General features: G+C 37.1%; 1 protein-coding gene across 1 annotated transcript; it reads right to left on the minus strand.

Annotated features, from left to right (window-relative positions):
• Nucleotides 1–241,197: 241,197 nt before the first annotated feature.
• Nucleotides 241,198–245,367, minus strand: LOC149255435 (uncharacterized). Its single transcript, XM_089455040.1, has 2 exons — nt 243,807–245,367; nt 241,198–243,200 (listed from the first exon to the last, which is right to left on the minus strand). Exons 1-2 carry the CDS (start codon nt 245,365–245,367, stop codon nt 241,198–241,200), a joined length of 3,564 nt encoding a protein of 1,187 aa, XP_089311166.1.
• Between the last annotated feature and the right edge of the window lie 42,991 nt (nt 245,368–288,358).

The following is a 288,358-nucleotide window of genomic DNA, read 5'->3' on the forward strand; positions in this document are numbered from 1 at the left end:
ATTTTTGTAATTAATTTATATGTGATATGAATTACAAATCTCCATTAAAAAAAAGTATATATATATATATAATTGAATATTTAATTATTAGATATATATATATATATATATATATATATATATATATATATATATATATATATATATATATATATATAAAAGATTGAAATATTCTTTATGATTCACATTTCACATTTTACATATTAAATGTTAATACATACTTTAATTATATTTGAGTATAAAAATTTATAATTATAATTCTTTTATATATAATTATATTTTTATACACATTTTTTAAATTGTTAGATGTTTATATATATTGATATTAGGAATGGTGTCTATATATATATATAATTTTTAATATTTTCTAAATATTATATGTCAACTTTATATTAGAAATGTGAGAAATTATATAGAAAGTAAAGATAGGAGATTTTTCTAATTTAAATTATTTTGTTTATCTTTATATAAACATGATATAAAACAATAATTTTTTTTTGAAATCTTGGTAAGAATATATTTCATCATCTCCAATGTGAGACCTCAATTGGGATAGCCCAATATTTGAACCCAAGACTTCCAATTCAATGAGACTTCATTTCCATGGCCATTGCCAATTGAGCTACCCTAAGGGGACTAATATAAAACAATATTCTTTAATATTGGCATTGAAATATTTTATTTATAGTTGATAGTATGTTTTTTTTGTTATTGATAAATCTATATTTTAACTATTACATATCAACTAAAAATAAAAGGAATTACATATTATGCAATATCAATTATACTATTCTTACATAGTATCTTACAACTCTATATTAAGTAGTGAATGAATTAAATATTTTTTAATATTAAAAACAAAATAATTTTGCATTCTTTACTTTTAATTACTTTATCTCTATATAAAATGGATGTAAAATTAATGTGATAATTGAAGCATTTTATTTATGGCCAATATTGATTTCTTTTTATTATTAATAATTTGTCAATTTGTTATTGTAAACATTATTTTATAAAGTTTAAATGAAAATTTACATGACAACATCTCTCTCATATTGGCCTATCAAGCACCTCTATGGGCAACTGACATAGAACTAGCATTAAGTCTTGATTTACCAAGTGCCTAAATGGATAAAGGCTCTTAATACAAACATTGTGCACGAAAATATTGTATTCCTCATAGCAAATTAAGATAGATATAATAAAAGCCCCACGGGGGTAGGTGAGTTGGTAATCACAATGGGTTGAAGTTCTTTAGAAAGGCCAACTCCTTACTGAAGGTCACGAGTTCAAATCCCCTGGATTGGCCCGGAGTTGTGGAGAGGTGCGGGTAGAGTTCCTAGGGGTTATAGTGGTAGCGGTCAGAACCGACCCCGTACCCTGTGTTACGCGAGTTGCGAGGCTACTCTAGCTCCAGTTGCCGATTCCTTTGTAATAAAAAAAAATATAGATATAATAAAATGTTATATATATATATATATATATATATATATATATATATATATATATATATATATATATATATATAGATATGACAATGAAAATTTTTATTTGTGATTTAGATTATAAAAATTTGAATGCCAATACATGCTCTAATCATATTTCGAATTAGAAAAAATATGTCCACCAAAGTTTTTATATATATAATTATATATTAAAAAATGATTGAATTATAAATCTCACTAAAAAAAATTATTAATAAAATAATGATAATCTCTATTTATATTTTAAATTCATTTCTATATATATATATATATATATATATATTAGTTATTGGAATATTTTATTTATGATTCACATTTCACACATTTAAATGTTAATGCACGTTTTAATTATATTCAAAAATAAAAAATATATATGCATTTCACTTTCTCTATATACAATTAAATTTTCAAATATACAGGTTTATATATATATATATATATATATATATATTGGTAGGTAACATGTCAAATCTATATTAAGACTTTCACAAATATCCCTAAAAACAATTATTAATGGTATAAAAATTCTCTTTCCTTAAATATATATATATATATATATATATATATATATAATTTTCATTTTACATATTAAAATGTTAATACATGGCTCAATCATATTTGAGTGTAGAAAATGTATACCAATAAGACTTTCTCTAAATATATTTATTTTTGTTATAAATAATTTTTTTAATGGTTATATGCTTATATATATTTATATTATTTATGTTATTTCCAAGCAAAATCACTTTAAAAAACCAAGATGAGTAAGATATTGTCATGTAATGTTACATTTAAAAATAATAAAATAATAATTACAATAACAAATTAAAAAAATAGTAATAACAAAGAAAAATTAAATGTTGGTCATAAATAAAATATTTCAATTTCCACTTTAATTTTACATCCCCTTTATATAGAGATAAAATAATTAGATGTAAAGATAAAATATTACTTTTTAATATTAAAAAAATATGTAATTCCTTCATGACATAATATGGAAGACAAATACCATCTAAAAATAATATAATTGATTTTACATGATACATATTTCATTTTATGTTATCTTTATATGTAATAGTTAAAATAAAAATATAAAAAATAGTTAATGTATAATATTTAAAAAATATTAATAACAAAAAAGAGCTTAATATGGATACTTTAAAGTTATAGGAATATTTGTATTGATTTACGTTTTAATATAGATTTGAAATGTACCATTTTAAAAAATATTTATAAAAAATATTTATATGGAGAGAAAAAGTCATATGGATATATGTTCTCTACTTCCAAATATTGACGGTACTTTTATTAACATTATGGTATGTAGAATGTGAATCATAATATATATATATATATATATATATATATATATATATATATATATATATATATGAATTTTTATTTTATTAATAGGATTTTTTAAGGGATATGTGTAATTTATTCATTTTTCATATGCACTTGATACGAGACACTTTAAATGCTAATATAGAGTTATCTTAAGCATGGGCATTTTTAATATGCACTTGATACTAGACATTTTAAATGTTAATATAGAGCTATCTTAAGCAGGGTTCAAACATAAGCCGAGAGGAATTAAATTTCTTCACAACTTTTCTTTAGAGTGATTTTTCATTGTTTAAATTGTATTTTTGAATATACATGAATAGCATATTCATTTCTCTTTTTGATGCAGGACCATCTGGGTAACAGGGCAATGGTTTCCGAAAAGGACAGAGAACACAGTTCGTTGGATGGACAGTATATCTGTCTTTATTTTTATTTTACTTTTCCTTTTAAATTGCCTAAGAATAATGTAATGACATTTAGTTTTAATTAGGAGCAGTAGTGATTAGTTAGAATCTTTTGTTTCCCAAACAACTTTATTACGGTTGTAAATGCATGTAAAACAGAATGTGCTAACTAGCTATGGAAAGGCCCATATATGAAATAACTGATATAACCAACAACACAACTAACAGCAGTTACAAAACTATTTGTATACAGTGTTATAAAAGTGGTGAAACAAACCATCACAGGGGTTCGACTTTGTATGAAAAAGAACAGAGATATTAATAAAAACATTCTGTGCACATATATTCCTATCGTGTCCTCAAAGATTGTGTAATTTCACTAGTAGATTATTATACAAAGACTGCTGAATGTGTTGCTACAGGTTCCGAGCCCAGAGGGAAGGATAAACCAGTTGGACGACAAGCAACAGCACGAGTCCATATAACCAGACCATTAAAGAAAGACCTCGTAATAGGTATGTAGAAAATACAATACAAGTCTTAACTACTCGTCAATTAAATTCATATGAATACATAACACAGTCAGCCAAAATTTCCATATATGTTTTTACATACTGTTCGAAATAGAAGACTGGACTAAATCCACAGTCGTGAGACATTAACTCCTACAGCAAACAAGAAACCAACTTCCCGTATGACTCAGAATCACAACCCACGTCATGCCCAGTGACTAAAGAAGAGTTAAGTACAGACAGAGAGCAGCCTAAGGCCAGCAACCAAGTTCAGCAAATAAAGTCGAAACACCCCTATAAACAAGCTACCAAACATCATAGAAACTACCCGTGTTTGCCCGAATAGCCGAGAGCTCAAACACCGGAACCCTCGAACGGTCACACCTGCAAGAGCATGAACAGGAGTGGTTAGACCAAGCAACAACGTCAACCGAGTTAAAGAGAACTTGAAAGGGACGAGCAAACAAAAGGAAATGGCACCCTACCTGTTCGGTGAACCATAGCCTTCAGCCGACCCTGAGAAGACCCCTGCTCACGAAGGAGCCAAGACATCAGGTACAGGTAAAGGAGGATTGCAAAAATTCCGGCATAAAACCAAAAACTTACCGAATGAGTTTGCAGAGACCCCAACTGAGGACGCCGCCATCGGATTGCCAAAGACTGTGAAGAAAAGCTGAACCAGTGTTGGAATAAATAGCAAACATTACATAACTGTCGTATAGCTTAAACCCTCACTGGAAGCAAACAGCAACACACAGAGGTGGAAGCTATTAACAGAGAAATTGAAATCACTCACAGGATACAAATAGCATACACAGAGACGGGGACCCTCGAAAGAAAAACAAAACCCCAAATCACAATAGTAATCGACATGCAAGCCAAGGAATAGTGCCATGCAAAACTTACCAAAGCATTCATAAAATGCCGGGAGAGCAGAGGCATATCAGGCCGGAAACCAACGACCGAAGCCGAAAGGGAAACCAGGAGCCACAACCAGCAAATAGTGTAAACAAGTCGCAGGAGCCCACATCCAAAACAAACAAAGCACCAAAGTTGTAGAGCAAAAGACCAAGCGAAACAACGAGAATGAAATGAGCGCGAAGGAGTAAAAACCCCAAACCTAGGCGGATTCGTGGGATCCTGAGGAGGGACAGGTGTTCAATGGGAAAGTTATTAAGGTACAAACCTTCATAAAACAAAATCCATACGGCGCCGATTGCAAATCAACCAACATAAATATCCAACAAATCCAAAATATTATTATATTCACTATGGTCGTATAACACCTTAGCACATCAACGGTGGGACCACGTGGGCTGGCCCCATCAAGTGGTATCAGAGCATCATTTTAAGGAAACAGGGGAAGATGGAAGTACAAAGACGAGGATGAGGAAGAGGTGCACGCAGAGTAGCAGACGAGGTCTTGAGAGAACAGTTGAGAATCCTTACTGCTCGCTTGGAAGCAGTAGAGGCAGGTAGGCGAAGAGACCCGGAACTTGGAGATGATAGTGAAGACGAGGTAGCAACTGTTACAGATGGGTCAGAGGAAGAAGCCCCAGAGTTAAGACTGTTGAGATCAGTACTGTTAGCCAGCAGCAAACCCAAACCTGAGATCCCTAACTATGATGGCAGTCTGTCCGCCGATGTTTTACTGGATTGGGTGAGTGAGTTAGACAAGTATTTTGAAAATGAGGAGATCAGTGAGGACAAAAGAGTTAGATTTGCTGCGACTAAATTAAAAGGACACGCTGCCCTATGGTGGGATAGTGTCCAAGCGGACAGAAGACGGATGAACAAGTTGCCGATAAGAAAGTGGCCAAGGATGGTGGCAAAATTGAAGGGTAGGTTTTTGCCTAAAGACTACCAGGTTGAACTTTATCGACGAGTACAGAATTTAAGGCAGAAAGGTATGACTGTAAAGGAGTATACTGAGGAATTTTATCGAGTAAATTTACATGCTGGTTATACGGATGATACTCCAGAAAAAACAGCGAGGTACGTAAATGGCTTGAGGTTGGAAATATTGGACGAGATCAGTATTCTCTCTCCCCGAAATATTGAAGAAGCCTTTCAGAGTGCTGTAAAGGCTGAAGAGAAAATTAACAGGAAACAGAACAACAGGAGAGGGAGAGGAAATGGCAGAGGACGAGGACAGTCCTATGGTAGAGGGAGAACTGCCACTAACAACGAGGAAGGCAGCAGTTCCAGGGCTTCAGGGACAGCAGAGAAGGGAGATAGCACTAGAGGAGGTCGGCCATATCAGCGGGGAAGAGGAAATGGTCGCGGAAGAGGGACTAATGTCCAGTGCTACAGGTGCCATAAGTGGGGGCACAGATCCTTCGAATGCCCGGAAGCTGAGCACGCTGGTCAGAGGGAAGCATTTGTTGCGCAGCCTGAGGAAGCTGAAGCACAGCCCGGGGAGATAGAAAACATGGCAGAAACAGGGGAGGCTCTAATTTTGAACAAGGTACTATTGAAGCCAGCCAAGGAGATGGCTGAACAGACCCAGCGAAAGGTGCTGTTTCGAATAGTTTGCAAATCACATGGGAAGTGTTGTAAATTTATTATAGACAGCGGGAGTACAGACAATTTGGTTGCCACCAAAATGGTGGAAAAGCTGGGACTGAAGCGGCTTAAACACCCGACACCTTACAAGGTGTCGTGGCTACAGAAAGGCCACCAGCTACTAGTTGATGAACAGTGCGCGGTTGAATTTCACATTGGCAAATATCAAGACACGGTGGTCTGCGATATTATGCCAATCAATGTGTGCCATATACTACTAGGGAGACCATGGCAGTATGATCGGAAGGTGACGCATGATGGACGGATGAATTGTTATAAATTTGTGAAAGATGGTGTTAAACATACGCTTGTACCCATCAAAGAGGAGGATGCAGCAGAATCAAGTGGAACAAAGGCACTGTTAATTGGAGGAAAATATTTTGTGAAGCAGATTGAGGAAAATGAGGTCAATTACGTGATTGTAAGGAGGACAAAACCGATGTTGCTAAACATAGAAAAGTCAGAACTACCTGTAGAAATTCAGGAGATGTTAAAAGAATTTAAAGACATTGTAGTTGACGATCTACCAGATAAGTTGCCTCCCAAGAGGAGTATTAGCCATCATATTGATTTTATACCTGGAGCAAGCTTGCCAAACAAGGCAGCGTATAGGATGAGTCCGAAAGACAATGAAGAAATTCGTAAACAAGTGCAGGAGTTGCTGGATAAGGGACTGATCAGAGAAAGTTTGAGCCCTTGTGCAGTACCAACAGTACTTGCACCTAAGAAGGGTGGAGAATGGCGAATGTGTACAGATTCGCGAGCTATTAATAAAATCACTATTCGATATAGATTTCCCTTACCCAGGATGGATGACATGATGGATTGTCTTAGCGGAGCAGCTTATTTTACAAAGATTGATCTGAAGAGTGGTTATCATCAGATCAGGATTAGGGAAGGAGATGAGTGGAAAACAGCTTTCAAGACTAATGAAGGGTTGTACGAATGGCTGGTCATGCCATTTGGATTGAGCAACGCTCCTAGTACCTTTATGAGATTGATGAATGAGATGTTAAAGGAATTTATTGGCAAGTTCGTGATAGTTTATCTTGATGATATCTTAATTTTCAGCAGAACAAAAAGAGAGCATCTTCAACATGTTCGAAGGGTGTTAGAGAAGTTACAGCAGAACAAACTGCTGATAAACTTAAAGAAATGCACTTTCCTGTAGAAGGAGCTGGTCTATCTGGGGTTTGTAGTTGCGGAAAATGAATTGAAAATGGACCCCGAGAAGATTGCAGCAATTATAAATTGGCCGTCACCGAAGAGCTTATTTGAGGTACGTAGTTTCCACGGACTGGCAAGTTTTTATCGAAAATTTATTAGAAATTTCAGTGAAATCTGCGCACCAATGTTAGAGACCATCAAAAAGGCCAGTCAGCCTTTTTGTTGGACCAAGATGGCAGAAGACAGTTTTCAGCTTTTGAAGCGGAAGATCACGGAGAGGCCAATCTTGAGGCTGCCCGATTTCAATAAACTTTTTCAAGTTCGGTGTGACGCAAGTGGAACAGCTATTGGCGCTGTGCTCAGTCAGGAAGACAGACCAGTGGCATTTTTTAGTGAAAAACTAAATGAGAGCCGGCAGAAATATTCCTCGTATGACAAGGAATTTTATGCAGTGGTCCAAGCTTTAAAACATTGGAGGCACTACCTACTGGGCAATGAATTCGTCCTATTTTTTGATAATTCGGCATTACAATATGTAATGCAGCAACACAAGTTAAACCATAAGCACGCCAAATGGGTAGAATACTTGCAGAGTTTCACTTTCGTGTTAAAACACATAAGTGGGCAAGCCAACAAAGTGGCGGATGCCTTGAGCAGAAGAGCCTTGCTCTTACAGGAGAGTAGCATACAGGTATTGGGATTCGAACATTTGAAAGATTTGTACCAAACTGACACAGATTTCAAGGAAGCTTTTGAAGCCTGCCAAAATCCCGTATTAAGGAATGCAAGCCCATGGTTGGACTATAATTTACAGGAAGGATTATTGTTCAGAGGTGGGCAGTTATGTATCCCGGACTGTTCAATGAGGGAGAATATTGTACGGGAGAAGCATAGTGGTGGATTAGCGGGACATTTTGGCATCAACAAAACTTTGGAGCAACTCAGACATTTTTATTATTGGCCTAAAATGAGCAGGGATGTACAAAGATATGTAAACAGGTGTAAAGTCTGCCAACTGTCGAAAGGACACAGTCAGAATACTGGACTTTACACACCACTACCTGTTCCAAGCAGGCCATGGGACTCAGTCAGCATTGACTTTGTCCTAGGACTGCCTAGAACGCAGCGGGGATATGATTCAGTAATGGTGGTGGTAGACAGATTTTCGAAAATGGCTCATTTTATTCCTTTCTGGAAAACTAGTGACGCCACGTATGTGGCACACCTATTTTTCAAAGAGGTTGTTAGATTACATGGCCTACCCAGAACTATCATTTCAGACAGGGATGTAAAATTCACAAGACACTTTTGGCGCACCCTGTGGAAAAAGTTGGGCACGCAATTGAATTTTGACTCTCCGTATCATCCGCAGACTGATGGACAAACAGAAGTGGTGAACAGGAGCTTGGGGAATTTATTACGAATTTTGACTGGAGAAAATTCACGATTATGGGATCGAGCTCTTGCCCAGGCAGAATTCGCTTATAACGATTCGCCCAATCGTAGCACCGGACACAACCCATTTTAGATTTTGTATGGCATGCATCCTCGGGGAATACATGAACTGTGAGATTTGGGAAAGCTGGAATGGAGAAGCGCGGATGGGGAAGACTTTGCTGAAGCAATGAGCGAACTTCATGAAAAAGTTAAAGTAAGGTTGCAGGACAGCGTACAGAAATACAAGTAGCAAGCAGATTCAAGGTGACGAGAGGTGTATTTTAATGTTGGAGATGAGGTCCTTGCACACCTACGCTGGGAACAGTTTCCTAAGGGCACGTATAATAAGCTGAAATACAAGAAAATTGGTCCATGCAAGATCTTACGTAAATTTTCAGCCAACGCTTATGAGATTCAGCTGCCACCTAACATAGGCATATCACCTATTTTCAATGTGGCAGATTTGTTCCCCTATAATGCCCAGGCAGAGGATGATAGTGTGGTATGGCCAGAACGGGACACCCAATTTGGAGACAGTTCTTGGAAGAAACAATTGCCTTCGGCCCAGTCCCATGAGATTGAAGGGATCCTCAGAACCCAGGTAGCCAAGAAGAAACGTAGGAAAGAATATCTATGTTACCTCGTCAAGTGGAGAGACAGTCCAATGGAGGACAGCTCATGGCTCGACGCGGCGCAGATACAGAAGGCTGGCTATTCGGTGGAGGAACTCATGGAATGGAGCCATGAATTTCTTTTACCCCAGGAGCCTGATGCAGGAGCATCTGGCTAACAGGGCAATGGTTTCTGAAAAGGACAGAGGACACAGTTCGTTGGATGGACAGTATATCTGTCTTTATTTTTATTTTACTTTACTCTTTAAATTGCCTAAGAATAATGTAATGACTTTTAATTTTAATTAGGAGCAGTAGTGATTAGTTAGAATCTTTTGTTTCCCAAACAGCTGTATTACGGTTGTAAATGCATGTAAAACAGAATGTGCTAACTAGCTATGGAAAAGCCCGTATATGAAATAACTGATATAACCAACAACACAACTAACAACAGTTACAAAACTGTTTGTATACAGTGTTATAAAAGTGGTGAAACAAACCATCACAGGGGTTCGACTTTGTATGAAAAAGAACAGAGATATTAATAAAAAAATTCTGTGCACATATATTCCTCTCGTGTCCTCAAAGATTGTATAATTTTACTATTAGATTATTATACAAAGACTTTTGAATGTGTTTCTATAGGTTCCGAGCCCAGAGGGAAGGATAAACCAGTTGGACGACAAGCAACAGCACGAGTCCATATAACCAGACCATTAAAGAAAGACCTCGTAACAGGTATGTGGAAAATACAACACAAGTCTTAACTACTCATCAATTAAATTCATATGAATACATAACACAGTCGGCCAAAATTTCCATATATGTTTTTACATACTGTCCGAAATAGAAGACTGGACTAAATCCACAGTCGTGAGACATTAACTCCTACAGCAAACAAGAAACCAACTTCCCGTATGACTCAGAATCACAACCCACGTCGTGCCCAACGACTAAAGAAGAGTTAAGTACAGACAGAGAGCAGCCTAAGGCCAGCAACCAAGTTTAGCAAATAAAGTCGAAACACCCCTATAAACAAGCTACCAAACATCATAGAAACTACCCGTGTTTGCCTGAATAGCCGAGAGCTCAAACATCGGAACCCTTGAATGGTCACACCTGCAAGAGCATGAACATGAGTGGTTAGACCAAGCAACAACGTCAACCGAGTTAAAGAGAACTTGAAAGGGCCAAGCAAACAATAGGAAATGGCACCCTACCTGTTCGGTGAACCATAGCCTTCAGCTGACTCCGAGAGGACCCCTGCTCACGAAAGAGCCAAGACATCAGGTACAGGTAAAGGAGGATTGCAAAAATTTCGGCATAAAACCAAAAACTTATCGAATGATATTGCACAGACCCCAACTGAGGACGCCGCCATCGGATTGCCAAAGACTGTGAAGAAAAGCTGAACCAGTGTTGGAATAAATAGCAAACATTACATAACTGTCGTATAGCTTAAACCCTCACTGGAAGCAAACAACAACACACAGAGGCGGAAGCTATTAACAGAGAAATTGAAATCACTCACAGGATACAAATAGCATACACAGAGACGGGGACCCTCGAAAGAAAAACAAAACCCCAAATCACAATAGTAATCGACATGCAAGCCGAGGAATAGTGCCATGCAAAACTTACCAAAGTATTCATAAAACGCCGGGAGAGCAGAGGCATATCAGGCCGGAAACCAACGACCGAAGCCGAAAGGGAAACCAGGAGCCACAACCAGCAAACCGTGTAAACAAGTCGCAGGAACCCACATCCAAAACAAACAAACCACCGAAGTTGCAGAGCTCGCAGAGCAAAAGACCAGGCGAAACAACGAGAATGAAATGAGCGCGAAGGAGTAAAAACCCCAAACCTGGGTGGATTCGTGGGATCCCGAGGAGGGACAGGTGTTCAACGGGCAAGTTATTAAGGTACAGACCTTCATAAAACAAAATCCATACGGCGCCGATTGCAAATCAACCAACATAAATATCCAACAAATCCAAAATATTATTATATTCACTACGGTCGTATAACACCTCAGCACATCAACGGCGGGACCACGTGGGCTGGCCCCATCACTTTTTATTAGAGCTGATATTATTTTTCTATTTAGATCCTATTTTATTTTTATTTTAAGAGAGTCATGTGTCAACAAGCACAAGCAAAATTACACATTTCTTCATATTAGGTTGTAAAATGAGTATCTCTACTCAAATCATATATATATATATATATATATATATAGAAAACACTACAAAATTAAATGTTAGTACATACCCTAATCATTTTTTGAAATAGAAAATATATACCATAGAACTATCTATATAAAAATATTTTAGTTATAATTTATTTTTAAATGTTACTTGTCTATATATAATGTTTTAAAAATAAATATAAGAAAAATAATTATATATAAAGAGAGTTTTATGTACATATGTTTTATAAACCACTGTCATGTGAAGTGAGTTATGTTTTCTTGGGACGTGGTATTGCTAAGGCATGGTATTGTAACAAATCCTATACACAAAGTAAGAATCTGTTGGGTGTGGAGCCTGATTATCTTCTATATTCAAAGGTATCGCCACATAGGACCCCAGTTCGAAATGGGGGCGACAACGCTGCCCGTAAAATATTCGCTGCAGGGGGGGGTCCAGGGGGGGGGCGGCACCCCCGAAGCTAAAAACAGCTGTAAAATTGCCTTGTAAAAGTATAGTAATTTCTAGTCAATCTGGGCCGTTCATTAGGCGGATGATCTAACGGTAGAACTTATGTTTAGTTTAGGGTTTTTTGCCCTAGAAGGCAACCCCTCTCTTTGTATGAGGGTATTGTATTTGAGGCTGTGTGATAGATGTGTATTCTGTGAGCGAGAAATAGATAGGTGAGACTGTGAGAGAAAACAAAGGATATTACAGCTGATTTGTTGTAGGTTGTGTCTCTTCATTTTGCTGGATAATAGAAAGGAAGGACTGGCTGTTCAGGGTGGACGTAGCCCAAACTGGGTGAACCACGTATATCTGTGTCTCTCTTGTTTTGTGCGTTTTTCTGTGTTTATATTTCTACAATATTTTATGTGTTCCATTGCTTTGTAATATATAATTTTCTAACAGAATCTCCATAGTAAAATAGGGGTTAATCCTCATGGATAAGAATATTGCTACATGTTTTTTTTTTTTAAAGTAAATATGTTCAACTTATTTATTAATTCATTTTATCATTAATAATAGTAATAACATTATTTTAAATCAAGTTATAACTTAGTTAGTTCTTATGATTTTTTATTATTATTTTATTTTAGAAATTTGAGATATATGATAAAGTAAGTGTTTTGATGCTTATTATGAATTGATGCATATTTATATTTACTGGCCATTTAATTTATATATCTATGATAATTATAACACAATAAATAATATCATTTCTTCCATATTAAAGTATAAAACACATTAACTAATTTATTATCTTTATATAACTAATCTATTCATATTTATATAAATTAATATATTGTGTAAAAAAAGTGTTGTTGAAGTGGAAATCTACATCTGAATCCAAATATATATATAATATGAAACTTGAATGTTTTCTTTTTAAAATCTTTTATGGAAATTGTAAAATAAAGTAAAAACTAAATTTACAATTAAAAATTATAAAATACAGTAGGCATATCATCATATTTATTAATATTTAAATATAAAAAATAAATAATAATAATCATAACAATTTTTCTATTTTAACGTTAATATAATGCAACTTTAACAATAATAAAATGTGAATTTGATCTATATAATTTGGTCAAATACAACATATCAAACAATGAATTTGATACATATATGATAGCAATTTGACATAAAATGTTTCCAATAAAACATTAATATGAAGCCAAAAAAAATAATATTTATAGTAATATAAGTGATGTAATATGATCATCATAAAACATAAATATGATGTATAGTTTTATATTTTACTGCTATATGGTGTTACTATGGATTAATGGCATTGCACTTATGCATATTTTGAAACATAAATGCATTATAATGATAACACGATACATAAAAATGTTCTTTATTTTATCCTCGTGGGTCCTATGGCCATTTTAATTGAAATCCATCAATTCCAACTCATCCTTCTTTTGGAATGAGTTAAAAAAATGGTCGTTAGTTGCATGCCATAAATTTTGTTAGACAAAATTGAAAGGAGGGATGTGTCTCAAAGATTTGATTACCATGAAAACTGGCTTGGGTGTTAAAACATAGTGGATGTTACACCACTAGTTTGTCATTATTATCACTTTTTAACGTCTATTTCATCTATTTTTATTATTTTTTATCACATTATTCATCATAAGTTATCATATACTTCCATTCTATAATTATTAATGTTCGTATGAATAAATACTATTTTTTCTCCTTTATTTTTAATATATTGAAGATTATTATGCATTATTTTTCCAATGATGGTTTATTAATAAATTTGTTATAACATCACTCGCTATTTTAGTCTCCAGGACCTTTTCTAGATTGCAAATTTGATCTCCAACTCATAATTAAATATTCCAACTCATAAATTCATTGGAATAAGAAGCGATAGTTTTGCATTTGATATTTCTAACAAACGAAGGAGAATCTTGAAAATCTAAAACATGGGTTTCGTCGAGAACTAAACTGATTAAGATTCACACCCACATGTTGCATTTGTTCAAAGAGTTGCAAATCATAATGAAATTCCTTGTGTTGTCCATAACCTATAGTCATTGAGGTCCACGGGATAACATTTCACTTCGGCATTTTGTCGAACACATTACACGTGTCCTCTATGCTTCGGAATTTTGGATACATGTCAACATGAGCACTTCCAACAATGACATATGATCCTAATCCAACATTTTTTGCGTGGACATGCAGCCCTCTCCCCTGGTCTACAACTCCATGGCTAGAACAAGCACTGATAACACTTGTGAATGTAGATTGGTTTGGTGTCATACTTGCTTGTTGCATTAGACAAAACATCTTTAGGGCATATTTATTGAAACTGTTATGTACACTTCATACTATGATTGCATTCCAAGATACAATATTTCCTTTAGCCATTTTACCAAAAACCTGTTTTTTATCCTCTATGCTCCCACATTTGGCATACATATCAATAGGTGCACTCTTTGCAAAGACATCTAATTGATATCCAGTTTTAATGATGTGAACATGTAACTGTTTGCCCTCTTTCTGGTACCCTGTGCCAGCACAGACCTTGAGAACACTACTGAAAGTAAACTGGTCTGGCTCCATTTCCATTGATACCATTTGGAAAAAGATTTCCCAGGCTTCCACACAATAATCATTTTGTGAATACCCTGAAATCATTGCATTCCACAAAACCACATTTCATTCCCGCATTTTGTCAAACCCTCGGCATGCATCCATTACTTGGTCACATTTACAATACATATTGATGAGTGAGTTTCCAAGAACAAATCTATTTGGCACCCGTTTTTGATCATGTGGCCATGAACCTACTTGCCCTCTACTGGAATTTTTCGCTCTATACATTCCCGAAAAGATTTCATATATTCATTGAAATTTGGTTGCAAGATTTGTCCTTCATTATGGATTTCAGCCGAGATGAGTTTCGTAGCAGTAACAATGCCAAATTGATGATGCCCATCAAATAGCTGCTTCATAACCCATGATTGAATGTTACCAACCTTGCAAATATGCATGTAGGTATCCATTTTATAGGTGCTAGCGCCTTCTGAACAAATTTTGTCGAGAGGAATGATGTTGAACAAAAAATGTTCATCCTCAGTCATAAGCATTCAATAAATACCCCAAGAAACATTGACATGCTTGTTGGCAGTCATATGGTTTTTATTGCCTTGTTTAGTTAGTGTGTGACTGTTTCCCAGGGTTGTTCTGAATAGAGTGTTGGATCACTGATAAGGTCGACAGAGTGTTAAATAATTTACTAGGACTCGTTGCTGCGTTCAAACCCACTAGAAGTTTATCAAAACTTAGACTAGTTACAAATCCGTTGTGCATCGTTATTGACAATAACACTGGGTGCAAGTCCTTAGCGCTTTTGCAAAACAAACTATCTACAACTATGCCTAGTTTTGCGAAAAAGGAAAAACCTGAGAAAGCGCATATAACTCTCATAAACTTTTTTCATTCCAATATATTGGGAATCAATTTTTTTTCACAGAATTGAGAAATGTATTCAGCGCAGGACAAGCTTGTGACATCCATTTTCAAATCACTACCTTCAGCAAAATCCTCTTAACATAACTGACCTTTCAGACATTGTATATGATGTAGATTATTCAGGCCTCTGAATGTTATTAATCCAAGAATATCTGTTTCTTTCGGAATTATTTATAATCTCCTATTCTCTCCCAAAAAGGTATGTCTTTCCATTCTTTACTTCAATATCAAAGAGATCATGACCATTATTCTTCATCCTTGTCAAGTTATCGACAATATTAAGGCCAGACTCAAAGGTTTTACATCATGTAGATTGCCTATCTCCCCAAGTCACATCATTTGTATAAAAGTTATAGACATAAAAATTGCTTGACAATTACTTTGTAGCTACTGAAGCAGTGGAATTGTTTCCTAGCATGTTAGATAGCTTCAAAGTTGCAAAACATGCTTCTTCTACCAAGAAAGCTTCAATTCTACTTCTAGCTCAGCCATCCTTGAATGTCATGGTACAGATTCCTCAGTGAGAATTCCTCCATAGAGGGATCCTCAGACCATGTTTCTAAACAATCGCGGGGTTTCAAAACCCATTCTCCCATAATTTTCCTCTGTTTATTCAACTGTGCATTTCTGCATATGTGAAATGGCACTATTTACATTACCTATTGGCTGTAAGAGATCTATTTCCAAGGCCTTCTCTTGGCTTCCAGTTTCAAAACTCAACCTAAGTCATCAATCAACCAGTTGATATCTAAGCTTCTTAATTTTGTTCGCACTTGAGGTAATAAGAAGTCACTTGATGTAATAAGAAGTAGTGCACCATCCTCCTAATCCAAGCTTTGAAAGAAATTCTCTTGAGGAATTGATAGAATTTTTGGCCAAGGAGATAATAGAAGATTTGGCAAAAAAAAGGGAAAATCGTGAGGAATATCATTATGGATAATTTCAATCTTTGAAACAGATCTTCTCATATTTTTCACAATCTTCACTTATAACCATAAAATCAGTGGCTTCTCTGTTAACCACGATAGGTCCAATTTCCAAACATTGCAAGAATTTTTTTTCTTTTCTTGCCATTCTCAACTTCACTCCAAAATAAGAATAAATGGCCAATTACTCAGAACTAAATGTAGATGGAATTCTACTAACAAATAAAAAACATTCAAAAACCCTATGATGATGAATAATATGCATGAGTAGTTACATGCTTAGTGGGGCAATTTTCCTCATCCTTAAGTGAAGAACCCATACGTAGTGAAAAGCTCTGAAAATTCAAAAGTGCAGGTTGTCATACCATCAAGTTCTAAGCCTATCTACATTGACACTTTCTAAAATATCAAAAAGCTTATATGGATGTAAAGTACCTCAAAATAAATTTGTACCATTCAGCTATGCCTTAAATTTCATATCTTCTTCCTTTTCTTTAAATTATTGTGGTCTCCTAGAATGTGAGATTTGGATTGCGTTTCATCTTGGAAAGAATGAGTTGCAATCCATGTATCATATGACATTTTCCTTCTGGTTTCTAACCCTTTCCTAATTTGGCAGCTTTTCGATGGATCTTCACTTGATTTTCAATAGGTTTTTTTTTTAACATTGTAAGTCATTTACAAGACATTTCAGGTTTGCTAAAAGGTTCAACAAATCATTATTTGAAATTTGAAGCAGTGTAGCTTTAGATGCTCCAATTTTATTTTTGAAGGTTACAGTGGCAGTACTTTGTGGATTCACTGTAATCACTTATATAAGTCTTTTATCTGTTTTAAAGATCAAACATCCTCCTTAAATTCAACCCCTCCTTACTTAGTGATGATTTTGAATGGACTTTCAACAAACATGTTAGTTCACATATCAAAAGGTGGGACATAGAGAGACATGTTACTTGGGAAATTGAGCCCCACTGTGGGCAATAACAACAATGCGTTAACACCAATCCAAAAAAAAAAATATCTCCTTTGACATATTCAACTATCTATCACTTCTTGAATAAACCAATAATTTAAGGAAGCCTCAACTAATTCATTTGACAATGTGATCAATACTTTATTAGATGTAATATTGGATGGAGACCCTAGAATATCATGAATGCCTTGAGCACAACTACAAAATGATTGATTGGGTTAAATTCATGTTCCTTTTCTTTTCTTTTGTTTTCATTGTAAAAATCTTATAAACCAGATTACACAAGTTAGGACAAGTGGAATAAGGAATATTAATGTGGAATGAAACCCTAGCATAGTGAAATACTACTACAGTTGTTGATAAGATGGTAGTGCAGATTCACATAGATAACAACCAAAAGCCAAAGTGGGCTCACAAGTCAAGACATCAGAATGCCTATCATGAAAGAAAATGCCCTGTATTTGTTGAAAATGGTGCAAGCTTACTCTCTGCCATGGCTGATCTTATTCCTATATTTAGTTTTGGTTGAGGTTAACCTAGTCAATGTGGCCTCAAAATCTCAATTGTGGAATGCACCTGACCCATTGGGTTGCATATTTACACAACTCACAATTGCAATATTTCATATAATTTTATTATTATTTCATTAATTATACAAGTGATTTAGCTTATGAGCACCCTAAATTATAGTTCACTTGTTCTTAGGTTCTATCTCTTTAGCACTCTTGTATTTGGCTATTTTTTTTCTCTCTTAGGATTGTGTTATACATGGTTTCTCTAGTGCTGCCCTATCTTTGTTATTTATTTTCTCTTATTGTAGAACCTAAGTTCACTAATGGGTTCCATTTTGTTGTTGGGAAAAGTATCTATTCAGAACGCCCCTATCCCACTCTAAGGTGTGACAGTGCCTTAGCAACAAACAAGGAATACTACTTTCGTATTCTTCTTTATGAAATGTAAACAAAGAGGAAGGATGTAACTAACCTGTGTCTTTCACTAGTTTGTTGATCCAATCGCTCTCCTCTTTGTTTGCTTCGCGCTACCTGCTCCCTTTCTTACTCAGCTTCACCAAGTTCCTGCAAGATCACAGAAGAGGAAAACTACACAAAGACATAGATTTACATTCATAAATAGCTTAGGATCAGATTTAAGCTAAACATGCAAATATAACAAACATCATTGATACACAAACATGTAGGAGAAACTCAAATAGTTTTATTGATATGATAAGAAGATCCAAGAGGAGATACAACCAAGTGAGTCCCGATCCAGCATCTACCTCCCAGCAAAGGAATCCCTTCCTCACCTCCAACAAAGCATAAATCACCCAATGCACTAATCTCAATCTCAAAACCAACAACAATTCTCTGCAAAGTACAAAATTCCAGCCTCTGGATCTCTGGGATGAGGGATCCATATATAGATGTAAGCAGAGAAGATGAGTCAGCTTATGTTTTGACTTGTGGCTTCTCTCTGTCAGTTCTTGCTTCCACTTGGAGACTGAGAGCCTCTTACTCATCACTGGTCGAATTCAGTGAGGCAAGTGTCATTGGAGAAGATTCTGGAAGCTTCCATTGCCTTTCCACCTCGTTGAATGACTTTTCCATTTGTCATTTCCCGCTCAACGCACCCTGGTAGTGCATTCACCTACGTTGCAATGCACCTAGCCAGTGTATTTGGGTGCTTTGCAATGCAGGCAGCTAGTGGAGCATCTGAATTGATCCTTATTTGACTAGTTTTGAGCAGTTTCTGGTGGAGAACTTCTGGGAGAAGCTGTAATTTGTTGACCTTGTTTCTTTAGGAGCTGGAACAACATCTTTAGGGACTTAGGATCCCTTGGTTTATGGAAATTTCATGCTTATAGCTGTAAGGCAAAAAAATGTCTATAACAGTTGCCCCCTAAAGTATGAGGCCCTCTATCGGGTGAAATGCTTTATTAGGAGGATCCGAAGTTCTTTCAATGCTGGGAGGAGACCTGTAATAAGATACAATACAATACATTATTTTCATACTATTTTCATGATCTAGCTGAGGCGGGCATTCCCATGCTCAGCTTTATAAATTCATTTTCATGTACATAGGACAGACAATCGTCTGATGGTAGACTGATGATTCTGGTGAAGTCATCATCCTTTTGGTAGGATGATTATTTGTGCTGCAATGCTGTACATTTCAATGTCTTTATTTCTTCTGAATATATATCGCAGCCCGGATGGATGAAACTAGATCCGGGGTCTTCAATCTCGTACAATCTTCACTCTAAGTACAAGTCGATCCATGTGAGAAATGTTTTGAAGTCGAACATGGAAAGACATCGCTTGATTACCAGTCAATGATGCAAACTGTTAACAAGCGCGAGAGGAATCACCGATAATGATAATGACCCTCAAGGTACTGCAGTACAATTCACGTGGTGTGAATAAACGACTTGGCGTCGAACACCACGCAAAATCTTTCGGTCGAAGGTCATTGATGTATACCTGTCGCCGGAAGTGAGAAACTTGCCATTGAGGCATGCAAGCTTCAAAGTACTGAAGGGGTGTTCCTAGATCAACTTCTTGGATAATGACACGGAACGGAGCAAATGATTTTGATGGAGGTGAAAACGATCTGATGATATATGGTTCAGGGTGGAGGTCATGAAAGAATGAAGTATAATGTATGGTAGTGGATGGGACACGGGTGACTTCTCTGGATGACTTCTCTTGAACATGTCGGCGACACTTATATGATGGATTGGTAGCATTTACCCCAAAAGTGGATGGTATGGCGAGACCATGGTGATGTGACCGGTGAATGAAACAACCCAACCCGACTCAGGCATGGAGTGGAAGTGTCATGTTCAAGAGCGACTTGCTACCAATAAAGATTCTTTGAGTTTCTTCCCAATTTTTCCCCAGTCATTGCTGACTAGTACCTCTTTATTTTTGTCAAGCTTGAGGAGGATAACATATGCTTGTTCTATAATTTGCCCTTCGGGAAAACCCATCGCTATGTTTTAATGAGCCTAGTGATAGTGAAACTCGTTCTCGTCTAAAGACAAGTTTGTCGCTATTAAAGTTTTTAACGAGTTTAACGACAAAGATAACTCGGTCCTTTTCATTTTTAGAGAGTCTGAAAAGGGACGTAAAGGTAACTCCGGAATTCCTTTTTTGTCATCTAATCCCTTAACTCCGAAAAAGTATAAAACAATACAAAAGGGATGAATTTTCGATAGTTTTAACGAGCCGAACAAAGCAAGCACTCGGTCTTTTTGTGCAATAATCCCTCAGGTCCAAAAAGATTAAAATCTAGATGAGGGATAGCACTTCCAGTCATTTTAACGAGCTGGAAGGCCAAAACTCGGCAATCTTTTCATATTTTACGAGTCAGATGAAAAGAGCTTAAAGAAGACTCGTCTTTTGAGGAACGAGTGATAAAATGGGTAGCAGCTGATTCCAGGTAAGGTTTGGAATTCTCCAATCACGGCAGTGTCACAAGGATGGCTAGTGAAATCACTCTTCGCAGCTGTTCCTCAAAATGGGTAAACAATCAAATGGAGGTGAATGATCGGCCAATGGAAAAGTGGAGGTGACGGTGCAAACACGACCAATGCTTTAATGGCTGATAATGTTACATTCACGGTGGTTATTTACCAGAGGATAGTTCATTTTTTAACGAGCTTAAATGCGGATTGAAACACTTGCTCGGTCTTATGTTTATTTTTTAACGAGCATGAACTATGTGCTAAAACTGCTCGATAAATCCAGTCATATGATAAGAATGTCTCATATAAAACGGCAACTTTTAGATTTTCGCCCCACATCCTTTCTTTATACAAGTTAGGTGACGACTAATCCTACGAGTTTAAAGGGTTAGCCTACAGGTTTAAAGGGAGGACCTAAAAATTTTAAAAATAAATAGTTGCCCTTTGCTTGCACTCCAAAAGGTTTGCATGCCCCCAGGTATAAAATATGATTTCAAGAACACCTCTCAATTTGCGGACAAAACATTTGTTTTATCGGGAAAGGCCTACCTCTTACAGGTTACCCAAAGATTGTTCTATTCGCACAGCAAACAAAACACCTCCTCGGCGATGCCTACCGAAGCAGACAAAGGTGAGTGACAACGAGCGCCACACACATAACTTTGACAAGAGAATCTTATTCTAGAACAACCCCTTTTCCAATCACGGACGGGGTATGGACTAGTCATATTCTCCCGCGGAAACCTACCCTATACCCGAAGTTTTCCTGCCGAAGCAGACCAGGACGCATGCCCCCTGGTTTTCAGTCATATCCTCCCGGATTACTCGCGCTCATCGGGAGGACGGACTGGGACTTGAGACATTTCTTGTGTGAAGAGACCATTTAGGGACGGTATATGACTATTTGCGATGTGTGATCCGGGAAATGAAAGCTGGTCCATGAGCTTGACCACTCTTCCTTCGTGCGAAAAACACATTACTCTAAAGAGTGAGGAGACGATGGCTCCCATGCAATAAATATAGTCTCGTCCAAGGAGTAGGTTATAATCCAAGGGTCCTTGAACGACCATTACGTTCATTTGAACTATCTTCCCTTTCAATGTTATGGGCACATTGGGGAGGATCCCTAAAGGTCGACTGGTTCTTTTATCAAAGCCTATCATATTTCTCATTTCAGGCAAAAGAGATGGCGAACCAAGCGCTTTCCAAGCAATAGAGGAAAGGATACTCACAGAAGCCCCCTCATCAATGATGGTACCAGCGATGACCATTCTGTATATTTGGACGATAATTCTGAATGGTATGCTTGCTGGCAAACGGGGTCTGCCTAGTTGGTTCCAGTTGAAGGATACAACTAGGTTGCTTGGAGGTGGGACCGAGTAGACGGCCGGGTATGACTCTGATGAACTTCCTTCCTGCGATAAAGGAATGGGTGGATTGCCCCCGTGTTCGTCGGAGTCTATGTTGACGAAGAGAATTTGGACGGTGTCATCCTTATCCTCTTTAGTGACTGTGTCATTCGAAGATAAAGCCTCTGAAGACAAGACCAGGTCGACTGCCGCCTCGACCTTTTGACTTTCGTCGGGTATGGATTCAGCTAGTTCATCTTCAATGATAGGTGCTTCAGCCGACCATTTGAGCGGGCCAGCTGGATTCTCAACTAACGAAGGACTCGACAAGAGTTTTTTATATCCAGGAGGAAGTCGTAACGGTGAAACCGGACGATCATCCAAAACTCTTTTAGCTTCGTCTAAGAAGGGACAACGGTGGAGGGCATGGTCGCCTTCGCACAGTCTACAGGGAAATCTAGCTTTCCCTTTTTGTCCTGGGAATTCACTTTCGCTAGTTGACGGTGTGCTTTCAACATGGCCATCAGAGGTTGATGACACCAGTTTGTGCAAATGGGGAGACTAGTCCCTTAGTATCTGAGGGATGCAAGGACAATCTCTGTGAAAGTGGTCTCCCTTGCAAAGGACACATGGCAATTTAGGCCTGGTCGGTGCTGTGTGTGGATTTTTATTAGACGACACTTGTTTTCCCTTATTTGCCTTTGGCTCCTTCTTCTTTTTCTCTTTCTTCTTCTTTTCCTTCTTCTCCTTAGGAACTTGCTTTTTAGTTTTACCAGTCCCGTCAAGCGAAGAGGAAGGAAGAGAAGAAGAATTAGAGGAAGTAGAAGGTTGGTGGGAAACTCTGGACTCGTCTAACTGCTGATTCGACTGTTCAGGAATAGTGGTGTTCTGAACGACATTGGTTGAGAAGAGCCAAACTGGCAAGCCAATTGTCAGTGCTGGAAGCGACAATGTGGCCATATGGGGCGGACCAACATCTCCCCAAGAGGAGAAGGGACTAGGATTTCCACCAAGGGGAATTCGTTGGTTGGTAGGCTCCATTTTTCTCAACCAAAAGATCAACGCAGGAAAAAGGGGTATGTATATTCCGTTTGAAATAAATTTTAACACGCTTTGACACAACTTTGTTTTTTCTGTTTTAAAGAGTCGAGCAAAAACAAAAGATGACTCTAGTCTCCTTCGATTTTTAATGAGCCTGAAGTGACAAGTGCTCAGATGGACCTTTTCTGTTAAGGAGTCTGAAAAGGAATGAAAGGGACTGCTCTAGAGATCTAGGTAGAAGGTGTGCCAAACCAATCGCAAAACCGCAGAATACTTTTTAGGGTACGGGCGGTCAATCTTCCCGAATGCTATGTTTAGTGCATTGCGATCAGTAGGGCGGCCGACACAGCTTCCTATGGATAAAGGTTTTATGCTTATAGGGGTCTCCCAATATATACTCGACGGTACGTGGGAGCACAATCCGTATTGGCACTTATCGTCTCACAGTGGATGAATCACCCAACCAACAGTGAGGACAACAGTTACCAGGCTTTACGACGCCGGAACACGTCTCTAGCCTAGACCTCTATGTTGTGCGTTAAGTTACAAAGCATTGTTAAGTTCATTCAGTTTATTTTAAGTTGATCTTTCTTAGAAGTTTGCCTTTTTGGATCACCACGAGATGTAGATGTAATTCCTAAATGCAGTCTAAAGATGATAAGTAAGCTTTTATCTCTTTTCAACAATGAAAATCCTAGCTACAAGGGGAAAAGAAAGACACAATCTTTTCTCAAAGAGCAAAGAGCACACTGTAAATGCACTTTTCCTAAATCAAACCATACAAACTGTCAAAATGCAAATGCACTTGTGCATGTATTTGTTTTTTCACTTTCTTAATATTGATGCCTAAAAAGAAAGTTGTTGTACAAATTTGAATTCGATTTCAAGTGAAAAACACAAACAAGCTTCTTTTCGAAATCAAAAAAGTAGAGACGATTACGACACTTTATGATTTTGAAGTAAACACTTGTTTCGACACTAGAAATTCACAAAAGTAAAAGCGCAATCAACTGTCAACAGCAAATAAACTTTCTCCTAAGATCAAAACGACACTTACGACAGATCTAGATCTAAGGGCGACAGTATGATCAGTTTACTTTTGCAATGGGAAACTGTAAATGACGTAACAAATACAATTTATTTTATACAACTGAGGCGAAATTAAGGCAAAGAAAAGGGGTTTTCAGATAGGTACACACACTGATAACAGGTTGCAAAAATCAGAGGCAAAACTGGAAAAAATGAGCAAGGAACCTCAGCTAGGCAGGGCTAGGCTGATCAACGCACCTGCTACACAGAGAAACTAAATTGCAACGCAGGTAGCCCTCTCGGGAACTGCGTTGAAATGCAGAGTCTCTTCACAGAGCCTGCGCTGAAGCAGAAACGAGAATTTCTTCTGGGTTCTGGGTCACGGTTTGCAGTTTAATCTATGGTTTTTGGCCGGATAAAAGCAATCAGTAAGGTACAATCAGAGGGATGATTTAAAGGAGGACTAAGAGCTATCAAAAAGGGAAATTAGAGCATTTGTGGGTCAATTGTTCAGATCATAAACAGGCCCAGTGAATGGACTAGAGCAGCAGATCTCTACTTTGCATTTGTAAATGGCAAATGCAGTTCGATTTGCCACTCCTGAGTTTATGAGATGAACAACAATAGAAACACAAATAAACTAACTAGACACGTTCCCCAGCGGAGTCGCCATTTTGTTGTTGGGAAAAGTATCTATTCAGAACGCCCCTATCCCACTCTAAGGTGTGACAGTGCCTTAGCAACAAACAAGGAAAACTACTTTCGTATTCTTCTTTATGAAATGTAAACGAAGAGGAAGGATGTAACTAACCTGTGTCTTTCGCTAGTTTGTTGATCCAATCGCTCTCCTCTTTGTTCGCTTCCCGCTACCTGCTCCCTTTCTTACTCAGCTTCACCAAGTTCCTGCAAGATCACAGAAGAGGAAAACTACACAAAGACATAGATTTACATTCATAAATAGCTTAGGATCAGATTTAAGCTAAACATGCAAATATAACAAACATCATTGATACACAAACATGTGGGAGAAACTCAAATAGTTTTATTGATATGATAAGAAGATCCAAGAGGAGATACAACCAAGTGAGTCCTGATCCAGCATCTACCTCCCAGCAAAGGAATCCCTTCCTCACCTCCAACAAAGCATAAATCACCCAATGCACTAATCTCAATCTCAAAACCAACAACAATTCTCTGCAAAGTACAAAATTCCAGCCTTTGGATCTCTGGGATGAGGGATCCATATATAGATGTAAGCAGAGAAGATGAGTCAGCTTATGTTTTGATTTGTGGCTTCTCTCTGTCAGTTCTTGCTTCCACTTGGAGGCTGAGAGCCTCTTACTCATCACTGGTCGAATTCAGTGAGGCAAGTGTCATTGGAGAAGATTCTGGAAGCTTCCATTGCCTTTCCACCTCGTTGAATGACTTTGCCATTTGTCATTTCCGGCTCAACGCACCTTGGTAGTGCATTCACCTGTGTTGCAACGCACCTAGCCAGTGTATTTGGGTGCTTTGCAACGCAGGCAGCTAGTGGAGCATCTGAATTGATCCTGATTTTACTAGTTTTGAGCAATTTCTGGTGGAGAACTTCTGGGAGAAGCTGTCATTTGTTGACCTTGTTTCTTTAGGAGCTAGAACAACATATTTAGGGACTTAGGATCCCTTGGTTTATGGATATTTCATGCTTATAGCTGTAAGGCACAAAAATGTCTATAACACATTTGATTTTATATCCTTTTTGAATCTTAATATGTTCTTTGAGTGGGTGAACTTTGGTTAATAGAGCTTCTGGTTAGAGTCTTCCTTTTGGGATGATTATGTTGGTGCTTTTATGGCCAGCGTTTGCATGCAAAAGGGAGCCTAACTTGAGTATTTCCCTATCTTCGTGGTGTTGTTATTGACTAGAGAAGGGTGCTTTATTTGAAACTATTTGACCCTGGTCTATGCATTATTTGGAGATGATTTGCATGCCTTCTGTAGTATTAGAGCCTTCAACTTGAGGATTTCCTTGCTGGTTTATTCCAGGTGTCTATTCTTAAGACTTTTAATTTTGGAACATAGATTATTTTGCGTTGAAGGAAGAGCACTTTCTTTGGAGGTTTACCTTTTCAAGATTTGTTGATCTTTAGTTGGTTCCATTTATGACTATTAAGGCATTTTCCTTGAGTTGGCCTTAGGCTATCTGGTTGGTGGCATCGCCAGGCTTTGTCATTGCAGAATTGGGATTGTAGATCGCTTCTCAGTGCATTGATCCAAGACTATTCTGCCAGTTGCATCACTTTTGTAACTATGGAACCAATGTTTCAGATCATCCTTTTCACCCAATTTAGCAATGGATCCAAAAAAAAAAACTAAAACTTTTGCTAGTGGAATTCCACATGCAAGGGTTGGCTTAAGTTATTGATCCAGACATTTTGGTTAGTGGCATTGCACATGGCTTCTTAGCAGTGATGAAACTAAGATTTCTAGATTATCACTTTTCCTAGGGTTACCTAGGGCTTAAACACTCTTTCAAGGCCATTGCACTACATATTTTTTTTCTTCTTTGAAGCTAGTATTATCTTCGATATGTTATCACTTAGGTTCTCTCTAGAGGAAACATCCTAACCTTACCAAAGGGGAAAGCCTAAGGATATATCAGGCAAGCTACCCAATATCACCACGGTAGCTTTGCTTCACACTTTAGGATAACGGAAAGAACTACTTTAGCCTAGGGGGAATCCCTAAAGTAATCTTAAGAGTATAGAAGAAAGTGGCCTAGGATTAGTGTGCTTGATTCAACTAACTCAGGTGGTGTTGATCTTAAGTTTTACTGACAAGGAAACTCCTCAAACTGAGTGATGACTTTATTGCAGATTTCAAACGTGATTCTGTTACACAACAGGATGTTTGAATTGAAAAATAATCCCAAAATTCTTATGACAACCAAGAAATTATATTGTCCATATTCGATCAATTAGGTGCTTGTGAATGTTTTATTGCAGCGAGAGAAAATCAAATCTTCAACATATTCTCTTACATGATCATTCAACAGAACACCATGAAACCATGATACACCAAATAATTTGGCAAGTGAAAACTATTCCACAATTATAACTATGCTGCTAATACTTGATAAACAATATGCCATGGACAGTATCAAAATTAATGCATTCAAAGGAAATTATGTTCATTCAATGATCCCACTTGTGATATATATGTATATACACACACACACCAGCATTGATTATTAAACTATTTTGAGGCCTTGCATTATGATTGGTGCAGAAAATTTGGCACATGTCCATGTTGATTTTGTGTAGTTTCACGAGGTATTCCCATATGAAAAACATGCCCTCCCAAGTTGGCCAAGGAAGATTATGAAAATTAAAATTAAAATGATTAGTTCTTGGCTTCATGTAGGGCCCAAAGTGTCAAGCCATCCCCACCAATGAATGTGCGTGACACTTGGTCAAAGTCCACCCCATTCTACTAGTATAAATACACATGTGGCTCCTCCACCTTGAGAAATTCAGATCACACACATTCTCTCACTTCTATTCTTCTCGAGATGTGTGAATACAAGAAGTAAATATGAAGTTTGACTAAGTTATATAAGCTGCCATTGTTGGAAATTCATTTACAAGGATGAATTTTTTATTCATGATAATTACTTGTCATTGATATATATGTCTTCATATAACATTTACTTAATTAGGTTATGTCATCAAACAAGTATACATTCAAAAACGTAAATAAAATTAGATATCATAATGCACAATAACCAAGAGACACTAGAAGTTAGGCCAATGGCTAGGGCAAAACTTGTCGAAATATGTAACTAGGTTCGGTCATCATAATGCATATGTAATCATGATTTCATGTATTTAATGTAATAAGAAAAACAAATTTATTGTTTTTTTTCTTAAGCCATGTGTTTCATGCTCAAGGAAATGTATTCTTATGTTTAGCTACCATTGTGAGTTCCTAGGGCTTGTCGTTGAGTCTACAAGCCAAGAAAGTCATTTTCATGTATGAATGACCCATTTGGGCATGTTACATATTGTAAGAAGAATTTATTTGAGTCAAAGAACTCTCCAAGACCAAGTCATAATGTAATGAACAAGTCAATACACACAAGCAACAAATGGGCCTAAAGGTAGTTACAAGTTAGCCTACAATCATGGACAAAGAAGCCTATATAAGGAATGACTCAGCCTCATTGAAGCTCACACCTATCACTCACACAAGTTTGACTAAGCAAGAGGAAAAGTGTGAAGTGTGAAGAAGAGGAGGATAAGAAGATAAGGAAATTGAAGGTTAGAAGGATTGTTTTTTTCTCGGCTATATACTTCACACATGCAATATTTTGGGGTCACTCTTTATGCCAACAAAGATAAAATTTATGCTCATACTTAGAAGGCTGCATCAAGGTGTGAAGAGTTAGTTTTTCTATGTCGAAGTGACATGGAAGAAGAGTAATCCCAAGTGAAGAAGAAAAGACTTATTGATTTGTCCTGATTGTTCGCACGTGGATTAGGTATTGATGATTGAAATGTTTAATGTATGACCTAATGTATGACTTACTTGGTTATGATTTATCTAGTGCATCACTTATCAGAGTTATTGTTGTTTCATGTATGGCTTAAGTGGATATGATTTACCTAATGAATGACTTAGTGAAATTTTGATTTATCTAATGTAAGATTTATTTCTAGTATGAACTACAAAATTGACACGTGGATACTAGAGTTAATAATATGATGTTTAAGATCAATATCTATATCTATTTTTGAATGACAACTAACCTGCAGATTGGTAAGAACTATATGATAACCAAGATCTACTCTTCCATTTGGGAAGGTCAAGACATCCAATGAGGAATGGTATGATGTACATTGTTTTATTACATTTGGTATCTACTTGATATGAACTCCTATGACATGGGTAAAATGTAAATGGAAGGTGTCAAGACTACCTGATTGGATTACTCGATGACAAGTATCTAACTAGCACTGTAGTGTGGTAGATATTAGGGTGTTGACCCTAGTTATGAGGAGAGGTAGGGTTATTTCCCATTGTGTAACCTCGAAATTTGAAATCATGGGATGGCAATGATGGACACCCTCCCCTAGATGTGTGATGATGATTGCCAGTTACCTGTTAGGAAAGTTAGGTCAATATAATCAACGCTTTCGCTATATTGGTTTTATCAATGGTTAGATTGGTATAGCCGATTCCATTGTATATAGCAGCAAAGGATGGATAGGGTGGGAACATGAGTAGGTTAGGAAGTATAGGAGAATATAGATTAGTTGAAGACTCTTGATGGGAAGTGGTATCATTATCTGACTTACTAAATTTTACTACTATAAGTCTCTCTCTCTTTTGTTACGCCTTATTATCAAACTTCTTTCGAACTCCTTGTATATTTTTCACTCTAATTTCGGGACGGGTTTTTCTGAAGGCAGGGTGTATGTAATGCCCTACTTAATCTTATCATGCAAATTTTGTTAGTCTTTAAATTACTTGAAAATATTGTTTATAACTATCAAGAAATATTGGTACATACCTACATTTGGGAAAATGTAAATTTATTTACTGATGTAATTTTTTTTATTGTTATTACTCAATTCCCAACTTGTCTTCTCAAATTTAATTTTCGATAGGACATGGTCTCCTTCCATTTATTCCAATATAAATATTCATATCCCAAAATGTTTGCTCAAAATCTACTTGCGAGAAGATATGGTCTTCTCCAATTAATTTCTAGATTAAATATCAATATCTTATCCCCAAAATGTCTTCTCAAAATCTACTTGGGAGAAGATATGATATTGTCCAATTAATTTCCAAATTAAATATCCATATCTTATCCACAAAATGTCTTGTCAAATCTACTTTGGAGAAGATATGGTAACAAAAGTCAAGGATACTAAATGAAAGGATGTGGGGGTAGTCATGACATTAATGATAGGTGGTTTAGGTGGATGGGACGAAGAGGCATAAAGGGGAAGGATGATGAGAGGAGGGGGGGTTCCCTGGTCTTGGTTTTAGTTTTGGTGTTTTCTTTGGAGGATTTATTTTTGGAGGAGGGATGTGGAGAAAGAGGAGGGAGATCAAACTTGGATTTGGAGAGTTTTTGTTAAACTTGGACACACTAGATTTGGTTGGACTTGGGCTCGGAAGGCTATGGAACCTGTGGAGGTTCCTTGGGATAGGAATTACGTCCTAGTTGGATGGGAGGAAAATCTAGTCGGGTAGTCAAGAGGAGCATCCCAACAAAGTCAAGAGATCAGCAGCATCTCAACTAAGCTATTGGAATAGGTATTCCTCTGTTTATTGATTACTTATGTAAATGGTTGCAATGAAATTCTTACTTATTTAACTTGTGGTAAATAAATTTTAATGCTATATTATTAGCAAATAAATGTTTAAATATAAATAAGTTATTTCCCATATTATTGTGTTTAAAATTAAGTAAATTTAGTTTTTAGGTAGAGGACCCTAGGAGGGATCCTCATAAACAATGCCCCATGTTGTGACTAAGTATGAGATCTATCCACTGGCAAGATCAAACAATGCCATAAACTATTGTTCATTACAAGGGTGAATTTATGAATAACCATGCAACACGCCTTTGTTAGAATGATGCAATAAAAAATGGGAGTAAGGTATCTTTCCCTTATAATCTAGTTTCACGAAAAGAAACAAGATTAGGTCATGGTGTTCGCCACATCAGTTCCACTGTATAATGTTATTGAGGCTCTAATCTAGTGATGAATGCCATCAATCGATTATGAGAGAGACTGTTGCAATATGTAACACATCTACTTAGGGATGGAGTCCCAGATAGGGTTGTAATACTTGGGCGATATTCAAATCATATAACCTGAGGAGATGGAAAATGGGAGCAACTTCCTACACCTACCCTCCAATGTGATTGTTATACAAGAAGGGCTTAGGTTATTTTAAAATGAAAGGGCGGTCTGGTGGAAAACCTTATCCCAAAACATTTTTTGCTCAATTATAAAAGTGGGAATTTTCTTACAAAGACAAGAAATTAATAACAATTAAAGAAAAAAACAAAAAGTACAAGGCTTCAAAAACATTTAGTACCATGACATGGAAAAATGTGATGTGTTAAGGGATTTTGGTTTTATTTGAACAGGATAAGGTTTAAAACAATTGTGTCCTAGTGGGAGTGATTCCCATTTCTTGATTAGGGAGGTGACCTCTAGTGATTGTTAGCATGGTTTAATTGTGTGATGTCTAAGCCAATATCATGGGTTGCTTCATTGTCTTGTTGGGATTTCTCTTGTGTATCCTATCCCTCTTGTTTACTCTAATGGCCTCTTCTATTTTCTTAGATTGTGCTTATTATTTAATCTTATTTTATTAATCTTCCCTCTTATTTTTTTCTCCCTCTTATCTCCTAATTAGTTCATCTTCCTCCTTCCTCCTTTTTTCTTCTTTGGCGAGCTAAGCTACTTCCTGAGATAATATTGCAACTTCTTCCTTGGCCATTTTAGTAGCTTCTATAGGTTTAGATGCTTCTTGACCTTCTATAACTTTCTTTTCCTTAGCTAGCCTTCTCACTTCCGTTTGGCCAACTTTCTTCTTAGCCAAAGGCTCTTTTTTAGCTTTAGATCTTTCCCTTTCGTATTAGGTGGAATTTTATTCCATCACGAAGATCATGTTAGCATAGATTTTGGCATTTGTCAAATTTTCTTCTTCTATGTAGATATGAAATTGGCAGTCCCATATGCATTTTCCACACTACATTGATTCTTAACTACCAATTCACGATCATACCTATGGGATGGTAGGTCCCGAAAATGGAACAAGTTTAGAGTGTGAGATTCTACTCTAGCCTCAATCATATCATTGAATGTGTAAGATATCTAATGAAAATGAATATGTAGTCATGAAGCTTTCTTATATCTCATTTGTTATGCCCCCACACCTATGGATTCCTCATAAGTAATTTCCTATAATATCACAATATTAATTATAAACTTGGGATATAAGTGAGGTTGCTTCGTTTCCGTAAATTTTCTTGAAGTAGATTCCCTATTTCTTCATAAACCAATCTTCAATGGACTACACTATTTGCATTATTCTCTCTAACATGCATGGGGATGTAGAGTTAAATAGTGCCTCGTAGAGAGGGATCAAGACATTGTCACATATATGGGAATATGAGGAATAATATCTTGATTTCCAATGTATCTTACAATACAGATGAATAAGACCTTATTGAAATGTCCTTTTCCAGCACATCATAGGAAAAGCATGCTTTATGTAGGTCATGTCCATGAGATAATAAAACACAAAGTATTGGGGTTGTTTTCCTTCCTTTAAGTTTTCTAACATTTTTAAGTTGTCTTAAAAAGGAAGGAAAACAATGCATTCAATTGTTTTCCTTCCTTTGAGTTTTGGAACATATTTATGATATTAGCTTAGTAAGAAATATTTCCTATGACTATGATAAAATATATAATAGGCACCAAATCTTCCTTTAAGGTTTTTTCATTAGCCCCACTATATAATCAGCATAATATGGAAGCTACTAGTTGCTAAAAATTCCTAGTTGAGTTGGTCAGGTACCGTTTGTTTCAAATAGACTTGAAACCTCCCTTGTTGATCCACATGTTCTTAATTAGGTCCTTTGATGTGAAGTTGAATTGTGGGAGAAAATTTATGTCTACGAAAAACTCTTTAAGGGGAATTCAATAGTAAGGATTAACATATGAGGCCCTAAATGAGTCAAAGGAATTTCCATGAAAGTCTTAAAATCACGTAGTATTCAATTTATATTTCTTTCATAATCCACTCAACTTCTTCAAGACAAGGTAATATGGGTGAGTGTGCTGCTATATTTTCTAGCCATGACCTCTAAACACATCTATAAACTTTAGAGTATAGATAATTTTTGCAATGTTTTTCCTTTAGAATTGTCTTTATACCTATCAAGAGGTGTAGGTTATGTTTTGATCAATTAAAAACATGGTATCTTCAAACATAGGACCCTATGCACTAGTGGAGGGTTCATCCTCATGTATGTCAATAATTAGGGAATTACTATCCCTTACCCTAGATGTACACATAGTTCTCCCTATATAGAATCCATGAAAACAACATAACACATTAATTTGATCACTTAAACTGAAAAATAAGGAGTGATTATGGATTTTAAGGACAAGATTATTGAGGTACATGACGTGGAACTCAATTAGTGATCACCATGTTATGAAGTATTATGTAAACAATGAGATTCAAGACTCAAATCCCTCTCAGTCAAGCCAAAAAAAAAGGGCATTGATCTTTGTAAGCTTGAATTATCCAACTCTAGCTTTGTAGTGAATGGTTCCCTATGGTGCAAATGATAATGAGTTGTTGCTAGTTGTCTGCCGTCATGAACTTTTTTTCTCTACGAGACCAAAGTTGTAAAAAACCATGGGACTCAACTACAATGGAATGAGGAAAAAAACAATGGGATGCTTTTCCCTGTAATCCAGTGTTGCAGGGGGAGAAACATTGGGTTGCAGCCTTGGTTGTGCTTAGCACACTATAACATTGGAAAGAATCTAATCTTGTGATAAAATCCATGGATTGATACGGAGATAGACTCCCATGATGTGTAATGTGGCTACTTGAGGATGGATGTTTGGATAGCACTATAATCCCTATCCATACTCAATAGCATGCTACCTACTGGGTTGTGAAGAAGGGAACAAAGGAAGGGATTTCTACCCCTTCCCTCCAATGAAATTGGATGGAAGTGAAAGTTGCATCATTCTAAAAATGAAAGTGGGGTTGGGTGGTAACACTTATCCATCAACATGATATATATATATATATATATATATATATATATATATAATTTTTGTTACTATTATTTAAAAGCTTACATGTCCATTTCATGTTAAAAAATGAATACTTACACATTTGTCAGAAAAATATTTATTAATGGAATATGAATTTTCTCTCTTTATATAAAAGGTACATTTAACTAATAAAATGATATATACCAGCATAGATCTATCTTAAATACAGATCTAACATGAGCCGAGAGGGATCCAGTTTCTTCACGTGAAATTTTTTTTAATGAACCGACATTATTTAAATATTTTGTATAGTTATTTAATTTTTTAAATTTTTATTTGGGCCGCCATGATAAAAGTTCAACTTTGATGATGAACGAACATAGTTACACATCATACTGGTCTGTATAATGAGCCTATGAGCTCAATAAGTCAAGTCCCACTAGTGCAACGACTTGAGGATGGGCCTCCTTAACAATACGATTCGAGATCAAACCTCACGCGGGTGGTTGTGGCGTGTGCTAGGGGGAGGAAGCATGCTAAAAAATCTAGTCAGATTAGGGCTGGTCTGGCCCATACGGGGTGCAATCCCTAAGTGACTTTGATGAATTAAATGACCCTTGGTCACTACCACTCAAGCCGCATGTCAAGTCTAGAGGAACACAAACAACTTGACAAACAGAATAATAAAATGATATATATATATATATATATATATATATATATATATATATATATATATATATATATATATATATATTCACCAACATAGATCCATCTTAAATAAGGATCTAACATGAGCCAAGAGGGATCCACTTTCTTCAAGTTTAATTTTTTTATGAGTGGACATTATTTAGATGTTTTGTATAGTTATTTATTTATTTTTCTTTTTAGATTTTTTAAATTTTTTATTTTGGCCAATATGAACAAAATTTCAACTTTGATGAAGGACGGAGATATCACAGATCATACTGGACTACAAAAAAATATTAATATTTAAAATGTTACATGTCAAATCCATGTTAAAAAAAGAATAGTTATACAGTTCCCTAAAAAAAGTTCCCAATGCAATACAAAGTCTCTCTCCATATACAAAATTCATTAACTCATAAAATAATATATATATATATATATATATATATCTATATCTATCTATATATATATATATATATATATATATAATATTAGGAAATAAAAAAATCATATATCCATAAGACTCAATCTCTATAAAATTAATTTAATGATAATCGATTTTTAAATTGTTAGATTTCTCTGTATATAATTATAATTTTTGTAATTAATTTATATGTCAAATGAATTAGAAATCTCTATAAAAAAAAAGAAGAAGAAGGATATATATATATATATATATATATATATATATATATATATATATATTTGAATATTTTTATAATATATATAACATTGAAATATTCTTTATGCTTCACATTTTACATATTAAATGTTAATACATACTTTAATTATATTTGAATATAAAAAATTATAATTATAATTCTTTTATATATAATTATATTTTTATAAATATTTTTTAAATTGTTAGATGTTTATATATATTCATACTATTTTTGTTATTAATATTTAAAATTATATTTAGAAATTTATTAAAATATAAATTAATTATAAATCTAAAAAGAATTGGAATGGTCCCTTTCTCTTTATATATATATAATTATTAATATTTTCTAAATATTATATTTCAACTTTATATTAGAAATGTGATAAATGATACAGAAAGTAAAGATACAGAATTTTTTTAATTTAATTTATTTTGTTTTTCTTTATATAAACATTATATAAAACAATATTTTTTCTTTCAAAGCTTGGTAAGAATATATTTCATCATTTCCAGTGTGAGACCTCGATCGAGATAGCACAAGATTTGAACAGAAGACTTCCAATTCAATGAGACTTCAATTCCATGGTCATTGTCAATTGAGCAACCCTAAGGGGACTAATATAAAACTATATTATTTAATATTGACATTGAAATATTTTATTTATGGCTGACAATATGTTTTTTTTGTTATTGATATATTTGTATTTTAAATATTACATATCAACTAAAAATAAAAAGGAATTACATATTATGTAATATTGATTATACTATTCTTACATGGTATCTTCCAACTCTATATTAAGTAGTGAATGAATTACATATTTTTTTAATATTAAAAACAAAATAATTTTTTATTCTTTACTTTTAATTACTTTATCTCTATATAAAGTGGATGTAAAATAAATGTGATAATTGAAGCATTTTATTTATGGCCAAGATTGATTTCTTTTTATTATTAATAATTTTTCAATTTGTTATTGTAAACATTATTTATAAATTTTAAATGAAATTTAGCATGACAACATCTCTCTCGTATTGGCCTATCAAGTACCTCTATGGGCAACTGACATAGAACTAGCTTTAAGTCTTGATTTACCAAGTGCCTAAATGGATAAAGGTTCTTAATACAAAAACCAAGTTTTTTTCACATTTTTTTTTTTTCTGCAAAAACTTTGTGAATGAAAATATTGTATTCCTCTTAGCAAATTAAGATAGATATAATAAAATGTTATATATCTATATATATATATATATATATATATATATATATATATATATAGATGACAATGAAAAATTTTATTTTTGATTTACATTATAAAAATTTAGATGCCAATACATGCTTGAATCATATTTCGAATTAGAAAAAATGTGTCCACCAAAGTTTTTTTTATATATAATTATATATTAAAAAATGATTGAATTGTAAGTCTCACTAAAAAAATTATTAATAAAATAATAATAATCTCCCTTTATATTTTAAATTCATTTCAATAATTAATATATATATATATATATATATATATATATATATAGATATTTATTTATTTATTTATTTTATTGGAATATTTTATTTATGATTCACATTTTACACATTTAAATGTTAATGCATGTTTTAGTTATATTTAGAAATAAAAAGTATATATGCATTTCACTTTCTCTATATACAATTAAATTTTCAAATATATATAGATATATATATATATATATATTTTTTGGTAGGTAACATGTCAAGTCTATATTAAGACTTTTACAAATATCCCTAAAAAAAATTATTAATGGCATAAGAATTATCTTTCTTTATATATATAAATTGTTTATATATATATATATATAATTTTCATTCTACATATTAAAATGTTAATACATGCCTCGATCATATTTGGAAGTAGAAAATGTATACCAATAGGACTTTCTCCAAATATATTTATATTACTTATGTTATTTCCATGAAAAATCACTTTAAAGACTAAGATGAGCAAGATATTGTGATGCAGGACCATCTAGCTGACAAGGCAAAGACAAAAGTGAGGGAATATGGTTTCTGAAGAGGACAGAGAGGTTAATTCATTGAGTGGAAAACATACCTATTTTTTTTCTTTCTTTTTATCAAGTTACTTAAAATTTACTGTAATAAGTTGTAATTAGGAGTAGTAATAATTAGATTAGAGTCATTGTTTTCAAACAGTTCAGTTACTGTTGTAAAAATCATGAAAAGAAAATGTACTAGACAACCAGACAAAGTTTCGTATGGGAAATAACTGATGTAACTAATTGAACAAACTGAACAAACTAAACAAACTAACAGCAGTTAGAACGGTTTGTAAACAGTGCTATTAAACAGTGGAAAAAGCACAATACGGGGGTTCGAACTGAGAGAGAAATATAGAAAGAAAAAAATCCAATTTTATGTGCACATAGATCCTTATAGCATCCTATTCATTTCTGAAATATTTTTTGTATTGAATTACTGTGTGAATATTATCAATGCATGGTCACAGAACTTAAATCGAAAAAGGGAGATATTCAAATGCAGAGTTTGTTCAATTTGGAGAAGGAGTAACGGCGCCCATCTACAGGCGACTCCAACAGAATAACCAAACACACAACAAGAAATCGTCTATACAAGTTCCTATATACGAAATCAGAGTTTGCCAACCATAGTAAATCTAGGTATGCGAACTTAGAAGCATAACCAAAATTCAATTCCAGATAGTTCATATACAGTCATCAAAAAGTTATTGTCCATTTACGTTTTGTGCAAAAATCTTAAGAACGAACCAGTTCACGAACTTGGGAACCGTAACCATTACCAACATAAACCAAAACCCCATAAATCCCCAAACCCACTCCTACGACTCGACAGAGACATTACTCGACAACAGAACTAAGCACAGACAGTGGCTTGAGGCCAACAACCATACCAAACCACACGCCGAAAGACTCAGGGCAAGCAAAGCACAAGTAAACAGAACGATGCTACCTGGAATTCCTTCGGAATAGTCTAGTGTCCAAGCACCAAAACCCTCGGTTGCTCCACCTGCAAGGGAAACAAACAACTGAGAGTCAAATTACAGTGGAAACAAAATACAGAGGATTAAAACAATTTTATTTTTGAATGAGCAAATACTACACAGGGGTTCCGCTTACCTAACATACAAGTTGTGACCACCATAACCTCGAATTGTCTTCCTGCTCACAAGGAGCCGAAGATGATTAGAACCAGAAAGAAGAACAAGTACAAAGATATAGCATAGAAGGAAAGCTTACCAGTCAAGTTGGAAGAGGAATCGATGGAGAACGCCACCATTAGTTTGCCGAGATCGTGCATGAGCCAAATCAGTGCTGGAGAATAAGACTGAGAACCACATACTCATCAACCAACACACAGAGGTGAAAATAGTGAAAACCCAGGTGACAAATCGAGAAAAGGATGCATAGAGGCAGAGACCCATAAAGCCGACAACAGAAAACACAAGAACAGTCTAGACACAAGCAGAGAAACAAAGCTTACCGTGGTTCAACAGTTCAACAAACGAACGAGACACTTCCAAAACAATTTTCGAACCAATGGAGCCATGAAGACCGCTGAGAGCATGCAGCTCAAAGAAATCTGAGCAACAAAACCCCGGACCAGCTAAAAGAACCCACATTGAAAGTTGCAGACTACCTACTCGTAGCTCAAAGAACCAGGTGGACGAGTTTCGAACAAATACGAAAGCATCAGAGAAAAATCACAGTGAAATCGCAAGGGTCGCCGAGAGCTCACATACTGAAGGACCGGAGGAAGCACAAAACCAAATGAACACAAGGGTGGCGAAAACCCTATACCAAGGTGGGGTTTTAAGATTCCAAGAAGGGACAGGTGTCTGCTCAACACATAACCAACGTACCATTACCATGGAACCTCTTAATTAAACATAGATTGAAAATCAAGTTGCGTATATCTGAAATCCAGTGATTATAAACATCAATTGACAGTACAACATCAAGTGGGGAGTAACGACGGCAGGACCACATGGGCTGGCCCCATCAAGTGGTATCAGAGCAAGAAATTGAAAAAAATGGAAGTTCAAAGATGGGGACGTGGAAGAGGTGTGCACAGAGTAGCAGACGACGGCTTGAGAGAAGAGTTGAGAGTCCTTACTGCTCGCTTAGAAGCAGTGGAGGTAGGAAGGAGAAGAGCCCCAAAACTTGGGGATGATAGTGAGGAAGAAACAGCAACTGCTACAGAAGGATTAGAGGAAGAAGCCCCTGAGATAAAACTATTGAGATCAGTACTGTTAGCTAGCAGCAAACCCAAACCTGAGATCCCTAACTACGATGGTAGCCTATCCGTAGATGTTCTGCTAGATTGGGTAAGTGAGTTAGATAAGTATTTTGAAAGCGAAGAGATCAGTGAGGACAAAAGAATTAGATTTGCTGCAACCAAGTTAAAAGGACATGCTTCTTTATGGTGGGATAGTGTCCAAGCAGAAAGGAAGAGGATGAACAAGCTACCGATAAAGAAGTGGCCAAGAATGGTGGAAAAACTGAAGGGCAGATTTTTGCCTAAAGACTATCAGGTCGAACTTTATCGACGAGTGCAGAATATAAGGCAGAAAGGTATGACCGTAAAGGAATACATAGAGGAGTTTTATCGTGTAAATTTGCGGGCTGGTTAGACTGATGATACCCTAGAGAAGACAGCGAGATATGTGAATAGCTTGAGGATGGAAATACTGGATGAGATCAGTATTCTCTCTCCACGAAATATAGGAGAAGCCTTTCAGAGTGCTGTAAAGGCTGAAGAAAAAATTAATAGGAAACAGAACAATAGGAGAGGACGAGGAAATGGCAGAGGACGAGGACAGTCCTACGGCAGAGAGAGAACTGCTACTAACAGTGAGGAAGGTAGCAGCTCTAGAGCTTCAAGGACAGCAGAGAAGGGAGATAGCACTAGAGGAGGTCGGCCATATCAGCGGGGAAGAGGAAATGGTCATGGAAGAGGGACTAATGTCGAGTGCTACAGGTGCCATAAGTGGGGGCACAGATCCTTCGAATGCCCGGAAGCCGAGCATGCTGGCCAGAGGGGAGCATTTGTTGCGCAGCCTGAGGAAGTTGAAGCATAGCCCCGGGAAGTAGAAAATGTGGCAGAAACAGGAGAGGCATTAGTTTTAAACAAAGTGTTGTTGAAGCCAGCAAAGGAGATGGCTGAGCAGACCCAGTGGAAGGCACTGTTCCGAACAGTTTGCAAATCACATGGGAAGTGTTGTAAATTAGTCATAGATAACGGGAGTACAGATAACTCAGTTGCCACTGAGATGGTGGAAAAGCTAGGATTGAAGCGGCTTAAGCATCCCACACCTTACAAGGTGTCGTGGCTACAAAAAGGCCACCAATTATTAGTTTATGAATAATGTGAGGTTGAATTTCACATTGGAAAATACCAAGACAAAGTTGTCTGCGATATTATGCCAATGGACGTATGCCATATACTGCTAGGGAGACCGTGGCAGTATGACCGAAAGGTGACACATGATGGGAAGACGAATTGTTACAAATTTGTGAAAGATGGAGTCAAACATACACTTGTACCCATCAAGGAGGAGGATGCAGCAGAATCAAGTGGAACAAAAGCATTGTTAATAGGAGGAAAACAGTTTGTGAAGCAGATTAAGGAAAACAAGATCAATTATGCGATTGTAAGGAGGACAAAAATGATGTTGCTGAACACAGAAAAGTTGGAATTCCCTGCAGAGATTCAGGAGCTGTTGGAAGATTTTAAAGACCTTGTAGTTGACAACCTACCAGATAAGTTGCCTCCCAGGAGGAGCATTAGCCATCATATCGATTTTATACCTGCAGCAAGTCTACTGAACAAGGCAGCATATAGAATGAGCCTGAAAGATAATGAAGAAATTCGTAAACAGGTGCAAGAGTTGCTGGATAAGGCACTGATCAGAGAAAGTTTGAGCCCTTGTGCGATACCAATAGTACTCGCACCTAAGAAAGGTGAAGAATGGCGAATGTGTATAGATTCATGAGCTATCAATAAAATCACTATTCGGTACAGATTTCCCTTACCCAGAATGGATGACATGATGGATTGTCTTAGCGGAGCAACTTATTTCACTAAGATTGATCTGAAAAGTGGATATCATCAGATCAGGATCAGAGAGGGAGATGAATGGAAAACAATCTTCAAAACCAATGAAGGGCTATACGAATGGCTAGTCATGCCATTTGGATTAAGCAATGCTCCTAGTACTTTTATGAGGTTGATGAATGAGATGTTAAAAGAATTTATTGGCAAGTTTGTGATATTTTATCTTGATGATATTTTACTTTTCATAAAAACGAAGGGAGAACACCTTCAACATGTTCGAAGAGTGCTAGAGAAGTTACAACAGAACAAACTGCTGATAAACTTAAAAAAATGTACTTTCCTGCAGAAGGAACTGGTTTATTTGTTGTTTGTAGTTGCAGAAAATGAATTGAAAATGGACCGAGAAAAGATTGCAGCAATCATAAATTGGCCGTCACCGAAGAGCTTATTCGAGGTACGCAATTTTCATGGACTGGCAAGTTTTTATCGGAAATTTATTAGGAATTTCAGTGAAATCTAGGCGCCGATGCTAGACACCATCAAAAAGGCCAGTCAGCCTTTCTGTTGGACCAGGGCTGTAGAAGACAGTTTTCAGCTTTTGAAGCGGAAGATTACAGAGAGGCCAATCTTGAGGCTGCCTGACTTTAATAAACTCTTTCAGGTTCGGTGTGACGCAAGTGGGACAACTATTGGCACTGTGCTCAGTCAGGAAGACAGACCGGTGGCATTCTTTAGTGAGAAATTAAATGAAAGCAGGCAGAAATACTCCTCGTATGACAAAGAATTTTATGCCGTGGTCCAAGCTTTAAAGCATTGGAGACACTACCTGCTGGGCAACGAGTTTGTATTATTTTCCGATAATTCAGCATTACAATATGTAATGCAGCAGCACAAATTAAACCATAAGCACACCAAATGGGTAGAATACTTGCAGAGTTTCACCTTCATGCTAAAGCAAATTAGTGGGTAAGCCAATAAAATGACAGATGCCTTGAGCAGAAGAGCTTTGCTCTTACAGGAAAGCAGAATACAGGTGATGGTATTCGAACATATAAAGGATTTGTACCAGACTGACAGATTTCAAAGAAGCTTTTGAAGCCTCCCAAAATCCCGTGTTGAGGAATGCAAGTCCATGGTTAGACTACAATTTGCAGGAAGGATTATTGTTCAGAGGTGGACAGTTATGTATCCCGGACTGTTCGATGAGGGAAAATATTGTACGGGAGAAGCATAGTGGTGGACTAGCGGGACATTTTGGCATCAACAAAACTTTGGAGCAACTCGGACATTTTTATTATTGGCCCAAAATGAGTAGGGATGTACAAAGATATGTGAACAGGTGTAAAGTCTGCCAACTGGTGAAAGGACATAGTCAGAATACTGGACTTTACATGCCACTACCTGTTCCAAGCAGGCCATGGGACTCAGTCAGCATTGACTTTGTCTTAGGACTGCTTAGAATGCAACGGGGATATGATTCAGTGATGGTGGAGGTAGATAGATTTTCAAAAATGTCTCATTTTATTCCTTGCTGGAAAACTAGTGATGCCACATACGTAGCTCACCTGTTTTTCATGGAGGTTGTTAGATTACATGGCCTACCCAGATCTATCATTTCAGACAGGGATGTAAAATTCACGGGACAATTTTGGTGCACCCTGTGGAAAAAGTTGGGCACGCAATTGAATTTCAGCTCTGCGTATCATTCGCAGACTGATGGACAAACGGAAGTGGTGAACATGAGCTTGGGGAATTTATTACGGAGTTTGACTGGAGAAAATTCACAGTTATGGGATCGTGCTCTCGCTCAGGCAGAATTCGCTTATAATGATTCGCCCAACCGTAGCACCGAACAAAGCCTGTTCCAGATTTTGTATGGCATGCATCCTCGGGGAATACATGAACTACGAGATTTGGGAAAGTTGGAGCGGAGAAGCGTGAATGCGGAAGATTTTTCCGAAACAATGAGCGAGCTACATGAACAGGTCAAAGTAAAATTGCAGGACAACGTACAGAAGTATAAGCATCAAGCAGATTCAAAGCGAAGAGAAGTGAAATTTAATGTTGGAGATGAGGTTCTCGTGCACCTGCTCAAGTAATGATTTCCTAAGGGCACGTATAATAAACTAAAATATAAGAAAATTTGTCCCTGCAAGATCTTACATAAATTTTCAGCCAACGCCTATGAAATTCAGCTGCCACATGATATAGGCATATCACCTATTTTCAGTGTGGTCGATCTGTTCCCATATACTGCCCAAGGAGAGGAAGACAGTGTGGTACGGCCAGAATGGGACACCCAAGTTGGAGACAGTTCTTGGATGAGGCATATGCCTTCGGCTCAATCCCATGAGATTGAAGGAATTCTCAGTACACAGGTAGCCAAGAAGACACGTAGGAAGGAATATCTGCGATATCTCGTCAAGTGGAGAGACCGTCCAATGGAGGACAGCTCATGGCTCGACGCGACACAGATACAGAAGGCTGGCTATTCGGTGGAGGAGCTCATGGAATGGAGCCATGAATTTCTTTTACCCCGGGAGCCTAATGCAGGAGCATCTAGCTAACAGGGCAAAGACAAAAGTGAGGGAATATGGTTTCTGAAGAGGACAGAGAGGTTAATTCACTGAGTGGAAAACATACTTGTTTTTTTTCTTTTCTTTTATCAAGTTACTTAAAATTTACTGTAATAAGTTGTAATTAGGAGTAGTAATAATTAGATCAAAGTCATTGTTTTCAAACAGTTCATTTACTGTTGTAAAAAGCATGAAAAGAAAATGTACTAGACAACCAAACAAAGTTCCATATGGGAAATAACTGATGTTACTAATTGAACAAACTGAACAAACTAACAGTAGTTAGAACGGTTTGTAAACAGTGCTATTAAATAGTGGAAAAAGCACAATACGGGGCTTCAGATTGAGAGAGAAATATAGAAAGAAAAAAATACAAATTTCTGTGCACATAGATCCTTACAGCGTCCTATTCATTTCTAAAATATTTTTTGTATTGAATTGCTGTGTGAATATTATCAATGCATGGTCACAGAACTTAAATCGGAAAAGGGAGATATTCGAATGCAGAGGTCGTTCAATTTGGAGAAGGAGTAAGGGCGCCCATCTACAGGAGACTCCAACAGAATAACCAAACAAACAACAAGAAATCATCTGTACAAATTTCTATATACGAAATCCGAGTTTGCCATTACAGTGAAGAGAACAACCACAGTAAATCCAGGTATGCGAACTTAAAAGCATAACCAAAATTCAATTCCAGATAGTCCATATACAGTCATCAAAAAGTTATTGTCCATTTACATTTTGTGCAAAAACTTAAGAATGAACCAGTTCACGGACTTGGGAACCGTAACCATTACCAACATAAACCAAAACCCCATAAATCCCTAAACCCACTCCTACGACTTGACAGAGACATTACTCGACAACAGAACTAAGCATAGACAGTGGCTCGAGGCCAACAACCATACCAAACCACACGCCGAAAGACTCAGGGCAAGCAAACCACAAGTAAACAGAACGATGCTACCCAGAATTCCTTCGGAATAGTTGAGTGTCCAAGCACCGAAACCCTCGGTCTCTCCACCTGCAAGGGAAACCAACAACCGAGAGTCAAATTATAGTGGAAACAAAATACGGAGGATTAAAACAATTTTATTTTTGAATGAGCAAATACTACACAGGGTTTCCGCTTACCTAACAGACAAGCCGTGACAACCGCATCCTGCTCACAAGGAGCCGAAGATGATTAGAACTAGAAAGAAGAACAAGTACAAAGATATAGCATAGAAGGAAAGCTTACCAGTCAAGTTGGCAGAGGAATCGACGGAGAACGCCACCATTAGTTTTCCGAGATCGTGCATGAGCCGAATCAGTGCTGGAGAACGAGACTAAGAACCACATACTCATCAACCAACACACAGAGGTGACAATAGTGAAAACCCAGGTGACAAATCGAGAAAAGGATGCACAGAGGCAGACACCCGTAAAGCCGACAACAGAAAACAGAGGAACAGTCTAGACACAAGCAAAGAAACAGACCTTACCAAGGTTCAACAGTTCAACAGACGAAAGAGACACTTCCAAAACAAATTCCGAACCAATGGAGCCATGAAGACCGCTGAGAGCATGTAGCTCGAAGAACTCGGAGCAACAAAACCCTCGACCATCTAAAAGAACGCACACTGGAACATGCAGACTACTAGCTCATAGCTCAGAGAACCAGGTGGACGAGTTTCGAACAAATACGAAAGCATCACAGAAAAAATCATAGTGAAATCGCAAGGGTCGCCGAGAACTCGCAGACTGAAGGACCGGAGGAAGCACAAAACCAAATGAATGCAAGGGTGGCGAAAACCCTATAGCAATGCGGGGTTTTAGGATTCCAAGAAGGGATAGGTGTCCGCTCAACACATAACCAACGTACCATTATCGTAGAACCTCTTAATTAAACATAGATTGAAAATCAAGTTGCGTATATCCAAAATCCGGTGATTATAAACATCAATTGACAGTACAACATCAAGTGGGGAGTAATGATGGTGGGACCACGTGGGGATGTAAAATAATAATTACAATAAAAAATTAAAAAAATTGTAATAACAAAGAAAAATTAAATGTTTCCTATAAATAAAATATTTCAATTTGCACTTTAATTTTACATCCCCTTTATATAGAGATAAAATAATTAGAAAAAAGATAAAATATTACTTTTTAATATTAAAAAAATATGTAATTCCTTCATGACATAATATGGAATTGACAAATACCATCTAAAAATAATATAATTGATTTTACATGATACATATTTCATTTTATGTTAAGTTTATATGTAATAGTTAAAATAAAAATATAAAAAGTAGTTAATGTATAATATTTTAAAAATATTAATAACAAAAAAAAGAGCTTAATATGGATACTTTAAAGTTTTAGGAATATTTGCATTGGTTTACATTTTAATATAGAGTTGAAGTGTAACATTTTAAATAATAATAATAAAAATATATATAAACATGTAATATTTTAAAAAATATTTATAAAAAAAATATTTATATGGAGAGAAAATGTCATATGGATATATGTTCTCTACTTCCAAATATGGCTGAGACTTGTATTAACATTTTGTATGTAGAATGTGAATCGTAATATATATATATATATATATATATATATATATATATATATATATATATGAATTTTTATTTTATTAATAGGTTTCTTTTAGGGATATCTGTAATTTATTCATTTTTAATATGCACTTGATACTAGACATTTTAAATGCTAATATAGAGCTATTTTAAGCAGGGTTCTAACATGAACCAAGATGAATTAAATTTCTTCACAACTTCTTTTAGAGTGATTTTTCATTGTTTAAATTGTATTTTTGAATATACATGAATAGCATATTCATTTCTCTCTTTATTAGAGATGATATTGTTTTTCTATTTAGATCCTATTTTATTTTTATTTTAAGGGAGGCACATGTCAACAAGCACAAACAAAATTACACATTTCTTCATATTAGGTTGTAAAATGAGTATCTTGGCTCAAATAATATATATATATCTATATATATATATATATATATATATATATACTAACTACACAATTAAATGTTAGATTTTAAGATTCTGTGGTAGTTTTTTGCTGTGGTATGATCCGGATTATCCACAGTTTCATGTTCATTCCGTCGACGTTTCAAACCCCAAAGGGGGTCCATCATCAGGACTAAATCAGAAAGAATATGAATGAAAACTTATTTAGAGAAGAGCTATAATGACCTGGGTATAAATAAACCTAGAACCCTAATTTTTAAGAAGCCGACACTTACGTAAATAATTTTTTCATTTATTTTTATTTATTTATATTATTAATATTTCCAAATTAATTATTCCTCTTAATTTACCTAGAAACTAAAATATTTTAATTGATATATCTGATTCATGAATAAGTTTAATTTTTCATTTCCTTCCAACTGTTTTTATTAATTTAACAAATTTTAATTTTATTTAATTTTATTTGATTAATTAATTAATTAATATAATTCTTACTTATTGTTTTTATTTTCATTTCATTAATTAATTTGAATTTAATTGATTAATTAATTTAATTTATTGTTATTTACCATTCTAATTAATTAGTTAATTAATTACTTTAATTTAATTAGATTAATTTATAATCTTAATTATTTATTAATCCAATGTTAATCCTTGGTTATTATTAATTCTTTTAATTAGTTGACTAATTTTATTTAATTTTTATTTTAATTAGAATAGAATAACCTAATTAATTTTGATTTAATTGATCTATTTAGATTAATTAAATAATTGATTTATAATCCTTCTTATTATTTTTATTCGATTAGTTAATTAAATTAAATTTATTGATTAATTAATCTTATTGATTAATTAATTTTTATTTAGTGAATTAATTAAATTAAATTTATTGATTAATTAATCTTATTGATTAATTAATTTTTATTTAGTTAATTAATTAAATTAAATTTATTGATTAATTAATTTTATTTTTAATTCATTAATTAATTAAATTAAATTTATTGATTAATTAATTTTATTGATTAATTAACTTTATTTAATTTAATTATAACCATAATTCTTTTTAATTAATTATTGATATTTACCATTTTAACCTATTAAGCCTTCATTGCCAAATTAATTAATTGATTAATTAATTAATTAATTAATTAATTTTATTTTATTTTATTTTTCTTTTATTTTATTATTATTAATTATTTGAGAAATTCTATTTAATCCTTGGTTAACCTCTGTCTTCAAAAACCTTGGATACAAAGAATGGAGTATCAAGAAGGCTATAAGAAGAGCTCAGGATAAGGCCCTCTCCAAGCATCCTCCTGAAGACAAGAAAGAAGATTCTGGGAAGGTCTACCTTCCATTCATCTAGGGGATTACAGATAAGATTGCAAAAATTTGAAGGAAGAAGAACATAAACCAAAAAAATTTCTCAAATTTGTTGTTGCATCCATTTTTCAAACTCTCTAAATTGTAATACCAAGTTTGACTTGTTCCAACCGAATCATGATGGGAAGATATTTTAGATTTGATCTTATTTATTAAGATTATGTAATCAATCCAAAATTGTAATGGAAATCATTTTGTAATCAACTATGCTGTAACTTACCTTTGCTCTCCGTGTATTTAAATGAAAACAGAGATCAAAGAGAAGGAGCATAATTGATGGATAATTAGGAGATAGGAGATGGACAATTATTAGATAGGATGTAGAAGAAGACATAAAAAATGAGAGATGGGAAATGAACAATTGTTGAATTTGAGGAAAGCTAAGAACTTCATTATGCTGTAATTATTTCTCTCATATTTTAATAAAGGAAGTTATCCATTGAGTTCTACAGTTGTTATTTTTAATGTGATCTGAGTTATTTCTCAAGGCAGGACTGAGTCTTGGGAAGTTGGGCCCGCTACCTTGGATGAGGTGCTGCTTTGAACATGTAAATTAATGTAGTTATGTGTTTGTTTATTTGAATTTCATCTGTCACTCCTTAAATTAGATTTCCTTTCTTTTGCCTAATTTTTTGTTTCTGCATTTTCCATATTTTTTATTTCATCCAATTTCTAGATTTCATTTAATTTACTCCTCTAGATTAGCATTTGAATTATGCTGGGTGAAATACATTAAATTTACAATTCAGCAATATGTGGTTTAATTTAGCAATGATTCAAGTTGTGTGACTAGCATAATTGTTTTTCGAGTCATTTATTTTCTTCTTTTTAATTTCAGTTTTATTATTAAAGTCTTACATTTTATTTCTTCTTGAATGAGTTTGATAGTATAGAATACAATCATATAGAACCAGTGTTAGTTGTTGGTATTGTTATGCATATATTTTGTCGATTGCCTTGAAATAAAAAGACACTCCTTGGGTTGATAATTAATCTCTAGGTGATTAGTTGTTTTTATTAAGCAATTAATTTTACCCAACATTTTGGCATCATTGTCGGAGAGACAGTCAAATTTCACTACCACACTAATACCTGGTTATAGATGCATACTTGACTTTGTGAGAGTTGGATATTGAAAATAGAAGGTAATAACCTTCGTGTGCATCTTGGGGAACTAGTGATGGTTCTACCCTCAGTAGTCAGGCTTAGGCCATATAGCGTGCACTGATAGAAGTAGGAATTTTAGACATAGAATTTTGAAACGAAAAAATCTCATGATTCCATTCAAGTGGTGATGTAAGCACCACCCATTTCACTAACTAATTGATAGGAAAATTTGAAGGAGGAGCCCCAAAGAAACACATGAAGAACATCTTCTATTATGGTAAGAAATGGCTCACATTGCTACTTTTGAATTCCCTATTAAAGATCTAGGAGCAGGGACAGAAATGCACATAATTCCTACATCTTCTCTATCAAATTTTCATAGTTTGACAATGAAGATTGAGATACATTCTTATTTCAGTTTGAAGTAATTTGTAGAGGATATGATTATTGTTCAAATAAACAAAGGTTGAAAATGTTTCCTCTTACTCTAAAAGGAAAAACTCTCCGATGGTTCATGAGCCTTGATGGGAACTGCATCCAAACATGGGAGGACATAAAGAATGTATTCTTGAAGAAGTACCAAGACTATTACAAGGCCAGTGAAGATATTTTCGGTATGATACAAAGGGAAGATGAAAGCTTGTAGGACTATGTAGAGCGATTTCTATACAACCTTCAAAAATCAAAACAAAAACATTAAGCAAAATACGCATTGAAACCACTCCTAGTCAAAGGAATCAAACATGAATTTTTAAAACTCTTAAATTTAATGGGAAAAGGTGATGTTTTTCAATTATCATATGACGTTGTTTGTGAATTATGTATAAGGAATCCAAGAAGAATCTCCAAGGCTGGTAAGAATTCTAGAGAAGTTTCTTCTTTCTTTTCCAAATCTACTACAAGAACAAGAGATATAGGAGTTGAAATCAATGATTTATTTGAAAATTTGAAAATTGATTTTGTTAGCTCTCTAAATTCACAATTGGATGTTTTTCATGTTCAGAAAAATCAAGAAATTGAAGAAGTGTTTTTTCCTCATTGCCAAAAGGATCATCTCATAGATAGTTGTTCTTTCTTATCTAGGATGAAGCATCATATCAAATAGATGGAGAAGTTGTTACAATTTCACAACCATGGAAATCGTGGCCTGCGTGTATGGTTCAAAAGACTTCCTCTCCATTTTTTTACTTGCATAATCCATTATGGAATACACCTCTATTAGGGCATCCATACCAATATCAATATAACCCTCACTAATCTTGTCCACAAGTTTCACATGGCTCATGTTATGATTACATGGATACTCTCCCACATGTTGTAACACAAACACATGATCCATATTCTTTTAGAGCTTTTCAACAACATTTTGCTTGTCTATCAAAACCATCCACACAACCCAATCAACTATATCATCAAAATGCTCCATTCCCTACACAATTTCCTGCTCAATTCATTCCACACCCTTACCATAATAAATCAGTATGGCATGCTTACAATGTTGAACTGCAAAATTTACCTACCCTTCCCACCCATTCTATCTTATGTGCACCATTGTAGAAAACTTATATTGAAAATGGTAATGTTTCAAATCCAGAAAATGTAGAAGTTATGGAAGAAAATGCGATTTCTCCTATAGAAACTCAAGCGATTTTAAAAGCTCAAGAACTTCATGATATAATGACTATGGGAAATCAAGAAAGTAAAGGATATATTGAAGATTAGTTTCACTCCATCATTTGTTTACAACATCATTCCATACTTCAATAATTTTTCACACCATCGTTTCAAGGGAAGTTGGCTTCTCATACCCTACTATTTATTAACATGCATTTTTCAAATTTGGGTATGTACATACTTGATGCATTGTTGAAAAATGGATCCACTGGAAGCACTCTTATATATAAGCATATTCATTTTTCAAAGTGGAGTAGGTTGGTTTAGAAAATTAAATAAATAAGGATATAAATAAACACATTTTTTTATATGTAAAAACAATTGTTTTTGTTGCAACAAGCTGTGGAAATCAACATCGGTGATAAATCTTTTAATTTATTTGTATATGTAAATGTATTATATTTAAATAATAGGTATACAAACACTCATATTCATTTTTATCACTAGTATGAAAAAATTTCTTGAATATCATATTTTTTTGGCTTGCGGGCTTGATGAAAGTTCTAAAAACACAATCGGGAAAGTCATGTTTTGAGGGACCAAAAGAGAATATTTTTAAAACATGTTTCTCTCTTGAGTATCCCTTGATTTTTAATTTACAACCCAATTTGAATCACTCCATTTGGATTTGAAATGAAAATTTTATAACTCAAATATTGACAGGGTGTCTAGTAGGCAGCTCAGCAACAGTGTTCGGACAGTCGGAGTTTGGAGGCCTAAATGACTATATTTTTAAAACGTGTTTCTATGGTATATTTCCCTATGAAACTAGTTTACAAGTAAATTTGAAGCACTCAATTGGATATCGTATAAGAGAGTTATGACCAAAGTACTGACTATCTATCGTAAATGTGCACTTTAAAACCTTTGTTTCTCCAACTGTGTATTTGACCCATCAATTCTTCTTGTCTTCAAAACATGTTTTTATTTGAGATACATAAATTAATCTAATTTTATTTCCGATTTGAATCAGATCAATCCATCATCAAATGAAAATAGTATGCTTAAAATATCAATTATTGGTCTAAGCTCGGAAATCGAAAATGACTCTATTATGTAGGTCGTTCTAAGTAAAATTGACATATCATATCATGGAAGTTTTAAAACCTGTGTCTATTGGATATATCTCTCTGAATTCACTTTCATTTTTCTTTGATATCATTCAAATCAGATGAAAAACAAAGAAGTTATGATTAAAACACTAAAGGTTAGCATGATTGGCCACTGTTCTCTCGCAGGTAATAAATTAGATTTACTTTGTTATTTTTTCTATGGATTTGTTTTATAGATTAACTACTTGCTATTTTTTGCATATGTCTTGGATTATGAGGGCCCGACATCTCTCTTCCTCCATGATTTCATTTTTTTTTATTGCAGGTAGACACTTGTTTTTTTTTTGCAGGTTCGAAGAGAATAAAAGAGGTCAATTTATGAACAAGCGATTCTTGAAAGAAATGCTAATGAAATTAGGGAATTTCATCGAATTCATTACCTAACAGATTCATAACAGAATAAATGGAGAATTGATTTCCATTTAAAGATTCATGTCACTGCTACCAAATCATTTTTCCAAGACATCATTTTATTCGATTGACAAATTGATGTTCCCTTAGGAAAGAACATCATAGCTGTTGTAACTTAATTTATTAATTTATTTACTGTTTTGAAATAAAGTGTTGTTTCTTTTCTGAATTCTCTTATGCTTTTATGTTGCAGGTGTTTCTTCCTTCAAATTTATAGTTTTCCTTCCGTTGGCGAATGCGTAGTTATTGTTTTGTCAAATGAACAAGTGTTGTTCAGTAGAAAGAAGAACTATAATACATTTTGGTGTGTTTTTTGCTCAATCAATTGAAGAAATGTTCTTCAATCGATTGAAAAATTCCAATTTCTTTTCTGTCTATTTCTTGTTAAGTCAATTGAACAACTATTGTTCAGTCAATTGAATAGCTATGATTTCCTTTTCTGTGTGTTTTGTTGTTCAATCAATTGAAAAATTGTTGTTTAGTCAATTGAAAAACTGTTTTTCAATCAATTGAACAACTCCGATTTCTTTTTTTTTTGAGTTTGTTATTCAATCAATTGAACAGCTGTTGTTTAGTCAATTGAACAGTTGCTGTTTAGTCAATTGAACAGCTACTGTTCAGTCAATTGAATAGCTGTTGTTCAGTCAATTGGATAGCTCTGATTTCTTTTTATGTGTTTGTTGTTCAAACAATTGAACAATTGTTGTTCAATCAACTAAACAACTGTTGTTCAGTCAATTCAAAAACTCCATTTTTTTTTTGTGTGTTTGTTGTTCAATCAATTGAATAGTTGTTGTTCGGTCAATTTAACAGCCGTTGTTTGATAGAACGAACAACTGCGATTTCTATTTTCTTATGATCAATAATTTTTGTTCCATTATCGTTCATTTTTAATCGAACATCCATTTCTCTCTCCCATGTTTTCTTATCAAAACTATTTTTTTGGATTTGGAATTTGTACCCAAGATAAAGAAAAGTAGTAATATTAATACCATTATGACTCATCAAAAATGGATTCAACTCATCAAAACTCATCATGAAAACTCATCAAAAATGGATTCAACTCATCAAAAAATGGAACATAGTAATGGAACTTAGACCAGCAGACTCTCATGGACACTTCTTTGGCCATCTGTAGCAAATATGGAGCATTGCAGCATGCATAGTACGACATATTTGGCATGTAAAAATGTCGATCATGAAAGATGATTAACCTGCTGCAGCAGGAGGCTAACAGACTCCACAAGAGGTATGGACTGGTAAGAAACCCTCTCTTTCACATCTGAGGGTATTTGGATGTGATGCATATGTACATGTTCCAAAGGAGATACGAAACAAGTTGGATAGTAAATCTGGAAAGTGCATCTTTATTGGGTATAAGGATGGCTTAAAGGGTTATAAGCTTTGGAACCCAGTAACAAGGAAGGTTATGTATAGTCAAGATGTGATGTTCATAGAGGTGAAAGATGTTATTAAACATGAAGTCCAACGAAAGGAACTAGAGAAGATAGAGTTTGAGCTAAAGGAGGAAGAATTAGACTCTACAGCAGCGGAGGAATCAGAAGATGAAGAGCCGCAAACTCCTGTTGTGAGAAGATCAGTTCGAGAAAGAAGGCAGCCAGAAAGGTATAGTCCATCTGCTTTTTGTTCAAATTTTCCTTTGCCTGTTACTGATGATGATACCAAAACTGTGAAGGAAGTAGTGGATTTAGAGGATGGAAAACTCTGGAAAGAGGCCATGGTTGATGAAATGGCATCTTTGAACAAAAATGAGGCTTGGGATCTGGTGGAGTTGCCGACTAGAAGGAAACCCATTGGCAGAAAATGGGTGTTCGAAAAGAAGACAAATGTAGAAGGAAAGGTGGAGAAATATAAAGATCGTTGGTAGCAAAAGGTTATTCCCAGGTGCCAGGAATTGATTTTGGTGATATCTTTTCTCCTGTTGCCAAGGTAACTTCTATTAGATTACTTTTATCTGTTGTTGCTACTTTTGATTTTGAGGTAGAATAGATGGATGTGAGGACAACATTTCTTCATGGGGATCTGGAAGCGGAGATCTACATGAAGCAACCTAAAGGATTTGCGATGAAGGGTAAGAAAGAACTAGTATGTAAGTTAAACAAGTCTCTATATGGGTTAAAACAGTCACCAAGGATGTGGTATCAGAAATTTGATACATTTTTACGGGGACTTGGCTTCACCAGAAGCAAAGCAAATCACTATGTGTATTTTAAATTAATTGGTGACCGTGTTATTTATCTGGTGTTGTATGTGGATAATATGTTATTGGTTGGAAATGTCAAAGAAGTTATCCAGGATTTGAAGACCCAATTATCCTCCAAAATTGACATGAAAGATCTTGGTGATACAAACTATATTTTGGGCATGGAAATTAAAAGAGATCAGGCAAAGAGGAAGCTCTGGTTAAACCAAAGGAAGTATGTTTAGACAATATTGCAGAGGTTTAATATGTAGGATAGTAAACCAGTGAAGGTTCCTATTCCTATAGGTGTGAGGTTATTTGTTGAACAGTGTCCCAAGACACAGGAGGAGGAAGATGACATGTCCCGTGTTCCATATGCAAGTGCATTTAGTAGCCTAATGTATGCAATGATTTGTACTAGACCAGACATTGCACATGCAGTAGGAGTATTGAGCAGGTTTATGTCAAAACCAGGGAAGAAGCACTGGACAGTAGTGAAGCAGGGTTTCAAGTATTTGCATGGCACTAGTGATTATGGTTTGTGCTACCAAGGAAGACCAGGATTGGACAAAGTGTTGGATATTCATGGCTTTGTTGATGCAAACTGGGCTGGAGATATATATTAGAGAATATCTACAAGTGGGTATTTGTTTAACCTATTTGGAGGTGCAGTCAGTTGGATGAGTAAGAAACAATCTATAGTGGTACTGTCAACTATAGAGGCAGAATACATGGTAGCCACTCATGCAAGCAAGGAAGCAGTTTGGTTGCAGGGATTGTGTTCAAGTATGGGGTTAGTACAGGAAGCCATAAGGATAGACTGTGATAGCCTAAGTGCAATTTTCTTGGCAAAGAACCCTGCATATCATTCAAAGACAAAGCACATTGATGTTCAGTATCACTTTGTGAGGGATATGATAGAAGAAAAGAAGGTGTTGCTGGTAAAGGTGAACACCTTGAAGAATACTGCAGATGCATTGAAAATATTTCTGAGCTCTGAGAAGTTCTCTTGGTGTAGAGAGACAATGGGCATTTCAGGGCTGGAAAAATGACTAAGCTCTCTTGTGGCCCCCTGTGGAAAGAAAACAACAAGTGGGAGAATGTTGGGTTGTGTTATATTCTTTCCACGTAGTTAACAGGGCGTTTGAGGGGCACCCGTAACCCCACTTTATGGGGTCTGAGGTAGTGCCCTGGAAAATTTTGGTTTTGGACCCTATGTTGGGTTGGGCAGACCCACCTATGGTTTTGTGCATGATTTTCGCACATGTTCTTTGGACGCGATGGTTTTCGGTCCATGGTATTGGACACGATGGTTTTTGCTCCATGGTATTGGATGCTTCGACATGTATAAATATGTATTATAACATTGAAAGGAACATAATGAAAATCAAGCTGGTAGTCCCGGTTTTGGAATCCAGGGGAAAATCTCTGTGTATATGTGTTTTATGTGTTCTGCTCTTGCATTATTTATTTTCTGCGTTTTAGAATTTGTATGCAGGTTATTTCTGTATGGGGTTAAAACCTACAATAATTAACCTAATTAATTGTTCACTATAAATTAACTATGTGGCACCATTGTTTTGAGAAAAGTTTTAACAATTTTTTTTGAAAGAAATAGAATAATATAATTATATAAGAAAATAATGATATTTTTGGATTCATAATGATTCGTAATCCCTGAAACAAATCTTTTCAATTTTTGATTAAAACATTACATACATAATTAAAACATAATAACTAAAATAACTACGTAATTAAAGCATATAACTAAAATAAATTCACTACTATACAAAACAAGTAGCCATGTGATCTTGAATCTAGAGAAAATACCAAGTTGTTCACCAACTATTTTTCATTGGTTCAAATTTCACTCTTACACAACCATTAACATTTCTTATCCTTGACAAAATGGAAAATTGTGTATTGTAAATTATTTATCTATGTTACTTTTAATTTTATTCAGAAGTAAAATGTACTTAGTTCCAACCAAAAATTCTTTAGCATCTACTTGTTAGACAACTCATTAAGACCAAGTTATATATCATTATTTTTTTAAAACAATGGAGACTTATAGAAAAAATCGTTTTATAAAACACATTTTCTTAATGGTTAAGAACATTTAAATTATAACTATTATGATTAGTGTTACACTATTAAGTAAGAAATAGTATTTTAATAAATATTAAGAGATTCAAATAATTAAAAAAAAGTTATAAATATATATAATTATGTTGAAAAAACCTACAAACATAAAAAAATATTACATTTTTTGTTATTTAAATCTCCTAATATTTATAATTTAACCTCCATATACAACATAATCATAATCATGTAGATATTAATGTAGTCCATTGGAATGCTTAGGTTGTGATATTAATGCAGTCCATTACAAGGATTATTTTATCATATTAGCAATATATTGTTTTATTAATAAATAAGTAAAATGATTTTAGATTAATTCCAGATATGAAAAAAATTAATATATACTAATATGTTCTTTTAGAAATTTAGTAATATAATTTGAATTTCATATTTTTCGATTCAATATGATTGAGTAAAATTTTTTTCCTCAAATTCCAAGTAGAAATATTTAGGTCATTCACATTACATACATAATTAAGACATATAACTAAAATAAATTGACTACTATACAAAATAGGTAGCCATGTGATCTTGACTCTAGAAAAGAAACCGAGTTGTTCACCAACTATTTTTTATTGGTTCAAATTTCACTCTTACACAACCATTAACATTTCTTATCATTAACAAAATGGAAAATTGTGTTTGGTAAATTATGTATTTATGGGGGATTTAATTTTATTCAACACTAAATTGTTTTGTTGATATCAAATGCCTTTTTTTACTATTAGGTGATTTCATTGTTTCATCATGAATCCAACTATTTGGAGTTCTCTTTCATTCAAAGTTCTTGAACTTGTCTTCCTATGGCTCCCTTTATTGGCTATGATAATGTTTGGCATTGTGTGTAAAAATGGAAGAATGCTTTGCAGAACCCTTCTTTCTTTTTACGTTGCAAGAATGTCTCCATAAACGAATTTGGATTTCTCGTTCGTTTCCTCAACAGTGAAGACAATTGTTGTTCCACTCAATACCTTAATCAGAATGGCCACATATATCAATTTCACTTGGGATTCATAGATTCAAGATACAGAGTAGAGTGTATTGTTGGACCAATGGTGTTTTCATCCTTACCAACAGAATGCTCCCAAACACACAACTATTCTGTAATGAATCCATTTACAAAGGTATTTAAAAACATAGGCCCAATATGAATTGGAGACTCGGGGTTCTTTTCATTATTAGCAAATGTAAGCAGCAGAAAATATGACTGGGTTGTTCTAAAACATATCTATGACAGAATGCAGTCTGAATTTTATTTTTGTAGTAATCTTCATAGGGTATGGCAAAGGGTTGTTGTTCCATTTGGTCGCACTTCACCCCCTAAGAATGTAGTGTTTTATAAAATTAAATTGTTTTGATTGTATCTCGACAAGGAGTATGAATATTATTCCAACTAGTGGTGATTTTCATTTGTTCCAACTAGTGACATACATTGTATGTCATTAGCAATATACATGAATCAGTTGATATGCGTTGTCAATGATGGGTCCACTTCTGTATGTTCAATTGAAGAATTAGATCATTTCCAATTTGGTCAACCATGTGTTAAACGAAGAATTGACTACTTTGAAGATGATTTTGGTTTTATATGGAAGTTGTTGGAAGAAATTTCTGCAGATATAAATAGCAAATTTCATGGCTATCTTCCGTTCCAAACAGTCCATGGTCTAGTTCTCATGTGAAACTGTGGTGAAGTTCCTTTCCTATTATATGACATGGTATCTCACATCTGATTTCCAATAGCTATTGATAATTCAACTAATGAGTAGATGTCTTGATTTTGGTACCCAACATTGGAGGATTGCAATGATTTGATTGCGTATGGAGATGTTTTTGCAATTGCTACCCGTATGGATTCTGTTGATGAGATTCCACCATTGGATATGGTGATGGATTCTTAGGATATTAGTATTCTTAGGAGTTCTTATAAATATTTCCATTTTCTCCTCTATACATACTATGTGTCTTTATGGTAATTCTTTAAAATTATGTTTGTATTGATCTTTGTGATATAAAATATTTAATATTGTTTCCGCTAAAGTTTTCTTACTTACATGTAAATTTTTCTCAACATTATGCATTTTTCTTTGTTTGTATAATTATAATTTCTATGATTTATGTTATACATATTATTTGTATTGGTTTTTCTCATTGATTCTCAAACAATGTTATATTTCTATGTTCATTTTAATATTTATATTTATATTTTGATAGTATATATAGTTACAAATTTTTAGATTGTTGTGTCCCAATAGCATGGGTTACATTTTGATTATAATATGATACATGGAAATTTAGAATTTTTTGTTTAAGCCATTTGGAAGAATTCATTTCTTTTCTTTGCCATTTTGGAATTTTTTGTTTCTGTTTTTAGCCATTTGGAAAAAGCCTTATACATTTTGATAAGTTTATATTGTTGGAAAAAAATAACATATAGACTTTTTATGTTCCATGTTTATGATTCCATAATGAATATTTTATTATTCATTGTAGACATGTCATCTGAAAGGCACAAGCATGCGTACAAGAAAAAGAACTTTGTCATCACAATCACGTGAGAGGTCTAATGAAAGTCGTCGTTTACAGTATCAAAAAAATAAGGATGCCATAAATGAGTGTAGGAGAGATACATATAACAAAAAAATGAGTGAATTCACTCTTCAAAATGATTCTATAATTCCTTGTAAGTATTATACTATGGATGATATAATGTAAAGAACATTTCCTGTTGATAGTTCATTATCAAGATATGCTCCTCCTCAGCATAATCTTATTGTTCGATGCTCTTCTAAAAATGTTCATAACATTGGGGAAACATCTTGCAATTGGGAAGAACGCCATATCGATATTGTGAATGAGAATGTCCACCCTAACCTTTTCGTGTGTCCAATTTCATGTTATGATGGCCAAAGGTTGCAAAACATCCATGGTGGAGGTAATGATGACATTTTCTATGATGATTTGGATGATAGTTTACTTGGCCATTTTTTTGATAATTTGTATCTAGTTGCTCGAAACAAAAGACCTTCAAATCCCGCTTCTCAAAGTAATGTGGTCCCACCAAGAGAATCAGTCATCCCTGATAGCATTTCGCGTGGCACAATGGAGGTAACACAATTATATTTTGATTTTCACTGCAATAGTGACTGTTCTACTACATTCCTATATTTACAAAGTTTTGTTTACAGACTAATGTAAATTTTCAATTTTTTTTTTTTTATTTTCTTTTCATTTTTTAAATTTCTAATTGTTTAGACATTGAATTTTATGGTGTATTTTATTTTCTTGGAACACGACACAAGTCATTCCAAAAGATGCATACAAATTAACTTCATAGATGTTCCATCTACCGATGTTAGAAGTTAAGAGGAACCATCTCATAGCGTTAATCCACATCACCAAAAAAATGTAAACGTTGAGTGCATTTGATATTTTTCTCATTTTTTTCATTTACAGTTGCCTGGAAATTCTGTTTTGTAACATTTCATGGAGAAACCATGCTCTCATCTCATTAGGTTGGCGAATTGGAATCAAAACAATCAAATTGTAAAACTAATGTAGATGTTCAATGCATTTGATTTATTATCAATTTTTGAATGTTTCCTTTTCTAATGTATTTCATTTTCTTGAAATCGGAAACAACTCATTTGAATGGAGGCAAAGAAAATACATCCAAAAATGTTCCATGATCCAGATTTAAATAGGAATGCAAAAAAATACAAAGATAATAATATACACAAAGATGCAGCAGAAATAATACTTCATTTCATTAATGTAAAATACTGAAATATGCTTACAAACATAAATGGAAATAAACTAGCTAGGGTGATGGTAGCTTATCTATGAGAAGAGATGTGGTAGGTACATCCCTCTGAACTACGTTACAATGAGGCTTGAAGGCCTATTTATTGTTGAGAAACAATGGAAAACACTAAACATCCAAAAACCTAACCCTAGAAGATGAAACACCAAATAGTGGGCCCTTTTTAGGTAAATTGGTACATCAACTTCCTGAGGTCGTAACTTTGGCATACGATCTTCATTTGATGTTCACAATATCTCGTTAGAAAGGTCTATTCGAGAACTACAACTTTGGGAAGAGCACCATCCATCCATGGTTCCATGTTGCTCCCATTTTTCCCAAAAAATGTCATTTAGGGCCTCAAAATGGCTCTGGAAGTTCAGGACCCGAAAAACTACTAAAAACAATAAATTGTGGTATAATTAAGGAAACTGAAAAGCTGAAAGAAACAATGGTGTGGGTCGTGGACTTGGCAGGTGACCACTAATATCCACCTGGGTCATTCCTCGCCCGTTAGGAAGCAATGGTCCCCATTGCATTGAGCTCCTCCATGAGATGAGGAAACTTCTGCTGAACTTGGTCTTTGGTGAGCCACTTGCCCTGGTGAAGGAGTTGGCCTGTTTTGACAAATCGATACAATTGGATATTCTACTAGCGAGTGTTCTTGATCTATGTGTCCATGATTCGATTAGTTGCAGCTTTTTCCATGCAATCTGGATTTAACTCTGTGGGTGTGAGTTGTTCTGCAATGTCAGATATGTCTAGTAATGGTGTATGGTTGAAGGTGGTGCACATTAAACACTGGGTGTAGGCCATGGAATGGGGGAATTTTGAGCTCAAATGCATTGTCTCCCACAGCCTTGGTAATGGTGTAAGGACCATATCGGAGTGGTATGAGTTTTTGATAGGCTTAGATAAGGCATTCCTTTTCTAAATACAACCAGACTTTGTCACCCACCTAAAACTTGTGTGGCACCTGATGTTGATCATGTCATTGCTTGTACTTGGCATTTGATTTCTCTAAAATGTCGTGGACCTACTGTCGAATATGTTGGATGTGCTTAATGAAGTTTTTTTCCTTATCTGTTTCAGAGTGGACATGAGCCAAATATGTGTGAGTAGCTGCAAATGGCATCGCCATATAAATGGGACATAATGGCTGGAATCCAAAGCCCACCTGAAGAGGGTTGTGGCCAGTCAAGCAATGGAGAGCTTAGTTGTAGTTGTGTTGAACATAGGGGAGGCTCTTCTCCCATGTTTATGCATGCTTTGAGTTGTACATGCGCAAAATGCGTACGATCATCCTCTTGACCACCTCTGTTTGGCCATCAATTTGAGGATGGAAGGCTGTGGACTTAGTGAGTTTGGTGTCCAGCATCGACCAAAGACTAGACGAAAATGTAATAAGGAACCTGTTATGCTAATCTGAGATGATAGACTGTGGGATCCCAAAGTGTACCCACACTCGTTCAAAGAAGAGTTTAGTAGTGGTTTCTGCTATTATATTCTTCTTGCAGGCTACCATAATGGCCATATTTGAGAACCTGTCGACGACCAGAAAACCACAGTCATTTCCATGCTTAGTGGAAGGAAATTTTGACATGTAATCCATGGAGATGGGTTCCCAAGGTCGACTCGGGGTAGGTAGCGGTGTATATAGGCCTTGCTTCTTAATGGTTGGTTTATCAATGGCACAGGCAGTGCATGATCTGATGTACTTCCCGACATCCTGTCGAATATTTGGCCAATAGAAATAATTCCGTAGTACTGCCACCATTTTCTCGACCCCAACATGCCTAGCAGCCCGACTATAGTGTGCTTCCCAAATAATCTTGCCATGCTCACCTAAAGGAACACAAAGGTTACCCAGGTGGCATAACAGGGCATCCTAGAGGTGAAAATCTAGAACATGTTGACCCTCCAAGAATGTATGGTATATGTGGCCGAACTCTAGGTCGCTTTTGTAGAGAAGTGGCCAATCAAAAGTCTCGTGCCCATAAGAGTTGATCATGGTGGTTAAAGCCATGCTCGGTGGTCAACTGAGGCAATCTGCAACATTATTGGTGATGCCCTTCTTATACTTGATATTCAAATGGAACTGTTGCAAGTATGTGGACCACTTTTGATGGCGATCATTTTGCAATTTCCCTTGGGTCTATATGAACTACAGGGGTCAATGGTCTGTGTGGATGACCGTTTCCTTCCCCAAAATGTAATGCTTCCATTGTCCGCAAGCCTACACAATGGAATACATCTCTTTTTCATAAGTGGGATACTTCCGGACTGTGTCTGAAATTGTCTCATTGTGATATGCCACTCGATCCCCATGTTGAGTAAGGACTACCCCAATAGCATAGTCAGGGGCATCTGTCTCGACCTCAAATGGTTACTGCAAGTCTGGTAATGCGAGCACTGGTGTTGAGCAGAGGCGATCTTTCAACTCTGTGAATACCTTCTGCTGAGATTCAGACCAAAAGAATTTTTCTTTCGCTCCTCCCTTAGTGGCTTGACTCAAGGGCTGAGTGATATGAGAAAATCCCAACATGAACTTGCAGTAGAAGTTGGAAAGACCTAGAAAGTTGTGGAGCTCTATCAGAATGGTTGGAGATGGTCAATCTCAAATGACTTGGATCCTGCCTAGATCCATATGCATCCCTTGTTCATCAATAATATATCCCAGATACTCAACCTGGGTGATGCCAAATGTGCATTTCTCCAAATTGGCACATAACTTATGTTGCCACAGTGTTTGGAGAACCTGTCAGATGTGGTGGAGGTGCTCTTCCCAACTCTCGTTGAAGATCAGGATGTCATCCAAGTATACCACTACAAATGAGTTGGTGAATGGCCACAAGATGTCATCCATTAGCCTCATGGAGGTTGCAGGAGCATTCATGAATCCGAAAGGCATAACCAACCATTCAAAAGGGCCTTCCTTGGCTTTGAAGGTAGTCTTCCACACATTGAAGGGTTTGATTGGTACCTGGTGATATCCTAACTTCAAATCGATCTTGCTGAAATATTTTCCCCCCTTCAATTTGTCCAGGAGGTCATCAATCCATGGGATCGGGTACCTATAATGGACAGTGTTCTTGTTCAGTGCCCGATAGTCAATACAGAGTCTCCAACTCCCATCCTTCTTTTGTACCAACATGATCCGGCTCCCACAGGGTGATGAACTCAAACATATGTGACCTTTCTGCAGTAGCTCCTGAATCTGCCTCTTGATTTCATTGCTCTCCAAGATGGAGTGCCGATAGATTGGCCCATTGGGCAGTGGTGCCCCTCGGGTAAGATCGATGGAGTGCTTGACCTGAAAATGCAGAGGAACCCCTGCGAGTGAGGTGAAGATGTCCTTGTACTCCTTCATAACCTTGTTCATCTGTAGTTGTCGTGCGGAGTGACCCTGTCTAGAGGTCATGACCACCGTCTTCTTCTTTCCTTGAGGGCATATCATCAGGAAAACAAATTTCCTAGTTTTGGAAATGAGCTTACTACATTGTTTTGCAATAGCCAAAGAGATGATGGTAGGCAGTGCTACCTCCGGTATCCTATACAACTTATTTCCCAAATTAACAATAACAGCACGGGGCCTTGATTCATATACATCATGTCACTTCCACAAGTATGGTTGTCCTAATAATACATCACAAACTTCAAGGGGAGCAATGTCACACAATAACTCATCCATGAAGGGCTTGATGTTGTATGGAAGGCGAAACTACTGGCTCACGTGAAGATCCTATCCTTGGTGAAGCCACTCGATGGTGTACGGTTGTGGATGTGTTGTAGTCGGTAAGCCCAGCCGCTTCATGACCTCTGCCAAAATGAGGTTCTTTTGGCTCCCGCTGTCTACAATGAACTGTATCGGGAGCCCTTTACCCATATCTAGGAGTGGAAGAGACACTCCTCCTCCTTTGGATCTTCCGGTTCCTCCTTCTAGATCTTTGTGGTGGCAATGGTTGCGTTGGACTCCGCATCGATAATCTGCTTCACTTTGTCATTCCCCTTGTCGGGTTCTAACTCGGTGTTGGAACATGCATCTAGTTATGAAACCTTTAGCTTAGTCACCAACGACTGATTTACCCAACACTCACTTGTGTTATGAGTGGGAGCTCTTATGGAACTCACACCACTTTCCCATGTCATTTTTTGGCTTCATGGCGCTGTTCTTCGCTTGCAACTTTGGCGGGCTGTCTTGGGCTGCCCCACCTTGGCTTTGTCCTTTGTTCTATGGTTTGGGGGCACCTTTCCTTGCTTTGGATTTGCAGATCCAAAGTCTCGCTTCTTCTGTTTCAACTTTTGCACGACCCTCGCAGCATATTGGTATGCTGTGCTAAGCGAGGAGATATTCAGGAATTCTATTTCTTCCTAGATGTACTTGTGCAGGCAACCGCAATATTTTAGTACCAAATTCTGCTCCGAATCATAATCATTAATTAAATTAAATTTATTGATTAATTAATTTTATTGATTAATTAACTTTATTTAATTTAATTATAACCATAATTCTTTTTAATTAATTATTGATATTTACCCTTTTAACCTATTAAGCTTTCATTGCCTAATTAATTAATTGATTAATTGATTAATTAATTAATTAATTGATTCATTAATTAATTAATTAATTAATTGATTCATTAATTAATTAATTAATTAATTTTATTTTATTTTATTTTTCTTTTATTTTATTATTATTAATTATTTGAGAAATTCTATTTAATTCTTATTTAGAATTAATTAAATAATTGATTTATAATCCTTCTTATTATTTTTATTCGATTAGTTAATTAAATTAAATTTATTGATTAATTAATCTTATTGATTAATTAATTTTTATTTAGTTAATTAATTAAATTAAATTTATTGATTAATTAAGCTTATTGATTAATTAATTTTATTTTTAATTCATTAATTAATTAAATTAAATTTATTGATTAATTAATTTTATTGATTAATTAACTTTATTTAATTTAATTATAACCATAATTCTTTTTAATTAATTATTGATATTTACCATTTTAACCTATTAAGCCTTCATTGCCTAATTAATTAATTGATTGATTAATTAATTAATTAATTAATTTTATTTTATTTTATTTTTCTTTTATTTTATTATTATTAATTATTTGAGAAATTCTATTTAATCCTTGGTTAACCTCTGTCTTCAAAAACCTTGGATACAAAGAATGGAGTATCAAGAAGGCTATAAGAAGAGCTCAGGATAAGGCCCTCTCGAAGCATCCTCCTGAAGACAAGAAAGAAGATTCTGGGAAGGTCTACCTTCCATTCATCCAGGGGATTACAGATAAGATTGCAAAAATTTTAAGGAAGAAGAACATAAACCAAAATTTTTTCTCAAATTTGTTGTTGCGGCCATTTTTCAAACTCTCTAAATTGTAATACCAAGTTTGACTTGTTCCAACCGAATCATGATGGGAAGATATTTTAGATTTGATCTTATTTATTAAGATTATGTAATCAATCCAAAATTGTAATGGAAATCATTTTGTAATCAACTATGTTGTAACTTACCTTTGCTCTCCGTGTATTTAAATGAAAACAGAGATCAAAGAGAACGAGCATAATTGATGGATAATTAGGAGATAGGAGATGGACAATTATTAGATAGGATGTAGAAGAAGACATAAAAAATGAGAGATGGGAAATGAACAATTGTTGAATTTGAGGAAAGCTAAGAACTTCATTATGCTGTAATTATTTCTCTCATATTTTAATAAAGGAAGTTATCCATTGAGTTCTACAGTTGTTATTTGTAATGTGATCTGAGTTATTTCTCAAGGCGGGACTGAGTCTTGGGAAGTTGGGCCCGCCACCTTGGATGAGGTGCTGCTTTGAACATGTAAATTAATGTAGTTATGTGTTTGTTTATTTGAATTTCATTTGTCACTCCTTAAATTAGATTTCCTTTCTTTTGCCTAATTTGTTGTTTCTGCATTTTCCATATTTTTTATTTCATCCAATTTCTAGATTTCATTTAATTTACTCCTCTAGATTAGCATTTGAATTATGCTGGGTGCAATACATTAAATTTACAATTCAGCAATATGTGGTTTAATTTAGCAATGATTCAAGTTGTGTGACTAGCATAATTGTTTTTCGAGTCATTTACTTTCTTCTTTTTAATTTTAGTTTTATTATTAAAGTCTTACATTTTATTTCTTCTTGAATGAGTTTGATAGTATAGAATACAATCATATAGAACCAGTGTTAGTTGTTGGTATTGTTATGCATATATTTTGTCGATTGCCTTGAAATAAAAAGACACTCCTTGGGTTGATAATTAATCTCTAGGTGATTAGTTGTTTTTATTAAGAAATTAATTTTACCCAACATTTTGGCATCATTGTCGGAGAGACAGTCAAATTTCACTACCACACTAATATCTGGTTATAGATGCATACTTGACTTTGTGAGAGTTGGATATTGAAAATAGAAGGTAATAACCTTCGTGTGCATCTTGGGGAACTAGTGATGGTTCTACCCTCAGTAGTAAGGCTTAGGCCATATAGCGTGCACTGATAGAAGTAGGAATTTTAGACGTAGAATTTTGAAAAGAAAAAATCTCATGATTCCATTCAAGTGGTGATGTAAGCACCACCCATTTCACTAACTAATTGATAGGAAAATTTGAAGGAGGAGCCCCAAAGAAAAACATGAAGAACATCTTCTATTATGGTAAGAAATGGCTCACATTGCTACTTTTGAATTCCCTATTAAAGATCTAGGAGCAGTGACAGAAATGCACATAATTCCTACATCTTCTCTATCAAATTTTCATAGTTTGACAATGAAGATTGAGATACATTCTTATTTCAGTTTGAAGTAATTTGTAGAGGATATGATTATTGTTCAAATAAACAAAGGTTGAAAATGTTTCCTCTTACTCTAAAAGGAAAAACTCTCTGATGGTTCATGAGCCTTGATGGGAACTGCATCCAAACATGGGAGGACATAAAGAATGTATTCTTGAAGAAGTACAAAGACTATTACAAGGCCAGTGAAGATATTTTCGGTATGATACAAAGGGAAGATGAAAGCTTGTAGGACTATGTAGAGCGATTTCTATACAACCTTCAAAAATCAAAACAAAAACATTAAGCAAAATACGCATTGAAACCACTCCTAGTCAAAGGAATCAAACATGAATTTTTAAAACTCTTAAATTTAATGGGAAAAGGTGATGTTTTTCAATTATCATATGACGTTGTTTGTGAATTATGTATAAGGAATCCAAGAAGAATCTCCAAGGCTGGTAAGAATTCTAGAGAAGTTTCTTCTTTCTTTTCCAAATCTACTACAAGAACAAGAGATATAGGAGTTGAAATCAATGATTTATTTGAAAATTTGAAAATTGATTTTGTTAGCTCTCTAAATTCACAATTGGATGTTTTTCATGTTCAGAAAAATCAAGAAATTGAAGAAGTGTTTTTTCCTCATTGCCAAAAGGATCATCTCATAGATAGTTGTTCTTTCTTATCTAGGATGAAGCATCATATCAAATAGATGGAGAAGTTGTTACAATTTCACAACCATGGAAATCGTGGCCTGCGTGTATGGTTCAAAAGACTTCCTCTCCATTTTTTTACTTGCATAATCCATTATGGAATACACCTCTATTAGGGCATCCATACCAATATCAATATAACCCTCACTAATCTTGCCCACAAGTTTCACATGGCTCATGTTATGATTACATGGATACTCTCCCACATGTTGTACCACAAACACATGATCCATATTCTTTTAGAGCTTTTCAACAACATTTTGCTTGTCTATCAAAACCATCCACACAACCCAATCAACTATATCATCAAAATGCTCCATTCCCTACACAATTTCCTGCTCAATTCATTCCACACCCTTACCATAATAAATCAGTATGGCATGCTTACAATGTTGAACTGCAAAATTTACCTACCCTTCCCACCCATTCTATCTTATGTGCACCATTGTAGAAAACTTATATTGAAAATGGTAGTTTCAAATCCAGAAAATGTAGAAGTTATGGAAGAAAATGTGATTTCTCCTATAGAAACTCAAGCGATTTTAAAAACTCAAGAACTTCATGATATAATGACTATGGGAAATCAAGAAATTAAAGGATATATTGAAGATTAGTTTCACTCCATCATTTGTTTACAACATCATTCCATACTTCAATAATTTTTCACACCATCGTTTCAAGGGAAGTTGGCTTCTCATACCCTACTATTTATTAACATGCATTTTTCAAATTTGGGTATGTACATACTTGATGCATTGTTCAAAAATGGATCCACTGGAAGCACTCTTATATATAAGCATATTCATTTTTCAAAGTGGAGTAGGTTGGTTTAGAAAATTAAATAAATAAGGATATAAATAAACACATTTTTTTATATGTAAAAACAATTGTTTTTGTTGCAACAAGCTGTGGAAATCAACATCGGTGATAAATATTTTAATTTATTTGTATATGTAAATGTATTATATTTAAATAATACGTATACAAACACTCATATTCATTTTTATCACCAGTATGAAAAAATTTCTTGAATATCATATTTTTTTGGCTTGCGGGCTTGATGAAAGTTCTAAAAACACAGTCGGGAAAGTCATGTTTTGAGGGACCAAAAGAGAATATTTTTAAAACATGTTTCTCTCTTGAGTATCCCTTGATTTTTAATTTACAACCCAATTTGAATCACTCCATTTGGATTTGAAATGAAAATTTTATAACTCAAATATTGACAGGGTGTCTAGTAGGCAGCTCAGCAACAGTGTTCGGACAGTCGGAGTTTGGAGGCCTAAATGACTATATTTTTAAAACGTGTTTCTATGGTATATTTCCCTATGAAACTAGTTTACAAGTAAATTTGAAGCACTCAATTGGATATCGTATAAGAGAGTTATGACCAAAGTACTGACTATCTATCGTAAATGTGCACTTTAAAACCTTTGTTTCTCCAACTGTGTATTTGACCCATCAATTCTTCTTGTCTTCAAAACATGTTTTTATTTGAGATACATAAATTAATCTAATTTTATTTCCGATTTGAATCAGATCAATCCATCATCAAATGAAAATAGTATGCTTAAAATATCAATTATTGGTCTAAGCTCGGAAATCGAAAATGACTCTATTATGTAGGTCGTTCTAAGTAAAATTGACATATCATATCATGGAAGTTTTAAAACCTGTGTCTATTGGATATATCTCTCTGAATTCACTTTCATTTTTCTTTGAGATCATTCAAATCAGATGAAAAACAAAGAAGTTATGATTAAAACACTAATGGTTAGCATGATTGGCCACTGTTCTCTCGCAGGTAATAAATTAGATTTACTTTGTTATTTTTTCTATGGATTTGTTTTATAGATTAACTACTTTCTATTTTTTGCATATGTCTTGGATTATGAGGGCCCGACATCTCTCTTCTTCCATGATTTCATTTTTTTTTATTGCAGGTAGACACTTGTTTTTTTTTGCAGGTTCGAAGAGAATAAAAGAGGTCAATTTATGAACAAGCGATTCTTGAAAGAAATGCTATTGAAATTAGGGAATTTCATCGAATTCATTACCTAACAGATTCATAACAGAATAAATGGAGAATTGATTTCCATTTAAAGATTCATGTCACTGCTACCAAATCATTTTTCCAAGACATCATTTTATTCGATTGACAAATTGATGTTCCCTTAGGAAAAAACATCATAGCTGTTGTAACTTAATTTATTAATTTATTTACTGTTTTGAAATAAAGTGTTGTTTCTTTTCTGAATTCTCTTATGCTTTTATGTTGCAGGTGTTTCTTCCTTCAAATTTATAGTTTTCCTTCCGTTGGCGAATGCGTAGTTACTGTTTTGTCAAATGAACAAGTGTTGTTCAGTAGAAAGAAGAACTATAATACATTTTGGTGTGTTTTTTGCTCAATCAATTGAAGAAATGTTCTTCAATCGATTGAAAAATTCCAATTTCTTTTTTGTCTATTTCTTGTTAAGACAATTGAACAACTGTTGTTCAGTCAATTGAATAGCTATGATTTCCTTTTTTGTGTGTTTTGTTGTTCAATCAATTGAAAAATTGTTGTTTAGTCAATTGAAAAACTGTTTTTCAATCAATTGAACAACTCCGATTTCTTTTTTTTTTGAGTTTGTTGTTCAATCAATTGAACAACTGTTGTTTAGTCAATTGAACAGTTGTTGTTTAGTCAATTGAACAGCTACTGTTCAGTCAATTGAACAACTCCGATTTCTTTTTTGTGTGTTTGTTATTTAATCAATTGAATAGCTGTTGTTCAGTCAATTGGATAGCTCTGATTTCTTTTTGTGTGTTTGTTGTTCAAACAATTGAACAATTGTTGTTCAATCAACTAAACAACTGTTGTTCAGTCAATTCAAAAACTCCATTTTTTTTTGTGTGTTTGTTGTTCAATCAATTGAATAGTTGTTGTTCGATCAATTTAACAGCTGTTGTTTGATAGAACGAACAACTGCGATTTCTATTTTCTTATGATCAATAATTGTTGTTCCATGATCGTTGATTTTTAATCGAACATCCATTTCTCTCTCCCATGTTTTCTTATCAAAACTATCTTTTTGGATTTGGAATTTGTACCCAAGATAAAGAAAAATAGTAATATTAATACCATTATGACTTGTAAAACCTTTGATGGTTATCTTTATTCCAAAATTGACCTAGTTCATTTATATAATGACTGGTTGAATATCGTTTCTTGAACATATCATAAAATGATTCATTATCTTAATAACATGCTGGTTTATCTTTCACACTTTCAATCGATAATTCCTTTTGCTCTAATGATATAGGGATAAAATCATAACTTTCATTAACATTTTTTTTACTTCTCACGCTATCCCTAACTCTTAAGGAGTATTGAGCCTCCCTCCCTTTATAATAAAAATATGAAAATATGGAAATATGACAATACAATACAAATTTTCTTAGAGAGGATAGGGGGTCTCATTACGATCCAACCTACCATGATCATAACGATGTAACAAGTGACATTCCGTTATGGCTATCACACCTGGGTAATGGCCCTCTAGATAGTCAAAAATGTCAAAAGGACGGGAGGTCTCATCACAAGCTGACCTGATCACTTTTTTATATCCTGGTGAATGGCACTATGATTATTTAGTTACCATGCCAGCATAGTGATCTCTTTATAGCAATAAACAACCATATAAATACTAAATAGAGGATTCTGGCTCATTTTTGAGCTAAAAAACAACTATGTCGAGGCTATGAATGCCTGCTGGCAGCAGTGGCTCTACTTGTGCTATTGAAGTTCTATGTTACATTGCTAATTATTCGTTATCCCATTATTTCCTATTGATTCATTTCTAAAGGTGAATTTACCATTTGAACAATGTTTATAACTATATTAATCCATATGCATGGTAAACTATACTCTTATATGAATTATAGGAATACTGTCTGATCAGTTGATACCAGCAGTCGTTATCATCTATTGCATGTCATGATTTCATCATATTTTTCTGCCTAAGGAAATATCTCTTCTCATAATGATCGATTCTCTATTTTACTCCTTTTGCGGTCATTTCCAATATTCACGATTTGTACTACTCTCCTCATTTTTTTGGTCGTATTTGCGTTGTGCTGACTATTCTCCTGTCACATTTATGAATCCCCAATGTCCTTTCCCTTTTTCCTATGCTTTAGGGTTGTGGACGCCCTTTTCTCATTGGAGGGGCAAGGACATGCACTTTGATGATATGACAAGATATAATTACCGAACTCTGCCATAACTTGTTGATTTGACAAAATATTATTCTTGCTTTTTGTGATTGAAAGCTTTGCATGTGGCTTATCTATTACTGTTCAAAACTAAAAGTATGGATTGAATAAAATTACATGCAAAGTAGTGAATTGTTTATAGGAGAACAACAAATATGTGGGGCAACTCTATTTGTAGCGAGCCCACACTATTGCAACTAACAAAAGAGGCTCGAGCAACTCGCGAACATGAACAATCGTTCAGACAAGATGTGCTTGAATGGCTTCCACCTTTTGCATCACTTTCAGCATCAGCTTAGCCTACATCAGCTTCAACAAATGCTAGTCCATGAATGTCATTCCACATTTTTTCGAAAGTAAAGCTTGAAGTAAAATATCATAAGTTTCTGATTTATTAAAAATTTAGGAGGATTACAGAAAATCCATTGAGAATTATTTATCATCATTCATTCCACATCTTTATTGCTTCCCATTTTTCAGAGACATAGAAGCTTTTAGTTTGGGGGAGTGTTACTTTCATTCATTTCTTTATTATTACCATGCCATCATCCATTGATCTCCTTATCCATTCTCAAAACCTCTCTTATTCCATGTTCGTTTACACCAATCATAGATTTGAACAATGATTGTAGCAACTGCCTCAATTTTTCTTCTAGTATAGAAAGAGGGCATGCTACTTCTCTATTTTAGTGGAGGATTTGCTATGTATGATGGATGTTTTCTCCTTTCTTCCTCATTTAAGGCATACAATTTCATTTTTATACAGTGCATAAATTGGTTTTCTTATATCTTTAAAACTATGAAATGAATTCTTATGATTTTTGGACAGCAAAGAGATATCATTAAAATACACAAACACAGAAAATTTTAATTTAAATTATTTTGTAAAATTTCAGAAATCATGCACTATAACCTACACCAATTTTGCTTATATCTCATGATCTGTGCATCAAAAATATCTGATTTTTGGATTACAGAAGCATTAATATAGTAGAAATCTACTTGCAAAATTTCAACAAAATCTTGTTTGTAGTTTTTGAGAAAAGGGTTAATGAAGTTTGTCGTTACTTACATCATATTTTGCTGCAACTTCATATACATATAGTTGAAAGTCAATGTGAAAATTTTTATGCCTTCATCAACATTGCTAAAGTTGAATGTTCATTATTTAAGAAGTCATTTGCTCCATCAATTTCATGAGTTGGGATGAACATTTTTGTATTATAGCTTGGTCAATATAGAGTCTTTGGGTTTCATGAGAACATGCAGCATATTCAAATTGGGGGTATGTTGGGCCACTAATTTTTCACTATTATTATCACTTTTTAACGTTTATTTCATCCATTTCTACCATTCTTTATCACATCATTTATCATAAGTTATCATATAATTCCATTTTATAATTATTTATGCTATTATGGGTAAATACTATTTTTCTCTCCTTTATTTTTAATATATTGAAGACTAGTATGCATTATTTTTCCAATGATGGTTTATTAATTAATTTGTTACAACATCACTCACTATTTTAGCCTCCAAGACCTTTTCTAGATTACAAATTTAATCTCCAACCTATAATTAAATATTCCAACTCAGAAATTCGATAGAATAAGGAGTGACAATATTTCATTGATGTTTCAGACAAATGAAGGAGAATCCTGAAAATCCGAAACATGGGTTTTGTTGAGAATGGACCAAATTAGTTTTGTGGTAAGTAGGTTTCCAAAATTAGTATGTATTAAGAGAAACATAAAGTTCTTCGAAGAAGATTTTCTCAGATTTATTATTGTGGCCATTTTCCAAATTCTCTCAATTGTAATACCAGATTCGACTTGTTCCAATAGAGTCATGATGGGAAGATATTTCAGATTTTATCTTGTTTATTAAGATTATGTAATCAATCCAAAATTGTAATGAAAATCATTTTGCAATCAACCTTGTTGTAACTTCCCTTTTCTCTCTGTGTATTTAAATGAAAACAGAGATCAAAGAGAAGGGGGATAATTGATATATAATTAGGAGATAGGAGATAATTATTAGATAGGATGTACAAGAAGAGATAAGAGATGAGAGATGGGAGATGAACAATTGTTGAATTTGAGGAAAGCTAAGAACATCATTATGATGTAATTATTTCTCTCATATTTTAATGAAGGAAGTTATCCATTGAGTTCTACATCTGTTATTTGTAATTTGATCTGAGTTATTTCTCAAGGTGGAACTGATTCTTGGGAAGTTGGGCCCACTACCTCAGATGAGATGCTACCTTGAACATGTAAATTAGTGTAGTTATGTGTTTGTTTATTTGAATTTCAATTGTCATTCCTTAAAGTAGATTTCCTTTCTTTTAAATAATTTCTTGTTTGTTGCATTTTACATATTTGTTATTTCATCCAATTTATAGATGTCATTTAATTTACTTCTCTAGATTAGCATTTGAATTATGTTGGGTGCAATAGATTAAATTTCCAATTCAGCAATGTGTGATTTAATTTATAAATGATTCAAGTTGTGTGATTAGCATAATTATTTTTCGAGTCATTTACTTTCTTCTTTTTAATTTTAGTTTTATTATTCAAGTCTTACATTTTATTTCCTGTTGAATGAGCTTAATAGTATAGAACACAATGATATATAACCAGTTTTAGTTGTTGGGATTGTTATGCATATATTTCTTTGGTTGCCTTGAAATAAAAAGATGCTTATGAGGTCAATAATTAATGTCTGGGTGATTAGTTGTTTTTATTATGGAACTAATTTTACCCAACAGTGGAGATGAATCAAGGTGAATCAAATTTATGGAAAATAATTTGGAACCGGAATTATGTAAATCACACACCTTGTCAACTTCTTATTTGAAATCATTGCTCTAGTGTAGGCATATCCATCTAGACTTGAGCCAAGAATTATGCACCTAATTTAAAGACATTGTTTATGGAAAATTAGGGATGGGAGCATTGCTTTGTTTTGGGGATATTCATGGCAACAACTCCCCAAATTTCAAACTCAATAACAACTAGCTAATATTTTTTGATATATGGAAGGCATATGTCTAGCCAGAGCATATGACTACTGGAAAGGCCTTGACCAAAATCAGTCTCAGAGGCAATGGCTCTGATTAGAAGAATGACACCCCAAGCTAGAGTGGGAATAATGGAGTATATTATGGGGAAATCGCCAACAAGGACTCATCATTATCTCCTCTCAACCTAAAATTTTTTTTTGGGGTTATAGTCCAAAAGGTTTATTGACTATTCACGAAGACTACAAATTGGAAGCAAGATATTAGGTCACACCAGGAACATCCATATGGAATAAAAATCTAGAAATAAAATTTATTGCCAAAATTTTTCTTCCTTGTCCCTCATCCAAAATAATACTTTCACATGGGACAATATTCAAAAGTGTAACCACATGTGACCACCTCACAACCCTCTATGCCTACCTACTTTTAAAAATTTGGAACACTTATTCAATAGTTTTACCTACTCTAATAGTTTATGGATACAATTGAAAACATGCTTCAACTAGTTTGATTGTGACCTACTTAGCATACCTAATAGCATTGACAACTGGAGGGACCAAGCCTTCTCTAATCCCATTCTCAACCCCATTTGGATTATCTTCCCTAGCTTACTATTATGGGAAATATGGAAGGAGCACAAGTGACAAACCTCCAGGGATAGTTCCCTCTCTCTCAACATGATTTGGAGCATCATCTAGTTGAACATCAAAGAAATTGTGGTGATTCACCTTTGGATGCCCCAATATTGTTGATATGGACTTATGAAGGAAATAAATGAAATACAAAATAAATAAAAAATCATAGAGATACAACGAAACTAATTTGTAATTAATAAACAAAAATGTTGAAAATTGTTTACATGCATAATGAAAGCACACTACCTATGGCAATGGTACCTTCTCTCTGAGAAAATGTGTGATGGATACATGTATTCTCAACTATGTTACAATGAGGTTTCAAGGCATTTGTATCATTAAGAAATAATGATAAACCCTAAACATTCAAAAACCTAACTGTAGGAGATGAACCGCTAAAAGAATATGGCCCTAGTGGGGTTAGTGAGAATGTCAACATCCTTGGGTCATAAATATGACATACGATCTTCACTTCGTGTGAAAAATAACCTATTAGAAATTTTTGTTTGAGGAAAATAAATTTCTACTACAAATGCTAGCACAGTTCCTTGTTTATCCAAAAAAAATCATTTAGGGCCTCAAAACGGTTTCAGAAGTTCATGACCCAAAAAACTGCCAAAAATATAAAAATGTTAGAATAAAAAACTATGATGAAAAATAGGAAATTGATAGGAAAAAATGTTCTGGTTCCAAGTGGAATAGGCATATGGCCACCAATATCCACATAGGTCATTACTCCCCTCTTAAGAAATGTTCCCCATTTCATTAAGTGCCTCCATGAGATGGAGAAACTTCTATTGAACTTGATCCCTCATGAGCCACATGCTTTAGTGTAGGAGTTCGTTAGAATTAACAACCCAATACAATTGGATCCTATGTGGTGAGTGTTCTTCAGCTATGTTTCCAATGATTTTATCAATAGTTTCATACTCAATGCAATCTACGTTGAGATTTGTTGGTGTCATCTTCTCAGCAATGTATGATGTCTCAAAAATGGTGGAAATTATGGTTGAAGATAGTCCACATTGAATATTAGCTGTGCACAAAGGAATGAGGGGATACTTATCTCAAAAGTGTTTTCATTGATATCATTGGTGATGGTGTAATACACGTATCAGAGTGGTTGAATTTTTTGATGGGCTCCTGCTTCCTTCTGCAAATGCAACCAAACCTTGTCGCACACTTAAAACGTATGTGGCACCCAATGTTGATCATGATGTTTTTATACTTAGTATTGTCTTTATCCAAAATATCATGAACCTATTGGTGGATATGTTGAATGTGTTCAATAGAAATGATGCATTTATCAACTTCAGATGGAGCACAAGTAGAGTATGCCTATGTAGTTGCAATAGTGATTGCAGCATGAATGGGACATAATGGTTTGAAATCCTAGGCCAACCTAAAAGGGGTTGTGGCCAATTGAGTTATGAAGAGATTTGTTGTAGTTGTGTTGAAGCTAGGAGATACTCTCATCCCATGTTCATGCATAATTAGAGTTGTACATGCGTAGTATGTGCACTATCATCCTATTGATGAACTCTACCTGGACATTAGTATGGGGGTGGAAGGTAGTCGAATTGGTGACCTTGGAGTCCAATAATGACCAAAGGCTCAACTTGAATGCACTTAAGAACTTGTTATCGCAATCTAATATGATGGTCTACAATATCCCAAAATGAACACACACCCATTCAATGAAGAGCTTGGAAGTGGGTTTTGCTATGATGCTCTTCTTTTAGGCAGCTAATATGGTCATCTTAGAAAATCTATCAATGACCAAAAACACACAATCATTACCATGCTTGGTAGAAGGAAGGCCAGACATATAATACATGAAGATGGATTCCCAAGGTTGGCTAGGAGTAGGTAGATTAGTGTACATGTCTTACTTCTTAATGGTTTGCTTAGAAATTACATAAGGAGTGCAAGATCTAATATATTTGCAACCATTCTGTCAGAGCTTTAACTAATAAAAATAATTTTGTAGTATCACTACTATATTCTCTAAACCAAAGGTCCCTACTACAATCCTATAATGTTCCTTACTACAAAACTATAATGTGCCTCCCAAATCAACATGGAATGATCACTTGAAGGAACAAAAAGATGTCCTAGGTAGCACAATAATGCATCCTTGATGTGGAAGTCTGGAGCTTTCATGTCATCCACCAACATCTAGTATGTGGTGGAAAATTTTGGATCATTTTTGTAGAGTTCTATCCATCTTGAAGTCTTCTTCCCACAAGAGTTGAGAACAATGGTCAATGTCGCCTAAGCCAATTTGCAATGTGATAGGTGCTACACTTCTTCTATTTAATGTTCAAATGGAATTATTGTATATATATGGACCATTTCTTTTGGTGGTCATTTTATAACTTTCCTTGTGTCTTCATAACTTGAAGAGGTTGGTGATCTATGTGGATGATCATATATTTCCCTAAAATTTAATGTTTCCATTATTGGCATGCTTGGACGATGGAATACATCTCCTTATCATAGATTTTGTTTCTCCAAATACTATCAAAGAGTGTCTCTCTATGATAGCCCACTCGATGCCCTTACTAAGTGGGGACTACACCAATAGCATAGTCGAAGGCATCTATATCAATCTCAAATTATTGTTGCAGGTCTAGAAATGTTAGGAATGTTGTAGAGAAAAGGTAGTTTTTCAGATCAACAAATGCATTTTCTTGACTCAGACCAAAAAACTTCAATTTTACTCCACCCTTGGTAGCTTTACTCAAGGGCTAAGTGATATGATAGAATCCCAACACGAATCTGTAGTAAAAATTAGCAAGGCCCAAGAAGCTACAGAGCTTTGTGAGACTCATCAAGGATGCCCAATCCCAAATGACTTGGATCTCAGCTAGATCCACATTCACACTGTTCTCATCAATAATGTCACCTATTTACTGGTCCCTGTCCATGCCAAAAGAACATTTTTTGAAGCTCGCACAGAGCTTATGTTGACACATAGTATCTAAGACTTGTCGAATATGTTACAAGTGCTCTTCCCAACTTTTTCTAAAGATGAGGATATAATCAAGATATAAAATCATGAATGAGTTGGGAAAAGGTTGTAAGATATCATCCATCAACTAAATCAGTGTTGCAGGGCCACTCATCAAAACCAAGGGCATGACCGACTACTCTAAAAGACCCTCCTTGGACTTGAAAGTAGTCTTCCACACATCCATGGGTTCTATTGGAACTTGTTGATAACCAGACTTCAAATAAATCTTGTTGAAGTATTTAGCAACCTTGAGCCAATCAAGAAGGTCCTCAATCCATAGAATTGGCTACCTACTCCTCACGATGATTATGTTTAGGGCTCCATAATCAATACAGAACCTATAGGTCCAATCCTTCCTTTACACAAGTATAATTGGGCTCCCACATGGTGAGCAACTTGGTTAGATGTTCCCTTTTTATAGTAGTTCCTAGGTATGTTTCTTTATTTCCACATTTTCTACAAAATAAAAATGATAGATTGGCCCATTAGATATATCCGCATCATTGGTTAGATCGATGGAATGTTTGACCTGATAATACAAAGGTACTCCTATGGGTGAGGAGAATATGTCTTTGTGCTCTTCCATGACCTTACCCACTTTCCTTTTCTGTGTAGAGGAGCTCTGTGTGGAGGCCATCGGTGTTGCCATGATCTTCCCCTTCCTTTGAGAGAAAATTAGGGGGAAGACAAATTTCCCAGTCTAGGAGATGATCTTACTGCATTGCTTAGCTGAGATTAAGGAGATAACCGTAGGGTAGGTGGGGCTACCTCTGGTCTCTTATAAAGTTATCTACCCGAAATAGTAATAACAATATGAGGTCTAGACTAATACACAACATGACGCTTCCACGAGTACAGTTGGCCCAACAAACATTACCAACTTCAAGGGGACAAAGATCAGACAATAACTCATCCTTGAAAGGCTTGATGTTGTATAGAAAGAAACACTATTGGAAAAAACATAGATCTCACCCTTGGTAGAGACACCCAATGGTGTATTCTTGTAGGTGTGGTGTTATTGACAATCCCAACCGCTTAATGACCTCTAATGATATGAGGTTATTTTGAATCCCACTATTGACAATGAAACGTAACGGAGCCCCCTTTACTAGCATTTGTGAGTGGAAGAGACACTGCACCCTCCATTGGATCTTCAATCTCCTTATGTTGGACCTTCATGGTAGAAACAGTGGAACTGGGTTCTACATCAATGATCTAGTTCCTCTTGTTGGGGTCTTGTTCAGTGTTAGAACCCACATTTGACTCTAAAGCATTCATCTTAGCCACTAGTGACTGCTTTGCACGACACTCATTTTTGTTATGAGTGGGGCTCTTGTTGAACTCAAACCACCTTCTTGTGTCGTTCTTTGTCTTAGCATTTCTATAACTAGTACAAAATTGCTAATTAATTACTAAAAAAAAACTAAAAATTGCATATAAACGACTATTTTTCAGTCGGTGACCAGTGGTAACTAATTTATAGTATCCTATAACGCAACCAACTTTTAGTCATTTTTAGCTTAGTCATTTATTGGTTGTCTCAATTTTATTTTCTAGTAGTATATTTAGTCATAAATTTAGTAATTGATTTAGTCATTAATTGCCACAGTTAATGACCAAATATACAACAAAATATATTACTATATGATCACCTGAGAAAACCAATTAATGACCAAAGAAATATGACCAAAATGTTGGTCGTTTTATAAGATACTGTAAATTAGCTACTGATAGTCATATATATTAAAATTTTAGTCATCATTTGAAACCAATCAATGACCAGAGAAATATGACTAAATTTTGGTCGCGTTGTAAGATACTATAAATTAGCTACTAGTAGTCGTATATATGCAAAATTTAGTCCTCATTTGTAATCACAAATTTATTATTTGCAGTAGTCATTTATCTTTCTTTGGTAGTTTCATATTCATTATATAAATGACTAATTTAGTATTTTATATTCATTTCATTTATTTTCATTAATAATCATTATAAATGACCAATTTAGTTGTATATTCATTTTATTTGTATTCATTATTTTATTTGTTCTCCATGTGGTTCACGGACACCCATGCTCAGTGGATGCTAGCTACGTCCACATAAAGACTAGAGCTGATCTCTAAGATCCTGCCCCTCAGCCATCACTGACCTGACCCCAAGGGCTTTCAGGGAGAATTCACCCTGTGACCTCCCGAACGGCGAGGCACTGACTTGACTAGTTGGGCTAACCCTTGGGGCTATTTGTGTTCATAATTAGTCAATATAAAATAATAATTTAGTAGTTTTAAATTGATTTTATGTGTTCATTATTAATCAACATAAATTAATTAGTATGCTTTTGCAACTAAATTTAAAAAATGTCATACAATGTGCATGTTCATCTTATATGAAAATGTAAAATTTCATATGTTAATTACAATACTAAACAATATAAAGTGAAACTATAAATAATTTGAACCACGTAAATTATATTATATGACATGTTAAAGAATTACAATATGAGTTTCCAACTTAATATTGGTTGGACTACAATTTACACATGAAAATATGTTTCATCACTTCAAAACATTATCATTATGTTTCTAAGGCATTGCAGGTGAATTCACCAACTCTGGAGACTTGACCACCAGTCTCTACGTGTGTGCCTTATGTGGGATATTGAATCTAATGGTATCACTAGATCAGTTCTCTTCTCTCTTTCTTTTTTCATTTGTCACTCCAGTGTTATTGCTCTGAGCCTCTCTCTTCAATTCCTACTTCTTGCCATCAATACCGAGTTCCTTTTCTAAAAATAAAAGAAGGTACAATGCACAGTGTAAGCCTGAAATACAATGAACACTATAATATAAACTAAAGTATACTATAAAGATTTTATATGACATATACCTTAACATCAGCAATGTCAAAGCCATTTTTCCTTATACAAGCAAGAAATTTGAACAAGTTTTCTTAAGTTGGGCATTAGTAGCCACTATAATGTGGGTAGATAACCTGTATAAAGAAAGCAAATAAAATGTCACCATATAAAATAACACCTTAATAACTTAGTATTCAACCTTTAGTGAAAGCTTAGGCACAATCATGCCAACTAAGTTACATGCTAAAAATCTCAAGTTGTAGATAACTTGTGAAAACAAATAATCTGAGGTGTGATGTTTAATCCTTGTCATTTTATTTGCAACATTTCATTTTCTAATGCATGAACTTGGTCAAATATATAAACAACATGTTCTCAAATAACAACATGAAAGTAAAATTTTCTAATAGTCATGAAAATTGTTTAACACAAAATGGCTATAAGGCTTCCAATAAATATCATGTAATACTAATTTCATCTTCAAGCTTTGGTTATTATTTAAATGGACATGATACCAAGTATTTTTGAAGACAAAACACAATCAAAAGAAACATTCAAAATACAATGAAACAATAAAGAGAGGATATCATGGAATAGACATTTCAATTATAAAAAATATGTTTACCTGTCCACTGATGTCTTATCTAGCATTCCTAAAACATTTACTTGCCCAAAATAAACATGAGTCGGTAAAAGAATCACAACATTAAAAACCATAGGAATCCCTACTAGAAACATTTCCAAAGTCAATGGCTCAGATGCCTATGGGATCTCTAACATCAAATTAATCATATCCAATACATGCTATGCATTGTATCCCCATCCTTTTTGCAATCACATTTCCTTTAACTTACCCACATCAGAGTCAAGTAAGAATCAAATGAAGGAATTGACATTTCTTTTTATCTTTTATATCTATAAAATTTGAATCTGATTTGTTTAAGGAATATATTAATTCATATTTAAAGCCTTCCTAACATATGAGAAGGTATCAATCAAGCATGACATCAAAAATATCAACCTCAATGAGGTCCTCGAACAATTTCTACAATATCAATATTTTTCTTGCCATGATATCTTGGGTAAAAAATAAACATATCTACACAAAAAAAATACATATATTACTTATCTTCAAACAAGTTTGTATATGATGTATTCTTAGGTATTATTTTAAGATGTTCTTCCACCTTTACCAAAACGAACTATAGCTTGGTTAAACTCTGTATCCTTTCATTCAGCATCAATTTCTACAAGATGAATGTCACACATTATTCTTTCCCATTTCTCAGCATGCTACATATGATAAATTTAAAGTCACATAAAACCAAGAGCAAACCCTTTTCTAACAAAAAAAAATAAACAAACAGTTCCTCTAATAAAACTTCATTCTAATCTTAGAAAATGAAAAGAGAGTGGACTATTTTTTATGCTTGAATTTACATGTTTTTTTATCAAAGTGCTCGGGCTTCAGGAACCAAAAAATGTGAGGGAAGTCGTAAATGTGAAAAAAAAAATATGCTGACGTTCGTAAACTTCTTGAAGCATTCTCTTGCAACTTTTCACCCATCCTTTGATCCATAGTAGGAAACTTAATATGAACATCCCCATCATGATTAAGAGTGCCATATCCTTCTAGAAGATTAGTTGATCCAACTTCCATTGCTTTGGGCTTTGAACTAGGCCTTGACAATTGGTTCATTCTTCCATATAGTTGTAATGCTTGCATGGCATCAATGAGAATGCCTATGGCTCCCTTATCCCCTACAGTAATAGGCAAGTTGAGTTGACATTTTGTTGCCACAAAAGTTTCAAGCTTTTCAGTTTTTTGGTAAACTTGATAAGAATCACCCAAACCAGAAGGGAAAAATGTATTCATATTCATTAAACATTATATTCTACCAAAACTTCCAGCCAAGTTAGCATTGGAACTCCCTGAAAACTCAATGATTTTCTCAAAATCATTGCCTTTGGATTGATTTACTAATGTCCTCATATCAGGGTAAATTTTATCATCCTAGTCCAATGTTGTCTTTTGAACCACCTTATTTGTCTCATCTGACCTCTCATTAATATGAGAATTAAGAGAAGGTTATTCATCTAAATTATCTCCACTCACTTATTTTATCTTTATCCCCTTGCAATCCATAAAATATGGGTTTCCCTATATTGACTTAAAGAACACTGACGTTTTCCATCACCCATATCTTGTTGATCTAGGAACGACATAAATCTTGTTTGTGATGGGTTTGATTTAGAATATGAAGGAATTATTCGTAATGAAATTTATGAGCAATGACCTTGAGAAAAATAAATTCCTTCATAAATAGGATGGCTTGAATTCATGACACGTGTTTGTAGCACAAGATCAAAAAGCACATGAGGTGATGCTTGTTGATGAATTGACTGTTCATCCAAATCTAGAATTTGTTCTTTAGGAATGGTCTATTGATGAGAAAATTGCTCCTTGAGATGAGACACCTTCCCATGAGGAAAACTCTATTGATAAGCAACATCTTGAGGCAATTGTTCATTATAATTATGAGATGTTGAAGAGAGAAAATCTATGTTATTTAGTAAAGACTATGCACAAATGTTAGTGATTTGGTACAAGGAAAGACATGGGAGCAATGGAATTGTGGATATTCCCTATAACTCTTTTCCCAAATGTGACATGTGAGGATGTATTCTTATTACACAACTATATTTGAGAACATGCACCAATTTCAGGGAAAGACTATTTTGGATGTAAGCGCTGGAAGTGGTCATTTGGCAATCTAGTACGCACAAGATGATGTAAGGAAATTTTAAGTTGTTGAAGCAACCAACATGTTAGAACATGTATGTCCACATGTAATCATAAATGGTGTTAGCCACATTGTCGATGGAAATAAAGGATCTATGGAGGATGTCATGTTTCTTGAAAATTTGATGTCATTATTTGTTATAATTGGCAACTAGGGCCAAACTCCATGTAGGTCATCTTATTTATGGCACTTGATATTTTTCTTGGATCTCTATCACTGAGAGGTATAGGATTGATCTAAAGATCATCCGATTCCAATAAGTATTCTTGGAGATATGAATTATTTGTTTTATGGGACAATTCATCAAGGTCGGTTAGCAACCAAATAACCCACAGATGTGTTGAACGTTTTAGTAGTATAAAAGTAGATGACTTGAGAGTGATTTCACACACAATTCTCTCTTCATTTCTCTCCACTCGCTTTGGGTTTTACTGGAAGAGAAGTATAAGAGAAGGTTGCACTAAAATGCAGTCCTAGGAGATTCCCTAGCTCTCAACATAGTTATGGAGCAGAGACCTTAATGTTGTCCTAAAGGGGTCATGTAGCAGTAGATGAAGAAGTCAGCTAGCCCCAATCAAGGAGGGCTCATACACGTTGTGAGGAGAAGCCTTCTATAGGTTGTATTATGAAGACTCATACGTTGTCCCTAACCACATCCAAGGAGGATTACTAACATGCCCTAGCCACAGTAAGGAAGATTAGGCCAGTGAGGGTTTGAAGGGACATTTTTAGGTGACCAAGTGCTGGAAGGAGGGCTGATGTACCATGCTGGAGGACCACAATAGTAAGGGATTGTTCTGGGCTAGCAAACACAAAGATTCCTCCTAAAATAATCTGAGTAAGGGACTGTTTTTTTGTGATTAGACGCAAGCCTGTAGGTACTGTTTTGAGGGTCAAACATATATATTCTAAGAGTTGTAGGTGCCTCCTCAAACAACGTGGTCACATAACTTAAAGAGGAAAGGAGGCCACATAATTTAGGGTGTGTTATGGGCATGGTTGTTGGGTTGTTGTAGGTTACAGTGAGAGCCCTAACCAGTGACTAAAACACTGCCCATAAATAGAATTGTAGAATTATGGTAACTTGTGTTAGGTCATGCTTTGACTTGTTTGATTGGAGAGGTCTCTTCACTTATGAGGAGATTCTATATAATGTCACAAAAAGTTCTTACCAGCAGTTTGTATTACAGTGGGCCACATGTTAATGACATACTATGGGATCATAACTTACCTTATTGCTGGGCTAGGCCATAGGCCATAGCCAGTAGCTAAGGCTATATGGCATCATGACAGAAGTAGTGTCCCTCGGCTAGAGGTGGATAATATTCTAGGAGATGTAGCATTATGGTTGGATACAACATGGTTGATACTACAAGTTTAGATACAGCCTACGGATACAACTACATATATAGATGCAGCAGTTAGATGTACCATAGTGTAAGAGACAATAGTGTAGTGTAGCGTAATGTGCAGCCCGACGATGGGAACTTGTGATGAAGAGCAGCCTAAATGATACTTTACAGTATACATTGAGCACAGTGATGAGTATAGTCATGATTAATGAAGCATGATGAGATGCAGCATAGTGATGATGGGTGCATCATGGTGCAACACATTGAGGTGCAACATGATGATAATTAGAAGCACATTGATAGGTGTAGCATGGTGATGGAGTCACCTGGGAGAATCATTTGAAGCAACATGTCTTCAACTGAGTTTAACTACCTCATGTATCATCTACTTAGAGATGATCTATTCTCTTATTTAGATAAGTCAAAGTATTGACTTATGTTGTAAATATACTATCTCTCTCTCTCTCTACTAAACTTTTGAAGAACATATAAGAAGAATTGATCAAGGGTTTCCCCACATTGGGGTTTGTTCCTAGCTAGTGCCACATCTTGTGTCTTCTTGTCTTGGCTTGTCTTCTGCGATTTATGTTTATGTTCTATCTACAATTTACTATTATGCTAATGTGATTGTTAATCTGGAAAAGATATTGAGCTAACTGTGAAAATTGAAATAAATTTCTCTAAGCATAGAACATACCTAAAATTAACATGGTATCAGAGGTGAGGTGAAGACAAATCACGAGCAAGAGTGAAAGAGCAATCACCGAAAATACTTTCGAAAAGACAAAAGGCTCAATGGATTCCTCATCCCTCTTAAAATTCACCAAAGGTGAAGTCGAAGCAGAGAATATTATCAAAATGGTGTAGCAGAAGCTTTTGATGACCTACCAAAAGATCACTTCAATGGGAAGTCCAAGTCTAAGGGTGGAAGGAAAGACAGATACCTTGTTTGTAATAAGTTTGGCCATTATGCTAGGGAGTGTCTGAATGGTAGGGACACATCACTTGATGATGATAACAATCATTCCAGGGACATCTTCAATGATCGAAGGAATGCAGGTCATCAAGGAAATAACCGACTCTTGAAAGAAAGTAAAGAACCCTAGGTATGAAGAATCAAATGTTGTTATCTTATATTGGCCCTCTCCTTCAGACTCTTTAGGAATTTGGCTTATTGTTTGTAGTGCTTTAAGGCACTTCATTGGTTAGAAGGGTGCTTTCTCTAATTTGGTAGAGATGGAAACATTCGTGGGATTATACTTGGAGTCAATGCCACCTATTCTGAAAAGGGTGTAGGGAATGTTACCCCTCAATTGAATGAGGGTAAATCGATTCATTTACAAGAATATCTTTTATGTACCTGATCGCAAGAAGAACCCGGTGTCCATTACGACAATGGAAATCAAAGGTTTTAGGGTGGCATTCATCGATGGAAAGGTACATGTTTGAAAATAGAATTTTCAAAGATGCTTTTACTCATGGGTTCAGGGTGGGCAATTTTTATGAAATTGGAGGAAGTCCATTAGGGACCATGTCAGTTGACACATCTCATCTATAGCATCGGAGGTCCACTTATTGTGGGGCCCTACCCGATGTGAGTCAGATGGTGATAGGAATGCTTGACCTCAAGAAGAGCATGGAGGTACATGTCCAAGATGTACCAAAGGTAAACTTGCAAGGGAACCATTTCCCTCATGTAGAAAGTCCAAAAATTTGGAACAACCCAAGGGGTTTTAGATACATGTTCAAGAATCTCATGTATGCAGGTTGAAGGAAGCTCTCTATGTTTTAGAGCAAACACCCCAGGCTTGATAAGAGAGGATCGATAACTAGGTGATGAAGCTATGATTTACTAGGAGTGAAGTCGATCCTAACTAGTGTTTGAAGATCGTAGATGATAGACCTCTCATACTGGCACCTTATGAGGACGACCGCCTTTTGACAGGTGCAGACCCTCTCATTTACAAAATTAAGAGGGAGTTGAATTGCGGATTTGGAATGGTGATCTGCAAGCCTGTGACTACCTTAGTCTAGCTTAACTTTTGGAAGTTATGTGGTAGTGATGCCAGACCTAATTTGGGAAATGCCTCTGAGTTCCATAAACTCATTTGCATCGATTTTCTTGGTGAACTTCCATCCAGACATATGTTTTGCAGTTAGCATATTGAGCTCGTATATGGTTGAGCCTCACTGGATTGGTACCAAGAATCTTCTGACAAATCTTCTAGGCATAATCTTTCATGGATTGAGATACACTGCCGGAAATGTGAGGCTGCATAATTATTCAAATGTTGACTAGGCAGGCAGTGTGGAGGATTGCAAGAGCACTTCTAAGTGTTGGTTCTCTTTGGGTTCTACTTCGATATCCTATATGAGCAGGAAGCAGAAGTCGGTTTCTAGAAGCACCGCTGAGACTGAATACATAGCTACAAATATGACCTCATGTGAAGCTACCTGGTTGCAGAAGCTCTTCAGTGAGTTGTGTGACACATGACAGATACCACTGTGATCTTGTGTGTCAGCCAGAGGGGGATTCGATTATTGAGGAATCCTGTATTCTATGACTACTCCAATGTTATGCTCTTGACCTGCGAGAGGATACCAGAATACAAAATATGTGAAGAAATATACCCAGAACATAGAACAATAAGAAATAACATCAAGTATTTTATTATTCAGAAAGCAATGTTCACTTGCCTCTTTCAGGGGGTAACCTCCAATAGAGCTGGGATCAATTACAAAATAAGACACGATGCTCCTCGAGGGGAGTCTCTATCCTTTATATAGGATTCATACATGCAATACCATGGGTCAATACCATGGTTCTTATTAATACCATCTATCTAATACCATGGCCCATTCACAACTAACTGTGGTCCCTTCTTTAAATCCGGGTCAACCACTTTCAATTATTAATATGGGCTTTATTGAGTCTTTGCTTAACTTTGCTTAACTATAACCATGACTCGATACTATTACATCAATAAGGGGGTTAGGGTTGGACCCTTACATGCCCTCCCCCATAAGAATAGCCTTGTCCTCAAGGCTGAAGCTACGGAACTTGCTGAAGGATAGTGGTTGGTTCCCAGGTCGCATCTGCCGGAGAGGTGTCTTTCCACTTGACGAGGACTTCCTTAATCATGCGGCTGCGCAGGTGCCATTCTCATGTGTTAAGAACCTGTTAAGGTTGGAGCCAGATTGACCCTTCTTCATCCAATTCAGGTAGACTAGTTTGAATTCGGTAATGGTTCCCAATCACTTTCTTGAGGCATGAGACATGGAAGACTAGATGGATTTTGCAGTGGGTGAAAAAGAAAGCTTGTAGGAAACTTCTCCAATGTGCTGAAGTACTTGATACGGTCCGTAGAATTTTGGAGATAATTTTTGACAACTCTTGTCTTTGAGTGATGTTTGCTTATATGGTTGCAGCCGCAAAAATGCCTGATCTCCTTCTTGAAATTGGCATTTTGAGTGATGTTGATTTGCCTGTTGCTTCATGCGGTTTTGGGCTTGATGAAGATTATCTGTAAGGTGGGCCAGCATGGTTGTGCGGTTCTATAGGAGTTGATCCACTGCTCGTACCTTCCAGCATCCCTTGAGATAAGAAGTAGGGGAAGGAAGGAGTTGACCATAAACTGCTTCATATGGAGTCATTTTTGTGGTGGCATGATAGTTGGTGTTATACCACCATTTAGCTAGAGGTAACCACCGTACCCATAGGTGTTTCTTTTCTGAAGTGAAACACCTAAGGTAGGTCTCTAGACATTTGTTGACTGCTTCAGTTTGACCATCAGTTTGTGGATGATAGGAAGTACTGAGTTGAAGTTGGGTACCTTGTAGCCTGAAGAGTTCCTGCCAAAAGTTACTGGTGAAGATCGGGTCACGATCAAACACAATCGAAGTGGGCATGCCATGCAATTTGATGATCTGGTCCATGAAAGATTAAGCGACCAAAGTCGGTGTAAAAGTGTGGGGTAGGGCACAAAAGTGAGCATACTTAGAAAGTCTGTCCACAACCACCATGATGATGGACTTGTTTCATGACTTCGGAAGACCCATAATGAAATCCATAGAAACCTTTGTCCAGATTGAGGCCGGGATTGGAAATGGCTGTAATGTGCCTAGGGATTTGACTATTTCTCCTTTGTGGCACTGACAGACGTCGCACACAGTTACAAAAGTACGAATGTCATTTTTCATGCCTGTCCAAAAGAATGCTCCTCAAGTACAAGCATAAGTCTTTTGAAAGCCTGAATGTCCTGCAGTGGGAGATGAGTGCAGCTCTACCAAAATGCAGCTTTTGAGGGTGGATGTTGCTGATATCATGACCCTGTCCTTGTAGCGAAGAATCTCATCGTGTCAAGAGTAGCCCACTGTGGAATTTGGATCCACCTGCAATTCATGAATGAGTTGGGAGAGCTAGGGACAGGAAAACCATTCCTTGCGAGCTTCATCAATCCATTCTGGAATGGGAAGGGAGATTGCGAGTAGGGTGCTTTCCTCCTCAAATTGGAGTGATAACGCATCTGGTATGATATTTTCGTGCCCTTTCTTGTAAATTATCTCATAATCATATCCCAACACCTTGGTGAGCCATTTATTTTTTTGTGGCGAGTATAGGCATTGCTCTAAAAAATATTTAAGGCTTTGAATGGTTTGTGCAGATTTGGAAACGCCACCCCAGTAAGTATGGTCACCAGGTATCTACTACATGTAAGATGGCCATCATCTCGTTCTCATAGGTAGATTTTCCCAGATTTTACCCACTTAGTTGTTGGCTAGTGAAGGCCAAGGGTCGACCTTCCTGCATTAAGACCATCCCAATACCCATACCTAAAGCATCACATTCAATCACAAAAGATTTGGTGAAGTCGGGTAGTGCTAATACGGCAGTGGAACACATGGCATGTTTGAGAGCTATAAAGGCCTGTTGTGCTTCATCATTCCAGAGAAATGAATTTTTCTTGAGGAGTTGAGTGAGGGGTCTAGCAATGCGACCATAGTTGTGGAAAAATTTGCGATAGTAACATGTGAGACCCAAAAATCCTCTCAAGATCTTCAAGGTCTTTGGTTGAGGCCAATCCTGCATTGCCTGGATCCTTTTGGGGTCCACCCTGACACCTTCACGCCCCACAATGTGGCCCAAATACTCAAATTCTTCCATGCCAAAAGAGCACTTCGACATCTTGACAAATAATTTATGCTTCCGGAGCAGTTGCAAGAGCAGATCTACATGTTGAAGATGTGTCGCCCAGGTGTGGCTGTAGATGAGGATGTCATCAAAGAAAACAAGGACAAATTTTCTGAGATATGGTTTGAGCAAGTGGTTCATAAGGCTCTGAAAAGTGGATGGGACATTACAAAGAGCAAATGGAATGACCAAGAACTCATAATGGCCTTCATGAGTTTGGAAAGCAGTCTTTGGAATGTCTACTTCTTTCATGCGAATTTGGTGATAGCCCGAGCAAAGGTTGAGCTTAGTAAAAAATTGAGCCCCATTTAGTTCATCCAGCAAATCATCGACAACCGGGATGGGAAATTTATCATTGACCGTCAACTTGTTGAGGGCCCTAAAGTCTGGACACATACGCCATTCTCCATCTTTCTTGAGCACCATGACCACAGGCGATGAATAAGGACTTATGTTTGGGACGAATGACACCTACTTCCAAGAGTTTCTTGAGGATTTTTCAATTTCATTCTTTTGGGAAAATAGATATCTATATGGGCACACATTTGGTGGTTGGGCCCCTGGGACCAAAGTAATGCTATGATCATGTTCCCCCCTCGAGGGTGGAAGCTCATGAGGCTTGTCAAAGACTGGCAGATGGTTGTTTAAGATTTGTTGTATCTCAGGATGAATATGAAGAGAAGTGGGTTCGAAGGCCTGGATGGCATTAAATTGGGCTATAACTCCATGGTGGCCCTTTTTTAACAATTTTTCATCTAATGTGAGTTGATGATAGAGGATCACCCGCCTGGAGTTCGCAGAGGGTATGTGTGCGGTTGTTCTTCTTAAAGCTCATATATAACTCTTGGAAATCCATTGTGATTGGGCCAAGTGTGTGAAGCCATTCAGCACCCAGGACAATGTTGCACCCTCCCATGTGTATGGCAAACATGTGGATCTTTAACTGATAATCCCCCATTTGAAGTTTGACATTTTCACAATAGCCTTCACATTTCATTATTCCCCCCATCAGCAATTTGGACCTGGAAGTTAGAGACTTCTCTGACAAAACAATGCACTACTTCTGCAACTCTTTGATCAATAAAGTTATGTGTGCTGCCACTATCAATCAAGAATACTACCGAGCAATGCTTAATAAAACCTCTGATTTTAAGAGTTTGGGGAGAAAAAATCCCTGCCAAAGCATGTAGCAAGATAACTAGTTCTTTAGGTACATTGTCGAGCTGGTTGTCCCTGTCTTCCTCCTCTGGTTCCTCTAGTGGTGGGGCTTCCTCCGATGAACTGTGATCATTAGCATCAATTTGAAACAATTTGGGCTCCTTGCATTTATGCCCGAGGGGGTATTTCTCATCACAGTAGTAACACAATCCTTGCTTTCTTCTTTTCGCCATTTCCACTAGTGACACCTTTTGAACCTTGAGTGTTTGGGTAGTGCTTTGAGCCTTTGTGGGGCAACCCTTGGCTATGAAATTTGCGCAATTCGACTGGGCCGCTAATGCACATTCTACTTCACGAGCTATCCTGCAAGCATGCAGCCATGAGATAGGGTGTTGCACTCAGACGTGGGCTTGTATGGCTTCTTTGAGACCACTAAAAAAGCATTCCAGGTAGACCTCATCTTGTAGACCTCCTGTGCAGAAAGCTAAGGCTTCAAAGGTTGTAATATATTCATTCATTGTTCCTGTCTATCGGAACTTAGTGAGATGACCCAAAAATTTAGATTCATGGTCAAAGCAATCCGTAAGAGCTTTTGAGAATGTCTTCCAAGTCACGGGCCTTCCATAGCAACGTTGATGCCACTTCCACAATTGCCATCTTTCATTGTCCAAGTACATGCTACCCACACTAAGCTGAGTCGCATCATCTCTGATGTGATTCAGTGTGAAATATTTCTCCATTTGTGCTATCCATGTGGCCGGATGAGAGCCATCAAATTTATACATGTCCCGCTTGGGTGGTCACGTCTGAGATTGTTCGTGGTTGCCAAAGAGGTTAAGAGAATGGCTAGACTTGCCCTCAATGTTTTCATTGAAATTATATGCCTTTGCATGTTCCTCCATCTTGCCGTTTGAGAGTGTGGAAAATAAGGTCTTCAGTAACGACAGTACCTCATTCAATGTTGATTCCAGGCTGTTGATCTTCTCATTGCACATAGCTTGAGCTCTAGTTTGTACCATGCACCACTCAGATGTACTTAAAATTTGGGACCGCCCGAAATTTTTTTTTGGTGCTAACAATTGAATGGTACCACCTTGCTCAGCACATCGTCCTGATTCTTATCGGCTAAGTCACCTATAAGTGTCCAAAGGATTTTTACTCCTTGCTTAGGAATACTGCACTATCTGAATCCCAGAAATGTTAATGTTGCCCAAAGTCTTGCGAGAATCATGCCCAGGTATAGGAGCCCACACAAATAGTTAGATCTGTTGGCGAACCCTCCACTGTAGAGTATGAGTAGGAATGTGGCAGTGATCTCATGGTTTAAAGACATCGAAATGCATCTCTAGCCAAAAAAAAAAATTGCTAAAAATTGGAGATCCCACCAGCCCTAGAAAGTGCTCAGATACCACTTGTTATGCTCTTAACTTGCGAGAAGATACCAGAATACAAAATATGTGAAGAAATATACCTAGAACACAGAACAATAAGAAATGACAACAAGTATTTTATTATTCAAAAAGTAATGTTCACTTTCCTCTTCGAGGGGGCAACCTCCAATAGTGCTAGGCTCAATTACAAAATAAGACATGATGCTCCTCGAGGGGAGTCTCTATCCTTTATATAGGATTCATACATGCAATACCATGGGTCAATACCATGGTTCTTATTAATACCATCTATCTAATACCATGGCCCATTTACAACTAACTGTGGTCCCTTCTTTAAATGCAGGTCAACCACTTACAATTATTAATATGGGCTTTATTGACTCTTTACTTAACTATACCTATGACTTGATCCTATTACATCAATAAGGGGGTTAGGGTTGGACCCAAACATCCAACATATAGACATCAGGTACTTCCTTATCTAGGATATGGTACATTGATGAGCAAGAAGGCTGCATCGCATTGGGACTGATGTGCAAGTCAAAGACATTTTGTTGAAGCCTTGAGTAAAGGTCAAATTTATGACTTTCTAGAATGACTTGGAATCATTGAAAAACCCCCTTATGAGGGTCCTGTATGATGCATGCATTGAGCTCTGGGAGATCCTGGGGGTTTGGGGTACTTCATGGAGCAACAAGTGACCATAGGGTGACTCACCCTCCCCTAATGGTGTGTTGTGTACAGGGTGAATGGTTCAACCTTCCCCTGTGATACACCATGGTGACTTAGGGACAGGATGAGTGGTTCTCCTGTCTAGGCATCCTACCCATGCAGTCTACGACTCATGGGAAGTACCTCTCATTTGGCCAATGAGTAAGGAAATGGGGTTAGGGACCATAGTAGTACTATCTATGGATGCATCATTGTATCTAATGTACTCCCTATGCTAGGATGAACTCCATTGATCTAGGATCAATTGGAACTGACTTCGGTTCAGTACGAGTGATATAGCTCACTCTCTCTTGGAACTGATCTGGGATCAGTATGAGTGGCTTGAGACACTCTCTTGTCATATTGATATGGGATCAATGAAACTAACTTCAAGTCAGTAAGAGTGACATAACTCACTCTCTTTCAGAACTGATCTAGTATCAGTAAGAGTGGCATGACACACTCTTTTCATATGGAACTAACTTTGAGTCAGTAGAGAATGGTATGAGACAACAGAGTAGAGCAGAGAAGTGTAGGGAACTTTTGGAATAGATAGTACAATTTGGCAGATGGATCAGCGAATGGAGTTCTCCCTAGTTGAGAGGGAGTGTTAAAATTAGTAACTAGGGCCAAACTCCATGTGGGTCATATTATTTATCGCAACTTATATTTTTCTTGGATCCCTCTCACTGAGAGGTATAGGATTGATCTAAAGATCATCCGATTCTTATAATTATTCATGCAGATATGAATTTATTTGTGTTATGGGACAATTCATCAAGGTCGGTTAGCAACCAAATAACCCACACATGTGCTCAACGTTTTAGTAGTATAAAAGGAGATGACTTGAGAGTGATTTCACACACACTTCTCTCTTGATTTATCTCCACTCACTTTGGGTTTTAGTGGAAGATATGTCTAAGAGGAGGATGCCCTAAAAGGTAGTCCTAGGAGATGCCCTAGCTGTCAACGCGGTTATGGAGGAGAGACCTTAATGTTGCCGTGAAGGGGTCATATAGCAGCAGAGGAAGAAGTCACCTAGATGTAATCAAGGAGGGCTCATCCACGCTGCAAGGAGGAGCCTTCTATAGCTTGTCTTAGGAAGACCCATACGATGTCCCTAACTGCAGCAAAGGAGGGTTACTAACATGCCCTAGCCGCAGTAAGGAAGATTAGGCCGGCGAGGGTTTGAAGGGATGTTTTCAGGTGACCGAGTGCTGGAAGGAGGGCTAAAGTACCATGCTGGAGGGCCACAATAGTAAGGGATTGTTCTGGGCTAGTAAATGTAGGGATTCCTCCTGAAAGAGGCATAGTAAGGGATTATTTTATTGTGATTAGGCCGGAGGCCTATAGCTACTATTTTGAGGGTCAAACATTAAATATACTAAGAGTTGTAGGTGCCTCCTCAAACAACGAGGTCACATAACTTGAAGAGGAAAGGAGGTCGCATAATTTAAGGTGTGTTTTGGGCATGATTGTTGGGTTTTTATAGGTTACAGTGGGAGCCCTAACCAGTGACCAAAACACTGCCCATAAATAGAAGTGCAGAAGTATGGTAACTTGTGTTGGGTCATGCTTTGACTTGTTTGATTGGATAGGTCTCTTCCTTTGTGAGGAGATTCTATATACTGCACATAAAGTTCTTACCAATAGTTTATATTACAGTGGGCCACATGTTGATGACAGACTGTGGGATCATAGCTTACCTTGCTGCTGGGCTAGGCCATAGGCCATAGCCAACAGCTAAGGTTGAATGGCATCATGACAGAAGTAGTGTCCCTCAGTTGGAGGTGGACAATATTCTAGGAGATGCAACATTATGGTTGGATACAACATGGTTGATGCTACAAGTTTAGATACAGTCTATGGATGTAGTTACATATCTAGATGCAGAAGTTGGATGTAGCATAGTGTTAGAGACAATAGTGTAGTGCAACATAATGTAAAGCTTGGCGATGGGAGATTGTGATGAAGAGAATTATAAATGATACTTTGCAGTATATATTGAGCACAGTGACTGGTATAGTTATGATTAGCGAAGCATGATGAGATGCAACATAGTGATGATGGATGCATCATGGTGCAGCACATTGAGGTGTAGCATGATGATGATGAGCAACACATTGATAGGTGTAGCATGGTGATGGAGTCACCTGCGAGAATCAGTTGAGGTAGCATGTCTTCTACTAAGTTTATCTACCTCATGTATCATCTACGTAGAGATGATCTATTCTCTTATTTAGGTAAGTCAAAGTGTTGGTTTTTGTTGTAAATGTACTACCTCTCTCTCTCTCTCTGCTGAACTATTAAAGAACATATAAGAAGAATTGATCAAGGGTTTCCCCACATTGGGGTTTAACCCTGGCTAAAGCCACATCTTGTATCCTCTTGTCTTGGCTTATCTTCTGCTATTTATGTTTATGTTCTATTTGCAATTTACTATTATGCTGATGTGATTGCTAATCTGGAAAATATATATTGACCTAACTATGAAAATTGAAATAAATTTCTCTAAGAATAGAACAATACCTAAGATTAACTTTATCTCAAAGTGGATGGTGTATCTCCGTATACATGAATCCATGTTTCGGTGATCCATAGACTTGATCGAGTTTTTAGGCTGGCTATAATCATGGCATCTATGTGTACACTTAGTTCTCATTATTGTTGTTGTAGTGACATGGTGGCCTTGTTACATGCAATAGCTACATGTTACATGTTTATGAATGAACTCAAGAATTGGAAATAGCTTAGTTATTCATTTTGGATTATGAAGTTGAGTTTGTGAATTGGAAATGTTAGAATAAAGAGTTCTCAAAGCTTCAATTTATAAATTTTATAATGTGCTGCTTCTTTCACTTGTCCAATGTAGTAGGGGTAAAGTGCCCTACAACCCCTAAATTGGAGACCACTATGGCCTTCAAGCATCATTGCTTTGCCTACACTAGTTCTCCACACAGTACCATGTTGAGGGCTCTTAGACGAATCAATATATTTGGGAGTGTCTAAATGCTTGAAGAAAAAGTATGTTCAGATTTACATGGAAAATATTGTACACACTCTCTTTGATGTTCCTTCTTTGAAGCATCATACCAAGAGAGGCAACATCATTTAGGACTTGCAATTGAAAAGCACTCTGAGAACTAATTTGGATTTTTTTGAGATAATATGGCTTGCCAACCATCGAAGCAAATTTTTGATGAGGCTTTGAATGACGACCTTCAAACTGTCATGCAAGCAAGTTTCCAAGCCACCTTTCTAGCACTGGTACTATACCACATATGAAAAACAACAATACTTTCCACATTGGAGCCCAAAATCCACATTTAGGTCCTTTCCCAATAGGCCCAGTGTTAAAGCAATAATAAATCAAATGCTTTAGATATTTACACATTCTTATTTGGGGCATAATCCGATATACTTGTAACGATACATACTAGTTAACTGCCCTACATGTGAAAATGTATATTGTAATCTGTCTACCAACTAGAAAGTATCTACATTTCTGAGTCAAAATTGGATATCTGCATTGACAACTAGTTTTGTTAGTCACAAAATTTCATAACATAAATGCAAAGCATTTCAAAAACATTACTTCTTACACTCCTTTGTCGTGAGTGTCTTCATAGGCTTCAGATTGAATTTGTAATCAAGATGAACATAATTCAAGTTCTTCAAGTGAATAATAATTTTCAACATATTGTAACTTTGTCTGCAAACTTGAAGCCTAGCCTCTGCCCAATCGAGCTTAGTTGTCTAGAAAATGTTGGTAAATTGAAGGGAATGAAACATGTATTTCTTTTTATGCTTTGGAGTCCTGTGATGAATTTCATTCAACACAAAACATTTTAGGAGCTTCTGATAGCTCAGAAAAACCTTCATTGGATATGTGGAGGGGTTGCATGACATGAAGCATTCAAGGAACCAAATCCATGGCATATTCAACACAACTAAAGAACACAAAGAACATGAATATGAGTCATGCATCATAAAAATGCATACCATAGTTCATTGTACCAACGAAAAACAAGAGGAATATCTTTCGCTCTTCACATAAGACCTGATTGTATATTGAATTGATGTGGAGCAAAAAATAATGAAATACCAACAACTATTGTATCTGTGTAAATTGGTGTATTAGACACCTGGAAAATGTCCAAAGTGATATAAAAATTAGAGTTGATTGTTTGATGATCCTCGTGGGTGCACAGGGAGCATTTCGGCCTTCTCACTTGATAGGCTGCTACAACTTCCAACTTCATATCTGAAATTGATGATGAATGTACATCAGAGCTCGATCCATGGATGTAACTTCAAATCTGGAACAAATTATATCAGATGGCCTCTCTTTGGTTATGTGCAAGGAAATTTAGTCATTTCTGAAATTGGTGGTCTCAATACATAAATTTCTTGGCCTCCAAGTGTTGGAACTACATATATATATGACACATCCTCTTTAAGATTGACTCAACCCTTCTAGAAGACAGAATATGACCCCTCTATGATACTGAAAATTCTGAAATGAGCATGAAGACCCCTTAGAGAGATGAAGGCAATCAGAAAGAGCATTATTTCCTCCTATTTGGCCCTCTAAAATAACTTTTCGTCTTGCACCACAATAGCAACATGGCCTTGAGAGATGATTTGCGTGTCAAGCTTAACTAGTTCTATCCTCCTAGTATAAAACAAATTCAACCTCACTAATAGTCTTCACAAGAAACAAATTTAGCCTCTATAATTGATAACCCCTAGCACCATGATCAAGGTGGTCTTGGAGGCCATCCAATTTTTTTGAAACACTCTAGCATATATACTCAAAGGTATCTTGAAGAACATCCATCTTTTTGGTTTTTATTTTGTATTTTCAATCTGGCTCATTGTCGATTTTCTGATTTCCATATGGGTTCATTGATTGATGATAGTTTAGGCCAACAGTAAATCCATAAACAGGTGTACGATTGAGGGATTTAAAATCATGTTTGGGAGAGGAGGGGTTATGTTTCAATTCAATAATTCAATATGACTTGGTCTCACTCTGTGTTGAAAAAGATTACCGATTACCCTTGCACATTTAGGGTTGGGCTCAATGCATTCATTCATTATTGGAAATGACTAATTTTCTTAATACATTGCAAGGAACTTTTCAATAGGGGGAATCCATCTATTTGATTTAGGTTTCTGGGATCCCTTTATCCCCATAGACACAATACATATTTTACAATATTCTCATCTCACATATGGGATGATTCAACATCAGTATGGATAAGCATGATGTGTCTAGGAGTAAAGGGATTTTATCATTGACCCATTTTCCAAAATGGATTTGTTGGGTTTTTTCCTTTTGTGGAACTATAAATTTTCTTTTTCTGACCTAGGCTAAACTGTAAATGGGTAGAATTTTTTCCTCAGGAAACTTATGATTGGTGCCATGTGAACATTGTCTGAGGCCTCCTGGATTCTGTTTTCCTGGGAAGGTACTATTTTGTTGGAGCCATCGAACAATTTTTTGTTAAATGCTATGAGATATGCTCCCTTCTTTCTTTGGAAGCCCAAAAATTGAAGCTTCTTTTGGATGAGGGGCATGTGTGGAGAACTAAATACCAAGATAATTGAGACTTACTGAAGGTAGCACCAAATTTCAACAAGAGGGGCAGATCCTAATTACCATCAACATGATTTTATTGTGTTGAATGAAAATACTGACTACCCTAAGAATAACGACCAATTTTGGCCTATATAACTATTAAGATCATTTCCAACATAATTTTTGTTCACTTGAATCCATTTCTGTCTCACTGTATTTCTGTGAAAAAGAATTGGTTTTTTAGAAGGTCGACACATTCATGAAGAAATAGGATCGATGCAAGAAGGTGTACATTCAATTAAGATTCATAAAATTGCAATAGCAGTAATAAAAATAGATCTCCTAAAAGCCTACAAAAGATTGTCTTGGTCTTTCGTGCACTTGTCGATTCATATTGGATTCCTCTATAAAATGGTGAAATGGTGAAATGGATTGTGTTACCTCCACTTCTTTTGCAATGCTTACAAATGGCTCAGTCTCAGACTTCTCCAAATATTCGAGGGGTTTGTGCCAAGGCTGCCCACTTTCCACTTATTTGTTCCTTATGATGATTGAGGTCCTTAGCAGAATAATTTCTGCTGCCACAAATGAAATATTTCTACAGGGAGTTTCAATTGGAAGGAATTTGGATTGTTCTCCACTTATTTCTTGTGGATTATGTATTGTTATTTATTCGTGTCTTCAACAACAAATGTTTGAGAACCAAGGAGGTTCTACAATTATAAGGGAAGGTGATAGGGATAGTCATAAGTGAGAAAACAAATAGCCATTTAAGTGATAGATTTTCAAAGTTATCAGTTGGTATTTTGAAATGGGATTGTTCCTTTGTTCATAAAACATGTAAGATGGTATTAGATATTTTGTTTTTAATTTAAAAACCAAATACTTATTTGAAAGAATACTAGTTGAGGCTGGTGGGTAAATTTGATCATTCGTGGAGACAACTCCACTTATCCAGTGTGTTACCCACTGCCAGTGTGTAATATCCATTATAGAAAATATCGTCAAACACCACTGATTTCACTAAGTTAAATGAGGTTTCCCATTGAGATATTGTGTCAAATAGTTTGTAAATAAACTGTTGTAAGTGTATTTCTGAGTTTTTTTCCATAAAAAATGAGTGTAGCACCAATTATATATTTGTATGGATAGACTAGTTCAAGATAAGCAGTTACATAACATTTAACACTTAAATGTGAATTCTACAACCTCTTTTAAACTAGTATTTCTTCCATATAGAAACCCATAAATTTATACATCAAATGTTCAAGCATTATAGGGTCATCAAGTAAACAAAGAACATCCATAAACTATGAGGAAAACATGATTTATAGTTAAGATCATCAATTCAAATATACAATTCCAATTGGAATGTATCACCTGGAAAATGCCCAAACTGATATAAAAATTAGAGTTGACAGTTTGATGATCCTCTTGGGTGCATAGGGAGCATTTCAGCCTTCTCACTTGATAGGCTGCTACAACACTTTCCAGCTTCATATGTGAAGTTGATGATGAATGTACATCAAAGCTCGATCAATGGACTTAACTTAAAATCTAGAAGAAATTATATCCACTGGCCTCTCTTGGGTTCTCTACAAGGAAATTAAGTCATTTTTGAAATCAGTGGTCTCAATACATAAATTTCTTGGCCTCCAAGTGCTAGAAACACGTATAAATATGACACAACCTCTTTAAGATTGAATCTACCCTTTTAGAAGACATAATTTGACCAATATTGTGATTTCGTACATTAGAAATCATTCTCATCAAAACATCCATAAATCCACTGAATAGTTCCACACTATAATTAAATATTTGCAATGTTAGAAAAGGTAGGTGTTTTTGACTTTGATTATTTGCTTACAAGAATAACATTCAAAGTAGTCGTCTACTTTGTTTCAGACACTTGTTTTCAATCAGATTTCTCCTAGATTTATGCATGTTTCTATTTTACTTCAAATTAGCTAATGTTTTCTGAAGTGAGCAAGGTAATGTTTTGAAGGTCTTCTCTATGACAAGGAATGCTACAAATATCATTCATGGAGATGTTTGCTTTTGTTTTCATGTCCTCAATACCACTAAATTCCATGGCTGCTCTTGTTGAAGGAAAAGTAACTAGGTTCAGTTTTCATTATGACTTGTAATGATAATATTATGAACAAAATTGTTATTCCTTACATCATGGGTTTCATAAGCAACATGTGTTTACTATAGGTCAAAGACTTCTGCTTAATGTCTTTAGGACTATCAATGAAGAAATTCCTATACTAGTTGATTTATTGGTGATGCCATAATGGAGCTTTTGATATGATCATGGAAGCTCTAACTTATTACGGTTGAAATCTTGAACCCTTGAAGCTCTAATAGAATTTTCTTTGACAACGAATAAAAACCTAAGTTTTGGTTAGGTCTACATGCAAGAGTCGTGTTATGAAAAGTCGTAGGAATGAAACCCTAGGTATGTGATTCCTTTCCTAGCTTGTCTTGGTCAATGTACTGTCTAACTATATAATGTGTCTATACATGATGGCTATCTCCTACAAATATGTGCTTATCAAATTTTATAAAGATTATGGAATCTAGGGTTTAATAGTGAAGCCCTAGTCAAAGTTTGAGAGTTCTAGGATAATGATTGAAATCTAGGGTTTGTAACTAAATCCTAGTAATGATTAATTTTTCTAGTATGTGTATTCATCTGAATCTATAAATTGTGTGCTAATAATTTATAGATAGAAAATATAGGGTTTACATCAAACCCTAGTAGAAGCAATTCATTCTAACAAAATCTAGGGTTTACCAAAAACTCTAGCAGATAGTCTATCATATGGTTTCTCAAGTTATCTAATCATGATTGAATTGCTTATATGACTTAGGGTTTGTAATGTCATGTCATATGGTTGCATATCAATACTTCTATCTTGAGAAGCTCGATATATCTCTCGAGGTCTATAAGTGAAGCTCAGATATCTCTCGTAAAGATTGTCTTGGCATATCTCTCAACATCTTTAAATCTCATATTACAGTCATCGAATATATAGTTGACATATCTCTAAGGACAGAGTCTCAACATATATCTCAAAAGCTTGGACATATCTCGAAGGACAGAGTCTCAACATATATCTCAGAAGCTTGGACATATCTCAAAGGCAGAGTCTCAGTGTTTATCTCAGTGCCTCGGTATTTACCTCAAGGTCTCAGTATATCTATATGTAAAGCTTATTATGCTTTCCGAAATCCTATAAGGATATCTCGAAGCCTCTCAATCATGCTCGGATATATAAGCCTGAAAGGTATCCTCGGGACATCCTTTAGATGTGTGATATATCACTCATTGTAATGTATATACTTTAGTACTTATAAAAGGATTGTGCATATGCAACTACACCAACAAATGCTCAACATAACACTATCTGGCGACATAACTTACCTCCAGTGTAATCAACAACGAATCAAAGGAATGCGGTAAGTCAATACGAGAAGGTGTTGAAGATAGTGACCAGATAGTGAATCAAAGAACAAGTAGTGTAGAGAATAGTGACACTTATCTTGGAGGTAACTTTGTGTTTATTTTGACAAGGTTCTTTGTATTCATCTAAATATCTATAAGAAGAGATTCAAGGGTTTTAATCTCAAGAGGAGAGGTTTTACCCTGGCTTGGAGCCAACATCTTCTATACTTGTTTTTATTTTTGATTGTCCATGTTGATAAATGTTTGAAGAATTGAAGAACACACTAATAAAACAAAGCTAATTGTAGAAGACAACACAAATTGTTATCAACAAGTTTGGGAAGAATCACTAAATCATGAATTGCCCTAGATTCTTCAATAACTCTATTCCACTAGATTCAATATCACAGTGACCCTTTTAGCTATTGTAATGGATTCAGAGATAATAGAAATTGAATGAACAAGTGTTTTTCCATAAGCCCCATTAAAAAGGTAAAAAAGAAAAAAATCATTTCAAGATTTGGTCACCGAATTGAAGTGAATCCGAGGGGAGACACTAAACAACGGAGGTTGAATAATGGGAGATGAAGGGGAGGGTAGAATACTATAATGCTTAAAGTGGGAGACAAAGAATTTGGTATATTTTGAAGGCAATCATTTTTACTAATAAAGGCATCACATGCTGACTCACATGCTAAAAAGGCCAAATATTTTACAATTTTCTACTACATCTTACATGATTTAGTGGGGTAAGGATAGAATTGAATGGTTATTTATCTACTTTTATGTGCTTCAGTACACTATTGGATGATATAAATGGGGAGTTGGATGAAATGAGATAGAGTAGTTGATTAACTTTAATTCACGCATAAAACCTTTAATGACTTACAGTTCACGCACTAGAACATCAAGGGCAAGAACTTTGGACGTTAGCCCTCTTCCATGATGGAGGCTGCAAGCTCGGCAACTATGTTGTAAAGCTTTGTTTAAATTATGGAAATCAACAAGGTTTGATTTCCCTTACTTTCTTCTCGATTGGCACTAAATTGTAAATTTGGGAATAATGACAAACCTTAAGATGATATTCACATCCAAAGTTTTTTCAATTCTTTCTTAATCAATGGCTCCGATGTTGGATGTACCTTTCTCAATTTGTGTTAGATAAGTTTGACATCTTATTGGAAGGGAATAACATGCCATATTATCCTTGTATCATACGCTCTTAGAGATTCATAGATCAAATTTTAATAGTTTTTGTTGTATTTTGCAGAAAAAAGTGGTGTGAGAAGTGCCATATCAGTCACATGGTTACTGCAACATGACCTTTCCTCAGCACTTGGATTACAAGATTCCATGTATATTTCTGGCGATTCCTGACAATTCCTGACAATTCATAACTCCTCATCTATACGGTGTTTGTTGATGCTTTGCAACATGGTCTGGGATCTATATAAGAGTGGTATTTACTATTAGATCTCCATAAATCCAAAGTAGCCAAATGGTAGTGTCATGAGTTTTATCTCTATGACCTGAATGATAAAAATAATGTCATGATACAATTATGGAGGGTACATAAAATTAATTGTATTGTATTGTTGGAGGCTATAAGTTGATGGAGAGTTAACCTGAATTGCTTTTACTTTTGATCAATTGCACGTGAATTGTGATTGTAGGTCTGAATCATGAGTTCCATAGTTGTTTTGTTCACCCAAATAATTCCAAACATTGTATACTTTATTTTATTATTCCACTGCCTTCAATATTCTCGTGAGGCATTCTGGTTTGGTCCTATTTACCTCCTTCATGTTTAGTTCCTAATTTGTATCATTATTACACCCAAATGAAAAATGTTTTCCAGTAAATTATGATATGTTTGTTGTTAGGTCAGAAAAGTAGGTTAAATAAATGAGTTGTTGTTTTTGAGTTTGTATTTTTTTTCCATTTTTTTTTTTTTTTTTTTTGTCCTTGGATATGAAATTTTGGAATTTGATGTCACATTGTAGTCCCAAATACTAACAAAACAAAACTAGGCTTTGTTTGTATTCCTCAGAATACTTACCAAACATATGTTGATAAATCTTGTATCTGATCAAGATATAAATATGATATCATTGATTATTGGAACCAATTATCTTCAACACAATCTATCAGTTGCCTGACAGGTACAAGGGAATCTCAAATTTCAATCCTGCAAGTTGTCCCAACCATGCCCACTAATTCAGATTTTGGATGTCGAATAAGGTTAGGGTGTGAGTCTGAGCCCTGATTGTAATATACTTTGGTATTTTTTTGGTCTGTATTCCAGAATGCTACTCTATGATCAAGGATTTTTGTTAGGGGATTCTCTAAATTTGATGAAATTGTTTGTTGCAAGTAGTTACTTTAGGGTTTGGTTTTTGTCATTTATTTTGTACTATTGTATGCATTTTTGTAAGCTAGGCATATTTAGGACTGTTTTTCATCATCTTTAGTATATCTTAGCACCCATTTCACTACGTTTTACACATTTTGTTCCTTTTAAATCTTCAACAAGTCAGTCCACTGTCAAAATTTGTTAGCAATATTTTCTGACTTTACCCTTACAAATGACAACTATCAATACAATCCCATCGACTGTACACCTTTTTAACCTATCTGAACCACTGTTTTATTTTCAGTCTTCTCAGCCTAAGAACACAAATTTTTCCATGTCTCCTCCTACCTTCATGTTGCATCCAACACCAAAACAGATCTGTGAGTCATGGCAACTTCTATAGTCCGCTGAAGTACTTATGCCTGTAACACAGACACAATTATTTTGTTCAATAACATATCGGTATATGCCAATCATCTCCTTGGAGCTTACAGGTTTTCTAAATAGTATCTAGACATATTTTTTGTACTTTAAAATCTCCCCCTCTGCATGTTTAGCATAAAGTGAACTATTCATCCAGCCTGAGAAGAATCCAAGTCTGTGAGTTTCAAATGGATCTATTAGAATCATTTAAGTTGGATTCCCCCTAAATTCACCCTCTTTGGAACATAATGTTCTAGACAATCTCATTTATGGATTCGTAGGCTTGTAGAATTGAATTTCTACATTGATAGTTTGGGCGAATGTAAAGATGGATAGGCTTGTTCAAGTGCATGAAAATGAGGTGAAGATAGATTTTGAAGTAGGATGCAAATGTAGGACAACAATTCACCTCAAGAGTTTGATCGACACCATGCCTATTGCATTCAAGGTGCATACTTCTACTACTGATAAGTTTTTAGTCAAGCCTCCCAATGGGTTCATATCCCCACTTGGTTATTTTTATTTTGAAATAATATTAAATTCAATGAAGGATCTCCCAGATGAGTTCCATCAGTGAGGGATAGATTTCTTATAAAGACTACATTGGAACCTAACTGCAAAATGGATGGAAATTCCTTACCAGATAAGGTGTCTAATGACTGATTTGCATCGCAGAAAAAACAGGTTCTTGTAGATGCCAAGATGAAGGTTGTTTACATTGGAGGCTTCTTTCTTCACCATCTAGTTGCGAAGGGTGATGTAAATTATGTCAAACAAATACTTAAAAGACATAATTGTTGTAACCATGTTGATGAGGATGGTAGAACAACATTGCATATTGCTTCAGCAAGTGGAAATTATGGGATGTTGAAAATGTTGTTGAATGCACAAAAATTTTGTTTCAAGATTTGGTCACAGAAATGAAGTGAATCTGAGGGGAGACACTAAGCAGTGGAGGCTAAAGAATGGGAGATGAAGGGGAGGGTAGAATACTAGAATGCTTAAAGTGGGAGACAAAGAATTTGGTATATTGTGAAGTCAACCATTTTCACTAATAGAGGCATCACATGCAGACTCACATGCTGAAAAGGCTAAACTTTTACAATTTTCTGCTACAGTTTACATGATTCAGTGGGGTAAGGATAGACTTGAATGGTTATTTATCTCCTTTTATGTGCATCAAGATACTATTGGATGCTATAGATGGAGAGTTGGAGGAAATGAGACAAAGTAGGTGATTAAATTTAACATTAATAAGCCAAGTCAAGTAGGATTTCATTGTCCTCTAAGCGGATGATCATGGGGAAGGTAATTTTAGGCCCTTTTAACTATTTATTTATAATTTTATATAGTATTTTAAGTTTTGTGAATTGAGTTTAGTTTGGGTGATTGGGTTGAATAGTCGTTATTCTCCTCGTTCTTCAATCAATCAATCTATATTCAAGGCTTTGAGTTTGCTCTGTTCTCTAAGCAAGCTTTTATGAAAACTATTTTCCCTGACTGTAACCAGTGCCCAATATTTTGAGTTATCACTATTCTCTAACCAGGCTTTTATGCAAACTATTTAAGTACATATATATTTGTTTGGGTCTTCTAATATAATTTAGAAAACAATGTTTAAGGCCCACTTCTTTTGTTGTTGTGTGAACAAAATTGGTCAAATTTATCGCACTCCAATCCAATAGATTTGAAAGATTCATAGTTGTTTAAATGGCTATATTTTAACATTAAGTAGAATAGCAAGTAGGCTGTAATTATTTTGAACCACTAAATTCAATTTTAATATGACACCCAGGTTCTGTTTTCAGGTGGTACTTTTTCAATCTACTCCTTGTTATGTCAACATGTGAACATTGTTAGGAAAAGTACTGGTGAACAATTTTGCCATTTACAGTCAGACGAAAGGCTGAAAGTTTTCAATAAAGGACATGTCCATGATGTTTCCTCCAGGAGAAAGTAAATTGTTGGGCATGGAATCTCCCCAGGGCATGTTTTGGGGCTTAAAGCCCAATTTTTGACCAAATCCTTTTGTAAAAGCTCCGCTAATTGCGGGGGCGGAGCGTGAAGCCATAATAGAGTCACAGGGTTCTCCGCCCTAGTTTTTGTAATGTAATGTTGGCTGGATAGACCTACCCATGTTCCGCAAACCATGGGATTGTATAGATAGAGTGAGGATCTAAGTGTATAGGATAACCAAAAAGAACTAATAGAAGGGAAGCATGAGAAGTCTAAGTGATTGAGTCAAAGTGTAAAGTGTGCCTGTGGGTCGTAGTGTAGGAAAAGGCTCTACGACTGAGTGCGCAGAGGCCTAGTAGTCTACAGCTGAGTCCGCGGACCCTCGTAGTTGAGTACGCAGGGCAAGTCGAGTATGTAACCATTGGGAAAATCAATAAAGAGAAGTTTTGCTATAATTCTATGTATATTTTCCTAGATTAATGCATGATTGGATATAATTTGAAAGTATATTGTTTATTTACTACGCGATCATGTATGAATGTTTTGCATTACTAATTATAACTTAAGACATTGAAGTAGGCAAAGGTAATGAATTAACACTACAAGATAAGTAAGATCTCGGGTAATAGTGGAGAGCATGACACAACCCCTGTTTAGGGTTGCGCGAAGGCAGTGTATCAGGTTGTGAGGAACGGGAAGTGCGCGAAGTGGCCTACATGCAGGAACAAATTGAGGACCAGTCGTACCTCTCAAACATCTCAAGGGTGCAGAGACTTGGTTCTAGCACCCTTCCATACTATTTTGGGTGAGACTTCAGTCTATGCTCCATGGACTATTGCCGGAAGGGCTAGTAGTACCGATATTTGTTTGGCTAATTAACTCCAAACCTAGGTTAGGCCCAAACAAGCCAACAAATGGTTCCATTGCTAAGGACAGGATCTACATAGAGATGTCTGATGTCGTATCATTGGAATCTGACAATGAATGGAATTGAAGATTGGTTAGATAGAAATATTCATGGGTTCGTAGGACCAAAAAACAGGAATCCGCGACTATCAAAGGAAGAGTGGTTAGATTGCTACTTGTATATGGAGATCCATGAAATTTTATTTGCATCCTTCCCCACTGAGTTGTACGAGTGGATCGTGAAGCTAGCAGATAGCCAAGGAAGGTGTAAAATTGACAAACCTACTATGTGGACTCCACAATTGGTGCACAGACTAGAAGCATCGGAAGATAAGATCGCATGCACTTTCGATCACTGGCTCGATTGAATCATAGGAGGATTCATCGCCCAATTTGCGGTAGATACTTCAGTCAGCTATAGTGAGGCAGAACGACGCTTCCTCAAGGGACCGCGAGGTAAGTACGTTAAATCTTTGAACACGTAGATTAAAATGCTACTGTGTAAAAAACAGGTTATGCGAATAAATTGATGTTTGGTGCTACATGGAGTGGGAGAATCTATAGAAATGAAGGTAGCACAGAACTAGAAACTAGCCCCTTTATTCCACCTCCGTGAGGGGGTGAAGAAGAGCTCGCGAAGGTCTCGCCAAGAAGTGCGATTAATCTCATAAGACAGAGAATGCCATGCATACCACCCTCACCAACACAACCACCAGTTTCATCGTATTCACCCTAGTCTTCACCCATGCCACCTCCGCCACCAATGTGAAGCAGTATGGCAAGCGCGATAAAGCTACCAGTGTTCAAGGGAGTAGGGAATGAAGATCTAGACTAGTTTTGGTTCGTAATAAAAGCTGTATGGGAATCACAGGGTGTCACAGATGACAAAATAAAGAAGGCAGCATTGGTTAGCGCTCTGCAGGATCGTACACTAATCTGGTACATTAAGCATTCCAATGACAATCCGAATGCGGGGATCACGGATATCCAAGTTACGTTAAACAAAGAATTTAGCAAGCCAAAGTTAGAAGCACAGTCAATCACTAGATTCAAGGAAATAATAATGCTACCAGGCGAGACCCCGTAGGAGTTGGATCAAAGAATGAAGTTCACAATTCGCAAAGCGAACATGAAATTAACAGATGGGCAACACTGCAAATGGTTCATAGTATCACTAACATCACATCAACAGAACGCATTGTCACAACAAAGGCTAACCACTTAGGCTGACGCTTTGGAGGTCGTGATGAGATTGCATGAGATTCTAATACCAGATCCTAACTTGGGAGTTTAGCAGATTCACGCACAGTTGAAAAACTTGTTCCTGGAGAGACAGAGTTTGAAACAAGACATGACAATCCGCCCAGGGATGTGCGATGAGGAATGGTACATAAAATTCAAGGGCTAGGGGCATGACAAGGATCACTGCCTGGTGTTTGTGAATTACCTTGCGGGAGGAGGGTCAATGCCACTAAGATCGGAGGCACAAGCAGTACCAACCATGATGCCTACACTATGGTGTGATTTGTCAGATAGGAGGAAAGCATGCTATAGATAACTGCCATCTATTACAGAAGTATACACAAAATTCACAAAATTTGTTCTGTAATTTCTACAGGTCAGTAGGACATGATGAGTGCACCTGTAGAAGTTATTAGTTGATGATTGATTGAAATCCTACCTAAAGAGTTCAGGCTGAAACACGACCCCTCAATCAAAATGGAGGAATGGTGTGCATCAAATTTCAGAGGTGCGGATGAGCCCGAGGTGGAGGGGGTCTAGGAAGAGGTCGCAGACGACTGATATCTTACAATTGCGGAAGGCCAGGGCATTATGCCCGCAATTTTATGAATCCAATGCGACCATCATGCTTGCATTGTACATTGTTTGATCATGAGACAGAGGATTGTCCCACACTGATAGCGACGTTGCGCGATAAGGAGCACTCCAGGCTTCCCCGACTTAGAACCTGCAAATGATGAGGTCTGAGCCATGTGAGGAAGACCCTAATGTAAATATCGTGGTCCAGAGTGGTATTACGATAGGGGATGACAAAGGCAAGCAACCTGAAGAAAAAATCTAGGTTCGCAAGGCTCCAATGAAGGAACAAGAATTTTATTTGGAGCGCGCTAAGGAGACCTTCATAGAAGCTAATAGGAGCTTCGCTAATGCCTCCACTTCAGGAAGTAAAGACAGACTAGATCTAGAAATGGACCCATCAATGCTCACTACATTCTTGGAATGCATGAAGTTGTTGCGTGACAACAAGGTTGTAAAGGGGCTGTAAGAGCTCATAACTAGATGCGCTAGGACCATGCTAGGAGAACCGCACATAGTCCGAAGGCTCAGGAATCACACGATGTGAATAGGAAGGGAGATGAGATTGACCATGCAGATTGGGGAATATGAAATGCACCAAGTGATTCTGGATCTAGGGTTGGACGCGAATGTCCTGCCAAAGCAGACATGGGAGCGCATGGGCAGGCCTGCACTACAATGGTCTCCGATCTAACTACAAATGGCGAACCAGCAAAAGATCCTCTCTATGGGGAGATTGCAGGGAATCACAATAGATATCGAAGGAGCAAGCATGCTAGCAGATTTCAAAGTGATAGAGATTGTTGATGATAGAAATCCCTACCCCATGCTATTGGGAATAGATTAGGCCACTGACATCAATGGAGTGATAAATCTAAAGAATCGCAAGATGATATTTTAGAAAAAGTCTCTGTGTGTAGTGGTACCTTTAGACCCTACAAGGGATCACATGACATGAAGCCAATGCATGACTACGATAGTGATGATGACTTGGACTACATCTACAAGATAACCGCGCAGGAGCAGGACTGGGTAAATCCAACCGCGGATGGCCAAATCTCATGGGAGCATGAAAGCTCCAGCACATTCGATTCTGATGAGGAGATAGAACGATGGTATAACTAGTTACACGAGGTAACCACACTCAACTGTAACATGATGACAAGGTCATTGTGCTACGTAGCAATAGAGGTAAGAGATCTTCCTATGTATGATGGGTTAAGCAAGGTGGATGACTTCCTAAAAAAAATGAAATATAAGTACCGGAACAGTAGCACTTCGACACTCTACAATGGATACTGTGAGGTACGCTCGTAAGATGGTGGGGCATGCACCAAAGAAGTTTTGAGTACTGGTGCGAATGTAGAAAGATGATGCGCATGCAGTTTGGGAAGCCTCAAATGGAATTGAAAGACAAGTATGACGGATGAACCAGCCCACACACCCACCTATCCAGGTTGATACAGGCATATGGTGTGAAAATTTCACGAATGCACATTGTCCTTGCTGTAGGAGACATGATCAGTAAGCAGGTGAAGGTAAGGTAATGGCATGAAAAACCCCTCTAATTGGGAGCACGAAGTATGGAAAGACCAAGTGCGCAAAAGAATATCCACGTAGAAGCTTTTCACAAAGTATGCGAAGCGCTAAACAAGGTCCACAATGTGAAGCAGACTGACTGGGACCTCTGCGTACCAGCGGTTCTCTGGGCTTATAGGACCACATGCAAAAACCTATCCACGCAGGCACCACCAAGGCTAGAGTATTAAGCAACTGCAGTAAGCCCTATAGTACATTTCGAGCTTAGATCTCACACGATAGCACCGGTAGATATGACAGTTCGCGGAACCTTCGAAGCAGAAATCTAAGAGAAAAATTTTAGACTCTAAGAACTTGAAGAAGAAAGGGTACGATTAAGGAAGAAAAGAGCTTTGGTGGACGTGGAAGTCAAGAATCTGGAGGATGAGATAAAGGAAGATTTTCTCGGCAAAAATATCAAGGTGATAAGGCAAGATGCATATGAATGCGATCACAGATTTAAGGCCTATCACCATGAACTGATCAGTCTGATGCCTTGGCTTGGACTGCACATTGCTAAGCGTATTGACCATGGTAGTGCCTTACAGATGGTAAAGTGCGTCATGCTGACTGTAGCAATAAAATGTGGGTATTCTCCAGGAAAAATGATGGATGACAGGATGAAACTTCACATTGGTGTTGCGACCACCTGACTAGCCGAGGGAAGTACAGTCTTATGGCTTTAGGTAGTTGAGAGGAAGTGCGGGACTATAAACTATTATGCTTGGGATCTGCGTGATGTTGGAGCTACGTGCAAAAGCAAAGAGTCACAAGGTCTGCAACTGCACATGGGTGGCTGCGATGTCACGTGGGTTGGCCAGAAAGTGATTGTTGAAGTCATTATTCATGATGGGATGCTCGAATTGAGACCAAATGGAGTAGGTGGCAGGAATTTAAGACACAATTTATGGGCAAGATTTGGGAAAATCTTCCGCCAAGGGAGCATTAATGAATCATATTTGGGGGGAACGGTAAAATTCAAATTAAAAAAGAACTATAAATTACAAAGGGCTTCCTAGCAAACAACACTTGGTCATTTGCGAATTGAGCTATTGAGCATATCCTTGATTGTTGTGTGCCAAGTGTTGATTGAGCCCTTGAGTTTGCAAGTGCTAGATTTCTGGACAAATACGATGACAACAACTTAGGACATTATGGAGACAATAGAACTGATTGCCGAAGAAGCCACACAGGCCCTGGCTGAGGGGGATGTTCCGAAAGGTGCTGAGATTGTGGCAGAAATCTTGAAATCTCCGCACACGCCAAGACCAAAGAAGGAAAAACAAGCGATGGTTCCCGTAGGTGTGTCCCCACGGAACCTACTATGCACCAAGCTGTTAATGGTGGAGAAGGGGAAAGTTTTCACCATACAGACTGATCTAGAAGAGGAAGACCTGGAGGACCTAATCATTGCAGAAGATGAGGATGAAGGTATGGAGGAGGAAACTCAGCCTGCACACCCCTTGACAAAGCTGCCCACCTATGGCCCCCTACAGAAAGGAAAGGCTTGAGTGCCCAAGGACCTTAATGAGACCAAGATCTCGCTCCAGACCCTGCTCCTCCCAGACAACATTAATTTTAAGGGCACACACCTGGGATGGGTGCCAAGCCTAAAATTCAAAGATTGGGACCTTGCTGACCACGGGAAGTTCCCTCACCTTGAGACTTCGCACCTCATGAAGCCAAAGAAGAACACCATGGCGGGGATTATAGAATTAGAGCCATGAAAGTGGTTGTGTGGAGTGGAAAAGGCTGGGCTACTGAACCTTCTCTGCGTGCTACTCTGGGCATCCCAATAACCATTTTCATTATCAGGTAGCTACTCTACCTGGTGCATGATTGGTGTTTGTGGCTGGAGGAGCTCATCCCCATCATGGTAGACTTGATTCACCGCATTTCCCAACTTCCTTGCAAAGGAGAGGACCCTGCGGACATATCGGAGTGCAAGAGTAGTAACTTAGCCATCGCAAAGGCCATGAAGAAAAAATACAAGCTGGTGAAGAATAAAAGGGGCTACGACATATCCAGCATCAGTGACAAAGCAGTGAAAGTGGTAACCCAAATACTATCCGGTAAAGTTATGCGCAAGCCCCATGTAGAAGAGGTACCTGCACCGGTGGTAGTACAGGCTGAGTACTACGCGAAGGGGGTCCAGTTTAATTGGTCTGAGTTCCTCTACAACGAGTTTTTAGAAAATTTCTACAAAGCTCGGGAACAGGGAAAAACGTTCCACTATGCATGGCTTCTGCTATCCATAGTGCTCGTGGCAGGGGAATTATTGTAGGATAGTCAATTCCCCACAATTGACAGAGATTTGCCGAAGGCCACGAAGTACACTTCACTCTAGGCCACAATGTTTGCCACTAGGATCTATGACAACAAAATATTTTGGGTGTTCATGGAGATGAACCTCAGAATGGGGATCAACCGCAAGCTGCTGTTGTTGCCCACTGTCTACAACAACCTTCAGAGTTTCGAGGAATTTAAAGAAGACATCCATAGAATTTACATTAGGCAGCACAAGGACCCTGTTATCACCCTAAAATTTTTGTTTCTAAGCTTTGGAAAGTTTGCCTTGTTTCTAGTCATAGTCTTATAGGTTTTGAGTCATCTCATCTCAACAAGTGTCATTCTCTTTTCCAAAACGTTTCATAGCCTCATTCCATGTCCTAAAAGCCTCACCATGTGTTTTGACATCAGTTTGATTCCAAAGGATTCATGTTAGTCTTGGTCTAGTCTTTCCATGGTTGTTTTCATGTCTAAGATCTATAAAAGAGTCTTGTTGGTATGGTCAAATAGGGTCAACACTCCATTCTTGCCCATCATTGGTCCCACATCACCTAAAATTCCATGTGTCAAACTTGTGTCAAGGTTTTCATGGTGAAAAACTCACTCTAGGTGTTTTCATAGCACAAACAATGTAAAAAACCAGTTTTGTGCTACGAAATCACTGAACTAGGAGTTTTCGTAGCGCGCTAGGAAACCCCTGAAGCAGCCTGTTTTAGTAGTGAAACTATTTTTACTAGTTAACTTCTAGAAGTTTTCCTGAGCAGCTGAGAACTCAATTTTGAAAACTGAAAGTTTCTTTTCTTCCTAACATGCTAAACTACAAAAACCTCTTTCAGTTTCTTTAAATTCATTCTGAGGTGGGAGGAATTTATGGTTAAACTTGCACTACGAAACTGTTGAAAGTGAAGCTTGGTCTTTTGGTTTTAGCAGTCTTTTTCAAGATCCATTTCTAGTCACATGAAAAGGTATTTTGAAATTATGAAGGAAGTTTCACTTCATCAAATCTCCATCTAAAATAACCTATGTCACTTTCTTCATAAGTGTTTTCATTTGGGAGATAATAAGTTTTCTTTGAAACCCAAAATTCAGAGAACGGATTTTTCCTGTTTGACACGTGTTTTTCAAGGATAGATTCGGGATAGATGGAGAAGTATTTTAAAAAACCAAGAGATTTTTTTGTTCTAGACATCATGGACTACAACAACCTCCTTCAGTTTCGAAAAATGTGTCGTGGATGAGGAGATAAAGGTTCTGTCCCACGTGCCATTTTCAGGGATCCTAAACCTAAAAACAGGGAAACATGTTCCCTAATTTCTAGTTTGTCTTCAGTAGTCATATGACCACGTGGGAGGCTTCATCAAATTCGACTTCTTGAGGTTTCAAGTTGTCAAATATTGCTTTAAATGCTTAGATAATGTTGTTGTAATCATGATAAGGAGTTACACTCCTAGTTGTGTTAGGTCACTAGCACTCCTAGTTAACAGCTAGTTCTAATTAATGGTTTGTTTTATGGTTAGTGTTAGGGTCCCACCCTAACCCCCTTATCTATGTAATGGGATCACATCATAGTCAAGATTCAATAAAGCCCATATTAATAATTGTAAGTGGTTAATCCGCAATTAATGACGAGACCACTGTTAGTTGCAAATTGACCATAGTATTAGATAGATGGTATTAATAAAACCCACGGTATTGGCCCGTGGTATTGCATGTATGAGTCATATATAAAGGATAGAGACTCCCTGCGAGGAGCATCATGTCTTATATTGTAATTGAGCTCTGCTCTATTGGAGGTTGCCCCCTCGAAGAGGCAAGTGAACATTACTCTCTGAATAATAAAATCATTGCTATTCTGTGTTCTGGGTATCTTTTCTTCGCATATTTTGTATTTGGGTATCATTTTGCAGGTTAAGAGCATAACAAGTGGTATCATAGCACTTTCCAGGGCCGGTGGGATCTCTATTTCTTAGCAAAAAAAATTTTTTGGCTAGAGACGTGTTCCGGCGTCTTTAAACCACAGGATCTGTCGTTGAGCGCATAAACCTGCGGATTTGGGGAGGCATGCACGCAGGAAATACAAGAGGTGGTCATGTCTGTTGGACTCCCTTGTAACCCCTGTGCGTACCCCTTCGAGTAGTAGCGCATTAGACAGAACCGTGCACAGACTGTCTTCCACATACCCTCTAGGTATATCGGAAGCCCCCTAGGCTCCCTTGAAACCTCGCCATAGATAAACCGCCGGCCGTCTTGCGGCTACAGTACACCGAGAACAGCACTCGGAGAGATTACTTGCCCATATGATAGGGTAGTCGGGTTGTACAGCTAAGGGTATGGTCGATCCTCCTTAGTTAGAGCCCTGAAACATTGGGCCAAGTACTACTGCTAGACCCTTATGTATATTGCGATCTGTAGCACCTGACACTCCTCAAGACCATAGTTCCCTTTTCTATCGGGGGATCACACATCATCTCTTCCAGATCCGCTTGTGCAAAGGGGTGCAGCAGCAGCAAACATCAGTCCCGCAGTCTCGAGTTCGCAGATCAGATATTCCGATCTATTAGATCCATCAGATCCGCAGAAGCAGTCTGTTCCGCCACCCAGAGCTATCAGATCCGCCATTCAGATCCCTCAGATCCACCAGATCGGAGTCGTTGTGAAGGGTTCCTATACCGGGGTATAATTTTCGCAGGACTTTTGGTCGCATTGACATTTTGGGGATTTGGCAACTGCAGTATTGATAAGGAAGGAGTAAAACTCCATTAGGAGTTTTCAAAAAAAAAAAAAAGTCTAAGATCTGTCAGGGTGCTTATTGGTGATCTAGCCCATCAGAATCAGGATGACGAGCTGAGCATGGTGGTTTTTAGGCGGTCCCACTTTTAAAAAAAAAAATCAGGTTGGTGTATGGTAGAAACTAGAGCTCAAGCGATGGCCAATGAAAGGATGGACAAACTTGAAGAATCAGTGCACAACCTCCACATTCAGCTTAGCAGACTATGTAGCATGGTCGAGAAAATAGTCCCGAACGGCAAGGAGCAAGCCCACGAGGAGGCGTATAATGGCAATGAACACAATGAGGGTGAGTCTAGCCACTCTCCTCACGTCTGGCACACCCACCAACAACCCACTCTGCAACCTCCCAAGTTGGATATGCATAAATTTGACGGTTCTCACCCGTCGGCATGGATAGCACAAATGGAGCAGTATTTCAAACTGAATCACATCTTCGATGATGAGATTCAGCTTATGTTGGGGAGCATGTACTTGGACAATGAAAGGTGGCAATGGTGGGAATGGCATCAACGTTGCACTGGACCTTTTAGGACTTGGACAAAATTCACCAAAGCTCTTCAAGACCGCTTTGACCAGGAATCATCTTTTTTGGGTCGTCTTACTAAGCTCCAACAGACTAGTACAGTGGATGAATATATTACAGCTTTTGAAGCCTTAGCCTTCCGCACTTGGGGTCTCTCAGATGTGTTCTACACAGAATGTTTTATCAGCGGTCTTAAAGAAGCTATTAAAGCCCAAGTCCTACTGCACCACCCTCCCACATGGACGGAGGCTTGCAAGGTAGCTTGTAACGTGGAACGTGCATTAGCAGCCCAATACAGTCGCCCAAATTTCTCAGCTAAAGGTCGCCCCCCACAGGCTCACAACACGACTCAAACAATTAAGGTCCAAAAGGTGTCACCTGCGGAAATGGCCGAAAGAAGAAAGCAAGGCCTATGTTACTACTGTGATGAGAAATACTCCCTAGGCCATAAATGCAAGGAGCCCAATTTTTTTCAAGTTGATGCCACTGACTACAGCTCAAGAGAGGAAGATCCACCACTTGAGGAACATGAGCCACTAGAAGAAGACAACCAAAAGGACAATGTCTCTGACGAACCAGTTATTTCGTTGCATGCTTTGGCAGGGATTTCTTCCCCTCAAACTCTCAAAATCAGAGGTTTTATTAAACATTGCCCAGTAGTAGTCTTAATTGATAGTGGAAGTACACATAATTTCATCCATCAAAAAGTTGCAGAAGCAGTGCATTGTTTTGTACGAATAGTTTCTAACTTCCAAGTTCAAATTGCGGATGGAGGCACAATGAAAGGTGAAGGCCGCTGTGAAAATGTCAAACTTCAAATGGGGGATTATCAGTTGAAAACCCACATGTTTGCCATTCACATGGGGGGTTGCGACATTGTCCTCAGCGCTGAATGGCTCCGCACTCTTGGGCCAATCACAATGGATTTCCAGGAGTTATATATGAGTTTTAAGCCGAACAACTACACACATACCCTCCGTGGACTCCAGGAAGGAGCCCCCTCTATCATCAACTCGTATAGGATGGAAAAATTGTTAAAAAAGGGCAATCATGGAGTTGTAGCTCAATTTAATGCCATCCAGGCAGTTGAAACCAAGCCTCTTCCAATTCATCCTGAGATGCAACAGATTTTAAATAACCATTTGCCGATCTTTGACAAGCCTTATGAGCTTCCACCCTCGTGAGGGGAACATGATCATAGCATCACCTTGGTTCCAGGGGCCCAACCCCCAAATGCGCGCCCATACAGATATCCGTTCACCCAAAAGAATGAAATAGAAAAAATAATCAAGGAACTTTTGGAAGCAGGTGTCATTCGTCCCAGCATTAGTCCTTATTCATCCCCAGTGGTCATGGTGCTCAAGAAATACGGGGAGTGGCGAATGTGTCCCGACATCAGGGCCCTCAATTAGTTGACATTCAAAGATAAATTTCCCATCCCGATGGTTTATGATTTGCTAGATGAACTCAATGGGGCTCAATTCTTCACTAAGCTGGATCGTCGCTCAGGCTACCACCAAATTTGCATGAAGGAAGTCGACATTCCCAAGACTGCTTTCAGAACTCATGAAGGCCATTATGAATTCCTGGTCATGCCATTTGGTCTTTGTAATGCTCCCTCTACTTTTCAGAGCCTTATGAACCACATTCTCAAACCATATCTGAGGAAATTTGTCCTTGTCTTCTTCGATGACATCCTCATCTATAGTTGCACTTGGGCCGCACATCTTCAGCATGTAGATCTACTCTTGCAACTGCTCTGCAAGCATAAATTATTTGTCAAGATGTCCAAGTGTTCGTTTGGCATGGTAGAAGTAGAGTATTTGGGCCACATTGTGGGGCGTGAAGGTGTCAAGGTGGACCCCAAAAAGATCCAGGCAATGCAGGAATGGCCTCAACCTAAGACCTTGAAGAGCTTGAGAGGATTTTTGGGTCTCACAGGCTATTATCGTAAATTTGTTGGCAACTATGGTCGCATAGCGAAGCCCCTCACCCAACTCCTAAAGAAAAATTCATTCTTCTGGAATGAGGAAGCACAACAGGCCTTTACAGCTCTAAAAAATGCCATGTGTTCCACTCCAGTCTTCGCACTACCTGACTTCACCAAATCTTTTGTCATTGAATGTGATGCTTCAGGTACAGGTATTGGGGTGGTCTTAATGCAGGAAGGGAGACCTTTGGCCTTCACAAGCCAACAACTAAGTGGGAGGAATATGGGCCAATCTACCTACGAGAAGGAAATGATGGCCATCTTACATGCAGTTGAGACATGGCAACCTTACTTATTGGGGCGACATTTTCAAATCCGCACAGATCATCACAGTCTTAAATATTTTTGGGAGCAACGCCTATCCTCCCCACAACAAAATAAATGGCTCGCCAAAATGCTGGGATATGATTAAGAGATCATTTACAAGAAAGGGAAAGACAATAGTGTAGCAGATGCATTATCTCGCCAATTTGAGGAGGAAAGTACTCTGCTAGCAATTTCCCTCCCCATTCCATAATGGATTGAAGAGGCTTGCAAGGAATGGTTTTCACACCCCGAGCTCTCCCAACTCATTTCTCAATTGCAGGTAGATCCAAATTCCACCAAGGGCTACTCATGGCAGGATGATATTCTTCGCTACAAGGACAGAGTCGTAATATCACCAACATCCACCCTCAAAAGTCGCATTTTGGCAGAATTGCACTCATCTCCCATTATAGGACATTCTGGCTTTCAGAAGACGTATGCTTGCACCAGAAGATCATTTTTTTGGACAGGCATGAAAAAGGACATCCTTACTTTCGTAGCAGAATGTGATGTCTGTCAATGCCACAAAGGGGAAACCGTCAACACACCAGGCACATTACAACCATTGCCCATTCTGGCATCAATTTGGACGGAGGTTTCTATGGATTTCATTACAGGTCTTCCAAAGTCAGGGAAAAATTCAGTCATCATGGTGGTTGTGGACCGACTGTCAAAGTATGCTCATTTCTGCACCCTACCACACCCGTTTACACCAACTTTGGTCGCTCAATCTTTCATGGATCAGATCTTCAAATTGCATGGCATGCCCACTTCTATTGTGTCCGACCGCGACCCGATCTTCACCAGTAATTTTTGGCAGGAACTCTTCAGGATACAAGGCACTCAACTAAAACTCAGTACTTCCTATCATCCGCAAATAGATGGTCAAACAGAAGCCATTAACAAATGTCTAGAAACCTACCTTAGGTGTTTCACTTCAGAAAAGCAACACCTTTGGGTACAGTGGTTACCTCTGGCTGAATGGTGGTATAACACCAACTATCATGCCACCACCAAAATGACTCCCTATGAAGCAGTATATGGTCAACTCCTGCCTTCACCTACTTCGTATCTCAAGGGGTGCTCAAAAGTACAAGCAGTGGATCAACTCCTACAACACCGCGCAACCATGCTCGCCCATCTTCGAGAGAATCTTCATCAAGCTCAGAACCGCATGAAGCAACAGGTAGACCAGCATCGCTCAGAGCGCCAATTTCAAGAAGGGGATCAGGTCTTTTTACGGCTACAACCATATAAGCAAACATCACTCAAAGAAAAGGGGTGTCAGAAACTATCTCCCAAATTCTACGGACCATGTTACACTAAAATTTGTCACCATGACTATTTGTAGTTAGTATGGCTCCATCAACTGTCATACTATCCTCCTTGGCAGTGTCTTATACCTCTGCTCCTCATGTCAAACCCCAAGAAAGAGAGAAAGTCCTTAAAAAGTCAATTAACTCTGGTTACGCAGTTTCTCTTACCCTTACCTGCATGTACGCACCTCAAGTTCACAATACCTGTGTACTTGTGCACTCTGTCTGTAAAGGGGTGGGTGTGTACTCCTATAAAGGTCAAAAGGCGCAAGTTTTACTTCAAAAAAGTTACTTGTGGTCGATTCTAGAGCATTCTAGAAGATGGTTTGAGGTGTATTGAGTGCCTCCAGATGGTTCATGCATCCCAAAGAAAGAGGAACTTATCCCATCAAGAGGGGAGCTATCCCATTGAAAGAGGGGCTTATCCCATTGATGGTGGACCTGATTAACTTCCTCCAAAGCATTATAAATACAGGCATTGGGCCAGAGGGAGGAGAGGTTGAAAGCTGAACATTCCTAAGGGTAGATGCTGCTGAAATTAGGACTCCCTTATAGAGCTTGAGAGGAGAGATCCCATTCCTTTCTTAGCTTCATTTGGAAGTGGGTGAGCTGATCAAAGTAGAGGAGAACTCTTGCTGGACCCTGGGAGGGACCTGCACAATACCAAGGCACTGGTTGTAATGGTTTCTTTTGTTTCCAATTAATACAATTAAGTTCATTTTTCTCAACAATTTGTTATATATAATTTGTTTCATATACTCCTTGGTCTTTATGATGAATATGTTTTATTATATGAGTTATTCAGGTGCTATGTAATCGTTTGGTTGTTAGTGAATGCAGTTTTCAAAGAGAAGGAGGAGCTCATCTGGATCGGAGAAAGCTGGACTGCTACAAACAGCATTGGACTAAAGGTATGCTTTAAACACATGGTTGCTTGTATTTTAATGCATATTTAGGGAAAGATAGTTCTTAATTGTCTTGTTTGTCACTAGAAAGCCTTAGCTTCTAGGGAGGTCGGTTTTGTCCGCAAAATTGACTCTTTCCACATGACAAAATGGCGACTCCGCTGGGGAATCCATGGATTTGATTGATTTCTCTTTTGATTGATACTTTGATTTGAGAAAAGTCGATTTCTTTCTAGTTTTTGACTGATTGACTGTGAATTTGGGTGGAATAGCTTAGGCTTGAGTTAGTTTTTTATTTTTCTTGGTTTTGAGAGCAGTACGCACCCTCTGCGTTAAGCACAGTGCGTACCCATACGCACTTCTGCTTTGTACACAGAGCGTGGCTGCACCTGTGCAAACAGGCTGCCTGCGTACCCTGTCAAAAGTTTAGAAATTTCCCTTTTTTCCTTTTTACCCATTAGATTTTGTTTATAGTTTGTTTGTTGCTGCCCAGATCCACTAGTTACCTGTCAAGAACTTTCCTTGGTTAATTTCATTGGCATTTCTGCTCTAAGCTTTTATCAATTGGGTGTTTTGAGTCTCTTTTTGAGAAATTCTTGATTTGATTTCCTTTGGTCATTACTTGGAGGTTTGTCTCAGTATTTTCACAATTTTGCATCTTTTTTCTCTTGTTTTTGCAAAAAAAATTCCCACTCATTCGTCGGGGGGGGCCTAAATTGTGTATGAGTGTTAATCGCCTTTGAGTGTTTTTATTTTTGATCTTTGGAACTCTCCCCCAATTTTCTTGACTTGCACTTGATTGGTTCTTAGATTACATTAGAATCGTCTTGTGTTTGAGAATTCTCTTGCATAGATCACATTTGCATAATTAGAATTCTCATTTTCAGAATATTAATGAAAAATGTGCATAGATTACATTTGCATACTTTTCAAGTGAATTGTGCATAGATTACAATTGCATAGTTTACATTCTGAAAAATCAATCGTAGATTTAGATCAGTTTTCTTTGATTTGAATTTACACAAAAATAAAAATAAAAAAAAACTATTTTGGAATTGATTTGCATTAGTTTTTCTTGATGAAATTAGTGCATTAGAGAATTTGTTATATTTTCTCTTAGTGATCAATTTTTTTGCATTGTTGGAAGTGAATGGAAACTCTCTCCCTACTTTAGTTAGGATTCATCGAATTGAAAGGATTACATTATCATATTCGATTGCATTCAGTTTTGAGTCGGGTCATAACACCATTGGTTTCGTATCCATTTACCCCTTTGAGTAATAACAGCCTAAATAACACAGCGCTTAATTAAAATTCATCTAGTAATTTTTACATTTCTAGGGCTCTGATACACTAACATAGCTTAGGCTAGTGTCTTGGAGTAGGAGAGTAATTAACTCTCCAAGACAGTAAAACCAAACAAGTAGCTTACCTTGTGGTAGGATAAATCCACCTGTTACATTTATACTCTGGGAAATCTCCTCTTAAAGGAGAAGCACGAGATCATGTCCGAACCAGTGAGGGGATCAATCCTCCTTCATTGGGAACGACGCCAGATACGCACGTACTACAAACGGTAAACCTCGGATTAATCATTGTCGAGGAGCCTGGGGTCACTTGTCGGTAAACCTTGGATTATTGTCAAGGAGCCGGCAAGGGGATTGAGCTTGTTACTCTGCCCTTGCGTGCTATCGGATCGTAGACTGTTCCCCCAGGTATATTTGTTGTTGTTGGTGACCTTAGTGACTATTATCTTTAGGGTTCTAACCAAGGTGACGGTGGAGGGAAGATCCCACTGTACCTGGAGCAGACGTCGGCTAGACTCACTTGGATTTTCAGGGGGGTTCACTTCACTCGAGACAGTTAAAGTGGAGGAACTTGGTCCAGTCTATTCATTAAGCAGGTTGCCAGGGTAACTATTCCACCCGCCATTTCTATACTGAATTCTGCGATGTTGGATTTCATCACCAACTAGTGTTTTCGGTCCGGAAAGTTACTGTTTGTGTGTGGTTTGACTCCTAGATTTGATAGTGCATGTTAATTTATTTGTTTTTACTTTTAGAGACCATAGGTGTGAATTGTGAATTTTAATTGTTAAGTGTGAATTGTGAATTATTAATTTTAGTTTTAAATTGTTAATAAAATTCACTGAAGTTGAATATAATGGAAAATGTTCCAGAATTTACCAACCTAGGAACCCCTCCTAACGAGAATCCTAGAACTTTTCCTTACTTTGGAAATGTTGGTCCTCCTTATATGGCTACTTTGTCATTACCTGGATTTACAATAGGTTTACCGATATGGTTATTTTCAACTTCGTTGGCCCAAAGTACTCCAATTGTTCCACCTCAACCGAATGCGTCACCTCAACAGAGTTCACCATCTCAACATCACCAACCTTCTGTTGACCCTTTACCTTCTTCGCCTAATTTTTCTTCCGCCATTTCTTCCTCTTCGCTTGGTAAAAGCCTTGATGCTAGTAACCAGGTGCCTAAGAAGAAGAAGAAAGGGAAGAAGAAGAAGAAGAAGAAGAAGCAAGATAAAAACGAAGTCAACCAACCAACCATGGCTGTAAGTGTTAGTTGTGTTGAGGAAAACTCCAACATGCATCGTAAACCCACATTGAAGGCTTTGTAAGGGTGACCACTTCCTTTTCAATTGCCCTGGTATTCCAAAGATCCTGGAAGTATGGTCAAAAAAATCTCATGAACTTTCCATTGATCCATCAACCAGTGATAGTCAGGTTCCTGGGAAAAAGGGTAAAGTTAGGTTTCCTTGTAAGTTATGCAAAGGGAGTCATCAAACTCACATTTTCCCTCACATGGATGAAGCCTCAAAATTGTTGAAAAACCTTACTGTTCCACAACAAGAATTTCCAACTGGTTACCGTAAACTTTCTCCCAACCTACCGTCAACTGAGGGAGTGATTGATCTAATTTCAAATACAGTCGATCACACTCTTCCATTGGAGAGTGAAACTCATATCACTCACGTTGATGATCCATTAGTTGATCAAGTGGTCGATTCAATTTCACATTCGGTCGATCCCACTTTCCCTTTAGAGAGTGAACTTCATACCGCTCAGGTTCTTCTTGTTACATCAGATTCTTCTATGCCGGGGGGCATTTCACCTGTTTCTATAGAACCCCCTCCAAGTATTGAGGTCTTTTCCTTTGATTGGAATAGACTGACAGAACCTTGTCTTCCTTCCTCCATCCCTTTCCAAATCATTGTCAAGGCTGGTGGTAGGGACATACATCGTACTCAGGTAGATGAAGGTGCTTTTGTTAGTATTTTATCCTCAACTGTTTGGAAAGCTTTGGGTTCCCCTCAGCTTGCGCCTATTACGCAGAATCTGAAAGCTTTTAACAGAACCATTAGTGAACCTTTAGGGATCCTTCCTAAGTTTTCTATTACCTTGGAAGGTAAAACTGTCTGTATTGATCTTATGGTAGTTCGAGGTCCATTGGATTTCAATTTACTCCTTGGGCGAGACTATGTTTATGCAATGAAAGCTATCGTATCGACACTCTTTCGCGTGATGTCTTTCCCTCACAATGGCAGTATTGTGACTGTAGACCAGCTTTCGTTCCCTAGTCTTGTTTCAACTACCAATAATATGACACCCCTAAATGTTCCTGATTCTAAAGTGGTATCTACCTTGCCATGGGTTAATTATGTGGCAACTGGTCCCATGTTTTCAGTTATCGATGTAAGTGAGCCTCTCACTGTTTGCTCATCTTCCTTTGATTTAGATCCGGTAATTGACATGGAAAACTCTATGGGATTACTTGCACACGATGTTCTTATCCCTTTTGAGTCCCTTGACATGTGTTGCTTCCAGAGAACTATTCTTCCTTCTGATGAAGACCTCTTGGAAGCCATGATCAAGGTGTGTCCATTGACATGTCTTTCTTCCAGTTGGAAGCCATGATCAATGAGTGCGAGGATAGTTTTTTCTTGTATCAACCTCGTTAAAAAATGAAACAGGCTAGTGCGAGGATAGTTTTTCCTGTATCAACCTCGTTAAAAAATGAAACAGGCTGTCGTGAGGAAAGTTCCTTTTACTGTGTCAACCTCGTTAAAAAATGAATCAGTGTGTGCGAGGATAGTTTTTTCCTGTATCAACCTCATTAAAAAATGAAACAGGCTGTGTGAGGAAAGTTCCTTTTACTATGTCAACCTCGTTAAAAAATGAAATAGGATGTTGCGAGGATAGTTTTTTCCCTGTATCAACCTCGTTAAAAAATGAAACAGGCTTCCATGAGGACAGTTCTTTTCCTGTGTCAACCTCGTTAAAAAATGAATCAGTGTGTACGAGGATAGTTTGTTCCTCTTCAACCTTGTTAAAAAATGAAATTGGATGTTACGAGGAAAGTTCCTTTTACTGTGTCGACCTCGTTAAAAGATGAATCAGTGAGTATGAGGACAGTTCTTTTCCTGTGTCAACCTCGTTTAAAAAATGAATCAGTAAGTATGAGGATAGTTCCTGTTACTGAGTTAACCTCGTTAAAAAATGAATCAGGTATGAGGATAGTTCTTTTCTTATGTCAACCTCATTAAAAAATGAAACAACCCCCTTTTCGAGTTGAGTCTTGAAAGTAAACCTTCATTCCATCCACCTGGTTGAATGCAATGAAGCCTGGGGGGCATGTACCTCGCTTTGCATCATTATACTGGGGGCATGCGAACTTTTTGAGCATAGTTCCTTGTCTTGTGTCAAGCTCATTAAAAAATGAAACAAGGAGTCTTGAGCATAGTTCCTTGTCTTGTGTCAAGCTCGTTAAAAAATGAAACAAGGATAGGTTATTTAGGTAGATTGTAGAGAGTAGTCATGAGCATAGTTCCTTGTCTTGTGTCAAGCTCATTAAAAAATGAATCAAGGATTTTAGAGCATAGTTCCTTGTCTTGTGTCAAGCTCGTTAAAAAATGAATCAAGGTTTTTAGAGTAGAGTTTTTTGTTAGGTAGATTGTAGAGAGTAGTTATGAGCATAGTTCCTTATCTTGTGTCAAGCTCGTTTAAAAAATGAAACAAGGGTTTTGAGGATAGTTCTTTTCCTGTGTCAACCTCACTAAAAAATGAAACAACTCCCACAAGTCTTTCCAAGATCTTGAAAGTAAAGCTTCATTCCATCCACCTCTTTGAATGCAATGAAGCTTGGGGGGCATATACCTCGTTTTGCGTCATTATGCTGGGGGCATGTGAACTTATAACAAGCATAGTTTTTCATTTCAAGCTTTCGTAAACATGAAACCGAATCCGAGCATAGTTCTTTTCCTATGTCAAGATCGTTAAAAAATGAAACAAATCCTCCTCTAATTGAGTCGAGAGTTTGACTAGATCTCATAAATGTTAAGTTGTATATTTAGGTTAGTTATTTCAGTTTTTGCATAATTTTCGTACACTTTTAGGTCGGGTCTTCCAAATGATCTCGTACATGAACCTTCATTCCATCTAGCTTGTACTTAGTTGAATAAAATGAAGATAGGGGGGCATGCACTCTAGCAGTTATGCTTAGGGGGCATCAAGCATAGTTTTATCTCTGTTTCAAGCTTGTGTAAAAATGAAACTATTTTGAAGCATAGTTTTTCTCTATTTCAAGCTTTTGTAAAAATGAAACCTATCTCGAGTCAATTTCAGTTATTTTCAAGACTCGTTAAACTCATGAAAATCCCGAGATTATTTTGCTATCTTTCATTCCCGTAAAACAAATGAAAATGCCGAGTTCTTTCCGTCTTTTCCTGCTCGTAAATTAAATTGAAAGTCGTCCATATGAGTACATTTTTATCATTTTTTCGAACTCATTAAAACCTACGAAAAAGTGAAAACCATGAGTACATTTTTGTCATTTTTTCGAACTCGTTAAAACTTACGAAAAAATGAAACCTTGGAGTTCTCTTTTAAGCCCTTTTCAGACTCTTAAAACATGAAAACATTGCCGAGCGTTTCTTTTACACTCGTTAAAACGAAATTAAAAGACAGTCCTCTTATAGCCCTTTTTTGACCGTAAAAACATGAAAAGATTGCCGGATTTTTGTCGTTTCAAATTCGATATTGGAAATAAAACAACGTGTCCTTGATCGCTTTTTACTTTTCAGGTCAAAGACACTAATCATGAAAGTACTCCTTGGTCATAAAGATCAAGAGGTTCTCTCAAGTATTATTTTATATTTTTTCGGGCTCGGGAGACACAAATTTACGAAAAAGATCAACCTTGGAGTCTTCTTAAGTTTTTTCAGACTCTCTAAAATTGAAAAACGTCGAGTTTCTCCTATACTGGACTCGTTAAAATTTCACAGTAAAGGACCTGTTCGATTACAAACAGGAACGGACCACTCCTTCTTAGGGTTCGAATCTAAACTAAGTTGGACTCATCTGAAGGATGAGCTTATAATCAAGCAAATTTTATCCTCCTCAAGCTTGTAAAAAAATAAAGAGGTACTTGCCAGAAATGGTGGGGGAAAAGAGAGAAAAATGAGCCTATTTGTTATCCTTTGTCTCGAAAAAACCTTATCACCGCTCTTGAACACGACACTTTTCATTCACCTGGGTTGGGAAATCCTTTGCCTAACAGTTGATCAAACCACATTGAAAGTCTTCAGCCGGTTTCCGGTTATTAACTTTGCGTCAATTGTCACCAAGCCATCTTTTGTGTCATTATGTGTTCAAGAGGTCACTGCAAATAAACCATTCATCTGCAAAATATCTGTCATCCATTTTGACCATCCCTGATTCAGTCCTTACAGCTACATTTCTTCAACTTGATCTATGATTTCATGCTGTGGGCTTGCCTGCAATAGATCGCTTTCTATCGACATCAGCACATTACCTAGAAAGATGATCTAGAAATTGTTAGTACCTTGAAATCTGCATGCATCAATGGCAGGTTTCTCGCCTTTGACAACAGTTTACATCATTGACTTTCGATTGAAGGATTCCGTGACATGTTCGACATCAACACATTCATTCACATCTCACGGATTGTACTGGGTACTTTAAGAGCCATTGACATCACTGGTGGTCTCTCTCACACTTGTTAACAGTTTACATCATCGACTGGTAATCAAGTGGTTTCTACCATGTTCGACATCAACTCATTTATTCGCATGGATAGAATCGTACTATTTCGGGAAGTAGAAATGAAGACCCTGGATCTAGTTTCCGCCATACAGGCTGCGAGGAGTTTTGTATTCATTATATAGTAGACTAATTATAAACAGATGGCTGCATCCATACTGTGTCTACATGAGTCTATGATTATGATGTACTGCGAAATCATTCCTGTATCAGAGCAGTAGTTAGTTTGTTAGTTAAAGTTTTTGATCTGAGTATGGGAATGCCTACCTCAGCGATGATATGATCTCATATATGTATTTTGTGTTGAATATTTGCAGGTTCCGACTGGGCTCTCCACAAGATAATCCTTGAAATGATAAAGTACTTCACCCTTCCTAGATGATATGAAACCCTAATCTACTACAGGCTTTGCACTTTAGGGGGCAATCTGTTACACTAAAATTTGTCACCATGACTATTTGCAATTAGTATGGCTCCATCAACTGTCATACTATCCTCCTTGGCAATTCTTATACCTCTGCTCCTCATGTCAAACCCCAAGAAAGAGAGAAAGTCCTTAAAAAGTCAATTAACTCTGGTTACGCAGTTTCTCTTACCCTTACCTGCATGTACGCACCTCAAGTTCACAATACCTGCGTACTTGTACGCTCTGTCTGTAAAGGGGTGGGTGCGTACTCCTGTAAAGGTCAAAAGGCGCAAGTTTTACTTCAAAAAAGTTACTTGTGGTCGATTCTAGAGCATTCTAGAAGATGGTTTGACGTGTATTGAGCACCTCCAGATGGTTCATGCATCCCAAAGAAAGAGGAACTTATCCCATCAAGAGGGGAGCTATCCCATTGAAAGAGGGGCTTATCCCATTGATGGTGGACCTGATTAACTTCCTCCAAAGCATTATAAATACAGGAATTGGGCCAGAGGGAGGAGAGGTTGAAAGCTGAACATTCCTAAGGGTAGATGCCGCTGAAATTAGGAATCCCTTATAGAGCTTGAGAGGAGAGATCCCATTCCTTTCTTAGCTTCATTTGGAAGTGGGTGAGCTGATCAAAGTAGAGGAGAACTCTTGCTAGACCCTGGGAGGGACCTGCACAACACCAAGGCACTGGTTGTAATGGTTTCTTTTGTTTCCAATTAATACAATTAAGTTCATTTTTCTCAACAAGTTGTTATATATAATTTGTTTCATATACTCCTTGGTCTTTATGATGAATATGTTTTATTATATGAGTTATTCAAGTGCTATGTAATCGTTTGCTTGTTATTGAATGCAGGTTTCAAAGAGAAGGAGGAGCTCATCTGGATCGGAGAAAGCTGGAATGCTACAAACAACGTTGGACTAAAGGTATGCTTTAAACACCTGGTTGCTTGTATTTTAATGCATATTTAGGGAAAGATAGTGCTTAATTGTCTTGTTTGTCACTAGAAAGCCTTAGCTTCTAGGGAGGTCGGTTTTGTCCGCAAAATTGACTCTTTCCGCATGACAGACCATATAAAGTACTTCAGCGCCTTGGAGAAGTGGTTTACAGGTTGGCCTTGCCACCTATTGCTAAAATCCATCCAGTTTTCCATGTCTCACGCCTCAAGAAAGTGATTGGGAACAATTGTAGAATTCAGACCAGTCTACCCGAATTAGACGAAGAAGGGTCCATCTAGCTTCAACCCGAATAGGTCCTAGACACACGAGACAAGCAGCTACGCGGCCGCATGATTAAGGAAGTCCTCGTCAAATGGAAAGACACCTCTCTAGAAGATGCAACTTGGGAACCAACCACTATTCTTCTGCAGTTTCCGCAGCTTCAGCCTTGAGGACAAGGCTAGTCTTAAGGGGGAGGGCATGTTAGGGTCCCACCCTAACCCCCTTATTTATGTAATGGGATCACGTCATAGTCAAGAGTCAATAAAGCCCATATTAATAATTGTAAGTGGTTAATCCACAATTAATGATGGGACCACAGTTAGTTGTAAATGGGTCGTAGTATTAGATAGATGGTATTAATAAAACCCACGGTATTGGCCCGTGGTATTGCATGTATGAGTCATATATAAAGGATAGAGACTCCCTGCGAGGAGCATCGTGTCTTATTTTGTAATCGAGCTCTACTCTATTGGAGGTTTCCCCCTCAAAGAGGCAAGTGAAAATTACTCTTTGAATAATAAAATCATTGCTATTATGTGTTCTGGGTATCTTTTCTTCGCATATTTTGCATTTGGGTATCATTTTGCAGGTTAAGAGCATAACAGTTAGAATAGGTGTCACTGATGGAAAATTCGAATTCTCTTGATGAGGGATGATGGAATCCTAATTGTAAATGTTTTATATAGAGCAAGAGGTCGAATTAGCAAAGTGGTTGGAGACTTTTTGGCTCAGCTACTGCTCTATGTGCAGACTGTGTATATTTTTAACCTAATGCAGATTCCTACTTAGACAACTCAAGATTCATGAAGAGTTCTTGTATGTTCTTGTTATGATGGCATCTTCCAATACCTACATTACAGTGGTGTTTAGTTATGATACTCAGAACTCATCAATGATGCTCTGACTTCCTTCATAGATAAACTAACTATGTTTCACTATTTTGTATTTTCATTTCTGCACTTGAACTCTATAATGCCTTGACTTCCATGCTAGGTAGAATGCTTTGGCTTCACTATTCAGGATTCAAAGAGAGTTTTTAATGTCATATTGTCTCATGGCTTTCCTCTTTCACTTACTTGCAGTGGTATGAATACATGTTACTTAGAACTCATCAATCATGCTCTAACTTCCTTCATGTATTTATAAACTATGTTTCCTTGCATTGTACCCTTGTTTTGTTGATGCATAAAAACTCTCTATGCCCTGAATTCATGTTAAGCTGATCTTGATGTGGTACTGAAACATACTTTGACTCCATAGCCCAATGGTAGCCAGCCTTCATCTTTCAGCCTATAAACATATACAATTAGAAACCATAGAGTTAGCCATCTATTCATATCTTTAATCTAAATCATTAACCCTTTGAGAGAGCCCTCTCAGGCTAAGGAGGCTAAGCCTTAGCTAAAAGATTAGTTTGAAATAGTTACACCGAGATAGTCTGATCAGCAGCCTATCAGGGTTCTATTTTGGTGATAACATTTTGGTGCATCTAGCAGGAGCTTGAAGTCTATTCATTCCCGAAATTAAGAGGCTAAACTTTTGAAGGTAGCAGGAGCTCAGACATCTTTTTGAGGCTGCAAAACTACCTTGGCAACTCCACACATCAAATAAGAAATTGGAAGGTGACTCCACTGCTAGAAGATCAGTAGCTTGATGAAGTTTCAAGATGAGTTCCACTGCAAGAATGAATGCCAGGTGTGCTCCTATGAATTGGTCTCATATCCTTGGTTTTCCAAATCCTATGCCAAAGGTTGATTGCTTAGAGGATCTTCCGATATTCAAAGATGAAACGAAAGACAATGCTGCTCTTCATTTGGTTAGGTTTCATATGCATGTATGCAATCTTAAGGTTCAGTTTCCTGAAGATTGTCTCATGAGGATGTTTATGACCACTTTAGAAGGAAAAGCATGGTCTTGGTATAAAAGTTTGGAAAATGGTTCAATATATTCGCTTGCTAATTTTCATGATGAATTTTATGAGATGTATAAAGAATGTCATCTTTCCTTATTGCTGCTCAAAGATTTTTGTAAACATTCTTTAAGTCTTATTCAGTAGTTGGAGAATTGTTATGATGATGATGAATTTATGGATGAAGAAATTTTAGAGGCTCTTCATAACAATACATTTCAACACCAAGAAGAAAGTATAACATCCCATGAAATGCAGCATGAAGATCAGTAGGGGTTTACTTATAAAAATCATATTACATCCTCCGAGATTGATGTAGAGATGCAGCATACTTGTCAATCTTCGGATCATTATCAAGATGAACATGATTACAAACACCAAGAAGAAATGCTAGAATAAATTTTTTATGACCCTCAGGCAGAGGAAAAGGTTGTTCATTTTTGTAATTCCTTGCAGCAGCTTACACCAAAGAATGATGATAATAATGAGGAAAATTACATTGTTTGTTGGAATCATTCAGAAAAGCGGTTGGATAGCTTGTCAAATAAATGTTGTGCAGTTGAGGATCAGTTGTTTGAAGATATAAAATTTTATGGGAATCATCAAACTAACCATGTGTTTTTTGACCCTATAGCTGACTACATGGAAAAGATTTATAGTTCAAGCTTCCAATTATATTTTCATCTTGAAGAATAGTTACACCTCATGCTGCTTTGGTTATGTCAGTATCTTGCTTATTTTTGCTTCAAGCACAGTCAAGAGGTTCAAGTGTCAGATCAGATCGACGACTGGCTTCATTGGAAGTTTCATGTTCCTTGAGCTACAAGTGGAGATTGCAGCTGATAAGGTAGGTAGGAATGTGCAAATAAGCTCAAGGTAGGTTGATTGAGCATCTGTTTCAGTAGGTGCAGTTTTTATTCGTCTTTCAGAAATCATTAAAGGCTTGAGGAGCAGATTGGGCAGAAGTTCAGAGTTTTATTCTAGAGGATGGATAGCGGCACTGGAGCTACAAGTTCTTAGTATACCACAAGGGCACACTATCCCTAGTGGAGCCACTGTTATCACCCTAAAAATTTTGTTTCTAAGCTTTGGAATGATTGCCTTGTTTCTAGTCATAGTCTTATAGGTTTTGAGTCATCTCATCTGAAGAAGTGTTATTTTCTTTTCCAAAAAGTTTCATAGCCTCATTCCATGTCCTAAAAGCCTCACCATGTGTTTTGACATCAGTTTTATTCCAAAGGATTCATGTTAGTCTTGGTCTAGTCTTTCCATGGTTGTTTTCATGTCTAAGATCTATAAAAGAGTCTTGTTGGTATGGTCAAATAGGTTCAACACTCCGTTCTTTCCCATCACTGGTCCCACATCACCTAAAATTCCATGCGTCAAACTTGTGTTAAGGTTTTCATAGTGAAAAACTCACTCTAGGTGTTTTCGTAGCGCAGAAAGTGTAAAAAACTAGTTTTGCACTACGAAGTCACTGAACTAGGAGTTTTCGTAGCGCGCTATGAAACCCCTGAAGCAACCTGTTTCAGCAGAGAAACTGTTTTTTACTAGTTAACTTCCAGAAGGTTTCCTGAGCAGCTGAGAACTCAATTTTGAAAAATGAAAGTGTCTTTTCTTTCTAACATTTTGAACTATAGAAACCTCTTTCAGTTTCTTCAAATTCATTCTGAGGTGGGAGGAATCTATGGTTAAACTTACGCTATGAAACTGTTGAAAGTCAAGCTTGGTCTTTTGGTTTTAGTAGTCTTTTTCAAGATCAGTTTCTGGTCACATGAAAAGGTATTTTGGAATTATGAAGGAGGTTTCTTTTCAACAAATCTCCAGCTAAAATAGCCTATCTAACTTTCTTCATAAGTGTTTTCAGTTGGGAGATAATAAGCTTTCTTTGAAACCCAAAATTCAGAGAACGGATTTTTCCTGTTTGACATGTGTTTTTCAAGGATAGATTCGGGACATATGGAGAAGTATTTTAATGAACCAAGAGAATTTTTTGTTCTAGACATAATGGAATACAAAAACCTCCTTCATTTTCGAAAAATGTGTCATGGATGAGGAGATAAAGGCTCTGTTCCACGTGCCACTTTCAGGGATCCTAAACCTAAAAACAGGGAAACATGTTCCCTAATTTCTAGGGCTTGTCTTTAGCAGTCAGATGACCACGTGGGAGGCTTCATCAAATTCAACTTCTTGAGGTTTCAAGTTGTCAAATAATGGTTTAAATGCTTAGATAAGGTTTTTGTAATCATGATAAGCAGTTACACTCCTAGTTGTATTATATCACTAGCACTCCTAGTTAACAACTAGTTCTAATTAATGGTTTGTTTTATGGTTAGAATAGGTGTCACTGATGGAAAATTTGAATTCTCTTGATGAGGGATGATGGAATCCTAATTGTAAATGCTTTATATAGAGCAAGAGTTCGAATTATCAAAGTGGTTGGAGACTTTTTGGCTCAGCTGCTGCTCTATGTGCAGACTGTGTATATTTTTAACATAATGCAGATTTCTACTTAGACAACTCAAGATTCATGAAGAGTTCTTGTATGTTCTTGTTATGATGGCATCTTCCAATACTTACATTGCAGTGGTGTTTAGTTATGATACTCATAACTCATCAAAGATGCTCTGACTTCCTTCATAGATAAACTAACTATGTTTCACTGTTTTGTATTTTCATTTCTGCACTTGAACTCTATAATGCCTTGACTTCCATGATAGGTAGAATGCTTTGGCTTCACTATTCAGGATTCAAAGAGAGTTTTTAATTTCATATTGTCTCATGGATTTCCTCTTTCACTTACTTGCAGTGGTATGAATACATGTTACTTAGAACTCATCAATCATGCTCTAACTTCCTTCATGTATTTATAAACTATGTTTCCTTGCATTGTACCTTTGTTTTGTTGATGCATAAAAAATATCTATGCCCTGAATTCATGTTAAGCTGATCTTGATGTGGTACTGAAACATACTTTGACTCCATAGTCCAATGGTAGCTAGCCTTCATATTTCAACCTATAAACATATACAATTACAAACCATAGAGTTAGCCATCTATTCATATCTTTAATCTAAATCATTAACCCTTTGAGAGAGCCCTCTCAGGCTGAGGAGGCTAAGCCTTAGCTAAAAGATTGGTTTGAAATAGTTACACTGAGATGGTCTGATTAGCAGCCTATCAGGGTCCTATTTTGGTGATAACAGACCCGACCAAACAATGGAGGAAGCTACCCTTTGTAGCCATATATGATGTCATCTTTAACGTCTTGGAGACATGGCTGCCAGAGTGGCACGCTTCAGACATCATGGAGATAGAGAAGTCAGCGGAATAGAGGAAGAAAGATGAGGCCAATATGCGCATCACACAATTGGCAGAAAATAGAAGGAAGGAAGTAGTGACAATAGAAGTGCGGGCCATGCGGGACGCTGCACTGACAACAACTAAGCAGCAAAAGGCTGCAGTAGCAATAGTAGCAGCATAGGAGGAAGCCACGAAGGCACACGAGGGCCAAACGTTGCCTTCGCATGGACAAGAAGTAGAGGAAGAAGAGGGAGGCATGGACCCACAAACCGCGTCAACATAGCTGAAGGCCAACACCCAACCAAGCAGACAGGGTCATGCAAGAAGGTCAAGCTATCCAAGTTGTCTATTGACCCAATCACCCTAAGAGAGGGTGATCTGCACGACATCGGTGACACAGTGCATGATGCCATCTTTGAGGCCCTCCAAAATTTCATTCAGGAGAACCAGATTTTGTTCGAGGCCCTCAGAGCATAGTTGCAGGAATTACAGGTGTTCCCTCCTCAGGCTGGTACCCTTTCGACCAGCCTCGCAGTCAGAACAATGATAGTAGAACAGATGTTGTGCGCGTGGATGATGAATACCATAGTGTTGTCAGAAGGGGCACTAGTGACAAAAAATGAGGCTGAAGGCCTACGTTCAGTGCACTAAAGGGTCTCGGTATCAATATGGCTACACTCTCGTGAGAGGCCTTATGTGTTTTTTAGGATGGGATAACTACAAAACTGCGAGCTAGGGAGAGTTGCACACTTCAAGTCCTCAACGAGAAGAAAATCAATATGGAACAATTGATCTTGTAGTGCAATGAAGTGGTGTCATAGAATCAACAACTGGTATAGGTAATAAATGAAGCTTGCCAAAGCGTCCCAAAGCTGGCCATCCCAACAGACATCCCAGTGGATGTGCGCATCCATAGGTTAGCAACAGGGGTGTGTGAGGCGTAGGATGAAATGACAAAGGTTCAGCTGGAGCAGAACCTTTAGGTCACTGAGCCACGGTTAAAGGCACAGCCATCCACCCCTCCGGAAGTCCGAGAATAGTGCGCTAGCACTATCACAACAGCGAGACTAGATGAAATTGGCAGTGTAGTGCGAGACTGCACCAACATGTTGGAAGAATCTTTTAAGGTCCTCACAAATCTACAGGAGGACCCAAACATCTAGTGCTTAGAGACAGAGGCATGAGAACTCCAACAGCAGTATGACAACATCGAAGGAATTGCACAGATGGTGGCCCTCACTCAGAAGCTCACATGGATGCAATAGGCTAAAGCACTTAAAGAGCAAGTGGATGCGGCACAACACAAGGAAGTAGTCCTGAAGGCGCGCGTTCAGCCTTAGATCAACGAGGCCTTCACCATCACAGCAAAAATTAATGGCAAGATTGAACACATGCAAGGGATGCATGTACTGGTGCAAAGAAGCACTTCCGACACAGCGGTCTCAGAACATCGCATGCATCAGATCCAGCAGGCAACAACTTAGTGTGTTGTCGACCTGGCAGCAGTTTGAGCAGAGTTGGAGGGACTCCGTGCAAAGATCTCTGCACCAACCGAGTGACTCGAGGGCGAGTCGTGATGTTTGTGTTGGGGGCTTGTTGGCCATGGAATTCCCCCAAGGCATGTTTTGGGGCTTGAAGCCCAAGTTTTGACCAAATCCTTTTGTAAAAGGTCTGTGAATTGCGAGCGTGGAGTGCAAAGCCATAATAGAGTCATAGGGTTGTCCGCCCTAGTTTTTGTAATGTAATGTCGGCTGGATAGACCTACCCATGGTTTGTGGACCATGGGATTTTATAAATAGAGCGAGGCTCTGAGTGTATAGGATAACCAAAAATAACTAATAGAAGGGAAGCATGAGAAGTCTAAGTGATTGAGTCGAAGTGTAAAGTGCGTATGTGGGTCGTAGAGTAGGAGAAGGCTCTGCAGCTGAGTGCGCTAACCACTGCAGCTGAGTGCGTAGGGTAGGTCAAGTCTATAACTATTGGGAGAATCAACAAAGAGAACTTTTGCTATAATTCTATGTATATTTTCTTGGTTTAATGCATGATTGGATATAATTTGCAAGTATATTGTTTATTTACTGTGCGATCATGTATGAATGTTTTGTATTGATAATTATAACTTAAGACATTCCAGTAGGTGAAGGTAATGAATTAAAACTAGAAGATAAGTAAGATCTCGAGTAATAATGCAGAGCACAGCATGGCCCCTAGTTAGGGTCATGCGAAGGCAGTGTATCGGGCCACCAGCAACGGGAAGTGTGCAAAGCGACTTGCGTGTAGGAACAAACTGAGGACCAGTCGTACCTCTCAGACATCTCAAGGGTGTGGAAACCTGGTTCTAGCACCCTCCCATACTACTTTGGGTGAGACCTTAGTCTGTGCTCCACGGAATATTGCCGAAAGGGCCAGTAGTACCAGGATTTGTTTGGCTAATTAACTCTGAACATAGGTCAGGCCCCAACAAGCCAACATAAATGCGTGATAAAAGTTCAATTGCATTCGTCCATCTACATTGAACCCTTTTTCAAAAGAGTGTAACCAAACCTATTCGGTAGTACCCTTCACAATATTCGGGACTTGAATGAGAGCATACTATTTAGGGTTACCCTTTCATTAAGGATTGTCAATACAGTGAGTCTTTAAGGGAAATCATTCTCTTTCTCAAGCTTCAGGGTGAGAGTGAGGATCAATACAACAATATTCATAGGCATGTGACTATTACCACAATATTTCTCATCATCATATCACTCACATGCAATTAAACTTGGGTTGGGGTGATAACAACCATTCTACCCGACCACTAGATATAACCCCAATTTACTCACAGTACAGTGAGTTTATTCCATTGAAGTTGTGTAGTTTTATTCTTTCTTAATGGTAATGTTATCTAGAATAGAGAATCCTAACAAGGGAAGTTTTGTGTCTTAACAATAACCCATTTATGAAATTCGCTAATGAGCCCAGGCCCATCTAGGTAGGGTCTGCCCTCTCTCTGCTACATCCCAAAGTAAGCTAATAGACTTTGACTATTCTCTTTCAAAAAGCTGGGATCATAATGGAAGGTTTGTAAAGACCTAATAACCACATGGTTATATTTAACCTCGCATCAAACCAATTCACACTTTTTAAATAATAAGTGAAATTTCCAATAAAGATTATTATTCGCAATCCTTTTCCTAAAGTAGTCTGTAGGTGTTGAATATAAGATTCCAAATCAAGGTTTAAATATTATTATTCAATAAAAATATTATTATTCACTTTACGTTCAAATCATTTCTTTGATTCTTTCATCCCAACTACATCTTACTCTTGTTATTTCAAATTTTTGAGTTGGGTAGTGCTCTTAGCTATTCAAGGAATCTAGTCAAAGAACCAAAAAATGAGCCAGGGTAATTATTATATAGAGGAATAATGTACCCTTTGACATACAAAATTATAGCATCTTTGCATTAAAGTCTAGATTCTATAGCCTTCAATTCATAGAGTTGTTCAAACATATTAAATAACAACAAAGTATTTGTATGTCTGAAATATAATTTGTTGCATACTACTGATTATGGATTGCTTGAAAACCCTGCTAGACATTATAATCCCTAAAATTCTTGACTCCTTTCTATGCATATGTTGTTGTATTAGTATCAGCTGTAATTCTTGTATTTCTCTTCTTGCTTCAAAGGTTTGAAACATCCAAAGTGAGCTTCCTATTCTCCCCTATAATTGCTATGTGGTTCTCTTTAACAACCATTATTGGGGCCTATAATATTGGAGCATATTATCCGGGTGTATTCTAGGCATTGTCACCTCACTACATATTCTATTTCTTTGTTGAAAATCATAAGAAAGGATGGGTGATGCTGCGAGTTGTTTTCTTATGTGTAATAGCTTTGTGCTCAATTCAAGATATTTTATAATGTGTGCCTTAAAACTTTGAATTCTTTTACCTTTTTCAAGTGAAAGCAATATATTTCCTTATATTGTTAAACAGTGATTTCATATCTCACAGTATATATCCTCTAATCATTTGTTAGTAAGAGAGACACTACCTTAGCTAGCCTTTTATCTATTTAAATAGATGTGGAGGCCATGTTTGTTGACTTGGTCCACTTCAATAAGATATCTATTCAGGTTTAAATGATTTCCATAGTCAAAAGATGGTTCCATCTAAGTTCTATGGGTGTATCATTAGCTAGAATGATAAGAAATTTCTGCTTCTAAGCTCTATGGGTGTTTCTTGGACTAGAATCATAAAAAATTGTTGCTTGTTGCTGTAGATTGCCTTTTCTCTAATGGTTTATCCAGCTTTAATTCTCACATATGCTACCCAGGCAGCTTACTTGATGAAGAATATAGGACATATAAGTGATACATTCTACAAGTCAATACCAAATGTTGTGTATTGGGCAATGTTTATCGTTTTCACTTTAGCAGCAATAGTTGCCAATCAACCATTGATTTCTATATTGTTCATACCTCATAAGACAACAAGGGTCAGATTTACTCTCCAGAGGTTAACTATGTCCTCCTGATTCTCTGCCTCGCTATTGTGGTGGGTTTTACGGGTGGGCCACAAATCACCAATGCCTTTTGGTGAGTGCTTATTTCTTTGTTTCTTTCTTTTTGAAACAAATTTACCTTGTATTTTATTAGTGCACAAAGAAAAAATGCTTTATCCAATCTTACATTGCCAACAAAGTTAGAGGAATGGGCATTATCCCACATATAAAAGGTAAAGAGGTCAAGCATGCCTACATTGCCAGCAAAATTAGAGGAATGGGCATTATCCCACATATAGGAAGAAAAGGTGACGAGCATGCCTATGTTTTAGGCTCCATGTTTAAGAGAGTTAATGGAATTTTCTGCTACAGGGGTTGACGTGGATTGGGTCTTTCCTATTAAAACATGTTTAGTGATCTTAGTCATGCTTGTCATTTAGAACATACACATTTTATTTATACTATCAATTTAAGAGTGTTAATAGAATTTTTGTTGCAGGGGTTGCAGTGGCTTGGGTCATGCTTATTACAACATGTTTAGTGACCTTCGTCATGCTTGTCATTTGGAACATGCACATTTTATTTATAGTAGCATTATTCCTTATTTTTGCCCTTGTAGAAGGCATCTACATGACTGCCATTCTGAATAAAGTGCCACAAGGAGGTTGGGTGCCCTTTGCAATTTTAGCAATCTTCCTTGCCATAATTTTCTCATGGAATCATGGAAGACAAAAGAAGTACAAATATGAACTGGAAAGAAAAATGCAGATAAAAGATTTGCATGCATTTTTGGACAACATGGAGATTTCTCGAGTACAGGAGTCCATTTCTTCTACTCTAATAACAAGTTCCAAGGATTATGTTCTAAATATATTTGTTTTGTGCCCAAATTAATCAGCTCATAATTCATAGTAGAATTATTTGTTTTGACATTTATAGATTTTCTAGATCTACTCCTTTGGGAATTGAATTATGCCTTAAATTTGCCATACCATATTGACAAATGTCCATAGCTTTTGAATGCTCTTCATCGTCTATTACTACATGCTTAAACATACCCTCACCAATCATCATCTAATGAAGCTAGCCTGGAAGCAACTTTAGCTAGAGTGTTCACAACTACAATCTTACATTGAGGAATGGACATAATAGTAAAAGCATAAAATTTAGTAATCAAGCTCCATACCTTAGATTGGCAATTCTCCAAATGAAGCAAAAGAAAATGGATGGAATTCTCTACCTCCCATATTATTATTTCAAACCAAAAGGTTTAAATGTTTCTTCTTCAAATCATTAACTTTTTCATGGCCTATAGGAAAGAAGAGTATGCTTTTTTGAGGGATCAATCAATGTACAGTCTTCCCCTGAACCCTCTAGTAACATAGAACCATCATAAAACAATGTCTAGAAGTTAATTTCTAATTAGGTTAGAAGATATAGCACTATATGTATCGACAAAAAGAACAAATTTATGTGGAGTTGAAGATATTATCTAGGAATATGAAAGAAGTAGGATACGTCCCCAGTACAAAATTTCTTTTGAGTGATGTGGAGGAGGAGCAGAAAGAACAGGCTCTTTGTTACCATAGTGAAAAATTGGCAATTTGGTTTGGGCTCATCAACACATTACCATGGACTATGATTCAAGTTATCAAGAACCTTAGAGTCTTTGTTTACTTCCACTCTACAGCAAATGTCCCCCTCTACAACAAAAGTTAGTGCCAAAACACACTCCAACACATAATGTTTTGACCCTAAGCAGCTTGGCCCACCAGCACAATTACTCAGCCTCTAGAACAGTAGTCTCAACCTTATTTTCAACCCAAAGATAGTCTACAGCTCCTGCAACTCACTCATCATCCATCATAGAAATTTGGACCTCCTCCACGTTGTCTAGGGCCTCTCCTCCTTGTTGTGGCTAGGGAAATCTCAAAGCTCTTTCTTGAGAGGAAGTTGCACTAAAATGGATGCTAAAACAACTCCAATTCACCCTCTATTTATAGACAAATGAGGGGCTCCAATGAATAGATGAAGAGACACATCTATTGACTAATTTTTACATCAAGCCTACATGACCTGAAAACCAATAACTATTTGTCAACTTAAAAATTCATTTCTCCACTTCTAAAACTCGGAATTTGACGATTCTCAAAGTTTTGGATTGTCCTTTCCACCCTCTATCATCTCATGCCATCACATGTAGAAATGTGCTTCCGAAATTTCCTGAAACATGATTGGGTGAAAAACCCCCAAGCTTGGGTTTCAAGCCCACAAGCCTACTTATGGCACTTTCACCTCCAACCCTTAAACACTGGGGGGTTTGGAGTACCTCCCAAGCTACAAGAAATCCTCACTCCCTTTTAGCAAGGGAGGTACTTCCAAGACTAGGAACTAACCATCATCATCTCGCAACGACACTGGCCCATCTGGTGTCCATCACTACAACATAAACTTTAGAATGAACCTGAAAACCTTGGTAGTGCCTCTACCTCATCACATTGAACCTAAAGATCCCAAACCTCCATAGGGTTTCTCCCTTTAAGGCTAGACTCCCTCTGAGCCTACACGATCTCCACTGGCTTAGTCCTGCAAGAACTCATCCTCCTGGATCAAATACCACTCATAGAAATCCGTCCAATATTGGATATGCAACATCACAATCCTATGAAGACTCTAGCCTATCTATCAGTAGTCCATCACACGAAGCCATATCGATCAACCTGATCTCATCCATGTCAAAGAAGTCCTCAAGTTGTCCAAACCATCCATGACATGTCACGGGAAGCCCATGATCAAAAACCTATGCTACAACAAAATGTTGTTCTCCAGGATCTCCACCAATCCACCAGAACTCCCAACCCATTTCACCATGTAACCTATTAAGACCACATCTCCATGTCTTTAGCTGAACCCTTTACTCCATGATCTAGACACCGAAAACTCCCTCTAAGTTGCTTTGTTGTGCACACTTTGATTCAATGTCCCTCAAAGTAGCTCAGATACCCTCGGATACCATGTTGAATTTCCACAATCATGGGTCTAGGATAGAATCTTAAAATCTCTGACGCTACCAAACTAGGAATCTCAATGATACTACTTTGCACAACATAATATAAACAATAGTAAATCACACATGCACAAAATATAGACAACTTTTTACAATTTTCAACCCAACTTCGTTATATTAATAAACACATAATATAATAGTCTAGGGCTCCTGTACCAGGGATAATGGCCCTCATACATCCACTGATACAAGACACAAAAATAGGGATGAGTCTCAGTCCATCGACAACCAATCTACCCATACAAGATACACTGACCATCTGGCTAATGTAGTTGACTCTCTTAGCTCCTCTTGGTCATACCGTATACCTGTCCGGTCCTTTGGCCCCCAATCTGCAGCTCTACCTCTATTAATACTCCAAGTCCATCTGGCCACTAAACCTCGGCTATCAAATATACTCACTAGTTGTGCCTTAGTCCATCAAGGGCACAACACATCGAGACTCTTGTTGAGTTGTTCACAACTCGGCTTGTGAACAACTCTTAATCCGCTCATTATTGCTCCTCAGCTACTTAAGGAATTCAACCCACTATGCTCTTCCAGCACTGCTCCAATGAAGACTAGCATAGGGCATGGAGGGCTGCCACCTATCACTGTAAGATGTCCATCTCCCATAATGAACATGAGCTAGGAGGATTTCCCATAATCTGTTGTAGATTTCCTTCTCCAAAAACAAGTCTCAGGCTCCACAAACATTCTCTTGGTTGATCAGACCCTTGAGCTCATCAATTGTTGCTTTCGTAACGACCTTTGTTTATCGACGTGTTGCTCACCAGGCTCCAACTGACACACTATCCTCCAACAAACCATAAGTGCCCAATCTCATTCACACTTCATCTTCTCTCACGTTTTCCTCCAATAACCGACTAGAGACCAATCCACACTATAACATCTGCACGTAGCTAGGGCATCCCCACAACTAGGAGACCCTTACACATGGTTTCCCATAGACTTCACCAATCTACACTTTGCTCTACAATAGAGGAGCTATCACACAAATCTAGGCTCCAACAATATGTCCTCACCTAGGACACCATCAATCCATCATACAAGAGTCCATCTACAACTCCTTCATCTGATGTCCTCTTGCTTCTCTCTTGATGTATCTACTGTCACCTTGGCTGATTGGTAGATTTCACAATAGTCCTCATGGGCTTTTCCAAACAACTCCTAAGGTCTCCTCAAGCTACCCATCAATTGATCCAAGTTTTGGTCCACAAATCAAGGACCCAACACCCCTCCAAAACACTTATGTAATGGTTTTTTCTTATGCGTTTGTGATAGTTCTGGTTAGGGAACATGTTGCAGCCTTAAACCCTCATGATAGTTCACAAACAATCCCTCAAGGGGTTGCAGCATACCCTGGGAAGCATCTTCCTCACCCACGATGCCTTCTTAAGGGACTAGTCCACCCTTGACACCCCTTTACATAGCTCCAGCTGTGTGCTACAGCTTACGACCTAGCACAACAGCCCCAAACCACAAGACAATCCCCCTTTTTGGTGCCCAAACACACTCCAACACATGTTTTGACCCTAATCAGCTTGGCCCACTAGAAATGCTACTCGGCCTCTAGAATAGCAGTCTCGATGCTCTTTTCATCCCAAAGACAGTTCGCTGCTCCTGAAGCTCACTCAGTCTCCATCACAGAAATTCGGACCTCGTCCATGTTGTCTAGGGCCTCTCCTCCTTGCTGCAACTAGGGCAATCTCAAAGTTCTTTCTTGAGAGGATGTTGCACTAAAATGGATGCTAAAACAACTCCAATTAACCCTCTATTTATAGCCAAATGAGGGGCTCCAACGAATAGATGAAGGGACACATCTATTGGCTAATTTTTACATCAAGCCTACATGACTTGAAAACCAATAGTTATTTTCCAACTTCAAAAATTCATTTTTCCACTCCTACAACTCGGAATTCAATAATTCTTAAAGAATTGGATTCTCCTTTCCGCCTTGTATCATCTCATGTCATCACACATAGAAATGTTCTTTCGAAATTTCCCCAAACACAATTGGGTGAAAAACCACCAAGCTTGGCTTCAATCCCAAAAGCATACTTGTGGCACTTTGACCTCCAATCCTCGAACACTAGGGCTTGGAGTACCTCCCATGCTACAAAAAAATCAACATATTTGACTAATCCTCACTATGCCATTTTGTTGTAGCATCTGCATTTATTTTCTTCAACTAATATATTCACCTTCCTTGGTCAATAATCTATTTATCTCATAGGTGAATATGTAGAAATATAGATTTTTCATCCATCACAATGTTAACATCGATATTTCTATCACATGCTTTTTGTTTCATCTCGTCACTATATGTGCTATTTGGATTGCATCACATGTTTTCCATTACATCAAAAAGACCACATAGACTATTAATCTTTGTGGTATGTGCTATGTAGATTCCTGCATGAGCTAGTTAACTATTTTTTTCTTGATTATTGGATACTCATAATCCATAATGCCATTGGCCAAACATGCAGTGCATATGGTGTTGTAACCTTGAAGTCCCTTTCTGGATTTGATTTTGGGTCATCGAACCATCAAACTAAACAAAAGTTGAAATATGTGTTTGCTATGTTGAACCTTCATACAAAGAAAATAAATGACCATAGCACAAATGTTTCATTGCACACAGGGACTACCTCAGAGTAGGTAACGAACCTTGAAGCTAATGTTCTTCTTTAAGCATGTTTCATTTTAATATAGTTCTTCCTTGTCCTTATTTATTTATACTAACTAATAGCTTATGATGGCAAACTCAGACAACTGTCAGAGAAATTCTCAGTTTGTTAAAGAAATCTATAGTTATAATTCAGCTATCAAAGATAGTGCCAAAAAAATAGCTTCCATATTCTGCAACTGAGATTTCAGTTTCATCTCAGGTTTTTCCACCTCATCGATCTAATAATTTTAATGAAGATTTCAAAAGAGTCAGCACCCTCCAATGAAAAAACCAAAGAATGAGTCTAGATTATTGAAATAGTTGGTGATTCTTATTTTGTAGGGGGTATTGTAGACAAATTTATGTGGGAGTGCCCAGATTCATAACCAGATAGGCCTACATTGCATGTGTCTTCATTAAAGAGAAAATTGTCTTAAGTGGATGGCCCAAATAGGCATCAGAGAATTGATGGCATTGGTTAAAGAGTTGTGCCAGGAGCCAAAGCCACTGTCTTGTTTGTTCGTACAGGAAGTACAATTGTTTCCTCATCTGGTCCAACTAGAAGAGACACATTTTGGTAACGCAAAGCTAATACTAGTAGACCACCTTCTATGCATGTTGATGATTATGCTACAAGAGAGAGAAACAATGATGGCATGAGTAGCAACTCCAATGTTGTTAATGTTCAATGTGGAGGGCCTATTGGTGGTAGGCCACCATCTATTCATGTGCATTAATTTATGGCTAGACAACATGAATGTCAATATCTAGTAGCTTTAGGTGCTGGAGACCTATAGAAACCTGTGCAAACACTACCAGCTGAGACTGAGAGAATTGTTAATAAAAATACTAAATATAGAGAACTGAAGTTTCACCTTGAAGATGACTTACAAGAAATCAATATTAAGTTGGAAGTTGCTTCTGAATCAAAAGACTTGTTGAATTAGAACCAATTTTCCTTTTGAATGAAACCAAGATGAATCAAACCATCCCCCCTTCCTCACTCTTTAAAGAAGCATAGTTGGATTGTTAATTTTAGGTATGTTCTATGATTAGATCAATTTATTTCTATTTTCACAGTTAGCTCAATCTCTTTTCCAAATTAGAAATCACATCATCACAATAGTAAATTGCAGATAGAACATAAACATAAATCACAGAAGACAAACCAAGATAAGAGGACACAAGATGTGGTGCTAGCGAGAAAGAAACCCCAAAGTGGGGGAACCCTTGATCAATTCTTCTTATATGCTATTCAATAGTTCAAGAGAGGGAGAGAGAGAGATAGTACATTTACAACTGGAATCAATACTTTAACTTATCTAAATAAGATCATATATCATCTCTAAGAAGACGATACATGAGTTGGATGAACTCAGTTGAAGACATGCTGCTTCAACTGATTCTCCAAGGTGACTCCATCACCTTGATGCACCTATCATTGTGTTGCTCCTCATCATCATGCAGCACCTCATTGTGCTGCACTGTGCTGCAACCATCACCACTATGTTGCATCTCATCATGCTTCACTAATCATGAATGTACCCATCATTGTAATGCCTCATGTACCATTTTTGTCCCATGTGCCATTACTGCAGCATGTTTCCACACTATTGTCCCATGTCGCATGATGTACCATGTTGCCACACTGTTTTCCCATGTGCTTGTTGCACCATGATTTCCACTACTATCCCATGTGCTTGTTGCACCATGTTGCCACACTATTGTCCCATGTGGCATGTTGTACCATGTTTCAACACTCATGTCCCATGTGCTTGTTGCACCATGCTTGCCGCTGCTATCCCATGTGCTTGCTGCTCCATGCTTGCCACTGCAGTCCCATGTGCTTATTTCACCATGCTTTCCATTGCTATCCCATGTGCTTGTTGTACCATGCTTTCCACTACAGTCCCATGAGCTTGCTGCACCATGCTTGCCACTACTGTCCCATGTGCTTGCTACACCCTACTTGCCACTACAGTCCCATGTGCCTATTACACCATGCTTGCCATTTTTGTACCATGTGCTTGCTGGTCCTATGTGGAATTGTTGTGCCTTGTGACATTGCTGCACCATATTGTCACACTATTAGCGTTGTTGTCCCACTGTTAGTCAGCAAGACTAGCACTCTACTATTGCGGCCAACCTACGAGAGCCTCCTCCATGACACATTGTCCTCTTGAGGGTCTGTCCAACTCAACACAACCCTAGAATAACTCCAACAGCTTTCTATGGCCTGCTGTCTAGCTTGCTATAGCTTTTGGTCTCCTCAACGTGCCCAAATAGTCACTTAATTTCCAGCGTTTAGCTCCTCCTCTACTCTCTCAGCCCTAGATCCTTGGCCCTCTATCCAACAATTCGGTCAATTGAAGTGGATTGCGGTTAGGGCATCATGGACCTACTACTAAGGAAGGATGGACCAACGTATAGGGTAGAATAGTCGTACATATGAGGCAGTGTGTAGGCCTCCTTCACCATGTCATATCTCCATTTTGTTAAGGCCTCCTCCATAGCTGCATTAAAACTTCTTCCATGATAGCGTTAGAGGTAAGGGCTCCTTTAGGTCAACGTATAGGTTCCTACCATAGCTGTGATTTGATCTCCATTAGGGCAGCGTAGAGGTCCCTTCCATGGCTATGATCTGATCTCCATTAGGGTAGCGTAGGGGTCCCTTCCATGGCTGTGATCTGATCTCCATTAGGGTAGCGTAGAGGCTTCTCCTTTTGATTGCGTCAAGGTCTCATGCTAGGGCTCCTTACCTTCTGCGTTTAGGGCTTCCTCTCCTAGATTTCTCTTCCACTAAAACCCAAAGCGAGTGGAGAGAAATCAAGAGTGAAGTGTGTGTAAAATGACTCTCAAGTCATCTTCTTTTATACTAAAACGTTGAGCACATGTGAGGGTTTATTAGGTTGCTGGCCAACCTTGACGAATGTCCTGTAACACAAATAAATTCATATCTTTATGAATACTTATCAGAATCAGATGATGTTTAGATCAATCCTACACCTTGCGATGAGAGGGATCCAAGAAAAATATCAGCTGCCATAAATAAGATGACCCAGATGGAGTTTGGCCCTAGTTTCCAATTTTAACATGGATCCTTTCAATAAAATTAATTTGGATAGTGTCCCAGTTCACTAGGACTACTATTGATTTTTGCATATTCAAACAACCTGCCTCCCCCTCTTTCAAGAAGCACAGTTGGATCCTTCTAATAAAGTGACTTGGAGAGTGCCCCAGTTCCCGAGGACTTGTATCATCTTTGACAGTCCAAACCATCCCCTCCCCCTCTTTCAAGTAGTACAGTTAGATCCTTCTAATAAAAGCAATTTTGAGAGTGCCCGAGTTCACCAGGACTCCTATTAGCGACATAATAAAGAGATATAATGTAGTGATTACAAATTTTTAAGGTGCTAGTGAGGACCTTCCAAGCCACAATTGGAAGATGGGTGTCTAAGATAAGCATGGAGTTATTCTTAAGACTTGAGCTTTGTCAAGGAAAAGTAAAAAACAAAAGAAATATATGACACCTCATACACTAGAAAACTATAACAATAATGAACTGAGGTCTGCAGACCTAATGAGCACCATTATTAATGACTTGCATTCAAGGTAAGGGAAAATGAAACATGTAGGAATGCACACATAATAATACCACTAAATGGAACCTTCACTTACTAAATTTTTACAAACATGGAAACCTACCTTATAAAGTTATTTTCGAAACAAAAATTTAAAATGAAAGAACAAATAAACAAACAAAAGAATTACCAAGGATCTAGAAGACTTAAAGCATCCAGATCCACTCTAGCCACTATATCAAAAGTGTTGTCCAAGTTTCTGAAACTGAAATTGATCTTCCGTCGAGATCGTTTGAGGATTTGAAAATGGAACATCAAGTTGTTGCCCCACAAAGGAATGAAAGGAAATTAATTTTTCTTGTAAATTATACCCACCAACATTGTTGGGTGTAGGTCTAATCATAGGAGGGTGAACATGAGGATTTCAGTGGTTAGAATCCATATTTCATACAAAATCATCAATGCTCCATTGAAATTTTGAATGAAATTTAAAAAATTCAGTAGAAAGACCATGAATGTTCATCATCCGTAGCACCCCATTTTCAGGAATCCTCTATCTTACAAACCCACTTCAGAAATGAGATCAGAGTTTGTGACACAAATACAAGATGTGTAAAATGTAAATCCAATTTAGAGAGGAGCCTAATTGGGTATAAATCAAACCAAAATTAGCATCCCAGGCAAGGATTTCCTGGTCTTGCTACTTCAATCTAAAATGCAACAAGATTGGTGGCACGAATACCATAATTTCGAAAAAGAGTAATGAACCACAAAAATATCCTGGACAAAATTTCGTGCCTCCTCCTGAACCAGTATGAAGAGAAGGATGTGAGTTTATCCATTAATCCCTTTGTTTTTCTGTTATAACAATTTGATTGTGTTTGTGTTTGAAGTTCATGGGAATGAACGTTGCAATGCAAGATTGTAATCATCTATTATTTATAATTTTTCAATGTAATCAAGCAAACTAGAGATTATTTTCAAGCCTAGGATGTGTTGAGAACAGAGGTCAGTCTCTAAAGAAGAGCACATTTGTGAATAGTTTATTTGTATTCGACACGTACCTTGGAACACTAATTTTGGATCATAGAGAATACTTTGTCAAATGACCTGACAAATTGCAAACTTCTTCATTAATAAGGCAATATTAGAGAGTGGAACATATTTATCCAATAATTTTTTCACACACAAGATCATAAATAAACATCAAATGATAATAGAGTATAGCTTGTTCAAGGACATTGTTGGCATTATGATACATATGTTGTACTTGATGGCAACCCACTCATCTCAGATAATAAATTATAGTGTAGAGAAAAGTTCACGCACTTATATGCAGAGAAAAGTTTATTTCATGTAGAGAAAAGTTCACGCACATTTATGCAGAGAAAAGTTTATTTCATGTAGAGAAACGTTCACGCACTTTTATGCAGAGAAAAGTTTATTTCATGTAGAGAAAAAGTTCACGCACTTTCATGCAAGGAAAAGCGCGTATATGTTGGAGAACTTACCTTTGGTCCATGGTAGTTAGTCCTTGGTATTTGAACCTATGAGGAAAAGCGTGTATATGTTGGAGAACTTACCTTTGGTCCATGGTAGTTAGTCCTTGGTATTTGAACCTATGAGGAAAAGCACGTATATGTTGGAGAACTTACCTTTGGTCCATGGTAGTTAGTCCTTGGTATTTGAACCTATGGTTTTGGACCATGGTTCCTCGTCAAAAGTGTTGATCTCACGCAATTTCATGGTTGGTTCATGGTATTAGTCTGACAGTTTTTGATCCTATGGTTTTGGCCCGTGGTATTGCATCCAAAAGTGTTGATCTCACGTACTTTCATGGTTGGTTCATGGTATTAGTCCAACAGTTTTTTGATCCTATGGTTTTGGCCCGTGGTATTGTGAAAGGCCTAAGACTATAAAAGAGGAAGGAGAACATTTGGCAAAGCATCTTCTGAATTATCGAATATCTGATAAAGTGCTAGATCTGGAATATTGTGATTGGGTTTTGGTGCAGATCTGGATCTGAATGAAGAAGTAACCTGAGCGTAAGGAGAAGGATAAGTTCTATTGATGGGTCAAAATCTTAAGGCTGGAATAGTGGTATCTCTATATGATTTTGATCTATGATATGTGGCATACGCTTGATCTATAAATCTAATAATCTGGGTCTGAATTATTGATGCATGTTTTATTTTACACATGTTATGATCTGGGTATGTCTGATGTAACAACTGCAAAGTTATAAGGAAATATTTGCAGATCTGTATGCGGGTTGGCTTTGGTGAAATCAGAGATTGATGATGCAAGTGTAGTTGATGGGTTTTTGATGTTCTTGGATCCAGTTTGAAAATTTATGAAAAGTGGTCCTTGAAAGAAAAGAAGTAGGGGGTTGTAGCTCCCTTCCAGGAGAGACTGGAAAATGAGAGAGAGTTGTAGCTCTCTGCAGGTTGCAGCCTGCGTACTGGTAAAGGACTGCACCAGTACAAAACCATTGTAAAAGGAGTTTCTAATTTGAAAGAAGATAGAGACATATTGCAGCAGGTGGTTTTCACCCACATTGGGTTTCCACCTTACATCTTGTGTTCTTTGGTGTGACTATCTGTTTTCTTTGTTCATGCTCATTATTTTATGGTACTGACATGCAAAAATAATTCAAAGAATAAATAAGGAAGATTTATTAAAAGAACTTGATAATACTGATTCACCCCCCCTCTCAATATTATTTCCAACAATTGGTATCAGAGCAGGTCCTTCAGAGAAGCTTGATCGCTTGAAGGAAGATCATTCATCATGAGCAACTACGAGAGGGAAGCATCAATCAGGCCACCAATTTTTGATGGGACAAACTTCAATTATTGGAAGGTAAGAGTTACTGCCTATCTTCAGTCTCTTGGTACAGAAGTTTGGGATATCATAGATACAAGCTACACTTTTCCTTCAGCTACTCCTAGAGATACGGCCGAAAAAAAGAAATATGAAACAAATGCTAAAGCAGTCAATACTCTGCTGGGATGCTTATCTCAAATAGAATTCGTGAAGGTTATGCAATATAAATCCGCAAAAGAAATATGGGACAAGATTGTCTTGAGCTACGAAGGAGATGAATAGGTAAAGCGTGCTAAACTTCAAACCCTCAGGATTCAGTATGAGAATCTCAGAATGTATAATGATGAAAGTGTGGCTAACTATTTCCTTCGGGTATATGAGATTGTTAATTGCATGAAAAACTTGGGTGAAGAAATAAAAGAGGCTATTGTGGTTGAAAAAGTTCTAAGATCATTGTCCCCCAATTTTGAATCTAAAGTGTCTGCAATAGAAGAAAAGGAAAATCTACGAATTCTTACTATGTCTCAGCTACATGGAATTCTAACTGCTTATGAAATGAGAAAGGGAGGCCCATCAGACAGAAGAGAAGCTTCTTTCAAGGCTTCAGGCAAAGGAGACTATTATGAAGCAAGTCACGTGCCAGAAGAAGAAGAAGAAGAATCAAATTTTGTCAGAAATCTTCAAAGGGGAACTGGAAGGTTCAGAGGTAAGTTACCTTTTAAATGCTTTTCTTGTGGAAGAGTAGGTCATTATGCTGCAAAATGTCCTCATAAGGATAAAGGAAAGGAACCTGCTAGATGGAACAAGAAACAGATTGCAAATAAGAAAAGCTACTACACTCATGAAGATAGTGATGGTCTATCAAATAGTGATGAAGATGAACGAGGTAATGACTATAAACTCTTAATGGCATTTGAAGATGATGATTACATGGATGCTATAGATGTGGATAGCTTTTGTGAAGAAATTTCTAGACTGAAGACATGTATAGAAGAAAAGAATAGGATCATTGATACTCTACAACTTCAAATTGATGAAAAAGAAAAATATCTTGAAAAGTTAGAAGGCGAAATTGTTGGTCTTAGAAAAGAGATTGAGAAAACAAAGGCTATTAATCTTAAGTTTGTCAAAGGATCTGAAACTTTGGATGAGATCATCAATGTACAACGCTCTCCTCTAAACAAGACAGGTCTAGGCTATAATGGAGAAACTTCTCAAGCATCCACCTCAAAGAGTTATCTTGATGCAACAAGAAGGAATGAGCAAAAGCACAATGGAGATCACCAAGTAAAGCAGGGACCAATTACAAACAAAGACTATCAGGCAAATCAGGGGCAATATGTCTTAAGGATGAACAAAAGCTACAACCAGCCACAGGTAAAATCCTGTCAATTTGCTTCAAGAATGAATGACAATAGAAATTACAATCATTTGGCCGGAAGATTTGATAACCGCAGAAATTTCTTCAATGGACAATGCTTTTCTTGCCATAACTTTGGTCACAAAGCAGCTCAATGTGTTGCATATAAAACGATCATGACTAGAGAAGCTCAAAAACAAAGAAGTATGACCGGGATTACAAAAAGGACCTATAACAACTTTTCGGTTCTTGAAAATGAAGTTGAATGTTCTATTTGCAATAACTTTGGTCATGAAGATTCTGAATGCAGGAGCAGGTTTCAGCAGACAAAGGAACAAGCCTCAAGCACCAAAACATGGAGAATAAAGGAACCACAAACAGAAAGATGTGGGATAGCATTTTATGCAGAGGGACAGGAAAATCTATGGTACATTGACAGTGGATGTTCGAAGCATATGACAGGTGATAAAGAAAAACTTGAATCATATTCTGCTCTAGAAAAAGGAAAGAAAGTTTCTTTTGGTAATGATACTTCTGCAACTATAAAAGGAAAAGGCACTGCTCAGTTAAAAGAAAAGGTCAAAGCTGGAAATGTTTTGTATGTTGATGGATTGAAACATAATCTTCTAAGTGTCAGCCAGATGTGTGATCAAAGAACCGAGGTGATATTCAGATCAAATGGATGTCTTGTTCGTGATCTTGATACAGGTAAAATAGTGATCAAAGGTAAAAGAACTCCAAATAATCTATACATATTTGAAGAAGGACAACAACAATGCTATCTGAGCAAGGATGATGAGCACTGGTTATGGCACCAGAGGTTGGGGCATCTAAGCTTTTCACAAATAAGGAAAGCATGCAAATATCAGGCAGTTCGTGGTCTTCCAGATATCAAAGTTCCAGACAACACCATATGCAAATCATGTCAGTTTGGAAAGCAAACCAGAACTACCTTTCCGGAAAAGGAAGGATCAGCTAGCATGCCTCTTGAGCTAGTACATACAGATACATGTGGTCCATTCAGGAAAAGGACACCTCGAGGAGAAGAATACTTGATATTATTCATTGACGATTTCTCCAGGTTTGTCTGGTTAGGACTTATGAAGCACAAAGATGAAGCATTCAAAAAATTCAAATCCTTTAAAGCCTTGGTTGAAAATGAATCAGGATACAAAATTAAGTGTCTTAGATCCGACAGAGGTGGGGAGTTTACCTCAAATGAATTTTTCAATTTCTGTGAAGAACATGGGATAAGAAGAGAATTCTCTACAGCTAGAACTCCTCAGCAAAATGGAGTGGTGGAAAGAATGAACAGAACTGTCCAACAAATGGCTCGTGCTATGCTTCATGAATCTGGAACTCCCGCAACTTTCTGGGGTGATGTAGCACATGCTGCGGTTATTATTCTCAACAAAACAAATGTCTGTGTGAATAGCACTCAAACCCCTCATGAGCTCTGGTATGGTGAGACTCCTTCGGTAAAGCACTTCAAAATCTTTGGGAGCAAATGCTATATTAAAAATACTGATGAGCAACTTGGAAAACTTGAACCTAGAGCAGATGAAGGCATCCTTCTTGGTTATTCTCCACACAGCAAAGCATACAAGTGCTATAATAAAAGACTTGGAAGAATTGTTGACAACATTGATGTAGTGGCTGATGAGAAGGGATACATTCCTAGGCAAGTAAATCATGAAGATATCGAAGAAGATGAAGGCCATCCTCAAAGACAGAATGATTAAGAAGAAGAACCTCAAGAAGAACCAGAGGAGAAGATAAGGATAGAAGGGAAGACTCCATCTAGATACGTTCAGAAGAATCATCCAGAATCTCAGATTTTGGGACAGAAAGAAGCAGGTGTACAAACAACAAGAACAATTGCAGAAGCTTCAAGCTATTTGGCATTACTCTCTTCCACTAAACCACAAAATGTGAAAGAGGCATGCAAAGATGAATGTTGGGTCAAAGCAATGTATGAAGAACTTGAGCAGATCGAAAAGAACAACACTTGGGAGCTGGTTCCTAGACCAAAGGATAAGAATGTTATAGGAACAAAATGGGTCTTCAAAAATAAATTGAATGAAAATGGGGAAGTAATTAGAAACAAGGCCAGACTTGTTTGTAAAGGGTATGCATAGCAAGAAGGAATATATTTTGAAGAAACTTTTGCTCCTATTGCAATACTTGAGGCCATCCGAATGTTCCTTGCTCTCTCAAGCTTTCAAAACTTCAAAGTATTTCAAATGGACGTGAAATCAGCCTTTCTGAATGGAGACTTGGAAGAAGAAGTATACATTGAGCAGCCAGATGGTTTCATTCTTGGAAATGATCCAAATCTTGTATGCAGATTGAAAAAGGCTCTCTATGGCCTCAAACAAGCTCCAAGGGCTTGGTACTATCGTTTGGACAAATATCTTCATCAACAAGGTTTTTCAAAAGGATCAGCAGACAGGAAAAGCACAAGTGGTGGTGCATTATTTATGGGTTCCAGATTAGTATCTTGGTTCAGCAAGAAACAGAGTTCGATTGCCTTGTCTACAGCTGAAGCAGAATATGTTGCTGCTGCATCTTCCTGCACTCAACTCCTTTGGATGATGCAGACCTTGCAGGATTTTCAAATCACTTGTACACCACCCATCTCCATCTTATGTGATAATACAAGTGCAATCAGCATTTCAAAGAACCCAGTCATGCATTCAAAAAGCAAGCACATACCAATCAAGTATCACTTTCTCCGGGAACAAGTGCTTGAACAAAAGGTCAAGTTGGAGTATGTTCCTTCTAAGGAACAGGTTGTTGATATATTCACCAAACCATTGCATAGGGAGACCTTTGAATACCTCAGGCAAAAGCTGGGGGTTGTTGATACATCATCTTGTTGTTGAATCTCTTCTGGTTGTTGGTTGTACGTAAGGTTCATCTGAAGTATATGCGTACATGTGCTGGGTTGCGGATTGGTCAAAGATCGAATGGCACAGGTTCAGGGGGAGCATATCATGCATTGTTGGCATTATGGAGGAAGTACAGAAGGAGATCATGGATGCTGGTCTGAATATTGCTGCAATACATCTCTATCTCTTTCATGGTCATGGATTATGGTTCTTCTTTGCAGATCTGGTTTATAGTCAGGGGGAGCATGTTCTTAGGGGGAGCATAACCCTTTGCCCTTGATGTCAGAGGGGGAGAGTGATTGGTTGTTGTTGCCATCAAGTCCAAAGGGGGAGATTGTTGGCATTATGATACATATGTTGTACTTGATGGCAACCCACCCATCTCAGATAATAAATTATAGTGTAGAGAAAAGTTCACGCACTTATATGCAGAGAAAAGTTTATTTCATGTAGAGAAAAGTTCACGCACTTTTATGCAGAGAAAAGTTTATTTCATGTAGAGAAAAGTTCACGCACTTTTATGCAGAGAAAAGTTTATTTCATGTAGAGAAAAAGTTCACGCACTTTCATGCAAGGAAAAGCGCGTATATGTTGGAGAACTTACCTTTGGTCCATGGTAGTTAGTCCTTGGTATTTGAACCTATGAGGAAAAGTGTGTATATGTTGGAGAACTTACCTTTGGTCCATGGTAGTTAGTCCTTGGTATTTGAACCTATGAGGAAAAGCGCGTATATGTTGGAGAACTTACCTTTGGTCCATGGTAGTTAGTCCTTGGTATTTGAACCTATGGTTTTGGACCATGGTACCTCGTCAAAAGTGTTGATCTCACGCAATTTCATGGTTGGTTCATGGTATTAGTCCGGCAGTTTTTGATCCTATGGTTTTGGCCCGTGGTATTGCATCCAAAAGTGTTGATCTCACATACTTTCATGGTTGGTTCATGGTATTAGTCCAACATTTTTTTGATCCTATGGTTTTGGCCCGTGGTATTGTGAAAGGCCTAAGACTATAAAAGAGGAAGGAGAAAATCTGGCAGAGCATCTTCTGAATTATCGAATATCTGATAAAGTGCTAGATCTGGAATATTGTGATTGGGTTTTGGTGCAGATCTGGATCTGAATGAAGAAGGAACCTAAGCGTAAGGAGAAGGATAAGTTCTATTGATGGGTCAAAATCTTAAGGCTGGAATAGTGGTATCTCTATATGATTTTGATCTATGATATGTGGCATACGCTTGATCTATAAATCTAATAATCTGGGTCTGAATTATTGATGCATGTTTTATTTTACACATGTTATGATCTGGGTATGTTTGATGTAACAACTGCAAAGTTATAAGGAAATATTTGCAGATCTGTATGCAGGTTGGCTTTGGTGAAATCAGAGATTGATGATGCAAGTGTAGTTGATGGGTTTTTGATGTTCTTGGATCCAGTTTGAAAATTTATGAAAAGTGGTCCTTGAAAGAAAAGAAGTAGGGGGTTGTAGCTCCCTTCCAGGAGAGACTGGAAAACGAGAGAGAGTTGTAGCTCTCTGCAGGTTGCAGCCTGCGTACTGGTAAAGGACTGCACCAGTACAAAACCATTGTAAAAGGAGTTTCTAATTTGAAAGAAGATAGAGACATATTGCAGCAGGTGGTTTTCACCCACATTGGGTTTCCACCTTACATCTTGTGTTCTTTGGTGTGACTATCTGTTTTCTTTGTTCATGCTCATTATTTTATGGTACTGACATGCAAAAATAATTCAAAGAATAAATAAGGAAGATTTATTAAAAGAACTTGATAATACTGATTCACCCCCCCTCTCAGTATTATTTCCAACAGACATGAATGCTTTCAAAACTATGCCCTGGACTAAAATTTTCCAAGGTCAATATTTACCTAATAATTGAGGACAACGATGCTTTCAAAACCACATGTTGGATGTGAATTCCTTCATGGCGACATCTTGCACTAAAATTAATTAAGCTCAATATCTACCCAAGACTTTTAAAGAGTCCATAAAATTGAAAGGGCACTTTTAGATCATATTTCAAATATCTTGCATAGAAATACATAACAAAATTTAGTGGGTTAAATAAAAACAAAATAATAAATTTCCCACTTGTTGTGGGGAAAAGTATCCGATGCGGATGACCCTATCCCTACTCTAAAGGTGACAGTCTTTAGCAACAACTGAAAGTAAAGCTTTGATGTTTTCCTTTATGAAAGTACAGAGAGAAGGATGAAAAGATTAACCAACCTGGTGTCCTTCGCTTAGTCGATCTTGATCCTCTCTCTTCGTCTCTTGTTCCCAGCTCCTTACTCTCTTTGCCGGTCCAGCTACACACAGATCCTGCACAAAACAAGAGAGGAAACTACAAGATACATGTACTCATAACTGATGCATGGATTAGAGTGAATCAAATATACATGTAAATACAATACATCAATGCAATACAAGTATATAGGAGAACATGCAAAACTTTATTGATAGAAGTAACAGGGTTCTGAGAAGGTTACAACCAATGATGGCTCCAATCCAGCAGCACCTCCCCAGCAGCAAGAACTCTCCTCTTCACCTCTAGTAAAACAATCACCCAATAGCTCTAACTGTAATCCAACAGCACCTCCTTGCTTTACACAAAATTCCAGCCTCCTTAGACCTCATAGAAGAGCTCTATATATAGGAGAGAAGAAGAAAGGATGAGTCAGCTTGAGACTGACATGAAGCTGCCTTGTGTCCTCTCCCTCTTCAGTTAATCTTCAGTTCTTGAGTCCACTTGGAGATCCTTGCTTACACATGGTGATCAAGTACCTCTTACTCATCACAGGGCGAATCTCATGAACCAAGTGTCAGTTTGGAAGCTTCCTGGGCAGTTGACACCTTGCAGGATGACTGTGCCACTTGGCCAATCTTGCCCAGCGCAGGTAGCCTTCATTACTTTTGACTTCCAGCGAAGGTACAGAGTGGGACAGTTGCATTACAGCGCAGAAGCTCAGTTAAGCAGCTGACATGATCCAAAATAAGCCTGTTTTGAAGTGTTTTCAGGTGGAGAACTGATTGGAAGTGCTGTTGTTTGATGACCTTGTTCTTTTAGGGGTAAGAACAACATGTTTAGGGACTGAGGATCCCTGTAATTATTGACATTCCATGCTCCATGATGCGAGGCACAAAAATGTCTATAACAGTTGCCCCCTAAAGTATGAGGCCGTTTATCGGGTGAAATGCTTTATCTAGAGGATTCGAAGTTCGTTCCAGTGCTGAGGAGAGTGCCCTGTAATACAATACAATACAATACATTATTTTTCATTCACCATTATTCTCATGATCTAGCTGAGGCGGGCATTCCCATGCTCAGCTTTTTATAAATACTTTTTGGTACATATGACAGACGATCGTCTGAAGATAGACTGATAATTTTCTGCTGAAATTATCATCCTTTGAGTAGGATGATCATCTGCTGCAATGATGTACATGGCAAATGCTTTTATATTTCCTGAATATATATCGCAGCCCGGATGGATGAAACTAGATCCGGGGTCTTCAAGCTCGTTCGATCTTCACTCTAAGTACAAGTCGATCCATGTGAGAATTGCGCTGAAGTCGAACATGGAAAGACATCGCTTGATTACCGGTCAATAATGAAAACCGTTAACAAGCGCGAGAGGAATCACCAATAATGACGATGACCCTCAAGGTACTGCAGTACAATTCACGTGGCGTGAATAAAGGACTTGGCGTCGAACGCCACGCAAAATCTTCTGGTCGAAGGTCATTGATGTATACCTGTCGCCGGAAGTGAGAAGCTTGCCATTGAGGCATGCAAGCTTCAAAGTACTGATGGGGTTGTTCCTAGATCAACTTCTTGGATAATGAGTTGAAGTCGACAAGAAGCGATCCGTCAAAGGAGGGCCTTAATGAATCCCACATCAATGACACGGAACGGAGCTAATGACTTTAGTGGAGGTGAAAACAAACTGTGACATATGATTCAGGGCGGCGATCATGAATGGATGAAGGATAATGTATGGCAGTGGATGGGACACGGTTGACACTTTCAGAATGACCCCTCTTGAACATATAACGACACTGATGCGATGGATCGGTAGCATTACCCCAAACGTGGATGGTGTGGCGAGGACCATGGTGATGAGACCGGTGAATGAAACAACCCAACCCGATGTGATACGGAGGAAAAGTGTCATGTTCAAGAGTGACTTGCTACCATTAAACTTTGAATGTTCTCCCAATTTTTCCCCAGTCATTTCTGACCAGTACCTCTTTATTTTTGTCAAGCTTGAGGAGGATAACATATGCTTGTTCTATAACCTGCCCTTCGGGCAAGCCCATCGCTATGATTTAACGAGCCTAGCGATAGGGAAACTCGTTCTCGTCTAAAGACAAGTTTGTCGCTAGTTAATCATTTTAACGAGTCTAACGACAAGGAAAACTCGGTCCTTTTCATTTTTAGAGAGTCTAAAAAGGTACAAAAAGTTAACTCCATGATTCCTTTTTCGTCAGCTAATCCCTTAAGTCCGAAAAAGTATAAAACAATACAGAAGGGATGGCGGTTCGGTACTTTTAACGAGCCGAACAAGACAAGCGCTCGATCCTTTTGTGCAATAATCCCTCAGGTCCAAAAAAGATTAAAATTTAGAGGAGGGATAGCGTTCCGGTCATTTAACGAGCTGGAAGGCCAAAACTCGGCAAACTTTTCATATTTTACGAGTCAGTGAAAAGCGCTGAAAGAAGACTCGTCTTTTGAGGAACGAGTGATAAACAGGGATAACTACCGATTCCAGGTACAGGTTGGAATTTTCCAATCACGGCAGTGTCACAAGGATGGCTAGGTGAAATCACTCTTCGCAGCTGTTTCTCAAAAGAGGTAAACACACAAATGGAAGTGAATGATCGGCCAAATGAACAGTGGAGGTGATGGATGAAAACACGATCAAGGTTCTTATGGCTGATGAATTTACGATCTCAAAAGGTTATTTACCGGTTCATTTTTTCATGAGCTTGAACTCTGAGGGAAACTTTTGCTCACACTTTTCTATTTTTTAACGAGCATAAATTCAGTCCTAAAACTGCTCGGATTTGCGTTTATTTTTTAACGAGCATGAACTATATGCTAAAACTGCTCGATATACCAGTCATATGAAGAACGCCTCTCGTAAGGACCAATTTTTATAGAGCTTATGCCTTACCACAGCTGTGCTCACTTTTGGCAAATTTTACTTTTGCCCCACAGGCTTTCTTTCATGCAAGTTTGGACACGGCTAACCTTAAAACCAGATAAATAACCGCCCCTAGCTTGCACTCCAGAAAGTTTGCATGCCCCCAGGTATAGCATAGAATTTCGAGGCTGCCCCTCCTCTCCCCTACTTCTGCTTTTCTTTGGGTGTTCACTTTTATTTGTCATCTTGCTAATCTAATGCTAACGATACTTGTCTTCTCGTTATTTTAAGGGGTCTTACGCAGTACTCAGGCTTCCCGTCGGCCCACTTTTAACAAACAGCTATTTATGACAATAGAAGAACACTACTCAAAGATAAAACATTGGTATTATTGAGGGAGGCTTGCCTCTTTCTTATTATTCCAAAGACGGTTCGATTTGCTGCCGCAGATCAATCTCTTTCTTCGGCGGTGCCTATCATTGGGTTGTCCTAAGATGGTTACCCTCTGTCACAACAATACGGTCTCCTTCTTAGTAGACTACCCCTGCTTATCCTTCAAAACATATGTTTCGATGGGCGAGGCTTGAATTTAAAGATGGTGACTACTTGTTGTAATAAGGGAATTCCTACTTGGGCATTGCCCACTTTTTTAGACAAAGGTGAATGATTCCCAAACACATAACTTTGACAAAAGATCATTATTCCAGAACAACCCCACTTCCTACGGACGGGGTACGGACTAGTCATGTTCTTCTGCGGAAATTCTGTCTTATACCCGGAGTTTCTTCTGCCCGAAGCAGACCAGGGTGCATGCCCCCTGGGTCCTAGTCTTTCTTTCCGAATCACTCGCACTCATCGGGAAGGAGGACTGGGGGCGGAGGCGAATCTTGAGTGAACAGACCATTTAGGATTGGTATTTGACTATTTGCGATGCGAGATCCCGGAAATGAAAGTTGGTCTACGAGCTTGACCACCCTTCCTTCATGTGGAAAACACATTACTCTAAAGAGTGAGGAGACTATCGCTCCCATGCAATAAATATAGTCGCGTCCAAGGAGTAGGTTATAATCCAAGGGTCCTTGAACTACCAACACGTTCATCCTGACGGTCTTCCCCTTCAATGTAACAGGTACATCGGGGAGGATCCCTAATGGTCGACTAGTTCCTTTATCAAAACCTGAGAGATTTCTCAACTCAGGTAAAAGCGCCGGGGAACCCAGTGCTTTCCAAGCAAGAGAGGAAAGGATACTCACAGACGCCCCTTCATCAATGATAGTACCAGCCATAATCATTCTATAGATCTGGACAATGATTCTGAATGGTACATTGGCTGGTAACTGGGGTCTGCCTAGTTGATTCCAATCAAAGGATACAACCAGGTTGCTTGGCGGTGGGACCGAATATACGGCCGGATATGACTCTGATGATGTTCCTTCCTGCGATAAAGGAATGGGCACATTTCCCTGATGCTCATCGGAGTCGGTGCTGATGAAAAGAACCTGGATGGTGTCATCCTTGTTCTCATCAGTGAGGGTGTCGCATGAAGACGACTCTTCGGCGACGGTGTCATTTGAAGACGGGTCTTCAATGACGGGGTCATTGGACGATAGAACCTCTGAAGGAAGAACCGGGCCAACTGCCGTATCGACCTTTAGACTTTCGTCTAGTCTAGATTCAGTAGGTTCATCCTCAATGACCAACACTTTAGCTGACCACTTGAGTGGTTCAACCGGATTTTCAACTATCGAGGGATTAGGCGCGAGTTTTTGATATCCAGGTGGAAGTCGCATCGGTGACACCGGGCGATCTTCCAAAACTCTCTTGGCCTCATCTAAGAATGGACATTTGTGGATGGCATGATGACCTTCACACAATAGACAGGGTGATCTTGGTCCCCTTCTTCGTCCTTCACTCTCGCTAGTTGACGGAATGCAATCAACTTGACAACCAGAGGTTGATGCTACCGGATTGTGCAACCTTGGGGACCAGTCCCTTAGTATCCGGGGAATACAAGGACAATCACGATGGAAATGGATCCCTTTGCAAATGACACATGGCGATTTAGGCCCGGTCGGTGCGGTGTGTGGGTTTTTGTCAGCTTTCTTCTGCTTGCCCCCAGTCACCTTCGCCAGAGGCTCCTTCTGCTTCTTTTCTTTCTTCTTCTTTTCCTTCTTCTCCTTGGGAGGCTGACTTTTGCCGGCTCTACCTTGCGAAGATGAAGGATCAGAGGAAGTATCATAAGAAGTGGAAGGCTGGTGGGTAGTTCTAGATTGTTCTGACTGTTGATTCGAATGCTCAGGATTAGTGGCGATCTGGACTACATTAGTTGAAAAGAGCCATACAGGAAGGCCGATTGTCAATCCTGGAAGCGACAATGTAGCCATATGAGGCGCACCAACATCTCCCCAAGAGGAGAAGGGATTTGGACTTCCGCCAAGGTTACTTCCTTGGTTGGTGGGCTCCATACTTTTCAACTGAAAGATCAACGTGGGAATAATAGGTGATTATGTTCCGCTTAAAATAAATTTTATTAACGACGCTTTTAGACACAAACTTGCTTTTTCATGTTTTAAGAGTCGAGAAAAAGCTAAAGATGACTCTAGTCGCCTTCGATGTATTAACGAGCCCGAAGTGACAAATGCTCGGTTGGACTTTTTCAGTTATAGAGTTTGAAAAAGGCCAAAAGAAACTGCTCTGGAGATCTAGGCAGAGGGTGTGCCAAACCTTTCGCGAAACCACAGAATACGTTTTACGGTACGGGTGGTCGATCTTCGTGAATGCTGTGTTCACTGCATCGCGATCAGTAGGGCGGCCGACACGGTTTCCTAAGGATAAAGGATAAAAGCCTATAGGGGTCTCCCAATATACGCGACGGTACGCGGGAGCTCAAGTCCGTGTTAGTGCCACCGACTCTCAGGAGGAATCACCCACCTTCGTAGAGATCGACAGTCACTATGTTTAACGACACCGGAACACGTCTCTACCTAGACCTCTAGATGTTTGCGTTAAATTCCAAAGCGTTGTTATGTAAATTGAGTTTATTTTAATGTTGATCTTTCTTAACAGTTTGCCTTTCAGGTTCGCCACGAGATGTATATATACAACTTCCTATATGCAATCTAAGAATGAGAAGCAAATCTTTTCAATCTTTCAACTTTGAAAACCTTAATCTACTTGAGGGAAAAGAAGGACACAACTTTTTCCACAGATCAAAGAACACACACTAAAAAATGCACATCTTCCTAAATCGTCAAGCATACAGTCAAATGCAAAATGCACAATGCATGTATTTCTTTTCGTTATCCTTAATGTTGATGCTAGACAAAAAGGAAACTGTTGTATGATTTTGAATCTAATTTCAAGTAGAAATAAACAAGCTTGTCCACAATCAAAAAGACACCTTATGATAGACTTGTTTAAAAACACAGGAAATGTATAGATTCAAACCATGAAATGCAAATCGAACAAACTCAAACAGCTATGAACAGTAATAAAACTAGCTCTTAAGATCACAAAGACACTTTTACAGTTCAGGATTTAAGAGGCCACAGCTATACTGGTTCGCTTTTCACAATGGGAAACTGTAACTGAAATAAGAAATACTGAAAGAACATTCACAGTTTCATCACACAACTGAGGCGGAATAATGTCAAGGAGAAGTGGCTTACAGCAAGTACAATAACCAGCAAGCAATCAGCCAAAAACAAGTGCAAACAGGGCCAAGACACAAAGGGAAAGCTAAGCAAGACAATGGCTAACTGGACCAGCGCAGGTTCTAGTCTGCCAATTTCACTCTCAGCGCAGTTCCCGAAGGGAGCACCTGCGCTGTAATGCAGACTGCCTGTGTACAGCCTGCACTGACTCACGAGAGTTTCGTCTACAAAGAATTCCGGGTCATAAAAAGCTCAAAAATGCACTGTTTTTGATGAAATAAAAAGCTATAGGTCAAGTACAGGCTAAGGGATGATCAAGAGGATGAAGATCTATCACAAAGAGTAAAGAGTCTTTTGTAGATAAGCTCTTCAAATCTTGAATCTGCTCAGCAAATGAGCAAGAGTAGCAGTCCCTCTACTTCGCTTTTGATATAGTCAAAAGCTTTTCGATTTGGTACTCTTTTCTTCAAGAAATGAATAGCAAAATACTACAAACACCAACAAGATACTAGGCTCCCCAGTGGAGTCGCCAGTTTGTTGTGGGGAAAAGTATCCGATGCGGATGACCCTATCCCTACTCTAAAGGTGACAGTCTTTAGCAACAACTGAAAGTAAAGCTTTGATGTTTTCCTTTATGAAAGTACAGAGAGAAGGATGAAAAGATTAACCAACCTGGTGTCCTTCGCTTAGTCGATCTTGATCCTCTCTCTTCGTCTCTTGTTCCCAGCTCCTTACTCTCTTTGCCGGTCCAGCTACACACAGATCCTGCACAAAACAAGAGAGGAAACTACAAGATACATGTACTCATAACTGATGCATGGATTAGAGTGAATCAAATATACATGTAAATACAATACATCAATGCAATACAAGTATATAGGAGAACATGCAAAACTTTATTGATAGAAGTAACAGGGTTCTGAGAAGGTTACAACCAATGATGGCTCTAATCCAGTAGCACCTCCCCAGCAGCAAGAACTCTCCTCTTCACCTCTAGTAAAACAATCACCCAATAGCTCTAACTGTAATCCAACAGCACCTCCTTGCTTTACACAAAATTCCAGCCTCCTTAGACCTCATAGAAGAGCTCTATATATAGGAGAGAAGAAGAAAGGATGAGTCAGCTTGAGACTGACATGAAGCTGCCTTGTGTCCTCTCCCTCTTCAGTTAATCTTCAGTTCTTGAGTCCACTTGGAGATCCTTGCTTACACATGGTGATCAAGTACCTCTTACTCATCACAGGGCGAATCTCATGAACCAAGTGTCAGTTTGGAAGCTTCCTGGGCAGTTGACACCTTGCAGGATGACTGTGCCACTTGGCCAATCTCGCCCAGCGCAGGTAGCCTTCATTACTTTTGACTTCCAGCGCAGGTACAGAGTGGGACACTTGCATTACAGCGCAGAAGCTCAGTTAAGCAGCTGACATGATCCAAAATAAGCCTGTTTTGAAGTGTTTTCAGGTGGAGAACTGATTGGAAGTGCTGTTGTTTGATGACCTTGTTCTTTTAGGGGTAAGAACAACATGTTTAGGGACTGAGGATCCCTGTAATTATTGACATTCCATGCTCCATGATGCGAGGCACAAAAATGTCTATAACACCACTCACCAGGGTTAGGGAAAAATATTCAATGATCATTTGGGGCAACATAAAAAGAGAGAATTTGTAGGATCAAAAATTTCTCCGCATATTAATGAAAACCACTCTTGAAAAACTCCTAGACTAGTTGCAAACTCTATAGGAATTCCTCCCTATAAAACATCGGCTTCTAAATAAGCAAGTGGCTCAAATGAATCCATAAGAAGTTGAGATTTATGAACTACAATTTCAGATTGTTCATCATGATCTTCTTATGGTTCTAGAAGCATAGCCAATACTAAATACATCTTAGACTTGAAAACAAGAAAGGATTTACATTCAAGTAACCAAAAATGAGCATCATGCAATGGTAAATGTTGAATAATATTGTTTAAATCTAATTGGCATGCACTTACCATTAATAGAAAATCCTCCATGTCATCTTTGGAAAGCTTGGGAATGACATGAAGGCCCTTCCGAATGAAGAGGAATGGAGCCCAACCAAAATGACAATCCTCACATGTGTTTCCTCAGATTTCACTGCACCAAAGGCTGAACTCGCCAGAGGGATCACTGTGGCAACCTCTACTGACAACATCTCAATGCAAGGCACACTCAACTTATCCCTTAGGCAGGGACCAATTTACTTTCACTCTTCTAGGAAGAGGCTGGAAATGGATTCAATAATCTTGAGGATTTTATCAGATAGAGGAGGCATCAACCCATATGGGATCACAATGTGAGGGAAATTTCAGTTTTTTGGATTTGGCTTCCATAGAAAAATAGTCTGGAGTGCCAGATTGATCTCCAAATGGAATGTACAAAAGTGATCTTTGGTATTTATTTGTGGCTTCATGTTTGGAAGAAAGAATGCGATAGTTTTTACAGTATAAATTGTTATCACCTGGATTTAACCTCAGGTTGAAGGAAGGCAAAGCCAGGGTAACCACAAACCATGCTTAGCCAGGTAGCTAGCCCTACTAGGCCGGGAGAGGGCTCTAGCCATAAGAATCTCAGCTGAGATGACTAGATCGGGTAAAGGATATTAGGCTAGGTATAGTAGCATGAACGTTTTTATTGGATTTTGAAGGGGTTTTGCCGGATCAAGAGGAGTTGGACAGTTTAGGTCTAGGGAACTAGGTCAGAACTGCAGGGTTTTTAATGGGGCAAGGTAGGCATAGGATTTAGCACTCAAGAGCTTGATGGGGCAAGATGTTTCAGACTGGTGAGAAGCTAAGAAGGGCATTTGAAAACCATGAATCCTTCCTAGACTACAGATAACATGAAATGGTGAATAGTTTCCCAAGGCAGAGCATTGATGCAATGAATTCTTCCTATCAAACTTGAAAACATTCAACTAGAAGCAAAGAAATGATTGATGGCATATATAAAACACATAAACATATAATCACAAAAGAAGAAACTGTACTAAAACTCCATATCATAGGGATCCCATAAAAATAGCTGCAATTCTTATTAATCTCTTGCCAAACTGCTTCCAAAGGTGTACAATCAAGGTCTGAGCATCCAACTAAGTCGAACCCCTTAAAAAGAGAAAGAATAAGAAGATATAGACATGATTTCAACCTCCTCCCATCCTCAGGGGTAAAATCCCTAAGATGAGGAGCTAATCTAACTAATACCGAACAAGAAACAGGAATATAGGCATCATCAACAACTTGCCTCTAAAAGTGAAAACCTTATTCATTTGAGCTCAAACTAACTCCTAAAGCAATGAATCTACCCTCTATTACTATTTATCTATCATAATACATTCCAAGTCATCATTTACAATTTTAAATCATCCACCATGAGAGAGAATCCATGATTACAGTAAAAAAACTGGAAAAATAGCAACCCTGAGCAAAACTGGCAAAAGCGTAGAACCACTAGCCAAAAGCGCAACACCCCTTTTAGGTCATTTTTAAAGGCATTCCCGGAATCCCAATTGAGCCCATGATATCTCATTGGAAATGTCTTCAAGTATAATTTCCAAAACACCTAGAATTTGTGCATTTGAAGCTCATTTCACCCCTCAAAACGTGGTTCTCCCAAGACTTCTTCTGTGTGTCCAAAAGGTGGCAGAAAGGTCATTTTGAGGGTGTTTTTTGACCTTTTGGTGGACCAATTCTGCCCCAAAAACTTTGAAACCTGCTAGGGTGCATGTCCTAATCTCTATGAATCCAAAAATGCAAACCATTTCTTCATTGGGTTCCCCTAGGAAAAGCGTAGTGCCGATGGCACTGCACTTATAGGCAATTTTCCTATGTATTAAATTTCAAAAATTTCAAATGAAAAAATTTGCTCCAAATTTGCCAAAAATTGGTGAGAAGGACCATCATCAAGTGCTCTGATGAGCCAAGGAAGCTTCAGCCAGCATCCTAAGTCTATCCTCCTCCTTTCTTCCCTTTAGAGCCCATCTTAGCATAGCTTTTATTGCCATTGTTTTCCTCCTCCTCATATTCTTTGTCCTCTGTGTCCATGTTGGTTGAGTTTTGAAGCCTTAAAACCCTAGATAAGGTAATTGATGAATGAGTTATGGTGAATAGGGGTAGGTGAAGGAGAAGTGAGGTTGTGACTAGGAAATGAATGGAGGAGTAGGAATTGAGAGGGAGGGCATGTTTGCTTGAGAATTTGCTCTTGGGGAAGAGGGGCAAAGGGAATGGGAATGATATGAAATAGGCGTAAAGGGAAAAAGGGATAAGGTGATAGGGGAATAGGGATATGGGAATTTATATCTGTAGGGATAGGTGCTAGGATGCACAGTGAGGATTTAGGGTTTTAGGCATCATTAAGGAGATTGTGGGGTTTCATATTAAACATAGAAAATGATGTTTATAGATTTGATTTGCAAGCCAAAAATAAAGTGGGGGATGGCCACTTACTTGTAATGATGGAAGGAGAGAAAGATTTTGAGTTTCCTTGAGGGTTTGAGGGTTTTTAAGCTCTTGTTCCAAAAGAGCACCGCCACTGCCAAAAGCACAATGCCACCATACCAAAAGCGTACTGCCACTTTCAATACAACTTTTGACTACATTCCCTATGTACCAATTAGGCAAGGGATAGCTTGCTAGAACACTTGTTGAGTCTACCTTCAAGAACATCTTGAATTTTTCAATATGGAGTTCATTTGTCCTATCAAAAGCTCAATCTCCCAAAACTGGTCAAAATGTGCAGAATTAGGCTTCCAAAATGCAGAGTGATGTTGCAGTCAACTTTGGAAGGTCTTCCTCAACTCAAAATTGATTTCATGATAGTGTATTTGAAAGATATCCGTGTCTATTAACATTTGACTCATCAACCAAGTCATTTGGTCACTCCAGCTAGGGGAAATCGGGATTTTCCTAAAGTCACTCCAAAAGTGCAGCAACTCTCCTGAGGCAAATGATGTTTTGGACATTTATCCCAAACGATGAGACCTGTATAAAAATGGAAGGAGGTCTTCCTTCTTGAGTCCATGATGGAAAAAAACATTCCTCACTTTTTTCAAAATCATATTTTCATGCTCATAAACATCATTTGAATAAAACCTATCCCAATATGTGGAACAGGAGATTTGTAGAAATGAAGGGAAATGAAGGGGATGAGGGGCTTCTAATTTCTTGAGAAAATTTTGGGAAGTAGGAAGGGATGTTAGGAAGCAAGGGACAGTAGCATTTCAAGGATTGAGTGAGTGGAAGGGGTCCAAAAGGGAAAAACACAACCCTGACCTAGAATAGTGTCAAATTGTAGCAAAAGGCTAGGGTTTGTGGGAAAATGATGAATTTGAGGGATATTAGTGATGGGAAGTGTTTAAGAAGGTATTTTAAGGGTAGATGAAGGTGTATGAGCATCATGATACAAGTTTTGTTGATGATTTGACCATCCAAGAAAAATTACCTTCAAAACCCTAGGAGAGGGAAATGAGCCTTACCTAAGCACAACTAAAGCACAAACAAGGTGTAAAATAACCCATTGGAACCTGAAATAATGATGAAAAATATTTGAATGATGGTACACTCAGCCGAATGGTGACATGGACCAATACTTGGAAAATTGAGGAAGGAGAGAAAACAATCCTAGACTTAATACCTAGTGACCAAATTTTACTTGAAGACTCACTGAAATGACAAAATTTTGAAATTGACACCCCAAGACCACTTTATAAGAGCATATTTGATCACTGGTGGAAGGCTACAAAAACTAACACTAACATTGGCCCCATTGGGGATGGTAGCTCCTTGGAGGTGCCAAGAACACCGTAGACAAAGTAGCCTTATCCATTGGGCATGGAGTAAAAAAAAACTCAATCTAAAATACATGACTGAATACTGATGACTCAAAGACTCAAACTAACTTTTACTCAACTAAAAACTGACTCAATACTAAAACACAACTGACAAACTAGAAAATACGCTCAAAATGGAGCTTATTCAGTAAAACCTACTCTAACTGTTCTATTCATCACCTGATCAAGTGAAATGAAACAACCAATGCAACCATGTAAGCATTCTGGCTGCTATTTGAATTCTCGGCAAATGCTTGCTTATGAACAACAAGAGAGAACTACTAAAAGGCAACTCCCATGAAAACTTGTCAACAGATCTAAATTTTCCAATATTGAATAATATGGGCGCTCTATCTGACTCCAAAAATACTACATAAGGATCTTCAAATTCATGTGCACTGGGACTTAGCTCATCTAATGGATTACCTTTCTTCTCCTCATATCATGAATGCAAACTCTCATCTGAGCTTTTTGACAAGACTCCTACTGAAAATGACAAAGAAACAAGCTGTCAGATCAAGTTTTTATCAATACTTTTTTCAAGCTCACAGTTAGCTACTGGAAAAGGACTTTGACTGCAGATATCATCCAACACATCAGCTATTGGATCGTGAAAAAATTGAAAATACTTTTGCTACCCATTTTCTATTGGTTCCAATGAGATTGCATGATTTTCTACATGCTGCTCATTTGAAGATATATTATGCAAAATTCCCTTCAAAAACTGAAATGATTCAAAACATAATGATGCAGAATCATCTTGCATCATTTGATTATATGTTCCATCTTTCAACTATTCATCTGAAACCTGACATTTAATGGCATTCGGGAGGTGTAAATCTAGATATGATAAGTCTTGAATAAGGATTTCATTGCCCTCTAGATGGTCCAGATCAAAACTTATCGACAGTTGATTTCTGATTGCACGAAAGTTGTCTCTAATGAACTAAAACGAATTAAAACAAAGAGGCAAAGATCCTTCACTTAATTCAAAATTTGCTGCACTTTCCACCTCACTTACATAGCTGATATGCAATGGTTGATCATTGTATTCGAGCTACTGAGAGTGAACTTCCTCCTTCCACAAACCAGCTGTTGTTTTGTTTGCAAGACTAGCTTCTGTTTGGAGAACATAATCATCATCATACTGATCAAACTTAGGAAAATCATCAGTATAAATCACATCATCAAGCATACATGTCAGATCAACAGATCTCTCTTCTCCAAGATGATATATAAAACAATCATTATTAGATCGGTGACCACTGGGAGAAGAAAGGAAATGTTTTGGATCAGCCACTTGTTTTTCTTCACTCAGCGAGCCATGTTTTTTAACATCATACTCATTCCTTGTGGTGATCTTTTGCATCATCTCTTTCACTGCACTTACCAAAATGTCGAGCTTTATCTCTAAAGATGTCGATTCCTCTAGATCTATGTTCTTCATCTCTTCTTCCTTTAACTTTGCCCTTATGATCAACAAATTAGCCTCTACATCTACTACACTGTTTTGCATCTCTTCAAGTGTTGCAAGGTTCCTTTTGTTAGCTAAAACTCCATTACTGGATCAAAGGCTTCCAAGTAGTGTGAGAGAGCAGATCTAGGAGGAGGTCTTATATTAATAGACATCGAACAATAAACTTGGTTAAATCTGGTAGAAAATTGTTGCACTATCTCCCCTGCCAGTCTTTTCAACTGGTTATACTCTTCTAGAATCAGGAAAGGGTTCTGACTGACCACCCACTTGGCGAGGAAAAATTTGACAAACTGTTGGAAATATGAGATGCTCACATCAGGCATGGTTTTGAACCAACTCTTGACTTTGCCTTGCAAAGAAAGAGAAAAAAGCCTAATACTGACATCCTCTTCATCAACTTCAAAAAGGTTAAGAAAAGACTCAAAATTCAGTACATGTCTCCCAGCAATGATGTCGTCACATTCACCATCAAATCTTGGTAGATATAGGTAATGATTTTTAGGGAAAGCATGGGATATAGGAGGTAAAATTAGAGGTTTGTATCTATCTGGAATTTTACAAGGTATAGGAATATGTACAAAAGGTGTAGAATTATTCTTGATCTCTTGAAGCTCATTAGTTTGAAGATGGTCATCATAACATTCAGAAGAAGGGTCTTGATCAAGATCAAAGGCACGCAAATATTTTGTATTCGCAATATTCAAAGGGAAAGAATCAAATGCAGGTCTAGGATATTTTCTCGAATACAGTATACTTTGTAAAGCCTTCTTGACATTCTCAGGCAAAGAGAAGAAATAATTTATAACAAAGAACATAATGTCTTGGATGAAATTCCAACTTGAATACTTGATCTTTCCATATTGTCCTTTCATGTTTCTGCTAGTTAGGTTCATCCTCTAGTGGAGTCCTTGGATCTGATCTTGAAACTGATTTAGAGTCACCAGGTGAATGATTTCAACCTTCTAGTGTCTGATCGTTGTCCACCATCAATAATAAGATCTAGATATGAACTTGATACATTTTGCTGAGGAACAAAAAACTACATTCCCTAGTATGGTCGCCACTAAAGTGCAGATGAATTTCAAGATCCTTATGCAGTATTTTTGGAGTCAGATAGAGCATCCATATTATTTAATCTAGGAAAATTTGGATATGTTTACAAGTTTTCATGGGAGTTGCCTTTCAGTACTTCTCTCTTCTTGTTCATAAGCAAGCACTTGTGGAGAATTCAAATAGCAGCCATAATGCTTACAGGGTTGCATTGGTTGTTTCATTTCACTTGATCAGGTGATGAATGGAACAGTTAGAGTAGGTTTTATTGAATAAGCTCCATTTCGAGTGTCTTTTCTAGTTTGTCAATTGTGTTTTAGTATTGAGTAAGTTTTTAGTTGAGTAAAAGTTAGTTTGTGTATTTGAGTCATCAGTATACAATCATGTATTTTAGATTGAGTTTTTTTTTACTCCATGCTTAATGGATAAGGCTACTTGGTCAACGGTCTACTTGGCACCTCCAAGGAGCTACCATATCCAATGGAGCCAATGTTAGTGTCAGTTTTTGCAGCCTTCCACCAGTGGTCAAATATGCTCTAATAAAGTGGTGTTGGGGTGTCAAAGTCAAAATTTTGTCATTTTAGTGAGTCTTCAAGTAAAATTTGGTCACTAGGTACTAGGTCTAGAATTGTTTTCTCTCTTTCCTAAATTTTCCAAGTATTGGTCCATGTCACCATTCGGCTGAGTGTACCAGCATTCAAAGATTTGTCATCATTATTTTAGGTTCCAATGGGTCATTTTACACCTTGTTTGTGCTTTAGTTGTGCTTAGGTAAGGCTCATTTCCCTCTCCTAGGGTTTTGAAGGTAATTTTTCTTGGTGGTTAAATCATCAATAAAACTTGTATCATGATGCTCATACACCTTCACCGACCCTTAAAATACCTTCTTAAACACTTCTCATCAATGATATCCCTCAAATTCATCATTTTCCCACAAACCCTAGCCTTTTGCCACAATTTGACACTTTTCTAGGTCGGGCCTATGTTTTTCCCTTTTGGACCCCTTCCACTCACTCAATTTTTGAAATTATACTTTCCCCTACTTCCTAACGTCCCTCCCTATTTCCCAAAATTTTCTCAAGAAATTAGAAGCCCCTCATCCCCTTCATTTCCCTTCATTTGTATAAATCCCTTATTCCACACATCGGGATAAGATTTATTCAAATGATGTTTATGAGCAAGAAAAGATGAGTTTGACAAAAGTGAGGGACATTTTTGTCCATCATAGACTCAAGAAGAAAAATTTCCTTTAGTTTTTACACAGGTATCATGGTTTGGGAGAAATGTCGAAAACATCATTTGCCTTAAGAGAGTTGCTGCACTTCTGGAGTGAATTTGGGAAAATCAAGATTTCTGCTAGCTAGAGTGATGAAATGACTTGCTTGATAAGTCAAATGATAGATAGACATAGATATGTTTCCAATGAGCTATCATGAGCTCAATTTGGAGTTGATTAAGACTTCAAAAGTTGACTGCAACGTCACTCTGCATTTTGGCAGCCTCATTTTGCACATTTTGACCCATCTTGGGAGATTGAGCTTTTGATAGGGAAAATGAACTAAAAATTGAACAATTCAAGATGTTCTGGAAAGTATACATGACAATATTTCCAACACGCTATCCCATGGCTAATTTGGACACAAGTAAGGCAGTCAAAAGTTGTCTTGAAAGTGGTGTTGCACTTTTGGTAGGGTGGCGCTGCAGTTTTGGCAGAAGAGCTTTAAAACCCTCAAACCCTCAAGGAAACTCCAAATTTCTCTCTCCTTCCATCATTACAAGTAAGTGGCCATCCCTCACTTTAGTTTTGGGTTGCAAATCAAATCTATAAACATCATTTTCTATGTTTAATATGAAACCCTAAAATCTCCCTAATGATGCCTAAAACCCTAAATCTTGACTATTCATCCTAGAACCTATCCCTATAGCTCTAAATTCCCCTATCACATTTTCCCTTTTTCCTTTTACCCCTATTTCATATCATTCCCATTCCCTTTGTCCCTCTTCCCCAAGAGCAAATTCTCAGGCAAATAATCCCTCCCTCTCAGTTCCTACTCCTCCATTCGTTTCCTAGTCACAATCTCACCTCCCATTCCCCTACCCCTATTCACCATGAATCATTCCTCAATTACACTATCTAGGGTTTCAAGGCTTAAAAACTCAAGCAACATGGACATAGAGGACAGAGATTATGAGGAGGAGGAGAACAGTGGCAATGAAAGCTAGGCTAAGGCGAGCTCTAAAGGGAAAAAAATGTGGAGGATAGGCTTAGGATGCTGGCTGAAGCTTCCTTGGCTCATCATAGCACTTGATGATGGTGCTTCTCACCAATTTTGGGCAAATTTGGAGCAAATTTTGTCATTTTGAAATTTTGAAATTTAATACACATGAAAATTTCCTATAAGCACTGCACGGTGGTAATGTGAATTTCCTAGGGCACCCAATGAAGAAATGGTTTGAATTTTTGGATTCAAAGCTATGAAGACATGCACAGTAGCAAGTTTCAAAGTTTTTGGAGCAAAAAAGGTCCACCAAAGGTCAAAAAACACCCTCAAAATGACCTTTTTGCCACTTTTTGGACACACAGAAGAAGTCTTGGGAGAATCAAGTTTTGAGGGGTCAAATGAGCTTAAAATGAAAAAATTCTAGGTGTTTTGGAAATTAGACTTGAATACCTTTCCAATGAGCTATCATGGGCTCAATTTGGATGGAGGAAGGCCTCCAAAAAGTACCTGAAAGTGGTGCTGCACTTTTTGGCAGTTTTGCTCATGGTTGTTATTTTTCCAATTTTTTTACTGTAATCATGGATTCTCTATCATGGTGGATGATTTACGATTGTAAATTATGAATTGGCATGTAATTATGATAGATAAATAGTAATAGAGGATAGATTCATTGCTTTAGAAGTTAGTTTGAGCTCAAATGAATCGGTTTTTCACTTTTAGAGGCAAGTTGTTGATGATGCCTATATTCTTGTTTCTTGTTTAGTATTAGTTAGATTAGCTCCTCATCTTAGGGATTCGAGACCTGAGGATGGGAGGAGGTTGAAATAATGTCTATATGTTCTTCTTCTTTCTCTTTGTAAGGGGTTTGACTTAGTTGGATGCTCAGACCTTGATTGTACACCTTTGTAAGTAGTTTGGCAGGAGATTAATAAGAATTGCAACTATTTTTATGGGATCCCTATGATATGGAGTTTTAGTACAGTTTCTTCTTTTGTGATTATATTTTTATATGTTTTATATATGCCATCAATCATTTCTTTTCTTCTAGTTGAATGTTTTCAAGTTTGATAGGCAGAATTCATTGCATCAATGCTCTACCTTGGGAAACCATTCACCATTTCATGTTTTCTGCAGTCTAGGAAGGATTCATGGTTTTCAAATGCCCTTCTTAGCTTCTCACCAGTCTAAAACATCTTGCCCCATCAAGCTCTTGAGTGCTAAAGCCTATTCCTACCTTGCCCCATTGAAAACCCTACATTTCTAACCTAGTTCCCTAGACCTAAACTGTCCAGCTCCTCCTGATCTAGCAAAACCCCTTCAAAATGCAATCAAAACTTTCATGCTACTATACCTAGCCTAATATCCTTTACCTGATCTAGTCATCTTGGCTGAGATTCTTACGAAGAGAGCCCTCTCTCGACCTAGTAGGGATAGCTACTTGGCTAAGCGTGGTTTGTGGTTACCCTGGCATTGCCTTCCTTCAGCCTGAGGTTCAATCCAGGTGATAGCATAGTGGTCCCATTTCTGGGGACGAGGTGACAGATCTTCTCTCATAAAGATCATTCAAGTTGCAAATCTAATTACTGATGGTGGACAGTAGTCAAACACATATGAAGGCTGAAATCATCTACCTGACAACTCCATTGTTCGAAATCCAGAGTTTCAAAGTATTGATGGTGGCTCCACTGGCTAAATGAAGGAGTTAGATGTTGCTTCTATTTGTTCGAGGTATTCTTGTATCAATTTTTCTAATCTTCTTTCTTTTCCTAATCAAATATAGAAAGATGCATATTTTTTGAGAAATGGCCTGAAATTCAATGGGGAAGATCTAACATTGACTCTTGAACATGTAGCAAATTTGAAAACATTTATAGAATCTATTAGAGTCAGAAAATAGGATATTTTTATCAAATTGTTCTATGATTCGTTTCAAGGGAAATGTATACAATGGATCAAATTTTTTCCTATCGGATCTATTAAGTCATTTGCAGATTTTTGGCATATCTTTCTCGAAACATGGATGGAGAAAGAGGAAGAATTTAAAATAGAGGTGGCCTCTATTCAAGGATTTAATGAATGGGAAGATATGTGCACGGATGTTGAGGTAGATGAGAACTTTGCTTAATATCTTTCTTCTTATTTGAAGTCTTGTCGATGTAGCCATGAAGTTAAGCTCAAATTTTTGCAAGAGTTTTCCATCAAAATTGAAGAAGATCTAACTGAATTGGAGACCCAAATACATTGGATGTTTGCATTAATAATTTGCAGCTCACAGCATGTATTGAGTTGGGACAGAAAACAAAGTCTAGTTTCTTTGATCCTGTTGTGGCATATATGGAAAAAAAATTCAGTTTGAATAACAAGCTAGATTTCCTTTTACACAACCACACTGATTTTGTGCATGTATGGCTGCCAGCATTTACATTTATGTTCTGTTTGAAGCACTGCCAAGAATCATCATTGTTACAGTTGCTTTATTGGTTAATTTGGCTTTACAACATCACTTGATCTAGTGATTTGTAGCAAAGAAGGGTAGGTTTGTACATAAATAAGCTGCCCAAAGAAGCATTTCAGTTTTCAGCATTTGTTTTAGTTTACTGATGTACAGGTTGCAGTATGTGTGTTTTTTTTTTCATTCCCATAAGTTATTCAGGTTTGTAGCTGTTTGTGACCATATTTCCCAATGGATGAGGCACTTGGTCTACAATTTTCTTGACACCTCCAAGGAGCTGCCATCCCCAATAAGGCCAATGTTAGTTCCAGTCTTTGCAGCCTGTCACTAGGGATGAAAATGGGCTCTTACTATGTCTGGTTTTCAGAGATGTTTTGCACATGAGTTGCATTTAAAATCATATCCTAAGTATTTTCATCAGAAGTGGCTTGGAAATATATTTCCAATGGTATATTGCATGCTCAAAACCAGTTCCTGGATTAGAAGATATGATCGAAATGAAAGATTGATTCTTGGTTATGCATGTTTTGAGGTCATTTGCCGCACACAGGGACAAGTTTACTACAAAATTAGTTTCTGAAGTAATGGACATGAATTTTACAAAATTGAAAGATTTTTTTTCAATTGCATACCAAATAAAAAAAACCTCCTTCAGTTTATGCACAGGTGTTACTATGTGGGAAATATGCAGTGACATTTGATGGCTGCATTTAAACAAATCAAATTTTGCATTTGTTTTACTGTTTTACCCATTGTAGTGCAGCACCATTTTACAATAGATGGAAAGTAAATTTGAGAAACCCAAGGAGGTTTTTTTCAAACATGAGTCTTAAAACAAAAACCTCTTTCCATTTCTTCACGGGTGTCATGAATTGGAATATTTGACTAGATCTTTACATCCTATTTTTAGAGATTTAAATAATTTTAGTGATTTCCTGTTTTAGAGATTATTTTGTGGCACATATTTTGAGCAACTGGAAACGAATTTCCAAATTTTGAGAGAGGTTTTTCTGAAGCATGGCCTTATCTACACAAACATCTTTCAGTTTTTTAACAAGTGTTATGATTCAAGAGATACGAGTTCATCTTTGAGCCCTAGTTTCATAAATTCGATCCAAATTTAATGTGACTAAACCTATCTTGAGGGAGATGGTTGAGCTCAACTCCCTTAGTACAGGGATGAGATAATTGTATATATTTTATGAAATCAAGAGTGTAAAAGGTTAGAATTGTTCAACAGAGGAAAGCTTCTATGGACTGTGTAAAGCTTTCTTTGAATATTATTTTTACTAGAGCAGTTTCTGTCTTTCAGATTTGGGATCCATCATGGTGTTTAATGTGCAGCATGTTTTTCTTGTAAATTCATTTCCATGCTTTGTTTTCTCTGCCAATTTCATTATAGAATTCTCTAGGGGAAGTGTTAGGAATCCATCAACACAAGATGCTCCTTTCACAATGATTATGTTGTTAAATGTAGTTGTTATCTTTGTAGAATCCATCCTCTGTTAGATGCTCTGTTGAGTAACTCATTATTTCTTTTTCTTCTAACATTGCCACTGTAGATCCATCTGTCACATAGAATAAGTCGATCTTACGGACAAGATAGACCTTCCTAGAATCTAAGGAAGACCTAATGACAAGCAAACCAACCAGACACTATCTTTCTCTAAATATGCTTTGATAAACAATGGCAAACAAGTGTTTTTAGGGCCTACCTTAGGTCCAACGCAAGCTTGTGGATGCCCTCGCTCCTTCAATCCAAATGAGCTCCTTTGTCGCGAATTTGCAAACACAAACAAGGCAAACAAATTAAATAGCACCTGAAAATCCAATTGCATAAAACATATTTAACATGAAATTCAAGGAGTCCATGAAACAAATAACATGAGATACTTGTTGAGAAAAATGAGTTTGATTGTATTAATTCAAAAGAAGAAGAACTTTACAACCTTTGCCTTGACACTGTACAAGCTCCTCCCAAGGTCCAGCAAGAAGTCTCCTCTACTTTGACAAGTTTCACTCACTTCCCAATGAAGCCAGAAATGTATGTGATCTCTACTCTTAAGCTCAACTAGGAAGTCTTGATTTCACGAGCATTTACCCTCAAAAATGTTCAGCTTCTAACCTCCTTAGCAACTAGCCCAATGCCTGTATTTATAGTGCAATGGAGGGAGGTTACTAGGTCCTCCTTTAAAGGGATAAAGCCCTCCTTCAAAGGGATAGCTCCTCTCATCAAGGGATTAGCTCCTTCTCTTTTGGGATGCATGAACCACCTCAGAGCGAACAATCCACGTCAAAAATCCTTCTAGAAACCTCTAGAATTAACCCAAAGTGAGTTTCTTAAGATAAAACTTGCGCCTTTTGACTTTCACAGGGGTCCGTACCTACACCGTTAGGGATAGAGCGGGCAGGTCTATAGTTTTTGTATACAAAAGGTGCGGGACCGTAGGTGACAGTGAGAGAAAGTGCAGAACCAGAGTTACATTAATTTTTAATGTCTTTCTCTCATTTCCAAAGCTTGACTTGAAGAGCTGAGGTCTGAGACTTGCTTAGGAGGACAATACAAGTGATGATAGACCCATACTGACTACAAATAATCATGGTGACGATATTTTTGTGTAACAGATTGCCCCCTAAAGTGCGAAGTCTGTAGTATATGAGGATTTTATTGATCATTTAGGAAGAATGAAGTACTTTATCATTTCGAGGATCATCTTGTGGAGACCCCGGTTGGAACCTGTAAAAACATTCAATGCAAGATATATATATGAGATCATATCATCACTGAGGTAGGCATTCCCATACTCAGATCAAAACTGACTAGAAAAACTAACTACTGCTCTGATACAGGAATGATCTTGTAATACATCACAAGTATAGACTCATGTAGACACAGTATGGACGCAGCCATCTGTTTATGAATCGTCCATTATATAATGAATACAAAATTCCTCGCAGCCTGGATTGTGGGAACTAGATCCAGGGTCTTCATTTCTACTTCCCAGAACAGTACGATTCTATCTATGCGAATAAATGTGTTGATGTCGAACATGGTAGAAACCACTTGATTACCAGTCAATGATGTAAACTGTTAACAAGTGTGAGAGAAACCACCAGTGATTTCAATGGCTCTCAAAGTACCCAGTGCAATCCATGAGATGTGAATAAATGTGTTGATGTCGAACATGTCACGAAATCCTTTGATCGAAAGTCAATGATGTAAACTGTCGCCAAAGGCGAGAAACCTGCCATTGAGGCATTCAGATCTCAAGGTACGGACGATTTCTAGATCATCTTTCTAGATAATGAGTTAATGTCAATAGAAAGAGATCCGTCGTAGGCAAGCCCACAACACGAAATCATAGATCAAGTTGGAGAAATTTAGTTGCAAGGACTGACTCAAGGATGGTCAAGATGGATGATAGATAGTTTGCAGATGAATGGCTTATTGGCAGTGACCTCTTGAACACATAACGACACGACAGATGGCTTGGTGATGATTGACCCAAAGTTAATACCCAGAAATTGGCTGAAGACTTTCAATGTGGTTTGATCAACTGTTAGGCAAAGGTTTTCCGAACCCAGGTGAATGAAAGTGTCGTGTTCAAGAGTGGTTACAAAGTATGACAAAGAGGCTCACTTTTCTCTCTTTTCCCCCACCATTTCTGGCAAGTACCTCTTTATTTTTGACAAGCTTGAGGAGGATAACATTTGCTTGATTATAAGCTCATCCTTCGGATGAGTCCAACTTAGTTTAAGTTCGAACCCTAAGAAGGAGTGGTTCGTTCCTGTTTGTAATTGAACAGGTCCTTTACTGTGAAATTTTAACGAGTCCAGTATAGGAGAAACTCGGCTTTTTTCAATTTTAGAGAGTTTAGAAAAACTTAAGGAGACTCCAAGGTTGACCTTTTTCGTAAGTTTGTGTCTCCCAAGCCCGAAAAAGTATAAAATAATACTTGAGAGAACCGCTTGATCTTTTACGACCAAGGAGTACTTTTCGTCATTAGTGCCCTTGATCCTAAAAAGTAAAAAAGTGATCAATGACACGTCGTTTTATAACCGATATTGAATTTGAAACGACAAAAATCTGGCAATCTTTTCATGTTTTTACAGTCGAAAAAGAGCTGTAAGTGGACCATATTTTAATTCCATTTTAACGAGTTTGAAAGAAACACTCGGCAATCTTTTCATGTTTCAGGAGTCAGAAAAGAGCTTAAAGGTGACTCTAAATGTTTTTTCATCGAAAATGATAGGTTTCGCCTGAATAATCCGTTATCCTGCACAAAAACACAAACATTACTCATACCTATTTAAAATAGATAAAAATGTCGCAAAAATACCTTTTCAAAGTGAAACATAAACAAATTTGCAATTTATTTACTCAAAAAACTTATAAAAAGGGCCTTTGTCAATTCATTTTTACCATTTGAGTTTGGGTGAGAAAATAGTGCTTTTGCTCAGAAAACTTCCCGTGAAGATTGCGGAAAATCCAACCATCGGAATCGAACACCATCTTCTCTAGGTAATCCACATCATCCCACTCTTCATTTTTAACCGTTTCATTTTTTGTTTTAGTGATTTATTTCATTTTTGGGAGGGTTTTTAGGCATAAAACCCGCGCGCGGGGGCCTGCAGGTTTACCACTACTGGCCTACGGACCTCGACTTTTTCTTCATTGGGAAAAAGCTCGGGGTCCGCACCTTCCATGTAGACAAAGTGCGGTCCCACGCACTGTGTCTAACCTAGAGGGTGCTGTCCCCGTCGCAAGGGTTTTTAACACAAAAATTCTCAAAAATGGACCAATCAAAATAATTTCTAGCAATTTAATTTATCCTTATACTTGATGCAGAGAGTACATCATGCTAGATTGGCGTGAACGAGAGCATGAGGACGTGGATGCTGCCGCATGGAATCATCAGCCTTCACTTGATGCTTTGAGGGCGTGCGGCTTGTACAAATTCTGGGCCATTCCTGGCATGAGGGCTCAGGTGGATTTCTTACAGTGGATGGTTGATAGATGGAGCGTACAGGACCAGTGCTTCTTCATTGGCAGCCACTAGCTCGAAATCGAGCTGGTGGACATATATTTCTTGACTGGTTTGCCTAAGAGAGGTGAAGACTTGACTTTGTTTGGGGCTAGGGCAGGTGGCCAGTCTTTCGATAGCCTCAGGATAGAGTACTGTAACAGCCAGGCTAGAGACAAAGGGATAGGCATAAAGACCATATCCCGTCCTGAGCTGATGGTGATTGCATTCACTGTCACCAGACTTTGCGGAGCTGCCTCATTACATATTGCCACCGGATCCCAGATGCGTATGGCAGTTGATTGCTTCCGAGGCACCATCTTCAACTGGTGCGATGCCGTGTTGGCCAATGTGAAAGGCCAACTGACCAGGGCCAAGAACGAACGACTAAAGACCTTTGGTTATGGAGCTTTGGTCGTGAGTTTTGGCCTGGAGAGGGTTCCTATGCTGATCCCACAGCACCTTACTGTTGGAGCTGGGCTTCTTCGAGAGCCCAAACTAATGCGATGGGTCGCAGTTATGGTCCGTCACCCGGACGAGAGGACAAAGGTTGCTCGATTCAAACCTAAGTATTTCCAATGGCTGGAAAACCAGGTCTTTTCTATTCAGGACTTCCCTTACGCTGGGATAGATTTTCATGGTGACCCAGACATGGTTCTTCCACCAGGACAGCAGTGGGATGAGTCAAGTAGAATCCTTTTCAAAATTTCTCTATTTTAATTTTTTTTGTTATTTTTCCACCGTCTCAAAACTGATAGTAAAAAATTTCAAATGCAGATGTGGGTCCACAGTGACCAGCCGCTCTCTAGCCTTACGAGAGGAAGCAACCAGTTGCACTCGCGCCAGTCCCACAGGACAAATCAGCAGAGGTTTTGGCCGAGTTGGAGGGTCATCTCGAGCGCTTGACAGGAGATATTCCTGAGACCACTATAGATGACATTTCTCGTCGACTTCAGCGCTATGTGATTGGGGTCCCGGGACCTTTTAGGAGGTTCCTTTGCAAGGTGGCCCGTGCAGTGGTTTCTTATAGAGATCATCACCAGTGATAGGATGATCACCTATTGTGGGCACATGTGATATTTTTGTTTTTTGTACTTATCATTTTGCCGATCATAAGGTGTTTTTCAACCTATGATTGAGGACGATGTATTTTTTGACACTCCTATATATATATATCACTATTACCGTCTTATCTTGTAAATCATGTTATGGAATGGTTTTAAATTTACATGTATGATTGTTGCAAATGTCTATTTAACATTCAAGAAGCAATTGCATCTGCTAATGTATTTAATGATCTTGGAATATGCTGATATTCAATATAATCAAATTCACGTTCCAAGAGACGCACTCTCAAAAATAATCTTAATAACACTGGATTTCTAATTGCATACACTCTATTAAGCTGTAATACAACGAGTTCAAAATCTAACCTCACTATCAAACTCCGAATCCCAAATGAAATGGATTCAGATAATAACTCAATCACTGCACTATACTCGGCAATGTTGTTGGTTGTTTGACCGAGGCTTAACCCATGCATAGATACTAACTCATCAGAGGGCGAATAAATAACCCAAGCTGCGGAAGAGATGTTTCGTGTATTATGACAAGCACCATCAGCAAAACCAATGTATGTTTGGAGAGGCATCGACATCTGCAATATCAAGAGTAAAACCAAGATAAGCAGGAATAATGACGAAAAACACTCTCTAAGCTAAGCACACTGTTTAAACTAAAACACACCAGCTAGAAAGAAAAACTATCCTAACTAAAAATCTCCATACCCATTCTTTTAAGCATAATACCTCTTCAAGTAAAGGCCATTTCTAGGTTTACCCAAAGAGTCCCCGTCAAAGTCTACCAATTCATAGGCCCCTTTGGCTAGCTTTCGCTTGACAACATAGGGACCATGCCACATAGGAACGAATTTTCCAGTGCCTAATTTATCATTAGCTTGATCATAAACTAAGACTAGATCTCCTTCTGAAAAATTTTGAGGGGTCACATTTCGATCATACTGAGCTTTCATTCATTTTGCGTGAGTCTCGATCGCCAATGCAGCATCACGTCAATTCTCATCTAATTGATCCAAGTGTAACAAACTCTTTTCCTCTTCGGAAGTGGCTGGAAGTAACTCGATGGCCATTTGCAGTGACGGGATTTCACATTCAATGGGTAACACAGCTTCCAAACCATAGACTAGTTGGAAAGGAGTGAACCCTGTTGATTTTTTTACTGAAGTTCGGTATGCCCAAAGCGCTGAAAATAGCATGTTGTGCCAATTCGACCGATGAATCCCAATGATTCGTCGGATCATGATAACTAAGACTTTGTTGATGGATTCAACCAGACCATTCACTTGTGGATAATAAGGGGTTGAACTATCGTGACATAAACCAAGCTGGCCTGTAAGTTCAGTCATCATAACATTTCGAAAATGATGCCCATGATCAGTGATTATCACTTGCGGGACACCAAACCTAGCAATTATATGATTGAACACGAAAATTGCAGCTGTCTTGCCATCTGCCTCAAATGTAGGCATCACCTCGGCCCACCTGGTAAAATAATCTACCGCAAGGATGATATACGCATGCCCCCCGGCCGAGTGAGGGTTACATGTAATAAAATCGATACCCCATTTGGAAAAAGGACCAACGGCAATTATAGGGTGGAGAGGAGCAAGTGGAGCGCGCATCTTACGATAAAAAATCTGGCATTTATGGCATTTTCGGACCGTCGTAATACAATCTTTAAATAAAGACGGCCAGAAGTAGCCAACGCGCAATATCTTTTGGGATGTGGCAAACCCAGACATATGACCACCAGACGCTCCAGAGTGAAAGTCATTTAGAACCCTTTCAGCTTCCTCGTGAGTTAAGCAACGTCGAAAAACAGAGTCCGCCCCATGGCGATAAAGAGTATCTCCAATAATCCTGAATTGTTGGGACTGGAATCGAATTTTCTGATGTTCTGACCTTGAAATTTCTGGCCGAAAGGATTGGGTCTGGAGATAAACGATGATATCCCCATACCATGGATATAAAGTGCTGATTAGAAACAAGGATTCGTCCGCAATGGGCTCCTCCACCACAGTTTCCGTGTCAGCACACGGGAAGTCACACATTAACTCTGCAAAAACTAAAGATTTCTTAGACTTAGATTTCTCAAATTCCAAGTCGAACTCCTGCAGGATAATGATCCATTTAGAGTACTTGCCCCCTAGCAATTTCTTGGTCAAAATGTAGATCATAGGGTTGCAATCCGAAATTACCGTAGTTTTACGTAGTAAAATGTAGTGACGAAAACATTGGACAGCTTGAACAGCTGCCAATGCCAATTTCTCCACATGTGAATATTTTAGCTCAATTGGATTTAAAGTTCGACTAAGGTAATATATCACATGTTCAGTTCCGAATTCATCTTCCTGAACTAAGACCATTCCAATGGTGGAATGAGAGGCAGCGAGATACAAAAAGTAATCCTGGTTGTAGTTGGGAGGATGCAACAACGGTGCATGGGTCAACGCGTGTTTGAGTGCATCAAAAGATTTCTGAGCTATCTCATCCGAATAGAATGGAGTATTTTGATTCAACAACCGGGCGAAACCCTTTGTAACCTTGGCGTAGTTAGGAATGAATCGTCGTAAAAAGTTTGCTTTCCCCTGCAAACTTTGGAGTTGGCGAAGACTCGAAGGAGGAGGCAATTTGATGATAGCTTCGACCTTCGAGGGATCAACGTGAATGTCGGCTTTCAAAACTACAAACCCTAGCAATCGACCCGTTTCTATACAGAAGACACATTTGTGTGGGTTCAACTGAATACGATAATGCCTACACCTCATAAATATTTCTTGTAAATGGACGAGGTGATCAGCTCGATGTAATGAATGAGCAGGCAAGTCATCGAGATAGGGTTTCACAATGTGCTTGATGTCATGAAACGCATAAGATATCACCCTTTGAAAAGTTGCTCTGGCATTCTTAAGCCCAAAAGGTAACTTGCAATAAGAAAATGTCCCCCATGGACAAATGAAAGCCGTTTTTGGTTGATCGGCAGGTAGAATATTGATTTGATTGTATCCGGAAAAACCGTCCATGAAGGAGAATATTTCGCTGCCGGCACAATCATCAATGATTTGATCGATATAGGGAGTTGGGTAATTGTCCTTTGGACAGGCTCGATTAATGCCCCTATAGTCGATGCATATTCTTATTGTTCCCTGTTTTTTGTTAACCGAAACAATATTCGATACCCAATCCGTTAACAGGATCAGATAAATGAAACCTGCTCTCAACAATTTTTCAACTTCCACTTTAATTGTAGTAGCTTTTCGTGGTTGAATCTGACGCAAACGTTGCCAGATGGGTTTAGCGTCCTGGTAAGTCTTGATCTCATGAACAACAATCACGGGATCAATTCCTGGCATTTCCTCATAGGACCAGGCAAGCACGTCGCGAAATTCTTGAAATAGGGCCTTATATAGATGAATTTCGTCATCTGTACATGAGGCACCTATATGAATGTTCTCAACAATTCCGGGCTTAACCGAAATGTCAATAGAAATAGTTCGAGAGATGTTTCCCAAATTTAACTTTGAATCGGGATGTTTCATTGGATTCTGAGGTTCCTTGACATATTCTGTTGTAAAAATTGATGAGAAATCATTTTCAAAATGATCATCCTCAGGTAAAAACGAAGATCTGTGATGGAGATCTTCCCATGGTAAATCATCTACACATAGGATTTCACTAATTTGCTCATCAGAGTGAACAAGTTCAGAAAACGTGGTCAAATCCAAGGTTGATGTGAAAAGTGATTCCTCACGGACCACATTCATTAAGTCATTTTTGGTTGAACATGGGTCGACAAATGACTGCACGGCTTCATAGGCAATTTCATATGGACTCAAAGGCATGGCATTACCAAATGAGTCTATCTCAGATTCAGAAGGAACGATTCAAGGATCATCATGAACAATGGTGTCTGATGTAATCATATGAATAGTTGCAAATGAAGATGATGCGTTGATTTGAGGAAAAGGAAAAGTTCCCAATAAACCAGCATCTTTAACTAGTCCTACTCCAACATCCCTATATGGGATAGTTGTTTTACCGACATGGTGAATACTCTCAGAAGAGGCTGGGTCGGATGAAAAGTAAGCCAGCTGGTCTATTGTTACGATCTTTCCATTATGAGGAAACTTTATAACCCGAAAGACCGATGAAACAAACGCTGTCATAGCGTAAGACCAACTTCGACCCAAGAGAAGGTTGTAATCTAGAGGGGCATCAACCACCTCCACATCTAGACTAACGGTTTTTCCTTCAACCCCTATAGGAAAATCCTGCAGAATGCCAAAAGGATGAAACCCACGGCCATCAAAGGCCTTTAGAATCATCGGGGATTGATTTAGCGAAGGAGAACCAAGCGATCTCCAACACTGTATCGACATAATACACGTTGAGGCTCCCTCATCAATTACAGTCCGATGAATAGGCCTATTTTTTACTATCACTAGAATTTAGAAAGCCATTTGATGAGGCAAACACGGTGTACTATTTTCTAGATGGAAAATCATTAGGTTCGAGTCCTGAACATCAACAGCTCCTATAGCTGACAAAAGTAATTTGCATTGTGTTGGACATGATTGCAGCACTTCCAAAGCCGACATTGCTGAGGGTGAAACAGCTAAATCCTCAACAATGTTATAATTTTGAGCCGCTCTCGTATGTGGATTGAAAGCTGACTTTCGAAGTATGCCCTTGGTGGGCGGTTTGATTACCAAGTCTGGATTAGGTTTCTCGATCTGTAGTGGATTGGAACCGGGAGCTGAGGTTGATGGATTAGAATGAGAAGATTCTGCTTCTTTACCAGCAACAAGACTTTTACTACCATAATCTTGCGATCGAGTCGCAATCCTAACATGGGACATCATCAGTATGGGTTCTTCATTGGCATTCGAGGATGAACCTATCATTTTATTGTCTTGAGCCGGAAAAGGATCCTTCAAAACAGCAGGAGTTTAGGAACCCTTGACAATCTTCGCAACCTCTGCACGATGAGGGCAGTCTCTTGTAAAATGTTCATCTTCACAAATGAGATAAGGATAACAAGGTTTGCGCTTTTCATCATTGGATTCCGCCTTTTCAGGTTTCTCCTTTGAACTTTTGTCCATTTTATTCTTCTTCTTTCCTTTCTTCTTCCCACCGGATTTTGATTTGGTTGTAGATGACTCTACAATGTGAATATCAGCGGAAATCTCTGCAGAAGAATCTCCTTGGGGAATCAGGCAAGGTTATGATAGGGGAAGAATTCTTGGAAGACTTCTTCTTACTTTTAGTGTTAACCGTTCCAATCATATCATCGGCGGCATGAGATCCCGAAGGAGCTACAGTGATTTGATTTTTCTTGGGAAGATCGGGGATTTTTTCATGTAACGTACCTGACTGAGTATAGACCAAGTCAAGGTACTGTGCTTGAGCAATCACTTGCTCCTCAGTAACAACTCTAGCTTTAGCAACATCTTCAGTGATCTTTGGCAACAAGGATTTTACAAACCACTCGGCCAAGATCTGATCCAGAATAAATACCTTCACTAAACGTCGTCGACGTCTCCACTCATGAATATGATCTGAAATGTAAGTGGATGTCGATTGTTTTAGCAAAGTTAACAATTCCGTGCCATTGTCATATCGGACTGGCAACTGAAAATGAGTTAAAAACGAGGTTGCTAACTGACTAAAATTATAGAAAGTGCCTCGCGGTAACTCAATGTACCACTTGTCCGCGAGACCAATTAGAATGCGCTGGAAAAGTCTAAGACAGATTGAATCATCTGTAATGGAGTTAGACGCACACTAGAGGTGGTAAGTCATCACATGGTTCGACGGGTCCTCTCCTGATTTACCTTCGAACTTGGGAATGTCACTGGGCAACTTATTCGGCATTGGTGGCCAAAACGGAAGATAGTTAATGGGATCATTCGTTAGGTGTGACACATCAGGTAAGTCCAAAGTTGCAATAAATGGTAACTACCGATTAGGATCCCTAAAACTCTGGGTCATAAGACCAGCCCCAGGAGGAGGATATCCAGGATAACTAGGAATAGGAATTGCGTTTGGGATATTGTATCCTCTCGGAAAACCAAGATTAACCGGACCGTACTGGGGTTGTTGAGGTTGTTGATAAGTGTACCCAGGGTACGGTTGATACTGATAGACTGGCTACTGCATAGCAGGACTGAATTGGTACTGTCCCTGGTATGGTTGATAAGTAAATTGTGGTTGACTTGTGACAATCGTACTTAAACCAGGTTGTCCTACAGGCATCTGAACCAAAGTTTGAATCGTAGATCTAGATGGTGGTAAAAATGTCTGAGGAGTAGATACGGGAATAGTAGAAACCAGAGCTATCGATACTCCAGAAGTAGGTGGGGTAGATTGAACAGATGTTGCGGCAGTTGTAGCAGTCATTTGAGGTGGAGTACGAGGTGTACTAGGCCCAGGCTGAGAAACTACCGAAGGTACAGAAGTTTGAATGTTAGACTGGACTGGTTGCTCGGGTGAACCAGAAACTAAGGGTTGTCCAGTTTGAGATGACAACTATACACTTGGCTGTAATACCTGTTGAGCTTGTGATGGATCCCACACTATATTCATTCCAGGTTACTGACCCATAATTGGTTGAGAATACTAAGGACCATAACCGAGTTGAGGGTAGGATTGATAATTGAAAGGTACATTTCCTGTTCCTTGAACATACGTTTGACCGGAGGGTGGTTGGAAACCTTGGTTCAAGTATTGACCTTGGGGTTGATACCCTTGAGGCACATACTGATACTGGGGTTGACCTTAAGGCATAAATTGATACTGGGGTTGACCTTGGGGTAAATATTGAGTCTGGGGTTGACCTTGAGGAACGTACTGTCCCATAGGTATGTACTGTCCTTGAGGTTGCCCCCCAGATGCAAACTATGTACCTTGAGGTTGCCCCCCAGGCGTTAATTGAGGCTGCCGCCTAGGCGGTAACTGGCCACCTTGAGGTTGAGGATTATGAATAGAACCTGACATCATGAGAATGTCTTCTACGCTCACCGGCTTAGTACCATTGCTTCCATTTAATAACCCTTGCTCAATGGGTTGAGGAGATGCTCCCGAAAAAATACCAGAAAGTGACTGATACCCGGAGGGAACAGAAGGATCACCGTACAAAAAGGATTCAGGCGATTGAGTAAACATGGATGACTGTCCTAACATATTTACTGGAGTATAAAAACCTCTAGGTGTTGGGTGATAAGGAGGGCGAGGTGGTGAAAAACGTAACCCTGAGTTTTCTAAGGAATTAGTCAAAGAAAGATACCAAGAACTGCTCCTAGGTGGACTGTAAAAAATTGATTCACGCTCCCTTAGTTCAATAATAGGTTGATTTTCAGGGATAGGGATGCCTACTTCTTCTTCCGGAGCAAGTTATTCAATAGCAATAAGTCCAGAAGGAAGATCTTGGGTGATTACTCTTTCTACCCTAGGTGAACCAGGACCACTAGAAGTTGGAGAAACAAACCCCGATGTCGGAGTAGCAGCAAATTCACTTTCAGGCTCAGATATTTCAGGTTCTTCACCCATATCACTAGTAGATGAAAAGCTACCAGCAATTTCGGAAACAGACACTGACTGTGGATTATAATTTGCTACTAATGGTTGAAAATCAGGATGTACTATCAAAGAAGATTCTCCTTCCTCAGGTGACCCAACTCTACTGTCTCTAGGAGTTATGAGCACTTTCAAGCCTTCAAGCTGGCTCGGTACTTCCTCAAGAGGTTGGCCCCGAAGTCTACGGGACTTCCTCAGTAACTCAGCCACGTTTACAAACTCAGGAGACTGGCCCTGAAGTCTATGGGACTGCCTTGGTAATTCAGCCACAGTTGAAAACTTTTAACTACTTCACACGCAAACAAAGTAAAATCTCAATGAAAAGCACCTAAAGTCTCTAAAGAACCAAACAAATTTGAATCACGTGCCTAAAGAATCTAGGAGATCAAACACACACAAACAGTAACTTTCCGTATTGAAAACACTAGTTGGTGATGAAATCCAACGTCGCAGAGTTCAATACAGAAATGGTGGTTGGAACAATTACCCTGGCAACCTTCTTAATGAATAGACTGGCACAAGTTCCTCCACTTAACCGTCTCGAGTGAAGAGAACCCCCCAGAAAATCCAAGTGAGTCTAGCCGACGTCTGCTCCAGGTACAGTCGGATCTTCCCACCACTGTCACCTCAAGAAGAATCCTAAAGAATATGGCCACTAAGGTTACCAACTGAGACAAATATACCTGGGGGAATAGTCTACGATCCGATACGCATGCAAGGGCAGAGTAGCAAGCTTAATCCCCTTGAAGGCTCCTTGACATAATCCAAGGTTTACCAACAAGTGACCCCAGGTTCCTCGACAATGGTTAATCTGAGGTTTACCATTTTTAATACGTGAATATCTGGTGTCGTTCCCAATGAGGAAGGATTGATTCCCACACTGGTTTGGACATGATCTCATGCTTCTCCTTTAAGAGGAGCTTTCCCAGAGCATAAATGCAACAATTGGATTTCTTCCCTACCACAAGATACAGCTACTTGTTTGTTTTTACTGTCTTGGAGAGTTAATTACTCTCCTACTCCAAGACACTAGCCTAAGCTAAGTTGGTGTATCAGAGCCCTAGAAATAAAAATGTTACTAGGTGAATTTTACTTTAAGCGTTAATTTTTTATTCGTTTTTGTTTAAGTCAAAAGGTGCGGAGATGAAACTCGTGGTATGAAGACTCGACTCAAAATCACTAAAAATGCACCTAAGATGATTTAAACAATCTTTTTCTCTTCGATGAACTTCTAAGCTAAGAAAGAGTTTGAGAATGCAAATACTTTGTAAACACAAATCTTTCTCAATCAAAAAAATTAAAAGAAGAGTTTTTGTCCTTTTCCAATGCACTCAAAACTAGACAACTAGTTATTTCACAAAAAATTCCTTTTTCATTTCAAAGCACTCAATCACTACAAAACAAACTTTTTCCAAAAGAGATTTTTATTCTTTTTAATAAAACACTCAAAACTATGAAAATGACTAACTTTGAGATCTACAAATTATAAAAACCTATTTGAATTCAAAGCCTACTAAAAGTCTTTTTTAAGGATGTTTTACTTAGCTAGATGTAAGCTAAGGACTAATTTATGCAGAATCACAAATAAGTCAAGAACCTCCAATTTTGTTTTCTTTTTGAACATGAAAATCCAAACTCTCAAACATAAGCTTTTCGAAGTTTTGTAAAGAGAAAACTCAAAGTGGATTCCTCAACAAGGGGAGATTTCATAAATGGTTAGACTCATAAGAAGGCTGGTAGACACTAAGGTGATCTGAAGTCCCTACAGCTTCTAAGCTCAGAGCCACTACACAACCAAAATGAAAAACAAACCCAACAAGCAAAACTCCTAGGAATTTCACTTAAAACCCTAACACTAACGAAATCAACCTAAGGAAAGCTTCTGACAAGTTATATGCAGGTCTGGGCAGTGGATAACAATTTCTAAGCAAACACTAAGCTGACTAATAGAGGAAATCTTAGGGTTTTTCAAAATTTTGACAGGGTCCGCAGGCCCATAGTTGACACAGGTGCGATCCCGCTCTGTGCTAAAAGCCAAGCTGTGGGTAGGTATGCACTGTGTCAAACGGTTAGGGTGCGGTCCTCTCCCAAAGCTATGAAAAACAAAAAATAACCCTGGATCTACAAACTCTACCCAATTTTACACACAACAAGCCAGAAACAGAAACAAAAACATAGTTTCTCAGGTGAGTCGCCATTTGTCACACGGAATAAGTCGATCTTGCGGACAAGATAGACCTTCCTAGAATCTAAAGAAGACCTAATGACAAGCAAACCAACCAGACATTATCTTTCTCTAAATATGCTTTGATAAACAATGGAAAACAAGTGTTTTTAGGGCCTACCTTAGGTCCAACGCAAGCTTGTGGATGCCCTCGCTCCTTCGATCCAAATGAGCTCCTTTGTCGCGAATCTGCAAACATAAACAAGGCAAACAAATTAAATAGCACCTAAAAAGCCAATTGCGTAAAACATATTTAACATGAAAGTCAAGGAGTCCATGAAACAAATAACATGAGATACTTGTTGAGAAAAATGAGTTTGATTGTATTAATTCAAAAGAAGAAGAACTTTACAACCTTTGCCTTGACACTATACAAGCTCCTCCCAGGGTCCAGCAAGAAGTCTCCTCTACTTTGACAAGTTTCACTCACTCCCTAATGCAGCCAAAGAGGTATGTGATCTCTCCTCTTAAGCTCAACTAGGAAGTATTAATTTCACCCGCATTTACCGTAAAAAATGTTCAGCTTCTAACCTCCTTAGCAACCAGCCCAATGCCTGTATTTATAGTGCAATGGAGGGAGGTTACTAGGTCCTCCTTCAAAGGGATAAAGTCCTCCTTCAAAGGGATAGCTCCTCTCATCAAGGGATTAGCTCCTTCTCTTTTGGGATGCATGAACCACCTCAGAGCGAACAATCCACGTCAAAAATCATTCTAGAAACCTCTAGAATGAACCCAAAGTGAGTTTTTCAAGATAAAACTTGCACCTTTTGACTTTCACAGGGGTCTGCACCTACACCATTTGGGACAGAGAGGGCAGGTCGGCAGTTTTTGTACACAGAAGGTGCGGGACCGCAGGTGACAGTGAGAGAAAGTGCGGAACCAGAGTTACATTGATTTTTAATGTCTTTCTCTCATTTCCAAAGCTTGACTTGAAGAGCTGAGGCCTAAGACTTGCTTAGGAGGACAGTACAAGTGATGATAGACCCATACTGACTGCAAATAATCATGGTGACGATATTTTTGTGTAACACCATCCCTTGCTTAATGCCTATAATGCAGCGGGCTTTCTCCTCTTTCTTTCTCTCATTTACATCTTTATCTGGCTGAACATTGCACTTACTTTGCCCGAAGTTTGCCAACATAAACTAGCCTCAATTCCATAGCCCAATGGTCCCTTCTCTTGCTGTTTTCGACCCTCAACTTTCAATCAAATCCCCGTACTTCATAGCTAGCCTAAGATTCCCTTATTGCAGCCACGTTTTTTTGGCAAAGAGAAAGCCCTCTCTGGTCTAGTAGGGCTAGATGACGAATCAAAAGCTTGGTCTATGGTTACCTCAGAATTGCCTCTTCTCAGCCTTGAGGTTCATTCTGAGTGCTAAAATAAATAAAACACTATTATGTAGTAGAATGGTAGTCTCATGCTTTTAAAAATGAACTAAAAGCTTGGAATGACTCACCAGGTTTTGAATATATCGAGAAGAGGGTAGCTGCTTCATAAAGATAGATATTGCCAATGACAACTAGAATAGATGCCTCCAAGATTTTTAGTGAAGATTCGTTGGTAGCATTCGATATAGATCTGTTGCGATCAATGGACTGAAGATTCCCAAACTCAAACAAAGTTCATGGCATTTGTGGCATCCCTTTTTGCAATCAAGTGTGGGGAAGACGTGTTCCAACCTGAATGTTCCTCCAATCCAGTGCTTTGCTAGCCGACCTTTCGGTCTCAGTCGGTTCCATTGTTTTCAGTGCTGAGAGAGATCAAATTGACACGATGAGGTAATTCCCCAGTTTAGATTATGCATAATGCGAGTGATGCTGTCATTCGATATTTGGTTTCCTACTATCAATGCGCTGAAGATTCAATGGTGGTAATCGATATTGGTTCAACTAGTTGTAAAACCATAATTCACCACTCTTTCTCATATGAAAAGTTTGTGGTTGGGAGGGGTATTGTAAAGAAAAATTTAAGTTTAAATTTCTAAAAAGTGTTGAAATTTTCTAATGCTAAGAAAATAGATATAATATTTTATTTTCACACACATATTTTTAGTGTAATGGAGAAACTAATAAGTTTTTACATGTTCTTGGTGGTGATATTAGGTGGTATTTATTATAAGAATAAAAATAGTAATAATCTAATTTTAAGATTATGTTTTTATGTAATGATTTTGTTATTAAAGTTTATGGAGGCAAAATGTGATATGTTGCAAGAAAACAAGTGATTTTAACTTGGTTGTATTGAAAATATTTAGGTGTTCTTGCATATTAGGTGGGTAAAAATAAAATAGAGTATATAGTAAATGGATTTAATAGTTAAAAACAAGTATTAGTTTATTAAAACTCATATGTCAAATTTGGAAGGAGTAGGATACACATATTTCTTTAGGTTAAATATATTCAAATTGTTGTGTGAATGGGGTTGTAAGACCTTATGTTTTCATCTTGAGAAAATCGAGTTCTCTCCTAGTCATTCACATAGTTTAGGTTGTTATAAGAAAAGTAGGTGTTTTTCCTTAAGACGTGAACATTTCATTTTAAGCAGTGCGATAATGTGGTTTCAATGAGGCATTAAAAGAGGGAATGAGCATGCACATTCGGGATGCCAGTGTTAGGTTTCACTTCAAGCATGAGTGCACGTCTAAGCAGACTCTAGCAAAGGTTTACTATTTTTAACAGTTAGAGATTTTAGACTAGGGTTGTAGTCTCAATTAGAGGTTTAGACAAGTAATTTAAGCACCATGAGAAGTTGTGAAGTAAACTTAAGACATTTGACAAGCTGCATGAAGGAAACTTGGTAGTGGTACTAAGTGAACATCCCTTGATCAAAGTTCATACCCTCTCCTTAGCACTACCACTTTGCAAGACAAAGAAGAAATGTGAAATAGATGTGCAACCCATTAAATAACTTTGCAAAGTTGTTTTAACATATATATGTGGTCATGTCGTGTTGCAAAAGGAGGTGTTGGAGCACTCCCATTTTCGATAATTTGTTAACCTTTGAATTTAATTCCCTGTTAATGTGATCAAATGATATGACCCTAAAGATTTTAATAAGCTCCATAATTCTAATCATCCTTTCATCCAATAAAGAATTGTATAAGGAAGTGTAACCTTTCATCCAATCTATAACAACCTTTGAAATCCCTATGACTTATAAGTTTAGATAGTTGAAGTGACACAATTAAAATGACTAACATAAATGACTAATTCATATTATTGTAGTTCTTGTTAGGTAGTCATATTTTTGTTCCTTGACTAAATTAGTCATTCGTGTTAGTCATTTTTAGTAGTATTACTTATTAGCTAGTCGTATATTTTAACTTGGAACTAAATTAGTCATTTATTTTAGTCATTTTTAGTTGGGTCTCTAAATATTGTTAATTTTTGGTAGTATTTAACTTGGAAAACTTGTGCTGACTAACTTTTTTAGTCATCTAGTCACTCATTTCACCATTTTCTACTAGTGTATTCTTTGCTTGTAGATTCGATGGGTTGTCCTAAGAAATTCCATCTTGGATCTATAATTTTTTCTGGAGTTTGGGGATGCCATTTCCATGTTTCAGATTCACAGAACCAAAGACTCACTTCTTTTATCTAAATTTTTGCTCGATTTGGGTAGCATATCAGTATGTTGCACAAAGGGAGGATAAGTATAGGATATCCATCTCCATGTAGATGTATGTGTGCAGATAGTCATCTTACGTGAGCTCCAAATTTCATTCAAAGTTCTTAATACCCAACTTTGTGCATAAAGTATGGAAGATGTTTGTGAACTTTGGCACATCTTGGTCCCTTTCATAACAGAGTGTGTTCCGTTTGATATATTTTTCTTTGTAATTTCCAATAGGGTAATATTTTTCCTTAATAACATCTTTAAAAGAGTTCCAAGAGGGTGCGACTGAAAATAGTGCAAAACCCTTCACGGACCTTTTCTCACAGTAAGTTTTCGTACAATCCTTGATGTGGAGCGCAACTTTAGCCAATGCAAAAGTAATATTTTCTCTATTAGAAAAATCATGGATTGGAAAATATCCTTCTAGTAGACTTAACCATTTGTCTAGATAATTTTCATCTATCTGTCCTTCAAATATACGAATACCAAATTTAGCTTGTACCTTAAAGGGGTGGTGCCTCCTGTAATGTCCTTGGTCCCAAACCAGGCTACACCACGCTAACAATACTGCATATTTACCAAATATTAATTGTCAAAGCATAAATGCTTGATTTTTCCATAGGTTTTAACTTGGTCTGACAATTTCATGTAAAATTATACTTCACCTATAGAAGCAATTAAATAACCATAAAGGAAACATACATATAATAATTTATATAAAATCTCAGTTAGGGTTATCAGCTACATGAAATATAAGGCATGGCTCAAATGCTCAAATGCATGGTACAAAAACATCATAATTACCTAATTTATGGTTTTCCATGAAAATATGAAAAGATATGAATAAATACACATGAATTATATTAGGGCTAGATGTGATCTCTCCATGTTCCTCCCAATCATAGATTGTGTGGCTCATAATCTTAGCTATAGGTCACCCCCAAGATGATGTAGAAACTCTAGACAACAATTTTCTAGTAAAACACATACCTTGGACATGGCACCAACCCCAACAGTCTGAGTGTCCAACTATCATCTCATGTCCCCCTGATTGGCACCCAAGTCACATAGGTTGACTCCCTCAATGGTACCCACATTCTAGGGTGAGTTATAGTTGGCAAATATAGTCTCTGCCTACAATTCATAGAGCTCGATTGTTATCTGATGTCAAAGTTCCAATAACCAAGCTAAAATAAAACCCCTCAGTTGGTGTCAGAGCCCAAATGAGGACTCTATGAATATCTCTAAATCGGGCTCCCAACCTAAATTCCATGAGACCAAGCCACAAATAAAGTAGCAAGATCTTGAATCCACCAAGCTCAAATAAATAGTATTTATCTATTTCGGTATGGTTAACTAAATAACTACACCATCAGCTAGTTTAGAGCCACTCCCTAGGGTTCATTGAATCCTCAATATTTACGACTAACTAATCATTGAGTCATCCATAACCAAATGCCTAGCCCAATCTACACATCCATTCAATGACTTAATAAATCCCCACTCAAATCCTCTTGAATTCATAAAAATAAAAGGAACATACACTTCCTTTATAAATGCATGGCCTTCACTGGAAAAGTGGCACTCCCTAAAGCCACGTGGACCCTAGGGTGCACACCTCTAAGCAAAAGCCCAATTGTTTCCTTTTTATCTCTGTAGTTGTGCTCCCCATACTCTTCCATGGAGTGGCCCTGCAACCAATATTATCTTATTATTAGTTATATTTAATTATAATATAATTACAAAAATAGGCTCTAAGGCCTCGCAACCATTAAAGGCATATAAATCAAAACATGCTGGCCCCACAACCTATTTAATATTCTACATGGGCACGTACGCCACATGGTATAACTTTTTCTCAAAATAACCTAATATTTGTAAGCATCTATCTAACCAAACTAAATATTACTATACATTATTTACATAGGCATTCTAGCCTTATCATTTTATACTTGGTCTGTTGGCCTAACCATGTGGATACTTCTATAGACACCCCAACCTTAATATGCATACATATACAACATAATGGTCAAGCAAGGGTATTACATGCCCCCTCCCCATTTTATGCACTAACCTGAATGGATGATATGCCCATAATCTAAATTTATTGATACAAAATGACTTAATCTCTCATTTACTAGCTGCAATTCCATGTCCTCGTACATGGCTTCATCCTAGGCATCCTACCCACTTTTAGTGACTTCCACACACCAACATTATCTATAGGTCCTTGCCCCACACTAACAAGCGTGGACTTCCAACACCACCATCATTACACGTAGAGGACATCAAAAGAAAAATCAACATTACAAAAAATTAACCTTGATTCATATATACATGTTCTTGATTTATGAAAGAACAACATCAATCATATACATGTAAAAATTATCCAGTAGTTTGCATGTTTTGTATGTAACGTAGCAATGATGCGAAGATTCATGCCATGTTGGAATTTTTATGCCTCAAACATGAGGACATGTTTTTCGTACATGACACACTATATACCATCGGCACATAAAATTACCTCATTTAACTCCTACATACAATCATCTTATAGTCTCATTAATTGTTTTTGTTTTTCACAATTTTTGCATGCATATAAACTTTTTGCTCACTAGTCCAACTGCTCTGGTTACCATTATTCCTATTTCTTTACCCTTATTTTAAACAGCAATTAACTCTCTTATATGACACAATTATTTTACGTCCTTCCTATTTACTTGATTCCTAAACCATCTACAATATGTTAAAAAACATTTTAAGCTTCTCTTTGTTGTAATTCTTTGTGTTTTTGCTCAAATTCAAGCATTTTCCTCTCCAAATCCCTACTAAGATACTTAATTTATTCATTCATGTAACTAATAAAATCTTAGTCTTCTAATTGAAAGTTATTCAAGCATGTTCCAAATTGTACCGAAATTGTTATGACCTATGACAAAACCCTTCCACATCTTGTCATATCCTTGTATATCTAGTTATAATACCTATTACAAAATTTGTTATAGACCTGCTACGACCTATATACAAGACCTATTAAAAGACTCGTTTTAGACTTGCTACAACCTATTTGGATCCTACAATACACCTGGCATCTACCTGTGACCACCTAGCACAAATAGCTACTTACCTGCATCCAATTTAGCTATTGTAACCTTGTTTAGAACGTAGCACTAACCTGTGACCAATCTATTGGTAATATTATACTATTCCTTTCCTAGTTACAACACTATGATATCCTATGAGATCTTGTGACATCCTGGTGGAACCTACTATCACATCTTACCATTATTGTATTATGAGTGTCACATGCTTGTGACAATCCCATCAAATAACCTACAATTTACCTGTAGGAAATTTATTATACCCCAACTGACCCAGTTGTATCACCTATAATTTGTTATCCCACCCACATCTCATATCCTCTGTAATAAAACATGTACAAGATCCTATCATGCAAGGCAGTAACTCCATAAGGCAAAAATGATTCGTGTGTTTTATTCCATCAGGTAGGTTTTCATTATATACATGAGGGAGAAACTGTTCAGTTCATCTCCCGATGACTGTTCATATTTCTAACTTATCTATTTACATAAATTCACCCAATCACAAGGATTAGGTGTCAACATTCCCCCCTTAATCTGAAGGGATGTTGGTGAGTCCAAGCATCATTCTGAATCGTTCAAGCTTTTCTCTTCCAAGCACTTTGGTGAAGATGTCAGCAATTTTTTCATTTGTGGAACAATGACGAAGATGGATTGTTTTGGCCTCAACATGATGTCGAATCAGATGATATTTAGTATTGATGTGCTTCGTTTGATCATGTAACTTTGGGTTCTTGGCCAACTTTATTGCAGAGGTATTGTCAGTCATGAGTGGAGTTGATTGTACTTGTTTTACCTGCAAATCTTCAAGAATTTTCCTGAGCCACACAATTTCTTTTGTTGCTTCAGCTACTGCCACATATTCTGCTTCTATTATGGCATCTGCTGGAACTGATTTTTTGCGTGATCTCCAGGAGACAGCTCCTGATCCAAGACTCATACCATATCCCGAAGTTGATACCCCAGTTTCTTTGTCTCCATCGAAGTCTGAATCAGAGTATCCAATCAAGATGAAGTCGTCCACCTGTGTATACTTGATTCCAAAGTCTTTAGTTCCCTTCAAGTACCTTAGAACTCTTTTTGCAGCAGATCAATGTCCCTCACAAGGATTTTGCATAAACCTGCAGAGGATTCCAATAGCAAACAAAATGTCTAGTCTTGTAGTAGTTAGGTAGTTGAGACTTTCTACAAGCTGTCTATACTTTGTTGCATCCTCAACTTCTTTTCCTTCAATAGATGTGAGCTTTAAGTTTTGTTCCATTGGAGTAGTAAGAGGATTGCACTCTGTCATGCCAAACCTGTTCAACAGAACTCCAATGTATTTCTTTTGAGAAAGAAATATGGACTTCGGATGTTGGGTTACTTCAATGCCAAGATAGTAATGAACATAGCCCAAATCAGTCACTTCAAAACTTTTCCCCAATTCCTTCTTTATGGATGCAATGTAGCTTTCATTGTTCCCTGTCATCAAAAGATCATATACATATACCACAAGATATACAACTATTTTTCCAACTTTCTTGACAAATAAAGTTGCATCGTTAAGATCATAATGATTGAAATTAAGTTTCAGAAGATGCTCAGTTAGTTTTTCATACCAGGCTCACGGTGCTTGTTTGAGGCCATACAAGGACTTTACCAGTTTGCATACTTTATGTTCATGTCCTTTCGCAAAAAATCCTTCAGGCTGGGACATAAAAACATTCTCTTTTAGATCTCCATTTAAGAAAGTAGTTTTTACATCCATTTGGTAGATTTTCCAACCGTTCTGAGCTGCTAGTGCAAAGAGTGTTCGGATGGTAGCTGATTTTGCTGTGGGGGAAAAAGTTTCCTCATAATCGACCCCTTCCTTCTATACAAAACCTTTTGCCAGAAGCCTATCTTTGTGCTTGTCAAGTGAGCCATCAGCTTTATACTTGTTCTTGTAGACCCACTTGTAGCCAATTGGTTTGGTTCCTAATGGAGGATCAACCAGCTTCCAAGTGTCGTTCTTTATGAGGGCATCATACTCCATTTGCATCACTTCTTTCCATTCATCATGAGAAGCAACTTCTTTGAAGGAATTTGGTTCAAAATCTGTAGACAAGTTCAATTTACAATCATACGAAACATCCATATCGACAGGTGAAGTAGAGTCATCTACATCACCTCCATTTTTCCGGTTTGAATTTCTAGTTCCTATCTTTCCAACCTCATCAGGATGAACACTTTCAAGTGTTTTTGTCAGCCACTTTGGGGCACCTTTCTCAGATGGTCCAGGCTTCTCTGTTGATTGAGTTGGGACTAAATCAAGATTGAGTCTCCCAATTCTATGAATTACATCACTTAAAGCATCATCCGTTGTTGGAGTTTCATGCACGGGAGAGTGTTCTTCAGAAGAAGATTCCACATGTTTATCTAGTATAGGAATCCCCCCTTCAAGATGTGGAATCTGATTATGAAATTCTTGAAATGATTTTTCTTTTGTGAATCTATCCAAGTGATCAAGTTGCCGCGCAACAACATTGTCAGTTTTGGATGATTCAAGAAAAATTACATCTCTAGATACAACAAACTTTTTATTTACTTCATCATAGAGATGGTATGCTTTGGAGGTGTTTGAGTACCCCAGGAAGATACACTTACGACTTCTAGCACCAAGTTTGTTTCTATGTACCTTTGGTATCAAGGCATAACAGGTGGAACCAAAGACCCTGAGATGCTTTACCGAAGGAACATGTCCATACCACATTTCATATGGAGTCTTCTTTCTTATAGCATTAGATGGACATCTATTCTTTATATATGCAACACATAGAACAGCATTAGCCCAAAACATTATCTTTACCTTTTTGAAGAAGAGCATGGATCGTACCATATTTAAGATTGTCCTATTCATTCTTTCCGCTACACCATTCTGTTGGGGATTATAAGGCACAGTTGTTTGATGTTTGATCCCATGTTGGTGAAGATAGTTTTCAAATTCATTTGATGTGTATTCTTTTCCATTATTAGTGTGAATAGACCCAATATGAGATTGTGCATCATTTTCAATCCATTTATGAAAATTCTTGAATGTTTGAAAAGCATCAGATTTGTTCTTCAATAAATAAACCCAACACATTCGAGTGTAGTCATCAATAAATGTCATGATATATTTATTTCCATTTGTGGAAGGAATAGACATTGGACAACATAAATTTGAATAAATGAGTTCAAGTTTTCTATGTGCTCTTGAATGTGAATCATGAAAAGACTGTTTTCTATGCTTTCCTAGAATGCGAGCATCACATTGCTTAAGTTTCCTAGGAATTGTAGGCAAACAAACAACACCATTTTTCTTCAACAAGCGGAGGCTGTAATATTTCAAATGTCCAAATCTAGTATGCCATAATAAACTTGATGGAAGTGTACCTTCTTCATGATGAGAATTGTATGAGAAATGTTGTGCATGAGCAGAGGTTCCTTGCAGCTTGAGAAGCCTTTCTTCTTCTATTCCCCTCATGACAAGTGAGTGGTCAGATGCTTTTCTTACCTCAAGCTTGCCATCAAACATATGAATGGAGTGACCTTGTTGGCGGATGTGGACCAAGGATACCAAGTTTCTCTTCAGCTGTGGGAGATATAGAACATGATGCAGAAGAAAGTTTGGAAGACCTGGCAGTTTAAGCCTGATTGTGCCAAGCCCTGATGGCTTGATTTTTGATTGGTCTGCAAAGTATACTACTCCATCAACATTGTTAGTGAAATCTTCAAAAAAATCTTTTCTATGAGTCATGTGGCAGGTTGCTCCTAAATCAAGCAACCAATCATTTTTCCAAGAAGCAAGTGAAGCATTAAATAAATCTTCATTTACTCCAATGTTACATTGTGCCACAACATAGTGAGCAGATTCAAGTGCTTTACCTTTGTCTGTATCATCATTTTTACCTTTTTGTTGGTTTCTTCTCTGCTCAATTTTGTCCCATGGTAGCTTGCATGTAGAGGCATCATGTGATCCATTTCTTTTGCAGTGAATGCAGCGCAAATATGCCTTTTTGTCCTTGAGAATGTCTGCCCCCCCACCTCTGAAGTATCTTCCTCTTCCTCTTTGACCACCTCTTCCTCTTGAAGAATCTTGAGCAGGATGCTTTTCTTTATGAGCAAGGCACACATCCTCTTCAGAAGATTCAGGGGCTGTCTTCTTTCCAAAATCTTTCTCTCTTTCAGCAAACTTTTTCACAAGAGAGTCAAAGGCGATGTCTTTGAGATTACCATTTTCTTGCAATGACTCATGATAATTGGAGTAAGTAGGATAAAGTGCCTTGAGAAAAGCGATAAGAGGAATACCCAATTCAACCTTAGTGGATGTAATATCATGCATTATAGACTTTACTTCAGATGCAAGAGCAAGAGGATCATTATTTTGCAGTTCAAGAGTGAAGAGTTTAATCATGAGTTGAACAACTTCAAGTGTAGAATGTGAGTCATAGAGTTCTTTCAACATTTGTAAGGCTTCAAAGGCAATTGAATATGACAAAATATGGCGACTCATCTCTTCATTTATAGATGCCACGATTAATGCATAAGCTTTGTTGTTGTTGTTTTCCCAAATGGCGAGCTCTTTGTCTGAGGCAGGCTGTAGTGGTTCATTGTCTCCGTCTCCGTGACACACTCCCTTCCACAACTCATTGAAAATGAGAGTGTGTTTTATCATCTGGGACCATTCAGGATAGTTCTCCTTGGCAGTGAGAACTATTCCCACCATGGATATGATTGAATGCATACTATAAAAAAATACTTCTGCTGGAAAAAAAATGTGCTTTTGATGTAAAAGAAAACGTGCTTTTGATTTTTTTTATTTTAACAAAAGCTCAACCCATATGGTTATTGTAGCAGCATTCGACATTTTCTAAAAAACATAAACTTATTCAACACTGCCTTTTGGAGAACACCCAACAACACATTCATGCAAACATAATCACATACATGTTTCATAAGTTATAAAAATCTGCCAAGCACTATGACCACTGCAACACGAAGATGTAAGACCCTCATTAAACAAAACTGGAAGGAGCATATAATTGTAAAATACATGCTCAAAATTGAAATATTGCTCCTCCGCGTAGCTACTCGAGCCAGAACTACAAAGAGATTAAATGTGTCAATGATTCTTTTGTCGCACTCAATGCTTGACAAATCCTTTCAACTGTCACTGGAAAATAGAAGCCACTAACGTCATCCTATAGTTACAACACTAGAAGAACGTGAACTTAATAAGGTGCACTCAAATATTTGCAAGTAATCTATTAAATCAAAAAATGCTCGACAAATTTCAGTTGTCCAAAATGCAATTTGAACTGAACGGTCTATCTATCCAATCAAATTCTAAGCGAGATTACAGACTTGCATCGTTGAAATGGATATTGATGAATTGAGGGAAGCATATTCATAGAGAAACAATGCGTAAGGCATATTCTTGGCCTCTCTGGGTTTAGCGGAAATCGATCTCGGCACATCGTTGGCATATTCCCGAAGTGACAGATAACAGAAGAGCCATGGTTTGCATGGTACAAAGCACGAATGCTAACCCTAAGTCTTTGGCAGGTGACTGGGTCGAGCCTCTCCCTGAGGAATTTGATCCGGTTGAGATATGCGCACCAACAACCACACGGATCTGACCACTAGTTATGAGGGAATAGTCACAACTACGCGGGTCAGGTCATGGCCTATCTGAAACGAGGTGCAACCACTAACGTTCATGGACTGTCCAGAGAGCCAGAGAGCGTAGGCAGTGTAGCAGACAGGCATACAGGCACTGAATTATATGGACAGCGAATTATATGGACAGTGAAAATGTCAGGCACTGAATTATATGGAGAGCAAAGGAGCAGACTAGGGAGTTACAAAGGACATAAAGGCTAAAAAAAGGAGCTGGCTCTGATACCATGTCAGGCCAGGCAGTAACTCCATAAGGCAAAAATGATTTGTGTGTTTTATTCCATCAGGTAGGTCTTCATTATATACATGAGGGAGAGACTGTTCAGTTCATCTCCCGATGACTGTTCATATTTCTAATTTATCTATTTACATAAATTCACCCAATCATAAGGATTAGGTGTCAATAGATCCCTGCATAAGGTACCTACATTTTATCCATGGCAACCTCGTTAATTGCCATACATGTAGATAGTTCATGTCATCAACTGTCAAATCTTATTAGGATTATGTACTTATTTTGCAGTCATTGTGCTACTTTGCTATACTTAGCCTATGTCCATGCACATCTATGTTAACCTATTTCGGAACACAAACTAGTCTATATATTGGTATCTTCACCAGAAGTGATTATTGAATCTTTTGGAAACTAACAATAATTTTCTACCCATAAAATCAATAATTGGTCCAAAAATATTCAATTCTTGTAAATTTTAATTCACAATCCCTATATCCTAATATACAATAATAATATTTATAGTTTCATTGATACTTACCATGTAAGAGTTGATGGAATGTTGAATCCATGGTTAATCAAGGCATAAACCAAAGCCATGAAGTTTCCAAAACTAATTTGGAGCTCACATAAAAACAATATGTATCCAATTAATCATGGTTAACTAAATAACCAATCCTCATCCACTTATAGATTTCAAGAACATGGCTCACCAACTGGTCAGTTAGTTATTGAGTCTAAGATTAAGAATCACTAACTCTCAGCAAGTTGAGTTCTCTCTAGAATACCATAACTACCATATCTATAAGTGAGTGTCCGAAGCTCTCAGAGCTAGCTAGGATCTCAAACCAAGATGCATCAAACTAGTGTGATTAGCTGAATAATCACACTTCCACCAATTTTAGAGTGTAGGCCAATGATTCATTGACCAATCATGCATTGAATCATTCATTGCCTTGAGACACCCCAAGGTCTTATTCCTTTAACATATACCTACAATATTTGACAAATATACCAACACATTATACTCATATCCATACCATAAATATTATATTCTTAAGAATTATGATTCAAAACTGAAGCAAAGTAGTCATAATATATGAGAAGACAATAATAAAAAAAAATTGTTCAAATTTACCAGCCACCTATTCTTCACATTTTTACTATTAAATTAATACATGTTCTTACTGCCATGTCCTCCTAACATCTATTTATCCATGTCCTTCCTATACAACTCCCCTATCACAGTTACAACTCATCATGGGTGTATAACCTTCCAGGAGGTTTTCATCAATATTTCCTACCCAAATTTCAATTATGGGTCCACCAACATGTTCTTCTAGTCATTATGTTTCCATCAACGATTCACTTTCTAATTTTCTATTCCTAGGCTAAAATATTTACCCTCCAAAATTTTTGACAAGAGTTCTTGTTTCCTACCACTTGTAACTTCATCTGAAGTTTAGTTCAAAAATTCTCATCCCAATTTAAATTCTAGGTTTTCTAGAGTGTTTTCCTCATCAATAACTCTCTATTGACTACTAGTTTGCATCATTTTGACCTATAGGATGTAAGTTATGGCTATAAATTGCTACAATATGTTAACACCTTTTCTACCCCTTTAGAACACTTGTAGCTTTCTCTCATCCTTTTCCCAAATCCTTGGCTTCATAATAAAATTATAGGTTGATAATTTAGAGCTACTTGAAAAATCATTTATTTTGACTAATCATATGTCAAAATATGATTTATGAGCTGGAAATTATTTCCCTTTGAAGTTTAAGCATATTTTTTCAATTTCTCTATGCCTAAAAACTGAAAATTATGCCCACTATTAGCAAGCCTATAACTACCCTTTTTCCAAAAGATAGCTAACTGTCTATGGCATAGAGAATCCTTTACTAGCTTGGTAACTCTTTCTTGTTCTACTCAAAATTCCTTCAGATCCCATTGGAAGTGATCTTGTTTAGTGATCTTGTGGAAACTTCGAATCATTAATGACAAAAGAAAATTTGTCTAGCGAGTAGCCTAGATCAAATAGTAGATTCCCCCCAATGTTTATGTCACAAATGGAGGGTCAACTATCATAGTTCCCCTTCCTAATTTTGTGCTTCTCATCCAATGTCAAAAGCATATCCAAGGTAGATAAATGGAGATGGTGTGGGTTGGTGTATAGAGAGTGCAAAGGGTCCACGATTGCGGTTTTTACCATCCCAGTCATGGCTCCACATGACAGTAATCCCTTCATGAATTAATTTGAGTCAAGCTCATCCCCATGACACCCTCAATGCTAGCTACATGGTCTATAGCTCAAGGTAATTCCTTTCCTCCATAGGGAGTGCCCACGATTCAGCTCACCATGGACTAGTGATTCCACCCTCAACACTACTCCCACCCTGTAACATTTGTATTTGGGCATGATAACATGCCTAGAGGGGTTAATATTCCTACTAGTATATTTTTTTAGAGAGCTTTAAGCTCCTTAAACTAACTAAAAACTTCAGAAATATACCCATTTCCTTCTAGAATAATCATAAAAGAATAACAAATAATACAAACCCTTAGTAATTTAAGGAACTTTAGTGGACCAAAGACGTTATAAAGAACTTATCCACTAAACCAAAAGATCTATGATAACCAAAATGATAATGACCATGATTATATTCCCCATATATACGATGCTCATAAAAATAAATTTCAAGAGAATAACCACTTAGTCGATCAACAAGGTTTATGTTTTATAAGGCCTGTAGTCCCTTCTCACATGTATGGCCTAATATATTGTACCATAGCATTTTCCTCTACATAACCAAGTTTATTTTTGAATTGAGAACCTTTTCAGGATGTCTTGAATATGGAGTAAATAACATAGATCTCTCCACTACAAAAGAAAGGTACACAAAATAGTGCTACATCAAGAAGAAACTATGGACCCACATAAACACCCTTATGATTACCATATCTTCTCATACCATTTTACAACCTTTTCTGGATAGAACAACCTACACAACTACATCATTAAGTGTGCTTATTGATAGTATATTTTTTTCTAAATGTAAAATAAAAAAACTCCATTGATTCGCTAAACTCTACCATTAAGGAATCTAATTAAAATTCTACCATCAGTACAAGGGTATATAAATCGTCATCATATTTATCATATGTTGAAAAGCATTTTTCATGAAAAGTCAGATTTAAGGAAGCTCTAGAGTCTATCATCGATGCACTCTAACATCATGTGTTTCCAATGATACAACTATAACAATGACATCTCTTTCATCTTCTTGAGAATATTTTCTTGGTTCATTATTGATCTCATTTTCTTTCATCATCTTCTTGATCTCTTCCTTGTAGTCCCTTATTAAATGCTTAATCTTGCCATAGTTCCAACATTTCCCTTTATAATTTCCAAGAGACTTTTTTTCTTTTTCTGTCATGCAACCAACTCACAGAAAAGATAGATTAATGATTTAAAAATTATCCTCTTCGAGGGGGAAACCTCTTTTATATTACAAAAATGAACAATTCTTGGATGATACAAATGACAAAACCCCTTTTATATATATAGGAGTCTAAGTGGATCACAATATAATCAGAGCCTACATAATAATAATAATCTAAGGGCACAACAATAACAATAGTGGGCTTCTATGGGGCACAACAATAATAATATGGGGGCTACATGGGCACAACAATAACAATAAAAGGGATACAGTAGTATTATATGGACTGAACATGCTCCTCTCCTTCAAAAAATTGTTGTCCTCAACGCTTGAGTAGTTCTAGAAGCTTTTGTACAAAATTCTCATCCTCCCATGTAGAATCTTCACTGGGTAAGTTATTTCACTTAATGAGATACTCTAAAATTGATCGATTCCGTAGTTGTCGGGTTCTTATTTCTGTGACTACTCTAGGCTAAAATATGATTTTTTCTTCTTCATCAAGTTATGGAAACACTTTTTGAACTAGAATCTTGTTGCTGATAACCTTCTTTAGCCATGAAACATGTTATCACTCAGAATAAACCTCAAGGCTGAGAAGAGGAAATTCCAAGGTAAGCACGGACCAAGCTTTAGGTCTGGCATCTAGCCCTGCCAGACCAGAGAGGGCTCTCTCTTTGCCAACAAAATGTGACTACAATAAAAAATGTTAGGCTAGCTATGGAGTGTGGGGAATTTTTTTAAATTTTTGGGTTGAAATAGCAAGAGAAAGGATGATTGGAATATGGAGCCAATGCCAGTTTCTACATGCAAACTTGGGGAAAATTAAGTACCATGTTCAGCCAGATAAAGATTGAGAATGTGAGAAGAATAGGGGAGAAAGCTCACTGCCCTGTAGACATCAAACAAAGGATGAATTTGCAGCAACAACTTTAGACAAAAGAGAATCACGAGGTTGCTCAACGGAGCATCTAGCAAAGGATGAATTCTGCTAAGACAACCATTACAACTAACAACAAAATCATCATGAAAGGAGGATCATTATGGATGAATTCCTAACATATCTCTTAGATAATGTTGAAACAAGGTAGAAAAAAAAATATGTAAGTGAATTACAGGAAAAACATACTAAACATCAACACCATGATGAATCCCAGCTCCAAAGTACAAAAAACTACTTTATTAAAATGATCTTCAGGAAAAATTTACACAATGCCAAGCAGCCTCTCTACTGCCAAAATTGAACCACTATATTTTAAAGATAATCCTATATATACTAAATTACAAATCTATTTTTATTTCCTCAACATAGGAAATAGGAAATAATAAAATTAATAATAAAATCCTATCCTAAAACAATATTATAAACTAATGTGCAACTAAAATCCCAAACTATCTCGAGAACCATGAGAAGTAGTTTTTGAAAACCCAAATTATGTGAAAGTTTTCCAAGTGGGGTAATATTACTATATCTGCTCCTTCAAGTGTGGAACCATATTCCAAAAAATCTGCCTTTTTCACTGCCACCTTGCACCTGCACGAATTTTGGAGTTGGTTGATATTATGCTTCAGAACTTTGCTACCTCACTCTCGGTTGTTGATTTAGAAATGTAGCCATTTGTGACCAATCTGGAATTACTTGACTTAAATTGCCACTTATGTATTTATCTTCACCCTTGAGAAGCTCTGGCACTTGTTGTTTTGGATACCCAAATTTTATTTTGAAAATTTCTTCGAATCCGGGCAGCAAAATCAGGTCTCTGATCCATAATCTGTTTATTTTGATTGTAGAATTGTCTTGAAAACATGATCCCTGAATAGTTGTAGATAGCAGTGTAGCTCCATGATCAGTCACAATTCTGGTATATTCTGAGTTTCTTGACACAAATTTTGTTAAAGTTCAAACTGTCTCAAATTGAAGCTGAGGTAATTTGTGCTTTGCAAGAAACTTTACCAGTTATATGACTACACCCACAACAATAACATCTTCGATTGGAAGACTGCGTTTAAAATAGAGAGAAGTCTTCTACATTGAATTGATGCTTCTAACTTTAATATAGGACCATAAGACCAGACTTCCTGCCAAGCCTTGCATTTGAATTCCTTTCACTTTGTGTACAATAATGAAATAGAGATATGTTCCAGCAAGTAGACATAGATCACGACAACCACCTGTGAAGTAATAATCATTGTCTCTCTATAAATACATCACCTCCGATTTGGAGTTTCAATTTTTGATTCATTGTATAATAGTGGTCCCATCCTTTTGAATCTGAGCTTGTAAGTAGTTCTTGAAAGGTGGAATTACTTGGTCACTGCCATAATTCCAGTTGCAAGTAAAAACTCGGAAGCCAATACAAATGCTAGTAGTTTCCTCCAAATAAAATATCCATGGACCAACTGCAAGAGCAATAACCATCTGAAGAATAACAATTGAAAATTTGTGAACACCAACAGCCAAACCTTAAACTCTTCCAGCATCTACAGTAACAGTCAAGTTTTGTCACTTTAATTCCACCTTCTTCCCTTATTGATTTTAGTACTGTAGTTAGTGTGAGCACCAACACCATTACAATTACCCTCAATGGGTTTGGAGTTGAATGAGGTGACAACACCATCCATTTATGAAATTCTCTTAGAATGTAGTACGCAACCCATAATTGATCACCAGATGAAATGCCAACTGAAAGCTTTTAAAGTGCTCAATATGATAAGAAGCTTGGCCCTCCAAGAACAATTTATTCACAACTAGAGTAATCAATGCTTCCCCGATAGATCTTTTGTCAAAATAATATCAATACTACCAGAAGTAACCTCTTTCTGTTGCTTGAAAATTGAAGAACAACCTGCTGGTCATGAACAATGTAACCCTGGCAACCTTTTTTGGATCAATTCCATAGTGCTTGCAAAACCAGAGATCCTTGGATGTAATAACAACTTGCTGCATATATCATTGATCATTCTAGCTGAAACATCTTTTTCCCCTATCTAATTAGAATGCAGAGACAGAGTAAAGTTATTCCTTTGAAGGGAATACGATGAGAGAGAAACAACTTTTAAAAAACAAATTATCTCCATATTAGCAATCTTTGTCACCCTTGCTAGTACATCAGGGACCATGAGACCAACAACTGTAAAATTTTCACCGGAAATACCCCTATCAACAATGTACAGTGCCCTATGCACATGATATCTCTTTCAATCAAAGTAGAGAAACGAACTCGCCATATGTTGAGATGACGATTGGCAGCAGGGTAATAGGCCTTCAAATGCTATGTTCTCTCCTTTTCTATCACAATCTAGCCACAAACATCTCGTAGTTTCCTTTGGATCATAAAACAAATAAACGGATACATGGGAAGATCTTTGATTTGATCATTCATTTGATCATATCCTCTAAACCAGGAGACATTTTTAGGAGTGTGATATACTGTTGGAAAGCTCTTTCCAAGATGCTTCTGATGGACACACTTATGGCATGTTTTGCATTGAAGATCATGTTCTAAACATCTAACAAAATAGACATAATAAGAGGCCCATTTTGATCACTGAAGGAAAGCCAAAGGACTGACTCTAACAAAAATTGAAAATTGGGTGAAGTCGAGAAGATGCACGTAGCTCTAATTTGTATGTCATAGTACCAATATTTTGCAACACCTTGTAAGGACTGTGGTACTTGGGTGATAATTTATTATCCATCTTAGCTTGCTTGAGAGACATTTGTTTGTATGGTTGTAGCTGTAAAAATACCCAGTCACCTACATGAGAACTTCTTTCACTGTGATGTTGATCTGCCTCTTACTTCATTTGATTCTTTGCGAGAGTAATATTATCCTGGGAAGTCCTGGTTACCGGGTGCAAGCCCCGGAAGTGATGATTGATGCTATGTGATTCGTTCTCCACATTTCACTAGTTTCAATCCAACTTCTTCACCCCTGTGAGCATCACCCGATGTAATGAGTGCTAAGTGAACTATTCAAAAATCATGAGAAATTAGTCAGTTATGACTACCTCTCATGGAAATGGTCATACGTTTGAATGACTTACTTAACGCAGTTGAATCCCAAAAATGATATCTAATATAATGCACTGCGTAAATCCCCCATACTTAAATTCAAAAAGAGTCAAGGGATCTCTACTTGAATGGTTCATGAGGCACAATACTTGCTAAGGTTTTGCAAATGGGGTAGCAAGCTAAGTGGGCTTGATTGTGGGGAAAAACTCCACAGTTAAGCGCGCTTGAGCCAGAGGAGTTCTGGGATGGGTGACCTCCTGGGAAGTCCTGGTTACCGGGTGCAAGCCTCGGAAGTGATGATTGATGCTATGTGATTCGTTCTCCACATTTCACTAGTTTCAATCCCACTTCTTCACCCCTGTGAGCATCACCCGATGTAATGAGTGCTAAGTGAACTATTCAGAAATCATGAGAAATTAGTCAGTTATGACTACCTCTCATGGAAATGGTCATACGTTTGAATGACTTACTTAACGCAGTTGAATCCCAAAAATGATATCTAGTAATATTATCCTTTAAGAGTAGCATAACTTTATTTTTGATTCTCCATGTGATCTTCCACTGCACGAAGCTTAGAATTTCTCTCAAATATGATGTGATGGATGGTGGATGATATCCATAAAATTCCATAAATGGGGGATTTTTGATGCAGTATGGAAGGAAGTGTTATACCACCATTCAGCTAGAGGTAACCACTTGACCCCTTGTGCTTGTTTATCATATAAAAAGCAACAAAGATATCCTTCCAAACATCTGTTCACTATCTTAGTTTCCCCATAAGATTGAGGATGATAAAATGAGCTATGAGCTAATTTAATACCAAGATAAGAAAATAATTTCGTCCAAAAAATTTGAGTGAAAATGGGGTCTCTGTCACTTACTATAATCTTTAGATTTCTATGAATCTTTTGAATTGTTTCCATAAATATAGTAGCTACTCTAATGGATTTAAAAGGATGAGATAATGCAAAAAAGTGTGCATAATTGATAATTTTATAACTACCACCATAAGGGCACTCTTTCCTTTAGACTTGGGTAAATCTATGATAAAATCCATTGAGACCTCCTCCCAATGCTGACTTGGAATGGCTAAAGGTTGTCACAAACTCGAGGTCTTAATTGTCTCAACTTTATTTTGTTGGAAAACAAAACATTTTTCCACAAAATTTTGAATATAAGAGTTGAGACCATCCCCAAAAATATCCTTCTCGACCCTATGCTAAGTTTTAAAAATACTGAGTGCCCCCCTAAGGGAGAGGTGTGCAATTCCAAAAAAATATTTCGTTTGATTTGGGAATAATTTTTCTAGCTAAATGTATCAGATGTACTGGGATTTTGCTACAATTTTTGAATGAGTGACCACACCTCTTCATCGTAATTCCATTCATCCCTTGCTTCAGTTATCCACTCACGTTGGATAATAGAAATGACACAAAGCAATGCCTCCACATCCTCATCCTTTCTTGAAAGTGCATATGAAATAACATTTTGATTCCCTTTTTTGTAAATGATTCCAATGTCATAACCCAACATATTTCTCAACCATTTTGGTTACTCTTCTAATGATAATATTTGTTCCAAAAATTATTTAAGACTATCATGATTTTTTTTCACCTTGAAATGTCTTCCCATTAAGTAATGTGGTCATTGATTTAGTGTATGTAATATTGCCAATATTTCCTTCTCATAAATAGGTTTGTGTAAATACTTTTCATTGATTGGACGACTTTGAAAAGAAGTGGGTCTTCCTTCCTGCATTAAATCAACACCAACTACATTTCCTGAAGCATCACATTCCACAATAAAAAAATTTGTGAAATTTGGAGTAGCTAAGACCGATGCTTGGCACATAGCCTCTTTAAGATTTTCAAAGGCCTTTGTTGCTTCTGGAGTCCAAGAAAATGCATCTATATTTAGTAATTATGTTAGAGGTTCTTCCATTCTCCCATAATTCTTACCCAAGAAATACTCGAAGATGATTTATGGTTGTGCTGATTTTCCATGCCTTAATGGATTTAATTTTGTTAGGTTCTACCTTAACACCCTCATGAGCTAAAATATGACCCAAATATTCCACCTCCTTTACTCTAAAGAAACATTTGGAGGTTTTTGCATATAATTGTTTCTCCGACAATAGCTTTACCACCCTATCAACATGTTGAACATGTCCCTTCTAAGACTTGTAGTAGGTTAGTATATCATTAAAAAATACTAACAAAAAATTTCTAAGGAAGGGTTTGAAAATGGAATTCATCAAAACTTGAAATGTGGAAGGCGGATTAGTAAGTCCAAAAGGCATGACCAAAAATTCATAGTGAACCTCATGAGCTCTGAATGTTTTTCTCCAAATGTCTTCATCCTTCATTCTAATTGGATGATATCCTAAAGGAAGATTGGGGCTCGTGAAGTAAATTGCTCCATGTAATTCATCCAACAATTCATAAATGATAGGAATTTGCAATTTATCTTTAGTAGTGAGCTTGTTGAGCTCCCTATAATAATGAAATATATGCCATGATTCATCCTTCTTATGAACCAATACCTCTAGAGCAAAGAAATAACATTGAATAGATTGACTTAAACTAACCTCTAACATTCATGCAACCATACATTTAATTTCACTCTTTTGGGCATACTTAAGGCCTGATGTTTGGAGGAACACTTCCTGGAATCAAGTGAATCACATGATCATGATCACGAATAGGTGGGAGGACTTTGGGAGTCTCAAACACCTTGGAATGATTGTCCAAGACTCTTTAGAGATCTGGAGAAATACATGATTTTGATGTTTGAACACCTAGTGAGAATAATTGTGCAATTATGCCTCGTTTTTATTTTCTTAGAATCTTTGTCATGATATTAGAGTTTATTATCTTTCCTAGTTTCTCTGCGATACCCCTTAATTGAATATTCTTTCCTTCCCAAAACAAATTCAAGAAATTTTCTTGTAAAGTGAATGTTATTGTCCCCAAAGATTATAACCATTGGACTCCTAGTACAACATTAGCACCACCCATTGTAATGGAAAGCATTGGACTATTCAATACATATTCCCCCATGGTTAGTCTGATATTATGGCACTTTCCAGAGAAATTTATAGTTCCTCCATTTGCAACCATCACTTGACACTCTAGTGTTGTATATAGGAAGCAATTCAATTCCTTGGCTATCTTACAATGAATAAAATTATGGGTACTACCCAAATAAATCAATAATATTACCTTTTTCTTCTTAATATATCCTTCTCTATTGATGCTTATTGTTCCTCTTCTTCCTCCTCTTCACAATCTATGTAGAATAATTTCTTCTCAACACACTTATGAACTTAAGTGTATTTTCTATGACAACTATAAGAAAGCCCATTTTGTCTTTTTTCTTCCAATTGTTGTTGCGTAAACCTTGTAGGTTTTGAAAAATTAGGAGCCAAAACACTTCCATATTTATAGTTGTGATTGGTAGACTTGCTTGTTGCCATAATTTTTCTTTCAACTTTTCTTTCCACCCGTAATGCCTTCTCTAATGATTCAGGTTCCCAAAGGCAAATCTCATGTTGGATGTTATCTTTTAAAGTCACAATGAAGACATCAATACTATGCTCCTATGGAATATCGGTTACCCTAATATTGAACTTTTTGGAGTATTCAATGTGCTCTGCCATTGAACCCTTTTGTTTAAGATTTATCAATTGGATGAAGAAGGTGTTTCTCTTTGTATCTTTATAATGTGCTATAATTTCGTCTGTAAAAATTGAGTAGGTGACAAGTATTTTACGAGAGCAAAGCCATGTATACTAGAAAAACTAATTGGATTCCAAATATAAATATGCAATACATACCTTTTGTGAGGGTTGCACATCTTGTAGATCAAAATATTGCTTCATTTGTAGTATCCATGTTACCAAATCCTTGCTATCAAAATTCCTCATATCTATATTTGGAATGTGGTGGTTCTTAAACCCCGTAGTAGAGTTTCTAAAGTCATAATTCATATTCCTTTTTCCCCATGATTTTCATGGATTACCTTATCACCCCCGAGAAGTCTTTCTTGTAACAACTTTGTCAAACCTTCCTTCAAACCATTCATGTTTACTTTTAAAACATTCATGTCACCTTTTAAACCATCCATGTCACCTTTTGAACCATCCATGTAGCCTTTTAGTTCATCTTGGGTTGCTCTTTGTGAGAGAGAAATTCATTGCACTTGGTCCCGTAATTTTGATATATCATGTTGTAATTCTTGCTCTTCATGCGTTATAATAGAGATTTTTTAGGGCTTAATGTGTCTATAATTCTTTTGCTTAGAAAGAATTGTAGAACCCAATACTGATATATATGCTTCAATATTCCCTTGGAATCACTTCAAACTGATTTTTTAAACAAAAGTTATGTAATCGCTTAAGAAAATACACACTTTTTTCTTTCTTCTAGGAGCTTGATCTTGGAATGGTTGTAACTCTATAATTTCATATCCCCAAGTTCTTAAATTTATTCCTATGGTATTTCTCTGGGTATTCTTTTCAATCCCACAATTCTGATTGAGATTTGATTGCTCAAGAAATAATTTTGTAAAATCTCCTAAGATGACCTAATTATGGACTAGTTCAGTAGAGCAAAGTTGTAAGAGACTCCACGTGTCACTGATTCATCCTTCGGCCCTGAATTTGGTACACGCAAAACTACAGTTTGTTAAATTTCTGCCAGTTTTTACAGAATTCAAATATGATTCTCAAAATGAAACTTATGACGATTTTCCCTATGTCACCTCTTCGAGATTGAATTCAAGATCCTGCGAAATCCATAATTTCCTCAAATCATATCTCCGAAAATATAGCAAACCAAGCTCTGAAAGTTTTACACAAAGTTCACCAACACTTCGAGTCCACATGGTAATAATTTCAGCTTCTAATACCTCGTCGAATAATAATTATAGAAAAATTCCAATATGACCCGTTTGAAGAAGTGAAACACTAGAATCCAAAGCTCTAATACCAAATGTTATGCAACCAGCTCACAGAAAAGATAGATCAATGAATTAAAAATTATCCTCTTTAAGGGAGAAACCTCCTTTTTATATCTAGGAGTGTAAGGTGTCACAATATAATTAGAGCCTACATAACAATAATAATTAAGGGCATAACATAAAAATAGTGGACTCCTATGGGGCACAAAATAACAATATGGGGGCTACATATGCATACCAATAATAATAAGGGGGTTACACTAGTATTATAGGGACCTGAAATTGTCTCCCATGAGATCTGGATATAATCCTTTATCTCTTCTTTAATCTTCAATGAATCTTCAAGCCTCATTAGTGGATTCAACATATTTTTTCCTCACCTACCTTGATAGTAAACCAACCACAACCTAGCCAAACACTAGTGTATCTAAATTTCTTGTAATGGTCATTACTAGGTTATCCCATGAATCTATTAAGAACACAAAAGAGTCATACATTGATCCTTCCCATGCATATTCACTCTGACTGAGAAAAACTAAGACAAATTGTATTAAATGCATTCAAGTTATTAGTTATATAATAATCAACACCCTTTTTCAAAGCAAAGAAATAGCACCATTTTTTTTACTAATTATAGATTCAACCTTATATAAATATCCCAACTTCTTTAATAAATTAGCTACTATTTTTTTAGAAACAATCAATAATACTAAATAGCCAATAAGACCCAAATAAGGATCATTTCCTTTCTCTCCAACAAAACCCATAGTTCATCTATCATACCAGTCCATTGTGTTCTTGATATTGCAGTCCACCAATATCTATCTACGAGAAGATCCTTATCTTAAACTTCCATACTTCAAAGTTAGTTCTATTAAAAAAAATCATGTATATTCCATAGCTGCCTAATATTTCCTTGTCATACGATTTCCTTTTGCACAAGCTCCCACTTGAGTAATGACTAGATCGTAAATCCATTACCCTACAAAACTTCGTAGAATACACTTTTTACACTAATCAATTAGAGAATAATGTGTAAAACATTCAGATTTAAAATGTTGAAACATATGAAATGAATAACAAACCACTAACAATAAAATATCATGGGGAGGACCATTTATGGGGAAAACATTCCCACACCGTAAACTGAACTCATTGTACTATTCATCAACTAATGGTTACAACACAAAAACGTTGTGCCTTCTCCAAGAGTCGTTAGCAGTGATTTAGATTTAGAGAAATTTGGAAACATAATAGTAAGTAGAAAAATTTTGAGACTTTTATCTACTCAAGAACTTAATTTATAAGAATAGTAAAACAATAAATCATTTATGGTTTTCTATTTCTGCATATGCGAAACTACTAATAGGTCATTCTTTTCAACGCTCACCACTAAGATATTTTCTGGGATATTTATTAATATTTATTAATGACATCATAAACCCAATACCCTATTCCTTCATTAGCTTGTGGGGAATCACATTTTTCTAAAACTTAGTCCCTTAAGCTTGATTAAGGATATTGGGTATCAATTGTTTTTCATTTTCTTTTGTTCTTTGCTAACACTACAATTAGTTTTGAATTTAGGATAATTTAGGAGACCTAATTTCCTCGTTGAATATCTCTTAAATTATATGATGTATGAGCATGAGGCTTGAAGACAAAAGACTTCGAATTTTATTCCAAAATACAAAAAAGATTACAAGCAAAGGAGTGGGATCCTTTAGCTATCACTTTACAAAGCTTTCTAGATAGGATTTGAGCTAGAATTTAGGGATTTGAATTATCCTGCAATAAATTCAAGTAGTTAGGCTTAGTTAAGATCCTTGAGGAGAATATCATGCAGATTAGATGTTATCTAGGATTAGGCAGATTAAATACATTGCTTTAGGATCTGGTTGTTGTATGTATACGTATTTATGTAAGTTTTGAGTTAGTGTAAGGGGATTTGGCTGTGAAGGATTGGATTGTAAAATTTGGAATCTCTCTGTGTCTCTATGTATTCTGTGCATGAATGGTCAGTCTCGGAGTTTTTAATTTCCTTCGAAATATTTCTGAGTGTTGTGAATTTCCAGTTTGAACCTATAGAATTACAGTTTTGTATAATCTTGTGCTATCACATCTAAATCTTAATTCACTGTGCATTGAAATAACCTAGATATATTCGAAATCACAGAGTTAGTTAGCGATAACCTGAATATGATAGATAAGAACTAAACTTGGTGGAAGTGCTAAATCTTGGCGAAACGAGGAAAACCTGATAAGTTTGCGAGAAACCCAGGAAAAGATCTGAATCGTTCGATCGACATATCCAACAGATCTAATAGTCATCACGTTCAAACAAGCACATGCATTAGTCAGAATAGAAAAGAAGTCTTCGTAGGTGTAAGTTGTATCTCGCACAATCTGAAGGTGGTAAGTGGTATTTTGAAAATTCATGCGATTAGCCTTAACGACCGACACGTAGCATGAGAAAACCACCTTTCTCACGTGCTCTCAACTTGTTATACATCGTGTAAGATTCCACATGAGATTACATGACAACCATTGGATAAAGCGAGATTGATCAGCGATGGAGATCGGCAAGCTACTTGTCGAACGAGTGAAGCGATAACTGTTGGATTGAGGAATGAGATCGACGGTGGAGATTTAATGTGCTAAAGGTTTGTGGAATGGCAGATGTGATAAGGTTATGAACTGGGGTTTTAATTCCTTTTGGTTCCGTGAAAAATTGAAGTTTTTCCATATATCGAGTAAATTAAATAGTTCTGTTATTTCAGCAGAATATAAATTTGGAGGTTGATGACTCATAATCCAAAGAAAACTCGAGAAGAAGTTCCACCTGAACTTGAAGAAATATTTTTTGGTTTTGAACGATTATCCTTAATACCTATGACCATCTCACCAGTAATGGTATTAGAGAAACCTACTGACACTGAGTAGGATCTCAAAGATCAGAAAAAGAAATCCAACATGGCTTTTAGAGTTGGAGGAAGACATGGTGGTGGCCGAAGAAGAGGAAGATCAGTTGCAAATGCTGAAGTTTTCGAAGCTATGCAACAGATGCAAGCTAGATTGGAAGTAGTGGAAATGGGAAATCAAGGAGATGCAGATGCTGGAGATGTCAGTGAGCCTGAAGTTGAAGCTACAGAACAAGAGGAACCTGCAGAAGTTACTCCTAAAATGAGATTCTTTAAATCAATGTTGGCATCCACATCTAAACCTAGACTTAAGGGTTCAGTTTATGCAGGAGGTTTAAACCCTGAGGAGTTGATAGATTGGATTAATGATGTGGATAACTTCTTTGATTATGAAGAAATGGAAGAAGGAAAGAGAGTGAAATTTATTGTCACAAAATTGAAAGGACATGCAGCACTTTGGTGGGATGGAGTGCAGGCAGAAAGAACGAGACTTGGTAAGCAGCCAGTTAAAAAGTGGAACAGGATGGTGGCAAAGTTGAGAGGTAAGTTTTGCCAAGTGATTAACAAATTTCATTATATAGACATATGTAGAAACATAGACAGAGTTCTTTGACAGTGAAAGAATACACAGAGGAATTTTACAAAGTTAGAATAAGAGCTAGACAAATTCAAGATATAGATGAGAAGGTTGCAAGATATATAAGTGGTCTCAAAATGGAGATCTAAGATGAGATAATTGTGTTGTCTCCTAAAATAGTAGAAGAGGCTTATCAGATGGTATTGAAGGCTGAAGAAAAACTCATGAGGAACCAATTTGCTAGAAGTAGAGGTACTTTCCAAAGAAGAGGAAGTCAAGGTGGTAGAGGAAGATCTACAACACCTAGAGATGGAGCTAGCAACAACTCAAATCAATATACATCCACAGAAGGTGACGTAAGTAGAAAAAGGAGTTTTTTAGAGGAAGAGGAGGTGGAGGAAGAGGAAGAGAAATTAGATGTTACAGACGTAACAAGCTGGGACACAGAGCCTATGAGTGCCCAGAAAATGTAGGGACAAGTTAGAGAAATGTAATTGTTGCTCAGACTGAAGACGAAGCAACAAAGGTACCAGAAGAAGAAAAGGTACTACAAAAAAAGGGAATCTTTGGTAGTTAACAAATTTTTTTTAAAGCCAACAAAGGAAGTTGTTGAACTAGCACAGAGAATGACTTTGTTCAGGACTATGTGCAAGGTTCGAGGAAAGTGTTGTCAAATGATAATTGATAGTGGCAACACCGCTAATTTGTTCTCTACAGAAGTGGTGCAAAAGTTGAAATTAAAGACAAAGAAACATCCAACACCTTACAAGGTGTCATGGCTTCAAAAGGGACATCAGTTGTTATTGAATAAACAGTGTGAAGTGGAGTTGCATTTGGGTAGATACACAGAAAAAAATTTGTGCGATGTGATGCCTATGGATGTGTCTCACATATTGCTGGGAAGTCCTTGGCAATATGACAAAGGAGTTATGCATGATGGGAAAAAGAACAGATACAAATTTGGTAAAGATGGTATTAATCATACATTGTTGCCTATGGAAGAAGAGGATGCATCAAGAAAATTTGATCCAAAGACTCTATTGCTAAGTGGAAAAGAATACTTGCAGCAAATTGAAGAGGATGAGGTAAATTTTGCATTGATTTGCAAAAATTTCTGATTTTACAATTGAAATTCAGGAGATGCTGGAGATTTATTGTGATATCATTGTAGATGATTTTCCTAATGAGTTACCACCCATTATAAAAATCGGTCATCATATAGATTTGATTCCAGGGGAAAATCTGCCAAATAAAGCAGCTTATAGGATAACTCCCACAGAAAATGAAGAGATCAAAAAATAGGTTCAGGAATTGTTAGATAAAGGAATGATTACAGAGAGTTTGAGTCCTTGTGTAGTGCCAACAGTTTTGAGTCCAAAGGAAGATGGAGGCTAGAGAATTTGCATTGATTCAAGAGCAATCAACAAAATAATAATCAGGTACATATTTCCTTTACCTAGAATTGAAGATTTGATGGATTGTTTAAGTCGAGCAAGATATTTTACAAAGCTAGATTTAAAAAGTGGGTATCGTCAAATAAGGATTACAGAAGGTTATGAATGGAAAACTACTTTTAAAACAAAGGAAGGACTATATGAATGGATGGTAATGCATTTTGGGTTATCAAATGCTCCTAGTACATTTATGAGGCTTATGAATGAAGTTCTGAAAGAATTTATTGGTAAAATTGTAATAGTATATCTGGATGATATATTAGTTTATAGCATATCTAAAGAGGAACACTGAGACATATGAGTTATGTCTTACAAAAGCTGCAACAAGAAAAGCTATTGATAAAGTTAAAGAAATGTTCATTCATGAAGGAAGAGTTTGTATATTTGGGCTTTGTTGTTTCTGTTGATGGATTAAAGATGGATCCAGAGAAGATAAAAGGAATCATAGAATGTCATTCACCGAAAAGTTTTTTTGAGGTAAGAAGTATCCATGGTCTTGCTAGTTTTTATAGAAAATTCATAAGGAATTTTAGTAAGATCAATGCTTCTATTATTGACACTATCAAGAAGGATAAACATCCATTTAAATGAATTGTTGAAGCGGAAAATAACTTCGAGCTATTGAAAAGAAAGATCACTGAAAAACCTATTTTAAATTTTTTTTATTTTAATAAACCTTTCCAAGTGAAATGTGATGCTAGTAGAGAAGCTATTAGCGTTGTTTTAAGTCCGTAGGACAGACCTGTAGCTTATTTCAGTGAAAAAATGAATGAATGAAAGAATAGATATTCTTATGATAAGGAATTTTATGTAGTTGTACAGTCATTGAAAACGTGGAGACATTACTTGATGTCTAAGGAGTTTATACTTTATTTAGACAATCATGCATTGCAGTACATTCTGCAACAGCCAAAGCTTAGTCAGAAACATGCAAAATGGGTAGAATATCTTCAAAGTTTTAATTTTGTATTAAAAAATATAAACGGCCAATCAAACAAGGTAGCATATGCTTTAGGTAGAAAAAGCATCCTAGTTCAGGAAAGTCAAATTCAAGTGTTGGGTTTTGATTTTCTTAAAGAATTATATGAGAAAGATTTAGATTTTAAAGAGGCATTTGAAGCTTCTAAAAATCGTGTTTTGTTAGACAAAATTAAGTGGTTGTTTTTTTTCTTACAAGAAGGATTGTTGTTTAAAATAAATCAGCTGTGCATACCAAATTTCTCTATGAGAGAAAATTTAATCAAGGAGAAATATAGTGGTAGACTTGGAGGACATTTTCATGCAGACAAGACTTATGAATAGTTGAATTGGTTATATTTATGGCCAATGATGAGATCTAAAGTGGAGAAGTATGTAAAAAATTGTAAAGTTTGTCAGTATGTAAAGGGAAGGAGCCAAAACACAGGTTTGTATGTTCCATTACCTATTCCAGATAGACCTGTCGATATGGTAAGTATGGATTTTGTTTTGGGTTTACCAAAAATTCAAAGAGGAAATTATTCAATTTATGTTGTGGTTGATAGATCTTCTAAAATGGCACATTTTATTCCATGTTATAAAACGAGTGATGTTAATCACATCGCTAATCTATTTTTTAAGGAGATTGTAAGGTTGCATGGGTTACCTAAGAGCATTGTTTCATATAGAGACATCAAATTTGATGGTCATTTCTGGAGAACCTTGTGGAAGAAGCTTCATACTAAACTAAGTTTCAGTTCAGGTTATCATCCTCAAACTGATGGACAGACTGAAGTTGTAAACAGAAGCTTCGGAAGTCTTCTGAGGAGTCTTGCAGGTGAACATCCAAAACAATAGTATCAAATGTTGGCACAGGCTGAATATGCTTATAATGATTCTCCTAATAGGAGTACAGGGTAGAGTCCATTCCATATAGTTTATGGAATGCACCCAAGAGGAGTGTCTAAATTGAGAGACTTGGGAAAAGCTAAAATGAGAAGTGTTAAAGGAGAAGATTTTGCTTCAGAGATTCAAGCAATACATGAACAGGTAATATAGCAGTTAGAGGATAGCAACATAAAGAACAAGAGCAGAGTAGACTTGAAGAAGGGAGAATTTAATTTTGAGGTTAGAGATTTGGTCTTAGCATGCCTCACGAAGGAAATATTTCTAAAAAGGGAGTATAACAAGTTAAAATTTAAGAAAATTGGACCATGCAAAGTCTTGAAGAAATTTTATGCAAATGCATATGAAATTGAATTACCCCCAGACATTGGAATATCTCTAATTTTCAATGTTGCTAATTTGTACAGGTATAAAATAGAAATGCAGATGATACAACAGAAGACAAAGAAGAGTAAGAAGTTGATAGGGTAAAATAGTTACCTACAGCAAAGGCATTGCAGCCAGAAAATATTTTAGATAAGAGATAGTTTAAAAAGACAAGAGGACAGGAATATTTTTAGTATTTAATCAAGTGGAAGGATCAACCAATTATTGATGCTGCTTGGATGACAAATGCCATGCTACAAAAGCTGGGCAGTTCTCTAGAAGAGATCATGGATAGGAGCCCATGAAGAATTTTGTCGTTAGAAGGTTGATGCAGGAGCATGAGGGTTGAAGACAAAAGACTTCAAATTTTATTCCGAAAATACAAATAAATTTTATGGGCAAAGGAGTGGGATCCTTTAGCTGTCACTTTACAAAGCTTTCTGGATAGGATTAGAGCTAGAATTCAAGGATTTGAATTATCTTGTAATAAATTCAAGTAGTTAGGCTTAGTTGAGATTCTTAAGGAGAATATTATACAAATTAGATGTTCTCTAGGATTAGGCATATTCGATCCATTGATTTAGGATCTGGTTGTTGTATGTATATGTATTTATGTAAGTTTTGAATTAGTGTATGGGGATTTGGCTGTGGAGGATTAGATTGTAAAATTTGGAATCTCTCTATGTATCTATGTATTCTGTGCATGAATGGTCAATCCCATAGGTTTTAATTTCCTTCCAAATATTTCTGAGTTTTGTTGATTTCTAGTTTGAACCTCTAGAATTAGAGTTTTGTATAATCTTGTGTTATCACATATAAATATTCATTCACTGTGCATTGAAATAACCTGGATATATTTGAAATCACAGAGTTAGTTAGCGATATCCTGAATATGATAGATAAGAACTAAAATTGGCGGAAGTGCTCAATCTTGGCGGAATGAGGAAAACCCAATAAGTTCGTGAGAAACCCAGGAAAAGATCTGAATTGTCCGATCAACAGATCCAACAGATCTAATTGTCATCATGTGCCAACAAGTGCATGCATTAGTCAAAATAGAAAAGTGGTCTTCGTAGGTGTAAGTTGTATCTTGTGCGGTTTCAAGGTGGTAAGTGGTATTTTGAAAATTCACATGATTACTCTTAACGACTGACACGTATCACGAGAAAACCACTTTTCTTGCGTGCTCTTGGCTTGTTATGCATCATGTAAGATTCCACGTGAGATTACAAAATAGTCATTGGATAAAGTGGGATTGATCAATGGTGGAGATTGGTAAGCTACTTGGAGAGCAGTTGAAGTGATAACCATCAGATTGAGGAATGAGATTGATGGTGGAGATTTAATGCGCTAAAGGTTTGTGGAATGGTGGACGCAATAAGGTTATGAACTGGGTTTTAATTCCTTTTGGTTCCATGAAAAATTAAAGTTTTGGCATATATTGGATAAATTAAACAGTTCTACTATTTCAGTAGAATAACTAATTTGGAGGTTGATGACTGATACTCCAAAGAAAACCCGAGAAGAAGTTCCACCCAAACTTGAAGAAATTGTTTCTGGTTTTGAACGATTATCCTTAACACCTGCGACCAGCCCACCATTATAGCAGACCAAGATGTGAAAATTCTACCATAGGTACTTAGAGATATATTCCTTGTCTCCTCTTAGTTTCAAGGTATAAAACCTCAAAGAAATAAATTTATAGTGAAAATACCATACTGACCTTTTTGAAGTTTGATTTTAGAAGTATTAAATATACTTGAATTTGTTAGAGAATATATTGGAATTTATAGTGAACCAAGATATGAAGATTGATTCAATTTTTTAGCAAGATTTATCCTCGTTATGGTCAAAGTTTAGCCTATGAAACCTCTCAAAAGAAAATTTATGGTGAAAATTCCAAGATGACCTATTTGAAGAAGCGTTCAGGAAGCCCCAACTTCCTCAAATAACAAATCTAAAAATATAGTGAACCAGATGTTCAGTGACATTTACTGTCATAATGGTCCAAGTTTTAACCTTTAAAACTTCCCAAACAAAACTATAATAATGAAAATTCCAATATGACTTGTTTACCCCATGAAATAACATCTTTCCTTCCACCTTTAAACTACAAAATGGCCCCAAAAATCTTCCTCAAATTCTCTTTCACACCTCATATCTCCTTAAATTAGAGGAAAATTTTGGGACTTATAACATGTGGAGAAAATTAAAGTAAACAAATTGTGCAATTAAGAGGGAAGGAATGCATGTAAATAATTGACCCATGAATTTGAAAATATTTTAATATCATCTCTACCTTGAATAAAATATTGCCAAATTAAATTCAATTTCTTTACTCAAAGGTTGAGAAAACAACGAAAAAGTTTACCGGAAACAAAATTGATGTTCCCCACTTGTCTGTCTTTCATAAACATATCTCATTAAAAGAAAAACTTGTTGAGAATAAATAATTTCAGACATATAATGTTGCAATAATCAATTTCATTTACTAAGCTAGAAGTACTTATTTAATTCAGAAAAAAGTGAATCTAGAACAAAACAAGGGTAGGTCACTCTCCACCCAACCATAGGCAAGACTACATTGTACTCTTTCCCACAACTAGACACCCCTAGGCTAGATTCCTGATACCTTGAGAGAAAACTAAACATAGGGATTTACCACATAGTTTTATGACAATATATAACATAAAAGGGAAGGCCACTCTCTTTCACACATAATAAAAACTTAGTTTTTGATATTTCCATCTTTGGATAGGCTCATAAACATTCACAAAATGACCTTGTAGGTTTTCATATCATAAGGGATTCCTTCTCTAACCTTTGTAGTCCCTTATCCATCTCCTCTTCATTGCTTTCTATGTAACACACACTTGAGCATTCATAATCCTCAAAGCCATCTATTCCAAAGAAAAAGTGTTGTAACAGATTGAATTCATGTCACATAAGATGTCACTGGCATTTCTTAGCCAATCATGGGGTTTAAACTTCTTTGGGTTCTTCCTCCAACTCTCTTTCCAATTAAAATTCTTGAGTAAGAGGGAAAATAATATATGGGAAATAAAATAGAATAGCCTAAAATGGTAAAGGAAGAAGAACCTCTTGATTGATCCTACCTCTCTTTTTTATGATAACACATTGACCCTTCATCTTCACAATATCTTGCTAGAAGATTCTTAGGAAGATTAACCATCTCATCGAAATGAAAAATTAAATTAGGGATATTTTTCCTCTCAATGAATCATAATCTGTTGGATATCCCCCTTCCTTTAGCTCTATTTTTTTTCTTCTTAGTATTAATAAAAATAAACATTACATCGCATGATATAGTTTTAACTCACAACATTAATGTTGGTACCCCAACATTATAAGTTCTCAATTACATTAAAAAAGTTGGAAAATAAAAGTTATATCACAACCCCCTCCCCATTTAAGGAACATCATCTTTAGTGTTCTATTATTATGTAAAAAACAATTAGGAATATGCCACTCTCACGGCATCCTCCAATTCCTGAGTGGCTCATTCTACTCCATCGCTCTTCCACTCATTTAACATGCAATGTTTTGGTTTGAAAAATATGTCTCTTTCCCACCTAGTATACATTATGGCTCTTGTTTCAAGTCTCCTTTAAATTCCATCAAGTTCTTGACCCAATCAATAACATGACTAGAGTCATAAACATACTTTAGGAAAAGGCATATTAAATACATCATGTTATTTAATGTTTGGTGATAACTCCAACCTATAATCCACTGGCTCAACTCTTTTAAAAATATCAAATGGTCCACAATAGTGAGGTGCTAATTTGACACAAGTTACCATTCTCAAGGAACTTCTCTTTTGATTAATCTAGAGATACACATGATCTCCAACTTTGAACTCTTTGTGAACTATTTTCTTGTTTGCATAGCCCTTCTAATGTTCTCGGGTTCCCTTCAACTTCTATTAACTTCTTGCTCCATCTCTTGTAACATTGCAGGTCCCAGATTAACTTTATCCACTATATGATCCCAACAAATTGGGGTATGACATTCCAGCCATCCATTGCTTCAAAGCGACTCATCTTCAATCATTCTTGATACCCACTACTATAAGAAAACTACTAATGGAAAATAATACTCTCATTTACTTGGCCTACTGATTCTATACATATTGAGCATGCTTTCTAAAATTTGATTTTCCCTTTTTTTCTATCTATATATCTAAGGATGATAAACTATAACGAATTCTCTCTTTGTCCCAATTCCTCCAAACAAATGTTTTCAAAATCATGAACTAAATTTAGCATCTCCATTATGAATAATTATCTTTGGCATGCCATGCAACCTAAAGACTTATTTCTTAAAGATATCAACAATATCAATTTCTTTGTGGGTATAGTCCATTAGAATAAAATGAGATTATTTTCTTAAATTTTTCACCAACTATTAAATCATGTTCTTAAGTTGTCTTTGAGAATCTGATGATAAAATCTATCATTACAGTCTCCCATTTCCACTCTTAAATTGGAAGAGGTTGCAACAAAATTGTTGGATGCTTATGTTTAGCCTTGAATTGCCATTCCAAGCATCTAACAATGTACTCAAAGATCTATCTCTTTATTATAATCTAATATAAATGCTTCCTTATTGTTATTATCATTTTTTGATATCCCTCATATTCAAAATATGTTTCTTTATACAATTCATCCATGATTAACTTCTTTAATTCCATGGAATTTCACACATATAATTTATTGTCATATAAAAATAGTCCATCCATTGTTAGTTGATATACCACACAACTCGAGCCTATTTTTCCTATTGCAGACATTCCATAATTAGCTGAGACTGTTCATCATGTCGTAAGGAATCTTTTATTATATATTTCAAGCTACTTTTAGTGGAACTAATTGCTACAAATAAATTCTCTTGCAAACTTTAACTTAGAGAAATTTCCACATGATTTTCCTTGCCTTTGATGTGCTCTATTTTGAAGTTAAATTCACTAATCAATAGTAGGCACCAATTTTGCCTAGCATTCTATTAAGGATTCTCAAATAAATACTTCAATCCACTATGATTTGACATCAAAATAAATCTACTCCCAAGTAGATAATGTCACCACATTTTGAGTGCATGAACAATGGCTTCCAGCTCTAAATCATGAGTCACATAATTCCTCTCATGATCATTCAATTTTCGGTATTCATAACATATCACATACCCATATTGCATGAGAAATCGACTAAGTCCTTGCTTGAGAGCATGAATGTATACTAAGGATTCCTTTCTTAGGTCTAAAATTCTAAATACTTGTGCATTGGTAAGTAAGTACTTTAGTTGCTAAAAATTTCTTCATATTCCTTAAACCAAACAAAATTCACCCCCTTTATCTGAAATGAATTATTTGTATGGCTAATTTGAGAGAGTCCTTTGATAAATCTCTCGTAGTAACCAACAAGTCCCATGCATAACTTGGAGGATGAAGTTGAGTCCTTGTGTCGCTGAGAAAATGAAAATTTGAAGAAGAAAATTTCCAAGTTAGAGACAAAAAATAAACAATGAGCTATGGTGCTTTTCTCTTTAAAAGCCTCAATTGAAGTGTTTCATGAAGAAGTAAGCCCTCTTCAAGCAAAGAACAACATACTGTTGGATTAGATATCAAACTTTGAAAGAATATTATGATGCCTTGTCAGGACAATTGATTGAGAAGCATGAGGTCGTTTAGAACTTGCGAGAGTGTAAGCAACACCTTGAATTAAAAGTAAGTCACATTCATAATTGTCTGAAGGATAATACTATTTTTGAGTTGTCATGCTCACATGATGATGTTGATAATGGTGCCTTTGTTTGACTGAGCTTTAAAAAATTCACTACCAACATCGGGTCTTGATTACTAAAAAAAGGGGATGCAATGGAGGAGGAATTAGAAATAATGGACATGGAATCATTGTTCCTAATAACATTGCAGTGTAGAGGGTGAAAGCATGAACATGGGTTACACTTTTGGGTCAAATTTGGTGGTGAAATTTCAAGTTTTTCCTCTTTTATCGAATTGAAACCCTCAAAATTCATATAAGCACTGTAAATTTTGATTCATAGTAAAAGGATAAATTTTGGGGAATTTTATTGTTGTCCTAATGATAGTTTTTGCAAAAATATTTAGTGTTGTGTAATATGTCAATTTTCCATTAAATGAAATGCTTGTCCTTACAAATTTTCACACATCTTAAGAGGTATGTGTGTGTTCATGTAGCATATATTAGCCTAAAATGTGTAATATATATATAAGCACGAACTACACACAGAGAGCTAATTTTTTTATATTAAAAAATTATTTTTTTATGTAAAAATATATTTTTTATTATTTTTCAATGTTGGTGAAGTAATATTTCAATTGCATTTTATAGAGATGTGCTCATGTATGGTTTCTTCCAACTATATAAATAAATTAAAAAACCAAAAGTACCCTTTTAAATAGGACTTGTAAACGAATATAATGGTATTTTTTGAAATTTTTTCATTGTGTATATTTTTCGATATTGATTTTTTATTCAACCTCTTTAAAAGACTTCAAAAAAATTTCAAGCATTATGTTTAAAGGAAATTAGATGAAAAATATCATATGAATTCACAAATTTCAAACTCATATGCCATTGCATATATGATTCCTTCATGATTCCAACATGATCAACTCTGCCACTTGAGGACAAATTTAACCCTAAGTCCTCTAGGGTACAAAACAGAGTTGTAGAATAGAAGTGGTGCTGAAATTGCTAATTTTAGGACTTAAGAGGCTCGATCGAGTGCCTAAATTTAAAATTTAAATATCTCAATTGAGAGTTCTTCAACCCTCGTTTGATCCATTTACGTGGTTAACAGGAGCTCAATCGAGAGCTATTGCTCAATCAAGCTATATAGCTCGATCGAGCCTCTATAGAAAAACATTGCATAATCTAAAATTAAACTTTTACCTCATTTTAAAATTCCAAATCTTATTAGAATTTTATGTTATAATGTCATGTAAAAAAATTATTAAATTTAATATTAATATTAAAAAAAAATATAATGTTTATTGTATTAAATCAAATCATAAAATGATATTAACATACAAAATTCATATTAATATATTTTAGTGCTAATATTAAATTTATTAATTTTGGATTAATATAAAATTATTAGCTTTAATATAATATAAAATTTATTATATTATAATATATCCTAGCACAACCACATTAATAACTGTGGTTGATAGGCACCATAGGCATCAACAAAAGAGTCACTAACATGAAAAGAGTCATACAAGATGACTCAATATATGTGTTACTAATTTTATTTAACCTATTTTTTTAATAAAATCTTGATGTAATCATAACCTAAAAGTACCTTTGACGGACATAGTTGGAACATTAATATTTTGGAAAATTTTAGATGATATTTTCATGGAAAATTATCATTGTCCTAGCAAGTGAATGTAAAGCCACACATTTGAAATCTTGCAAATTAAATATGTGTTATATAAAAATATTAAATTGTTGTATGACATCAATATATCTATCTATTGGGAGAGAAGGGTAAGAGGAGAAAAGGGGACACAAATATGGAGAGAGAGAGAGAGAGAGATATGGAGAGGGAGCGATATATATATATATATATATATATATATATATATATATATATATATATAGAGAGAGAGAGAGAGATATATATATATATATATATATATATATATATATATATATATTTGTGTGTGTGTGTGTGTGTGGAGAAAATGTGTATAGTTTGTGGGGTGATATAGAGATATGAAGAAGGAGATACAGAGGGAGATAGAGATATAGATGGAGGGGGAAGAGAGGGAAGAAGATAAATTTCCATCATAAGGAATTGATTGAAATACTTGGAAAACTACTTGTAAATTTAGGAAAGTTGATACCATTATATTAAACTATAGAAATGTTTTCATGTATTGTTGTTTGACATTTATATTAAATTTCAATATGATTGATTTATATCATGCTATGACTAAGCTCTTGTAGATAATTGCAAAATAAATAATGTTGAATAACACCTATTCATTGTTTACATGACATCTTTTAGTATTAAAGTTTAATACAACTTATTTCAATCATATTTATGTTTTGTAATTGAACCTTGAGATAAGAAATTGATTGAAATACATAAAAAGGTTGTCCATGCAATGGTATATGGGTGGGGTCACAAAAAAATTTCTTATATATATATATATATATATATATATATATATATATATATATATATATATATATATGATACAGATGACATTATAATTCAAAAAAAATATTTTAAAAATTGAATTGTAATAACATACATGTTGATTGCACTAAAGGACACTTTCTACAAGCCAATATAAAGCATGATTGGAATTATTTCCATCTTCAATATTAAATCGATACATGACATATTTTAGTTAATTTTAATTATCAAAGTGAATTGCATCATAAATTCTAAGATTGTACTTATTTTCTTAGTCTATGAAACTGGAAATCAAAATTGAACATATATTTTACTAATAAAAGTCATAGTATATAGAAAAATTACTAAATTAGAGAAATAATTTTAACATATCCATTTAAAATTCAAAAATTAATGAGCATCCATAAACAACGTTAATACAAATCCATAAATTGAAATAATGAATACATGTATCAATAAATTGTCCATATTGAAATATATACAAATTACAAATATCACACGAACATCCATAAACAAAAATAATAAGCATCCATAAAATAAAACAATGTCCATGATGTACATCCATAAATTGTCCATGTATGAAAATATACAAATTTTGTATCACACCTGTGAATATGCCATATGAAAAGAGCTTGAAAATATGCAAACTATGAAACTCTAAGTACCACCACAATGCCTATGTGAGTTTTGTTGCATAAGGTAAGTGTCCATAAGTTGGTACTGCAATATAACACATGCAAGTTCAAACTAATTACATAATTATATGTAAAAAATAAACAATATGGAAATAAATTATACTGAACATTTTTAATTAAATATATACATGAACCTACTTACCTCATTTTTGTCCAAATGCAAGTTCAATAGGATGGGGCTCTCATCATGAATCTATGTTTAGTTCTCCCCTACCTATGGTTCGATGATTGGGGCCTACATCGTGGACCTGTATCATCAGTTCCTCTAAACCCAACATCCCACTCATGTCTTCACATAACAATGGCATCAAAGACACTCTGCATATGGTCCTATGTACACAATGCCAAGGACATTATAATTAGTCTACAAATTAATTAGAATATTTATGTAACTTAAAAAAAGAAAATACTGAAATATTAGGAATAAAAAAGTTTACCTTAATTGTTGGTACATGTGGTTGTGAATACTAACTCTCCTCCACATTAGTGAACATATTATAAGTTGGAGGTCGAGGTGGAGGAGAAACCATGGAGACATGCTCTCATCAAGGATTCCCTAGCTGATCAGCTACCTCATTAGATGACCTCAAAATTTGATCCATGTATTTCGGACGTGTTTACATGTTATCATGAAATTATTAATATAAATGCAGTATAATACGAGCTATAAATCTTAATATAAATAATTATGCATAATTTGATAATAAGAGTAAAAACATTTCTATATTTATGTACCTGGTCTATGTCACACGGGCCATGCACCCTCGAAGTCTCATGAATGGCATCATGATACATACATGTATGTGTCAAAAGCTTATCAAAGGGAAAACTCACAAGAAATGTAACACCATATAATGACATTCGTTGGTTACAAGGCACTGTTGGTGGTCTCCTAATCTCTCCATGCAATGCAACATGTGCACTAGTCAATTACACCTACATACTATCTATAATAGTCTCCACTTCTCACCACTGTGCTGCAACAACTCCTTTATCTCACTAGGTAATACCAAGCTCCAAGACCATAGTGGAAATAATCTCGGATGTGCTGGTACATGCCTAGGGTCGCTTCGAGCCCCCTCATGCTCATAGGTTTGTGCCATCTCGATACCATAAAAACAAGATCTGGTATCAGTGTAATCATGCCTCATATGTAACACAAACTCTGCATATAAATTTTTACCCAAATAAATTGTGACCTATTCATGGTTGGGCAACTTGCCCCAACCTCTAGTGAATCTATCATACCCTAAAGGGGTTGCATGAACATTATTAAAACATTTCCATGCAATCAAACCTTTATGTCTAGTAGGAATATTTGGAGGGATGTTGAACAAATCCCCCTAAACATCAATGTCCTTGGTGGCCTATTTCACCACATCCCAAGAACCTGGGCTTCTAACCTCATGCCTCCTGACCCTATGCATGAACTGTAATATGTTTCTATGTGGGCTTGATCTCAAGTATGTATTGATCAACCTAGTCATGTTACACAACATCAAAGACAATGCAAGAAAATTTAGTGAGTTGGCAGGGATATTTTATATCTCTATTGTGATTCGTGTATGTTGGGTCATAACATCCTCTAATGTGATTTGCATTGTAGCATCATCCTACAGAGGGATTAATAATGCACTCTTATCCTAAACTTCGACCTACTAAGAACCTGTAAATCAAAAACATAATTTAACATAGATATAATTAACAAACTAGAAGCATAATAACATATACATTAAATCGAAACATAAGACAATTTAAGAATTAAAAACAATATCAAGACATAAACAAATAAGTTTAAAAAGGATTTAAAAATGTAGGAGGTATACCTGAAATGGGCGAAGAAGGTTGACTAGATGTATCATGGTCATGAATAGAGACAAAAACATTTCCTCTCATAGTCTGACTGGCGTCAGAAGCAGGCTCTACAATGGGAAAATGAACTCTCGGTGGGCTACGTGATCTATCACATGCCTAACCACGTATAACGTAACCTCTCACACTACGATGGCTTGCAATTGGGGTGCATATATGGGATGCCTCATCATATTAGATATAATACATATAAACTCATCCAAGAAAAAATGTTGACAAAAGGGTCATTTTTAAACTTAAGCAAAATAATCTAGCCTGAAGTCCTAAACTTTAGAGTCTATTTTTTCAATAATTTATCAACCAAAGTACATTGAGTTCCCTGTAAACACAATTCAAAGAAGTGATGAAATATACCCTCACACTTTTTCTCGTTTGTAAATGATGCATTTTATTCATAACACATAAATATGTAAACATATATGAAAAAATTTGAAATAAACCTATTTACAAAACTAATAAAATATCATGAAAACCAAATACTACAATAGAATTTATGTTCTTAATGTTTGACTTTGAAACAAGACATGTACTAGGTGCAAGCACATGAAGACAATGTTTCTTGTACAACGCATTACATAATGAAACAACATGGTACAAATTAGAAACTTAAGGCTAAATGCTTTTATTTACTAGACCAAATGTTATATATATATATATATATATATATAGATAATGTCAAATAAATTTATGTTATAATAAATAGTTATTGAATTATCTCTCACACACACACACACATATATAGCTATATAAATTATATATCTAGTTATATAAATTTTCTGTTATGTTATCAAAATATATATATATATATATATATATATATATATATATATATATATATATATATATATATATATAATATATCTAGCTATTTGATATGTTATAAACTAAATAATTATATAACTATGTTATTTTATACATATGTGTGTGTCGCTATATAAGCAAGTTATATATATATATATATACATATATATATATAGATATAGATATATGAATTATGTTATGGACTATAGTTATGGTTATGTTGTAACATGCTATCTATATATAATGTTATGTTATATTAAATAGTTGTAAAACTATATTTTGTTAAATATTTTATATATATACAACTACAATATAAACCTTTGTGATGGTATCGTTAAATGATAGGTAAATATATAGTTACATGTTATATTATATAGTTATATATATGTTATGTAAAATGTTATAATAAACTAATTTAAATTTAAAATAATAAAATAAAGTAAAATTTATTATTTGATAAATAGAGGTTCACTATAAGCAACCATACTCATCATGTCAATATCAAGCTCCTAATTTACTTATTTATTGGTTATAGTTTCATTGCTTTATGTTTTGGAGTTTTTTGAGGTATGTTTTTGGTCAAATTTGTTAGAAATTTAAAATGAATTTTAAATAATAAAAAAAATTTAAAAAAAAAATTGAAAATTTATTTAACAAAATTCGTAAAGAAAAAATTTAAAACTAAAATGATTAAATTACCATTCAAAATGAGAAAATATACATTTAATACACAAAATATTGCAAGTAAGATACCAATTTAAAACCTAAATTATAAGTTTTTTGTTTTTCAAAATGTTTTCTAGGCTCTTTTGAAGGATTTATTTGATGTTTCTCTAGGTTGGTTTTGTGGTTTTGTAAGTTGTTTTGAAGGGTGTTTTTTCTTTTCTTTTTTCTTTTTTTTTATGGTTTTCTTGGTTGGTTTTGGGATTTTCTAAGTTTTTTTCAAATTTTCTTTTGCGGTTTTCATAGTTTTTATGTGGTTTTTTTTTAATAAATTGGGTTTCATGGTTGTTCTATTTTAATTAATTATTTGTTACATTTTCCAAAAAAAAAAATAAGAGAGACAAAGTACAGAGTACCTACCTTCATTTGAGCCTTTGTGATGTTGGCGGGGTGGTTAACGAGATTGATTTGAATGCTCCATTGCTCGATTGAGCTACTCGTAAACTCTCTGTCAAGCTTCCTCGATCTGTGCAAATCGCGTACACAGACTACGGAAGCGATATATATATATATATATATATATATATATATATATATATATATATATATATATATATATATATATATATATATATATATATATGTATATATATTTTTTCCACTGGAAAAATCCGTAATATTTCATTATAATATGAAAAATTACATATGTAGATGCTTTGAAAGCATATGCCAACTGTTCTGTACCTTTTTTCAAAAATAGCAGTTCAATGCTATATATCTGTCTGTTACATTTACAAAAATTGTGCAAGATAGGTGCCATTTTTGGCAATCCGCAATCTATTGCAAGATATATCATGATGTGCAGTCAAAAAACATAAAAACTGTTTTATTATATCGCCCCTTGACCCGCAGTAGGATATGTCGGGTCTATATAAGGCCGATGGTAGTACTTCTGCTCCTGCTGATCCAAAAATTCAGTGATTTCCCATAATCCATGCTCCATCACCGCGGCCTCCTTGGAAAGCTTGTCAGCAGTCTGGTTATGTTCTCTGTATATATGAGAGATGTGAAATAAATTAAAAGCTTCCTTTAGTATAAAAACTTCATCAAGCAGTACATTTAGGGTGTGTGAGTGACATGTGGTAACTCTATTGACCCAGTTAACGACAATCTGTGAATCGCCCAAAATGTTGATGTTGGTGCATTGGTGACTGAGTGCAAAATGTAGCAAATGACGAAGAGAAATGAGCTCAGAGTAATTGTTTGTGCCATCCCCCAATCCAACTTTGATGTGGTAGAAGTGCCTCGAGGATTTGTGGATAATGATGCCCGCTCTGCAGCCATGTTCGTTTGCAGCCCCATCGAAGAAGGCCCATGGCGAGCTCATGTCGATGGTGGGAGGAGGGGTCGATCGTCGCTGTTTTAAGAGAGGAGGATTTGGTAATTCGTTAAAAGCTGTAATGATTCCAGCTTCAACGAGAGGCCACCTGGCCTCCCATCCATCAAAGATCATTCGGTTCCTGACCTTCCAAATAGTCCAGTTAACTATGATCGGAAGGTTTACAGCTTTCGAGCCACTGTGTTTGTTTCCCCAGTCGATCCAAGTGTCGATGAGGTCTGTACCAGACCAATCCCCAGAGAACTGAATATGGAGTTTGATGTTATGCCATATTTGAAGAACAATGGGGCATCTTAAGAATAAGTGTTCGGTCGTCTCTGAGTCTGTTTTGCATAGTACACATCGCGAGGGACCGGATACAGCTCTGCGCTTTAGGTGTTCATCAGTGGGAATGCGATTGCGTAGGACACACCAAGAGAATAATTTTGACCTGGGCGATGCATTTAGCTTCCAAATCTGGTGCCACCATCGATCAAGCACTTCCGGCTTCCTGTGGGAGATGATGACTTTATATCCTTCACGAGGAGAGTATATCCCACTGTCAGCCAACTGCCAGATGAGTTCATCCGGCCCTTCCACAATTCTGATATGGGATTCTGAGAGGGCATCGCAGTATGCTTTCCAAGGTTCGTGCCATCTGATAGGGATGTCTAATTGGGTGCCCGATTTCCAAGCCTGATGTAATATGTCAGAGCCCTCAGAATCAGCGATCTGAGCAAGCACCCTAATGCCTCGGGAGTTTAGGAGGGCAATCAGGTCTGGAGGAAGCCTGTGTCTACCTCCACACCCGCTCCATGGGTCCATACCTATGCGCGCTTTGTTTCCACTCTTGATACGCCATACGATATTGCTTCTGAGGAGGGGGAGGGAGTGAAGGAGGGCTTTCCATATGGAAGAGATGCCCGTTCTGTTCCAGCTTGGGAGTCTAGCCCAATCGATGATGTCAAGAGGCCAGATGTACTTATGGTATGTAATGTCATTCCATAAACTGTGGGAAGTCAACAGCGCCCAACCCATCTTTGCAGCAAGTGCTTTTCCAAAAGATGCCAGATCCTTTAATCCCCATCCCCCCCATTTCTTGGGGAGAGCAATCTTGTTCCAGGAGATCCAAGCAAAGGTGCGCTTCTCTTCCTTTCCAGCCCACAAATATCTGTTGCATAGTCTCTGAATCTTAGAGAGGATGTTCCGGGGTATCCATGCTAGAGCCATCCAAAAAACAGGGGTCGCTTCCAGCACGGATTTGATCAGAGTTAATCTGCCTGCTCTGGAGAGATATCTGAAGTACCAACATGATATTTTCTTCTCAATCTTGGTGACAAGCCACACCCAGTCAGCTATCTTTTGGGCTGTAGGCTTTAGCCAGTATCCAAGGTATTTAAGACCTCGATCCATAGGTTGAGTGATAAAAGGGAAGGCCCGCATAGCTGATTGAGATTCAGCTGTAGAAGTACCAACCAGAGTGATGGAAGACTTCTCATGGTTTACCACCATCCCTGTGGCATGAGAAAAAAGATTTAGGATTCTGTTGAAGGATGAGGTATCCTTGATGCTTCCATCAAGGAGAATAAGGACATCATCCACGAACAGAAGGTGAGTTAGGAAACAAGCATCTGAGATCTTTAAGCCTCGGATGGTGCCATCCCTCCTTGCGGAAATAATGAGTCGACTGAGCGCTTCAGTTACCAATAGGAACAAGAGGGGGCAAAGGGGGCATCCCTGACGAAGTCCTCTTTCAGAGTGGAAGAAATGGGATGCAGAGCCGTTAATCAGAATACTATAAGTAGGTGAGGTGATGCATGCCATAATCCAAGTGATAAGCTGATGAGGGAAGCCCAGGTGGATGAGAATCATTTTGATGTAGAGCCAGCTGACTCTATCAAACGCTTTTGAGAGGTCAATTTTGAGAAGAATGCTCTTGAGGTGCTTGGACCAAATAGAGTGAATGGCTTCCTGAGCAGAGCCAATGGCTTCATGAATCTGCCTATTTTCCAAGAAAGCGAACTGCTGAGGAGCGATGTGTTTGGATAGGATGGGTCTGATCCTATTGGCAATAATCTTGGATATGATCTTATAGAGAACATTGCAGAGCGAAATGGGACGAAAATCAGTGAAGGATGATGGAGAGTCTGACTTGGGAATGAGAGTGATGAAGGTGGTATTTATGGCATGATAGATCTGTCCAGAAGTTCTGCTCTCCTCCACCACCTTTAAAATGTCTTCACCAATGATGTCATAAAAGGCCAGATAAAATTCAATGGTCCATCCATCAGGACCAGGGCTCTTTTCCTTCTGGAACCATTTTATGGTGTTCTCCAATTCATTCATGGTGACCGGTGCATTGAGATCCTCCAAGTCTTCATTGTTAACGAACCTCGGGAAATGGGAAGCTACACGAATGATCTCAACAAGGTTGGTTCCCTCAGGGCATTTGAAGATACCTTTGAAATAGGAGGTGCCAAGTCTGGAGAGTTTGTTGAAGGAGTCTGCCAGACCCCCATCAGGATAGGGTAGGTTCCAGATGGTATTTGCCACCCTCCTCCCATTTGCATAATTATGGAAGAATCTAGAGTTTTCATCCCCTGCCTTTAGCCAAGTGGCTCTACTCCTCAGCCTGATCGATTCCTCTCTGAACTTGAGAATGTTGTGCTTCTGCTTTTCTAGATCGACCAGCCTGTTTTTACTTTCCACAGAATTAAAGCCCAGGTTTTGTTCATCCAACAGAGCGTGTATGTCAGCTTCTATCGAGATGAGCAGTTCATCTTCCTTGGCCTTTTTCGTCTTAGCCCATTCGATCACAATATGTTTGAGTTCCGTCAGATTTTTGACAAAACCCCTAGCCAAAGAGGATTCTCTGTCAATAGGGTGAGCAACCCAAAAGTCCGTGACCAGTTTAGAGAATTCAGGGTCCTGCAACCAATGATGATTGAATTTGAAAGGAGCTTTTGGTTTAGGTTGGGGGCCCAAAATTTCCATCAGGATGGGAGAGTGATCCGAAATTCCCCCCGAACTCACCCACTGTTTATAGCGATGGAGATGACGAAGCAGCGGTCCCTTGATCAAAAAACGATCAAGTCTGCGAGCCAAAGCTGCTGGCCCGATCCTCTGGTTCCTCCAGGTGGGGAGAGGATGATTCATAGGGATATCAATGAGGTCATGCTGTTCGAGCAGGTTCCTCATGAAGTCTGATATGGGATCTGCTTGAGCAGATGAGCCCCAAGATTCACTATATCCCAAGGAGAAATTTAGGTCGCCACCTATGATCAGGTTTTCCGCTTGCATCAAAGATCGATCAAGGAGGGTGCTCCAGAAACCTTCTCTCTGCTGACAGGGTCCATATATATTGATGATGCGCAGTTGCAGCCCAAGGTCTTTTGAAAAAATGTCAGCTCCCAAATATCCAGGCCCTCCCCAAGAAGAGTCCAATCTGATGGAATAGGGATTTAGTCCAATGGCCATACCACCCGAACGGCCCATAGCATCCAACCCTATGAACTGCCACCTAGGCGCAATCGATTTTAAGGCGAGAGATATGGATTCTGCAGAACCCAGAGTCTCTTGAAGGAGGATGATGTCAGGAGATTCGACCTGAAAAAGTCGTTTTAGGGCTAGCTTTTTGGGGGAGCTGGCTAAACCCCTGCAGTTGAAGGAAAGGCACTTCATGGGGGACCCCGCTGTGGGGGGATTGTAGCTCTAAGGGCCCCGACAATGGTTGATTGACGTCCCGAAGCAACTTCAGCCCCAGCACGCCTAATGGCTTTGTTCAGATTGGATTTTCAACCCCTGGCTGAGGTGTGACCAGGTTCAGGGGGAATAATGCATAACCCCGAGGTACCATCAGATACAGATTGAGAGGGACGGGGCCGAAGAGAATAATGGTGAGGGGGTTTTGATTCAGGATGAGACACATAAGGGCGAGATGGGGACAGGGAGTGATCAATGGTAAGGGAAGGAGGGATAGAGGCAGTAGTAGGAGGGGGCGGCGGAATTGAGCATTGTGCCTTAGATACAGAGATAGAGTTAAAGCAATCAGATGAAAGGGAAAGAGAAAGAGTTGAATGAGGAAGATCAGTACCCGATTTCTGAATTGCTGCAGCTGCTGCTCTTGTCCTTGTCATGGGAGGAGTGAATGTGCCCTCAGCAGAAGACGGTGTATGATGAAGCCCTCCATGAGGATTCGATGAAACCTTCTGAGGCGGGGAGATCTGAGGCGCAGATCTTCGAGGAACAATAGGAGTAACTTTTGGAGGGCTGTCTCCACGATTATTGAGAGGGCAATCCTTATAGAGATGCCCTACCTGGTGGCACCGATTGCACCGAAATGGGACACCCTCATAGTCCAGTATCTGCATGCGCTTGTGCCTTCCCCATTGCAGAGTGATGTCCTCCTCCAACCCTTCCCTGGTGTCAAGATGTACCAGGATGCGAGCCATGGTTCTTCTCCGAGTGTCTACATAAGAGCGGTCATGATCCAAGTACCTCCCCAGAGCGTTTCCAATTTTGATGAAGGCCTCTTCATTCCAATATTGCCTAGGGAGTCCGGGTAGCCTTACCCACAGAGGTCCAGCAGCGATCTGCTCCCTTTCAGGATCGAATAACGGAGTCCATCGCTTCAAGAGTACTGGAGCGGTCTCTATGTGCCAATAGTGCTCAAGTACAATGTTCGTGTGATCTTATTTCGCAAATTGGAGGGTGAACCATCCCCGTGGGAGAACCTCAACCTCAGGGAGCGTAGGGAGCAGAGAGCCCCAAATCTCCTTAACCCATCGAAGCAAGCGATCTGCCGAGAATGTGCGTCCTCCCACGTGACCAACTAGGACGGTGCATGCGAGCGCCATGGTTTCCTCGAAACTTGTCGAATTCCCAAATGTGACAGTGGTGTCCTTTCTGATAGCCCTAACACATCTTGCCTTGAGTTTCTTTGTTCTCGGGGCGCAAGGGTGGTCTGAAAGGGGGTTTGAGGTGCCCGCCAAGCTAGGCCCTGGAGCACTTGTATTTACCACTGGAGTGCCGAAACATCCGGAGGGCTTTGGCCCAATAGACGCAGAGGGGGTAGCCGGGTTCGTCTGCGGGGGCACATAAACCCTAGGATCCGAGAGCGAGGAAGGAATGACAATCGGAGCGGAAGGTATATCTTCAAGAGTCAGAGCCTCAGGGTATGAAGACGCGAGCAAGGAAGCGGTCCCGGGAGATAACGGCGGAGCCTCAAGACCCTGTTCTGTTGGGGTATTAGGCGTCAAGTAAACCCTAGCTTGTAGTTCCTGAGCAGTATCAGATGTCAAAACCGAAGATGAGAAAATGGGGTCGGTGAACACCGCCTGTCCAGATAGCGGATCCTCGGAATAATCCACGAGGTCCGTTAACGGAAAGTCCTCCATGTCGAAAACTGCTGCCGTCGCCGTCGCGCTGTCACCAGTTCCGAAAAACCGTATCTCCCGACAGAATCTACCGTTCTGTGGTCCTGCAGCCGATGCAAGTTGATTTCATCCGAAACCGTCGCGGTCTTCTGCGGAGCGCGGTTTCAGAGCCTCCATCCTATATATATGTATATATATATATATATATATATATATATATATATATATATATATATATATATATATATCTGGCTCAATTAGGCTCTAAAGCTCGATCGAGTGATATAGCTCGATCAAAGGTTAGTTTTTAACCTTCGAATGAGCTACCTTTTTAGCGCCAAAGGAGCTCAATAGAGCATTTAAAAAATGCTTGATTGATCACTTAAATGACTTGATTGAGACATTGCGTTTTCCACCCAAATTCACTCTCTTTCGCCAAAAAGTGTAACCCAACTCCATCTCTTTTCCTTATAAATTAGGAGTAGGCCTTGGATATTTTCCTTATACTACCTCATTACCCAAAACCAGCTATGTTGAGCCTAGAGAGGTGTCACTTATTGTTAGAGGAATTCAAATAGAGGTTTTGAAAGAACATCCTCCTACTAATTATCATAAATTGATTGACAACATTGCTACTAATGTCATTCTAGATGAACATGTTGTTGCACCCATTTTTGAGTCTACAAAACCTAAAATTGGGCCATATCAACATCCTCATTAGAGGAAATCACCCAAGAAACAACATTATTTATCACATAGTATTCCTATATTTACATTATTGTAGAAGGGACATGAACCATGGGACCATGAAAGCATGAACCATGGACTATTGTCAACCATTAGGATCAATTGTGTTTGGATCAATGGATGGTGATGGCATCATTTAAATAGAATTTTTAGACTTCCTTCCATTGTGTCTCATCAATTTTACAATCATACGAAACTCCTCTTGTTAGTTGTTGATTTTCGCTACTCCCTCACTTGTACTTTGGGGGGGGGGGGGGGGGGGGATTTATTAATAATAAAGACTTTTGATTCCCTCTCCTTCCATAGTTGTGTTTCAAGGGAGGGAGAAATTAGATGATGACATATACCATTGTCATTTTCTTGTTGTTGTTGGATATTATCGTTTTTTGTGTTTGATCAGTCTAATTGCGACAACATTCACATAACTTCATAAGAGTTGGTACAACGTTTGAGCTCAATTTTCCATACTTATAGGCCTAATTTTTTTTTGGTTGGTTGATGGTGTTACTTCTATTTGAAACATTTGTCATAGTTCTTTAGCAACACCTATTTTCTATGAAAATTTTTTGTGGAATTTTACATTATTTGTTTCCATTGTTCCTCTGCAACATTTCTACTTTAGATATTAACCAACCACATTGATATTTCATGGATCTCATCTTCAAAATTTTGGTATTTAATCTATTCATACATCCTGATTGGAGCTCACATTTCTTCTTGCCATTGAGTGGATCATTCTAGGATATACAATTTTAGTGCCACACTTATATGAGCATTGGCATCTTTCTCTCTTTTAAAGAGGGAATTTTTCCTATCGGTTTTCCTCCTTTTCTCAACTTATGAAGGTTTTTTCTTAGGTACTTTATCACGCCTCACTGTTAACACCCAATTATTTTTATGTTTACTTCTTACCTTTCTTTTAAAAGGGAATGGGGTGTGGGTGGTGTTAGAGTTGGTTTTTTCCAACACTTCCTTTCTCAATGATCTAGCTATAGTAAATAGTAATGTCACATAGGGTTTTGTATTTGCCCAATTGTCATAGTTATCTTTAATCGGCATTGGGCCGCCTACATTGCTATATAATGAAGCTCTTCTTTTCAATTTTAAACACTATGAGTAATACAAATGCTTTTGCAATTTTTCATGTATTTCGCTTTAGGTATTACTTATATAAGTGAAAATCAACTTTTTTAGTGTTAGTATATGAAATATTTTTATAATCACTCATAAGTAGGCTTGAAGGTAGTTATCCTTATAAGAGGGAATAACTCACTAGTATAGCTCTATAATATTGTTTATGAAATGTAAGGAAATGGTGTGCAATTTGTATATGATATGTATGCCAATGGTGTCCAACTAGAGAAGACCACTACTTCAATATCTCTCGTATTCATTTTTGTGTATATAAGAATCTCATTCCCAACTGTTCACCCATCCACCAAATAATTGTGATAGGAAATAGATGTTACAACTATGCAGATTGTCTAACTTGTCCTATGTCTAAATCACTCATTAGAATTTATAAATCATTAGATCGTGAAAAAGATAATTGCTATAACTACACAAATTGTGTAACTTAAACTATCTCTAAATCACTCATTAAAATTTATAAATCATCAGAATATATAAGAAGTAACTTAAGTACATAGGGCATGGTGCTTAGTTGTCACACTCTCTCCCTGCTATGACCAAAAATAACATGGTACATGCTACATAAGCCATATCATAGATCTAAATATGGTGGAGACACATATCATGGTAGGTGGGAAATTCAGTGGAGTGGAAATTTGTGTAGTTTAGGGTTTTGTCTGGGGTTTTTTCCAGAGCATAATGTGTGGGAACTGAGCTACCTTGATAATCATTCAACCTACCTCCTTCTCTGATCGACCTGTAAATTTATCATTGCGCTACTAGAGGGGCATTGTTGTGTTGCTTAGTTCATGGGGGGGTTTACCATTATGCTTGTTGTTGTTTTTCCTAGTTCAAGTGGGGTTTACCATTATGGATGTCCTTGTTTCACCTTACTCATGGGGGATTTACCATTACACATCTCATTGATTCTCTTGGTTTGTGGGGGGTTTACCATTACACCTGTCATTGTTTCACCCAATTCATGGGGGTTTTACCATTATGGCTGTTTTGGTTGCTGATTGTGCACCTTGTGGATTGTGTTGGAGCCTAAGGGAGATTTTACTTATTTTGGTGGTGGAGATGTAGGTTTTGGGCTTCAGTTATTTTTCATGAGCCTAAGTGGAAATTTTACCAATTTTATCCATGAAATTTGTGTCATGTTTTATGCATTTTTCTCTAGAAATAACTTTACCATCTCTTTGTTGTAGGTAATATTTGTCTCTATTGCAAGTAAGCTATGGCGAGGTGCTAAGGTTTTGATTAACGTTGCAGTGGAATTTGGGCATGGTGGTGGCTTCATCCCTGGCTCTCTAGTAGGATATTTCCTGCTACCAACTACCATTATCTTTGTTTATCAACAAATTCTATCCATCTACTGGGAATTGTAATCCATTCTTTTGGCATTAAAAAAATGTGTGTTGGGCATTTCGAAAATGTGTGCTTTCAATGTAAAAAAATTATGTGCATTTGTTTGTAAATTATATTCATATACATTGGTAGGGCCTCCAACGTTTTTCAATAGGTGAATTTGATTTTCCATCTCTCTGTTTGACTCAGTTGTGCCAACCTTTCTTTCCACATGTATACCATTATCTTGATTAACCCTGCCACCCACTAGAAAGAACTTGGGCCTCTTCTCTTTCTCGTCAACAAGAGGATCAAATTGATGAAGGAGGTGTGACCATTTTCAAACCTTACCATCCCACCTATTCTTGCTACAAACTTGTTTTACAGTTGGTGTCTGAAGGTCATCATTTTTTCTCTGGTCCCAAAAACTGAGAGTGCATCAAACTTATTTTAAAGGGAATCATGATTGAATGAGGGATGCTACTATGTTTAATGCATTCAAATATTTTCATATGAATTCCACATCTATATAGTGAGATTACATATTTCAATTTTATATATATATATATATATATATATATATATATATATATATATATTGATTGAAATGATGAACCTAGTTCATGATATTTGTATTGCAACTTAGCTTGGTAAGAGGGCAATGTCACATTGGAGGTAAAATAAATAATTTATCATTTTAACTAAATTTCACTAAAAGAAACACATTTCCTTGCATTTTTAGAAAATATATACAATCTACTTTTCCTTTCGCATCCCCTTCCATGTCTCAAGTATGCCAGTTTTATTATGATTGAGTATATTTTTTTGTTTAAAAAATATTATTTATATATATCATTAGCTAGTATCTATTATTAAAACTCTCAGTTATTTGGGAAAAATATCTGATTATAGGAATAAAAAAGGGAATGACATGTTCACTTTAATTATTCATTTATTTCCACTCAATCTAAAATGTTAACTGCAGGGATCATCTAATCATGGCAAACATTGTTATTGTTAAAGCATGATCACGATTTAAACTTTATGATTTTATGAAATTTTCTTTACAATTTAATAACCTTGTCAAGATGATATTTGACTCGAAAAACAAATTGTAAAGAAATATAGAAATATGAAAAATATGTTGGGTGAATGAATGAAGATGGTTTACACTTTTAGGCCAAATGTCGAGATGAAATTTCAATTTTGTCCTCTTTTATCGAATTGAAGCCCTCAAAGTTCATATAAGCATTGTGAATTTTGATTCAAAGTAAAAAGAGAATATGTGCATAATTATTGTTAGGCCCCTATACTACTAGTGTAACCCCTTATTGTTATTAGTATAACCCACTTATTATATTGATGTACCCATGTAGTGCCCATATTGTTACTATTGTGCCCCATAGAAGCCCACTATTGCTATTATTGTGCCCTTACATTATCATTGTTATGTCGGCTCTGATTATGTTATGACCCCTTAGACTCCTATATATAGAAAGGAGGTCTTTTCATTTGTATCATCCAAGAATTGTTTATTTACGTAATGTAAAGGAGGTTTCCCCCTCGAAGAGGCTGAATTCTAAGGCGTTGATCTATATTTTCTATCTTTTCTTGAGCTGGGTTCATAACATTTGGTTTCAGAGCTTTGGATTCTAAGGTTTCGCTACTCCAAACAGGTCATCGTGGCATTTTCGCTATAACTTGTTTTTTGTGACGTTTCAAAAGTCGCAAAAAAAACCCATTTGAGAAGAAATCACGCCAAACCTTGGGTCCAAATTTCAGAGATTTTGGCACGATATTTGCGGAGATATGATCTGAGGAAGTTGGTCTTTTTGTAGACTCCTGAATTACATTCAAAACAGGTGACCTGGGGAAAATCATCATAACTTTCTCTCTGAGCATCAGATTGAAATTTCGTAAGAAGGTACAGAAAGAGGACAGACTGTAGCTTTCTTTTATATATTTTTCATAGTCAAAGGTTGAAAAATTGACACGTGGCACTTCATACAAATTCGCTCTTCTGGAAAGGTCTATAATCAAGTCATCTTGGGAGATTGTGCATAACTCTTTTTTGGAGAATCCAATTTGGATCAGACCGGTGGCATTGGAAAGAGGACATAGAGGGATACTACAGGTAGTAATTTCAAAACTTAAATATCTGCAAGTACAGATTTACAGTCGTTTCAAGATCGAGGTCCTAAAATCAAGAAAAAGCAAGATGAGGAAGTTTGATGGCAAGGATCTGGTAAATTGGATACTTCAGATGGAGAAATATTTTGATCTACATGGTGTACCACTGTTACAAAAGGTATGTATTTCATCTTCATATTTAGAACCAGATCAATTTTTATGGTATAAAGGGCTTTGTTCTCGTAAAAAACTTGTTATGTGGTCAATTCTCACGGAGGAAATGATAGCACATTATGAGGATACAAAGAGCAACACCTTCTTTAGAGCAACACCACAACAATTGGAAAGAGTAAAAGGGCTTTGTGACATATTTGAAAGTAAAATCATGGAAACAAGGAAGTCTACCCCTCACAACTTTAAAGATGGACATGTTGTTTCTCCTAGCCTTCCACAACCTACAAGGGTTACACCACAACAATTGGAAGAAAAAAGAGAAAAAGGGCTTTGTTACAATTGTGATATCAAATGCACTAAAGGTCATAAGTGTGCTGAGAAGAAATTATTTTAAATAGAATATGAAGAGGAGGAAGAAAAGGATCAAGAAACATCAAAAGAAGAAGATATACGCCAGGACCCCACCCCAGAGAAAGAAGAAATGAATCAGACCATATCTTGTAAGACATTGGCAATAATTACCACTCCTCAAACTCTCAAGATAGAAGGACATATCAAGAAGAAAAAGGTGAAAGAAGTGAAAGATCACATCGGGAAAGAAAAAATGAATCCAACCATATCTTGTAATTCATTGTTCGAAATTACCACTCCTCAAACTATCAAGATAGAAGGACGTATCAAGAAGAAAAATGTTCAAGAAGTGAAAGATCACATCGAGCATCAAGAAATGAATCCGACCATATCTTGTAAAGGATTGGAAGAAATTACCACTCCTCAAACTCTAGAGATAAAAGGACATATCAAGAAGAAAAAGGTTCAAGTAGTGAAAGATCACATCGAGCATCAACAACAAGTTCTCCAACTTTTAAAGGATAACGCCACTTCGGTGCAAAATCAAACGAAACAACAGGTAGATCAACATCGTAGTGAAAAATGTTTTGATGTAAGTGATTGGGTATTTTTACTGCTACATCTCAAGCAAGCTATCTATGAGAAGGAAATGTTGGCAATACTACATGCACTTAAGAAATGGCGACCTTACCGAATGGGAAGACTCTTCAAGGATGAGGATGTGGAAGCATTGTTTTGTGCTATTTATATTATCCAACTAGATTGGATAAACGAAGCAAGGGATGAATGGAAGAAGGATGAAGAAGTATGGCCACTTATTCAAAAGTTGCAAAAGATCCCAATTCAAACAATATTGCCAGAAATTGAAGAGGAAGGAAAAATCATATTGGAACCTGAAGTAGTCACAGAAACAAGAACCCGACAGCTACGAAATTGATCAATTTCAGAGTATCTCATCAAGTGGAAGAACTTACCCTCTAAATATTCCACATGGGAGGACAAGAATTTTATACAGAAGCATCAAGAACTACTCAAGCGTTAAGGACAACGCTTTTTGAAGGAGAGGGGTGTTAGAGTCGGTCTAGTTATCCCTCCATCAGAGATCAAAGCTCTTTTGCATTTCATGATTAGGTGTCCCACCAGTTTTGATCAGTTGCATTTCGTTAGGCATGCCATAACTCTGATGGAGTGGGTTGTGTCACTTATTCCCCTTGTGCTTGGCACTGCTGGTTTAGGCCTGTTTATTAAAATAAGTCTTCAAAGGTCATTTACAATCATGTTTTAAAATTTTGAGGTCTTAGGTCTAGGGTTGAGTCAATTTGGTCTTGAGAAGTCGTAAAAGACCAGAAGGCCAGTGGAATGTCCTTGTTAGATCATCACTTCAACAATTTTCATCATTGTACAGCTGAATAAGATCTTCTCTTCAAAACTCTATTTTGAAGATAAGTCACCATCTCATTTTTGTAAAAAATTGTCAAAATTTTCAAGTTCTCCAAATGGTCAAGCGCAGCCTTGGTCTCCTTTGCCAGAGCATATTAGAGCTATCCCTGCAAAAAATTATCAGAAGAAATCATTATTTCAACCAATTGTTTTTAAAGGGAAACCAAAAAGTCAGAGCCTATTAATCTGAAAAAAAGTGTCAACAACCAAACATTACAAAATGGATTTTGGTCAAGTAAAAATTAAAAGGGAGTCTATATAAAGGCATTTCTCCTCATAACCAACTCATTCACATCTCAAGAGCAAAGTGCATCCATTCTAGGGTGATTTTACAAGCTGGTGAGCAAATTGGGCTAGTTCCAGGGGTGCGCTACGCATCAGCATTGGCGCGCTACGCACCCAGGGCGCACTACGCATCAGCACACCTTTTCCAGTGCAAATCTACTCATGCGCTTTGCACTAGGGGCGCGCTACGCGTTGGGTGAGGCGCGCTACGTGTTGGGATTTTTTCTCAAAAATTCGCCAGCAAGTGTGCAACTCCTCCTCTAACTCAGTTAAAATACAGGTAGGCTTCATGTCCATGGTTCGTACTCAGTTTTTCAAGGTGTATGTAAATAAATTATGCTAGCTATGCCATGAAAATTAAATGTAAAAAACCCTCAGTTTGCTGTGAGAATTCAAAGGTCTAGTTTGCTGTAGGGTTTTGAAAATTATATGCTGCCAAGATTTTCCAACTTATGTGTTTCCTACCCCCCATGTTCACCAACATTTTCCTTTTAAAAAAAAAAAAATTCCTCATAGAACCCTACACTATCCCTCTATGAAATTCTAAACCCTCCCTTCTATTACAAACATAATATCCCCTAATTCACCCCAAACCCTAAAAATTATCAGAATTTCTATATCCTTTCCCTTCCCTAAATTCCTTGTTTATTTCCATTTCCCCTATGTCCCTAATGTTTCCCCTTCCCTAACAATTACCTTGTATTTTTGTCCCCTTGGTCACAGCATTTTGAAAAACAGGAAAAAGTCTACAGTCAATTGTGTGCACAATCAGCATATATATTCTAGCCATCTTGTCTTCAACAATATGTCAGAAACCGAGTCAGCTTATGAGCAGAGTTATGACAGTGATTCTACACCAGAAATAGAGGTGCCAAGGAGGTATCACAAAGGTGGCAAAGGTGGTCGGCATGTCAGGGAGGAGCCCACTTCTTTGGCTCATTTGCAAGCTTGTCCACTTGCAATGAACTGTTTTCGGTATCAATCATGTTTTGAATATTGTGAGCGGATCTCACAAATCCAGCATCACCGAGAACTAGTTCGTTTATTTGTTCTACATTTGCAGAATGGTCATGTAAACCTTGCTGGAGTGGATTTCACCTTGTCACCCGAGATTATTGCTCAGGCCACTGGGATACCAAATGTAGGGGAGGAATGGAATAAACGTCAGTAGTTAGACAGATTTCACTATGAGCCATATATCAAGCCCAGGTGCATGAGACATTTAACTGCTATTTTTCCTTTCAGATTCCTAAGGGATGAGTATGCACCATTGATTAGACTCATCATTCGATATTTCACTTGCGAGGGCCGATTTTCACGTCTCTATTCGTACCATGTCCGGTTGTTGATGCATTTCACAAGGGTATGTATGATGAATATTCCATTTTTCATGTGTCGCAACATAGAGAGGATGGTGCCCTTAGTACAAAGGAAGACCCCCACACAGCAGCATAAGAGCATCTATCATTATGACCTGATTAAGATCATAGTGATGCATCAGTTGGCACAGCAGGGTATTGCTTGGGAGGAGTTCATTTCTCGCGACTTTTTCACGGTGCCACAGCCACATCCCGAGATTGTCCATGATGAGGGAGGGCCTTCACATCAGTTTGACATTCCTGAGCCCGAGCATGTTAGCGCTCCTTCATATGTTACATATCAGAGAGGCCACAGGGCCTTATTTGCATCTGCACTACGAGTATTATCTCCACATCAGGTGGAAGGGGTCTCGTTGACTTCATCAGCGCAGCGAGTATTATCTCCACATCAGGTGGAAAGGGTCTCGCCTTCTGCGATACAGGTACAAGCACAGGTACAGGACAGAGGCAAGCAATCCATGTTTGATGAGGGACCTTCAGGAGATCCGGACATGGATATTATTGACCTTGATATCAACTCTCCTAGCTTAGACCTAAAGGAGGTCATTCAACAACAAAAGGATGAGAATCACTTGTTGCAACAGAATTGGAAATGGCCAATTGGACAATCAACTAATTGGAGCAGCACAACAAACAGCTAGAAGATGAACACACTCTTTATGAGTTGCGGCGAATCCGAGAAGACCGAAACTTCGCCTGCAATAGACCCGGTGATTTTGACACCTATTGAGTGAGAGTCTATGCTCATCCGGGTGAACACTCATTTAGAGAAATTGTTAGCCAAGGCAAACAGAGACAAATTTATGCTCCGCCATATGAAGAATCATTACTGGGCTCGCATGCATGTTTGCAAAGCGAAACTGAAGATCCTTAAAGGGCGATTGAGCAAGGCACTAAAACGGAGAAAAAGGGCCGATCCACTCCAAATTTTGGTCGAAGCTTCTTTGAAGGAGAATGGTACTTGATGAAACACCCCCAGCTCAAATCTCAAAAAATTTGGAGAAGTTTTTGTCAATTTTGAAATTTTTGTATTAAAAATAGGTTTTTGCCCTCAACACGTAGCGCGCCGCGCGCTACCATGAATATGGGGAGGTCCAATTCAAGAAAGGTTTGCATTTTTGGATTTGTCATGATGAAATACATCTACTCAACCACTACCGAGGTATTTCATCAAGGTTTGGGTCCCCAAAAGGTCAAAAAACATGCAAAAAATGACCTTACTGCCCCTTTTTGGACACACAGGTAGCAGTCTTGGGAGAATGCATTTTTGGAGGGGAAAATGGGCACTAAATTGAAAAATTCCACTTGGGTTGGAAAGCAGACATCCAGACCTTTCCAACAAGCCCACCTGAGCCCAATTTGGATGCCGGGAAGTGCCCCAAAAGTGGGTGGAAAGGCGTGCTACGCGTAGGGTTTTGGCGCGCTACGCATCAGGACATTTTCCAAAATTTTCATCTTCAGCTCAGGAAAACGCAGCCAGTTTGACCAGTTTTGACTTATGGTGGGATTTTTCACCCTCCTTGATGTAATTAATGTAATTTTATGTTGACATGACACTTATTTACCTATTCTAGAAGATTCATTCATAAAATAGCAAAAAATTAATGAATGAATTGGTTTCCTAGCTTATAGAGGCAAGTTGTTTTGACTGCCTAGATTAGAGTGCTTTATTTAGAATTGGTTGAAACAGCTCCTAGGATGATGAGCTCAACCCCTAGAGGCAAGGGAATGTGTTAGCTTTCCTATATTATGTATTTTCTTAGTCATTTTCATGGTTGGACTCTTTGGGAAGAGGCTTTGAAACTTTATTGTACATTTTACTTCAGCATTTTTGCAAAGGGAAGACCAGGGATTTGCAGCACTATTTGGAATTCTTGTGGCTTTATGTCTTGATGGTGTGCTTCTTTCAGTACTTGTAAGTTTGTTATGTGTATCATTTTTCCATCTCTCATCTTCTGCAATTGAACAAATGAAGTGTTAAGGTAGAATCCATAAATTTGCTATGCTCTGCCTTTAAATTTGTTTAATTTTCCATGTTTTCATCAGTTTAAGGAGAACCCTTGCATTTGCTTGCTCTCCTTAGCTCCTCACCTGTCTGATCTATTCACCCCATCACTTTAAAAGCATCAAAACAATTGCCTACATTTCTCCAATCAGACCTCTGCAGAAACTGTGTCTTATCCCCGCACCCAAAATTACCTTTTCCTTTGATTCAAAAAAAACCCCAAAAAAATCACCTTTAAACCTCTGCACTTAATACCTAGCCTAAAATTAGTCATCAATTTAGTCATCTCGAGCTTCTTTGATTACCTTTTACCGAGATAGACCCAGAGAGAGCCCTCTCCTGTCCTCGTAGGGCTAGCTACGAGGCTGAGCGTGGTATGATGTTGCCTCGAGTTTTGCCTTCCTCAGCCTGAGGCGAATTCGAATGCTAACATAGTGGCGACCATACTGGGGAAAGAAATCTCAATGGTTTGCTTGCTGATGAGTTTGTTTCACAAGTCTTAGACGGAGCCTGAAGTTATGCCAGGTAGCCTTCGAAACGCTTTTGCTTTGCATCAGCAAAAGTAGATAAACGCTGCTTCAGTCAATCTCCGGTTAGCTTGTAAAACTTGTTTTGCAAATCACCCCAGTACTTTTTGATCTTTCTAGACCTTTGGATGATTGAGTCTAGAAAACGATTGGCTGAATTCTTTTAATTCCTTGATTTTTTGATAAACACACTGGCTTCAAAAAGACATACGAGAGCTAATCCAGATCCGAATCCACCTCCTATTTACGAAAATCCAAACTTGATTCGAAAAATCCTCCGTCAAGAAAGCTCGGCGACTCCCTTGGTTAAATCTCATTCATGTCCTGCAATTTTTTAGTATCTTGAAGAACTTGATTTTGACGAGAAATTTGAATTGTCACTGTTTAAAACTCAATCCGAAAGTGCACTTGATTCTTTAGTTCCAAATCCCGACTTTGCTGCAGCTCTTAAAGTTGAAAAACATAATAAATTAATTGAAAATTTTATCTTGAGGCACCTTCAGAGTGATATTCAGGCCGCAAATATTGCTGATTTCTTAGAAGCTGCATCTGAGAATATTGGATCTGCTGTCACGGCTTCCGCTTCGAAAAATCCCACCGAACCGCCTTTCATTCCCACCATTCCTGTGCAACCTATAATTACTTATTCAGAATCTGCAGCTAATTCCCCTCCTTCATCCCACATCGCTTCAACCCCACATACACCACCTCATTCCCCTCATACTTCGGTTACATCTTCTCCACCAACTACTCCCAGACCAAATCCGCCTAGAGCAATGGCTGCCCGGTTTGCTCCTCTCGCTCTTCCTCAAGATTTACATGATATGCCCGCGGATTATCAGAGTAAGATCCCCATGTTTGATGGCACTCCTCAAAGTGTGTCCGCTCAGCAGCACATAGACAAAATGGCAAATTTTTGTGATTTATATGAGATTGATGAGGAGGATGTAACTATGCGGTTGTTTGTGCAAACATTCGGAGGAGAGGTAAGAAAATGGTTCAGAGGTTTGGGAGCCAGAAGTATACCTACGTTGGCTGAACTTCAGAGACAGTTTCTAGATCGTTGGGAACTCAGAAAGGATCCGCTTCAGATCAATGCCGAGTACAATAATATCAAACGCAATCATGGTGAGTCTGTCCAAGACTATATTATCAGGTTCAATACAGTTTATAATGCTATTCCGGATGATTTAAGACCATCTAGAAAATCAGCTCTTCTCAAATTCCCGGATGGTTTTGATCCGGAGATGGCTTATTCATTACGAGATAGAGATCCGCCTACTTTAGAAGATATGCAGAAGATTGCTGTTAATGTTGAGGCAAATCTGAATGACAAGAGAGCGCGGTTGAAGGCAGAGAAAAGAGTGACTATAAAGGAAGAATCTACATCAGAACCGCCTTGGTTTCGTGAGATGGAAAAACTGCTCAAAAGAGTCAACCTTGACAAATCAGAACCGCAGATTCGTAATCCAAATTACCGTGGCCAGCAACAACCTCAGTTCAGAATTAAGCAACGTGAACCAAGAGTACAAGAGCCGGCAGCCCAGCAACCGATCAAGACTCCTCTTTTGCAGAATTTTGTGAGTCAAGATTCAGATGAAGATGCTGATGTAGTAGGGGACCAAAATCACTTCTTTACTCCTGATGATCTGCCCGTTTACATCACTGAAGAAGAAGAGTATGGAGAAAGTTCAGGCGCCCAGCAAGATGAAGATTTTATCTTAGCTAATGATGCAGATTTAGATGATTACCAAAGAGGATATTTGAATGCCTTGTCCACTCAACAGAAGCAGTATTCATTGAGGAACCGAGATGTGCCTATCAATCCGATTCAGAAGAGAAAAGAAGCTACAACACCAAAGACGGATTCACCGATACCACAGAAAAAAGGAAAGGAGACAATTGATCCTACAACTAGCAAGATATCAGCAGCAGAAAGGACAAATCAGGCGAGTATAATCAAAGATAGGAGAGAAGTTCCGGTCAAAGAAGTCGACAAAGTTTCAGCATTTAGTTTAGAAAATGAAATTTCTAAATTAAAAATATCTATTCCTTTGACTGAAATCATGAAAAACAGCAGCTACCGAGGTCAAGTCTCTAAAATTCTGAATTTTGACCCCATGTTTGACACGGTGAACGTTGAAGATGATCAGCCAGAATTGATATTTGGGCCAGCATTGGATGGTGAGTCCCCTGATAGTGATGTTCCTCCCTTTTATATCAGTTTGAGATTGCATGAATATGTTTTGCACAATGCTATGTTCGATTCGGGTGCTTCACACAATTTGATGCCAAAGGCGATCATGGAGAAGTTGGGATTAGACATTACAAGGAAATATCATGACTTGTATTCATTTGATTCCAGCCGTGTAAGGTGTATCGGGCTAATCAAAGATTTGGTTGTTAGCTTAGATCAAATCCCAGCGAAGAATGTATTGATGGATGTGGTTGTGGCGGACATTCCTCCACGTTTTGGTATGCTACTTTCAAGATCTTGGGGGGCTAAGTTGAAGGGTACTCTACAGTTAGACTTTTCTTATGCAACAATTCCAGTCTTCGGTCAAATGAGAAAGCTATACCGAGAGCAAAAGATGAAATACATGATAACCAGCAAAGAGAAGCCAATCAATCATCTTGTAAATTATGTACATACAGATTTGGAGTCATTTGTTTTATTTGCTGATAATTTTAATGATCTAGACAGTCAGTTAGTTCAGGCGGAAGATATACCAGAGATCACTAAAAATTTCAGAGAAGTTCTGCAAAAGGAAAGAGGAGAAAAGAAAGCTACTATGGAGCAATCGGTTGAGCATAAGGGGCAGCAAACAGAAAAAAAAGAGCTAACACAATTTCAACACTTGGAAGAAGATGAAGATGGTCTTTGGACCATGGATTTTGATGGCGCAGTAGGTAGTGATGGTGCTGGTATTGGTGTGTGGATTCGAAGTCCCTTTTCCGCTCAAGACAAAGTTCCAAGCAAGGTGAGAGTGTGTTCTTATAAACTAGCATTTGATTGTTCAAATAATGAGGCGGAATATGAGGCTCTCATTGTTGGCCTTAAGATTCTGAGAAAGCTGAAAGCAAAGAAAATTTTTGTCTATGGTGATTCCGAGTTGGTGATAAAGCAAGTTAAGGGTGGGTTTCAGGCCAAGCATCCTCGTATGAGGGCATATCGAAATGCAGTCTTAGATATTTTGAAGTTATTTTCTAATCATACCTTGACATGTGTGCCTCGCACACAAAATGGTGTTGCTGATGGACTTGCTAAGGCAGGAAGCAATCTAAAAATTCCGATGAATTCTAGCAACAAGTTTGAGATTCATGTAAAACATCGTCCTACCGTCCCAGACAATCAGCAGTTTTGGCAAGTCTTTCAAGACGATGAAGAGATCAATCAGTTTCTACAAAACAAGGGTAAGTTCAAAGATACCTCAATAGATACTGAACATGATGATGGTAGTGATAATATACAAGTAAATCAAATGGACGTGCTGCAACTTAAAGACAACATTATTCCTAAGGGATTGATTCCTTTAGAGGAGCTGTTTGACCAAGATGATGTGGCCCGCAAACCGACATTAAGACCGACTGAAAAAGGTATAGAAGAAGTAAACATTGGGACAGCTGAGAATCCCAAGATGGTTAAGCTATCAAAGTCATTGTCACCAAAGGTAAAGGAAGAGTATATCAGATTGTTGTCTTCATTTTCTAATGTTTTTGCATGGGATTACTCAGATCTGAAAACATATGACACAAATATCATTTAGCATACTATTCCTATTAAGCCAAATCAAAATCCTTTTTGTCAAAAGTTGAGGAGAATCAATCCGAAGCTGCTGCCATTAATTGAAAAAGAGGTAAACAGATTGTATAAGTCTGGAATCATTGTGCCTATCCGATTTTCAGATTGGATATCAAACTTGGTACCCGTAAGGAAGAAAACATGTGAGATCCATTTATGTATTGACTTCAAAAATTTGAATAAGGTATCCTTAAAAGACAATTATCCACTGCCCAAAATGGACCATATATTGCAGCGAGTAGTTGGAGCATCAAGGATGTCACTACTCGACGACTATTCCGGATACAATCAAATTTTAGTTCATGAAGATGACCGTGACAAAACAGCATTCACCACTCTATGGGGAACGTTTCATTATGCAAAGATGCCATTTGTTTTGAAAAATGCGGGCGCCACCTTTCAGTGCGCAATGGACGTGGCTTTCGCCAATGAGAAAGATGTGTTTTTGGTTGTTTATTTGGATGACTTAACCGTGTTTTCCAATTCTGATGAGGAACATTTGTATCATTTGAAAATTGTTTTCCAAAAGTGCAGAAAATATGGCATTTCACTAAATCCGAAAAAGAGTCTTTTTGCCATGGAGGAGGGCAAACTTCTTGGCCACATCATATCTAAAGATGGAATCCATATTGACCCTGCACGTGTTGAAGCCATTCAGCAAATTGAACAGCCCCGGAACAAGAAAGAAATACAGTCCTTCAATGGTAAACTGAATTTTCTGCGTCGCTTCATTCCAAATCTAGCAGAGCATCTTAGAGAAATCACGAGTATGCTGAAAAAGGACAGTCAGGTAAAATGGACCGAAGAGGCAGTGAAATCATTTAATTTAGTGAAGTTAGCTCTTTCTTCAGCTCCTATTTTGATCAGCCCAGACTACACTTAGGATTTTATTTTGTTCTCATTTGCTTCTGAGCACACTTTGGCAGCTGTATTAATGCAGAAGAGAGAAGGTGTCGAAAAGCCCATTGCTTTTTTCAGTCGGATTATAAGAGATGGAGCATTAAAATATAACATCATTGAGAAGCAAGCACTTGCGCTTGTAAAGGCCTTGAAAGATTTCCGTGTGTATTTATTACATTCCCATGTTCTAGCTTATGTGCCTAATGCAGCAGTTAAAGATATTTTAGTACAGGCAGATCCAGAAGGCAGGCGGGGTAAGTGGATTGCTGCATTATTAGAGTATGATGTGGAGATTAAACCAACCAAGCTGATCAAAGGTCAAGGACTTGCCAAGTTAATGGCTGAAACGAATTTGCAAGTTCTAGACATAAATTTGATTGCTGCCATGTCTGATGAAGATGAGGAGAATTCATCCGTTCAGGTATCTGAAATGTTTCTTTCTTCTCCTTGGTATGCTGACATTTTATACGTACTTCAGCATTTGTCTTCACCTCCCGGAATGCCTAGAAACAAAAGTAGAACATTGAAATTGAAAGCTGCAAAATTCTGCATACTAAATTCTGCATTGTATTGGAAAGATCCTGGTGGAATATTATTGAATTGTTTGGTAGAAGAAGAAGCCAAACGAGTTGTGGAAGACTTTCATAGAGGTGACTGTGGAGGCCATCTGTTTTGGAAAACCACAGCGAACAAGATTCTAAGGGCAGGATATTATTGGCCTTCATTATTTTCAGATGTATATAAGGCTGTTAAGAATTGTCATGAATGCCAAATTTTCGAAGGGAAGCAGAAACTACAGCCATTGCCTCTCAAACCAATTGAGGTCAGCGCACCATTTCAGCAGTGGGGCTTGGATTTTATCGGCGAAATTCATCCGGCATCATCAGGACAGCATCGATGGATATTGACAGCTACGGATTATTTCACAAAATGGATTGAAGCCATTCCCACCCGGCAGGCCACGGATGCGGTAATTATCTCTTTTCTTGAAACCAATATTTTGTCACGTTTTGGATGCCCAAGTAAGTTAATCATAGATAATGCAGCAACATTTAAGTCAAAAACGATGATTGAGTTTTGTTATAAGTACAACATTAGCTTGGGACATTCAACCGCATATCATCCTCAAGGAAATGGATTGGCGGAGTCATCTAATAAATCTTTGGTCAATATCATTAAGAAATTGTTGGAAATCAGTAAAAAGGGCTGGCACAAGAAGTTGATAAATGCACTATGGGCCGATAGGGTGAGTCAGAAAAAGTCTATTGGCATGTCTCCTTTCGAGTTAGTGTACGGAATAGACACGGTTTTTCCAACTTCACTTGCTGTCCCAGTAGTCAAATTGCTTCAGGAAGTGGGTAGTGAGGAAGATCCTATGCAGAGAAGGATTAATCAAATGATTCATTTACAGTAGACACAGGAGGAGGTATTTCACAACACTTGCAAGTTGCAGGAGCGCATCAAAAAGATTTATGACCGGAAAGCAAAGGTGGACACATTTAAGCTAGATGAGGCAGTTTTGAGATGGGATGCTCGACATGAAGATAAGGGAAAGCACGGCAAATTTGACAATTTATGGAAGGGTCCTTATAAGATTGCAGCATATCATGGTCAAAACACTTTTCTTCTCAAAGAAATGAATGGAGATGAATGTCCTGGAGGGCCGATTAATGGTCGGCTGTTAAAGAAATATTACTTCTGAGTATTTTCTGCTCATTTCATCATCATTGTACATATCATTTTACTTTTATTCTATTGCACATGTAAAACTAACTTATCATCTTCAGTCTGGGGCCCGAGGTGAAGGTTATAATTCTGAAAATGAAGGTTAGTTAGTCTAAGTTTGTCAAGTCAGTTGTCTAAATCTTTTAAGTTTTGAGTCTAGTTTGGTCAAAGCAATTTTGGTTTTTCACTCAAATTCTCAAGTTTTTGTGTCAAAAATAATGACTCCATCGCCCAATGGATGAAGGCACTATCTAGCTCTTATAGAGATCTGCGGTTCTTGGCATCTCCAAGGAGCTACCATCCCCATTGGAGCCAATGTTAGAGTCGGTCTAGTTATCCCTCCATCAGAGATCAAAGCTCTTTTGCATTTCATGATTAGGTGTCCCACCAGTTTTGATCAGTTGCATTTCATTAGGCACGCCATAACTCTGATGGAGTGGGTTGTGTCACTTATTCCTCTTGTGCTTGGCACTGCTGGTTCAGGCCTGTTTATTAAAATAAGTCTTCAAAGGTCATTTACAATCATGTTTTAAAATTTTGAGGTCTTAGGTCTAGGGTTGAGTCAATTTTGTCTTGAGAAGTCGTAAAAGACTAGCAGGCCAGTGGAATGTCCTTGTTAGATCATCACTTCAACAATTTTCGTCATTGTACAGCTGAATAAGCACTTCTCTTCAAAACTCTGTTTTGAAGATAAGTCACCATCTCATTTTTGTAAAAAATTGTCAAAATTTTCAAGTTCTCCAAATGGTCAAGCACAGCCTTGGTCTCCTTTGCCAGAGCATATTAGAGCTATCCCTGCAAAAAAATATCAGAAGAAATTATTATTTCAACCAATTGTTTTTAAAGGGAAACCAAAAAGTCAGAGCCTATTAATCTGAAAAGAAGTGTCAACAACCAAACATTACAAAATGGGTTTTGGTCAAGTAAAAATTAAAAGGGAGTCTATATAAAGGCATTTCTCCTCATAACCAACTCATTCACATCTCAAGAGCAAAGTGCATCCATTCTAGGGCGATTTTACAAGCTGGTGAGCAAATCGGGCTAGTTCCAGGGGCGCACTACGCATCAACATTGGCGCGCTACGCACCCAGGGCGCGCTACGCATCAGCACACCTTTTCCAGTGCAAATCTACTCACGTGCTACGCACCAGGGGCGCGCTACGCGTTGGGTGAGGTGCGCTACGCATTGGGATTTTTTCTCAGAAATTCGCCAGCAAGTGTCCAACTCCTCCTCTAACTCAGTTAAAATACAGGTAGGCTTCATGTCCATGGTTCGTACTCAGTTTTGCAAGGTGTATGTAAATAAATTATGTTAGCTATGCCATGAAAATTAAATGTAAAAAACCCTCAGTTTGCTGTGAGAATTCAAAGGTCTAGTTTGCTGTAGGGTTTTGAAAATTATATGCTGCAAAGATTTTCCCACTTATGTGTTTCCTACCCCCCATGTTCACGAACATTTTCCTTTAAAAAAAAAAAAAAATTCCTCATAGAACCCTACACTATCCCTCTACGAAATTCTAAGACCTCCCTTCTATTACAAACATAATATCCCCTAATTCACCCCAAACCCTAAAAATTATCAGAATTTCTATATCCTTTCCCTTCCCTAAATTCCTTGTTTATTTCCATTGCCCCTATGTCCCTAATGTTTCCCCTTCCCTAACAATTCCCTTGTATTTGTGTCCCCTTGGTCACAACATTTTGAAAAATAGGAAAAAGTCTACAGTCAATTGTGTGCACAGTCAGCATATATATTCTAACCATCTTGTCTTCAACAATATGTCAGAAACCGAGTCAGCTTATGAGCAGAGTTATGACAGTGATTCTACACCAGAAATAGAGGTGCCAAGGAGGTATCACAAAGGTGGCAAAGGTGGTCAGCATGTCAGGGAGGAGCCCACTTCTTTGGCTCATTTGCAAGCTTGTCCACTTGCAATGAACTGTTTTCGGTATCAATCATGTTTTGAATATTGTGAGCGGATCTCACAAATCCAGCTTCACCGAGAACTAGTTCGTTTATTTGTTCTACATTTGCAGAATGGTCATGTAAACCTTGCTGGAGTGGATTTCACCTTGTCACCCGAGATTATTGCTTAGGCCACTGGGATACCAAATGTAGGGGAGGAATGGAATAAACGCCAGCAGTTAGACAAATTTCACTATGAGCCATATATCAAGCCCGGGTGTATGAGACATTTAACCGCTGTTTTTCCTTTCAAATTCCTAAGGGATTAGTATGCACCATTGATGAGAATCATCATTCGATATTTCACTTGCGAGGGCAGATTTTCACGTCTCTATTCGTACCATGTCCGTTTGTTGATGCATTTCACAAGGGTACGTATGATGAATATTCCATTTTTCATGTGTCGCAACATAGAGAGGATGGTGCCCTTAGTACAAAAGAAGACCCCAACACAGCAGCATAAGAGCATCTATCATTATGCACTGATTAAGATCATAGTGATGCATCAGTTGGCATAGCAGGGTATTGCTTGGGAGGAGTTCATTTCTCGCGACTTTTTCACGGTGCCAAAGCCACCTCCCGAGATTGTCCATCATGAGGGAGGGCCTTCACATCAGTTTGACATTCCTGAGCCCGAGCATGTTAGCGCTCCTTCATATGTTACATATTAGAGAGGCCACAGGGCCTTATTTGCATCTGCACGACGAGTATTATATCCACATAAGGTGGAAGGGGTCTCGTTGACTTCATCAACGCAGCGAGTATTATCTCCACATCAGGTGGAAGGGGTCTCGTTGACTTCATCAGCGCACCGAGTATTATCTCCACATCAAGTGGAAAGGGTCTCGCCTTCTGCAGTACAGGTACAGGCACAGGTACAGGACAGAGGCAAGCAATCCATGTTTGATGAGGGACCTTCAGGAGATCCGGACACGGATATTATTGACCTTGATATCAGCTCTCCTAGCTTAGAGCTAAAGGAGGTCATTCAACAACAAAAGGCTGAGAATCACTTGTTGCAACAGAAATTGGAAATGGCCAATTGGACAATCAACTACTTGGAGCAGCGCAACAAACAGCTAGAAGATGAACACACTCTTTATGAGTTGTGGCGAATCCGAGAAGACCGAAACTTGGCCCGCAAGAGACCCGGTGATTTGACACCTATTGAGCGAGAGTCTATGCTCATCCGGGTGAACACTCATTTAGAGAAATTGTTAGCCAAGGCAAACAGAGACAAAGTTATGCTCCGCCATATGAAGAATCATTACTGGGCTCGCATGCATGTTTGCAAAGCGAAACTGAAGATCCTTAAAGGGCGATTGAGCAAGGCACTAAAACGGAGAAAAAGGGCCAATCCACTCCAAATTTTGGCTGAAGCTTCTTTGAAGGAGCATGGTACTTGATGAAACACCCCCAGCTCAAATCTCAAAAAATTTGGAGAAGTTTTTGTCAATTTTGAAATTTTTGTATTAAAAACAGGTTTTTGCCCTCAACGCGTAGCGCGCCGCGCGCTACCCTGAAGATGGGGAGGTCCAATTCAAGAAAGGTTTGCATTTTTGGATTTGTCATGATGAAATACATCTACTCAGCCACTTCCAAGGCATTTCATCAAGGTTTGGGTCCCCAAAAGATCAAAAAACATGCAAAAAATGACCTCACTGCCCCTTTTTGGACACACAAGTAGCAGTCTTGGGAGAATTCATTTTTGGAGGGGAAAATGGGCACCAAATTGAAAAATTCCACTTGGGTTGGAAAGCAGACATCCAGACCTTTCCAACAAGCCCACCTGAACCCAATTTGGAGCCATGAAGTGCCCCAAAAGTGGGTGGAACGTCGCGCTACGCGTAGGGTTTTGGCGCGCTACGCATCAGGACATTTTCCAAAATGTTCATCTTCAGCTCAGGAAAACGCAGCCATTTTGACCAGTTTTGACTTATGGTGGGATTTTTCACCCTCCTTGATGTAATTAATGTAATTTTATGTTGACATGACACTTATTTACCTATTCTAGAAGATTCATTCATAAAATAGCAAAAAATTAATGAAATAATTGGTTTCCTAGCTTATAGAGGCAAGTTGTTTTGACTGCCTAGATTATAGTGGTTTATTTAGAATTGGTTGAAATAGCTCCTAGGATGATGAGCTCGACCCCTAGAGGCAAGGGAATGTGTTAGCTTGCCTATATTATGTATTTTCTTAGTCATTTTCATGGTTGGACTCTTTGGGGAAGAGGCTTTGAAACTTTATTGTACATTTTACTTCAGCATTTTTGCAAAGGGAAGACCAGGGATTTGCAGCACTATTTGGAATTCTTGTGGCTTTATGTCTTGATGGTGTGCTTCTTTCAATACTTGTAAGTTTGTTATGTGTATCATTTTTCCATCTCTCATCTTCTGCAATTGAACAAATGAAGTGTTAAGGTAAAATCCATAAATTTGCTATGCTCTCCCTTTAAATTTGTTTAATTTTCCATGTTTTCATCAGTTTAAGGAGAACCCTTGCGTTTGCTTGCTCTCCTTAGCTCCTCACCTGTCTGATCTATTCACCCCATCACTTTAAAAGCATCAAAACAATTTCCTACCTTGCTCCAATCAGACCTCTGCAGAAACTGTGTCTTATCCCCGCACCCAAAATTGCCTTTTCCTTTGATTCAACAAAAACCCCAAAAAAAATCACCTTTAAACCTCTACACTTAATACCTAGCCTAAAATTAGTCATCAATTCAGTCATCTCGAGCTTCTTTGATTACCTTTTGCCGAGATAGACCCGGAGAGAGCCCTCTCCTGTCCTTGTAGGGCTAGCTACGAGGCTGAGCGTGGTATGATGTTGCCTCGAGTTTTGCCTTCCTTAGCCTGAGGCGAATTCGAACGCTAACAAGGGGCATGTTAGGCCCCTATACTACTAGTGTAACCCCTTATTGTTATTAGTATAACCCACTTATTATATTGATGTACCCATGTAGTGCCCATATTGTTACTATTGTGGCCCATAGAAGCCCACTATTGTTATTATTGTGCCCTTACATTATTATTGTTATGTCAGCTCTGATTATGTTATGACCCCTTAGACTCCTATATATAGAAAGGAGGTCTTTTCATTTGTATCATCCAAAAATTGTTCATTTATGTAATGTAAAGGAGGTTGCCCCCTTGAAGAGACTGAATTCTAAGGCGTTGATCTATCTTTTCTATCTTTTCTTGAGCTGGTTTCATAACAATTATGTTGTTGTCCTAATGATATTTTTTGTAAGAACTTTTAGTCTCACATAATCTTTTAATTTTCCATTAAATGTAATACTTGTTCTTGCCAAATTTCGCACATCATAGGAGGTATGTCTGTGTTCATGTAGCATAACTTAGTCTAAAATGTGTGTGTGTGTGTGTGTGTGATCATAATATACATGGCGAAAAATAAGTTTTTCATATTAAAATTTTATTTTTTTATGCAAAGGTATATTTTTTATTACTTTTTGAAGTTGGCAAAGTAATGTTTGAATTTCATTTTGCAAACACATGTTCACGTAAGGTTTTTTCAAATATTTAAATAGATTAAAAAAACCAAGATCATCCTTTTAGAGAGGACTTGCAAATGAAGATAGTGGTATTTTTTGACATTTTTTCATGGTGTATATTTTATGTTAATGATTTTTTATTCAACCTCTTTAAAATTGTCCAAAAGATTTATTTTTAAAATAAATGAATGAAAAATGTTGTATGAATTCAAAAAATTTAAACTCATATGCCATTGGATAGAGGATTCCCTCGTGATTCCAACACGATCAATGCTGGCACCTAAGGAAAAAAATTTCCCTAAGTCTGCTAGGTTACAAAAAGTTGTTGCAAAAAAATTTGCAGAAGGGGTGCTAAAATTGTGGTTTTCAGGACCTTAGAAGCTTAATCTAACACTTGAATTTTAAATTCAAATAACTTGATCAAGGGTTTCTTAAACCCATGACCGATCCATTTACGTGGTTGACTAGGGCTAGATCAAGCTCCTGTTTGTCCCACAGTTGTGCTTTTTAATAGAAAATAAGGGCTCGATCGAGGGGTAACTCTTGATCAAGCCCTAAAGCTCAATCGAGCATTAGAGATAGATCAGTTCCTAATGCTCAATTGAGGGTTTGTTTTAAACCCTCAAGTGAGCTATTCTTTTAGTGCTATAGGAGCTCGATTGAGTGCTTAAAAATGGCTTGATCGAGTGCTTAAAATGCTTGATCAAGCCCTCTTTGTTTTCACCTAAATGAACTCTCCCTTGCTAAATATTTTAGCCAAGCTCCATGCCTTTATCCAATTGTATTTTCGATGAGATTTATTGGAAGTACAATAAATAGTTTGTCATTTCCATATCATATGGTACACACTATTATACACACACATATTGAAATATCCTAATATTTAAACTCCATATCTATCACCATAGAAGCTTATTTTTGTGTTTGTGTTGAATTTTCTGGTCCTCACCTTTACTATGCATGTATTTTGCATTCTTTAGAGATTGTTTCATTTATATTAGGTAATCCATGTTAGGATGTTAATAAAATGGTAAGAATGAATTCATTTCAATATTTTATTCACAAATTATATATGTGTCTGAGGGCATTGAATCACTCCAAATCCTAGTTGTTTCTCTTCTAGATTTTATTGATTTAGAAAAAGGACAACTCTAGTTACATTTAAGGAAAAATTGATTGGAATACTGTAAACATCTAGTATTTATTTGCATGAGAGAACATCCTACGTGGATGCATGAGAGAAAATCCTATCTGTTACACAAATAAAAATGAACAGATGAGAGAGATGGAAGAATCAATCATGTCAAAAACAAAAATTACAAATACAAATAAATTATATCATTATCAATATCTTTTGAAATATTGTAATCTACACATGTTAAGATAGTTGTATGCTGGGAGAGTATAACATTACAACTACTTTTGATTACAATGCCACACACATTATGAAATAAATTTAGTTAGTATTTAATATGAAATGGTTATGTAACAAGCAACATAGGAACCCTTTACAAAATCCACATCCTAAGTGGTTACACCAAAAAAAATATGACTCCCTTATCCTTGATGGCCTCCAAAATCTTCATTTCCCAACCTTGTTGATTTTTCAACTTGATCCAAGTAGGTTGGCCTACCTAATAATGGTTAATTAGAATGTGTTGGATTGTTTCCATATGATTGAGTCTAATTTTCACCATGTAACCATGGAGAAATTGAGTACCCATTCCTCACACGTGTGCTATTACCCCTTCCATTAAGTGGAGGTGTCTAATAATCATACATACGATTGAGAACTACACTTGTAGGAATATAGTAAGTGGGGAAAGCCCCATTGATAGTGAGAGAATTTGATGTTTGTGAAGTCATGGACTAATGGGGTATTATATACAATATGGTCCAATATGTTTGACATCGTCCTAGTTTCATTGAATGTGTTTCCATCATTGTCAACCCTATCTTTCATCTCATGTTCCTTTTGAAGCAATTGTTGAGGCTTTCTTGATTCATTTTCCTTCCTTACCAATTTTCTTTTATGATCCTTCAGTTACCTTACTTTCTCTCTTTCAAGTCTTTCTTCTACTCAATTTTGTGCTACAAAAATCCCCGTTGCCTGCTTTACGTTGGCTAAATGTCTTTTTTTGTTTCAATTCTTCAATTTCAAGTTTCTTTTATTGAGACTCAACTAATAGTTTTCATATAGTCGTATGAGGTGAATAGTTTATATGATCTTTGGTACAAACAAATACTATATGTTTCTTCTTTCCTTCTTTTCATTAACACTCTCTATACTAGTAGCTTTAGGAACCGACGAAGTCACTGCTCCTTCCCTAACACTTGCTACTCCTTGGTTGACATTTTCCTTTCAATATCTGGATCAACTAATTGAACTATGTTTTTCTCTTCATCTAATTCCTCATTATGTACGATATCTACTTGCATGAATCCATTGTCCACAAAAACATTAACATTTTCATTGTCCAATTTTGTTAGTTGTGAAGACATATTTATGCTTTTTTCTTTGGTTCTTGATACATTACGATTCTTCATATTCATCATCGCTTCTTCTATCCATGATGGTGGGGTTACATGGTTTGGTAATATAATTTGGTTAATGTTGTTGCCTAGTGCAATATCATCAATGTAATTTTGAACCACATTCTCATTATTAGTTGCATGATCAGCGAAGTCATTAAGAATATCACATGCAGAAGTTGCATGTGATTTAGTTGGTATAACAACCTCCATGTTACTATCAATTGGTTCATGGTTATATTGTGTTTCACTTAAATTTTCATCATCATCACCATAGAAAAATAATTAGTAACTTAATCATAACATTAACCTCAAAAAGAAAACTCTAACCCAAAAACCCCTATTTTTGTGCCAAAAACATGAAAAAACACCTTGAAAATGAAAAGTCGTGATGTTGCATCAACATTTTTTCTTGGGTTAAAATTCCAAAAAAAAATTAGTGACAACATTGGAAACCAAAATTTTTCTACAATAACCATGAAAAAAACCCCGAAAATGAAAAGTGTTGATGCTACATTAACACTTTCTTCCTTTTTTTATATATGTTGAGGTAAAAATGGAATTTTTTTTTAACAATGGTAGTAAAATGTAAAGTTTTTGTGCAATAACCATAAAAAATACCTTAAAATAGAAAAGTGTTGATGTTGCATCAATTATTCTTTTTTGGCTAAAATTCAAACATTTTTTTTACAATGGCATTAAAAATAAAATATCCTCTCTCTAAAAAACCTTAAAATTCCAATAGTTTTTTACTATAGAGCTAGAGATAAAATATTCGTACTCCAAAAAAACATAAAAATTGCAACAATTGTTAAAGATAAAGATCATGACTCCGAAAAGACTTAAAATTTTGAGAATTTTTGACCATGGCGTTAAAGGTAGAATAACACAACTTGCAAAAAAGTTAGAATTCCGAAAATTTCCAGCCGAATTAAAACCAAATATCATGACCAAAACAATCCTAAAAATGAATACATAAGTCAAAGAGTCGTTATATCAAGAGTAATTTTCTTTTAATGCTAAACCTATACCTCTTTAAAAATCTTTACCTAAGGCAATGTAACACATTACAAAAAAAAAATCTCATCAAATTAATATGTAGTGGGGGGTGACTTCACTCATTGAAATAAAATCTCAAAAATTGACCATGAAATTGAAACATAGTGGGGACGGACATGATCCATTGTAAAAGCAAACTTAAAAATAAATTAAAAATTTGACAGATAGTGGGGTTGGTTTTCTACTCCTTTAATAAAAGAAAAAAAAAAGAAGATAAATATTAAAAATGATAAAAAAAAAAAGATATATATATATCTATATCTATATATATATATATATAAAAGAGTTAAAAAAAAAGTTAAAAACAAAAAAATTAAGGATAACATAAATAAATAAATCGTAAAAAAGTAATTAAAAAAAAACCCAAAAAATAAAGTAAAGATAATTCAAGAAATAACAAAAAATCAGCCATAAAGGTAAAAATTTTAAAAATGAATAAAAAACTAAGAAATATCTTTAAAAGGAACACAATTTAAAAAACAAAAATAAAAGTCATAAATTAAATATAGTAATAAAAAAATTAAATAATAATAAATCAAATAAAAAATAATAATAAAAAATATAGAAAAATCTATTAAAAGAATAAAAAATAAATGCCTTTTTCATCCATTTAGGACTTCGGCATGGGTTACTTGAGGGCTATGGATAGTGGCTCCATAGCCTTGCCCATAGCCCTCGGGCCCGTGGGTAGGCTCCTCGTTGATCCCTGAAATCGGTGAGCATGCAGAGTGGTTTGTGTGCTCCTTGATTCCAGGAATGGATGATGAGATTTTCTAGGAGCCTGAGGGTCATGGGAAATGGAGTCCCACTCCATAACCCTACTCATGACCCTCGAGCACTAGTGTAGGGCTCCTTGGTAGCTTGAAAATGAATTTTTTTCTTAATAATTTTTTAATTTAAAATTTAATTTGTTTTTAAATTGTTTTGAATTTTTTTATTATATATTATTAGTTTTTTTTAATTCGATTTTTTTATTATTTTATTTTTACTTTTATTATCTATTTTATGTTGCCATTATGGTGATCATGTACTAGCTAATCGATGTTGGCATTGGTTCATGATGGCAACTAGCTCATGTTAGCATTGATGTCAACCCTGTATAGTCTAGCTAATGATTGAATGTCATTCTTGTAACATGGTTGCATTTGGTTGAGTTGGCATGGAGATTATTATGTTGGCATTGATGTCAACTCTTGATGTTATCCTTTTGATGATGGTCAGATGATGGCATTGGTGTGGTTGTTGGTCCCTCATGTGCTAGTGGTGTTCATGGAGGTGTTTCCTTGTGTTTCTTTGTTATGCATTGATTATAGGCACTAGAGATGCTATTATAGGTGAATTATGAAGATCTACAGGTGCTGGAGATGATGACTCGGGTGTCATTTATGTTTTTGAGTTAGCACACTAGTTGAGTTTCCAACTAGGTCTTCATTCTCATGCTCATGGAGATGACTTGCTGCAACAATATGTTGGCATATTGATGATGATGATGGTATTACATAGGTGTTATAGGTCTATTCAAAGGTGTTGCAGCTTGTGGAGATGTTTTTGGAGAGTATATGACTTGTTGGCACTCTTGCCAACTCTTGTGTTGGCCTTTAGGTAAAATTTGGTAGTGGCACTTGGGATATTTGTTTTGCTCATTTGTAGATTTGTCAAAGGCTATGATAGAGGTTTGGAGATATGTACATGAGCTTGAGAAGGTGACTAAACAATTGGCAGAGGTTATGGGCTGAGGTTTGATGTTTTTACCTAGGTTTTGCCCTAACCGCTAGCATGCAAGCCTCTCAAAGTGGTTGAAAGGCCCCAATAATTCGCAAATAAGATTATCCATGTAGTTGCAACCTAAATTAGGTAATTTTATCCATGCAGTTGAGGCTTTTCGTGAAACATCGTCTAGATTCCTCGTGAAAATCGAATGAAAATTGGCATGAAAATTCTGATAGGCTTCTAGATTAATTTATAAAGGTCACTAATAGTTTGAAAAGGTCCTCCAATGATTCTAACACCTTTGGTGCACAAGTAGTGGTGATAGTCGATTGATTTTGTCAAATTTTCACCCTTCATTTAAGCCCAAAGGCGAATTTTGCCCTTCATGTTTTATATACTTCATTTTTGAGTTGGCTGAGCTTGAATGAGTGAGTGTATGAGTGAAATGGTTGTAGAGAAGTAGAGAAATCCTTTCGACATAGTGTATAACATAGATGTTTCAATGTATGAGCTCTAATGACAACATAATGAATAGATCTATTTGTTGAAGCAGTGTTTTGATTCAAAACATCAAATTGCATATCAGAGAAAAGAGAATTGTAGCAAAGGTGTTGGTAGATATGAAGAGCTTGATATAGCTCCATATTTAAGATTCTCACATTTTTTTGGCAGGAGTTGCTGATGCATTTGGCACATAGTCATTGTGTTTTATGTTGTTGATTGTATTATGGAACATTCATATTTTGGTGTGAGGGTCTATTATTATGGATGAGTATGAGTTTTATTTAAACTCTTGGCGATAATATTATTCATATTTGATGCATCCATTGAGGTCATTATTTTTCATGTGTGGAGAGCACACTTGTTGTGGTAATTTTTATTTGTTGAGGGTGTCATGTTATTGAAGAGCATATTGCAGAGTTGAATCGGTTTTCCCATAAAGTCTAGGGATCCAGTACAAAAATAGTTGAAACAAGGTCCACATATAGTAGAGGAGTAATGACTTCCTGGGTGTGGAGCAGTGATTACAATGTTTAAGTGAAAGGGATAGTTTCTTCATCCAATCAGAGTTGAATAGTCCAATCGGAGTTGCGAGAGGATCGTTGATCATGGTGGCTTTCAATGGATGGTAGTCTGTAGATCCGTGTGAGAACATAGTCTTCCAGGTTAATAGTAGAATCAAGTCTCTTGGTTGATGGGATTCAATTCATTTTATATGAGGATGAGTCTCCAGGCTGATGGGAGTCAACAATCTATGAAAATGGCACATTTTTCTTAATAGAAAATTCATAGTAGCATAACAACAGCAAGGGTGGTTTTTTGCCCAGTGAAGGCTTTTCCACCAGACATCTTATTTCTTTTTTGTGGATGTGTTTTTATGTGTTATTTATTGTTGCTCTCGTGGTTATATTATTTTAGTTGCTTATATGGTTTATGTTTATGAGATAATCTATGATGTTGCTAGTCAGTATTGAGTGATTTAGTAGAAAAGTTCAATTGGTAAAATTGTTAAAGAAGTCACACTACTGATTCAAGCCTCCCCCCCTCTCAGTAGTGCTCAAGGGTTTCCAACTTTTTTTGTTTTTTTTATTTGTTATTTTTTTATTATGCTATTTTCAGTGAGATATTTTTTCGTTTTTCATTCATTTTTTATTTTTATTTTTAAATTTATTTTTATTTTGTTTTAAAATTTTAATAATATTTTAACTTTTTATATATTTTTTCAATATTTGAAACGTTTGTTTATATATATATATATATATATATATATATATATATATATATATATATATATATACATATATATATATATATATATATATATATATATATTCCCATTTTTTAAAATAAATATTTATTTAAACTCGTTTACAGTATATATTTTTATTTTTATCTTTTGTTTCAAGTGTTTTTATTTTTTTTAATCTTTCTTTTAAATTGTTTTTCATTTGTTTTTTAATTTTGTTTAATTTTTTTCTATTTTAAACACTTATGTTTTTGTTGTTTTGATTTTTTTGTTAAAGATGTTTTTATTTTTTATTTTTTATTTTTTACTATTTTTTATTTTCTTATTATTACTTGAAATTTTATGTGAATCATCATTTTTGGAGTAAAACCTCAAATATTATTATCTTTTGACACAAAATTCATAAAAATTTATAAAATTTGATATTTTTTGAACTTTTTATGTTCAATTTTTTCCATAAAATCTTTTGTTTGACATGTCAGTTTTAGCGAAAAGTTTGGAAATGTGTATTTTTTTATTTATATTTATATGCAAAAAGTGTATTTTTTTGTGAAGTTCTTAAAAATGTGTATCGAAATATTAATTGTTGATGCAAAAATATATAAAAATCGTAACTTCAGGATATTCTTTTTATTACTTTTTTCAAACTTTGCAAAAAAAATGAAAAATTTATTACAAGAAAACATTGCAAAGAAAAAAACAATCTTGAGAAACCTTTAAAAAACTAACATTTTAGGAAGAAAAAAGAAGAATAAGAAGAAGGCAATTTAAAAAATGATTAAATAACCAACGCTTCAAAAAATTGTGCATAGTTAAAAAAAAATTAGGTGTCAAAAATGTGTCTCCAAAAAAAAGGTTGATATTGAATCAATGCTTTTCAAAATAAGCATGAAAATCACCAACATTTAAATGTTTTTATCTATACATAATACATTAGAAAATTTAAAGTGTGAAAAATAAGCCGCCCAAAGAAAGGGTTAATGTTGTGATCCAAGAGGATCCATAAATACAAGTGGCCTTGGAAATAGTTCAAAAATAAAAGTTGTCACATGGAAGTGAAACCAGGACCCAATCGTAGTGCTCGTCACCCTAGTTCCAACCATATGAACAACACTCAAATTTGAGTTCGTATGGTTAGGTTATAACTTGTCAAATTTTTGGTCAAACATGGCCAAGTGGCAAGCTTAAGGAGGCAACAAAATGACAAGAACTGGGTGCATAGAATCTGGCTACTGGAAATCGATTAATTTTTCGAATAGTTAATTTTCCCAATGACCCTTATTTTCTACAAAGATAAAAAAGAACAATTTGTTTTATAAAAAACAAAAAATATATAAAATAGGGCACGGTGTCACCCCCAGTACCCCTGTCGGAGGTTAATATATTGTAATATTGCAAAACCCGAAAAATGGGTCGATTGGTCACCACCCTCGCCAAACCCCATAACATATCATATATAATATATTATAACCAGTGGGCCACCCACCGTCGAACCTGAACCCCACCTTAAAACTTTACGTGTATTCTGTCGGTGACAGGATTCGAACCTGCCCGAGCAGCCTGCCTCCCAGGAGCCCACAAAAAATTATATTAAATGTCAACCAATCGAAAATGACAATGATTTATATATGTATTAAAATGGTTTTGTAGGGATTCGACCCCAGAACTACCTTCAACAAAGCACCTTAACATAGAGCGGGTTGTCAACGAGACAATAACTCGGTTGGTAACTCTACCGAGGCTTTTTGTATTTAAACTTTTGTCATTCATTCAACTGAGAAGCGAAGGCGGTAGTGAACTAGTGGAACCCTAAGTAGCCAGGAGGATTGGAACCATGAACATGGATAATCACTAAATGCCCAAAATATTCCTTTAGAGTGCCAGAGGTGCTAGTGTTAGTATTGGGCAAGTTTATAGTCGATTTTGCATGTTTTCGCACCATAAATTTAATGGTGATGTTTGTTTCTCTATCTGAGCTCTCCATTTTCAGGCCATCATCTGAGGTGGAGTTATAAGGGTCAATTTTGTAAGGTTGCTTGTACTTGGTTTCTTTGATGCCACTTAATAAAATAAGGCCTCCCCACTATTGAGCAAGGCCCAAATATGTAGCCCACATTGGGTGAACTCCATAATCAAATTGTTGTGTCTTTTTACTCATGATTTCTTATGTTTTTATGCTTCCCTTCATGTGGTTTTACCTTACCTGGTTAACATTCTCTGTTAAATGTGATTCTAAATGCATCCTTGAACTTAGAAGATATCAATCAATTTTGGTATCAGAGAAGGTCTTCTTGATGCGGGTTGCATGATTGAATGCTAACTAGGAAAAATATCCAAAGAGGTGAAGGAAAAATTAAATCCTTTGATCTTGAAGTGGGGTGTGCACCATGAAGACACAACATGGTAGATGAGGAAGCTCAAATCGAGGAAGAGTGAAACTATCGCAATGCTTTCTACACCATGGCGGAGAATGTTGAGAAACTATTTGCAGAGTATGAGAATAAAATCAAGCTCGAGAATAAAGATCCAGATGACCATTTATCCTCCCTCTCAATATTCTAGTGATAGTTTTTCTTCTTCTTCTTCTCATCACTCTAACAGGCATCAGAGGAATGCATATGAAAGGCTTTTTTTAAGCTAGATGTCAAATTTGATTTACTTATTTTTAGTGGAGAATGTAATGCAAAAAAGATAGATAACTGGATAAGACAGGTTGAAGTGTATTGTTGCATACAACAAATCATATAGGATGAATTCAAGATCCAATTATCATCCCTTTGATTGAGTGTCCCCTCACTCGTTTGGTGTGAAGGAAAACTGCAGCAAGCTGGTAAGAGTAGTTGTTAACTTCTTTCGTCTTAGTCTGAGCTCATTTCTGGTTTAAGAGGATAATTTTATCCTTTGCGTTACAGACAGAAGGCCATGATGGAATCGAAAAATTTGAGGCAAAGAAAACGTCAAATTGTTCACACTTTTACAAAGGAATTTAGAAAACATGCATTAGAATTGAGTGTTCCACTAGACACTTATATGACATTGATGAAATGTATTGGCTCTTTTCATAATTATTTGCATCATTCATCGTTATTATTTGAACCTAAGTCTCTTGATGAATCTAGTGTGAAGGTTCTACATATTGAAAGCAAGGAGAAACATGAACAAGATGACGCCCAAAGAGGACAATAGTAGCTAAGAGAAAAGGAGCAAAGTCCTCTTGTACTCATTATGTGAAAGAAGAGAATGATGAGGATAATTGTTCGAAACTACATCCATAATTGATACCTAGGAGGAACGACAGAAAAGGGAAGCATAAGACAGTTGTAACCATGAATCAATATTAAGAATTTGAATCCTAGGATGATGAGAAGATCAGAGCTGTGGGTTTTGTAGGTAGTGGACCCAATTGACCTAGGATTAGACTGAGATGACAAAATGAAGATCGCAACTCTTGGGATTGCACCAAATGGACACATTGACTTGGGTTCCGATTCAGGCGATGAGACAAATATTTCAACAAATGTTGGACGAAAGATGAAAAGGGCACCAAATGTAGCATGGCTCCAAGAAATTGAAGACATCAAGCAAAGAATTTAGGTGGAGAATGTTGAACTAAGGAGACTCCTACAAGAAGTAGAGAAGGAGAAACAAAGGTTGCAACATCAGTTACAAGCCAAGGAGGTGGCCTTAGAAGCATTGCAACATAACAAGCCTGAGGTAAAAGTGATTCTTAAATTTCATGTATGTTTTAGGATGATGATTTTGCTGCTTTTGAGAGACATACTACAAGAATTGGATAAAAATTGTTGAATAAAATGGGCTATCAAGGAAAGGGCCTCGACATTAATGGCCAAGACATTGTGAACCCCATCAAAGTGGAAGAATTTCCTCATTATGTAGGACTTGGATATGTCAAAAAGGCAGTTGGGGAATGCTCCAAGACAATTAGTGACCAACCAACGACAGATGATGAGACCACTTCATCACATTCCAGTGATGGTGAGGGTTCCATGAGCACTTATCAAAGGTGCATCAGGCAAAAGTGTTCCAAGAGGATATAGATTTTTTTTAGGAAAAAGAATCGTTGTAGTTACTGCAATGAGGATGGACCCCAGAAAGTTGTGTGTTAGAACCTCCAAATCAAAAAAGCAACCATGAAGGATTCAGTTGTTGAAGATGTTCAACAAATGAATCCACCACATTCATGGTGGTCTGCTTTATTCAGTAAGAGATGGTTTTGCTAGATATAGTAGCTTGTCATGACCATAATTTGTAAATCATGTGTTGTGAATAATTGTAAAAGTGATGATGTGTTTTCCATCACTTACTAAAGAGAAAATGATATTTTTGGCCTTTTGTGAGTAATTGGGATATTTCTTTCTATTATGTAAAACTTGACCAAAGAGTATGCTATAAACTCTTGGTAAGTATGGGGTTGTTTGAGTCATATGTGGTTTTATATGTGACTACAAAGAATGTACCAGATTTTCATATAATGCAGGTGTTGAAAGTGTGGTTTGACGAGGACAAAAGCAGTGTGCAGGATGTGGTCATGCTTTTGGAGGAAAAAAATCTCCTCAGTGGGGAGGAATGATCTAAAAGGATCCAAAAAGGCAATGGCCTTATAAATAGCTCAAAATCATAGTTACAATATCGAGGTGAAACTAAGACCAGATCGCAGTTCTCATCGCCTTGATTGTAATGGTGAAAACAACACTCAAATCGGAGTTCGTATGGTCAAGTTATAGTTGGTAAAAATTTTGGTCAAAATTGGCCAAGATGTAGGCTTAAGGAGGCAAAAAAATGACAAGGACCTGGTGAACAGAATCTGGCCACCAGAAATCGACAAATTTTTCAAATAGTTAACTTACCCGGTGACCTTTATTTTTCAGCAAAGTTAAAAATGATTAGTTTGTTTTATAATATATATATATATATATATATATATATATATATATATATATATATATATATATATATATATATATATATATATATATATATATATATATATATATATATAATAGGGGTGATATCCAATAGGGGTGGCGGGCTCCCAACCCCACCACCCCCACTGGAGGTTAATATATTGTAATATTACAAAACCAAAAAATGGGTTGGTGGCTCACAACCCCCACCGAACCCCACAACATATCATATATAACATATTACAATGGGAGGGCCCCCAGTCAACGGACTTGACCCCCACCTTAACACTTGTCATGCATTTTATGGCCACTAGGGCTCGAACCCGCTTGGCTAACCAGACTGACCCTCCTCTCATGCACCCACACAAGAATATACTATATGCCAACCAATCCAAAATGGCGATGGTTTCTATATGTATTAAACTGGTTCTGTAGGGATTCGACCCCGGAACTACCTCCATCAAAGTGCCTTAAGATAAAGTGGGTTGCCAATGAGCCAATGAATATGTTGGTAACTCCACAGGAGATTTTTTTATTCAAAATTTAATCATTTATCTGACTGGGAAGTGAAGTCAGGAGTGGACCAGTGTGTTGAGCACTCGAAATTCTTTGACTACTACAATATAAGGGAGACCACCCAGTCTATACCTTAAAGCAACTCCTTTCCATTAAAATGGTGTTTTTTATTGGTTAAACTAGGTTCAATTACCTTTTCCCTATTGCGATTAGTTTAATATGTGTCTTTAGCTACAAATAGGTATGCACATCAGAACGTTTCTTCCAGCTAAATGGGTAAGATAATGACCCTTAAGTTGTTTTGATGGCAAAACCAAACCACTGTAAAGTTTTTCCTCTTAAAAAGAGGACTTCTAGAATGCCAAAGGTATGATAACACATGTAATCTCTAATCTAATATGCAATTAATCTAACCTATCTTGATTGAAGGAAAGGGAAATCCTTCTCTCAATCGAGATCAAATTAACTTAACATGGAAAATAAGCCTAAAAAAATTGGAATTATGATGGAGGAAATACATCGAGGATATATCTCACAACATTTGATTCCTCATTAACATAAATACTAATAATTAAACACTTAGTAAATAGTTACATAAGAGCTTATTGAAAATATATCCAGTTCCTTATTTATTATATGCATAAAAAGTACAAAGATTCATGATGAATTACTGAATTAGTTCAAATAATACATCATGTATGCAAGTAAACAATTATTATCCAAAATCATAAGATATATTTTCAATCTAAGATTATAACTATTATTCCTATTTATATTTCAGTTTTGAAATTACATTTAAGATCAAGTCTATAGAATAGTCTAATCAAACTTTTAAATGAATTAAGAATTAAAACTCAGCGATAGTGCATGAAACCAACAATTAATTCATACATATGTAAATTTAAATTGAAAATTTGAGAAAGAATTTTCATCCCTGAATTCAACAAACATTAGTGCTATATGAAAATCAGTGAAATAAACCTTTATTAATAAAATAAAATCAAATTGCAGATCCTCATAGTACGACAATGGTGCATGATCCTATCGGTCTACAATTGATTTCTACTTGCAAAAATGGCCTCTTCCTTACAGCAGTACTACATAGTAAAAATGAGTTTCTTTACAAATAGATGAAAAGACAGCAATATTGAGCCTTCTTCCACCATCATTCGTCTCACATACAACTCTAAATCCTCATTACAATAGTTCTTTTAGGAATTCCAAACTTGTAGAACACAGAAGCCCTTAATACATTCTACAATATGTTATTTATAATTTTTACAAAAATAATTCTCAATAAGAAAGTTGTTGAAGAATAGATCTGCTCCATCAATTTTCATTGGGTCAAAATCCCGTTCTTCTCTTGTCGAAGAATTCTCATTAATTTAGATTTTCTTCTTCTCATCTCTTCAATTGTTTCCCTACAAAAAACAAATCCAAATTAAATTAAAATACAAAATCAAATCAAAATGCCAAAACTAGAATAAAATATCTTCTTTTCTTGCTAATGCAAGATTCAGACCTTCAATTCATTAATCATAAAATAAAGTACATAAATTACGTGAATTCTCACAGGATCGATGACCAAGGAAAGAATCCATCAAAACCTGTAACTGGGCCAAGGCAAAAGCCCTACCCCATACAACCAAAACTTACAATTCACTAAAGACAAATACCAGAGTCTAGAAGTGGACCCAGAAAGAAACAATAGTGTCACCATTAAAAGGGTTTCACATCCACCCAACTCCTTAACTCATGAATCATTGGCCAGAGTGATAAGCCCCTTCTCACCAAGGACCAACACTTCCTGCCAATTCCTAACTTGCTTCTTTAATCTCAACCATTGAACCTCACCGCTTGATCCAATGGTAGTGGCAAATATCGCTATGAAAAGTAGCACACCGTTTACCATAAGGACCCACCAACATGCTCGATCCATCTCATCTGTTGATATGCATTGCGAGGTCTGACAGTTGAGAATGATATTGCACCCACCAACATTCGTGAACAATACCATGTGATGAGGGTGGTATTCCTCCCGACCCCACCACCACGTGTAACACACTAAGGGGAATCGCTCCCAAAAAGAAAAAACCACTTCCCGCTTATTAGGGATGCGATCACCAGAAAACTGCTCAGGTCGCTGTAAAGTGAATCAAATGGAAAAATCCCTGGTATTGTGATCTCCGATGGTTCCCGGCTCCTGGCCACTCGCTGCGTCTAGCCCTCCTGAACCAATGTGAACTGAAGCCACCTCCAACCTACCTGCTATCCATAAAACCAAAACATCCTCACTGTTGCAATTGGGAACTACAATGAACATATTAGTCAGGGAAACATAGGTTGACCACTCCAAGCAGCCCTCAAAAGACCCAACTGTGAGTAAATCTTTAAAGAATAACTATTAGTCATCTGTACCCACCTCCATGGCTCTTTTTAGAAACACTGCCTTATCTTCATCGGCTTGCTCTTGACACTCCACTTTTAATCTTTTTTGAGGGAGTTCTTGCCAGTTTGTCGCAACCCTGTTATCTGTTTAGATCACTCCTTAATTGGCAAGAAAATCTGCCATTTTATTGGCGATTCTTCGCACATGTGCAAAACTGACTATTCATAGGCTCTAGAGGTGACTGTGTATCCCTTGAAAGACCTGGATTAGTCTCCAATTTCTTGATGCTTTTTCTGGTTTCATTCCCCAGCTGATTCTCTTGACCGAGTTAATGATTAACTCAGAATCAGCTTCAATGATCACATTTTGGTGGTTTTCCTGAACCAGGAACTCTAGACATTGCTCCATGGCCATTAACTCCGCCATGTTGTTGGTGGTTCTTCCTAAGTGACAATGGAAGATAAACAGAATACTTTCGTTTCATCCCTTAACACCCTTCCATGGCCGGCTGTGCCTGGATTACCTTTAGAAGCACCATTAATCTTGAATTTCAGAAAACCCTTAGGGGGAGGATGCCAGAAATCTAGCTCAGGATCCAAAACTGAAACTTTCCTGACTAAGCCCTAAGGAATAAGTCCCTGCAACTATAGCTGATAGAAAATCCTCAAATCTATTGCTGAAGAGGCATTCGAAGGGAGATTTCAAACTATAGTGCCAACCGTCTCTTTAATCTGTTTTAAGATCAGATCAGAAAGACAATGGGAAGATTTCTTAATATTCTTGAAGATGCTATTGTTCCTTTCTTTCCAAACATTCCAAATAATGAAGCTTGGTGTAAGGGCACAAGCTGAACTCAGAACTTCATTATCCAAAAAGTTCCTTCTCTAGTTGATAAGGGTATTGAAAAGACTCCCAATGTCTCTGTTAGATTGTTGGAAGATAGAGGAAAAAGAATCCCGTAATCTAGAAGTGAAAATGCAGTTGTTGAGAAGGTGCTCCATAGTTCCTCTTGAGCTTCACAAAGCTAGCATCTGGAAGGCCTTAGGACACCCCTCTTCCAGATATTATCCCAGGTCAAAATTTTCCTTTGCAGAACCAGCCACAAAAAAGTTTAATTTTCATCCAACCTTGATGCCTCCATATGTTTTGTGAAATCCTATTTGGAGCATGGGAATCTATTTCAAGGAGTATGAGTTTAGCTTCCTTGAGATTAAAGGTCCCCTCATTATTGTTGCCCCATCTCAGCTGGTCATGCCCCCTTGAAACTAGAATTTTCCTTTGTTCTAACACTTTCATTAGTCTCTCAGCCTTAGCTTTCAGGGGACTGTTATTTTTGAGATCAAATTTCCTCCAGTTTCTCCATTTCCCTATACTATTGTTTTGATCCCAAAATTCCTTAACCTTGGTAAGCCCCTTAGTATCTGTCTTTGCTTTGAGGCCCTCCAAATCCTCCTTTAACAAAATAGGCTCTTGTTGCCATCTATCCTCCCAGAATAAAGCTAAGTCTCCCTCTCTATTTTCCCATAAGTTGTTATCTTGAATTAAGCCTCTGTTTTCCAAGGCTTTATTCCAAATGTGTGATCCCCTTATATTACCATCCATCCTTATGCGGTCATTATCTTTCCATGAGCTAGCATATTTTTCTTTCCAAATGATAGCCCATTGTGCCTCTGGTTCTTTTATCCATTGCCACCATAATTTTTCCCCTAAAACCTTGCTAAGAATCTCAGGATCATCCAATCCAATACCCTCATGGTTTTTGGGTTTGCAGATTTTTTCCCAGGCTACTAAGGCCCATTTCTTATTTTCTTCCCCCTTGCCCCAAAGAAAGTCTCTTTGTATGTTTCTGATTTGATGCAGGACTCCTTTAGGAGCTGGGAGAGCTAAAAGCATAAAGACTGGGATTGATTGTAGAACAGCCTTTGTGAGGACCAACTTGCCAACCAAGTTTAATGATCTCATTGTCCATTTCCTAGTTTTATCCTATAATTTATTAATCAATGGCTCCCAGATGCTCTTGTGTAACGGTTTAGCAGTTAGAGGAACTCCCAGATATTTTGAGGGGAGAGAATCTCTTTGAAAGCCTAGAATTCTAGATATGTTCCTCTGAATAGCAATGTTAGTATTGAAGAAAAAAATCTTAGATTTGGAGAGATTAACTTCCATACCTGAAGCCATGGAAAAGTCACTGCGGATTTGTTTATATGCAAGAGCTTCTTTGACTGTGGGTATTCCTTGCAGCATGGTATCATCAACAAATTGTTGATGAGTCAAGGACTGTCCATTGTTAGAGAGTTGGAGACCTTTGATTTTACGAACTTCTTTTGCATGCTTGATAGACCTACCTAGTCCTTCCATCATGAGGATGAAGAGAAAGGGAGAGAGTGGGTCCCCCTGCCTAAGGCCTCTAGAAGGAATGAAAGTCTACGAAGGAGAACCATTGACCAAAATTGAAAAAATGAAAGAAGTAACCAGAGCCAGGATCCATCTCACCCAATCGTGATCAAACCCGAAAGTAATAAGAACTTTCCTGATATATATCCAATTCAGCTTATCATAATCTTTGGCTATGTCCAATTGCAGGATCATTCCAGCCTTTCTTTTGCTAGTAAGAGAGTGCACCACTTCACGTGCTTGAATGATGTTATTAATAATTTTCCTTCCTTCTACATATCCCGATTGTTCCCGCGAAGCTAGGGAAGGAAGGAGGGGTTTGATTCTATTGGCTATGACTTTTGATATTATCTTGTAAGCCACATTTCACAAAGTTATAGCTCTGAACCTATCAAGGGTTTGAGCCAACTCCTGTTTAGGGATCAAGGCTATGAAAGAGGTATTCAGAGTCTTGAAAATGGTTATGTTCATATTGGAGTCTTCCACTACATGCAGAATATCCTGTTTGACAATATTCCAGGAAGCTCTGAAGAAATCAACATTGAAACCATCTGAGCATGGTGCCTTACCATTTTGCATTTCTTTGAGTACCCCACTTACCT

Source organism: Pinus tabuliformis, chromosome 7, assembly GCF_031772625.1.
Source record: "Pinus tabuliformis cultivar Carrire ecotype Pingquan chromosome 7, CPIR1, whole genome shotgun sequence".
NCBI classification, from domain to species: domain Eukaryota; kingdom Viridiplantae; phylum Streptophyta; class Pinopsida; order Pinales; family Pinaceae; genus Pinus; species Pinus tabuliformis.

Coding starts and splice junctions, on each gene's coding strand:
- LOC149255435 (XM_089455040.1), bottom strand. CDS start 245,367: ATGAAGTGCCTTTCCTTCAACTGCAGGGGTTTAGCCAGCTCCCCCAAA. Junction 243,201..243,806: donor ATCATCCTTCACTGATTTTC/GTCCCATTTCGC, acceptor CTCATGCCACAG/GGATGGTGGTAAACCATGAG.